General features: G+C 43.4%; 6 protein-coding genes across 9 annotated transcripts; 2 read left to right on the forward strand and 4 right to left on the reverse strand.

Annotated features, from left to right (window-relative positions):
- Positions 1 to 1,573: 1,573 nt before the first annotated feature.
- XPA (XPA, DNA damage recognition and repair factor) lies at positions 1,574 to 8,776 on the forward strand. The gene is made up of 6 exons (XM_051643197.1): positions 1,574 to 1,845; positions 2,191 to 2,307; positions 4,494 to 4,599; positions 6,121 to 6,286; positions 6,928 to 7,045; positions 8,512 to 8,776. Exons 1-6 carry the CDS (start codon positions 1,641 to 1,643, stop codon positions 8,658 to 8,660), a joined length of 861 nt encoding a protein of 286 aa, XP_051499157.1. The 5' UTR covers positions 1,574 to 1,640; the 3' UTR covers positions 8,661 to 8,776.
- A 1,463-nt stretch (positions 8,777 to 10,239) lies between these two features.
- NCBP1 (nuclear cap binding protein subunit 1) lies at positions 10,240 to 44,742 on the reverse strand. The gene is made up of 23 exons (XM_051642787.1): positions 44,649 to 44,742; positions 44,386 to 44,471; positions 43,860 to 43,960; positions 42,534 to 42,690; positions 40,456 to 40,563; positions 39,826 to 39,947; positions 39,332 to 39,401; positions 36,978 to 37,193; positions 36,308 to 36,405; positions 34,909 to 34,972; positions 30,488 to 30,598; positions 29,134 to 29,198; positions 28,332 to 28,394; positions 26,970 to 27,044; positions 25,803 to 25,906; positions 24,880 to 24,999; positions 23,568 to 23,670; positions 22,202 to 22,295; positions 19,600 to 19,703; positions 16,580 to 16,694; positions 14,051 to 14,194; positions 13,519 to 13,632; positions 10,240 to 12,653 (listed from the first exon to the last, which is right to left on the reverse strand). The coding sequence occupies exons 1-23, from the start codon at positions 44,680 to 44,682 to the stop codon at positions 12,540 to 12,542; spliced, it is 2,382 nt and encodes a 793-aa protein (XP_051498747.1). The 5' UTR covers positions 44,683 to 44,742; the 3' UTR covers positions 10,240 to 12,539.
- Positions 44,743 to 45,005: 263 nt separating this feature from the next.
- TSTD2 (thiosulfate sulfurtransferase like domain containing 2) lies at positions 45,006 to 62,264 on the forward strand. Its single transcript, XM_051642584.1, has 9 exons — positions 45,006 to 45,134; positions 45,283 to 45,554; positions 48,309 to 48,417; positions 50,373 to 50,498; positions 52,632 to 52,737; positions 54,415 to 54,533; positions 55,180 to 55,338; positions 56,287 to 56,425; positions 57,750 to 62,264. The coding sequence occupies exons 1-9, from the start codon at positions 45,009 to 45,011 to the stop codon at positions 58,007 to 58,009; spliced, it is 1,416 nt and encodes a 471-aa protein (XP_051498544.1). The 5' UTR covers positions 45,006 to 45,008; the 3' UTR covers positions 58,010 to 62,264.
- TMOD1 (tropomodulin 1) lies at positions 62,021 to 88,935 on the reverse strand. 2 transcript variants are annotated; one of them, XM_051642585.1, is made up of 10 exons: positions 88,843 to 88,935; positions 78,827 to 78,990; positions 76,771 to 76,927; positions 73,341 to 73,460; positions 69,967 to 70,056; positions 69,344 to 69,474; positions 67,619 to 67,726; positions 65,890 to 66,033; positions 65,080 to 65,224; positions 62,021 to 62,697 (listed from the first exon to the last, which is right to left on the reverse strand). In XM_051642585.1, exons 2-10 carry the CDS (start codon positions 78,944 to 78,946, stop codon positions 62,630 to 62,632), a joined length of 1,083 nt encoding a protein of 360 aa, XP_051498545.1. In that variant the 5' UTR covers positions 78,947 to 78,990; positions 88,843 to 88,935; the 3' UTR covers positions 62,021 to 62,629. The 2 variants fall into 2 exon arrangements, with proteins under 2 accessions (XP_051498545.1, XP_051498547.1); XM_051642587.1 differs by lacking the exon at positions 88,843 to 88,935 and adding an exon at positions 88,775 to 88,793.
- A 5,358-nt stretch (positions 88,936 to 94,293) lies between these two features.
- TDRD7 (tudor domain containing 7) lies at positions 94,294 to 137,718 on the reverse strand. Of its 3 annotated transcripts, none has more exons than XM_051643004.1 (17): positions 137,500 to 137,718; positions 134,092 to 134,313; positions 128,751 to 128,892; positions 126,488 to 126,701; positions 123,332 to 123,417; positions 121,957 to 122,174; positions 107,861 to 108,441; positions 105,625 to 105,811; positions 103,271 to 103,382; positions 102,525 to 102,727; positions 102,245 to 102,379; positions 100,158 to 100,241; positions 99,850 to 99,984; positions 99,441 to 99,551; positions 97,475 to 97,965; positions 97,001 to 97,161; positions 94,294 to 94,784 (listed from the first exon to the last, which is right to left on the reverse strand). In XM_051643004.1, exons 2-17 carry the CDS (start codon positions 134,296 to 134,298, stop codon positions 94,564 to 94,566), a joined length of 3,288 nt encoding a protein of 1,095 aa, XP_051498964.1. In that variant the 5' UTR covers positions 134,299 to 134,313; positions 137,500 to 137,718; the 3' UTR covers positions 94,294 to 94,563. The 3 variants fall into 3 exon arrangements, with proteins under 3 accessions (XP_051498964.1, XP_051498965.1, XP_051498966.1); XM_051643005.1 differs by lacking the exon at positions 137,500 to 137,718 and adding an exon at positions 134,839 to 137,225; XM_051643006.1 differs by lacking the exon at positions 134,092 to 134,313.
- Positions 137,719 to 147,514: 9,796 nt separating this feature from the next.
- On the reverse strand, positions 147,515 to 237,345 carry DGKQ (diacylglycerol kinase theta). Its single transcript, XM_051643577.1, has 23 exons — positions 237,132 to 237,345; positions 216,687 to 216,766; positions 205,223 to 205,322; positions 200,444 to 200,529; positions 199,588 to 199,713; positions 198,016 to 198,169; positions 194,320 to 194,388; positions 186,246 to 186,346; positions 184,473 to 184,696; positions 183,175 to 183,265; positions 181,768 to 181,822; positions 180,524 to 180,585; positions 180,117 to 180,267; positions 179,532 to 179,570; positions 177,823 to 177,938; positions 170,030 to 170,181; positions 168,539 to 168,687; positions 166,809 to 166,990; positions 165,254 to 165,354; positions 159,467 to 159,613; positions 157,821 to 157,932; positions 155,943 to 156,095; positions 147,515 to 155,089 (listed from the first exon to the last, which is right to left on the reverse strand). The coding sequence occupies exons 1-23, from the start codon at positions 237,343 to 237,345 to the stop codon at positions 154,991 to 154,993; spliced, it is 2,763 nt and encodes a 920-aa protein (XP_051499537.1). The 3' UTR covers positions 147,515 to 154,990.
- Positions 237,346 to 240,709: the final 3,364 nt, after the last annotated feature.

A 240,709-nucleotide genomic window follows, 5' to 3' on the forward strand; every position in this document is an offset into this window, starting at 1 on the left:
GTTCACTGTGGCACTTTTCCAACTTTGTGCGAACACTGAAAAGCCATCTTGCCGAAAGTGGACAGTTTAGTATGACTCGGTTGATCGTTTTTAAGGAGGAGGTTCGGTGATCCGAGACAAGAGAAGCGTTTCACTTGATGGAACCGCCTACCACTACCATGCAAATATCTGAACCACTCAAAATGTCTCCGTCTGCGTTTAAGTAGATATATTCATACATTTAAAAATTTAAAAAAAAAAATTCCCAGAAGCGGGATGTGCCTTTCGCAGCGTTCACAGCACACTCTGCTGGCTGCTGTTTAAAGTCAACGCCGAGCACGGCAGGGACGGGCTCCTCGGCGCAGCAGCAACGCAGCCTGGGCAGGTAATTACCGTGGGGCGTTAGGACTGGGACGGGGAGGCGTTTCGGGTGCATTCTGAGGGTAGCAGGGAAGGCCTGCCAGGGAGTTCATCTAGTTTCACGAAAGAGAGGGACACCTGGGGGGGGAAGACTCGTGCCTGCGCGGTAAGGGCACACCGGAGCGGTGCGGCGCCGCCGTCTTCGCCTCCCCGGCTTCAAGGGCAGGGCGGGCGCGGCCGCGGGGCCAAGCGGGGCTCGCTCGGGGGCTGCTCGGCCTTCAGCCGGCTTCGGATGGAGCGGCCCAGAGCGGCATTTGCATGACAAAGCCGTTCACGTGTCCCCCATCAGCAAGGGAGGCTGCAGCCTCCATTTCTTCTCCCCGTGCTCCCGCTCGGGGATCGGGCGCAACCGTTAAGAGGCCGCGTCGGGAATTTTGCGGAGGAAGCTCTCGGGGCCCAGCACGGTTCGGCTCGCCCAGGGCAGCGAGCAGCCGCGGTGCCGGTACCGCCGGGCGCCTGGCGGAGCCAGGGCACCAGCACGGCCGTGACACGCGCAGCCGCGGCGCTACTGCCGTGCCTTTCGCAGGAGGGCGAGCGTGGCTGGCGCTGCGGGGCCGGCGGGACGGGAGGCAGGCCGGGCGGCGGGCGCTGCCGCCGCCATCTTGTGCCGCCCCCCCGGCGGGCTGCGGCGGGGCCGGCCCTGGGGAGCGACCTGGAGCCGGGCGGCGTTTCCCGGACAAAGGGGGGGCTCGCTGGGTGACGCGGGGAAGGAATTCCCGCCGCGCGGGCGCGGGGGGGGGAGGGGGGGGCGGGGGATGGCGTTTTTTTCCGCGGGGCCTGGCGCGCGGGCTGCCGCAGAAAGCGCTGGAAACGGCCCAGCGCGGAAATCGCAGGGTCATCGCTTCCCCTCCCCCACCCGCCCGCCCGCCGCACCGGCAGCCCCCGCCCCACCCCCCCGTGCCCTGCAGCCCCCCGGGGCCGGGCCCCCCGGGACGGGCGGACCCCCCCCCCCCCCCCAGCCACGCAGGCCGCAGCCCCCGCCCCGCCGGGCCCCGCGCGCCCCCTCCCCCCTCCCGCACCCCCCCAGCTCCCCCTGCCCCCCCCCTCCCGGCGCCCCCCGCGCGGCGGCGGGGCGGGGCGGGAGGCGAGGCGACGGCTGCGCGCATGCGCGGGGGCCTCGCCCCTTCGCCCCCTCCCGCGCGCCCCGCCCGGCGCAGGCGCAGTGCGGCGGCGGCTCGCGAGGGGAAGGGCGAGTCGGCGCCGGCGGAGCGGGGGGGATCCGCGGGGCTCCGGCTGCCGCCATGGCGGGCGCGGCCCCTGCTGCGGGCCCGGCCCCCGCGGAGGAGCAGCAGCAGCAGCAGGAGGAGGAGGAGGCGGCGGCCGCGCCCGCGGCGAGCGAGCGGCCGCCCCTCTCGGCGGCGGCGCTGGCGAAGATGGAGCGGAACCGGCGGCGGGCGCTGGCACTGCGGCAGGCGCGGCTGGCGGCCCGGCCCTACCCTGCCGCAGGTCGGATGGCGGCGGCGGCCGCTCCCGGCCTGGCCGGGCGGCTCCCCCAGCCTTTTCCTTCCTAGGGGCGGGGGGGGGGGGGCGCTGTGCCGCCATCAGGCGCGCGGGGGCGGGAGAAGGGGGGACGGGAGAGGGAGCGGGGGGTGGGTTTGGGGGGGGGGGGGGGGGGGGGGGGGTTGAGGAGAAGCCGCGGCGAGCGAGGCCCCCCCACCCCCCCCGCACGTGGGGGAGGGGGGGCCCCTCGCGCTGGCGGCGCGGGGGGTGGGGGGGGGGAGCGCGAGGCGGCGCGCCCCCTGGCGGCGGCGGGCCCCGCTGAGCGCGCGGCGTCTCGTGTCTCTGCTGCAGGCGGCGCGCGGGGCCCCCCCAAGGTCGTGGACACGGGCGGGGGCTTCTTCCTGGAGGAGGCGGCGGAGGCGGCCGAGGCCGGGCCCGGGGCCGCCGAGAGGATCGTGCATCCCCCCGGTAAAGAGGGAAAAAAGAAAAAAAAAACCCACAAAACGACCGAAAGGAGAAAAATCGCAGCGGGGAGGGAGGGGGCGGCGGGTGGGGGAGGGGCGGCGGGGCCGCGTGCGCGGGCCCGGGGGGAGGGGCGGGCGGGAAGGGCCGGGCGAGGGCGGGATGGGCGCCTTTTTTTTTTTTTTTTCTTTTTTCTTTCGCCCTTTTTTTTTTTTCCCGGGCTTTTTTTTTTTTTCCCCTCCCTTTCTTCCTGCCCCCACCTCCTCCCCTTCCCCCTCCCTCTCCCATTTTTTTTTCCCCTTCCTCCTTCCTCCTGGCGCGTGCTGCTCTGGACGTGCTCGGGCTCCGGCGCCTCCCGGCTCCTTTCGGCACTAAAGCGGCTCGCAAATACGCGGCGATTAAAAACGAAGAATTTTAAGCCGCGGAACTGGGGCAGGCTCGGTGCCCTTGGGTACCGCCTGCCTTTTTTCTTTTTTTTTTTCTTTTTTTTTTTTTCCTTCTTTAAACGCCATTTTCCACCATTTTCTTTTTTTTTTGTTGTGGTTGTTGGGGAATTCGAATTTTTCCGACCGAAGTAAGTGTAAATCGGCGCGGCTTCCGTCGGGTGTGGGGATTCTGAGGTGGGTGGCTGGTTTCTGCCAAGATGGGGGGTGCCGCTGCAGCGCCAGCTCCGGTCGTTACAAAACGTGCTGACGCCATGCAGCCCGGTCGCTCGGTGGAGGATTTCGACATAACTGTCTTGCGATATTCGCAAAAAAAAAAAAAAAAAAAAAAAAAGGCAAATGGAGAAGTCAGGATCCCAAAATAGATCCACTTTCTTCTCCGGGATTGCCTTTGTCTTGCTTTGTTCTGCTCTGAATCGGCGGCAGGGCTGTTGGTGCAGTGTCTCTCTTTGTTAGAAATCGGCACCGGATTTCGGTAAGAGTGTAAACAGCTAGCCGCCCTACTTTTGAGGGGCTAATGCTTAACAATAAATGAAGGCGATCTGGGATGCCTCTGCACTGGGGGAGGGGATTTTTTTTTTTTTTTTGCTGTGTAATTCGTAATGTTACTGCATTAATAAAAAGTCCTCACGTGCCAGGACTACTGCCTTAAATGATGAAATGTGATGCAAGAGCATGACTATGTGAAGTACTGAGCATCCCACTGTCGCTAGGAGGACTGAATTGGCATAAAATGTCGTCTTGGCTAGACCGAATCTGCTATAAATGCAATTAAAGATGTATGGCGCTGCATGTCAAACATTAATTTTCTGTTTCAGGTATTGTGAATATTCTGCAGCATTACCTCACTTTTCGGCTGGCGAAACTCCATAAATTGCTAATTTTGGGGCTAGAAGTACAATGTTACTGTTAGGGGGAACATGCCTTACAGCTGAGTTGAGCTGAATCAGTGTTTCTCGGTGTCCTGTGGAACACGAAGCGGGCGGCCATGACGCTGGAGGTGATCGACTCACCGAGGATTCGTCCAGAAGTGGTGGTTGGCACTGAAGACGAGTCTGGGCTTGGAGCAGTGCTGAGAGGGCTTGGGGAGAGGATTGTAGTGGAGCTCCATCCCCATTCCACTCCTAGCAGCTCTCTGGCCATCCACCTCCAGTTCTCCCCGTCGCAGTGGACAAAAGCGGTGCCAACCGCCCCGGGCCTCAGTTCAACTCGTTTAGGGAGAGGCAGGTGTGGCTGAGCTAGGAAGAAAACCGGAGCAGCACTGAGAATTAAGTGCCAGTGCAGCTCCCGTTCTGCTTCCAGCTCTAGCCATCCCTTGCTTTGCTTCCTCCTGTTCGTGCCTGCATGTCCTGTAAATCAGGACATAATTTGGAGGGCTGGAACGGAGGAAGCTGTAGGAGGGTGGATATTTAGCACTTTTCTGGGGAAATGGGGAGGATTTTTTTTTTTTTTTTAAACAATGGCTAAGTTAAAACAAATGTGTGTTTGACTGTTGAAACCAGATACTTAACACAGAATCTTCCAGCAAGAATAGAAATGCACCAGCAGAGATGAGATTGCATGATAATTATTTTAAATTTGTACTGGTATCTTTCTGGAAAATTTTTCTTAGCAAAATGAAACTAGTCTGTAATTTACACTGTAAGAACTATAATATAAATGTTAAGTAAAATTGCCTGTGATACCAATTTCAGATGCTTGTTTTTACCATGGTAGTTCTTTAAAAAAAATTAAATTTCTTTCCATTAGCACCTGTAATAGAATTTGACTATCTCATCTGTGGAGACTGTGGCAAAGAATTCATGGACTCCTACCTTATGCAGCACTTTGATTGGGCAACATGTGATAATTGCAGGTATTGCAAATAATCAGGAGAGGGAAGTTATACATAAAGACTGCTGGCTTTTAATTTAATTACAATTTGTTTAATTAAAATGCTGTCAGTAAAGAAGCATTTTTCAGCAACTTCTGCACTTCCTGAAAAAGTAAATGGAAGTTGACTGATGAACCTGTTTTCCATTATGGAAGAATACAGGAGCAATGTCATGAGAGACATGAATAGACCTTTGCATAACGTTATTGAAAAACCATAAGGTCTTAAGAGCAGTTAGTGTCTGTCCACATGGAGATGAGAGTCTGTCTGCAGACAAGAGCTATAGAAGACAAAAATCTGTTTTCTGAAGTGTAGAAAGGGCTAGGGGAGTGTTTGCTGACCTAGTGAATCAACCTAAGTAAAGTTAGGACTTTGGTCATCGGGAGCGAGCTGGGAGCCTGGCTGCTGAAGGGAAGGGCACTATGAGAAGTGACCTGCTGTCCTGCAGGGTAAGCAGAAGGTTGCCCTTGAGCAGAAGGTTGCATCTTAACAGAAAAGACTCCAAAAGACATAACCAGGGCCATTAAACCGGCTGAAGCAGCCAGCCACCCATGAGTAGGGAATGAATGGGTTGGGGTGGGGGGAGGCGCTCACATCTTGGCCTGAGCTCCCCTGCTGCTACAGGGAGTGGTCACGGGTGTGCTCATGGTGTGGGCAGTGCACCGTCATCGGAGACAAAAGTGCTGCCTCTTGAAGGGAAGAGGACATTGAGGAGTGGTTTTCCTTGGGACTAAGTAGCCCTTGTAGCTGTACATTTGGAGATTCCTTGGTGCATTAGCTTTTACTGTGAACTTTGAGTTCTAGTAAAGCTGCATTTACAGCAGTACTTCCTTGATGACCGTTGCTGGCACTAAGTGTTTGGCACATTGTTCTGGCTCAAGCAATTCAAGTTGTACTTCAGTCAGGATTGCGCAAATGTAATTTATTTCATTAACTCACAAATGCTGCTGTGGTTACACAGTTGTTCATTATCTGTCTGGTACAAGTAAAAGACTTTTAAGGTCTTTATTTTACGGTTCCTCTGCCTACTTAGAAAGAGCTGCTCTGTCTGTTGCTAATCAGCTTCCGGCATCTAGAAGCATATGGAGTGTGTATATTCTCAGGTGATCTGACCTGTCTCACATTACACATTCTTTCTCTCTTGACCATGTGTCAGGCTTGTTTTTTTGTCCTCTAGAATTGCATCTGTTTTAGGCGAATACCTAAAATTACTTGTACTCCTAAATTTCAGTTGCTTTCTCTTGGGGAAAAAAAAAAAAAAAAGCGCCCTTGTAGAAGAACAACCTTCCCAGCCTGTTCAAATGGGAGAATTTTAAAACAATTTCAGTAAACCTATCCTGGAGTCTAGCTAGCTGCTGGAATCCAAAGTTACTTGCATGCATAAAACCCTGAGAGGGTGGGGGCCGCCTGTATTTCAGGAATGTTAGAAGTGATAGGGTTTTTGATGTTAATAATGTGTGGTTTTTTGGCGGAGCTTTCTCACAATTATTTTACATATTTCAGAGATGCTGAAGATAAACATAAGCTTATAACAAGGACAGAAGCAAAAGAAGAGTATCTTCTTAAAGACTGTGACTTAGACAAGAGGGAACCAGTTCTGAGATTCATTGTGAAGAAAAACCCTCATAATTCACGGTGGGGTGACATGAAGCTTTATTTAAAACTACAGGTACAGAAACTTAGCATATTTAAGACCTTTGTACCTTTCAACAACTTTGGTAGTCAAAATATGCCACTTCTGATTTCTGAAAGATTTTTATCAAAGCTAAGTGTTATGCATAGCTTGTGTGAATTTTCAGTGCAGTAAAACTAGAGTGCCATGGTCCAAACTGATGAAAATACCAGGTTCGAGAGCACTTTGAAGATGTTTACGGACCACAACCTCAGTAGTTTGCGAGGGTCCAGATCATGGAGTGCATGGCCCTTCCGTGCTAATCTGAAATGCATGGGGCAGCTGCTGCTGTGTGTGGCCCTTTGCAGCTCTACCCTCAGGGCAGCAGGAAAAGGCAAGTAGATTTTCCAGGGCTCCTGTCATTGTCTGGTACTTCTATAGGAATGCTGCTGTTATAGTTGAATATGCAGTAAATTAGAACTGAGTTTGACTTTCCCGAGTAAGCTACATCTATCTGATACTAAAAATCAATCTTGCCTCTTACTGTGAAAGGAATGCCATGTTTGTGGGTCAACACATGAGGTACAGGCAAGATTTGGTTTATTGGTGTATTTTGGGAAAAAAAATAATCTGAGTTAGAATAGTTTATTTTTATCGTTTCAGGCAAAAAAAGAAATACATTTATGTCCATCCTGCAGGTAATTCAGCGTTCTCTTGAAGTCTGGGGTAGTGAAGAATCATTGCAAGAAGCAAAGGAACTCCGCCGTGACAGCAGAGAGAAGATGAAACAGAAGAAATTTGATAAGAAAGTTAAAGGTAAAAGGTTAAACTGGCATGCTGATAAGTTAAGAGGTAAAAGGTTAAACATACATAGTTCAGTACCTGAAGTAGAGTTCTTTTTGTTTTTGCATCTGATTTAAGTATTTAGAACATCTTCAGTGTGGCAAAATGGAGATTTTCAAGAGCTGTGTGGTTAGTAAGCCTGACCTCATAGCTGATTATTTTGAGCAGAGGGTTGGACTGGAGCTAGGATGTTCCTTCCAACCTGAATTACCCTGTTGTCCTATGGACATGATGTAAGTGACAGAAATCGCTCAAGACAGGACATTATGGTGTTCTAAAAATTTTCTTGTATGACCCAGAATGTGCCACAGATTGTTCAATGACTTGTGGAGAATGTGGACTTTTGTGGCAGTGGATTACGATTTTTGTATATACCTTCAGGTGGAGTAACTGAAATGAAGGTAAAAAATGCCTTTTCCCACTGCTCAGGGTATTCTCAGCTGCTGTTTTCACTGCCCACTATAATTGTTTTTTCGTGATAAATTAGTATTTTGAGATTATTCAATATGAGAACTTTTGAAAAATACTTCCAGCTCAGACATGCTAGTTATTTTAAAAGACTGAGTTATTTTTAAAAAGACTGCATGTTTCTTTGCAAGAGCTATGGCTTACCAGCAGCCTGTTGCTGCCCATAGCACCCATGCTCCACTGTGGGTCTGCATTCCCAGAGGCAGAAAGCTCACACTGGCTGTGCTGGCATTGTCTGGAGGAGGCAGATGCAAGACTGAGCAAGTAACCCCTGCCTTGACCACGGGTGTTGAGCACACAGAAGGCCTGGCAGCAGGCTGCAGCCAAGGTGCCAGAGTTCAGTGCAAGTACAGGCCTTAACGTGACAGAGTTTGCAGCCTGAAAGGCTTGGCTCAAAACTACACTCTTGCTCTTCGGAATGCTTGCCACCCACTTGCAGCATCCGGATAATATCTTGGGCTCAGCTGCCAGCCTGTGCTCTCCTGCAAACCCACTGACTTCACTGTGGCTGCTGCAGAGGCAACTCACGTTACTGGGCATCAGGCACAGAGAATGCCAAGTCATTTGGGAGCCTTACTGTGACCTGAATGAAAAGTACTCCTGCTTGGTGGCATAAAACAATGAGGCATTTTATAAAAACTTCCTCTGCATTCCACTTACCCCTTTTGGAAACCCTTGAATGGCTTCATGTAAGAAACCACAGTGGGCAACATGAACTTAATCCAGATTGAGAATCTTCTATGAAACTTCATGTCAGTGTAGTTCTTACCTTTAAAATATGCAAAAAAGGTGAAGATAGCAAGGCAAGTCAGAGCTTGTTCTTGCAATAGCAGAGTCCCATCCAAAATGTATGGAAGACAGGCGATTTGCAGATTGTAATCTGTATTCCTCACAAAGGTGGCTAGCCTGAGTTATACTAACCATTATTTAAAATTTTAATAAATCTTAACTTTTCCTGTGTTTCTCATCAGAACTCCGCCGTGCTGTGAGGAGCAGTTTGTGGAAGAAAGACACTAGTATCCACGAACATGAATATGGACCAGAAGAAAACATTGATGAAGATACATATAAAAAGACATGTACTGTATGTGGCCATGAACTAACTTATGAGAAGATGTAATGTTAATCTGTGGGGTTGGTCGGTTTTGGTGGTGGTTTTGTTTTGTTTTTTTTAATTCATTACCTTTTTAATGGTATTTTGTATTAAAGTCAAATAAATGCTGATTTGTGAACAAACCAGTGCCAGACTCTATGAATGCTGATCCTTAGTTCTAAGAACATCAATACACAATAGTAAGATCTTGGGCTAGAGTGTAATGCATTTTTAACAGTTCAATAAATTGGTACTTTGTGAGCCAGCCCTCCAGAGGCTTTATGAGCTAGCTGCTCTTAGTCCGACTATGACCAGTAATGAACCCAGACATCAGTTTGGACAAAACATGGACCCTTCTTCCTCTAAGAGAAGTAGACGGAATAGCACCATAGTTTCGTCAGTGTATGAAGTATAATAGATACCGGTTTATCTTTTGGCTCACAAAGTACCAATTTATTCAACTGTTAAGGGGAGGCACATTCTCCCTCTCCTTGGATACTCCATTAATGGAGAATTCTCTCTCAAAAGGGAGAATGTGGCCCTGGGGAGGTTCCAGTTTCATAGGGGAGTGTCCTTAAATGTATCCTCTACTGCTTTTTATTATTTTTTTTCCCTTAAGTTTTGGAACAGAGGCCAAGCTAACTCTTTCAAAGCAATTCACCTCTTTCATTTACAAATTTCTGTCAAATACCTGTACTTGGGGGGAGGGAGGAAGTAGCATTCCAAGGCAGATCTCCCTAAGTGCATCCCAATGCTGTATGGAATTCACCTCTTTCATTTGCAAATTTCTGACAAATGCCTGTCCATGGGGGAGGGGGGAGGGAGTAGCATTCAAAGATCTCTCTTAACTGCATCCCAATGATGTATGTGTAGGTTCTTACAGCTATTGAGGAATGCTTGTGGAAATGGCTGAAGCCTTCTGAAGAAACAGGAGCGCTGCATTTGTTTGCCGCTCTGAACAGGGCAGGAGCCTGGGCCACTGTGGCTGTGCAGAAGCAAGATGTCACAGGAGAGGTGTCCAGGCAAGCAGGCCTTCCCACCAAGGACAGAGTACTGTGGCCCTGCAAGACCTAGGAAAGTGGCACATGGGGTTGGCTGGAGGGCAGGAGGTAGGTCCTGGCAGAGCTTTGGGAAGATCTCCACATCACGGCTCCCTGAGCTGATGGTGTCTTGGGTCCCAAAACCTGCTCTCCAGGACAGCTGGGTGTGGTGTGCACCAGCTTCTGAATCACTTACTGTAGGCAGGCTGCAGCAGCCACCCCTCAGCAAGCACCACCAGCCCACTCCTGCCTCACCTCTTGCAGCGGCCCCGCCCAGGAGACAGGTAGCAAGAGGGAGAATTTCCACATCAGCACCCTCCCAGCACCAAGCAGCACCCATGCTTGCCTCACATGGCTGTGCACGTGGGGGAAAACCATGTTGGATCAACCCACACCACAGGGAGGGGAAGGCTTGTATGCCGGTCAGGGTAGCAGCAGCAGGGCAGGGGGAAGTGAACTGCTCCAATCCTGACTGCAGTTAACACCAGCATAAACCCACCGCGACTGCTCTGCTCCAGTGCCCCGCCCCCCCCCCCCCCCCAAACAGGTGGGACAAACACTCCCAGTAGCAACCTGCTTCACCTTCATTTATTTTTGTCTTTAATTGTGCATTTTTTCCAACCACACCACATTTCTACAGCATCTTTACACTGTCCACCACCTCACGCTTCAGCAGTTCCAAATTTCTCCAGTTAGCTGCTGGTATCACTACATAATCATCTCATTCTCTTTCCTATAGGAAGTGTAGTCAGGTGTATGCTGCTGGACCTACAAAGAGGCAAAGATGTCCAACAGACTCAAGAACTGTAATCAAAGCTCATGCTCACCATGGAAGTCACATCAATTTTGAAAGACATTGCTATTTGGTTTTAAATCACAGGAGTACACTCAGGCATTTGCAACTGGATCCCCAGCACACCCGTATTTGTCCAGGCTCAGATGAAGTTACAGGTTTGCAAGTTTTAACTGCATTTTCAGTTTTACATAAGTCACATTTATAGTCAGACCCCCACCATTAGTTAATATCAGAACTCTTGATATTGATCTGAGCCAGTGAAAAAAACTATTAAACCCCAATTAAAACCTCTACAGTATTAAATGTTTCTTTAAAAAAAAACACAACTATTTGATTACGCAAGAACATTAACAGATAAAGAGTTGAAGCAGAAGTCTGTGCATGACTGACAAAACCCGTGCGTAAAGCAAATTTACAATTAACAGTATACCCTGAAAGAATGGAGGATCAGACAAATCAGAAAGGGTAAGCAGAGAAAGCAGAAGTAACAGATCTAAGTCTATGAGAATATATGGGATTGCTACAGGCCACACACAAAACTCAGGTCAACGCTCAAGGGAGAAAGTTCCATTTTTAACTCTCTTCACTTGATCAGGAGGTCTACTGGTCAACAAATGGGTGAAAAGCATTACTAGGCATAATACTTGAAAAAATAATTTGTACAGAAACAAAATTGCTCCAAGCTCACCACTTTTTAAGCTTAAACTGAAAACCACTGGGCAGGAAATTCTTTAAACAAACATTCATTTGAAAAACGAAAAGGCCAGAAACAGCTTAGAAATAACACTGCTCACTGTCAGACCTGAGCACCTAAAGGCAATGTCTTTGCCATTCATCACTGCTTACTGTAGTACAGACTACTCTGCTTTGGCCTTAATGTACATAAGGTCATTTGCATAACATTGCAAAACTAAGGCTAGTCTATTTCCAGGATGTGTTTTCCCAGTCTAAGTCTCCTGTGAGAAATCACTTAATTTACATTAAAATGCTTTCTGAAGACATGGGAGCCACCTGCTGTTGTCACATTTTAAAGCAAGGGAAGAGTAGCAGATGCAGCCACCGCAAAGCAGTTTTTGCTAAGCCAGATGAGGGAGGGCACTTGGTTCACCCATCATCACTACCAGAAAGAATTCCTGCATTGCTGCAGGCCTGCAGGTCCAGCCCAGCACAAGCCTGGCAACCCAGCTAGTTACAGGCTGAAATAAAGGAACAAGCTGAACACTACCCTGCCCCCCTCCCCTGGCATCTGGGGCTGGAGTTTGGCTTGCAGTACACAAGTCCAAAGTTTACTCCACTCCAGCTCTCACTTTCTATCTTGATTTATCAGTGAAGACTGCTGCCAGGAGCAGATAATGGCTCTTCAACCAAACTGAAAAAAATATTACATTTCTCTGAAGTTGTCCATGAAGTCCCTCCACCGATTGTTTTTAGCTACTGTAATAAAACACTAGACAATACATTAAAAAAAAGCATATTACAATTGTATTGCAACCATGTTATTTCAAACTGTGAAAATCTAGCTGGCTTGTAATAAACAAATCCATATGCTCTACACTACTTTGAAAACTTAACTCACATTTCTCATGCCCAAAGTCAGGATACTTTTCCTATGCCATACTAGAGAGCTTACCACACTGCTCACTGAGAAGGTGCATTCCCTTTCATACTCACGAAACACAATGAGCTGTTTCTCATTTCTGCAATTCCTACAATTTAAAGGCCAGGCAGAGGTAACAAATCCTACTGTTTGTGGATTTTGTTTGGTTTTGCCTGATTTTTATTTTTATATAAAAAACAGGAGAAACAAAAATATTATAATGAAGTCAAGAGTCAAACCAAATTAAAAGACAACAAAAAATTAATACTTTACTTCACGTCTATCCCCTATCAGTCATATCTTGTAAGGCTTACGATGCTTACAGTTTGCTGTTGGTTAGAGTACTGTATTGTTTTATATAGGAGCACATGAAAGCCAGTTTTAGTCAAAAAATTCTTGCATCCCCATTAAGTAAAGAAAAAAATGAAATTCTTTCAAGTCCTGCACACAAAGACTCTGCCCATGAGTAATCCTCAGGCCTGCAGAGCACAGAACTGCTGAAACACAGCCAGGATGTGGTGGTCCAGTTCAGCTGTAAACAGGAGGTTCTCTAGGGTCACCATGTACTGCTGGATTATCTGGTGATGCTGGCAGATAAAAAAATAGAACACAAATATTTATTGTTTTCATTTATCTGCATAGAAGACATGTAAGAATCACAATGTTGATTGTCAAATGTTTTCATGAAATCTGTTAATTACATCTAATTTCCACACAAGAAAAGCATAATGCAGAGCCACTGCTGACTACAAGAAGGAAGAATGTGCTGAAATCCTGCCTTCAGAAGCACTGTGACCCCTCTAGCTCTTCACTCCTGGACCCTGAAGGATACCATACAACTGGAGATAGACCCTAGGAGAATCAGGATATTTGCCTTCCTCTGAAGCCACGTTTCTACCACCAAGAAGGGTTCAGGCCACAGGAGAATTACACCACAGCTCCCATTCTTCCGTCTATCCTCTGCTTACATGGGAGTCATTTTTTATTACTATCACTTTCATCCAGCCACCAGTGCTTGTTAACTGATTTAACAGAGCCAAGAATTAAAAAAAAAATTAATATATATTTATACATTTGATTTAAATGAATCCTGCAATATTTTAATCTGCTTATTTAAGAGACATCTATTCTAGTACCATTGCTCACTCTCAACTTTACCCTTGCTATAGACAAACAGTTAAAAGAAGCTCAGCGAAATTCATAATCACATCTTGCTATTTTTCTGCAGTATGCTCAGCGTGCAGGATTTAATCCGGGATCAGCCATTCCACCAGCCTGAGGCGGCCATGTGGCCGGAACCAGGGACTCCCGACCCAGCCCCTCGGCAGCCTCCAGAGAAGTGGTGCTGCCACCTGCTGCTTCTCCCATGGAGTGCTCAGGCCTCCAGCCACTCAGCCTGTCTATCCAGCACGTCCCCGCCCCCCGCCTTCTGAACTGAGAAGTGAAACGTACCTGCAGGAAGATCTGCTGCAACCTCTCTATACAGCTCTTGTACCAGGGTGTAAATACATCAATTCCACCAGTCTCACAGCGCACTAAGTGCTCAGTTAACAACATAATGAAACGCTGCAGGAGAGAGAAAAAAAAAAGTACTTATTCAGTCTCCTCAAATGAAAGCTGAATACTAACCTTAGGTAAGAGGATCCGAGGTACAGAAACTTTCAGTAGCAATATGAGAATAATTATTTTGCTTAGCAACCACTGAATTTAGTAAGCAAATGAAATCCAGTTTACTTTCTGGTTGTTCAGGAAACTATGCTAGTAGAACTTGTTTGCTCCCGAGGACTTGAAACTGAACAGATCCTGCTCAGCAGCAGACTTTGCAGAGCAATGGCCTTGATTTACATTAACTCAAGAATAAATTCATAAACCTCTTCCCATATCCTTACTCCAAGAAGATGCCTGAGATACAAGTGACACTGAAAGCTTACAATCGAGTCACTTTAAAACCTGAAAACAAGAACAAGACTTTCCCCATCATTACCTGGAATATAACAAGGAAGAGATTCTTTTGTTCACTCTGGGCTGACTCCACTTTTTCCTGCAAACGCTCTATCTGCTCTTCTAGTGGTCCATCTTCTCGATCACTGCTTCGGTCATCATCATCATCGTCATCATCACTGTCTCTCTGCAAATGACAACACAAGACTAACTAGTAACCTAGCTACCTGTGGATACTGTCAATACCCTTCAGTTCCCCAGGTGAAAAGGTCTGCAGAGCAACTGAGGAGCAGCAACTGAAGCTGTGCTGTAGGTTGGTAGGACATTTGAAGGACATTTACTTTGAATATAATTCAGGCATTTGGAAGAAAAAATGCCAACATGGGAAAGCCCTGAGAAAGAAATAACCAAGATTTCAGAGAAACCAGAGCAAGCTTAAAGATTTATCAGTCCTTTATTTAGTGGAAGCACAGTAAAAGGTAATACTCCTCCTCACTTTATCATTACCAGATAATGAACAACTTAACAAAGAAATCCAGGGTAGATTTTAAGAATTGTGTCTACTGCAGCAGGGCAGATAATTCATTCAGTGAACAGCTCTAAAATCTCAGGGCTCCAAAATATATAGCACTTTGTGCAAGAATTGAGATGAATCCAGCTGGTTAGCACAAAAGGGAGATGAGACACCGTGGTGTTAACGGGAGGACTCCCTATATTTATGATCAAATGGAATGGTCTCAGACTAGAAAGGATCGGCATGGAAAACAAACTATTAACTAGGGACATGGCCTGTTCTCATTGCCTCAAAACCACAACTAAACAGCAATATATGCTTAAGTGCCAGACTTGGGAGCTGAGGGAACGTAGTCTAACACAAGACTACAAAAGATATTGGAGGAAAAGAATCTGATGGGTTATGGTATATTCAAATACAGGTATTGCTTCAGTCTTGTAGGATTGTTTCTGTGCAAAGAGACCCATACATTAAAAGTTTAAGACTTCCAACTATTTTCAAAAGCAGCAAGTGCAACTTGCGACAAAAAAGAGGGCTGTGTGGTAACTCACCTGGTACACAGCAGATAAACTCACAGTCAGAAGACAGTTACAGCTCGGAAGCAGCATAAAAAATAAAGAACTTAACACAGCAAGTGAAAATTTAATTTGATTCTCTCTATAGAAACTTGCTTTTTACACATCTGTAGAAGTTTCCTGAACTCAAAATGCTAAGGGACCAACAGGACCTAAGAGAAAGCCTTGCATTCATTCCATAATAATGCAATCCAATCCATGCTAGGGGCATCAAAATTTGATGGCTTACTTCCTCTAAAAGGAATGGCCATGCAGCAGAGCAACAGCCTGCAGAACTACTCACTGTTGCATACAAATGTTTCTTCCTGGCACAATACTAATTTAAAGTACTCAGCAATAAAGAGCTGGAGCAAGAGACAAGTACAGAAATGAAAACACCTGTCTATTTGTTTAGAGAAGCTCTTTGCCTTACAGTAAGATCAATTACTGCATCTAGGTCTCCAATAATCATGGGCATTTATTAACTGCTTATTAGTGTCGATTGAGGATGCAACTAGAACAGCTGTGGCTGGAAGCAAAGACAAGATGAAGGGGCTGGGATGAACTGACACTGGCAAACTGTGAGCTACTAGTTATCTCTCAACAGAAACTTCTGGAAAAAAACTAACTGATGTGTGCAGGTTCCTCCAAAAGCCATCAGCAGCCTCTGTGCCACGTGCAAAATTCTGACACTAACTTCATCCAAAGTCCTGGAGCTAGCTAAGGGTTTTATGCAAGTAATCATACTTGCAGAGTACATGCACACAAATTACCTCTTGCTCTCTGCAGCTCTCAACATGTCTATAAACCAACTTCATTCTATCACAACTAAGTCTTGCATTCAGCCAAGTTTCCTTGGGCCCTGTCTTCTGCAGCTGCCACAGGAAACACTCTCACCCCATTTTATGGTCCCACTTGGGACAAAAAACAGACAGCAGCAGTTTGCTCATCAGTTTGCTGTATATAGTAACCCAGACCATGTAAAGATATTCAGAAAAATAAGCTGGAAGGGAGTGACAGATGCCAGTGTCAGAATCCAGCAGCACCCATCAGAAGAACAGTAACAGCCAACTTTTCAAAAGCAAATAGCTGTTTCCGTGCACTTCTGCATGGAAGCCGCAAGAGTACTCTTTAACAGAACTTGCTATAAATAATTTTAACTGTTCTTCTTGTTATCTAATAAGGCAATTGGAATCCAGATTAGAAGACAAGTGTAAGACATGCTTATATTGCAAGAGAAACTTGTGAGAGAGCTTCAACAGAGCAAATGCATATGAATTCGCTTCAATATTGTACTGAATCCTTAGGTTATAGCTACCACTGGACGAAGTGGGTGAAGAACATGCATCCAGGTTTTGATGTCTACAGATGACCATGTCTGCAGACTTGCTTTCTGGTAAATATTTATTCAGTCTTTCCTCGGATCAACTGAATGCCAGTCTGACTCCATGCAGGTTTATATAATTTGCTTTAAATAATTAAAAATTACAAACAAACTACTCACTCTTTTGTGCTGCCTGGCCAATCTTGCCTTAGTCTCCTCCAGTTCTTTGTGGATCTTCAGAACATGCTTATTCATCTTGCGGATTGTGGAATGTAAGATCTCCCAGATATAAAACCTAATAAATACACAAAGTTCAAAATACTACATCGCACACCACTCCAAGATAAAAAAAATAAATGCACCTTCTTACAGAAAAATGTCTCTGGGCAAATTTAAAAAAATTAGTATCTTCTAATACATGTTCTAGAGTAAGCAAACACTCACCATCTTGGAAAGCATAGCTGTAATGTAAGCAAGCTTTAAAATCATAGAATCATGGAATTATTCAGGTTGGAAAAGACCCTTGGGATCACCAAGTCCAACCACTATCCCTACTCTACAAAGTTCTCTCCTAAACCAGATCCACCAACACCACATCCAAACGACCCTTAAAACACATCCAGAGATGGTGACTCAACCACCTTCCTGGGCAGCCTATTCCAGTGTCTGACCACTCTTTCTATGAAAAAATCTTTCCTAATGTCCAATCTAAACCTCCCTGGTTGCAGCTTGAAGCCATTCCCTCTTGTTCTATTGCTAATTACCTGTGAGAAGAGACCAGCACCAACCTCTCTACAGTGACCTTTCAGGTAGTTGTAGAGACTGATGAGGTCTCCCCTCCCTCAGCAAAATCTTTTATTTCCCTAGTTTTTTGCAGTACACTTCCAAACCAGCATTTTATTTCATACACATACTGCAAGACTACCAACAAAATTGACTTTTACGTGAGGATCTTCTGAAGAAAGTCTCATGGAAGAAAGAAATTTACAGTTTCTGGCAGAAGGGACTTGTCACTTGGCAGAACTATAGGGACGTTGTCAGAGTATGTAGGAAGGCAACAAGAAAGGCCAAAGCCCTCTTAGAACTCAAACTGGCAAAGTAAAGGAGAACAACAAGACCTTCTTCAAATATATCAGTAGTAAAAGGAAGAATAAGGAAAATATGGGCCCACAGCTGAATGAGGTGGGAGCCCTGGTAACAGAGGATGCAGAGAAGGCAGAGTTGCTGAGTGTCTTCTCTGCTTCAGTCTTTACTAAGACCAGCCCTTATGAGCTTCAGACCCTGCATATAGGAGAGGAAGCCTGGAGGAGGGAAAACTCTCCACTAGTCAATGAAGAATGGGCCAGAGATCAGTTATGTAAATTGAATGTGCACAAGTCCAGGGGCCCTGATGAGATGCACCCAAGAGTGGTGAGAGAGCTGGCTGATGTTATTGCCCAACCACTCTCCATCATTTTCAAAAGACCATGGCAAACAGGAGAGGTGCCTGAGGACTGGAGGAAAGCCAGTGTCACTCCAGTCTTCAAACAGGAGGGCAAGAAGGAAGATGCAGGAAATTACAGACCAGTCAGCCTCACCTCCATCCCTGGAAAAATGATGGAGCAGCTAATTTTGGAGGTCAACTCTAAGCACATGGAAGAGAAGAAGGTTACCAGGAGTAGTCAGCATGGATTTACCAAGGGGAAATCATGCTTGACTAACCTGGTAGCCTTCTATGATGTTGTGACTGAATGAGTAGATAGATGCAGGGAGACCAGTGGATGTGTCTACCTTGACCTTAGCAAGGCTTTTGACACAGTCTCCCATAACATCCTTGTGAGCAAGCTCAGGATATGTGGGATAAAAGAATGGATAGTGAGATGGATTAAGAACTGGCTACACAACAGAGCCCAAAGAGTGGTGGTCAATGGTGCAGAGTCCAGCTGGAGACCTGTAACTAGTGGAGTCCCCCAGGGATCAGTGCTGGGTCCAGTCCTGTTCAACATCTTTATCAATGACCTTGATGATGGGACAGAGTGTCTTCTCAGCAAGTTTGCTGATGACACAAAGCTGGGAGGATTGGCTGATTCACCTGAAGGCTGTGCAGCCATTCAGGGAGATTTCGACGGGCTGGAGAACTAGGCAAAGAGGAGCATAATGAGGTTCAACAAGAGCAAGTGCAGAGTCCTGCACCTGGGAAGGAACAACCAAATGCACCAGTACAGGCTGGGAGGTGATGTGCTAGAGAGCAGCTCCGTGGTGAAGGACCTTGGAGTCCTGGTAGACAACAAGTTATCCATGGGACAACAATGTGCCCTTGTGGCCAAGAAGGCCAGTGGTATCTTGGGGTGCATTAAGAGGAGTGTCCCCAGCAGATTGAGGTTCTCCTCCGCCTCTACTTGGCCCTGGTGAGACCTCACAGGGAGTGTTGTGTCCTGTTCTGGGCTCCCCAGTTCAGGAGGGACAGGGACCTACTTGAGAGAGTCCAGTGGAGGCTACGAGGATGACTAAGGGGCTGGAACACCTGCCTTTACAAGGAAAGGCTAAGAAACCTGTGATCTAATCAATGTCTGTAAATACATGAGGGCTGGGTGTCAAGAAGGCAGGGACAACCTCTTTTCATTTGTGTCCTGTGATAGGACAAGGGGCAATGGATTCAAACTTGAGCACAGGAAGTTCCACCTCAAAATGAGGAAGACCTTCCTTACTGTGAGGGTTACAGAGCACTGGAACAGGTTCCCCAGAGAGGCTGTAGAGTCACTTTCTCTGGAGACTTCCAAAACCTGTCTGGATGCCTTTCTGAGTGATCTGCCCTAGTTTTTCTTGGTCCTGCTCTGGCAGGGTGTTGGACTCGATGATCTTTGGAGGTCTCTTCCAACCCCTAATATTCGGTGGTTCTCTAATTCTGTGACTTCCCTGACCAAACACTTCTCCCATTCTGAATAAGCACTGTATCAATGATGTTATAAGTTACATACATCAGCCAAAGCCGGGTTAGAGCCTACTTGCAAAATGACATGCTAGCAACATTCCTGCAATGTCATGTAAACATTCATACCCCAACTCAAAAGAAAAATGCTAAAGCATGTATTTTGTAGAAGGAAAAGCTGAATTGTACCTTTTTTTTCCCCACTACTCAGTTTTCATAGATTAAACTACACATTGGCCACTTAAAATAGTAATTCTGACACAAAAAAAAACATAAGACAAATTCTTGTTACCTAGTAAAATCATGTGCAAGCTCTGAAGAGAAGATCCAGTTTGCTACTGCAGCACAGTCAACAATTTGTGTCCGAATCATCTTGTCCACAAGCACAGCAATCATCTATATTTTGTGAAAGACATGAGAGTAATTCAAATGAGAAAAGGGTTTGCATGATATGTGTAAAGTATTTCAGCCTCAGATAAAACCAGAGGTGGACTGACACAACTCTGTGTTAGTGCTATTACTGGGTAATTTCAAATACTTAAGGAAGCTGAGTGGTCTAGTCTGAAACTGTTCAAATTAGGGGATCTATATCAATTACGTACGACATTCTGATTTTGTTTAACAACCTTTTATACTCCTTGTGAAAATGATGTATCACTCTTTGCTAACATATACAGAAAAATACAAGCATCACAGCTGGAAGTGAGGCATTACAGAAGCAAGTCCTAGTATTCAACATCCAAGTACTCCAACTAGAGCATATATAGCTGACCCCCATATATGTCAGACCGCTATAAAGAAGGAGCTACTGTTAGCCTACTCTCCTTGGATTGCAACAGGCTTCAAATGTGACAGTAAGCTCTTCTCTACAGGACTGATGCACTTCAGAACTAAGTCAGTGCTGTGTAGTCAATGGAAGTGCTTACTTGCTACTGGCACTGCCATGACTGTGGAAAGGCTGCAAGCAAACTAGCAGGCAACTGCAGAGAGGAGTTACTGACTAAAGCAGTTGCAAGCTGTTCAGAAAAAAGGCTTATCTTATTATTCAAGTGCTTGAATGCAAAGTATTTAAGAGCCACAAGCTGCACTGTACTTTTCCTTACAACCACCCATTGTCAAATTAGGAAGTGTAACAACGCTCCTTTTAAGGAAAGAAAATTAAAATAACTGAATGAATCATACAGAAGACTCAGCTCTCAACTTTCAAGTCCCAGGATAGCATCCTATGTTCTATTTGTCTTTCTGTATTGCCAGGAAGATTTTCTGATTACCTAGCCTGATCTTACTAGAAGCACACACCTAGGATTTTGGGAAAATGTTTCATCTCAATGTTAAAAGTTTATCTTTATGAAGTCACCACTGCAACCTTACTTACAGGTGCAGGAACCACTGACTCCTATTGCTAAATCCCTGCCTGCAGCACAGATCAGTCATCAGCGCTATGTGACAACTGCTGACAGTCTGAAGCCAATCATACAAAGGAATAGGGCAAGTGGCATGAAAACAGATTCTGGACAAGAGTCCTGCTGTCCAGGCACCATTTCTTCTGTGTGCCAGGAAGGCTGTGGACTCAGAGAAGAAAGTCCTTGACCAGAAGCAGAAGACTGAACTGCTATAAATGCAAGAGAAGAGGATTTAAGTTCCACGATCAAGTAGAACAGCAGACTTATGTAACTTCCGCACTTCATATTTTTTAAAGCAAACTTTATTTGTTGATAAAATTCTAACAGGACTGCTTAGTCTGGGTTTGAAACCTCCATCTCAGTTTGGTCATGCTGTAATTCAAGGGAATGAAGAGGAACAAGATACAGAAATCAGTAATGTAATTTCTTCTTATCTAGTTAAATGGCAGTAAAAAGTAGGTCAGAGGGTAATAGTCACATTTTCAAGGTCAGTAATTTGGGTAGGAAGTTTACTATTAAAAAATCTTGGGTTTTATGTTTTTATTATACTAAGAAGGGAGGCGACATCTTGCATAGGTATCCTTCTAGGTGCTCAGCTTTTTCCCTAGGGAATGGACAACAGGTCCAGCAGCAGATGCAAGGATTACCCCTTATTGTCAGTGGCATTACTTCTGAAAGTCTGGCTTATGTAGCTGTGAGGTACAGTCCACTTCCAAGCACAGTGAAGTGTCACACAAACACACCAGTATGCAATACGTGAAGTAATGCAGCCAAATTCAGCTTAAGTTCCTTATTGACTTCTATTTATAGAAGAATGACAGCTGAGGGAGAAAACAACTGGTGTGAAGAAACTCAACAGCTTAAACAACTGAGGCATTTTCCATAGATCTTTTAGGCTATTTCCTCTGGCTCAAGAAGGAATATAATCATGGTACTATCAGACTGATCCGTTCTGAAAAGCCACTGACTGCAGCCTTACTGTCTCCCCACGCTCAACAATGTCTTCAACATGCACTTCCTGGAGTAATTATAGGGCTTTCACAAGCAATTGGAAAAAAAAAAAAAAATCCCAACCCCCCCCCCAAGTTTCCGTATATCCAAGAACATGGCCTGCTTTTGATAGGAGATCTACACCTAATTTAAATTTACATTATCTACACAGTTTTCCAATTTTGAACAGAAACATCATTTTAGTAAAAGTTACCCTCTTGTATGACAAACAGCATAATATGAATCCATGCAGAATGACAGCTTTTGCCCTCCCACAGGAAACCCTGAGGAAGAAGTGGCTTCATTGATCATACACATTTTATGTTTCAGGCACTAGTAACAACATTAAGTTCAATTTGAACTTCCCCTCAAAAAGATGACAACAAACAAGTTATTTTTAAAGGATATAAAGCAAGCTGCCATGTTTGTTTTTTTTTTTTACTTAAATATGACCACTCTGAGTTCAAACTCACAATGAGACTTGACATTGCAACTTCTTACCTGTGGATGATTCTTCCAAACCTCATATACAACCCTCAGAACATGGAGTTTCCCCTCATCACTTTCAGCAAGTGTTTTGAAGACTTCATGAAACCTTTCAACAATGGTAAGTAGTCAGTGGAGGAAATCAGATCAAAAGAGCAGCAGATACAAGACTTAGATTGGCCAAAAGAAGATTTTGTGACAATATGCAGCAATTATTCAGCAACTATTCCCTGGAAAATACAACCATCCTGAGCTAAAGTAGGACAGAAAGACATGACAGCTCCCAAAAGGTACTTCAATATTAGTGGTGAACCTACTCCCTCATGCTGGGTTGCATTTCTCATACTCTTAAAAGCAGGAGGCACTTTCATCCTTCGTGTGCTTATCTATACACAGCTGGAGCAAAACTTGCTGCCTTTTGAGCCTTAAGACCTTCTTCTTGATGTGCGTTTCTTTAACTGTAGACACTTAACAAATATGCCTCTTTTGAATAAAATGCTGCTAAAAGTAGCACTAACTATTAAGTGTTAAGAGGCTCTTTTTGATCTCCTGGCTGCCACTGTTGGTGCACTGCAATGAAAACTACCATGGCTTCTAAGTATTCTTATCACCCTACCTCTTGTACTACTGATTGCAGGTTACTACCTACAGCTTTGTATCAACACTGTCTCTAAAGCTCTAAGGTGCACGTTTTTCTAACACTTCTATATATCTTTTAGGACAGACAGAAACATAACTCACCAAGATGCATGTGACTACCTTTCATTTATCAAGACCCCTTAAGAACAACCCCAAACCACAAAGGATTAAACATGAATTATTTTAGCTCATTTTGCTAATGAAGGTGCAGTAAACTCTTTAAGAGTCAGAGTATATATTTAAGGGATGCAGTCAGAAGTATTTGAGAATGGATTTTACTGTGCCTTCCTAGGTAAAAGAAGACTACAGCCAGCTGCTTTGAAATATCATGTTTTGTTTTTCTTTCTTCATTTTTTATAGATGTAACTGTTCCAGAGTCATATTCATAGTACAAGATACTGCAGTGGGAGCTACTCAGTCATTCAAAAGTGAGGAGAAACTCTTGTTCCTCAGCACAATCAGTAAATTAGGAATTCTAAACTGGAGTAATGTCCAAATATGTTTCATTTGTTTGATTTGCATCAGATGGCTGTAATGCACAAATTTATGTTAATTTCATTCATATACATAACCTAGCATTTACACTATCATTGCTTCAGTAAGTAGCTAGTTCTCTTCATCCCATTGCACTGTGAAGCACCTAAGACATTGCTGAAGGTTGCAGTCCAGTTTTTATTATTCATTTCACTATCAGAATTAAATGGTTCTGCAAGACCTGAAATAATGCACATATTACACTTACTTTGCCAGGGCACTGAAGGAGTGGCTGAAAGACTTGGCAGCTAGATGGAGCAGAGTTTGAACAAAGACTTCTATTTTCAGAGGGTTGAAGGTAAATCCTTCATCTGCAATTTATTTAAAGTTAAACTGTAAGTTGTTACAGTAGAGCACATAAGCTACTCATAAAACCACAGAGATAACTTACAATTTTAACTCATTGGAGTTTCATAATCAGTGTTTTGCAAGGCTGAGCAGGGAACTACAGTAAAGACCTTCCAAAATGTGCAGATCTTTGGCCTTCCATTTTGCCATGGACAAAATGTGCATAAAGAATTCCAGATCAGTGATGAAGCCATCAAAGACACAGCAATCCTACCAACATGTCACAGCACTGGTGGACAGCAGCAGAGAAAGACAGCAAAGGAAACTGCAGAGCTATGCACCAAGCTTAAGGTCTGGCAGACCATAAAGGGAGAGTGGATGAGGAGAGAGGAAGGTAAGGCTGATTAGGGTTCAGAGGTTGGCTATTTACATCATGGAAGAAGGGTCCAGCAAGAGCACACAGCAAATATGGTACTAGGGGGCAGCGGCACAAAGTCCCCTCCTGTAGCTGCAGCTCTCTGCAGCTGAGGACAGGCAGAAGGAAGAGCACTCATTAGTTTGCGACCCCTAAAACAAATCAGGAAACGTGACAGTACATCCCAGGGCAAAAAAAAACATTGCTGCACACTGCTTGCATCAGAACACTTGCAAATATTACATAAACACTGAAGCTGTGCCCGTTGTGAAGAGCAATTCTTACTTCTGTCTCACACTCCTTCTCACCCCTCCAAACACACAGGCTTTAGGAATCAATGCTGTCTGTGGCTGCAAAGCTAGAGAGAACATGAGTGGAGTCCCATTCTGAGTCTCTATATATGGAAGACTACAGCCAGCATGCTGGCTAACTTAGCTGCCATGGGACTGCATCAAGGGGAGGGCAGCTCTCACAGAGGGCACAAGCACTGAGTCTCAGGTTTGAGGGTAACAGCAAGAACTGCATCTTGCTGAAGGCAAAGGAAATGTGAAATTCTTTCATGCTACCTCAATAATCACAAGACACATCTCAGTCATTCATTAGGAAAAACAAGCCTGCCTCTTCATGTAAGATGTTTACAACAAACCCTAGCAATGGTGTATTATTCCTATTTACTGATAAATTGAAACAGACTATTAGAAAAAAAAAAAAGCATACAGCTCTGTTTACCACCACACCCAGAGCTCCAAAGGATGGCAGATCAGTCTACTCACAAAACAAATTACAACCTGCCAAAGCTTAACAGCATACATCTCACCATCATCATCCTGGTTTGGATTAGGGACGTCTTTTAAAATGCTGAAGATTTCATCATTACTGGCCTTATTTTTAATTGCAATTGTTAAACAGAGTGCGACAGAATATCCAGGAAGAGACCCTAAAGAAAAACAAAGAGGTCAAAATATGTAGAAGGTGAGTATTTTTAACATCAGCTTGCCTTTCACAGAAACAAGTACACTTCCCAGCTGCACCTCAGTCTAGCTGTTTCCAACATCGTTTTCCATCTGACTATTCTCTAAAACGGCTCAACATGTTTCCTGACCTTCATATTAAATTCAAAACTCACAGTAGAGTCTTAAAAGCCAAGGTCAAGTCAGCTTCTACCAGTTTCCTAAAAATACAGTATTTCCTTGTTTTTCCACTCTGTCTTTGATGATGACACTTCTATACTTAGGGTTGTCTTGAGTAATAAAAGGAATAACAATGTATCTCTGCATCAATCTGCACATCATCTGCTGCCTCTGTATGCTTCATTAAACCAGGCTTCCTGGTAAAATCTTCTACTGTTTTGTGAAGTTCAAAAAATAAATCCACATTATGACTTCATATGCTGACTTTTGCATAGTATTGTGCCCAACAGGGGAAACAGAGGCATTTTCCAGTTTTAGACTTCTGGCAAAAAATCCTGCACACCACCACAACCACCTCAGCAACAGTAACTTCATGTATCTGGATTTCCTTTTCTACATAAAGTAAAAGATTATTAGATTACAGAGATCCAGGCTTAACATGTATTAATTGCTCACATGAAGCGTATTTACCCATATGAAAATAATGCATATTTATTTCAGCTGTATTCTTCTTTATGAAGACAACTGATACTACAGTTAACCTAGTGTGTTCTCTTGCTCTGAAACACCTTTGTCTTCAACTCGACCCATCAGGGACTTTAATACTTACTATTACTTTCATCTCCATATTTGTAAATGCACACTGGATTAGCAGGACTGAGGACAGAAAAACTTGCAGGAACAATGTCTATTATCCGCTGATGGTAGGAGAGTCTGGAAATAAGTTTCACAGCAGTAGAATTACAATGGGAATAACACCAGGGCTAATCCAAAAGTGATTGCTTTACAGTGGTTTTCCTGTATTTAACTTTCATAGAACAAAAACCAGTATGTTTATACAACAGAATGGTAGTTTCGGCTGGCTAGGCAAGACCTATGTAAACCAAGCTCACTAGTAGATGTTTTCTATCTGAACTCTTTGATGCTAGAGTTTCATCCTCATACAATTAATTTAGCTTGTGAAAAGGTTTAGAGGTTGCCTACTAGGATGTTTTATGCAAAAGCCTAAGATGTGCTGCAGAAAGCTAGCAAGACATTGGTATTCAAAGCAGAAAAAAATATTAAACTGGATGTCTTTATTCTACTTTTCTGCTTATTTCACTCCCACAAAGGCTTAGTTTTGCTACAAGAGTTTTCAGGGAAATGGAAGAGTGTCACAGAAAAAGAGCATTCATTTTGCAGCACAATACTTTCTGACTTCCTCTACTGAATTCACCCAGAAACACATGTTTTCATGTAGGATGAGTAACATAGGCTTTCTGAATATTTTGCTTACTCTGTCTATATCCCTCTGTCTCAACAGTTCTAAGTTCAGCCCTGATTGTATACTCTTCTTTTTGGGTTTTGGAGTTTTGTTTGTTTGTTCGGAGGGATGTTTGTTTGTTTTAAGGTCAATGAACAACATCCAGAAGAATCAAGATTAGCTTCTCAGTTTTTAGTATACCTATCATCAGTTCCCTCAATTTCTGTGAATGCTGAACACTTTCCAAGAATGTTGTCTAAAATCTGTTTCTTGCCATGCCTATGGTGAAACATGTCTTTTTTAACTACAGTTGTGTGTACCTGGGATAGATAGCTCACTGCCATCTGCTCCACCTGCTTCTGCCTCTCTCTAAAGTAGTGTCCTACAACAGGTAAACCTGATTAAAATTATACAAACAACATACTCACCTCTGAATTGTAGTAACAGATAAGAGTCAAGTTAAAAGGAAGCTGACAGTACCCAGAAGCAAAGATAAAACTGCCTTGAATGCAACTATCAAGATACCGTACTTACCGCATGCACTTTTCCAAAACCTCCCTCACAAATTTGGGCTTGGGCTTTTCAAGGTCCTGAGTAAGACAGTCTGACCTATCAAAGGACAAAATGCATTACGTTTTAGTACAATAAATTTGTGCTTTAGTCTCTTTTCGGCTTGGCTTGGTCTAATAGGTACACAAGGACAACACTGGAATACCTGACACTCAGTTTTACAGTGTGGCCAATCTTAAGACAATGAGTTAAGTTTATCACCATTTCCTTACTGGCCATTAGCATTCTTGGAATCTGTGTGATATATTTCCAAGTAGCTTCCCTCCCCCCACCAAATTAAAAATAATTTGTGCTTATGGCTAGCTGACTTTCCTTTTCCCTAAGACAGGAACGCCTCATGTGACTTCATAGTCTATTCCTCCCTCACAGGAATTTAACTTCTGGTGGCTTTCGAATGCATTTCAGATACAGAAAAGTCTCAAATACAGTCACTTGCAAAATCTGTTAAGAATGGCAGCTTGCAAGAGAAACCCAGAGAAGTGATGCCCTCAAGGAACATCCAGGCAAAGAAAGAAGACTGCTGCCTGATGAGTCACCACAGATGCACAGTAGGATAGCCAGCAAGCACTTAACATTTTTGTGGCTTTACTGAAGTTTCTTGTGTTGTCCTCATGTGGAGTTACCACAAGAAGGGCTGCACCCCTCTCCACAGGGACACTTGGGCAGATCAGCTATGGAAAACAGGTACAGTAGCAGGGTGTGGAAGCTACTGTAGGGAGAATTTAACCACAAGATGACCTCTCTTGCTTCATGGGTGCCTGGAATGGAAATCTCAGGGGAACCTATGGTTCGACATTGACAGAATCCAGGAAGCTCCTGCTGTAAATGCCAATTCATGAATGAGCACAGTAAGAAATGGACAGCAGGGCCAGCTCTGATGGAACTTCAGGCACCAGGATTTGGCAGGTGGGGAATGGATCACAAGGGATCTCAAGGACAAACGTCATAAATAAAAGGTTTAGGGTAGGACAGAGAACAAAAATGGGATACAAAGAGTCAGGGCAAATTGGGGAGCCATTTTGGAAAATTTACTAGCAACTGATTGAGGGTGCAGGGCAAATTAAAGAAATCACAAAAATCACATTTCAACTTCCCCTGCTAAAGGAATGCTTACACTGGCTTGAGTCTTGTCACACAAAATTCACATGGGACAACACAATAAAGAGATTATCAAGATAATCTACTGATGAGTGCTGGTGAAAAGATTAAGATCTCTAAAGAGCTGGGGAAAAGCACGTAAGTCCACTATGCTGTGTCACCTCCTGGGTAAGTGAAATTTTAACATTTTTGCAATATTAGGTTCAAATCAGAAGGAGAGAAACTTACCAGTCTTCCCAGCTCCAACGGAACTGGAAGTTGCTCAAGTGGTGAGAAAACCAGTTAATAAATCTTTAATAAAAGAAAAAGAAAGCTCCATTAAATGCCACGAGTACAGGAAAACTTTAAATTGAAATTTTCTTCTGAATACATTCTACTTTTCAAAGGCAAGCTTTAAAATCTTAAGACACTACAGCATTAAACAGGTGTTTATGTTGAGAGATACAGGAGACTGGGTTCAGAGAGTCAGAAAGAAGCTTTTATGGACAAGTAGCCCATGATGTTATGTTGTTTCATACAAAGAGAGGACCTATTAAACTAACAATTAAAATGCAAATTTGCAGTGAATATGAAACCTTTGCATTTTTTAAGAATAATTAACAGCTCTCCTACACAATGCACTCCACTCAAACGGCAAAATGACCATCACTCTCCTCCTCCCTGTAGCACATACGCTGTCAACTTCCCTTTCAGCTTGCCTCCCAGCACACTCGGGAGCCAGCATACTACTAGATAATGGGGTACTATGCAACTCTGAACACCTCTGAACACCAGAAAGTTGTCACCAATCTTAACTGTCCTGTAGAGACAACTAGAGATGTAACCTCTGGAGGAGTGTTACTGGGAAGGAGAGGCAAGCACTTGGTACTCCTCCTCTTGAGATTGCTCAAAGCTAGAGCTCAGAAAACATTTTTGCATAGCACCAAGAATTCTTAACAAGGATTTCTGACTATACTTTCCATAGCCTTTTCCTTTTTCCTGTACATTGGATATTGAGGAATATTTTCCATCATCTTCAAAACACATTTACCTGTCCACACATGTTGTATTCATTGTATCCAAACGCATGTAGAGCATTTCTGTGGCTTGTGCAAGCTGAAAGTTTCTCATTAAGGGTAACAGAAAAGCACTAGGTAAATCAGATGTTATTCCTTTCAGTTTCTGAATAGAATGTTAACAACTTTTTGTACTGCTTGCTCCTGAGGTTTACTCCAAAATCAGGCAAATCACAGTAAATCCACAGTGGAAAAAATGAAGCATATAGTGAGTTCTACCTTCTACACCCAGCCTGTTTTTCCTCCTTATTGCAATGGTACTGTTAGCTTCTTGCCTAGAATTTGCAGAATTCTTGTCAGAATTTGCATCATGCAACCAGCAGAACTGCACTGGTATGAACAGACACCAACTTCCTCAAGGAGCTCTTCTGCCACCTCTCCAATACAGCTTCACGGGCTGTTGCAGATGCATATTCACAATCATAATCACTTCATCATCACTGAAGGCTTAAGAAAGTATGTTTACACTGACTTTACACAACAAGGCCTTTTATTCTTCTCCTGGTGGCCCTATTAACATTAAAAGCTTCCTGCATGGACATCCACCCAATTCTAGAAATACACTTGGCTCTAACTGAGATTATGTGAGCTGCAAGCAGTGAGTGGTACTATGAAGCAGAATAAAAACTTGGGCATGAAATTACCAGTGGACAGACATCTGTTAGGGGTCCTCCATTAAGACCAGTGTTTTAGATCTGCAGCTTGACCTAAAACAATGATCTAACATGATCTAAAATGGCAGCAAAGTAGGGGCAATCTAACAGTCAGAATTAGGTGGGTGTCCTGCCTCCTTCCTTAGCATTTAGCCACCCTGAGCTGACATGACTGTAGAATTTCTGAACTCTCCTAGTGGGAGCACTGAGTGGGAACTGAGTGAAGGTAAGTTCCTTTAAATTACCTACTATACCTTCTACTAAAAAAGGCTAGAACACTAACACAGTTGTTAGAACAGAAGATCAAGTCTGTCACTTTTCCTTCTCAGCCTTTAATGTGTCTGTGACAGTGGCAAACATTGCCCAGACCTGAACAGGCTGCAGTGACACAAAACACTACTGGATTTTATCCCCTCGCCAAGAGAGCCCTTCTCAGGAAGGTCAGAGGAAGTAGCAGAACACTGTCCAGAAAGGTGAAGAGTCTTACCCAGTTGGCAAGTCTAGGCCTGTGCTAAGTGTGCTGTGCTATTCTTCCACATGAGTGTCACCAGCAAAGTTTCATGCAGCTGCTGTAAGGTACTAATACTGCCAGCATTACTGCTATCCCATCACCCACAGAACAACTAAAATAAAGACAGCATTTTATAAATGCTCTCCAGCAGAGCAAAAAGGATACAACTTGCGGTAAAGAGCCAGGCTGAAGTTTGCACAGTTCAATCAGGAGTGTTGTATACATTACTTCGATGTGTGGTGGAGATGGAAGTTGAAACAGTTCTGCAAATATCACCTGTAGGAGAGAAGGCACAGAATCAAGCACAGTGCGATGTGGCCTGCACAACCCTCAGCATCACAATGGCCATCAATCTGGAAAAATTACATACTATTGTTCCAGGAAAAAGAGAGAAACTAAGGCAGAGGTAACCCTGCCCTGTATTAATACAGTCCACTCTAGCTGCCCTTATAATTTCATACTAACACAACGCAACAAGTATATGTGTAATGTGCCTAAGAAATACATCATGGAACTGTAGAAATGTTATAATATCAAATACTGTTGTGCTACCAAATGATCTGAGGAAAGCAGAAATAATCTGATTCTGTTAAACAATAAAGATAAATAATAAATATATTACATTAAGCCTAAGCATTTAGCGTGAAAGACTATTTGCATTACAATCACATCTGTATCTTTTCCATCACATCCTACAGAAAAACAAACAAAGCCATAATTTGCAACTGAAAATTACAATCAGCCTTTTGTACAACAAAAATACATGATCAGAACCCCTTGGCAGAGGATCCTTCCAAGAACACTGAAAACAAGCCTGCAGTCAGCATTAATGATTTTATTTTTAAATTTCTCTATAATAACATGCCAGTCTTTGAGGGCTATGAAAAGATCATCATCCTACAATGCTCACCTTTAAATTTATGCTTATTTTGCATGCCATTCTCAACTAGATTTAGATTACATCTTTGAATTGGGAAACCTTGATTCATTATGGTTGGTCAACTTCCTCTTTAAACTTCTCGATAAACACAGAAGAATTGAAGCTTATCTAAAGCTTACACGTGTAAGCTTCTTACTACTGTAAGAAATCAACATCTATTTATAGACTCCACAAACAGCACCTGAAAACACATTGACTAGAACTTCTTATTCTAAGGCAGGACTTGAAAGCATAAAGAGACTGGAAGAAGCTGGAGAACCTTTCCATGACAGTGTAATTTGGACATACTCTTAGGACAGATAAGGCAAAAAGTTAGGGGAAACCTATGAAGTAGGAAACTGCTCCTTTTCTCAAGACAGGAAATGAATACAACCAGCTGATGAGGACACTGATAATCCAAATGTCCAAACCATCTCAAGTGTAAGTTGTACCAAAAACTGTAGTAGTACAATTAAGCACAGCAGGCCAACAAGGCAATGGTGCTGCCCAGATCTCACAGACCCACCGAACATTAGGGGTTGGAAGGGACCTCCAAAGATCATCGAGTCCAACACCCTGCCAGAGCAGGACCAAGAAAAACTAGGGCAGATCACTCAGAAAGGCATCCAGACAGGTTTTGGAAGTCTCCAGAGAAAGTGACTCTACAGCCTCTCTGGGGAACCTGTTCCAGTGCTCTGTAACCCTCACAGTAAGGAAAGTCTTCCTCATTTTGAGGTGGAACTTCCTGTGCTCAAGTTTGAATCCATTGCCCCTTGTCCTATCACAGGACACAAATGAAAAGAGGTTGTCCCTGCCTTCTTGACACCCAGCCCTCATGTATTTACAGACATTGATTAGATCACAGGTTTCTTAGCCTTTCCTTGTAAAGGCAGGTGTTCCAGCCCCTTAGTCATCCTCGTAGCCTCCACTGGACTCTCTCAAGTAGGTCCCTGTCCCTCCTGAACTGGGGAGCCCAGAACAGGACACAACACTCCCTGTGAGGTCTCACCAGGGCCAAGTAGAGGCGGAGGAGAACCTCAGTCTGCTGGGGACACTCCTCTTAATGCACCCCAAGATACCACTGGCCTTCTTGGCCACAAGGGCACATTGTTGTCCCATGGATAACTTGTTGTCTACCAGGACTCCAAGGTCCTTCACCACGGAGCTGCTCTCTAGCACATCACCTCCCAGCCTGTACTGGTGCATTTGGTTGTTCCTTCCCAGGTGCAGGACTCTGCACTTGCTCTTGTTGAACCTCATTATGCTCCTCTTTGCCTAGTTCTCCAGCCCGTCCAAATCTCCCTGAATGGCTGCACAGCCTTCAGGTGAATCAGCCAATCCTCCCAGCTTTGTGTCATCAGCAAACTTGCTGAGAAGACACTCTGTCCCATCATCAAGGTCATTGATAAAGATGTTGAACAGGACTGGACCCAGCACTGATCCCTGGGGGACTCCACTAGTTACAGGTCTCCAGCTGGACTCTGCACCATTGACCACCACTCTTTGGGCTCTGTTGTGTAGCCAGTTCTTAATCCATCTCACTATCCATTCTTTTATCCCACATATCCTGAGCTTGCTCACAAGGATGTTATGGGAGACTGTGTCAAAAGCCTTGCTAAGGTCAAGGTAGACACATCCACTGGTCTCCCTGCATCTATCTACTCATTCAGTCACAACATCATAGAAGGCTATCAGGTTAGTCAAGCATGATTTCCCCTTGGTAAATCCATGCTGACTACTCCTGGTAACCTTCTTCTCTTCCATGTGCTTAGGGATGACCTCCAAATGAACCTCCTCTCTTCATAACTTCCAGAAATATCCACATGTCCGTAAGAAGCTGCTGAGAAAAAGGCATCACACTTCAGTGTTTCCCACAGATTCCAGGTAGGAGGAAGCATACTGTGCTCGGCCTGGCAAACTATGATGTGGAGCCTTAGGGTCCTCACATGTGGGCATATTTGGGCAGCTAGTGACAACCACTTTCAGGCTACATTCACTTCTGCCTGTTATGTTCTGAACCCTAAGTAACACTTTCCTTTATCTGTTAGACCATATTATCTCTACAGTTCTGTGACTTTCTGGAAAAGTAAGTGACATTTCACACATTAAACCATTTAACTGTTGTTGAAAGCAACATATCATCAGCTTGACTTTTGAAGAGAGATGTTACAAGGGAGCAGCAGTAAACAGAATGAACACGAGTCTCAAAAAAACATGCTAAGCCTTAAAAACTCTGGAGCTTCATTAAAAGTAAGCAGTCATAGGTAAGCAATGAAATTAAGATTCTAAAATAACTCAACATTGCAACAAAAATGAAATTACAGTAACAGTAAAGAATCTGTATACCCATCTTGAACTTCTTTCCAGGAATTTATTCTACACAAATCTTTGCTATTTTTACATCCCACAAGTTCTAAATCAAAGAATTTCCAGGGCTTTTAGCTAAACTATTTAATCAGGAATTTCAGACATTATTTGTTGGCATTAATGTACAGCTAAGCATAAAGCACACAGCCATGTAGCCATATACAGCACCTGATGACAATACCATGGAGATACTTTGATTTCAGGGCAAAAAAATATTAAGATTCTTCTGTTCTGGGTTGAGAGTACAAAAAGAAGCTGACCAAAAGTAATGTAACTTTATAGTACTCAAGAGTAGTTGGCATTTTGAGATTGAGAAGAATCCTCAATCCCACTTTAAGATAAACGTTCTACATAAGATTATTTCTTATTATATTTATCTTGGAAATTCCTACTCACAGTTACTTCCTTATAAAGCCTTTATATGACAAGTTGTCATTGTTACTGAAATCTCTCAATCCCTTTCAACTTTTGATGGAAATTAATGAAGTTTTATACAGCACTGCAACTTGAAAACAGGCAGACTCTTGAAAGGAGGCAGCAAAAGAAAACCTATGCTGCTGTTCTGATACACAGTACAGCTATTTAAAACTCTCTAATATGGAAGATGTCCCAGAGGAAACACAAGGCTATTTCACTGGGTTTTCAGGGTCTGTATTAAAAAATAATTTAGAAGAGCCAAACATAAAATTATTCAGAACAGCTGAGTCTGGCTGAAGATCACCTAGTCAAAAGCACTCTGCACAAGGAATGGTCACCTACAGCAAGCTGCTCAGGGCTGTGTCATCTTAGGGTTTGAGCTTCTCCAAGGAAAGAGGCTTCACAACTTTTCTGGGCAAGCTCTTCCCATGTTAAACCAACTTTGCAGCAAAAAAAGTTTTCTTCTGTTTAAATGGAGTTCTTGTATTTAAATTTGTGTCCATTTCCTCTGGTACTTTATTTCAAATCTTTTTAAACTAAAAGTGACTGAAATGTAGCCATTTCTTAAACTGTGCGATACATTAGAAGCATCATATGTAAAACTTTAAAAGTTTGAGAAACTCCATAACCTGAATTACTAGCGCACTAAAATATTGTGGTAGTTGACCAAAGCTTTCATGCACCAAGTTAAAATGACAACAAAAAGCATAAAACTAACACTCAACCCTATATAACCCACTTATTTAAAAGCCACTGGTTGAATTCAACACTTTAGTTGACTCCCAGCCCAAACCGTAATGTAATTGACCTATCATGGAAGTAAACGGGACATGTACTCATGAAGTAACAGAGCTACCAAAGAGGTCACCTATAAAATCCATACCTCTACTATGTGGTAGTTCAAGGGGATCTTGTTATTTCCTGGATAGCTCAACAACTGTGCAGCACTGCAAAACCATAGATAACATTAAATTCAGAATGCAACACAAGGAATCTGATGTACAGATAAAGTAACAAAGTAACAGAAAATGCTTAATTCTGAGCAAGAGTACATACAAAAGCAGCACAAACCAATCAATCTGTCCATCAATCCATAGAACACAACAGAAACAGCACAAGAACACACAAGCATTGCCTGAGCTATGATTTGTAATGATGTATTTTATCTCTGTGTAGTTACAGCACTTGAACACTGCACTGCTACACAAAACAGTTTTGCATAAATAGTCATGGTGATCTGTAATTCTGGCATGAACACATGAAAATCAAAAAACCCAAACAACAGATGTTCAGAGTGACCTGAAAGCACAATTAAGCTAATGGATTATAGAAGAAACTCTGAGGCTTCGAATCCTTCATCTTTTAATCAGTTAATTATCACATATCATTACTAGAAGCAAACAACTGCTACTTCCTTGATTTTACCTCTACCTCTGTCAAAGCTTTATCTCTCTCTAGTCTTTACTTTCCTCTGATAACTAAAAAAGACTATGACAGTAACCCTGAATTTCCAGTCTTTGCTGAATCAAATAGTTATAATCAAAAACCTGTATCACCTGTCATCACCAAAACATTGTTTCTGCCCATTTTTTGCATATTATATGAAGTTGGGTGGTTTTCATTTGGATGCATGACACAGCTCATTTACATGTGGCACACCAGCTGTCAATTACATCATATACTGCTCAGACAGAAATGAAGAAAAGTGCCCCGTTTCCTGGTGTGGCTGAATTCAAACTAATGCAATCTGCTGGCTCTGCAATCACTCCCCAGAGTAAGCTCAATCAGCTCTGCCATGTAATCCCAAACAGAAAAATGCAACAAGGAGGAGTAGTAAGCAGAAGCATGTTCATTAGCACCAGTGCACAGTCAGCTGCAGAGAAACCAGCTCAAGCTCACTGTGCACCAACAGATCAGTTGCTTCAAAATCCCAGGATGCATAACAGAACCACACTCTACACAGTGCTGCCATGAACTAGAAGGCATGCCTGCTTATTTTTGCAGCACATTCTGTGTTATCATGGAATTCCCTTCCCAAGGACTGAGCCCCTGTCCCACTGAATCACACAGGCTCTCCAAAAGCTGCATGTTGCAGACCCACAGTATTCCAGGTGATATTTTTAATACAGTTAAATGTAGTAAATGGAGTTTCATCAAATGCTCTAGGAAATGTTTAATTGTGAGCTGTTGTCCAATGCAGGACTCTCCATACCCCTGATGGCAGTAAAGCCATGGTAGCCTATAAAAAGTGACAGGGCCTAGCAGTGCTAAGCGTTTCCTACCAAGTCTTTCTCTCTTTCCAGTGGGATTTGATGATGCAGTGAAGGTTCTCTTCTATAACAAACCGTTCAACAGAGTGGCTGCCAGGCATGACAGGGCCCTGGTGAGAAAGAATGAAGACTCATAAAAGATCACTGCTAATGCAGTGGCACTACAGGTAGCAAGCTACCCTATATACACTTACAGGAGGAAGAAATTGTACAACTTGCACTTAAAAAACAGTAAGGTCTCAGCTGCCCTGTATCCTTCCAGACTGAGAAGCTGGTGTGATACAGTTCCAATACAAACCTCAAACTAATGTTTAAAACAAAATGAATACTAGGACTCATTACAAAAATAAATAGGAACAAAATTAGAGAATATGATTATAAAAGACTCAGGTCACCAACTTTATGGACGGAAAGTTTAGTTGTGAACAGTTTTACAAGAGACATTAGAGGATTCAATCAACACTGTCATTCTAAATGAAAACTCTGCAACATTTCATGCCCTGAATTCTACTCCTCACAGGAACTGGTCACCCAGTTCACTCCTGCAGAAGTACAAAACCAGAAGTACTGCTGTCTTCAAACCACTCACTATCCTGGGAGAGAGGACAGCACACTTTGACCAGTATTGCCCCAAAAATCCAACCGTGAAATCTGCTCACCATGCCCCACAGTGCTCACATACCTCAGGGTCATCTGTGTAGTCAAACATCCGAAAAATAACCCTTGGCATTGGGTACACCGAATCTTCGGTGTGAGGTGGAGGAGTGAAGGGAGGCAGGTTGTGCTGCAGTGCTTCACAAAGAATGCTGTCAAAAGCCAAGTAGGGCCTCAGAATGTGTCTCTCTTGCCAACGGTCTTTTTTCAACTTCTGAATCTGGGACCAAAGGCAGTCTAAATACTGAAGGAAAAGGATGAGAAGTATTGGATGCATTCAATCATGTTACCAAGCTGGTAGCTCCCCTGCATTATCAGATATGTATTTCTGAAATTCTGTATTCCATTCAGAAAAAAAAAGTTTATTAAACTGCTGATTTTAATAAATAATTTAAGAATCTAAACACTAGAGTTGTTTCAAATTCCACACAACATTGTGTCTGCTTGCAGGTCTTTAAAGGCCAACAGCCCAGAAGTCCAAGCATTATGGCCATTCTTCAAATTTGCCAGTGAAACCACAGCAGTGAACATTGTTACTTCAGCCACAGATGACTGATAGTATTAAAACACATACCAGCATTCACATTGGAAAGACATTCCAATTCCAGTAGGATGGCCATACCTCTCCCAAGGCAATCAAAACTACCAGCTACTGCATACTCAAGACAAACACAATCCTATTGAATATTAAATACCTTTGCCATGGTTTTCAATGCAACTGTAAGTCCCAGAATTCCCCCTGAGATGGCACAGACACCTGTGCAACTGTCAATAATCTTACTTCATTTAATTACTCTCCTGGTAAAAGCAGTCCAAGGACTCTGGAGCCCTGTGGCCTCAACGAACACAAGTTTCAAGTTATAACTAATGCAAGAAATGTCTTTACATGGAAGTGCTATGCATTTACTGAAATTATCACACCACAAAACGGGAACAAACCCAGTAACAATTAGCACCTGAAGTGAAAAGCTATGTTTGCAGCACTCTCGGTAACACATGGTCCCAAATGCACTCTGCTAATCATTCCTTTATTGAATTAAATAAGGAAATTCAGACATTGGTCAGGCAAAATACTCACACTGACAAATCAATCATAATCAGACAGCCTAACTCTCCAAATTCTGATTAACAAGACAAGTGTTAAGACTGTAATTTAATCAGAACAATAAAAAAAACGTAAGAGGGTGTTAAGGTTTGACCCTGCAAGCAGCTACTCACTCACTCTCCTCCCATCCCCTGGGGAACTGGGGAGAGAATTGGAAAGGTAAAAAGACTGGCAGGATGAGATAAAAACAACAGAACAGTAAATAATAACAATGATGATAAAAATAACAAAATAATAAAATACAAACAAGTGATGTAGAGTGCAACTGCTGACCACCTGCTGACCAGTGCCCAGCCTGTCCCTGGCTACTGATCCTGGAGGACAGAAATCCTGAAATGACAATCCTGGAAGAGAGAGAGCCTGACTTCCCAGCCCACCCTCATCTATATACTGAGTATGATGTTGCATGATATGGAATATCCCAGTGGCTGGTTGGGCTTTGCTGCTCTGGCTGTGCTTCCTCCCAGCTTGTACACTTGCACACTAGCAAAGCATAGGAAGTTGAAAAATTCTGTACTTCTTAGCAAGAACTAAAAGCATCAGTGTTATCGAAATCCTTTTCATACCAAATCCCATAGTGAATCCAACACACAGCACTATTCCAGCTAGTAAGAAAATTAGCTCTATCCTAGCCAAAACCAGGACAGAGGGCCAGAATATCGATTTAGATCTCACTTTCCAGCTGAGTTTGTCCTCAAACTTGGGGAAAAGAAAAAAAAACAAACAAGAAAATGCGAAAACATGGATTCCACTCCAAACTAGCCAGGTGCCATCTCTCCCCTCAAGTATTTTTGGCTTAATTGTGACAGATGGCATGGTAACTGTTGAATACATTTTCTACATACTTGTTTAGCACTGCCCAGAGTTGAGAGAGCAAAGCCACTATAAAGGTTTCTTTCTCGCAGAAGGAAAACATTACGAGATAAGTAAGGAATCAAATTCTGCTTTTCCAAAGGTCTTTTTAACATTAAACCCTGTACCTGCAATTCCCAAAAAACCACTATAATTTACAGCTATTCCTCACTTCATAACATTTCTTCAGGGGCCTGTCAGCAAACAACAAAACTCTTCTGCTCATCCCATACAACTTTATATTTAGGCTTAAAAGATAATCAGACTTAAAAGATAATTTATCAATTAGAAATTGTTAATGACAAACAGGAGACAATTCAAAGCATTAATACTTTTAGAGGTGCCTTTTAATTTCATGCTAAAAGCACACCTTAGTATAAAAATTTTCCAACTTTCTGAAAGAATACAACACAAAATGCACTCACCTCTTCTTGTGGATGTGGTTTATCAGCAGTCCAAACCTGCAGCATGGGTACATGGATCTTTTGGCGGCGTCTATGTACACAGGAAAGAAAATTACCTTTAAAACACTAAACCAGAGCAACAACTCTAACCTCAATGTGAGTGTACTACTATTGTATACTGAAGTGCATTATCTTGGTAACATTAACTTGAAGCACACCTAGACAGAAAGCAGTCACACTGCAGAACACTCACAAAACCACCTATCAGTATTCACAGCACACTCAGAATAGCAGCTGCTCCAGGATAAGCAGAACAAGACCGTAAAGATAACCTAGAACTTGACAAAACAAGAAAAACCCCTCAAAATCTCTCCACTTATTCTATTTTCAGGGTGTTTTTCCCCCTCAGGTTCAGACCTAAAACTTCAGAGTACTCCTAACAGAGCAAAAATCAAAGCTGTTAAATCATACCTTAATAGGTACCAATAAGCGTATTTTAATGGGTTACAACTTACTTCAAATAGCTTTCTGTCTGAGACAGGAGACGATCCATTTCAGCATCCTTTTTCTCATATAACTCCTTCCCAACCCAAGGCAAAGATGACAGAAATGCAAACACATACCAGTCACATCGTACCTACAGGAAAGAAATATACTGAGATCTAAGAACACAAGTACGCACCAAAAGATCTTGTACACACACCCTGTTTTAATTTAACATAGCAGTAAAACTGTTGTTTTGGGAGTATGTACAGGCCAGCAGTTAAGGATGGGATTTGCAAGCCAAGAAAAAACATACTATTCCTTGAAATGTGTCACTTCTAACTTGATCCTTGACAAGCAGATATAATTATATCACTTTCAGTTCTTCGCAGATTATTGATAAAGCAGAACAAGCCTGGCACTAAAACTTGCCAAACTAAATTTAATTCATTTCAGCTACTTCACTATACGGACCATTCTTTCTTACTGAATGCATGTGTTTTCTAATTGCCACAGGCTTATTTTACATGTGCTAATGACACTGTACATTGTGGTCCATTTAGTTCTCCATCTTCCATCTCTAAAACTTCCCTGTTCTAAGCACAAGTAGAGAAGCAATGGTACTGAAAAAAATGTGAAAACAGCACCAATCTTTTGCTTACCTGGGGTACATCTTCCTCCTGTGTCACACTCACAAAGTTCTCAAACATAGCTACCATTGAAGGTGCAGCTATTACATGACAATTCACAAGATCAGACAGAAAACGAACCTAGAAGTCACCAAGAAAATAATTTTAAATGAGCATTTTTCAAACTGACCTCACAAGAACAAACATTACTAAATGACTAAAACAAACCAGTAATAGAAGTACAATATTCATTCAGTACAATGAAGGCAGGAATACTGCAGACTGTATAGACCTACCTTTCAACTCTGGAAAACAAGTACCTTAAGTGCTGCCTAGCAGATCATTCACTATCACGTCTGCAGTCTGTTCCACTGCAGTAACATTGCAAGGATAGTTCTTCTAACCAAGGAAGGATGGGAAACATCAGTATGCATTCAAATAAATGCAAACGAGCACTACAGACAAAAAAAACTCCTTGTGTTCCTACTCCAAGTGGCATCAGATCACTAAAATAACAGAAGTAGAAAGAAAAAGCTACTAAAGAGCTGAAGACGGATTCATTAATTCCTTCATGAGTCCAGATGTGTGTCAGGAAACACGACTGATGAATCTGTATGCTATTATACACAAGTAATTTCTGTAATTATTTATTCATAAATAAATACTTTTTCTCTGTATAATGATACACAGAGACAGACTGTGTAAAAGCTGCCAACATTTTTTGATTTGAGAAATGTGACAGACTGATGGCGTGCTAGGAATTAGATGGCCTTATTTGCCTGAGGAGAAAGAAATCTCTGGCAGGAATATATCCTCGATTTGGCTGCACTCTAGTAAGAAATCCAGACTGACAGAAATGGGAAGTCCAGCAGAAAACATCTGGGGCAGAGCAGTGCCCTTTTTTTTGCTCCCTCTACTCTCTCTTTTGATTTGTATCCTACCTTCAAACTTAATCAAGGCCCTAGCAGGACACAGGCTCCCCCAGTATCACAATCTCAACAGACAATATAGGCTGAAATTTTATCAATTAAAATTTTGCATATTTTTTCCTTAAAGGTTCCTTTTTTCTTAAGGGCACACTCTCAAAAGGCAGTCCAAAAAAAACCAACACAGGTATTTTATATTGAAGGCAGATCTTCAGGAAGAAGTCTTGGGAAAGTAATTTTGGCTAAGGAAACAGTTCAGCACTGAAAGAGCAACTGCAATAGTGAAAAGTAACAAACTCTTACTTTCCAGATACTCACTGCTCCGATCAGACTTTGAAAAGTCTTTGACAGAGCTGAGGGAAGATTTTCACTGCCACTGCATCAGTTGTTACTCTCACAAGTCATTGGTAAGTGTGACCAGGGAAGGCGACACTGAAGCCAACGGACAGAGCATTTGGAGCTCTAGTGAGGACTTTCTTAGCAGAAGTGTCCCACAGCTGGACAGCAGCCTTTTGACAAAACACACTGAAACACTAGAATCTTGGTTTACACCAGTGAGCTTCAAAAAAAGCTGGGGAACATGGAACTGGACTTCTAAATCAGACACTGAAGTCCCAATACCTTTTTGCAGACAAAATCTGTAAGCAACAAGAGCTGAGGTTTCAAATGGTTTCAAAGTCAGACAGCACTTCAAACCGCCTTTTGTCCCGTATTAGCAGAATGAAAACACAGGCCTGGTAACAGCCATCAAAACAGCTTTTAAGAACTAGACTGTTCATTTTTCCTTTCAGTTTTTGTTTGTTTTTGCATTGGAGTCACAAGAAGATCATACACCTCTGAACACAATAAAAGATAATGACTTTCATTTAACTTTTACGTTTGACTGCGGAACAGCTAGGGGGACAGTACCACAGATTGCTGCAAATCAACATGTCACTGGGAAAATATACAGCTGCAAGTCAACATTGAAACTGTAATGATTTCTCTACCCTGAATAGTGAAATACTTCTCCCATAACCCACATTTCTCTTGGTATAGCTAAAGTGCACTGCACATGGGTCCAAGCAGAGACTGTAATACATGCAGTAAGGTCCAGCTCTTCTGGAACAAGAAGGTGAAAGAAGGAGGAGAGAAAAGGGATGAGGAAAAATATAAAAAGGAACAAACAAACAAAAATTCACTTACTAAATGCACAGCTTCGTTATGCATATTGACTTTCAGACATTCTTTAAGCTGACGAATCATGGCTTCTACAAATTCCCCACCAAAATTGTAGTTCCTGGCATTGAGCAACCCAACTAGTGTCGTGTAAACAGTAAGTTTTTCTGGTAACAGACGTGCACTGACACAGAAAAAGAAATATGATGTTAGTTGTTCATTTGGCACGTGCCAACAGGCAACTGCAGAGCATTTTAGAATCTGCTTACTGTAAGTTAAGCTTGTCTCACGAGGAAGTAAGAGAAGACCCAGCGGGATATTGCAGTTGCATCCCACAGTTAATAGTTTACAACCTTTTTTTCAACTACGGTCATTGAGAAAGGCAGATGGCACTTTCAAGCACATTCAAGGCATTTGCTTTTTATTTATCCCTAAGTGCTGAATATTCCAGAGGGCTCTTTTAGGTTCGTAATTTAGAAATAATGGTATTACACAGCATCAGCATCACTACACCAGAAGTGCACACATAACATTTTGCGCTATTGTTTTTGATTCCAAGTGTCACAAGTCAAAGTAACTAATTTTAAGTGCAGCATAAGGAACGCCAGGTCCTGCTGTAAATAGTTTTCCTCAAGAATTTTTGTACACCTGTAAGCTAACCCTCTGCTTTCAGAAGCGTCTTTAGTGCTACAGGGAAAAATATACATTCTTTGCCTTATATTAACAAATATTGCTACAAATCAGGGTCAAAGCATCTGCAAAACCATAGCATAGGGCTGGAAAAATCTCCTTCCTCAGGCTTACCTCCTCCTGCAGCCCCTCCCCCTCAGACACCCTGACATAGGGCACCTCAGCTGCCGAGGGGCAGGAGAGCTGCCTGCCACCTGAGAGAGCCTGCTTCCAGCTCCTCATGCTTCCAGCTCCCCTCCTCTATCAACTGGGCTTATGGAGACACAAGCCTCTCAGTGCCAAAGAGCAGGATCAGGCAACAAGAAAACAGCACAGGAAAGACTCAGGAAGTGTTGGCATCCAATGCCTTTGGTGCTCTGCAGTCTTTCATTGGGAAACCAGACATTGCCCAGCATGAGTGTGTTCTCATGGCTACTGAAGAGCAGCTCTGAGGGTTCTCTTACCTGTTTTGAGCCATGGTACATATTTCAAGTTAAAGCAATGTACAGGGGTATTTTCCCTGAGTTGCACCCAGAGCACAATAACCTTATTTGTCCATTACTTCTGTGTGCAGTAAAACAAACTCTGCACTCTAACAGTGCTCTAATTCTTGGCATTTCCACTACCTCAAACACTTATTATGCACAGAGAAGAAAGCACCTCCCAGATCTCCCACATACATACACAGTACATAGTATCCTTAGTATTTTGCTTTTGTAGTTTGGCAGATCAGCTTCCAAAACACCAGCTAGGCCCTCCAAGTTGCTCTCCAAAGATGAATTACTCTAAAAAAAGAAAAGCTGCATCACCAACCAGCCAGTATGAACCAGTCTCTGACCCTCATGTGGAAGGCAGAGAAGCTGAGTAAGAGAATCCTTTGATGGTACCACCTTCTTCAAAGCAAGGATTCCGTTCCTTTGGCAGGACAGAACTGCCCTGTCTGTCCTGAGAGAAGGAGCAGGTACTGATCGGAAGGACTGCCCCATATCACTCACCTCCCCTGCTCCCCTGAGATGCAAGATGTCACATGGCCCCAGGGGCAGCTTGCTAAGGCCAGTCGCACCGGCCTTGATTAACGACACAGCACGAAACGCGACACCCTCGCGGCCTGTTGTGCAGTGCAGCCTCGTTTTTGTCCTTATTTCCCCCCCCGTTTTCTCTTATCCCTGAGCCCCCCGGACCCGCAGCCGGCAGGGCCCGGCCCGCCTACCTTTTCTCCCACCCTGCAGATGAGCGACTCGAGCCTCTCCTCGATCTCCGACGGCTCGGAAGTCCTTCGCCTCTTGTGGGGCTGCCCTGCTCCAACACACCGAGCACACACACCGTTACCGCCGAAGAGCCGCGGCCGCCCTCCCTCACCCCCCGGCCCCCCGGCCCGCGGCCCGGCCCGCAGCTCCCCAGCCCCTCAGGGAGCGCGGGGGCGGCGGGGGGAAGGGGCGGCGAGGCCCGGCGCGGGGCTGCCGCGGCGCTCACCGTCGCTGTCGTCGCTGTGTCGCCGCCGCGACATGGCGGAGCCGGGCAGCGCGCGGGACGCAGCGGCGCGCTCCTGCCCCGCCGCTTCCGGCCCGCCGCGCCTCTGCTTCCGGCAAGGAGGCCGCGCGGCGCGGCGCCGCTCTGCCCGCCGCTCGGTGGTGCGCGCCGGCCCGGAGGACTTCCGGGTACGGGGAGGCGGGCGGGCGGGAAGAGGAAAGTAGGCGTGGCCAAGGGGGGGTGAAGCCCCGCCCCCCCGCCGGGCTCCCTGAGGCGGCGATGGCGCCGGGCGAGGCCCCGCCCCCTACCCGTGGCCCCGCCCCACAGGCCCCGCCCCAGGCCCCGCCCCGCTGCCGGGCCGCGATGGCGCCGGGCGAGGCCCCGCAGGCCGGGCCGGGCTCCCCGCAGACGGGCCCGGGGTCCCCGCCGGGCGGTGCCGCGGCCGGGGCGGTGGCCGCCAGGAAGCAGCGCGCGTTGGCCCAGAGGAAGGTGGGTGGGTGGGTGCCGGGCTTGGCGGCGGGAGCAGCCGCCGCGGGCGGCGGGGAGGGCCCGGCCTCTCCCCGGGCCGGCTCGCTGGGAGCGGCCCCGGCCTGCGGCGGCGGTGCCGGTAACGGGCGGCGGTTGTGGTGCCTTTCAGGCCTTCTCCCTCTTCGTCAGAGGCAAGGAGGTGCCGGCCGCAGCCCGCGGCCCCGGCGGCGCGCGGTGGCGGTGCTGCCGCCAGGCCTTCGCGGAGCTCGCCGGCATCCACCGGCATGTGGCCCTGCAGCACGGCCGGGACGTCGGGCGGGAGGAGCAGGCGGCTGCTGAGGAGAGCAGCCCCCCGGGCGGGGCGGGCGGAGCTGCTGACAGCCCGGACATCTCCGTCGCGCTGCCGGACACGAGCCGCGTCAGCGACGGTGACCTGAGAAGGTAAGAAAGCCCTTCAGCAGACTGGGCTGGCCGGGAGCAGGGTGTTGGGCTGCTTATGCTTTGCATGATCTTCTGCCAGGTGTTTCTTTTCAGGAAGTTCCTTCAGTCAAGTGTCATGTTAAGATACAGAAAGAGTGTTTCCTGATATTCCTATAGATCTTCAGATGCTTTGGAGACTTTCCTGAGATACTTCTTTAGATCCACAGGTTTAGGTACCCTCCAGGAATCACTTTGTTTCTTTTAATTCCTTTTAATTCCTTTCACACGTGTACAAACCATGCACATTACTGCTGTGCTGATAAGGAAGCAGGAACGCAGCGTGTTCTCTTTATGGTAAAGGTGAGAACTTGTGAGGATTGAGCTGTCAGAGATTTATCATCCCTCATGGCTGAGCAGGCCTCTACTGGTGTAACTCAACAGCTTAGACTGTAAGGAAGGAAGGACTGAAACAGAAAAGAGCACGGTAGGGTGTGCTCTGTGCAGGTCTCTTTTTCTCTGCTTGTTCAAGTACCTTCACAGAGTCATGGAACTGCCAGAGTTGGAAGGCACCTCTAGAGATCATCCAGTCCAACTCCCCTGACAAAGCAGGATCCCCTGGAGCACATTGCTCAGGGCTGCATCCAGGTGGGTCTTGAATATCTCCAGAGAAGGAGACTCCACAGCCTCCCTGGGCAGCCTGTTCCAGGGCTCTGTCACCCTCACCGTAAAGAAGTTTTTCCTCATATTTAAATGGAACTTCCTGTGTTCCAGCTTGTGCCCATTGCCCCTCATCCCATCACTGGGAGCTACTGAGAAGAGTCTGGCTCCATCCTTCGTGCTCTTTTTGAAGACTGGAGTGATATTGGCCTTCCTCCAGTCCTCAGGCACCTCTCCTGTTCTAAATGACCTTTCAAAGATGATGGAGAGTGGCCCAGCAAGAACATCTGCCAGCTCTCTCAGCACTTGTGGGTGTATCCCATCAGGGCCCATGGGCTTATGGATGTCCAGTTTGGCCAAGTGGTCTCTAACCTGGTCCTCCTCTACTGAGGGAAAGTCTTACTCTCTCCAGACCTTTCCTCCTGCCTCCAGAATCTGGGATTCATGAGGGACACCTTTAGCAGTGAAGACTGAAGCAAAGAAGGCATTCAGTAACTCCACCTCCTCTGTGTCTTCCACCACCAGGGCACCCACCTCATTCATCAGCAGGCCCACATTTTCCCTGGTCTTCCTTTTTCTGTTGATATACTGAAAAAAACTCTTCTTGTTTTCTTGAACTGCAGTGGCCAAGCTGAGTTCTGCTTGAGCCCTGGCCTTTCTAACTTGCCCCCTGCACATCTCCACTACATCTTGGTATTCCTCATAGGTTGCCAACGCCCTTTTCCAAAGGCTGTAAACCTTCGGTTCCTGAGATCCAGCCAATGCTTTCTGTTTAGCCAGGCTGGTCTTCTTCCCTGTCTGCTTGTTGGCCTGGAGATGCCCTTCTCCTGTGCCTTTAAGAGTTCCTCTTTGAAGTGTGACCGGCCTTCCTGGGCTCCTTTGCCCTTCAGGACTGTCTCCCAAGGGACACGCTCAACCACGCTCTGAAACAGGCCAAAGTCTGCCCTTTGGAAGTCCAAGGTGGCAGTTCTGCTGGCTCCCCCCCTTGCTTCTCCAAGAATTGAGAACTCTGTCATTTCATGATCACTCTGCCCAAGGTGACCTCCAACCTTTGCATCTCCCACAAGACCTTCTCTGTTAACAAGCAGCAGGTCTAGCAGGGCACTTTCCCTAGCTGGCTCCCTCACCAGCAGTGTCAGGAAATTGTCTTCCACACACTCCAGGAACCTTCAGGACTGTTCCCTCTCTGGTGGGTTGTATTTCCAGCAGACATCTGGGGAGTTGAAGTCCTCCATGAGAACAAGGGCTGGTGATCACGAGGCCTCTGCCAGCTGCTTATAGAATATTTCACCAGCCTCTACACCCTGGCTGGGGGGTCTATAACAAACTCCCACCATGATGTCTGCCTTATTGGCCTTCCCCTTGATTCTAAGCCATGAACACTCAACAGTGTCATTCACAACATTAAGTTCTAGGCATTCAAATCTGTCCCTAACATAAAGGGCCACCCCACCACCTCTTCTTCCTTGCCTCTCCCTTCTGAAAAGGTAGCCATCAATTGCAGCACTCCAGTTGTGTGAGTCTTCCCACCACCTTTCTGTGATGGCAACTATGTGATAGTTTTCCTGCTGTACAGTGGCCTCCAGCTCCTCCTTAAGAGCTAGTTAGTTATTAATTAGTATGTTCATGAAAATGTTTCTGATTGTGAGAGAGTTTGGTTTGTGCTGCTCAGAATGCAGGCACCTGCAAACTGACTGAGAATTTTGTCTTGTTGAATTTAAGTGGCTCAGGCACTTGAATATTCAGTGTGCAAGCTGGTCAAAGTAGGAGTTTAACGGGACACTTGTGTGCACAGAAAACAGCAGTTCTTGTGTCCTATGTGTTGAGAGAAACTTGAGCAGAGCACACGTAAGCCACTATGTGTAGCACAGATGATTTCGTTTTGTAATCAGTCCTGAGAACCAGCAATGCAGAAGCTTTTTTTCATTCATACTACTTTTCTTCTAAATAAATGAAACCCAGCAGTGCTAATCCCTCCAAACTTGGTTGCTCTTTTCTCCCTACATCTGCCAGAAAAAAATTACCTGCTTTGTGAGTTGTTACTGCTGAGAGTATATTTTGTGCTTTAAACCCTAACATCCTTTTCCTGTCTGTTCATCTTTGCCATGCTATGGTCAGCGAGGTGGGAGAAGTACTTCTGTATTACTGTTACTGTGAGGTGAAGGATCCAGAGAAACTCTGTGCTTGGCAAAAGGCTCTGTGCCAGCATCTGCATCTCACTGGCAAGGTAAGGTGTTAAGTGATGGTTGTATTCTTAACAAAAAAACTTGATTTGCTTAGCGCAGGATGATGGGACACGTGGAGAACCAGGTGTTTTGCATCAGAAGGTGCTAGTCTATTATCACAGAATATTAGGGGTTGGAAGGTACCTCCAAAGATCATCGAGTCCAACCCCACTGCTGGAGCAGGACCAAAAAAAATCCAAAAAACAACGAGGGCAGATCACTCAGAAAGGCATCCAGACAGGACTTGAAAGTCACCAGAGAAGGAGACTCTACAACCTCTCTGGGGAGCCTGTTATGATCCCTTTAAGGCAGATGCTCAGATTCTGTAAAGAGTCATTTATAATGCTATTTAAGGGCTAACACTACAAAGAAAAAGAAAGTAATACAGATAATCTTATATCCCTTTCAATTCTGGGAGCCCCAAGTTGTGCAGCATTGATCACACCTCTGATCCACGCACAGCAAGCTGTGCAGATCTTGCCCTTGCAAGGGCTACTCCATCTCCTTCATTCAAACTGGTGCAGATTGGTGGGTTTTTTTGTAGGAAAATAGGTCTTTTTGTTGCTCCTACTGTCAAACAGAAAGGGTATTCACATGCATGGGTCTGGACTTTCTCCAGTTAACTGTAATGTGTGCAGTGGTCTTCTGTCAGAATGATTACATCAAGCTGTAATCCATTCCAGTGCGGAAGGAGGTGAGAGCAACTGACACCTTAGATCACCCCACAGGACAGCAGTGCTTATTCCTGCATAGAGCCTTTGTTCCTTTCATTCCTGGCAGACTAGACCAAGGAGCTGACTGAGCTCATCCAGCTGGCCTCTCTGTGGGAAACACTGAATTTCAGCCTCATGAAGCTGATGTTCCTAGGCTGTCTGTGGAGAGAAGAATATTTCAAGAGGGCAGCTCAGAGCAGGAAGCTACTTTTCTCTTTGACAGAAGCACAGAATCATCATGGTTGGAAAAGACCTCTAAGATCACTGAGTGCAACCGTTTGCCAAGAAAAAACCCCACCATTCCCACTAGAGCATGTCCTGTAGTGCCACGTTTGCATGTTTTTTGAATATCTTCAGGGATGGTGACACAGCCACCTCCCTGGGCAGCCCATTCCAGTGCCTGACCACTTTTCAGTAAAGAAATTCTTCCTGATACCTCATCTAAACTTCCCCTGGTGCAGCATCAGGCCATTTCCTCTAGTCCTATTGTTACTTACTTGAGAGAAGAGGCCAATACCCACTTTACTACAGCCTCCTCTTCCTAGGTGGCTTCTTTTTCTCTGCCAGTGGTAGGTACCTTCCCTGTTCTACACAAGCACAGGTCTGGAGTGAAATGTCCTGACACATTCACTTCTTTTGTTGCTCAGCTTTCTTGTCCTGTGGTTGGTATTTTTCTCATTTATTTTTTCATCTCCAAAACAGGTACAGCATATCACTTTCTCAAGCAGTTGGTTTTTTTCTTGCCTGTTATATTTAGTCTTAGGTTTTTTTGCCTGCCACTGTAGAGTTTTTGTTCATTCAACAGTGCTGGAGATAAAATTACTCACACTGAAATGTAGTATTGCAATTTTGTTTATATTCACATCTTCCTTTTAGCTGTGTGAGTTGTTGGGCACAACACCATTCTTCCTGAGGCAGAATTCCAGTGGAAATTTTAATAGTGACTGCAGGATTCATTGCTCTGTTTATTGCACAAACCTTTCTGACTGTCTTGATGTCATTCTTTTGAAATGGCTTAAAAGTGATTGCTGGCATTTTATTCCTGTTTTATTTACTGTCTTCTTTATGTTCAACTTCAGTATAGCCATCTTTTTCCTTCCTTAGTAGTCTCTTTTGTGAGCATAATTCTCTGACCATAAAAAATATACCTGCCTTTCGTCACCCTGTCATACTTTGCTGATTTCACCATGATCTGTATTTGCCTTTAGTGAGCCTTACTCCCAGTTTCCCCTCTTGCCTTCTAGGTACGAGTTGCTTCAGAAGGGATTAATGGGACAGTTGGTGGAAGCAAAGTAGCTACCAATCTCTACGTGGAAGCTATGCTTTCTCAGCCTCTGTTCAAAGACATTTTGTGTCGAGAGGATTTCAAGGTATGAAAAAATGTCTGTGTAGACTTTGTTGATGCAGGACATTTAATTTTTGAGAAACACACAGCTTCTTGCTAGTATTACTTCTGCTGTAGCAGTTCTGCTCTCACAGCACTGATCTAAGCCAAGGGTTCCTAACCTTACCTTGATATGAGATCACTGCCTAGAAGCCTACTGGTTTAGACTCATGCAGACTTTGGCATCCATATGGGTGCATTGTCCTCAAGATACACAGGCAGAAACAAGGAGTTTCTCCCTCCTGACTGGAGGGAGAGTGAAATGCTCAATTCTGCTTGAGCATGTGTGCCGATTGCTCTCTTCAGATGGTAATGGCAGCTGAAGCTGGCACTGCATGGCATTCTGGTGGGCTTTTGCTGCCTCAGCACTGTAGGTACTGGTTTCTTTGTGAGGAAGAAAAACTGCTTTTATAGCATTTGTCTTTTCTATGCAGCTTTATTTGCAGGAGGTACTATTTTTTTCCCCATAAATAACTAGATCAAAGGAGTTAGTGAAACTTAGGAAACTCAGATCCCATGTAGAGATGCAGTGCTGATTCAGTCTTAGCTTTTTAACTGTCTGTTATGCTGGACTGAATTTCAAGAGTAAATGTGACCTGTTAGTTATACCCAGGTGTAGATGCAAAACCAGAAAAAGGATGGAATTTTACCTTGGTCTTGGCAAAACCTCCAATCCTGCATGATCTCTAAGGACATCAAGATTCATGCATTAGTACGTGATGGTATTTTGTGTGTCACAGTTCTCTGCATGCTGCGTACCCAAGTGGGAGTTTCAGGTCCCTGTGCCAAGACATGGACATAGAGGAGTGAAGATAGTGCTTGGAGCTGTGTGAATGCTGCATGGCCACTGTAGTTGCTGCAGACTGGTTTCTGTGATGGCTGGGACAGTGTTGCACAGCACTGCACTTCTGATTGATATGCTTGATACTACGTAAATCATATTTGCAGCTCTGAGCACCACATCTACCTGGCTTTTAAATCCTACCAGGAATGGTGACTCCACCACTGTCCTGAGCAGCCTGTGCCAGGGTCTAACAACCCTTCTAGGAAGAAATTGTTCCCAATATCCAAAATAAACCTCCCCTGGCACAACTTGAGGTCATTTCCTATTGTCCTATCTGTTATTCCTTGGGAGAAGTGACCGAATCCCCCCTTGCTCCAGCATCCTCTCAGGAAGTTGTAGAGAGCGAGAAGGTCTCCCCTCAGCCCCCTTTTCTCCAGGGGGAACACCCGCAGTTCCCTCAGCCAGTCCTCATAAGACTTGTGCTTCAGACCCTTCCCCAGCTCCATTGCTCTTATCTGGACATGCTCCAGCCCCTTGAATGTCCTCCTTTTAGAGAGCGGCCCAAAACCAAATAGATTATCTCTCAGAGCATCTCTCAGTTTGAGGGCTGAGTTAGGGTCCTGCCCTGTGGGCACCATCCCTGCTCAACCCTGCAGGAATTCTCTCTTCCCATCAGCTGCTGTGGAGCTGCCTACCAGAAAGAGGTTGCCAAGGCTTCCAAAGGGAAAATTCTGTGCATGAGTTAGGGGAATGGGTGGTGTCAGACTCCTCTACTAACAAATCTTAATCCTGGCTGACCTCCCATATTTCTCTTTCATCCCCATGAACCACTGTAGTTCCCATCACACACATCACAAGGGGAGGCCTTGCTGTGCTTGTGTCAGGTTTCAGAGGGGCTGGAGACAATTGCGTGGCCCAAGTGTGTCACCATGATCTGTTACCATAGGAGTAACAGTAACATTCCTCTGTCAGGGTCAGCATCCTTAGTCAGTTGGGGCCTTGACTTTCTCATGACAGGTGCTGGCCATTGTTTCTGACCAAGATCTATTCTCCTTCCCACTCCTTGACAACTCTGCACCTCATTCCAAATGGTGCCTGTCTCACCTGCAGAGTAGTCACTGGGTCTAAGAGCCCTGTCTGACAGCTCACAGAAGGGCTCCACTGCCTAAACTTCAGGATTTAGATTGTGGATCTCTGGCAGGAGAGACATTTCTTTCCCTCAGCTACTGAGACATTTCCATAATCTAGCAAGTTGTAGAAATGAAAGAGAGTGGGTGATTTTAATCTTGACACCTGGCAAATATTGGTTGATTGTTTTTGTGTTTAATTTCCTAGAACAGCACAGGAGGAGCTCACTGTTTCCCAGACCTTCGAGTTGGAGTATTCAAAGAAATTGTACCTATGGGCATTGATCCAAAGATAGTATCTTATAAAGAAACTGGTAAGTTGATTTGAGGACAAATAAAGCCTCTCACCCAAGTGAGAGGTGAGTGAAGAATAAAGTTCCTGCATCAAGAACATTTCCCACTGCAGAGTGGCCAGGACACAGAAGAAGTAGATACATAAATTCATTTCTTACTGGTACCAAAAATCACTGGTGCAGGGAATTTCCTGGTGCAACGAGTTTCCTGGCTCAGGTTTTGGTTTGCAGAGTGTTTAGCTGCCTCAAAACCACTTTAGTATTAACTTTCTTTTGTGGAAGCTCAAATGACATCAAGCAGTTACCTTGTTTTGGGGTAGGAACATACCTTGAGCTTTAGTCAGGGACTAAGTCATTGGACACCTGCTAAAGGCAGATGTATGGTGGTTAGGAAAGACATATCAATACATTAATGTCTTCGTATTTGTTCTAAGTGTTCTGTAGGTGCTTAAGACTGCTCAGAAATTATACCATATAAAGAACTCCAGTGTTCTGTGGTTATCTTGCAGTTAAGAACCAAGCTGTATGGGAAGAGCTTTCCATGGAGTCCTCTTGTGCGTCCAGTGGATTCTGGTGCTGTGGATGCCAAGAGGTTGTTGTTTGTTGGGTTTTTTTTGTTTTGTTTTAAGAAAATGCCAGAATCCTGCTGCAGCTTACAGTTGAGTATATATATATTCCTATGTTAGGGACTGCTGACTTGGCTTTTCTTGTGTTGAAGTTAACAGCTACACTCCTGCCTTTTACACTAAAGCAGAGCCAAGTTCTGTATCAGTTTCATGCCACTCCCCTAACACAGGCTGTGCTTGTTTTCTGCTACCTGTAGCTGGTTAGTATGGATTATGCCTGGTAAGATGTTCATGTCTTTGCATCTGCTATGAGGACACTTAAGTAGCTGGTAAGCAGGAGCACAGAAAATAGCAATTAATAGCAGTTTTGGGCTTTTTTTTCCACCAAGAGGTTTTGTTGGTGGTAAATTTCTACAGCATCTTTCTGTTGTTTTGGCAGAAGTTTATTTTTTTGGCAGTTTGTGTGATGTATGTTTGGATTTATTTCCTTTTTTTTCCCTTTTTCCTCCAATTTTACAGCATTTTCTGGAGGTGATTTCCATTACTCTGGCAGGTTGCTTGTAGGGTTACTTTTTAATAAGGGATTTGCGGGGGGAGGTTTTTTGTTTCTCAGTAGGTTGGGAGTCCTAAGTTCTGAGCAACCTGAAAACTGAGACACTTTATGTAATTGGAAGTTGTACTGAAAGTAATACATGCTTATAGAAATTTTCCATTTTTATCAACAGAGAGAGTGTTATTGAAAAAAAAGGCATTTTTGTAACCTTCTGCACCTGCAAATGTAATGAGAGATGAGCAGAGAGAAAGGAAACATTTTTCAGTCTCTGTTTTACAATTGTAAGAGATGCCAGGGGCACTTAGCAAACATCACTGAGGCAGGTGCCTGTCTGCTGCTCCTTCTGTCACATGGAACAGTGTTGTGTTTTCATTTGCCAGTAGGAATCCCTACACGGATAAACTTGCCTGGTTGAAATGGGTTGGAAAGTCTGTGAACCATCACATAAAATTTTCATTTGGAAATCTGAGGGTAATCTGGATCAGCAAGATCATATGTAACAGTGTTTTGTAGTGCTGCTTCTCACTTCTTTATCTTATTTTTTTTTTCTTTCTTTCTTGTTTTCTTTTTTGGTTAAAGGAATCCATTTATCCCCTCAGGAATTTCATAGAGAAGTAGAACAGTATTTGTCTCAGGCCAGTGAAGGACAAAGTGATACCATCTTGCTGGACTGTAGGAACTTCTATGAAAGTAAAATAGTAAGTATTGTTTGCCTGCTTCTTGCAGTGTGTTACAGGTGTTGGGGGGAAGCATTTCACATTGTGAGGATGTAACCTTACTGGAAGAAGATATTCCATATTCCAGACTGACTGTAATACACAAAGAGTTCAGTTAAATGAATATTAGATACAGGCAGCAGAGGAGTTGCTCAGTGACTCAGCATGGAACTGGTTCGGCTAAATGTTTGTACAATTTGGGGCAGGAAGAAGACAAAGTGGTTCACACAACATTAGCAGTGAATACCATATAGTTTTAAGTAGAAGTAGCTTAATTTGTGAGCATGTTTTCCAGCGTTTTGCCATGTCCCATGTGTCAAAAAGACTGGGCCATCCTGCTGTCATACCCATCAGCCTTTCTGCACTGTTGTGGCCTGTCCTTTCTCTGACAGTTCTGTACTGTTTAGCTCCGTCTGTTTGAATGAGGAGACACACTGTGTCCAGAATCCTCTTACAGATTTTAGCAGGTATTTTGATGCATAAATGCAGCTGAGGAACTGCCTAAAGCAGCTGCAGTGGGCTGGGTGTGCTGGCCCAAAAGCTCTGTTACTCCCTCTAGTTCTAGACACAGATGTTATAATGTATGACTGCTTTCAAACAGTTGCATGGCCATCTGTTGTTATTGCAGGGACATTTCCAAGGCTGTCTGGCTCCAGATATCAGGAAGTTCAGCTATTTTCCCAGCTATGTAGATGAAAACCTGGAGCTTTTTAAAGACAAGCGTGTCCTGATGTACTGCACAGGAGGGATTCGTTGTGAAAGAGGCTCTGCCTACCTACGGAGCAAGGTGAGATGCCATTCTGAGGGCAGAAGTGCATGGGAGGTGAAACTGCTTTAAGAGCAGCTGTCTTTTCTTATGCTGGTAAGTTCTTACTGAGCCCAAACTGCTCAGTGAGCAGGAAGGCAGATAAGTGTCTGACGCATGCTTGCTTCATCCTGTCTGTCAACAACGTGGGTAGTTTGATGCAGCTCAGGATGATCTGTGTGGACTAGTGTCACAGCAGTGATTACTCCTTGAAAATAATAACCCATCTGCTGAGAAGAGGTGTTTGTAAGTCACCCCTGCCCATTTTAGCAGTGTTTTAGGAGGACTTGAGAGCCTTCTGCAGTGCTCACACGAACTCTGTCTAGGTTAAGCTCTGTGGTCATTACTTCACACCTGGAGTATCCTAGAGTAGTGAAAATCAGATACGTAGTGCTTTTCCAGTGATGTGGAATTAAATCTAGCACACTGCATTGTTCTTATTCTGCTTTCCATCACTCTCTTCCCCTGGATCCTTCCCTCAAGGGGACAGCACACAAGTATGTTCTTCAGAGATGTAAACCTTGATTTTTTTTTTTTCTCTGCTGCACCAATGTGAACCCTGAGAAATTCTGCCCCTGCTAACAGCTCACTACATAAAAACAGTTATTCTGCAGCAGGTCTCAGAAGTTCAAAGGCATTTGATGTGTGATGCAGCAAACCCTTCTCAGCCAAGGAGGTTACCAGCCTTTTTTTGGCTGTGACATTAAATGCACACTTGGCCTCATGTCAACAAGCCAGCATTGTGGAGCTGCCCAGTAACCCCTGGTGGCACTGCCTAGAGTTGTGGGTGCACATGATGCCATCTCATGGCCCCTGAGAAGCTGCTGATTTTTGTTGATCCCTGGTGTTCACAGTATTTTCTTTGGGAATTCTGGTATACCACCACTGCTGCTGTCTCCTTCAGCTTTTCTGCTAATATGCTTTAAACAGGCAGTGTGCAGAGAGGTTTACCAGCTAAAAGGTGGAATTCACAAGTACCTGGAAGAGTTTCCAGATGGATTCTACAGGGGGAAGCTGTTTGTATTTGATGATCGTTACGCCATTTGTTCCAATGAAGATATCATCTCAGGTAGGATTAGAGAATGTAAGTGCAGACACTGGGAAGTTGTTGCAATAATTATCAGGGGTGTGCAGCATAGGGGCAGCCAAACTGGTCTTGGCAGTTCTTCCTCATACTCACTTAGAACTTTTGGTGCCCTCACTTTTCATGATGATTGTCCACTTTTTGACTTCTAACACTTAAGACAGAAATGAGAAATGGAGGTCACTAAACGGAGTTCCCTAAATCTGGAGTAGTAAAAGGAAGCATCCCCTGTAGAACAGCTGCTGTTTTGAGCCATCTGCAGCTATGGAGATGTATGTCAAGTACTACTGCTGTTGTTACCTGCTTCTAGCCTACAGTGCTGATCAGACTGTGTTTGGCCAAGGGACCAAAGCATTCAATAGTTCTCCTGCTGTCAGCTGTTCTCTGCTCCAGTAATCTCACAGAACATCAGCATAGACTGCCAGGCATTAGGAAAATGGTTGCACAAAGCTCTACAGCACTTGGTTATTTTCGTGCTTTAGAAGTTTCTGTAGCCTGTAGAATTTCAGTGACCTCTAGTTTGAAGTTACTAAGAACATCCTGGTCTTCTGGCTTGGGTCACTCATCACATAATGCAAATGAATTACCTGTTTTCTTCCTCTCATTTGAAAGGTACAAATAGATGGAATTTGCCTCTAGGCTTTTTTTAGGAAGCAGTGCTATTTTTTCTCTGAGTGGGTAACTTTTTGAGCATAACCTCCCATTCCTCCTCTGCAATTACAGTATACATTTTGAAGGTGCCTGGCTTGGTGTAGAAACAGAACACACTCTGGATACATCACAGCCGTCCCTACAGAAGTGTTGAAGGGAAGTGCTGGGGTAGGCACCTTCTTGATAGTACAGCTAAACTGCGCTGTAGCTATTGGTTAATACCTGCCTGATGTTGTGGAAGGACTCTACAAGGACTGCAAATGACACCCCATCTGCACAAGCTATTGCCTTTAGGTGGAGGGAAGTCCCATGGCACCTTTGTCCCCCGCAGGCAGCGTTCCTGCGTATTGGCTTAATTATCACGAGCAAATCTTTCTTCTTCTGTTGACAGCAAGAATCTTTAAATCTGTCTACATAACTAGAGGAAGCACTTGTGAGCATGTTTTCCTGAGAGACAGCTGTCCTAAGTTTTTTACATCAAAATCACAAGTTTGAGAATTAACGAGTTTCTAGAAGATCTAGCTAAAGCAGGAATTAAAAACCTGGAAGCAAATAGATAGCCATGAGAGATTGCAGCCCCCTGGTGCGGCAAAAAACCCTCTGCAAGAGGAACAGATGGGGCAATGTGGTTAACTTTTTCTTTTCCTCCTCCCTGCAGCATGCAGATACTGTGGGGCACTGTGGGACCAGTATAAACTTTGTTCCAGCCAGCACTGCCGGCAGCTTGTCCTGACATGTCCAAGTTGTCACAACAAAGGTCTTACAGCCTGCTGTCCTGTTTGTCAAGAGAAGGACCTCAAGGTGACTTCAGGGGCTTCAGGACAGACACTTAAGGAGGAATGTGAATGTACAAGGAGACGGCCAAGGGTACCTATTGAACATGTCTCACAAAGGAGGCTGGACACAGGGAAAAATTAAGCTGTTCCATTAATTTATCTGACACGTGCTAATGCAAAGGGCTTCTATAACCAGATCCCTATCTGTTGCTCAGTTAGGTTTGGAAATAATGAAAATGGGTTAGCTTGGAAAGTCTTGTTCAGTATGCTGCCTTTAAGCCTAGAGTATGCCCTGAAAACCATCCATTACTTGACTGCAAATTACCAGAGTGCCCAAACCATCACCAGCACTACAAGGTTCCTCTCCCTGGGTACAGTCTTGTAGCGTGGCCTTTGCCATGGGGATTTTGGAGCAGAAAATGTGCAAAGGGACACAGCTGCTCACAATTCAAAGCAAACTGAAGGGACATAACTATTGCATTATTCTCCTCCTGCATGGAGATCTCCGACCTCTCCACTGATCGTTTGCTTCAATAGGTAGTGCTAGGGTGTGAAAACAGCAGATGCATCAGTAGACTGGAGGATATTTTCAATGTATGTGCCATCTGCCTACATCTCTTGCTTTATACCAGTGAGAAGCAAGGGGTACTTACCTGAAGTCACTGACTTAACTCCTGTGTAAAACTGGCTGTAAAGCAGTGCTAGGATCCCTCTTGCACCTGGAGCAAAGGCCCACAGATAGATACTGTCTGCCCACACTGTTGTGTGTCACCTATGGGACGAACAGCAAAAGTAATCTTCATTCCAGTGCTATGTCTCCCCAGGAGCTGTTGTTTCCCTCAACTTGTCTGTATGTAAAAAATCCAGGGCTCAGCTCTGTTTGCACTCAAAAAACTTAACAGCTTGAAGCATGTCAGAACTGAGACACACAGAGAGGAGCACAGAGACGATCAAAAAAAGCAGCATTACAGCACTGGAAGTGATGCTCACCTGTGCATGAATGTCAGCAACAACTAAAAGGACACTGCAAGATCCACGTGAAATAATTCAACATTTGGGGAGCATTTGTGCTTTGTAAACAGGGGTTGAGTTTTTCAAAAGCTGTGAGATGTTTATGCAATTTCTGGCTCTTATTAGTGGAGAAATTGTCTTTTAAGGGATTTGCAGCATATGAGCTCAAAATAATTCTCCGCCAGCTGCTTTGTGTGCTTGATGCTGTAGAATGTACAGAAGGGTTTTACTGATAGTGTAGATGTGTCTTGACTCAAAAATGTCCTTGCAATTTACTATCATTCTTGGTACTAAATAGCAGTTAGTCATCAGGAAATCAAAATCACTTACTGGTCTGGTGGCATTTTTTGCTGGCAACTGTTTTTAAAAGCAAGGTAACAGTTTACTCAGGTTTCTGCAGTTGCTTAATTACAGTTAGGGCAATGTTATTTTGTAGAGATTGCAGCTTTCTTCCACAGTGCTATGAATTCATTGTTGGCTTGATTAGCAACTTAAGGACATGGGCATTGGTTCCATTGAAGCCATGGCAAGCATTTCTTCTTGCTTCCAGTAATGCTACCATGAAATCAGCCACTCAGGAATTGTCTTTATGACTGTTCCTTACATGAAGCAAAACCTTGAAACTTATTAATATCTCCTTTGGGAATCTTTCTAGGATAGCATTTAATAGTAAATTCTTCTCCATACTGGAGAAGAAATTGGAAAATTCCCATCAGTTGAAGTCTAAGCCATACTCATGGTCCCCTGGCATCTTGCCTCCCAAGCTTTGCTGGCCAGTTAACCTCTGTGCTTTTGAGGACTGGAGTATTTGTGGAAAATCATGCAAGCTCTACTTGCAGGCCTGGTCTAGAGCACTGATGGGAGTGTCCCAATTTGCATGTTAAACTCTTTATTTTCATAATCTGTTAAGCTAAACCCCACAATTTTATAACTCAGTCTGTCAGCAAGTCTGGAACACGCGCATCTACTTGATGGCTGTTTCTGTATCTCTTTAACAGTACAGAATGGCAACAACTATATATTATGTAGTACACTTCTGGAACTCCTATGCTGATGATAAATAAGCTCTAGTGCTTCCATTGAAATACTGCACAAATACACCTCAGCTCTTGTGTTGGAGGTGCTTAATGCTGCAGAGGTAAATGCTGAAACCTAGCTAGCTGTCTGCCATGTGGTAGATCTAGCTACAACGTACAGTTCTGAGCACTCCTGGCAGCTGGAGATTCTACCTCAAAGGCAGAGAGGAACCATGGGGCCTCTTCTGGTCCTTGCTGCACTAAGGCAAGGGAGGAGAATGATTTGAGATGTAAAGATGGAGGCCCATAAAGCCAGGTTTCCTCTGCTACAAGGAGGGGAGAGGTGACTAAGATCATCCTTATCCTCCCTCTTGCAAGTTAGTCCATGAGCAGCTTCTGCATCCTGGCTTCTGGATTAGTTTTGTCAGATGAATACAAATAAAGACTTAACATGTGAAATGCTTGATGGTGGGATCCAGGCACCTCAGTGGTAATAATGCCTGAGAGAAGGCACATTAGCTCCAGGGATGTTGACAGGTAAGCAGGACTGGCTGCATCTGCAAGATGCTACGGCCAGCAGCTTTGGGTTTCTTCCCCTTTTCCTGGAGAGCTACTGGGACAAACGGTGATCTGTTTTTCTCCTAAATATCACCATTTTGTAGCTCACATCACTGTGCAGCTTGATGCCATTCACTACAAAGCCTGAAGCCTCTAAGCACTGCCTGTCTCTGCTGCACAGATCTCAGCTCTCACACACATCTTTCAGCTAAGCAGTTCTGTAAGGATCAACTGAGGAACCTGGAGTGGTCCTGCTAGCTTCATCTATGTTTAGGCTGCATAGTAAATTTGCATGCTGCTCCAGTGAAATACAGGGCAACGTTCTTGCTGGTTTTGATTTTGTTCCGTTTGTTGTTTTTTTTCTTTATAAGGGCTATTTTTTTTTCATTCAGGCAAAAATGCTATTGCAGTATCCATGGTAGTGCTCCGTGCTCTGCAGATGCATCTCCTTGCATGTCTGGGTCTCTTAGCACAGTCAGGATTTCACAGGATAAGATGAATTTATATTCTTCTGAAGCCAGAGGAAGAGCTGAGCCCATACCATGAAAATCTGTGTGGATGGCTCAGCTGAAACACAATTTGATGATTCAGTTGATGGTTTTGAAGTATTTGTGGTGCATATATAAGGAAGAGGCTGTCTGCCAGGTGTTGGTTTGTTTTTTTAGTAAGTTTTCAAGTATTTTTCTTATATATTCTGACATGGAACTTGCAGGGTGGAGGGAAGAAGCTATAGTGAAGCACTTTATTTGACAACACTGGCACATTTATTAAGATTTTAAGAGCAACAGATGTCTCCCATATTGCTGAAAGTACTGGTTTTCTCTGCTCCAGTGGTCAGAGCTAAATCATGTGTGGTGTTTGCACACAAGCTCTGAAGCAATCTGAGGGACTTTTGTTGGAATACGTGTAAAAGGCTTGCAAAACTTCACTCTTAACAGGTGTGCAGAGACAGATTTCTAAGTGGGAACATTTTCCAGGATGCATTGTCATCAGACCAAGAATAAGGCTTCAGTACAGCAACACTTCTGCCAGGAGACTTCCTAGCAAGCAGGATCCCACTCATGTTAATAGTGGGAGTTTTGGATGGGCTAGTGCTGCGTCCAATGCACTGCACGCCTGGGAGCTACCCAGGCCTGTGGAGAATGCTTCCCAGACTAGATGATGGTGCCAGACTGACAGAAGCTGTCAGGCTGTTTGCAGTGTAAATTCGGAGTTGGGATATTTCACTTAGCAGCTTTTCTAGGGCACATCTATTGTTGCATTTATGCAGGCATTACGGAAGGCAGTAAAATAAATAATCCCCAGCAGAACAAAATTTAATTAATGGACATTGCCATCTAGAGAAAACAGCAAAGAAAGAACTTGATTTGTTTCCAGTGAATATCTGGACACAGACCTTTAACATTAGGTCACTGAAGGAAGTGGAGATTTTTGAAGAGAGGGTTCTGGTTTGCTGATTAGCTTGGCCATCTCTGTTGGGCTAGGATTTGTATTGCATCTATAAAGGTGGCAGTTTTCTTCAGACGTGTAGGATGGAAGGATATTAATACATCAATTTTGAGACTCTGTTGGTGGCCTTAAGTTCCATTTAATCAGGGGGTAGATAGAATTTTTTCTAAGAAACACAGAGATGCATTGGAAACAGCATCTCCAGCTGATTGACAGATGGCGGTAAAAAATTGTAAATCACACTTCTTGAAGTTAGCCATGTTTCCATGTAGTACAAGTGCTTGTTAAACTAGTTGCTCCTCTCTAGTTACTTGAGATCAATTTGGAAAAAAAAAATAAAATATTTTTTTAATACTTCTGTAATTTGTGTGGAACAGTTCTATCTTTCACTCATGCATACCGCATCCTAACTGTATGAAACATTGTGCAGGTACTTCATAGAAAAATTAGGTCCCAGGTTAATTAAGATTCACCTTTACACTGGGATGTACTCTAAACTGAGATTGCATAAAAATTGCAGGTTTTTACTGGCTTGAACAGTTTCCAGCTCTACAGAAAACATCAACAGTCCTACTGGCGAAAATCTTCAACTACAGCCACTAGTTAATTTAAACTGTTAGTGCATAAAACAGAACCAGGCACCACAAATACTCTGTCAAGGCACTTAGTTGCCTTTAGATTTCTACAGTGTAGCACAGACCACAGGGAATGACCTCCATAGCCAGGAACTACACTCCAGTTCTGCACTTGGGAAAAATAGGCCCGTTCAACTCTTCTAGTCTTCTCCTCTTCCTCACTGAAAAAGAAGAGGGAGAGGAGTCAGTCATGGCACTGGGAAGATGTGGATGGCAGGCTTGGCTTGCCTGCTCTGGAAAGGAGCCTAGAAGGATACTTTCTGCTTGGAAAGAAACAGGGTAGCATCAGGTTCTGAATTCCCACTTCAAGCAGTAGGCACAGCCTTACAGTTTAAGAAAGGTAAGATGAGGTTCCCGTCCCTATGAATATTTAGGGCCAGAAGCCACTTTCAGCCTCACTTCCCTTATTCTGTAGTTGTGTTTCACACGGTTTGTCTTTGCAATCTGACTTTGGCCAAAAGGTCATCTGATGCTGACAGATGTAAAGACAGCAGGAGACAGATGCCACAGTTGTTCATTTGCTAGTTCTTCTCAATTGCCCTTTCAAGTTTTAAAAAAATAATAAAATTTTAAAAATTCCATCTGATTTCTTATCCTAAGCTTTTAGCCTCCAGCCCCTCTGATCAAGGTTAACATGGTCAAACCAGTCTGACTACTCTTAAAGTTGATGTACAGCCTTGACAGCTACACTCATGCCTTTTCGAGAAATGTGTGTGAGAAAAATAAAGGGAAAAAAAAAAAAGTTATAAAGAGGATGCAGAAGTTAGGTCATAAGAAGCAATGTAAAAGCCTTCATACTTGGTTCATACAGAGCATTTTAGAGAACAGAAGCTATAGGACCAAAACCAAGGGCTGGTAGCATCAGGTGATGATAGCAAGAGCACTGGAGTGGGGAACAGGCAGAGAGCTGTTGCTGACAGGGAGAAAAACTAAGTTTTTTCTATACTTATACATTGTCCAGGTGTAGAGCTGAGGTGCTCTTGCCAGAGGCCATCACACTGATGAAAACGAGCTGCAAACAAGAACCAAATAAGACAAAAATGCAAATCTTAATGGGGAAAAAAAGGCAAAATGCACTTCCAGCTGATTACCTGGAATGTCAGGTGCTGCACTGTCATTAATAACCTTGCCATGACCCAAAGGACAGAAAATAGCAAGCCTTTCCTGGTGCAGCCCTCTAGTGACTGGGAATGCAGTCACAAGCAGAATAAATACGCAGTGAAACACAATACTGAGTATTCTGTGTGACCACTGAAGAGCTGGCACAGAACCTCTGTACTGGCTGAAGCAAGGTTGATTTTTAAAAAAATATTTTTAAAAAACACATATTTACCATCTGCCTAAATATGGCAGCCACTTAAAGCTGTTTTTCAGTGGCTTTTAAACATGAAGTTGATTCATGAAGGGTCAGAAGACCCTGTCTATGGTGAGCCATATGCAGATTGAAATCTGTGGCTCCAGTTCTCCACAAGTTCTTCACGGCTGGCATTTATACATTGAGGATTTTATCAGACTGCCTGTTAGCCCTTGCTTTCTAGATGTGTCTGGCAGAACCCAGCAGTGCTAATAATGGTGGTAGGTGTTCCTGGGAGCCTCCAGCCCAACCTCCTGCTCTGCCCAGCACTGAGGTAAGGCAGCTGCTGCCTCTTGTAAACCCCCACCCTCCTGGGGAAGGAGTACTTCACAAGGTACTAACAGGACAAGCTGCAAACTTCTGCTTATTCCTTCCAGCTATATCGCTTGCTGCTGCCAGGAAGGAGTTGGGCACTGTCATGTTGGTAACCACCCTGCTGAGGCAGGTGGGATCCATTGAGCACAGGGTGGCTGGTATGTTGGCTACATTCCATGCTGCTCTGCTGGTCTGATTTCCAGTGCTCTGCAGCAGCCTGTAGCAATGGGAAGCCTCTGCCACATGGATTGGCTGAAATGGCAGTTTGCAGACTTGCCTGCATTTAGCTTCACAAGCATTTCTGGTCACTTAACTGAAGGTATAAAGATGACTCAAAGCGTCTTGGCTTCCCACCCTTCCCTAGAAACACTTCCAGTTTGTTTTGCTGAAGGGGATGGGCCAAGTCTCACTGCCTTCAAAGTTCAACTCTGTACTTTTCATCTCCTTGTTAAACTGGAATGAAGATGGAGGAAGACAAACACTTGGCAGGAATCACAAGTGCTGGCAGCTCACAACCCATGTGCCATATGCTGTACCAAACTGAAGCCTGTTAGCAGCTCTTGCTCTTTCCCAAAAAGACCCACTGTGACTGCCAAAAACACTGCCTCTCCTGGGAGTTTTAGCTGCCCAATGTCTCCAGGTTTGGAGCACGACCAATTGCCTGGCCAGCAGCAGCTGTGTTAGAGAACTGGTCAGTGGAGGCTGCTTTCCTCCTTGACGGGCAAGTCATCAGGCCCTTCAAAGAGGTGGTTTCTAATTCAAGCATAACCACCAGAGCTTTCAAGTGAGCAGTTCTGCCCCTCTCCCACCAGGAACTGCCAAGAGACAAAGGGAAGGACCTTCTTGTGATCCCTGGCTTGCCAGTCTGACTCACCCAGGTCATTGTTATTCATCATGGCATTGGAGGCACGGAGCCGGGGACCTTGCTGAGTGAAGTGGTACCCAAACTTCAGCAAGGTGGTGTTTTTTTCCAACATGTTTGCAATTTCCATTTCCACTTTGTTGCCCAAGGGCTGGCTCTTTTGAAAACAGAAAACAGGAAAGCAAGCTGGTCAGGTTAGAGGGTGACTCAGAAAGAACACTGATCTGCCATCTCCATCCCTTCTCTCCTTCTTTGGACCTGTTCGTCCATTTGGCATTTCTGACTCAGAGATGGTGAAACAAACTGCTGGCCTATTCCTGGTACAAACAAGTGGCTCCTTCCTGATACAACCTAGTGGCTCTAACTCCTCCAGCAGATGTTCCCACAAGTCCTTGTGCCCAAAGACTCAGCTGCTTTCACTATTACACCTTTCTGGGGGAGCTAAGCTTGCCACAGCATCTGTACCGCTGCACACTCTGGACCTCTCCTTCTCTTTCCTTTACATGGTAGTAAATTTTCAACTTAACTACAGAGACATTAAGTTCCCACAAAAGCTTGGAGCAAGGTGTGATACGGGACAGGTGCATCACTGCTCTCCAGGGCAGCACCACAACACAGGGAGCTGTTTGCACTGCCACAGCCTCTGTTAAGTACTGTAGGTAGTAGCAGATACTGCTTAGGAACTGCAACAGAAACAAGGGGCTGAGACCTCTCCAAAACAACCTGGCAGTGGGCTACCACCCTCCAGCTTGACCAGCTACTCCGTTTCCCACAGCCAGGACACACTCACTTGATTAGGGCCCTGGCTCACACGTGCTTTACCTGGTTGTCGATGCGCAGCTCTACCAGTGAGGTGTTGCCCTGGAGCGCTTCAACAACTGCCAGGATCCCTGATCCAGAAATGAAGTTTGATTCCACATTCAGGATCTTCAGTGTATTATTGACTTTCAGCATTTCAGCCAGCGCCTGCGGGAAGAGGTGGGTGGGAAAGAGGTGGCAGTCAGCCAGGCAGGGGCAGAGCACCCCAGAGCAGCAGGGGTAGAGCACCCGAGAGCAGCAGGGGTTCAGCTCCCCTCACCTCTGGAGGACACTGGGAAGGCTCCCAGAGCCGAGCAGTTTCACTGACACCAGACAGGAGGGCTCTGTGCAGGGGGAGGGGGCTTCCCCCTGTTGCAGGGGGATTCTTGAATGTAAGCATGCTGGAGGCCACAGAAAAACCTTGTATGGAGAAACCCTTAGGGCCACCCCAAAAGATGACAATCCACACCTGTGGCTGCCCTGCGGCAGCTTCATCTCTCCCCTTGCTAAAGCCAGCATCCAGCATGGTGATGGCAGGGATGCTAGCACTGCCTCCTGCCAGATCAGCTCCCTGCCTGCACTGCTCCTCCTTGCACAGGACTGAGATGTTTCCCTTTACAGCAGGCAGACACAAGCCTACCTTGAAAAACAAGGGATTCTCCACATCCAATACATCCTCCCAAGTGGCATCACAACCATATTAATCACTTTGGCTTCCCTCAGCTGATAAGACCAGAAGTGGGCTGGCATGTCCCCAACCCCCTCGACCTGATCTGATAACCTCATTTCATAAGCTGCACTGGAGGAGCTGTCTATGTCATGAAACATAAGAACCAGAAGTTGATGCTCAAGTGGCAGAGCTGACCTGTGCACAACTCACACAGCACTTGGCTCCCCAGCTCCCTTAGCCCTGTGCAGTGCCCCATGGGCCCTCAAAAATCACCAGTGCTGCCTGCAGAGGCTGCTTTCCCAGTCCAGAGGACCTGAAATAACGTGAGAGCTGTACTCATCCTCCAAAAAGCAGTGCTTTTCTAACAGGAAACCAGTGTGCACGTGTGCATGGAGGTAGGTAGGGATGGCCTGGGTGAAGAAAAGCAAAAACTAGGCACAGTGGTGCTGAAGGAGTGTGCAAGGATGCAGCCTGGAAGGCAGCAAAAGGGCCAGGCAGAACAACTCAGCACCTCTCTGCATCCCCACTGACAGTTAAGACCAGTCACGGCAGCCAGAAAGACCCTCTTAACCTACAGAGGACACATATAGGAAATGCAGAGTCCTGCTTCTGTACAGGATTGCACAAAGGAGTGTTTGAAAGAGGATGTGTGCAAGGGCTGGGACAGGTGAGCATGCTGCAGCATAGGCCTTCCTACCCAGAGGAACAAATGGGGGGGCTCTGATGTAGGATAAATCCAGAGAGACAAACTGCTTTTACAAAATGCCACTGGGAAGTCAGTTCTTGTCTCCCACTCCTTTTCCAGGAGATCCCTGAGGACAAATATAAGGCCAATTGGGATTAAAAGGTTGTGTGCTGAAAACCCCACAGCTGAAAAAGGAAGTGAAGGAACTCAATCCTGTCTGTCACTGGCTTTCACCTGCACTCCTGAAACTGAAGCATCTGCACCAAACAAACGCCAGAGGTACAGAACGTGCCAAACGCAGTGTGCACTGCAACAGCAGTCAGCCAGAAACTTCAAAAATACCTTGCCCAAGAACAGCTCCTGTCACAGCTTTATGGCTACAAGCTGACAGTACTTACAAAAGCAACAGGATCATTGCTCCGTGTCCCAACTATGCTGAATTTCTTCACATAGGTGTTATTTTTCAGCGCTTCCGCAAAAGCTTTTAAAGTTGGTACGGGAATATTCTGTCAAAAGTAGGAAAACCTGTGTTAGGCCATTGTCCTTGTGAGGGAATATAAAATACATTTAAATTATACTTCTTATCAAATTTCTTATCAAGGTGAAATCACCAAATGCACTGATGTAATTCAGGAAGGGGTCAATACATGTTTTTATAAGTTATCTTGCTATAACCAGCATGGCCTAATGAGTATGGCCACGTCTCCATCCCCTTTCTCACTCTGAGATAGCTCACTGCCCGGATTTGAAGCTACAATGTCTCTGCTGTTTAATTTAACTGCCCAGAAACGCAGCTACTTTAAAAAAGTAGGCATTGTGGGGATATATGTAGCTACAATCCATGAGCCTGCAAAGCACTGCTCCTGAGGTTGTTAATCCCAGCATCGAGCAACATTCATGGCATGTTCAGGAAAATTTCTACCTACAGGGTCTTATCCAGAAAGACCTGAAATTACCTCCTTATAGAACAAAGCACAGACACTTTGATTGCTTTCTTTCAGGCTAATATTTGCCATGCTAGGTCTCAGCCCAGAAAAACAAATCCATGCTGCTTATTTTAATTCCAACAAAATGAGTATTTTTCACTTATTGAGCCTGTTAGATACCCTTTTCAGACACAAAAATTTTCACCTGTCTGAAATTTTAAGCAGTATCTTCAGCTTGGGCTTCTTGCCACACCATTTCGATCCCACCATGTGGGATCATCTACAGCCCCAGTCAAAGCCATCAGCAGAGCTGTAACAGAGAGCCCAGCAGCTTACCCTCTCCACTGCCACTCCCCAGTTCTCCAAACTATGTCCCAGAGTCTTCAGTCCAACACACAAAAAAAGTGCCTGCCTGCCAAAGCTTTAGCCTGCTGTCCTCAAAGGATACTTGAGGCCACTAGACAGAACCAAATACATGAAACTAAAAATCTTTTCATTATAGGAAGGTGCAGCTGGCATGCCACAAATGTTTTTAATGTGCATGTGTAGTAATCCATGCTTGCTGTTTGAATATGTCATCATTCAACAGACCCCCTGGAGGGAGGGCCCTGGAGTCAGGGAGACACATAGCAACTGTATTTTTTAGTATGTTTATGTGCATCAGAGGCAACATAAGAAGTGGCACTGTGTCCTGATTTGCTTTCTACAAGAAGTAAAGGAGTCCCACAGAAGAGATGGCTGGGAGATGGACAGGGCTACCTGCAAGAAGGGAGATTACTTCATATTTTCATGGCAAATGTCAGGCTTATGAAGCCTTCTTCCTCCCACTATTTTACCTTGCATGAACAGCCCCTCCACCAAATGTGCGTGACTAAACCACTAAAGCAATCTAGAACACCTTTAACCAGACAGGCTTTAACCAGACCAGACAGATCTCCCAAACTACCCTCAACACAGCTCTGCTCTTCCAGGCATCTGCAGGACTCCTCCTGCTACCACAGCAGGTACCACTGTTGTCCCACACAGGTAACAATCCCCGTTGGCCAGAACAGAAATGGGAAGCACTGGTGTTTCTTGCCTGGCTACACACAGTGTTATGGTACCACTCTGTGCAGCAAAACAGACTTGGTCTCTGCCTTCTGTGTGTCAAATGCATGGTCTTGTTAACAAGAGAGGAGAGTAGAAAGGAGCAAATACCATAATATTGTTAAGGTTGACTTCCTCAAGGTCAGGATCATTGGTTTGTATTCGTTTCAGAGTTTCCTCCACATCTGTTGAGTTTGGTTCCTCATCAGGAACTGGTTTGTACTGTGTAGGCTTAATCACACCTGCAAGTGAAAAACAAGATACATGAAAACAAAAGCACCCTGACCAGTATCATGTTCTCTTTGGGTGTGTTTCTCTTCCAGAAGCAGTGCTGGGAGAGGGCAGCGTGACCTGACAGACACAGGATGAGAGACCCAGCAGCACTCGGCAGCTCCACCTGCGCTCAGGTGCATGTGGAAAGGCTGCCCAGCCAGCACAGAACAGCTGGTGCCTGCTGCTCTGTGCTCTCAGGGTCATGCATTGGGTGGTGGAGGGCACGCTGCCTGCCTGGGGCTGCTCCCTGAGATGCCATTGCTCCCAGATGGTGCCAGGGCAGCAGCTGAGGCTGCACTGGATCTGACCAGGCAAGGATTCACCAGAGACCGCCCCTGCAATCACAGGCTTCTCCAACAGTCATGGCTTGAACCTTCAGCCTAAAAAGTAATTCCCACTTTGCCTCTGTTAGCAGCTTCAAAGCCAAATGGAGCAGCCTGCTAACACTTCAAATCACTTACTATTGAGCCCTTCTTTGTTCACAATGGTGCTGCTCCCCAGTGCCTCATAGTACTGCTGGTTACTCATCAAGGTGTGCATGCCAAGGATGGCTAGAAAAAAAGGAGAACATGACTTGAGGTATTGCAGTCTCCAAAGCTAGGAAAAGACACATATATGCCATCCTGTCTGGGATGGGGGTCTATAGTGCATTCATTACCTTTCCCTGAGCAAGCACAGAGCAACACACAAAGGTGGGACTAACCCCCTCGGCTGACACAAATATGCAACAGCACTCTGATGTGCTCCCCTCTTTGTGCCCATATTGTATGATCCACAGCAGAAGAGGAACTTCACCTAGCAGACAGGCAACAGCCAAACAGAAAAGGCTTCCCAGTAGCTGATCTGATTCTGCGTCACACAAAAATAGCGAGGCGAAGACAATAAAACACACAAAAAGCACCACTGATAAGTTTTCACCTAAAGGGTCCAGTCCAGCAGGAGCCTGCACACCCTCATCTCTCTTACTCACCTGGGCATATGCCACACAGTGCACCAGTCCAGTTTTTGAGATGAACTGTGCCTCACACAGAACCAAACTGAGCCCCTCAAGCAGCAACGTATGACGTCTCTGTGGTCTGAAATGTGGCAATGCACATCATGTGCTTACAGGGTGGTGATGGGCTTTTAACTGATCTTTGTATGCTTAGAAGTTGACATTGTGAGAAGCTAAAGCTCTGCTGGCTCAGCTGAAATGCAGAAAGTGATGGTATGAACACAATTCTAAGAGCGTAAGAGTCCGAAAGACAAACTTCTGCCAATTTGCAAGGCTCATGACTGCAAAACCAATATTCAAATGCACACTAAAACAAGCCCAGGGGAAACTGCTGACATTCTTGCCAGCTGCAAATAAGCAGTGGGAAGCCAATGGCTTACAAACATTGAGGCAAAAGTTCTGTTTATAAAAATAACCCTGCAAGTCACAGGAAGTTCATCTCAGACAATAACCTGGTTGTCTAATCAACACCTTTTTTTTTAAAAAAAACAACAACTATATGACTTTCTAAAGAAAAACATAGACATGTGAATACTTGTTACAAAGAGACAAATCTTGACTTCTGGATGGGCACAGTGGTTAAAATACACAAAGGACAAATCTCTCCCTGAAATGCAAGCATGCCACCACAAAGGCACTTTGCTTTCCCCATGAGCTGCTCTCTTTATGCTTGTTTGGCACCAGTTCACCACCATTTGCTCGGTGCTTTGGCCAAGAGGGGCTGGGAGCTGAAGAAAAGACTATCTCTGAGGCCCATCACAAGAATGGCATCTGTTATGGTGACAGCTCACCATGCCTGCAGGTCTTGGTTGCACAGGCAGGACAACTTGCAGCAAAGGGCATCAGTGAACACCACCATCCACGTGCCCACACCCTCCCAGCACATCCTAGCTGGATTGCACAGGGCATAGCATCCTCTGCCTGAAAGTCTGAGTGAAGTTGGGCACTTTGAGTTTGTTTGTTTGTATTTCAGCGAGCCCTTTTATCTCACTGCTGAGGTTTTCAGCAGTGAGACAGAGTTTGGAAAAGTAATTTGCAAGCTCAGCATTTTGGGGACACACGTACATCCCAAACACAGCTTACTCTGACAACTAAATCTCTCCACTAGTCAGGACTGTGAATATCCAGACTGCAGACAGAGGGAAGCATCTGCTGCTGTGACCATGTAGGGATTTTGGGGACTAGAGTTTGTGCTGGTAGACAAGAGGAACCCACTGTTTGTAAGTCCTGGTGCTTACTGTGTATTATCCAAAGGAGCTCAAGCAGAACAAAGGCCTCCCATTTCTGCCTCCCTCAGCTGATCAGAGGCATGGGAGCCTTTCCAGGACTCGATGGGAGAATCCACAAGAACTATCCTACCGGCCTTGCTAAGGAAGGGTTCCAATACACCAGGGCTGACAACAAGACCTGCTAAACAGGCAGCAACTGTTTCACAGCCTTAGCAAATTTGCAAAAGCAACACTGTCACTGTCAATACTGAGACTTCAACACAGCCTTTATCACATCAGTTCTCCTGCTGCCACTTCAAGTGCATTCTCCCAGCAATTGCTTATCAAGTTGCCTCAAACAGCATTTCTTTGCAAAAATAATTGATGCCCAGATTTGGAGCTTAGAAAAGCAGATTTTGTAGGGTAGGGCTTCATAGAAGTCTAGAAGTACCATTAAAAAGCAAAAGCCAGAGATGCAATGCTTGGCCAGGGTACATATGTTGGAAACCTTAATGCAGAAACACATTTCTAAGCCAGACTATAATGTTACTATGTAGATGATGTCTAGTGGTTATTCTACAGGCTACCTTGCAGACTCCTGTCAAGGAGTGCCCTGCTAGGGAGTACCTTAGTCTGAAGTAGACAGAACTGAAAGCAGCAGCCAGTAGCACTGAAATATTCATTGCCTACTAGACCAGCAGGGGACATGTGAGCTTGGTAAAGCACCAAGGGGGTGTTTGCCCAAGGCACATCCTATGCCATTCACACAGCTAGGCTGACACTACTCACTTCAGCAAGGTACCAATATTGTAACCTCTAAAGCAGCAGGGCAAGGAGGCTTGTATGGGGTCACCTCCACTCAGACAACACCGCCCGAAAAGCAGCAAGGGGACACTGCTTGACCTCACCGAGCAGGCAGCACAAACCCCTTGGGCAGGGGCCACACCTGCCCTCCCTGGTTTGCACGGGGCATGTTCAGCCTGGTGAAGAGCAAGCTGCCAGGACTCCAACTGCACCTGCAGCTGCTCTGTCCCTCTCTCCAGCTTGCTGTACATTCCAACCTGCTCTTCATCGTTGTGAAGTACCCCAATGCTTTAATGCTGGATTTCACCATGCTGAGCTAACACTCACAAAACTGACCAACTGCACAAATTGCTAAAAAATTGCTAAAAATTGTTTTAAAATGTGTTGGAAAAGCTCTTTAACAAACAGCTGCCCTCAGCATCTGTTGAAAGACTGCTCTAACCTCATGGCTCCTTTAGTAAGTTGCACAAGAAATCCACGTTCTCACTGGGTCTGTTTGATTGTTTCCTAGAGGTATGGCTTGAAGAGATCTGTGCTCCTGAAGGTGAAAGGCTGCAGTTTGCAAGACTCAGTGGCAGAGACAGGAGATGAGAACAAAGAGCATGTTGTTCCCTTGATAAATCCTTCTTTTCCCCCCTCAGCTTTGGTCCATGCTCCTCATTAAATAACATGGGCTGATAGTAACTTTAACTTTTTTTTTTAACAAAGAAAGAAATCCTGTCAAAACTGACAGCATTCAGATAAACAGCAAAAGGCTCAATAGCTCATTTCCCACAAAAGAGCAAACAAAATGAAACTAGTACCACCAATTCATGAGGAACTATTTTACCAGCAATGTCACAGAGCTCTGCATCAGAGGCATTAGCAAGGGCTTCCTCCAGTTCTGGCTCCAGAGTCACACTTTCCAAAACAGGATCCATCGGCTTCTGCTTGGGGATCCAAGCTTTTCCTATAAATGCAAAGTGAGGTCACTGTCAGTATAGCTATAGCACCTGTTTCACAACTAGCCATGCAGCTGCATTTCCATGGGATGAGATTTGCACAGTGAAAAGGACAAAGGGGACACGAGGACCAAGAGAAAAATCAGAGGAGACACTGAATCCCTTCCCATTAGCCAGGAGGCAGAGTCCAGGAGCTGGACTCTCACCAATGTAGAGGGCTGCATCTACAAAACCCCAACAGTATATTTGTACAGGATGATGACTGTCCAATGCACAGTGCTCAGAAAGCCACGCAGAGCCTGACCATGCAGGACGTGCTTCTTTGAAGGCTGCAGAAAAGGGATGGAGACTTGCCAGCACTCACATGGACCGAGAGGCCAGTGGCCTGGATCCAGCACTGCGCAGGATCACTTCTGCCTCCAAGACAGCTCCCACTGCTAACTCTGCTGGCACAGCAGATGGCATGTTAGTCAAACGAGAGTGGAAAGGAGGTGGTGGAGGGGGTCTGGCAGTGGGCAGGGAGAGCAATCAGTCATCCAGCACAAGGGAGGGAAGAAGAAGCAGGCTTGGGGCAGCTGGTCTGGCTCAGCACTGTTGCAGAGGGCAGTAGGGCAGGGGGAAAGACACAGAGGGCATGCCAGATGGAGACTGCCCTGCTCCATCTTCTGGGACAGCAACTGGCCAAGGAATAGGCCTTTTCCCTATGAGCCAGAGGTGCAAAGCAACAGCTCCAGCTGGCAACACAACACTGCTGCTCACTTGTGGCCTTCTCCTAACAGGAGCTACCCATGCAGACAAGGGGCTGTGCTGCAAGTGGTGCAGCTCCAGCCCAGCTCTGAATGCTGAGGGCTCCCCACATTCCCCCCTCTCCCTTATCCAGGGTGACCACTGGGCAAGACACAACCCTTTCCGTGCAGGAGCTGGCTGTATCCCAGGGAGCCACTGGGCAGCAGACAGGACTCAGGGCTGCTGCCAGTTCCTCATGGCTCCCACTGCCCATGGGAGCTCTGCTGCCAGGCAGAGCTCCTCGCAGAGGCTGCAGGGGTCAGGTCAACCACTTCACAACGAGGCATCTACATGTGACTGCCTGCCACCAAAGAAAAGAGAGAGGCTCATGGTGCTTTAACATACCATGACAGTGGGCGGCCTGCTGGGTCAACCCAGTGCTGCCAGGGATGGGAGAGAGGAGGGATCCCAGAGCATTTTGGAGCAATCCCCTCCCTTGAAATAGTCCAGAATCACTGCAGAGAGATAGTGAGGGCAAAGCTCTTGGCCTGGAATGCCAGCCAGGACTATTTTTGTCCCCCTCTGAAACCAGAGTCAGCAGCACCGAAGGGGAGAAACAAAGATCCTGCTGCTCAGGGATGTGCCGAGGCAGAAGCAGCTAAATTTAGCCACAAGGAAGAAGCAACTGTGCTGCAGGCTTCCCGGTATGAAATGGAGGCTGGTATAAACAGCCCTGTGCAAAACAGCCCATCTCCTGCCTGGTGAAGAGGGCAGGAATCTGCCCCTGGGACACAGCTGCTCCAGCAAAAATAGGCAAAGTGTCACGTGTGCCTGCATGGCCGGGCAACTCCTGGGTAGGCTGCAGTCTGGGCAGGGTTGGGCCTGGCATGGAGACCCAGAGCCACCGTCCCACCGGACACTCGGCTCGGCGCACTGTGCACACCACCCGGTCACTTCTGCAGGGAACAAAAGCAACAGGGCAAACCTAATTCTGCTGTCACACAGTAACTCCTTTTGACATCTCAGTGTCATCGAAACGTCTGGCATTAAATTTCAGGAAGTTTCATATCTCAGTCATGCTTTATTAAGAGTTTGAGCTTTAAATTAAATGGTGCATGCAAACACAGCATTATGTATATAATACAGCACATACACACACACCCGCTCCTACCCTGTCCAGTATTATGGCCAGGGAGAGCACTTCCCATGGCCAACTAGTAAATCACCCTCCAAACTGCAAACGAGATTATTTACTTCCAGCTCTGCCACAACTGTATGTAATTTACCATCCCCAGCTCACAGCCAATGTAAGTACTGTCCTCACTCAACAGCATGTTGTAAGTTAAAATATGTTTACTGTGTTTGAGATCACACCAGACTGAAAAGTGACATGAACAGGCAAGGAGCTGTGGATGCAAAATGTCTGCAATGCTTCCCTCTGCTGTGGGTCATGGATGGCTACTGCCTGTGGGACAGCCCAGAGGGAGCCAGTGCTGGGACAGCATAAGCTTGAGGCTGATAAATCGCTCTTCCCAATAGCACTCAATTTACTCTTTTCATCTAGTTCTTTCAAGGAGAACTCAATTTTTGCTAAAAATATCACATTAGGTTTAGTTAAACTGACAGATTTAACACAAGCTCTTTCTCAAAGAGGCATGTGGATCAGGAAGAAGGCAGCTTGAGAAACACCTCACTTGGGGAACATGCTCATGTGTCCATGTTTTCATGCACTATTTTTTTATGTGGAGCAACCAGTAGCATGAACAGCTTATAACCACATCTTCTGCTGCAGGGGGACCATGGTACAGAAGGAGACAAAACAGCAGAAATTGTTGAGAAGCTTCTGAAACTAAGAAGCAAGGACTGAACCATGTGAGACAATGTTCAGAGTGTTAATGGGAACAGGAAAGTCCTTTGGATAATGGGACATAGACCAGAACTGGAAAAGATATTGGAAGAAAAGAGAAGTGGCAGAGGAAACCCCTTGCTCAGAGGTCCCAGGGCCATGCAGAGCAGGGAAGCAGCAGCTGCCACAGGGTACAGTGCAGGAAGACAGGAACATGTAAGCTGCAGGAGACTAGGAAATGAGGCTGGGTTTGTCCAGAGATGCTGAAGGCTACATGGGAACTGTAGGGATCATCCCATCTGAGAGCAGCTGTGGAGTTTTTCTATACCAAGATGTTTGGTATGTAGGGATAGAACATGAAAGGCAATGGTGGAACAGACAGCGTGGGTTGCAGAGCTCACAGGAGGACTAGGCAGAGGAAAAACAAGACAGGATAGAAAATTATGTCTTCTCAAGAGCTGCAGTGAGAGGGGACAAAAAGAGGCTGCACAGTGGTACAGCCTTTGCCCATCACTTAAAACTCTCCAGATGGTGCCCAAACCAGCAAGTGCATGGACCTTCTGGGCACTTCCCAGTTTATTAGCTAGGCCAGGCAGGGTCTAAACAGCAGAGAGAGCAGATCCACCACCCCCGTGGTGTCAAAATGAAGTTGTGGTCAGCAACAAAGGTCAGACACAACCCTTCTGCTGTGCGCCCACTGTGCCTTCATTGTGATGCACTAAGTGTGGTACAAAGCATGACTATACCTCTTTTTTCACCCGTGAAAGGAACCAAGTCTTCTCTGTCTTTAATGTCCTTTGCCTGCTTTTCTAGGTGAGCCATGAGTTCCTCCCTTTTGAATGGGCCAGTTGGTGGCTTTTGCGTCTGATCCCGCTGCCTGAGCCCCGCTGGCAGCAAGGCATTCTAGGCATGGAGGGGAGAAACACAGGTTATCTCTCTGCAGGCCACAACCCCCATCCATCAGATGCTTTCCCCTCTCCACTTTCCTGATCGCACTGCCTTTCTTCCACATTGCTGGACAATCTGCTTCTCCTTTTGTCAAAGGTTAACTCCATCCAACCTCACTGATTTCCACATCATCTGTGATCCTCCTCCCCCCTCAAATTTTAAATGCTAGCTTCACTACAACATCTCCATGCTGCCAAGTAGATGTTTCTCTACAATAGCAGCTCCTGCTCTTCCTCTGAGGGCTTTCAGTCGTCACCCCCTGCTCCCCTCAGCCTTCTCCCCTACCCTCACCACAAACTCAACCAATTTTCTCCTCCCTATATGTGTCTGTCTGAGTGCTTACACATCCCACATGTCTCTGCAAGAACAAGTTCAGGGAAATGCCATGGTCTTTCACAGAGCAGACCAAAGAGCCATGGAGGTCTCTTCTGCCTCTCATGAGATATTGCAAAACTACAGGCAGGGTCTTGCAGAGAAGGTCACTCTATTGCAGAAGAAAACCCTTGCAAACTTCAACCCTTTTTCCAAGTGCCTCCTTGGCATTGAGTCACATTAGCCACCATGGGAAATTGCTTTGTGCGTGACAGACACGGCACATAAGCACCTGCTTATATATAAATATAGAACCGCCTTAATGCACTAAGACTATTCCCAGATTTGACACTAAGCATGTTCTTTAAAGCTTTGCTGGACAGAAGTCAACATTTGCGTTTTAAGACATGCAAGGTGATTTTGAACAACATGCTAATTTTTCCAAAAGTAATTGATTAGAATTTAAAGCTGTATCAGTGAAAAGCCTGGGAAGGAAAATTATTAATAGGAAGCAATTGGACTCTGGCAGCCTTGTAGGACAACAGAGGAGAACTGTGCTAATGCATAAGGAGGGAGGCATAAGAAATTGCTTGCTTCCTCAGGCCTCATGCTGTGAAGCAACCATCCAATTTTCATGCTTTGACTCCTGTTCACAGACTGCACCTGTACTGAGAGATGTTTGCAATTATTTTACCTTTCTGCCTCTTTCACAGAACTGTGTCTTCTGAGGCAGCTGTCACCAGCTCATCAACTCATGTGATTAATCCCAGGAGCTGGCCTGCCACCTCAATTATTTTCCTGTGTTGCAATTAAAAACACTGATGATGCAACCTACACTGCCCATCACTTCCCCCAGAAACACTAAGTGCATGTTGCAGGAACAATTTCTCACTTGGCAGTGCCCAGCCTCATGCTCCAACGTTGCTGTAACCCAGAGGCCTGCCAGTTGGCTCTGCACATCCCCTGCCAGGGCCACCAGACAGCCTTGCCTCCAATACACTTTCACTGCTTGGCACCAGCAGGGCCTGTGTTTGCACATGCACAGCTGCTCCTGATGCTGGGAGGTGGCTAAAAACTAATAGTCTCCTTTTGCAAAACTCTGGCATTTGGATTTTTGCCTAAATGGAGAAAAACACAGATCATTTTAAGTTTGCTATGAAAAAAAACCCCTATCAACCTACAAAACCCAAAACATCCTCTCCAAGGCAGCCTGATCAGAAGCAAAGATTCAGTTTCTGCAGGTTTACTGCCCTGCACCAGCACTGGCTCACACCGATCCTGCAAATTACAGTGCTCATCACCCTACAGCAAGCACTCTGTGGGGCAAGGGCAGGGGAATATCACAAAAGCAAAGACCCCACATGTAGCCTGTGCTTGTGATGGCAAAACTGGTGCTGTTCACCTGCAGCCAGTCTCTTCCATCTTTGCACCGAGTACAGGCTCTGCAAAGGATCCCACTAAACACAGATGATTAATGCAGCCCCATTCCCCCAACACTAATGAGATTTATCACCTAGCAAATCCCGTGTAGAAATTACTTACATCAGGATCCAGCTCTTCCAGTTCATTCTCTAACTTCCTGAGCTCCTCCTCCGTCAGAGCTCCAAGGATCTTGTCTTCATCCAGGTCTCGGTATTTTTCTAGCTCCTTTCTGTAAGACATCTTAGAGGAGTCTTGTGAATCTCACTTCTATGCTGAAACAGGACCTGAAATGAAAGCAAGAAGCATTACACTGAACACATGAAACATGACACTGTAGCCTGGCTGGTCGGGGAATGCTGAACACCACAGAGTTGCGGAAGATTTATGCTTGGAGCATGGCTGACTTCAAAGCCAGGTCAGATTGCACAGGGCCCCACATCCACATCCTACATGCGAGTAGTGGCCCACGGTCACAAGAGTCACACAACTTCAGGTAGCACATTGCTCCATCGTGGGCTTACAGGAACGGCAATACTAAGGAAGTATTTTGTTCTGGCTAGAGAAGCCTTTCCCCAAGCAATGCTAGGTGTTGACCAAGTGTCGTAAGCACTTATTTCCTTGAAGGCAAATAAACTACAAATTGTAAAGTCTGCAGCTCTCATGCCCTTACAAGCCCCCAGTGACACCTCCCTGCACATGCCACCCTGGATAATGTCGTCAACAGGCAGGAAAACAGATTTGTAGCATCACTGAGTACCTCTGAGCCCTGAAAACCTTCACCAGACTACAGTGCCTGGCACTCCTTCCCATGTTTTAAAGCCACAAGAAGATCAGGAAGTATTATCCACTCGTGTTCAGGAGGCTGGCAGTTAACTGTATTGTTTAGTGACCCACCTTCCCAGAGACAACATGTGTCTGCACTTTTGAAAGCTAAGCAGCTGACCTGAGTGTTAGTGCACATCTAAACCAACCCTCCAAGTACAGAAGTGGGAGTAACATACTAAATGACCTATTCGGATAATCCCTGCTGACCCAGGGGTTTGTCCTGTGTGTCCTAATATAAAATGCCACATGCAGTCACACACACGTAACTGGACCTCTGCCAGCTCTAAAAGACTGTAGTAGACTTCTACAAAGCTCAACTTGTCTAAAATATGCTTAAAAATTAAGCATACTTGAGTTATAAATACATATAATGAGTTAAAAATACACTCACTACAATAGCGTAACTAATTCTGCTTTTTTGCTGGAAGATTCCTTCTGTTCCACAGCGTGGTCTGTATACTTACATTTTTGGGCTCAGTTTTTGCAGAGAATATTGAACTCTAGATTACTTAAAATTACTTTTTCTGCAGTTTAAAAAAAGTTTTGCTATTATCACGAGTAACATTTACATTAAAATAACAGCAGGTCCTGTGCATTCTTCATGGAGCCAAACATCCTTTGAGTTTCTACAAATGGTGTCTTTTCAGCTTCTGCAGAGCGTCAGAGCCATGCCCCGAGTCACACCTCCCCAGCTTTGCCTGTCCTCTCAAGGCAGATCGTGCTCTTACAATTGCTCTTGATTATCAGAGAAGTTTCTTTATACAACTTACAACACAGCTGCTGCTCCAGATAGGAAAATTATCTTTAGCTTGGTCACAAAAGGGCACATTAAGGCACACATGGCTTGACAACAAGCCCTTAAATTTAGAGCCGTCATCTGGTCAGACCTTTGGTTTCCCACTGGTGTGATGGCAATTCCTGCATCACTCACATTCCTGCCACTCGCCACTCAGAAAGCGGAGGGCCAGGACATGGTGCCTCTTTGATGGGAGGAGGAGCAGCCCTCCAGGCTCCCACAGCAAGAAGCAGGGGGTGAAAAACAGGTTTTTGTCAGGCTGGTTTGCTCGGTGGGGTGATAGCCTAGGGGCAGCAGCGTGGAGGAGGAAGCACGGACTGTGGGGCTCAGTATGTTTGGACAAGAAAGGCAGTGGTGCTTCCCTGGTCCCCTGCAGCAGTCAGGGCTCCTTCAGCACCAGAGCAATCGTGCAGAGGTCAGGCTAGGAGACACCTCCAGCAGCTCAGCCCAGTCAAAGCTGCCCTTCTGCTCAGCACAGAGAAAAAGCAGAGTCTTTATCACCGATTAACATTATCCAATGTCAATTACCCATTAACAAATGCTTTTCATTACAGCAACTATTATTACTCTGATGCCAGAGATTCCAGAAAAGCAGCCTGGACCTGGACCTGGAGATGTGCTGAACCACTGTGACCTTAGAGCGAAGTGCATGAAACATGACTATTTCATATTAAATTTTTAGTTTTGACTATCCTGCTGTGGAAGGAGCTGGAGCTAAGAGCAGGCAGAAGGGCAAAGGATAACTCACCTCAGGTTGCTAAATTCCCTGCAATGGCTTAAAATACCACACCTGCCATGCACGTGGCAGTCTCCATCCTGGCTGCAGGGGGAAAGTTACTCCTGGAGGCAGCCACAGCCCTTCCTAACAACCAGGGCAGGCTGCAATGGGTGACTGGGCTGGGAACAGAGTGCAGCCTTTGCAGGGCTGACCTTGTCACCTGCTGTCAGAAGGACAGAGACTGTCAGCACCAGGAGGTGAAAGGCTGGACAGACATCAGATGTCAGGGCACACCGGCAACGCTTCTGGAAAATGCCCCAGGTTTCAAAGCATTGGGGTAGAGGTAAGAAGCTGGGGCTGCATATAGCAAAGATCCTGAGGGTTGAGGACAGGTGCACAGCCTGCTGAAACATGGCTGAAATCCCCAGGAGAAGATACTAGGTTGCTGAGCTGACGGGACAGTGGCCTCACAGCCCTGCTGGTGCCACCGGCCAGTGACACGGCTGGCGCGGCTCCCACGGGGAGCAGCGTGTCGGGAGCACCACCCGTGCCTGCAGCAGCAGGACATTTTGTCCTGCTCCTCTGCCTTGCGCTGCGCGGGTTCAGCATCACATCCTCCTGCACAGCCTCCAGGGCCTGGCCGTTCACTGGCTCTCACTTATCTCCACAGCCCAGGGCTCTTCTACCCTATCATACTAACGAGTGTTGGGAGAAACAGCACATAGCCCACCTGCTGTAAATGGCAAGAGGGCTTTGTGCTGCCAAAAATAAGAAAGAAGCTAATTCTGCCTGAGCATAATCGTTTTCATTTTTACAACATGCTGAAACACCTACCACCACAAACAGCCCTCCCTGATCCATGCTACAGTTCAAGCATGGTTTAAACCCAGGTCTGCCCCACACCTTAGCTCCAAAATAACAAAGCCGTCAAGAACAACTGCAATTTGACTTTCAAATTCTAAATCCACACACTTATGGACATTCAGGAAAGAATTAACCCTAATTCACTGCAAATCTGCTCCATTAAATCTATTCTCAATGCCTTCCTTAGCCAGGAAATTTAATTTCTTGCTATTTTTCATTAAACCTACCAGTACACTCATTCAATCACCAAAGGAAGCATCACCAAAACATATATATGTAATACACAGAAGCTGCACAGGACTGACACTATTACAACTTTAAGCCCTCCAAAAATTTCCATTCATATTGATTACCAAGATAGCAAGATACTAGGTCTCAGTGTCCAAAGTATTCACCAGACACAAGAAGACAGCCTGAACACGGGCACTCGGTAAGTGTGAAGAGCACATAAGTTGGCATGCATAAAGATCAATACATAGGTTCCAAGAGAAAAGTTAAATTGGATGGGAGATCAATATACACCATAGGTCATCTACAGGGAAGACTGTTCCTATCATAGAATCACCAACTGGAAAAGACCTTCAAGATCATCAAGTCCAACTGTCTGCCCTACAATCTCTAAACACTAAGCCATCTCCTGAAACACTATGTCTACCCATTTTTTTAACACCACCAGGGATTATGGTGCTTCTACCATCTCCCTGGGCAGCCTGTTCCAATGCCTCACCACTCCTTCTGGGAAGAGATTTTTCCTAATGTCTAATCTGAATCTCCCCTGGTGCAACTTGAACCCATTTCCTCTTGCCCTATTGCTGGTCACCAGGGAGAACAGGCCAACACCCACCTCACCACAACCTCATTTCAGATAGCTGTAGAGAGCAATGAGGTCTCCCATCAGCCTCCTCTTCTCCAGGCTGAACAGTCCCAGCTCCCTCAGCCTCTCCTCACAAGAGCTGTTCTCCAGACCCCTAATCAGCCTAGTTGCCCTTCTCTGCACCCTCCCCTGCACCTCCATGTCCTTCCTACACTGCAGTGCCCAGAACTGCACCCAGTGCTCAAGGTGCAAAACAAAAGCCAGCATTTGTGACCATAAGGGGGGTGGAATAGTATCTTTCTGAAGGGTCCAAAACTGCTGCACAAACAAACGTATGGTGTAGAACAAGTGAAAATGAAAAGCATCCCATACAAAGGAAGTCTTCTCCTTTTGCTGTTCTGCATCATACAGCCTCCCTGCAGCACTGTGCCCTTTCTGGGACACCAAAACCTGAAAGCAGCACTGACCTCAGTGCAGGGAACTGGCAGGAACCCTGGGAAGGAGGCCCAGATGGGACCACTGTGTCCACGGCAGAGAGCAGGCTTGGAGATACTGTCATGCTCCTCAGGTGGGCAAGCAGGGTGGCCAGGAGCAGGGCAGCAATGGGCTCAGGGGAGCAGCACAGGAACCACTGAGTCAGAGGATCTACAGGATCATCCCTCAATGCTCTGACAACCCCAGCAAGAAAGCAGAACTGGGTGAAGTGACGGAAGCAGCAGCAAGCAATACAAACTCAGAGAAAACACAAAAATGCTACAGAGCGAACACAGACCCTGATTGCCCCCAGATGCTGGCTGGCATGGTGTGACAGACATCTTGGGACACTGGAGCTGGGAAACTCAGCCTCTGGCTGCACAAACTCCCCTGTGCACTGCCACGCTGATGGCAGGAAATTACATAAAGCCCTTTTCTTTCCACACATGCATGGGGAGAAAGAGCAACTAACCTCAATGAAGATCAGAGCTTTTCAGTGATCAATTCTGTTACCTGTGCAAGGTGGCCCCAGTTCCAGTGCGCCCCAGCAGGCTGCAGCGGGCAGCTGCCACCTCCACAGCCGCAGCACACTAGGGAGTTGTTGCATCCTGAGCCACCAGCCACACCAAAGAGCCAGCAAAAGGCAGAGGCAGAGGGGTCTCTGTATCCTCTGCTCCCTGATGAGAGCCACAGCAGAAGAAATTAACATCTCCCCTTCTCCCCCCACCCCAGCTACCCTCAAAGCTACTGGGAAACGGTTTCAACCCATTGAAATAAGAAAGCAGACCAAGGGCTTGGTCTCTGTTTTTAAGCAGCACCAGAGGCAGGAGTTACCATTGTGAGGGACAGATTGGCTTGAGAACAGTTCCTATTTGGCTCATACAGGGTTTTAATTTGTGAATTTTTTCATAGCTTAAGTATAAACCTGTGTTCATAACTAACATTTTTACAGTATAAAAACACTAAACCAATGTCAGCCAACCCCTCTGTAGTTGCTACATTTCCTGTTTTATTTTCTTTGACATTTAGCATAACTTCAGATATAAATACCAGGGCTTTATAATGAGAAAATATACATACCTCAAGTGACCGTTTCCTATAAACTTTAGTACTTTCTGTGCTTACACTGAGATCTCAATGAATCACCCAAGTGTAAATCCAAGATGCATGCTGTGCAAATGAGAGGAGCAAGTCAGCGCTGCTAGTTTCCTAAATGAAGACTGTATTTTTATGTGACCTCTCAGTCCTCTGATAAACCTTTAGACAACTCCAACAAAACCTCATGTAGGACTCAAAACCCCATTTCTTGCCAAGCTGCAGATGGTCTGCACAGATGTAACACGGAGCAAGCCTAGGCATCTTCTTCGGCTGACAGTCTGCATGAAGGAGAGAGCAGGGACACTTGCAGGGATATCTAGAGGAAGAGGGTGTATACCAAAGGCACCCGGGGAAGGGGGAGCCATTACACATGACAGATCTAGAGCAGACACAATGGGTATACAGGGATGAAGGACATCTGTCCACCAAAAAGGGAGTATCTGCTGGTCCTGCAACTCCTGGAACAGCTTGCTAACCCTGGGCTTGCATCCCAGCACACCTCAGTGCAACAGCCTGACTCCACAGACAGTGCTAAGAAGGGACCAACAAATAAAGAGTCATATCCAGAAACAACAAAGGGAAAGATGAACACCAGCTCCTTCTGAGATTACATCTAAAAACCCGAGTCCATGCAGATTCTGCAAAACCTATTAGCAGAGAAAAGCACAGGGGGAGGTGGATCCATTCCCAGTGTCATCACTCAGGTTTACACACTCAAAGTCTTGATCGCTGGGTGCCTTCTGTCACTAGTTATCCTGGTTCCAAGAGAGGCAAATGCAGGTGTGCTGGTACAGGAATGCTCTCCTCCCAGCACACTGTACAAATGACACAACTAGAGCCACCACTCCCTTCTCCAGCAGACACAACCAGAGCCCAGCAGTGGCCTTGCAGGTGACAACATGCCCCACACCTGCGTTACAGGCAGTCAGATATTGCCTAATGTCAAGTCAGCATACTCTGTTCCCACTAAACATCACGTCTCCAGCTTAAGAGAATTAAAGGAAGATAAATATCTAAAGCCAGTCTTTTCAAGGGAATGGTCTCCTGCACATTTTTTGTATATTCTTCTTTGGGTTGATCTCATTTTCTCAGCCAGAGAGGAAAGCACCTTTTTAACAAGGCCTAAATACAGACCCAGGCTGCAACATCAAGCATTGCTTCAATGTATCCCACCTTAAATGCACAAGATGTTGAAATGCCTCGTGAAAGCTACAAGAGATTTCCTATAGACTCTGCACTGGACTTACAGTCTGAGCTGCACTGTAAGCACCTAGCCAGGAGGTCCTCAGGAGTGGGTATTCCCCTCTGCTTAGCACCACAGGGACTGCAGCTGGATGCTGTATCCAGTTTGATGCCCCCCCAGTACAAGACAGGTCTTCACGATCTAAAGATACTCCAGTGCAGGGTCACCAGGGTAGGCAGGAGGCTGGGACACAGGAGATCTGAGGAAAAGCAGAAGGAATTGGACTTCTTCAGCCTGAAGAGGGGAAGGCTGCAGCAGGATAAATTGCAGTCACCCACTGCAAAGGGAAAGGATTGTTAAGAGGTGACAGAACCAGGTTTTCATCAAAAGTGCACAGGGGAAGGACAACGGGCAATTGGAACAAGTTGTGGCAAGATAAATACTAACTAGACATAAGGGGAAAAATCCTTGCTGCAAGTGTGGTGCAGCCCTTGGACAACAGAGGTGGTGAGATCTCCATCCTTGTATATTCGATGCTCAATTGGACAAGGCCTCAGGCAATCTGAGCTAGCTCTGGTGCTATTCCTGTCAGAGGAGAACACTAGATGGGGAACTTCCAGAGGTCCCTTCCCATCTAAACTTTATGTGATTTGGTCTCAGACATATGCGCAGATTTGTCCAACCGTCCAGGCTTCTCCTCTGAATGCCAGGGTGTTACACAGGACGGGAACTGGGCTCCAAAGCTGATCCCTTACATTTCATTAAAATTTGCTTTCTGTATTCAAGTTATCCAGTTGAAGCCAAGTCCTCACAGCTGTAATTCAAGTTTGAATTCTGATTCTAGTTCAACACAAAGGAGTTTAGCTGCCTTCCCCTGAAACAAACTGTTGAACCACCATGAGCTCAGACACGGCTGAAGGTCACCTTGGCTAAGCCCCTTGCTTCTGCAGCATGACAGTGAGTCACTCAGCCTCCAAGAGAACATCACAATATTTTGCTTTGCAGTTTTCTCATGCTGAGAAGCCCTTGTGCAGCTTGCAGAATAGCCATGCATCTTCATGAATGAGTCTCAATAAAACAGAGCAAAAAAGTGAGTTGATGTCCCCAACCCCTGCGCAGTGAGCAGCACCCATCAGGCCTATCTTTAACCCTTTGCCTTTCCACAGCAGAGCTGGGCAGTGCCAGCTCATCCATGCCCTGGATGTGAACAAAGAAAAGACAAGGCATTCCAGACAGTAAGAAGCTCTGTCACACTGGATGCAGGAAGCAGAGTTCAGCATGCACCCTCACTGTTCCAAGGCAAGCCAGCAATCAGCTAGAAAGACTGAGCCCAGCTCAGCCTCCCTGCAAGAGGTTCATGCCCAGTGAAATCCAACAAGGAATCTGCTGTCTCTTCAGGGAACTTCTCCAAGGAAGATCTGGATTTCCTCTGGTTTGATTAAAAACCTCACAACCAGCAGCCACTCACCTAAGACACACTGAAATTCATGTTCACTTTAGTAAAATACTTGAAAAGAAACATCTGGAAGGAGGTATTTTGGATGTATCCAAGCACACGGTGACTTCTGTTTCTCTAAATGACATGTAGGCCATGAAAAACAACAAACACTATCTTAAGTTATCATCACCACCCAGAACCCTACAACAATGAAGTTCAATATGCCATAGACAACATGTGCTGATGATGCTGCTTCATTCCCCTAAGAATTCTCATACCAGAGCCAACATTCCCAGCCTTGCATTTGATAGCTACACAGCAGAACACCTTGTTGTCCGAGATCATGCACACTCTTATGAAAAGCTCCCTGTTCTCGACCAAAGCGACCTCTTCTTTCACTCACTGGTGCTGAGGGGAGCCTTATTTTGGTTGCAGCCTCCTGGACCTTTCTCCCTCCTTACGTGCCAGGAGGTGCAGCTCACCCAGATCCTAACCTGATACTCAGGAACTGCCTGTACCTCCCGGTCCTTCTCAACACTCCTGCAGCCTGCAAGCCACATAACTCACTACCAGCTCTTACGATTGGTTTTGTTTATCAGCACCACCCAGCAAATAGCCTGGATGTTTGGTGACCAGACAGTGCCTAAGAGGGTCAAACTCTGCCAAAGCCCAAAGACAATCTATCCCAGCTGTATCTCTCCCTTTGCATATTCTTAAGACACACATTTGTAAATAGAGTTAGGTGTTCTCCTATTTGGGGTGAAGTTCTCTCATACATCAGGCATGTACTTAATTGCTTAATGAAAAGCACTGGGACACACTTGAGACACTGGTGACACCGTGCACTCAGTTCCTGCGCTGTAACTTGAACCCTTCCATTTGGATACAGCTGGCACAATCTCCTCTGAAAAGGGATCCTAGGTTTCTTGCCTGAGCTTCTGTTAGTCCTCAGAGGGACTTCCGCCTCTCTGGCACACTCTAGCCACAGAGAGCAGCTGAACCTGATGGATGTGAACACTGGAGCAGAAAGGATCCTGGCTTGTGCTAAGCAGTTCCTCGGACCCTTTGACAGGCAACGCAACATTGTGTAAAACAGAGGCCCTGACAAAAAAACATCCCAGACCATTCAAAAGCAGAAGCAGAGAAATGAGCCTATCAGGGTAGCACGTGAGTGGGGGTAGCAGCTGTGTCAAGCTGGCTGAGTGAAGGAAAGTTATCCTTGAGATAGGCAGCACCTTTCAAGCAAGGCAAATTCAAGCCAGATAAAGTATGACCATACAAAATACACCACAGGGACTCATGGAATCTTCTACCCTCGCCCTCCCGCCGTCCCCCTCTCCCCACAATTAGTGCTTCTCCTGTGCAAAAGCAGCGCAGCTTGCTGCTGATCCACTCCCTGGAGGACCTAGCAGAGCTCACAGCATTACCAAAGCAACAGCTCTGAAGAGCCACCAGCGCCCTTCGCAACTCGCCCAGCGCGGCGCAGCCCGCACCCCAGCACCTCCCGGAGCCGCCACGGGCCCGGGGCCGGCACCGGCATCAGCCCCTCCGGCTGCGGGCGGAGGGCACGGCTCCCGCGGCCCGGCAACACCCGCCGCCCGGCAACACCCGCAGCTCGGCAACACCCGCCGCCCGGCAACACCCGCAGCCCGGCAACACCCGCCGCTCGGCAACACCCGCCGCCGGCTCCACGATCCCGGCGCCGCGCTCCGGCCCCGCAGGCACGACCCCCGGCAGGCGTGCGGGCACAGACGGGTGCGGGCAGGGCCCCCAGCACCCAGCCGGCTGCCCTGCGCGCACCCAGCCGGCTGCCCTGCGCGCACCCAGCCATCTCGCCGCGGGGGCGGCCGCTACGTACGCGGAGCGGGCGCTGCCCGGTGCCGGCCCGATGCCGTGCCCAGACAGCCGGGCCCACCACCCTCTTACCGCGCCCGTCAGCCGAGCTCGGGCGGCGCGTCCTGCCCCGCCGGCTCCGCCGCTGCGGGGGGCGGGGGTCTGGCCCCTGCCCGGCCCCGTCACTCAGCGGGACCGGCCCCGCCGCCCCTCCCGGCCGGAGCAGCTGTGCCCGGCTCGGCCCCCGCCCCGGCTCTGTCCTTGCCCTCGCCCGCTGCCGGTCCGGCGGGAGGGCGAGCAGCCCGCTGCCGAGCGCCGCAACCATCGGCTCGGGGGTCCCCGGCCGCCGTCGGGCTGCGGCTGGAAAACCTCCTTCCCGCGGCAGGGAGGAGCGGTGCAAACCCGGGACTGGGGGGCCTCGGGGGGTCTCAAGGCTCGGCCAGGCCAAGTCACAGCCGTCCTGGCCTCCGGCGGGGGTTGGCCCCGCTACCAGCGCTGCTGGAGCCCTGCGGCGGCAACATGGGCACTTGCCCACAAACACTGCTGGGGTCAATGCACCTCCTAATTCCTTGTCTTATTTTACTCCTTGTCAAGTTGCCCCATGCCTCCAGAGACAGTCACCACCCAGAGCAGCTTCAAGTCTGCCATCAGCCTGGAGAGCTGCTTTGTAGCCTCATGATGTCAACAGTTTTATTAATGTTGCTGCCAAATCTCCTTTCCCCTATCTCAGCCTCCAGTCACTGTAAAGCCCCATGGATTTGTCCTATAATCTTTTTTAACAAATCCTCCACGAAGTATCAGCCCCAAGCTGCTCCTTAGCTCTGCTGTTCAGTCTCCACCAGCAGCCACAAGTCAAGAGTAGAGAAGGTCCCCACATGCATCAGAGGAGGGAAGTCCATCTGGACACTTCTCCAGTCCCACACTTTGCAGGCCTAGCCATACCTTTCACCTGGGAATGCCACCAGTCTCCATGAGTCTCCTTTTTAATTCTCCTCACAGCTTGTCATAGAGCTGTCCTGGTTGGCACTGGGGTTCTGTGTCCTACAGCGTTTGGAGAAACATCTGTAGTTAGCCTTGGAAATACTGTTCATGGCAAGGCCAAATGAAGGATACAGATTGGGATCCTGCCAAGCACTGGACTCTGTGCATGCCTCAGAGAGGCAAGCAGGATTATGGCCCAGGTCACTGGCATCATCCCAGCTGCTGGCAGGAGTGAAAAGGACATCTAGAACCACCCGATTCACCCAGTGACTGATGCACATGCCTGAATTTCTTCAGGCTGAGGAAGCCTGATGGTACCAGATCTAACTAATCTAGAAGCCAGTATCTACACTACCTGCTCATGTGTCTTTCTCATGGGTGTGCAAGCGGCAGGCAGCTCAGGAGAGGATCCACAGGCACCATCACCAATCTCCCCTACAAGCCCATGCTCGCTTTGCATTCCGAGATACACACAAACCACTGAACTCTTATACCATCTAGTTGCTGTCAGACCTAGCTTTCTGGGCACCAGTTTGTCCAAGATCAGTGCCACTGTCCCCTTAGAATGCACTCAGCCTGTCTCCATCAGGCAAGACATAAACTCAGTGTCTCAGCACATGTTTTCAGTCTAAGTATCAGTGATGCTTCTTGTCGCGAGCTGGTACTGGGGGGCTTTACACTTATGTGGGGAAGAAAATAATAGTTTCCCACACTTCTTTTATTGCTATCTCCCATGACACACTGCAGTCATTAAAGCTGCAAGTAATGCCCCTTGATCCGCTGTTCACAAAGTATTGCTAACTCCAGCTACACCTTAGCCCCTTTTCAAAATGGCTCTTCTGCTCAGGTCACAAGCTCCTCTTGCCCTAGCCAAGTTCTAACCTTACAGAGCAGGACAATTTTCCTGTTCAAGACTTCCAGTGTGAAAGTAACAGCAATGAGCAGAGAACACAAAAGTTCAGACATTATGAAGGTTTAAAGTGAGGGTTTCATTAATTCTGTGATTATTTATTGCAGCACATGAGAACCTAGGCTCTCAAATGTTTGCCTGATGCACAGTAACTGTGAGAATGAAGGAGGAATGTGGCAAAAACATAGGTAAGAGTTTTGCAACAGAAGTCTTCCCAAATGAGGAAAAAGTAGTCTAGCAGTGGAAACCCTGGAGATAGCACCTCATTGTGGGATGGCAAAGAGGGTTCTCATGTTTCTCTGATGAATCAGAGTTCCTCAAAATGACCCAGGGTCAACACATTGGGAGATGGAAAGAGGTAAACTTAAACTTTGTTAAATTAACAAAATACGGCTGAGACGGAATAGACAGAGAAGATGTGGTTAGAAGGTGTTTATTGTTCAAAGCCTTGGAAAACTAAGAGATCTGCTTTGTTGTGGTTTTTGTTTTATTGGGGTTTTTTTTGTTGGTTGGTTGGTTTTATTTGTTGTGGGTTGTTTTTTTGTTTTTGTTTTTTTGTTTGTTTGTTTTTGTTTGTTTGTTTGTTTTTTATTACAATGTCATCTATTTTCTCCAGGTAATGAATGCTTGTTTTCTGGTTTGTAAAATGCAGGATCCCCAAAATCTGTCATCAGTGCTGCTTTCCCCTTCTGGCTGGCAAGTTACCTTTGGTGGGTTCCCAAGAATTACACACTCCATCTCTACATCCCAGTGAGGATCAGCTGGGCGTCTACAGATATATCCTACCTGTTTTTGGCATTTATAATGAAAATAGAGTTCCAGTGAATTCTGGGCTTTCTGTCTCTCTTTAGAAAGACTGGCTAACATCTCACAAACTCACCCTTCTGCAGTTCCAGCCCTTATGTGTCCTATTTTCCTTACATTAAAAAGATTATTTATCAGTGAAAACCTTTGAAAGTGTTCTGCTTCTTAGCCTTCTCCTCTCAGGCAAACTACAAATCCTTCAATTTAAGCCCAGTTTTCTAGACTTTAATTATTTCTGCTTTCACTTGAATTTTCCGTAATCCACGTCTTTCTTGAGGGACAGTGCCCAGAACTGCATGTAGAATTCTTGCAGAAGCCTTTCTAACAGCTGTCAAAAAGGAAGGATCCAGTAACTCCAACACCTGCTCCAATCAGACAGAGGCTGTGGAAGCTCCCCTAGTGAGGTGTCACAGCCATGAATGCAGAGGAGCTGTTTGCAACAAACCGCAAACCCAGACTGCTGAGAAACTGAACTTAAAAACCACGCAGCATTTTGGGTGAATTAACAACTTACACAGAGCAGGCAGGGCTAATGCCTCCTAGGGACAGCAGACTATCTACTAATTCCGCTAACTACTTAATGGATCAGTGACTGCAACAAACTCTTCAATATTGTGTACACCAGTCAGCTTCTGCATGGTTTTTCAAGCCAGAGCACAAGATCTGCTCGAGGAGCACAAGCAGATCAGTTAGCAAATGTACCAGAGAATATGACAGGCCAGTCAGTGGGGTAAAAAAGTAACATGAAAAGCAGGTGTAAAATCATAGCTTTGCAACTGGAATCACAGTCAGCATAAGGTGGATAAGAACATCTGTAACAGCAGAGTACCTGGTGCATAACGGAGCTGCATGAAGCAGGGCCTGGTTTTGTGTAGCTGGTGTGAAGATGAGGAGATACCCGGGCACAGGCTCTGGTTACAGCGTAGGAACTGAGGGCAGGGCAGCGTTAGTAACGCTGGGATCAGGCTCAACACACATGTGAAGTGATAGGCCACCCCAGAGTGGTGCTCTTGGATTTGCTGCTCAGTCAGACTGCACTCCGCTTTACCGACGTACACAGCAGCCTGTGTGAGCTCCGGTACTGAATTGTGCACATGCATAGGACTGTGGGAATATTGTCCTTGCTTCTGATCTGGGTTTCTAGGCTCTGCAGCAGCTACCGACAACCAAAGAGAGGATGAGGCCTACTCCAGGGGAGCAGACAACAAGCTCAAAAAGCATCCTGAGTCTCTCGAATATCTGCCAGGCTCCTTCCTCTAATACTACAAGTTCAGAGTCCCAAAGCCTACTCCATCAGTTCACAGGTGCAAATAAAGTACCAGCCGATAGCAGATCCACAAACCTCAGAGGATACAAACACAGTATGGGCATGTCTCACGCAGCCAGACAAGATTTAAAACAGTTCCCTACACTCTATGCCACTACAATTGCCAATTAACAAGCCATCAGACTTTGCAAGATGGCAGATGACGATGTTCTGCTCTTAGATGCATAGGAAAACTCTTACTCTCTTCAGGAGCTCAGGAAAGTGCTCATCTCACCCTAATGACCTGTACCATTTGGATTTGCAGGCTCAGAAGGAGTTCTACGTAGAAGGAAACTTCTGCATGGAAGTTTATCCTACAGCAGTTCATTCTTACACTGATTATATCACCTGCATTCTCCACCTTCTCTACAGTGGCAGCTGAGGAAGGAGAAATTGATTAATATGGAAAAATATTGCATCTTGGGCCTTAAAATAACTTTTGAGTCTCACCTCAGCATACTTACATATGGACAGGACCACGTTAACTAGCAATTTGCATTAGATAAGCAGTTTGTTAGTTTATCACTGCCCACTCTGATCTTAAGGGCTCTGCTATACCATGAACACTTCAGGCAGAGAGATGCTCACTAGACTTCCAAGAGGACTCCTTGCTGCTTAGCTCAGACCTTCTCCTGAACCACAGCAAAATTAGACTACGAGGGTGCAAATGTAAATCTTACATGCCTAAACAGCTTGTTTACTCGGAATATTTGCATGCATTTTTCTACCCCCATTGTAATATTACATATGCACCTTTCCAGGTCATGGTTCCCTTCTGTCTAGCCTCCTTTATCTGTGCAGATAGCACACTGGCAGAATTTCCTAGCTCAGCTTCTGTATTACTAGAAAGGTTGTATAGGTATGCACAGCAGAAAGATTCCTTCTGCTGGCATTCACTCTATAAAGCTTTAATACTGTACTTAACAATCTTTAAGGGACTATGACAAGCAAACTCAAATCTAAGCAGCAGGCTGTGAAATATGTCTACACCTTCTCTGCATATTTCTACGGACAAAAATACAGTAGGCTCTAAAGTAGGCCAAGAATACCATGTTCTGAGGAGCTCACTGATACACACACGTGCCAATAAAACATTGCTTGCTCCTGTATCCATGGAGCAGCAGTCCTATAGTTTCTCAGCAGCATACATGAAAATGAGCTACCAAAACAGAGGGAAAGGAAAGCCTTGAATTTAGCAAACAGTCAGGGGGCTGGGGTCATGAAGGGAGTGGAGAATTCAGTGAAGTGATATCATTGCTAAACAACAGCAAGCTGACTAGACAGCACAAAATGGGCATACCCTTCTGTGAAAGTTAAGCCCCACAAATGCAGTCTCTCAAACATACTCAACTCCTACGAAGTTAAGGCTGTGGGGGGGGGAAGCCACCAATAATGACACTAAATTCAGAAATACTGAGGACTGCTTCCATGCTTCCCAGGTAATAAAAATGTTAGTTAAAGAAAAAGGGAGAAGCCCGTAAGGGCTTTGAGTAGTAGCTATGAGATAAAAAGCCCCCCAAAATTAGGGAAAGATCACAAGAACAAAAGTCAACATTGTTTTATTGATAAATAACTTTTTTAATATTTTAACCCAAACATTCTAGCATTACAGTGGTAAACAAAGTGCAAATTTTCAAAAGTCAACTGAAGTCAAAAGACCCCAAACTAGTTAAACCATTTTCACAGAACACAGATTTTTCAGTTTTATCCCCTTTATTGTCTTCAAGGCCATGTAGTAGTTATATTTTTCTTCAAAGCTTGTTACTTGTATTATTGCTAAAGAATCTGAGCTGCTACATTTCAGAAGTGGTGATTAATCATCCTTTGAAAATTCCACAAGGCTTTGAGATACAAAATCATGGATCCATATATCAGTATCTGGAAGAGATGTGTCCACGAGAAAAGTCACTATTTTTCGATCCCAAGAGTTAGTGCTTTCAGTAACTGCCTGTATGTGTGCCACCAAGGCCTTCTTCTCTACAAGATTCCGAAACACTATCGATGCCTCTTCTGACCACTGCTGGCTTTCCACTCCTAGGGCAGATGTAAGCAAAACAGAAGGTCACTTATAGATTAGACCAATCTGAATTATTACATTTATAAAGAAGAGAAGAGAGTTGAAATACTTGATAAAACAGATGTTCAAGTGCTACTGAATGCAACGTAACTCTAAAAAAGAAACACAAGCTCACTCTGTTCCCACACAAGCATAATTATTACAGAGACTAGGAAATTTTTCTTTAAGTCTAAATATATGGACAAGTTTGCAGAAGTTAAAGGGAAATGCACTGACTCACTGAGTAATTCCAAGTATCAGGCTGCCATGCGTGATCAAGGCGTATTAGGAAACATGACAAAATGGAAACTGAAGATCCTTTCAAAACAAGCTATTTGTCTTCTGCCTGAAGTTGCAGAGATTATTTATGCTGTTGGCCTTGCTTTAGATAAAGTTTTCTTCATCTCTAAGTAGCATCAGCTACTAAAACATATGCCAAACCTTGACGACCCAAACTAGATCTGCAGAGAGCAGAAATTAAGAGAAATGCCACCTAAATGCCTCCCAACTTGCACTATTTTTTTGACAGCAGCATCCCACAAAATCAGGTCTGCTCAGGGATGTGATGCTAGAACCCAAACAGGTTTTTGAATATGGCTATAATTCACCACAGAGGAAGTGGCTCCTGCAGACTTGGAATTCAGTCTCCCCAGACCACTGCTGGTGTACAGCCTCTAGACACAACGGGCTCAAATACTGTGCATGAATACCCAGACAACAACTTAGGGATACAAGAAGCAAAACAGCAAAGTGACAACACTTTGCTTTTACTATAAGCAGCAGCTTGCTGCTGATAGGACATAACAACACAGGAACACAGCTTCTTGCAGGTCACAGAAGGAATGAGAAATCAGTTCATCCACAGCTAAGAAAGGGTAATTAATGCTAGGAAAGACTGGTGGGGAAGCAAGTGAGATTTTACAAGGAAATAGACCAGAGACTAAGAGACAGCAGCCATGAAGAAAAGAGAGGAAAAAGTGGAAGAATAGCAAGACAATAGTTACCGGTCTTCTGGGCCCAGCTGGCCTGCTCTGACAATATGAAGCAGCTCAAAGGCCAACTTAACTAGCTACTTGGGATTCTGTGAAGCAGGAAAATTAGATGACTTGCAGGCTTGCTCAGCTGGATTCTGTACTACCCCAGCAGACAGACACAGCTAGAAATCAGCTTCCTTTCAGCACTGTACTCCTAGGACCCCAGCCAGTTGGTAACACATCCATCACCACTAGTTTAAAGCAACACCCAAGGTCACACTTCAGGAAAGCAGATCCAAGGCAACCCAGGATCAGAGCACCAACTCTGTGGCCTGTCATTTCAAACATATTCTGTGTCTAGACTAGTACTGACCAAACAGCTGCAGAAAGCAGCAACTGAATACGGAGAGACATGCACATCTGAAAGCAAAGCAAAAATGAAAGAAAAATTTGGAAAAGGAAATAAAAGACTGAAAGGAGAGATGAAATTACATTTTTTGGTGTTGTTTTTTTTTTTTTTTAAATCAGATGTATGCATGCTCTCTATGCCCTATATTCTCAAGGAAATTAGTCTCAATTAAATCTGTTGAAAGCCCCCAACCCCCTTGTGGAGTTTTGTTTGTTTGTTTGAATACACCGATATATTTCAGGCAACTGTGGATTCCAAATGTGCACTGGAAAACAGTAAATTACAGTAAAGGCAAGATACATAAGAACAACTTCTCCAGAAACTCAGTACCTAGCTTCTAACTTTACATGGATTTGGATAATAAGAACGTAAGTTCTTAGCAACAGATATAACATTCACACTTCATAATGGGTTATGTTTAAGGATTTAAACACAATTTCATTTTGGTTTCACTGTGTCTTTTGCTTATTAGACATCACACACATTAAATGATAGATACTTAAGACAAAGAAAAGCAGCTGCTGGGAAAGCTTAAGCAATCTTCAGTTTTATCCAACACAACTAAAAGTGCTGCGTTAAAACAAAAAAGTAATTACACAGACCACCACTACCTAGTCAAGAAGAGAAGCAGAACTACTTTGATGATGTTAACATGCATACATTAAGAATGTTTTTGTGAGCAGGTACATGTGTACTTTAGCAAAATTTAATTACATCACTAACCTCTGGCTTTGTCCACTTCACATTTCTATTCATTTGATATCCCCCCTGACGTTAAGACTTAAAAAAATTATATGTAAATGCTACTTACCTGCAAGCTGAGCTGTTATAGCTTGGAAAGGTAGTTTTCTAAACATATCCACGAGTGGCTGTACTTTCTCTATGCTGACAAATTCATGTTTACCGTAGTCCAGCTCATACACTGACAAAAACCCATTTCTAAGAATTCCTTTCACAAGGACCCTGTACCACCTATAAAGGGGGAGAATAAGAACAGACATTTTGAATTTCTATTGCCATACTGTCAAGGAGTCAGAAAAATATAATACACAATCAAAAGACCTTAACCAACATGTCTCAGATCTGGGATTATCCAAATAGAAGTCAGCTTTTCCAACTGCAGTCTGGAAGCATGAAGAGACTGCAACCTCAGCTACTTCCTTAATCTCGCAGATATCATTGGACACCTTCCTAACAATGCAGAGAAAGCAGAGCTAGTCTTCCTAGCTTAGCAGAGCTAAGCTTGCCTTCAAGGATTTTACCTTCAGTTTAAGAATTTACTTACTGATTTTCAATTTTAGCTGCGTAAATCTTGTTTTTTTCGATGTTCACAGATTTCTCCTCTGCCCTGCTGTAGTACAAGATCATTTCTTCCATTAGAGCTTCCAGTTTAAGTAGGTCATTCCAAGGCTGGACAATAAAGTGACCTGGATGACAGGCCACTGAGACATAGACATCCATGAGCTCACCAGTCTTTGACAAGGGTAGAGGTGGAGGCATATCAATGGTAGACACTGTACTGCTGGATTCTTTGGCTGGATCAGATAAACTCTTCTCTAGCCTTCCACTAGTTGACTGAACAGCTGAAACAGCATCACTTGTCACTTTCATGGAGCTAGTCCCACTGGCTGCAGCACTCAAGAAAACATCTTTCTGATGCTTCCACAAGTCTGCATTTTTGATCTGTCGATTGACACTACGATCCACATCTGGGAAGTCCTCTGGAGTGAACAAGTAAATGTGCACAATTCCCTTTGAACCATCCTGTTTAACCACCTTGGAAATATAATAATAAATAAAATTTAACCTCATATATAATAAAATACAGTATAACTTCCAATTAATAACTATTAAATGCACATCTGATTTTGTACGTAAGACAGAACCTTTGCCTTTAACAGAAAAGCAGCAACAGTGCATCACATTCTATATGCCCAGAAATATTTGTAGAGGTTCTCTCAAGTATGTTAATTAAGTTGTTGGATAGTAAGCAACTCATAGAGGCTAAAAAGAGCATTTAAAGCTATTCCACTAATGTAATACAAAACTTGAATTGAGTTTTGTTCCACCCAATAGGTTCAACCTCAGTACTGTGTGTACAATTCTAGTTTTCAGGAGACAGCAGCCAGTGTCCATACAGATCTTAACAACTAAGTAATGCTATTAAATATTAACACTTAATCATTCCAAATCATCTTCCTGTCATTATGGGAAATGTAGCCTAGTAAATGAAAGATGGGAAAAAATAAAGATGAAAAAAGCTTTGAGGTTTGCATCATGCCTACTTTTCAAGCACCAACATAAAAAATATTTCCTAACTAACAACAGATATGCTAGCCTTACTGAGAGTAAAGAACAGAAATTTTAATTTGACAAAGTATGTAACATTTCTTTACAGATTCTTCTAATGATTTTCCCAGCCAGGAACAAAAACTTACCACAGTTAAAGCCTACATTATTGTTTATGATTTAATCAGTCAAATATTACTATCAAATTCAAACTATGTTAGGATATTTAGAAAAGCCAGATGTAATAATCGTAAGTTCCAGACTAGAGGTGCTATGTTTTAACTATAAAGTCCTCAGTGTTAAAGAAAGCAAAGGATAAAGGAAAGCTACAAAAAACTTTTTCAAAGTATTTGGAATCAGATTTTTAAGAAGAAATGGGCTTTATTTAGTCTGTAGTAGTCATAGCTTTCCTTTAGAAGGGTGTTTTCTGTTAATTAAGCTGGATAGGAAATAATTTTATTTTTAAAGATAACAGAAATTCTAAGCATAAAATAGTGTATACTAAGTCATGTTGGATTAGAAAAAACAAACAAAAAATAGAGCTGCTTTCCAAGATTAGGAGGAGAAAAAGCTATGCTCACAAGAGGCATAAAAATATTTTAACTCAACAGTTGTTATCTTTTTATGTGGTGAAACAAGAACAACTCTGTTTCTTTCTTACCAGTCGGTAAAATAACTCTAGCTGCAAATTGGGACTGGCACGGCAAAATGTTAAAGGCAACCAGCTGCTAAATTCTTGAGGGGGAAAGAAAGCTTCTAACACATTTAAGCAAGTAACTTTTATGCCAGAAGTAATAAGAGAAGGACTTCCTATAGAATTTATGTCCAAGAGCTGGCTATAAACTTTTAAACTTCTGTAACAAAGATTAATCTGATGAAAGGTTAAGCTTATAGCATTATCCTTTCAGCACTCTTTCCACATGCCTATGGATTCAAGTCACACATGTATTTTGCATATTTACCTTCATGCTAAATTCAGGACAATTCATTACAGTGTCTCTCAGCCACAGCACAGCATCTGGAGTCCACATGCCAGTGTTAGGGGGCAGATCTGCTAGGCAGCATTTTATAGCCTAAGAACAGAATTAATACACAAGGTTTAATTTAGTAATCTGGAAATTAGTCCACAATTTCCTATGACAGAAACTTCATTAATGCTGACAGATTCAATAAGGTATGACAAACAAAGAGACAGAGGAACATGCAAAACCAGTACCATTACACATACACAACATTCTGCCCATACTCAGGGCTATGTTATGATTTCCTTCAGGCAAAGATGCACAATAAAATATGCTCCAATTTTGGATGCTATTAAGCAAACAGGAGCACTACAAACACTGTCAGGTTAACTCTAACATGTGTTTATACCTGAGGAGGTATTGCAATTACTTCTCTCAGGAACTGTGGTGGGATTTCTCTAAGCTCTGATATTTTCACAGTTCCAACTGTTCCAGTATCCATGAACTGCACATCAAGTGCCCGTCTAGTGTGAATAATTCTTATCTGAAAGAAGAAAGCAAAAGCATCACTTTGAGGTTAAAAACACGACAGTGACATACCTTATAACAAGTTTCATGAAAGCTAAGGATTCAGATTTAACTTCAGATTTAACTGAACAAAAAGAGCAGCCATTTCTATGAAGGAAAACTGTAGCTGATTCTTTGAATACTTCTTACCACTACACGTGCCCATTTTCCTTTGGAAGACAACAAGCAGATTTTGCCACAGAAAGGCAGCGATACATTGAATTCAGATGTTTGCTGCAAATATAAAAACAGAAGTTAAAAAGCATGGAGTTACTACTACCTGGCACTCAACTAACCATTTCAAAAGCCACACATGGAATAAACAGTTCTGAGAAGCAAAACATCTGTTCCAGAGATGAAGTGTCTTTCCAGTATCAGAAGCATTTCTTATCATGTTGTTTTAAACTTTCCCAATTGGTAAAGCTTTAATTTCAAGCTCTGTATCTTATGTGGAAACTGAGAGAATATAAAGTGCCAGGAGAAAAAACATGCCACATTTGAAAACACAGAATACAAAATCATTAGCCATTACTTTAATGTTCTGAAAAGCAAGAGCAGTTTAGAGCTGTGACAGTCAACTGAAGAAACTTCTACCTTGTATTCTAGATATTAAACACACCAAATTTGCTACTCAAAGTCTCATGGGGGTGATATTCACTGTGATGATCCTAAATAATTTAACAAGACTATACTAAACTATAGAAGACATGGAGATGGGACTTCCATTTGAAGTCCCATCAACACTTTAGTTTGCTGAAATTCTCAGGCAAAATAAAAACCCTCAAGATAAGCTGCCAAGTCAAGATTGCTTCTTTTATCTCCATATACAGATTCACATTAGAGGATTCTGAATGTTAAGATCTCCTTTGATTGCAGTAAGAACCCAAAATATACTATGTTCAGAAAAGCTGAACTTTTGAAACACCTGTGTGGCTGCCTGCCTTTGTGTTGCTAAACCTTTCAGAGTTCTATACACTCTCCTTCACTGTTTAGCTTGCTTGAAACTGAACCTTGATAACTGAAACATGTTAAATATAAAGTATTCCCAGATGGCATGTGTTCCACAACAGGTCTAAAGCTTAGCTTCTACACCTAAAAATACTTTGACAGGGTAGTTTCACAAGCAGCAGTTCTAACAGCACCTGTAAAGGACCCATGCTTCATGGTTTGACTCTCTAAGGCTCAGACGGATTTTTAACAAATTAGATGCTCCTAAGATTTCTTCTCTTTTGTATAAATTCTTTTGTGTCTAATAACGTTGTTGCATACCTCTACAAATGGCTGGTGGAATGTCAGACTTCTCTGCCATGTGTCTATTTAAAAGCAACTTAGTCTGGAGAAAAGAATGCTGAAAGGAGACCTTATCACTCTCTAAAACTGCCTGAAAGGAGGTTGAAGTGAGGTGGGAGTTGGTCTCTCCTCCTTAGTAACAAACAGCAGGATAAGAGGAAATTAACTCAAGTTGCACCAGCGGAGGTCTAGAATGGATATTAGAAGAAACTTCTTCACGGAAAGGGTAATTAAACACTGAAATAGGCTGTGCAGGGAGGTGATTGAATCACCATCCCTGGAGGTGTTTAAAAGGCATGTAGATGTGGTGCTTAGGAATATGGTTTAAGCGTTGGACTTAGTAGAGTTAGGTTAATGGTTGGACTCAACGATCTTAAATGTATTTTCCAACCAGAATGATTCTGTGATTCTGTGATGACTTTCGAAAACATCCCATACATCAGCTGTAGTTGAAATTAGCCACAACATTCAAAAGCTAAGGGTACAAGGATAAGATAGGCAGCATATCAGGTCAAAGCCATCATATCTCCACGGAAGCCAGGCTAAAAAGAACAGACCTTGGTTACACTGCTTTTACTGTTACTTTGCATGATGTGCTGTAGGCCAGGCTATTTAGGCACCTCAACTACATCATGTAAGTAAAACTTAAAGAAAAAAATACTGAAGTTCCTCCACAGGCTTTCTACCCATCTGATGCAGTTTCAATTGGAAGCTTCGCATTATGACACATATTTTTACAGTTCTAACTATTCAAAACAACTCAAGAAAGCATCAAAAGACATTTTGCATGCTGAAAGATGCACCCCAAAATACTAGAAAGAGAATCTGTAGCATTTTGAATAGTCTATGGCTGTCTCAGAAACCTGAACTTATGTGGAATGGAAATTATTGGTATACACTGAAGAAAGGCTACATGACTTTTCTACTTCTCTCATCATAAAACCTACCTTGTAATGGAAGAAGTCTTCTAGTTTCTGCAAGATTTCAGAAACTCTGGACAAGCCTTTAGATGGCACTTGGCAATATAGGCTTCCATCAGAGAAAACACTGGTTACTCTGACATTTGTGTATAGTGCATCAACCTGTAACAGTAAATTTTTATATGAAAGGGGGAAAAAACCACATATACAATCTCAGCAAATTTCTAAGTACTGTTTTTTGTCCATATAAGACCTTAGTAGTCAATGATTTTTAAAAAAAATTAAGAAGGAAACAGGAAAATGGTACCTGTAGGTGCAGTTCAAGGGACTTGTCATACAACGCCTTCAGACAATTAGCATTGATGTTGATATCGTCTTCTCCGGAAGTGTCATAGAGAACAAGAAGAGGAATATCACCCTTTTCCAGTATTTCCACAGCAAGTATCTTGGAGCATGTCTGTGATTCCACAGTCTTTACTAGGACAGGGTTATCACAGAAGGCTTCCAGTCCTGTAAGACACACCACACTTTTTATGTGTCACCATATTCAAAGGGGAAAATAAAAATGAGGTCTGTGTTCACAACAGAAATCTTTCCAAGAATCAGGATGTAGCAGGAAAGTTGTACTGAACCCCTACTTGCATTCTGCTTAATTTCCACCTTTTTAACACAGCCACCTTTGGGGGAAAGGGAACAGAAGGAAAAAGGAGCTGTGCTAAGTACACTGCTTCACACGACAGAAAATGTTTCCTTATATTTCTTTAGGCTTGCGTGTATTAAAGCAACAAAGACATCAAAGCTGAGTGCAGAAACAACTAAACTCAATTACACAGACACTGGATGTTAAGGTCTTCTAACATCAAGGTTTCTTTATAAAGCTTTCCTTCCCATCCTTCTTTCCATGCCTACCTGTGTCTGTTTAATCTAGCTGTCTTGGACAAAATCTAACATACACAGAGCTATTACAAAAACGGATCAGAAGTCCCGCAGAGACGCTTCAATCCGTAAACAGTGCGCTGGCAAGCTGTATTGTCAACACTGGCTTTCTCTTACCTGCCAGTTTGCATTTTGCAGCTTGAAATGGAAGTGAATAGAACTGTTTCTGCAGTTTGTACACACTGTTGCTTTCAACAAACTCACTGAAGCCATGATCAACATAGCATACCTGATAATGGAAAATGGAATAAGAATGTAAGATCATGAATATAATTGCAAATATGTTTTCTGGAGTCTATGTAAAATGTGTTTGATTATCACATTCTCTGTGCAGCCACAGTCAAATCACTTTTAATTAATTTAGCACTATGTAACACCATTAATATCAGGTTTATTTCACTGCTTGAATGTTTTGAGTTTTCAGGCAAAGCAGCCTTCTCAATATCTCTGTAAAATCATCCTCTCCAGTTGTTCCACAGAATCTCAACTCTTAATAGGACCAGTGTTGGAAGGACTCAGCACGTATTACCTCAAACCACACAGAGAAAGGCAATAAAGCAGCAATTTTTATTTAAAAAGCTCTGAACACATTGAAAAGTCAAATAGCGTTCAACTACCTTTTGTTTTTACTGCATTAAGATAATAAATTTTATTTATGCTTATAGTAACTGACACAAATACCAGTCAGTGCAGGAAACCAGTAAGGAAACCTCTGAGCTGATTGGCAGCTAGAAGTGAAAGAAAGAAGGCTGTGACAGGGCTTCATACAACTTTTTTCTAACTCTTATCACACAATCGTCTGCATACCAAACACTGAAAAGGGAGTCTGAATGCTGTGTCAGAGGATAATCAGCAAATGCTGCAATAAAGCCATAGCCTTCTTTTGGCTGATAGCTCTAGCTAGAGAGAAATTAGGGGTAAACTTGCTTCCAATGTCAAGCAAATTTTCTTTTTACAGATTTTTTTTTCTTCAGTGAACTCTCTTTTATGTAGCATATCAAGTTTTGCAGCTAGTGGACTGGTAATGCTCAGTGTTTACAGATAGATACTGCTGAGAGATTAAGGACACTTTGTTTTGTTTCTTGAATTGCCTGCTTCAGACATTAAAGGAGTGGAAGAGTCTCTACAGCCCTCCCAGCGAACTACAGTATTCCATTCCTTATATAATTCAGGGATCAAGCCCTCCTTCTTTCTTCCTCTTTTACTTCTCTTCCATCCATGGCCGGTGTCCAGGGAGGACTCCATCTCTCCATTACCATTGATCCCCAGGCTCATGCATCCCTGACCCTCATAACTCTCCCCTCAGCTCCTGTCTGCTCTGCCGCTCTCTCCAGCACTCCAGAACATTTCAGAACTTCTCACAGCTCAGGAGATGCCGTGGGAGCTGCTGGGGGGGACACAATAGGGTTTTGCACATTCCTGGACATACTTGTATATATTTGCACATATTTTCTTTTATTACTAGCATTTAATTAAAGCTGTCTAGTTTAGTTTTCCATCCAGAAGTCTTAGTCTCTCTCTCCTTCCCTACCTGAGTGGGAGGGGGAGGGGATTGAGAGTGTTATTACTGCTGGTTCAGTTGCCCATCCTGAGTCAAACCGTGACAGTCCCTGCCACTTCTTAAATACAGCAATCTTGCACAAAACTGAGTTCTGAAACCCCCCCTCTAAGTTCCAGCTGAAGAACACCACACTAACTTTCATAAAAACCTCAGTTCTAAGACATGTGCTATATATTTATGAAATATATCATCTCTGGAAGTATGTTAAGCAGACGTGAGTAAAAAGTCACCTAGTTGAGGGAAGAAAAAAAGGTATAATTAATGTTTGACTAGATAAGAAATAACTGTGAAGTTTGTAACTTTTCTCATACTTCTGTTATATGTTTTTGTTTCATTGCATACGGCAAGAAGAGTCTGCTTGACACAAGACAAGGTTAACAGAGGAGTTAAATAATCTCAAAGAGATTTAACTAAAATTCACAGTACATATAAACACGCTGAATACCACATCTACCTGGAAAGGAACACAAGTATAACTATCTCATTGTCTCGCTATTTAGTGTATATTATAAATACATCAGTACAAGAGTTCAAACAAGATCTAACAGCAACTGGATTTTATTCTCCCCTTTCCCTTCCTCTGCCCCACTCTAAACAGTGCTACTACACCCATTCCTCCTAAGACTATCAAAGGTACATATTCAGTACAAAAGTGCTATAGGGTCCAGCCCCAAACAAAATCCAAAACAAACCACAAAACCTCAAATTACTTAAGAGAAAAAAAACCCTGAAAGACCATTTAATATTGGCAATCACATAACTTCAAAAACGGCTTAATTTCTCAACTGAAAATACTTCAGGGCAAGAAAGGAGAGAATGCTAGTGCACTATATTTAGGAATTAACTGTGTATCTAAAACCTAAGAGTGTTTCAAGTCTTTCATCAAGTGCCACCAAAAGTAATTGCTTGCCTTTATTCTATTGTCTTCAAGAGAAATTATTCGAGCACGCAACCAGGCATCTTCTTCAGCATGTACTGCAACAAGTTGCCCAACGCTCAGAGACTGAGCTACTGACACTCTGCTATTCTGACTGTAGTATGCTTTCATGTCATCTTCCATTTGTTCCTGGGCAGAAGAATATTCTTTACCCACATACCTACAGTATTTAAACAAACAAACAAACAGAAAACAACACAAAAGTTAAGATGCAATTTCAAAAAGCTGAATAAAAACATAAGGACATTTGCATGCATATATGAGTGAGCAAATTATAGATATATACATTTTCTAAGCACAACAGTATCCAAACTCTTTTCCCATTAACAGGGCTACAGAACAGTAACTGACATCAAATTTGGTACTTTTGTTGACAGCTATATGTCGTCCAGCAGTGTATAATCTAGTATGTTCAATTAGATATTTAATAAGAGCTCCTACTTGATTATTACAATCAGGTAGAGCAACATGACAACAAGAGCAGAGTAGTATCTGGGACCAACTATAAAAGACAACTAATATGTCAACTCTGAAGTTACTCTGTCATTAACAAACACTAGCTTAATCAGGTTTTCACTAAGGTTGATTAAAAACAAGGCACCTAAAAAGAACTTTATAAATTAGCTGTCAAACCACATGCTGTTTGCTCCTGGCCTTCAGAAAAATCCTGATATTGGGCTGCTGACCTAATGGTTCATAATGAAGCAGTTTGTGTTTTATAGAATTTCTAATAAAATACATAAACTTTCTGAAAAACTCCAAATGAGAAGTTCTGAATGCTTCTGAAACAAGTCAGATTAGAGCAGACAAAAGAAGACAATTTATTCCCACATTTGTATTACTAGCTACTGCTCCAATTTGTTCGTAGAGTGATTAGCAATGCTGAGTTGTACCAGACAGTTTAGATCATCATCCTATAAAAATCTAGACTTAATCTGAAGGTCTGCTATATGTCCACTATTAGTGCAGATACAGTATTGTGACATACTATTCTAACTTTGTTATAAAGATTAAGTTAAATCTGATCACATTCCAGGTAACACTAGTTTTCCTAAAGACAGCCTGCTCTTTATCATATTCTATGTCTTAGACTAAATTCAAACAGAGGTCTTACAGGAACAATGTAAAACAAAGCCTCTCTTTTCACTGATGTAATTCTTCCTGTTGAGATTTCTTTTTTAAGCTCAAGGACATTCACAAATTCCAGCTTGTCTTCTTCACTAAAGTGATTGACTTGTCCAGCCAAAGCTAGTACAAATGTTAATGATGATTAAGATTGTTGCCTTAAAACTATGCTTTGTGCTAAGACCAGTATACAAAATAAATGCATAAGCAATGTACAGAAAAAGCACAACATAGGAATGGTGCTAGCAGCTAAAACAAAGATGGCAACATTCTCAAATGAGAATTTCTTTCATAACCCCCAAGTATGGGAATTTTCACAACAGATGATCAGACACTGACTCCATTACTTCAGGGAACTAAAACAATGAACTGACATATAAAAGAGGTTCAAGGCTGATTAGTCTGATACATTAGTGATAGCTGGAGAGAAAAAGGACATCTAAACTTCAGTCTTAAAGCTAGTGTGTTGAATATTGTCAAACAATTAATCCTTTGAAGTGACATATAAAACTTTTTAAGATTACGCTCAATGTGAAATATTTTAAAGAATTAAATATCCTCTTTAAAAAGTGCTTGGATTTTCTGTTTTATTGGGGTTTTTTTTAAGTTTTAAAGAACTTATTTAAAGGGCTTGTATGTTTTATCCCAATAATGAGGTTCAGAAAGCTTACAATGGTACTTCCTGAAAGAGTATAGTAACATACATATAAGATAGCCATTACATTGTCCTCTCTGTGGCTGAGCTAATTAGCAACCAAACCAGGAAGAACTAGTATTTTACTGTTGAATAGAATCTCATCTGTCCCCAGAAGTCAAAGTTAAGTAAGTCAGTTAATGAAGTAAAAAATATTTTAGTAAGTATTGCAGCAGTATCTGAATACTACGATGTGTTACTTAAAAGGGTTACTTAAAAAAGTCTTCCAATGCCATCTGCTTTGATTCTCAGCACAGAAGTTTCAGAAAATTTCCATTTAGCAAACACACAAAAGGATTCTAAGGTTTCATTATCCAAATATCCTGGACAACATGAATATGTGGATTTATAAAACAAGCAAAAATGATAGATTCTGAAGCACAAACTTGCCTAATTAGGACGTCATTAGTGTTTTTTAGTTCTATCACGAGGACAGACACAGATCCTTCTGATGGAATGATTAGAGGCGGAACAGTTATGTTCTCTGGATATTGGCCCTTGGATCCTTCATACTGCTGCTCAGCCGTGGCCTTCGTACCATCATGCTTCTGGACTTTCTCAGTGACATTCAGATTTTCATCAATGCGTCTTTGGGGCTTAGCATACAGGATGGCCTTCCTGGGAACATCAGATACATAATCCACTACACATACATCTGAGAGCAAATCTAGGTTATTTAGAATGTCTTCTGGAAATTTTACTTGGTAAGTGTCTTGGTACAGTTTGGGAAGCGCATTAGCCCAAAGACCACTGGAATACTTCAGCAAGATGTTAACAACTTTTTGCTTGAAGTCACTACTAAGAGATGCAGGTGTAGTCTCCGTATTTTGTTTTAATAAGGGGTCAGCTTTTGAAGAAGTAACATTCTGATATGCCTTTTCTTGCTCTGTATCACTTTTTGCTGTAGGTGCTGTTTTCTTAGCAGGATAAAGAAGCCCATCAATCTGATCACCTCTGTGTACTTTCTCCACCTTGTAAAACAAGAAGTAGAGTCAATAATCAGTTGCATCTCTAAGTCTAAATAATTTTGCCATTACATTTTTGTAATATGCATTTTATACAGACTTTGAAATGGACATCTACAGGGAATTAAGCTTGAGGCAGTTACTACAGGGTAGTATTTCTTGCAATGCTTCCTCCTGCATTTTGAAGGATAGCAAAAACATACAACTACATCTGGACAGCGGAAATAATGAATCTATGCAGTACAACTGTGACTTGCTTCCAAAAAAGTATAGTCTCTCTTTTCTCCTAGAAGGATCAGAAGATGGGGACACACTTCACAAACTTAAGTCTTTTGCACATTAACACCCTCGATCTCCCACACAGGTAAGCATATCATAAACAAAAGTTTCTGTCTCAAGCTTACTGAGAGAAAGGGGATTTGACTGTATACTCAAGAAGAGGACACCTGTCAGGCAGTGTTGTAAAAGCTATCTTCTGTCACACTCAGGGAATTATTTTTTCTTTAAACAAGTTCTGAAATTAAGGAGTACATTTCTGGATCATAATAAATTTTCTAATAAATTTGAACAGGCCATTTTAAACCATGCCCATAGCCTCCCTCCATACCCCGAAGTTTTGCCATTCCAAACATCTCACATGGTCTGAAGTCATAACCTTGAAAGCACCATTTGAGAACTGCAGAAACAAACAATAGAATTCCACTTCCTAAAGCTAACCAGTTTCAACCTAAATCAACCTAACCATAGGTTAGCAGGAATATCTTTGTACAATTGACATAACAGGACATCTTGGAGTTTTCACTTTGGTTCCAAAGCAAGAACAACTCCTGCTGTAACAAAAGTTACTAAGGTTTATGCAGCTCCATGTTGATATTCCTTCCTCAGAAACAACTCTTCAGTTTCCTGAGTCAACAACACACCGAAGTCCTTTTCAGAGGCAGATCAATGAACAAAACATTGAGTTGAAATATTTGCTGCTGCTCAGGAGTAGCATTTACTTTAATGAGGTTGACGTCTACACCCATCAGAACTTGAGAAACCTTCCTAAAGCGACTCTTTGTTGTTCTTAGTAACATACAATATGAGCATAATGAAGAAGACTTTGCTGCCCATCTTTAAGGTCCCTTCCAACCCAAACCATTCAATGACTCTGTGATTCTGTGATAATGAGAACAATACATATCACTCATTATCACAATAATATTAATAATATAAAAATGTTTAGTTATAATACACTGAAAAAACTGATGGCCACTACCGTATCCAGAATAATGTATTTTCTCCTGTGTGCACCTCTTCACACTCAGTCACATCATGATCTGAGTTGAGAGAGCAAAACCACCAAAGAGTTACTGCACAAGATTTGTTGTGCATTATATTGTGTAGACTGGTGCCAAAGCAAGTTATCAAATGGTTCTTTGAAATAGGTCTTGGTCGAATTCTATGATCACCAGCACGTATGCCATCTAAAATTGACATAAAGAAAATAGTTTTCATAGATATAAAAAATATTAACCACAGTACAGAATTCTCATGCAGTCATGGTGGCATGTCTGAATCCTTCTTTATGAGAGAAAACCAAAGTAGTAATATTTTCTGCAAGAATAAGACATGAGAAGGCAGATAAAACTATCTAACAATGCTCAGCTCTCCAAATTAATGCTAATGAGTCACAAGTTTTAAGTCTTGAGTCTTTCCAAGTAGATTCACTAAAGCAACGAAACATTCACTGTTAATTGGGAGAAGTGGAGAGGTAGTGTCCCACAGACATTAATTTACTAAAGAATACATATCTACTGTAGGATAAATATAATCAAGTAATATAAAGGACTTCAGTGTACCACTGGAATGTTTCCCAAATTCTTAAGCATCTCTGTTAGCTTAATAGAAGAGATGACAAAACCTGTGTGGACATGCAAACTAGAAGGACCAAAGGTATCTTCAGTGATTCATGACAGGAAGAACCTACATATGTACATTCTGGAATCAGGAACCTTATCTTATCTTGAACTGCAGGTGAAGAAAGGAGCTTTTTTAAAAAAACAAACAACAAGCAAACTTTTCAAAGGCTTGCAAGGTAGTACTCAGGACACACCACCTTGGCAGTTAATGACATCCTAGATACAGAGGAATTGATAAAGATGTCCCAAGTGTCCACACACAAGATTGAGGAATCTGTTTAAATGACCAGCTAAGAAAATTGCCAACTCCAGAAAAAACTTGGCATTAAAAGGACAACAATCTGAAAGGCTGTGTTGGAATGTATGACAGCTCATCTTGAAAGAAGCTGGATGCAGAATTCTACCTTTAGGCACCCTGTCTTTTAGCTAGCTCTTTTTAACTAGTGTTGCAACAGAGATGAATAAATTTTAGCTGACAGGACTATTAAACCTACATACTAACGACTGGCAGCAGACTAAAGAGAAAAGATCCTTAGAGAACTTTAAGCCTCTTAAATCCAATAATAACTCTGAGGTTTTTGAGGCATTGAAGCTTTGTTTTGAAGAGACTGTAGCTGCTAACTGATCGAACCATTCAGAGACAGAAAAATGCTATTTCAGTAAATAGTTTCAGCTTAACTGCAGTACAAATAAGCTCAAGCAGGCATCATTGGGCAACTATTTCTTGCACAGAAGTTGATCCAGATGTGCTAGATTCCTCCAGACAGTGCTTTAGTCAAGACTCATTCAAAGACACACAACACTCCAGAAAATTTAAGTAAGCAGCTTCATTTGTGAGTAGCACTTCAAAACAGCCACCCTTTCTTTATAAAAAATATCTCAACTTGGGTTTCCAGTTGAGTTTATAGATTTGCCTACAAAGTACTTTGCATTAGTATGGCTGGCAGGCCTGCTTTGCAAGCACAACAATGCCTGCTGTCATCTCTCCATTACAGAGCACAAAGCAGAGTATCAGCTGTCAGAATGCATTATCAGGGCAACACAGACTTAATTAATTCTATACACAAGAAAAACATGTTTGTCCTGGGCCTGAGTAACAGAGTGAGCTCTTAAAAATTAACATCTGGAGCCCAAGATAATAAAGCTTCCAATAAAAAATATTCCTAAGATAAATACTGACATTGTAACTGTGTAAGTCAAGTGGAATGCAAAAGAAGTGCAAGCCTACTTCTCTTGGCATACACATATACAAGTGTCAACGTTTGACTCAGTTTGACAACAATGCTCTCGATCCCCTCCCCCTCCCACCCAGGTAGGGAAGGAGAGAGAGAAAAAAAAGAGAGAGAGACTTGGCTAGATTGAAAACCGAACCGTGCAACTTTATTTAGAATATTAATACGTGATATAAGAGTGTATATATATATATACATATACATATATATATATATAGTGATTATACAAAGGTGTGGTAGAAGCCTCTCGCCTCCCTCCACCCCCAGCAACTCCCACAGCACTTCCCTCAGACGAGACAATTCCGAGGAATCCCAAAGCTGCTCCTGGAGAAAGGCAGAGAGTTACGAGGGTCAGAAGGGCTTGAGGTCGATGGGTCGACAATGACGGGCAGATGGTGTTTTCCCAGACGCCAGCCACGAACAAAAGAAAGAGAAAGAGAGAGAAGAAGGAAGGCAGACAGAGAGGCGAAGCGAAGCGGCGAGAGAGCGAAGCAGGAAGGAAGGAAGTTTTCTTCTGTCATCTCCGACCTTCCTCCGAGCCTACGTAGATATATGGAATGGAATATCTCTGGCCAGTTTTGCTGTTCATCTAACCCAGCCTCCCACGGGAGGGCCACAAATCCCCCCGCAGTGTCTGAGCCGGCAGAGCAAAGGCACGACCTTGAGGGCCCAGCAATTATACAAACATTCCAGTGTCTTATCAACCTAGCAGAACACGCAGTTGCTAGTTGAAGAAAGCTCACTGAAATGAAAAAAGGAATCAGCAAAAGAAAAACTGGCTTCATCCTGGCTCAAACCAGGACAACAAGAGATTAAGAGAGACACTCTCCTGCATGTGTTGCTAGAGCAAAAGCTTTGTATAAGTGTGATTGACAATGCGCAAGTAAACCAGTAAACTAACATATACAATCTAAAGAAAGGATCCCCAGAATGACCAAGACAACACTGAGTCTTGCTTAGTTGTGTGCAGACTCCTAAAGCATCAATACAGTCCAGGAAGGAAGTGGGGAAAACACCTCCTTGAAATGAGTTTCTAATCAGAGAAAGCATCCTTCACTTTCGAAGTTACATTCACAACTAGCACATACAGCTATTTTCTGCCATTCTTCTGCAAGGTACGGAAAGGAAATGTGCAGGGGAAGCTAGCGTTTAATGTCAGTGGCAAGAGTTGCATCATATGTGGCGAAAAGGAAAAGTCTTCTGGCTCCATGAGTCTTGGTATCAAACAGGTCCTTAGAGAGTGCTCTAAAATACACTGGTCAGAACTATTACTCTGATTCAGTGGGAATGATTAATCAGAAATGCAATGCACAGATTCTTTCAGATCTGATTTAAATTTTAAATATGCCACACAGAAGCTAGCTGCAATGGCATACGTACCACAGACATTGTCCTGACAGGCACCTTAGAGAAATGTTTCAGTGTGAAGGCAGATCTCATCTATCTGATTTTCCTCAGCAGTATTTGAAGTTTAACTCCCAGGAAGCCAAAGCTCAAAGCAGTAAGGAATGTATTGCTGGTCTTGATCAGCAGTACCTTCCATCCATACATTTGGCTGACAGCATCTTTTCTCTGTCAGAAGCTGCCACCACAACTCCAGGTCCCACTGTTTTTGTCAGTGGTTCTACAGTACAGCTCTCCTCAGGCAATCGTGAGATGCTGCTTCAACACTAATGCTCCACTCCTCCCTGCTCTTTCAAGTAGTTGTCTCTGAAGCCAACAGAGTTTAAGCTACCAAGCTGTTGAATATGCACGCAAAGCAATCAATTGTGGTGAAAAATCCCAGACTTTTGCAATGTTCTTTAAAGGCTGAAGATAACCACTGCACAGGGTGGCATCAGACACAGTAAAGAGCTTTTCTTTACAAGGCTGTGGAAGCCTTTTATGTCATCTGGTTATAGTTTATCCTTGGGATCCACTCCAGCTTTTACAGCTTCTAGTCCAATATACACTCAGTGGTTTAGCATTGGAAACTACCATACCTAAATTTCTACCCTAAATGCCAAAAGAACACAATAAAAGGCAGATGAATCTCACATCAACTGGGAAGCTGGAACAGGACATGAACAGGACTGGAATATGCTGCCCAGAAAGGCTGCACAGTGTCTGCTGTTAAAACACGACTGGATACAGCCCTAGACAAACATGCTCATGGTGTCCTTGCTTGAGCAGAGAGGTTGCATTAGATGATCTCACAAGATCCCTCCCAACCTCAGTGATTCTGTGATATGTTAAAGCAATTTTACAAGAACTATCTCAGTTTTTCTGAATTTCAACTGAATTTCAGTTATCAGAATGTAAGAACTACCTTCAAAAATCATAGGCCTCTTACAATACTAGGGAACACAAAATAATTTTGAAAAGTTTTTTATTTAATAGACTTTTCAGCCACTAACCTTGAGAGGTATGTCAATTTCCTTAGGAGGGCTCAGAAAAGATCAGTTATGATATTCAGACGGGCAATGACAACTATAAATTTTGGTGGACACTTCATTGCAAATACAGAGGATACTCTCAGCCCCTCAAGTGAAGTGATGATTTTCAGATGCTACAGTAACTCTAAAGCCTTTCTATTCCTGGTAGTTATTACTTTTGTACTTAGCTGAAATATTAAAATACAAGTAAAACTGTGGAAGCTTTCATTCATGTGTACTACCAGCCACAATAGCCCACTCCATTGTCCTCCCTGTGCAAAGTACATTCCAGCTTATAAGAACACAGTATCTATTACATACAATTAGAATTTTTATTCTCTCTATTCCATTTCTCTGGAAGGATGAGTTTTGCTTCACACAGCTTAATTGTGGTATAGAAATCCCTTCCTTGAGAGTAAAAACCTGACAGAATAAAAGTTGCTCAAGGAAAACAAGTGGTTACTATGACAATCCTCCTCTTCTCTGAGCTGATCTGTTTAATTACTACAGTAAAAACTCAACTGCCAGATGTAGAAGTATGTAGCACCTGGTTTGTTGAGGGAGTGGATACAGATTCAGAAAACAACTTCTCTAATGTTTCTGTCAGTCTATTTACCAGGTGATCCTGCAAGCCTCTGAGCCTTTAATTTCTCTTTTTGCAGTCACGACTTTCATTAAAACATTAAAACTATTCTGAGAACTAGAGACTAAAAATAAAATCTATGAAACATCCTATCTGCCAACTAGGCAACATACACAAATCCCACTCTTGTCTATACATATCTTTTACCTTCCTGTTTGAAATGACAAACTTCAACTTGTAACCATCAAAACCACCACAAACACCCAAACCCCACAGAACAAAAAACATGTACATTTTCCCCTTCCTTTCTTTGATTTTTTTTTTCAAATTATGTCTTTTCATGAAGACAGACAGCCTTTGAGACTTGCCCAGCACCACCCCAGACATCTGAGAGATAAAGCAAAGAACACTAAACTTTAATGTGTAAAACCTCCTCCTCAGACTAAAGAGTCAGGCAAATGTTCTTCACTCTTAGGAGCACTTTCACAAAGTATCAGCCAATACAATACCAAAGCATGCTAAAGAATGTGCTCAGATATTACGTATTACTTGGCCATATGGTTATTAGAAAGCAGTAAGACAGCTGACTGGGGAATGGTAGCTTACTGGAAATCAAACTTGTCTCTGATAACAAGAGGTTAATGGTTAAACTGACCAGTAGACAGAGCCAGTAGGATGCTTCACAAAAAAGGCCCAGAAAGCCAACCATATCCTGGGCTGCAACAGAAGCAGCATGATCAGCAGGTCAAGGGAGGTTATTCTTCTCCTCTGCTCCACTCCTGTTGAGATCCCACTTCCAGTACTGTGTCCAGTTCTGGAGCACTCAACATAAGAAGGACATGGAGCTGTTTCAGTGAGTCCAGAGGAGGGCCACAAAGATGATCAGAGGGATGTAGCATATGTCCTCTGAAGACAGGCTGAGAAAGTTGGGGGTGTTCAGCTGGAGAAGAGAACAGCAGCCCTCCAGTACCTGAAGGTGACCTGAAATGTATCTGAAAGCTCAAAGGACGAAGGGGAACTGTTTTAAGCTGAAAGAGACAGTTTAGATTAGGTATTAGGAAGAAATTCTTTACTGTGAGGGTGGTGAGATACTGGAAGCAGGTTGCCCAGGGAAGCTGTAGATGCCCCATCCCTGTAAGTATTCAAGGCCGGGTTGGATGCAGCTTTGAGTAACCTGGTCTAGTGAGAGGTGTCCCTGCCCATGCAGGGGGTTGGAACTAGATGATCTTTAAGGTCATTTCCAACCCAAACCATTCTGTTTCTGTCTTTACTCTAGAACTGTTGAAAGGACAATACATCTTTTCCAAACAACTAGAATTTCTAAATTTAGAATGCTGTTATGTTTCTACCAGCTCCTTTAGTAAACAGTTAGAAATACTAAGGCAGCCCTTACTATGAAAAAACTCTAAAAGCAAGCCTGGAAGCACACATCCCCACTTTCTGCCAATGTGAAGGTGGCTAACTACTATTTTCTCTCTTTTTTGACTGTAATAATGAATTTGGGACGACAAGTGGAGAAAAATATTATAGATGACAGCTTCACTTGACAAACAATACAGGGGACAGACATACTTTGTCATCTTCTCAGATTGATGTATAAGCATGAAAAAAGGCCACTACTAGAAAAAAGCCAGTACCAAGACTGGCTGAAAAGAATCAGCTGTTGAAGAACTACATACAGGCAGTTTGAACCAGTGCATTAGAAGAGCTGTACTGGGTCAGAACAAAGATGTTCCTAGCCTGACATACTCTTTGACAACAGCAGGTACCTAGGAAAAAGCATAGGGGATAGGATGAATGTAGTGATACCTGTTCCTCTGATTTTGGATACTCCATAGTTCAGGCATTATTGGTTAGTGACAGTTTCTTTAGAATAAAGTAGTTAATGACAACTGAGGCCAGGGATCATCCATTCATTAGCGAATGTATGCAGTTGCTTTTGAATTCAAAATGATGATCATTCCCCGTTTACCTTCCACAGGTCTCTTTATTATTTCATAGCCTCTATCCCTACCTTTCCCCACCTACATAATCTAATATAATTGTTGGTCATACAGAATCCATTACTTATCTCTATGCATCACCCTTCTGAATCACCCTTTCACTCTGCTTGATCTCTCAGTGAATTTCTCTTTGTGTATTTTCTAGGTGGAGATGAGAGAAGCACACCTGACTTTGACATGCACTTATACAACATGTTTCCCCAGTGGTAAAGTGTTTTCTATTTTGTTCTCTATTCATGTGAATAGAGACTGCACCATCTTTTCAGGGAAGTCTGCTGCCTCCACAGGGTCCAAATTAGAGATGTCACCAGGAGATTGAATAGCTTAATACAGCTTTCAGACAATTATTCACTTCTGCTCTTTCATGTGGGTACCAATGAGATTGCAACAAAACATCTAAGGTCTAATCAAGAGAACTCAGGGCCCTGGGAAGAATGCTAAAAAATTTAGGAGAACAGGTAGTATTCTCCTTTATCCTCCCAGTAATAGGGAGAGACTTTGGAAGAATAGGGAGAGACTTTGGAAGAAAGAGACTAGCCCAAAATATAATAAACACCCGGCTTCAGGACTGGTGCTTCCACCAAAACATACCATATTATAACCATGGAAGAACAAGTTGTGCTGGGGCCTGACAGGATCCATCTATCCTGTTGAAGGAAACATATTTGGTCTTTCAAATTCCCAGACATCAGCTGAAAATACCATATTGCGCTGATGAGAAAGCCTGGGAAATGCTTGAAATTTGTGGAAGGTAACTTCTTGCTACAAGTACTCAGTGAACCAACTAGGTAAGATGCCCTCCCAGAGCTGTTATTTGTGAACAGAGAAGGACTGTGTCAGAGGAGGTTCAGACTTGACATTAGGAAGGGTTTATTTACCAAGAGGGTGATCAAGCATTGGAACAGGCTTCCTCGAGAGGCGCTTGACTGCTTGATGCCCCAAGCCTGTCAGTGCGCAAGAGGCATTTGGACAATAACCTTAATAACATGCTTTCATTTTTGGTCAGCCCTGAAGTGGTCATGCAGTTCGACTTGATCATTGTTGACAGGTCCCTTCCAAATGAAATACTGTTTTCTATTCTGTTAATTTTCAAGTACTTCTTATAATTTGTGTTTTTCCTACTAAGCCATCATTTTTCTGAAGTTGTTATAAATGCAAAGATCTCTTTTCTCAAGCTTGACATTTCACACAGAAAAAAACCCATCTTTTTGATGTAATGACAGAAATCTTCCTCTCCATTGCTGTAGTTGAGTCTCAGTTGCAATTTTATGGACCAGTAACCTGGTATTAGGAAGTTCCCTACTTTTTCAGCTATTCCTGGTCTTTACAACCCCGAATAACCTTGTATTATTAGGCAGATCAATTCGTATTTCCTCCTGTACCAACTCACCAGCAAGTGTTCGGGTGTCCCTGCAGTGGAAATCCATCATGACTTCCTGCCTTTCTGAAGGTCAACCATTTCAGGCTTGCTACACTTCCAGTCTCATAGCCATTTACACATTGTGAGGGACTGGCCCTCAAAGCGTATTGTGGGGAGTGGTGTTCACACAACATTGTAAGCCCTGGAACAAAAGTTCATTTGCACTTCAAAGGACTATCTGATGCCTATGGAAATAACAGTGGAGAGGAATGCCGGCATATAAAGAGAGCCATAAAGATAACTAGGAAGGAGAGGACAGGGCAGAGGTCCACTCCAGCTGCTCAATCGTGATATGACTCAACCACACTTACCGTGGTGAAACAATTTTAACAGGCCTATAAAAGGAGGAGCTGTGCTGGTGGTCTTTGTGAGCTTCACTGAAACCAACCCTTCCCTGTCGTTCAGACAAACGCTGCATCCAGAAGAGTGACTTTCTGTCATCTAGCTCTCGTTAACTTCTATTCTCTCTCTCTCTCTTTTTTCCTTGCTAAAATCCTTAAGTAACTACTGTACTTTTTCTGAGGTTGTGCAGCTTGAATATTTATGTATCCTGACTTTTATAATAAAAATATCAGCCTTTATGATCGTGCAGCCTGAGTATACCTAATGACTGAATTATCAGTATTCCTTCTATAGTAATAATTAAAGCTAATGTTCAAATACAGACCCTGAGTGTCGTTTCACCTTAATCCAATCAAGGGCCAGGTCTGAAACAAAGGTTGGATCCAGTCACACCTTGGATCCTTTCTGAGAAGTTTAGAAAGCAGAGGGTCAGATCTGCATCTCCCTGGGTTGCCCAATCCAGCTAGTGACACAAATCCACAAAAGGACAATTCCCCGATGTCCTAGGACTGCCTAATTATCTTAAAATCTTTTAGAAAAGCAGTCTGGAAATCCAAGTAAATGTTTAGAGAAAAGATATAAGAATTTAATCTTCTCTGGAATTGCCACACCTGAATTGCCATCTCCTGAACCACAGAGTTCAAGTAATTGAGGAGAGCTGAGCATGTGCAAGGAAAAAGTCTTTTAACTACACATACCACTTAGTAACTAGTTTTATTAGACTGCAAAGGGAACCAGCAGACATGTTGTCATTACTAAAAGTAAATTTATTATTACTTTTGGGTTATTTGGGACTGCAAAAAAAAAAGTAATTTGTTTACAAGTTTGCATCTCACTCACTCTCATACCTCTGTTGTAAATGTCGTCTCTTTCTCCCTCAGAGGTTCAGCTGCACCCCATAGATGAGGACAAACACAGCAAAACTACATAACTTTGGCTCAGAATTCTAAAAAAAAATTGCTGAGCTGTGAGAAAGACTTGTGAGAAAAATCTGTAGAAAGATAAGTAGTGAGACAGGGGGGTAGGATGACTAAAATGGGGATCCCTAACTGCTCAAAGATACATTACAAAGTAGTTAATTGAACAGAAAGGTATAAGATTCTGTTGGGAAAAAATGAAGGTGGGAGGGTGACCACCAGTCATCACTGTTTTCAAGGCAGTACCTCTTGCTGGATAGAGAAGCAGACAATTCAGTAACGCTGTGGATCTGATCAACAGAGCTGTTGAAGCAGATTCTTCTCCTGACTAAAGCCTGCCTGGACAGCAAAGAATTTTTGGATATTAAATAAAGGTGGTGAACATATTTATTTTCAGCTCAATTGCTCATTAAGGCTTCGCTATAATCTGTGAGTGCTAGCCACTACATAATTTTTTGTATTTTTGCATTTAGCTGAGCAAACTATCCCTACAAGCACAACGTTCAAGTAAGCCAACCTGAAGAAAGGAGGTAACAGATTAATGGAGAACAAAGTCAGCCTGCAAGCTTTGCAGTCCTCTTGCCTGAAAGGTGAAGAATGAGAACAAGATTGTCAAGCTGCAACTTACACTGATTTTTGGAGACTTCAGCTCACTAGATAGGAAATGTTTCCATTAATGGTGGTTGTAACCTAAACACAGAAATTATTTCCCAGAAGTCAACAATTAAATTAATTCCTTTTAGAGGAAAGTTTAGGGATGTAAGTTATTCAGAAGCAAGTCCTCAAATTATGTCCTTGGAAATGCTGAAAGCATATTCAAAGGTTTATTGCCAGCCGGTTTATAACTAAGCTACTACTGATCAATATGCATTCAATAAGAATATGTGCAGTCTCTTTAAGAAGATACCAAGAGAAAGACCAGGTACTTGTCCTGTTCTCAGGACAGCAGACACCTGCAACGTATCCAACAAGGCAGAAATAATTCAGAAATTAGTTGTGGAAGCATCTTTACTGATACTGAGGAGTACAGTCTGCCCTCTGGCATTTCAAAGGATGTACAGAGCTGCACACTGCAGACAACTTGTTTGAATCAGGAGTACACACTGATCATATTTAAGAGATTTATGGTAGCCTTCATATGGGAAGACCTAGGTTACAGTTCAAACTACTCCAAGCCAGAGCCAATGACTATGGTTTACCTAAGTCAGTAATCCAAGATGGGCTTTACAAGCTCATTAACAGCTCTCTACAACAAGACTGATGGTGCCAAGATAACCTGAGTTCTCTCTGCTGTTGTGCTCTATTGCATTACCACATTTCCACTGATTTAATGACTGCTTATTTATGCTAAAATGACTTCATTTGATTGCTTAAAAGGATAGACCCAACAGATAACAAGCAAATGGACAATGAACACAGATCAAAGATCCTGGATGAACACTAACATTTTGTCTGGAACACTAGCGAAGATGACTAAAATGTGCTGCGTGAATTAAGTAATTTATAACAGCTTGCTCTATGGATAACAGAGGAAGTGATCCCCAACCATTAAAACAAACTGCTGCTGCCTGCACATATTACTGATGTCTGTAGTAAGATGTCATAAATGCATTTTATATATGTGTTAGAATACCATACCCCTAGCAAACGGTGTTGCTCCTGAAGAGCAACTATTTAATCTCAGTGAAACTTTTTTCTTCACATTTGAAGTTATTACATGAGAAAATACTTAGCAGTATGTACATGAAAAGTCACTTCAGACGAGCAGACTCATTACTTGTTAGTTCAATATCCTTCTGGTGCCACAGTTTGACAGATGTTGATGAAGTTGGAAGTGTTAACTTATAGGACTGGCCTGATTAAAGTAAAGCTTTGATACAATGTTGCCTTACACCCTAAATGAACTGTGACTGCAGAAGAGATAAAAAGCACAGCAACTGAAGATCCTTAACCCAGTGGTGATGGCAACTCACATGGCATACCTGGAAGCAGAGGCTCAGCCTGATACCAATGCCTACTGCAAAGGACAAAGATGTTCGTGGTGATCAAGAGTAACACACCAGTGGGGAGTGGGACAGGAAGGGATTGAGCTGTAATTTGTCCCTGTAATATTATCACACTTCTCTTTCATCTATTATCGTATCATAAACATAACTTACACGTAAAATTCTGTAATGTTGATTTAAGTTGCAAGAAAGACCTTTGAAAAGTCTATAGAAATGTAACAACTACAGACAAACTTAAAACTGTTCACACGGGACTTTCTGGTATCTTATAGATTTAAGAGAAGATAATCCTATGAATAGGGAAATGTATAAAACGCAATGGAAAAAAAAAATCCAACATGGCATGGACAGCAAGTATCAACCAGCTGCTGTTTGGGTTGACAGTGCTGGAGTCAGTTAAAGGCAGCAACTCAGCAACACAAAGCACTCACTCCAGGAGGCCAGAAGCTGACCTTTCTTCTCCAAAACAATGCTAGTCCAGCCAACAGTGATATTTTTGGGTGTGGTTTCAAAAGTATTGTTATAGTTCAGGGCAGGGAGAGAGGGGTGTTGCTCATTCTTCTTTATTTTACTTTTTTTTTTTCTTCACTGCTACAGATCATGAAAGGAAATCTAGCACTGTATAAAACAACATCTGTCAAATGAACACTCAGATATCTGTAGGGGACTAGCATCTTCCACAGAAATTACTTTACATACTTACTGTGCACACATGGGGCCAGTTCTCAAGCTGATGGAGCACTGTTGTGCTAAGCTCCTCCCAGTACCTCTCCCGGTAGATCTGAGGCATCTTTGACAACCAGACACCACTGCTGCACTTGCTCAGGATCTCCTTAATGCGACTTTGAATTTCATTGATATGAGTAGCAGAAGGGCCAGAGGCAACAGAATGTGTCTCCGCAACAGATGTATTCAAGTTGTCTGTTAAAAATACAGCCTTGTATGTAAATGAAGTAATCATAGCCTTATCAGCAGAGAGAAAGACAGATTACTACGTTTTTAAAAATTAAACATGGGAGCTGCCAGCTTAACATCAACTCTAAAATGTGGCTCTCCTGCCCAGCATGGCTGTTTCAGTCACTTTTTATTGGAAAGAGCCACAGAAACCTTACATATTTAGTAATCAACCTGAAGCTGAATTTTCAATCACTTTAGTTATTTTCACAAGAAACTGCTAAATGTTTCTCCTGAAGGGATCTTGGAAGAGGTTACAGAACCCTCAGCCATGCTGTTGCTGAGAGGCTGCCCTGAGGCAGCATCCCAGGATGGATGCAATGTAACTTCTTTACAAACAAACATAACAACAAAAATACAGCAAACCATTCAAGGACATTCTTCTGAATTCAGACAGATGTACAAAACAGACTGATGATTTGCCTTTCACTTATCTGATTAAAAGTCTGAAGCCAGCACCCAGCCCTTCTGTGCTAGTGCATCAAAGGAAGCCCTCCAGCAGAGCAGGGGAAGAGGCAGCATGTGCCCAGCTACTTTGGACAGTTTCCTACATCATCTACAGGAGCAAGGCAGTCATTATCCCAGTTGGAGGTTCGTATCACTAGCTTGCCTGCCTCCTCATCCCTACTCCTCTCCTCCCTTTGGAGGGGTGTATTTGGTACCAGACCTGAAGCTTCACAAATCAGCCTATCAAAGAGAGCAACCATCATTTGATAAGCCAACTGCACAACTGCTGGGCACCAGGCACACAGAAGGGCATTTTCTGGTCAGCTAGGTTAGTGTGCTGCTTACTCCTGAGAGCCAGTATTTCACTCTTCCATATCAGATCCCTACCCTGGCAGTGAAGTGAATACTCCTGTTTCCAAGCTACTCACTCACACTAGCTTTATGATGGGTTTTGACTTTCTACACAAGGATTTTCCTAGAAAATGGAGAGGAAGACAAGTAAACACACACATTTTCCCAGCACCTTGAAATCAGAGTAAGAATGTTCACTCTCAGAACATGGTTTCTCAGCCAAAAGTATCTTCATTCAAAACAAGTGCTAAGATGGATTTTTTCTTAAGATCACACCAAATCTAATATAAGTAGTCAACAAAAATTTTGTTAATAGGCAAACATACCATTTGAATCTATAGAAGAACTTCTGGACAGGTGAACTTGCAACTCCTTTTGAAACCGTGATGGGACAGTTAGTCTCTTCTCAGACCTAACGTTGAAGAGAAAATTGCCGTAAGTAATTCTCTTGGCTCTGAATAGCAGTACATTTGCTTAAAAGACCTGTACACAAAATAAAATCTATTTCACATACTTCTTTCAGGCATCCTGCACAAGATTTCACAATGTCCTGGCTTGGAAGACAACACGATCAGCAGTAACAAGACAGGAGGTAGTCTCTTTTGAATGCATTTCTCTTAAGGGTATTTTTTTCCTTGGGTACCTTTCCAACTAGGAATTGCCCATACTAGTAAATGTATGTATAGAGAGGTGGGATCCTGGGTTTCTTGTAGGGCCCATCAGACCACACCTCCCAAGAAGAGACTGTGATGCTTCTTTATGTGGGGATCTGAGCTGTGCCCTGAAGGTAAAAGGTTTTCCTGTGATGCAGGTGGAGCATTGGATGAGTCTTTTTAGATACCCAACAAGTGCAAAGTGTGAACATGTGTTTTGTCCCACTAGAGTTTCACAAATGTGCTTGTAGTTCATCTGCTGCTCAGCACTTCTGGGCACTCCTTTCCTGCATTGGAAAATGCTGTACTGGGCAGTGACTATCCTCACTGCTAATGCTGTGGGACATGACTCAGAACAGAACAATTATTTTTGGTACAAGTGACACCCCATACCTGATGGAGGAGCAGAGTTTCATGGCATAGGGACAGCAAAAAAAGTGAGGGAGACAAGTTCATGTTAAGTCTTGATGCTTCCTTAGAAGAGATGTGAATGTGAGAGGCCTCTTTCTGATTTGTGGATGTGCTCTGATTGAAGGTCAGTGTGAATGCACAAAGGGCTACCTTAACACTGTGCTAGTCTTGACATCCTGTTGCTATTAGCCTCAGCATTATACTTGACCCCTATCCTATCTTCCAAGAGTGCAAGTGAAGCTGGGAATATCCCCCTTGGTGTTTCCATGGCTGGTGAAGTTTCTGGTTTCTTCCAGAGCTGTCCCTGAACATCAGAGGTGGCCAGTCTCCTTACTAGCCCTTTGGGCAAAGGCCATCTGCAGAGCCTGCTCAGGGTATGTGTTGTGGCTGCTGCAGTTTGGAGACACATGGTGTTCCCAGCAACCTGCCATGCTTCTGTGGAGAGCTGTTTTGGTGCATTACCACCCTGACTTCTTCAAGGTAGTTCTTCTTGAGTGTGTGTCTTCAGTAGGTGCTTGGTTCTGGTCTTGGAACTCTTTTCTCCAACTCTTGTTCCCTATTGCTTGCAGTGTAGGTAATTATTCCACACCTGATTTTTATTCAGACTTAATAAGCTACATACTGCTGTGACCTCTTCACTGGCAGGAGCTCACTGTGCTCCTAGTATAAGCTGCTGCTTTCTGACAGATGTCAGAAGAAAACCTGCAAACATGTAATTTCTGTCCTTACTGTGACAGAGGAATTCAAAAAGACATCTGTTAACACTGTAGGAACAGCATCCACAAAAAGACACTGAGTTCCTGCATACTTCTCCACTACAGCTCCACACAGCTCAAAGCAGGGGTTAGGTCAGTCAATGCTCATGATGACAGGAGCTGTGGCACAGACAGAGAAGCTCATGTCGAGTCTCCCTGCTCCTGCTGGGGCCCTGGCCTCGCTCTCCTCACTTGCCACATGCAGCACGTCTCTCTCCCCACTGGCTTCTGCCTCCAAACCCTCCACTCCTCACACAGCCACTGCCAGCTGCTCCAGCTGCCTTGCTGCTCCTGCCACTGCTCTCCTCTCATCCACCTCAGCTTCACAGCCTCTGGCTCCTGCTACAACCACCAACCTCTTAATTCCTTCATACTTCTGCTTGGGCACATCCAAACAACTGCTGCTAAGCCCACAGCCCAACTGCCCAAGGACACAAGGAGCATCTCCAGCCCTCCAGAGGAGCCTTGCCCCAGAGCAAAGCCCCAGCAAACCCACCAGGCAGCCCCAAACCTGCCTCCCCCTCCCCGGGGCACCTGCCCACTCCACCAGCACCAGCACGCTGGACAACTTCTCAAGGAGCACGACCAGCAGAGCGCTGCTGTAGCAAAGGGCCCTCTGCAGGGCAGCAGCGGGGGGTGACAAGGCAGTGCCCTCAGTAAAATGCTACGCTCCCGGGCACAAAAGCTGCGCTGGCTGCTGCTCTCACCAGTGATCAGAGTGCAGCCTCACCTGCCCCTCTGGCACCCAGACACCTGATGCACAGGGGACTCACGTAGGCACCTGGGGCAGGACTCGCCTGCTCGCCGTGGCTCTTCCAGAAAGAGCTGGCACCGCAGCAGGACTGAGCTGTCGCTCGGCTCGGTGCCGCCACGGAAGCTGCACACCACTGCCATTTCCATTCAGTGCAAGGCTGACTTCTAACCCGTCCGGTGACCTGCAGAGGATTACCACCACAATCACAGCTCCAGTGGTCTTAGCACAGCCACAATGAGGGAACAGCAAAGCCCTTCACGCCACCATCAGCTGATGGCCCAGGGCAGCCAAAACAACAGAGACAGAAATGATGGGACAGCAGTTGGGTAAGCCACCTGGATTAGAGAGGCTCAAAGAGGGATGACAACCAGCATGTGCTGCTAACCCAGCAAAACTGCAGCTCCAGCCCTGGTCCCGGTTCACCCAAACATGGCTGGGCAGCTGCTGGGTCCTACTTTGCCAAGAAGGGCCGCAAACACTAACGCTGCAACGCAGAAGTCAGCCAAGAGGTAAAGAGCAGCCGCCTGCAGACAACCACAACCCTGAACACGTAGCATCCCCTGTCACCTACGCACACAAACCTCCTTCTGCTTTCTGTTGTGCTGGCCACAACAGCTCCTTCCTGGCCCGGGAGACATCACCATCCCCACACACCCTTCCTGCAAACGCCTTTGGCCACACTTCTGCCCAGAAGACACAGGGCAGGTCAACAGCATGGGGTAGCTGCAGCAGCATCCTAGAAGGCAAAGGGTCACCAGTCTCCTTCCTGGGTGTTGACCCACATTCAAACTTCACCTTCTGCAAGGACAGGAGCCTTGATTCCCACATCCCAAAAAGCCCTGCTAGCATCCAAGAGTCCACCACACTTCATTCCACCTTGTTGTCACACATACACACGCACACACTGACCTGTTCACCACAGTGACATGCCTCTGCATGGGAATTTCTTTAGGTGGTCCAGTCCCAGCAGCTGGAGTCAAGGCAAACCGGGCACTCTCCAGAGCAGGTTTCACCACTCCACACGCCACTCCTCTGCCTCGTGGTGTGTGAGGAGCAGGCCTCTTGCTGCCTTGTTCTGGTACGCTCAAAGTCTTGGGCTGTCGCAAAGTTCCTTTGGGCTTTCCTAAAGAGTTCACAGAAATATCTGTGAGCAGTGCTCTCCTCCACCCAACCCAAAAAGACTTGAAGCTCAGCAGGTAACCCACTCCAGGGAGTCCATACTGTTCCAAAAGACAGTTAACAAGGATGCTCTCAGTACTACGGCATCGTGGCATGCACCTGAGGACTCACAAACCACGATCTTCCCTGTTGCACTGCAGCAGAGAAACAGACAGAAGGCTCATCTCTCCTTACACTCTTAGAAAATCCATACATCAGTATTGTGCTACAATAGGTCACATCTCAGCTGGAATCCATGGTCAGGCTGCCCTTTAACACCCAATAGCAGTAGCAGGTCCTGGAAGTGTTGTAGAACGTACAACCAACCAACTCCACCTCCTGCACAGCTGATTTTCAAGCACCCTCTTCCTAAACTCCCCCTGCACAGCAGAGGTTACTGAACACCACCTGCAGAGGAACACGCCACAGTGGCCTTCAGGCCATGCTTGGAAGAATGAGCTGGAGTGCACTGCTGGAGGCCAAGAGTGTTGTCTTGTTCATAGACTTTTCCTAGGAAGCAATCACTTCCTTTTCTGTCTTGGCACTCGGTTTTTCTGCTTTGTTCATCCTGCCTTGCTTGTGAGAGAAGACCCTTTTTGGAACTGCAGTTTGTTAAGTTTTCAAAGTGCTGGCCTAGTCCCTGAGTTTCTTCTGCCCCATCCCTGTGCTGAACTGTCAGCCCCATGCTTGCTGGGGGCCATGGTTATGAAGGCAGTGGTGCTGTGTGCACGGATCCCTCTTCCAGCCTGTGTTGAGCTGGGGCATGGAGAGTATAAAGTGTGGGATTTTGCAGCATGGTTTATAGACCACCATCAACTTCTAGTTTATATGCTGGCTGTATCATCCGCACTGATTCTGGTGGGCTCGAACAATTCCAAGGGGTATCACCATGCAAGACAGTGAACAAACATGCATTTATGATCATCGTGGTTTAACTGGGATGAGTCACCAGTTCAGCTGCCCAGCTGGAGGGTAGACTGCTGGCATTGTAACAAAAGAGCAAGGAGAAGCAAGCTCTGTTACAGACAAAAAAAAAAGGGAATAGAAACTGTGCAACCCACTGTTGCTCCAAACTGCCAACTTACAAGCAGATAGGCCTTGCCTGGGCCTGATCCAGGGATATCCCACTAACAGCAACACAACAACTGCACAGCCGTGTGGGAAGGCTGACCCACAGGCTCTGAGAAAACACTGCTGCAGCACCTAATGCAAAAGGAACAGAGGTACAAACAGCTGCCACTGGGCATAACAATGTTGTGGCCCCAAAGGCACTTATAGCAGAAACAGAAGTCACTGAAAAAGCCACAGCTGATGCTGCAGGGACTACTCATGGTGAGGGCATGGCTCATCTCTGTCATGCCACGATGGGCTGAGCTCAGCCTCAAAAAACAAGCAGGCTCATTCCCAGACTTCTTGCCTGCAGCTCAACCACATTTCTCGCAGAAGCACAGGTAGGTGGAATTAAAGTCAAGCATCCTCCAAGAACTTTTTTTTTTTTAAGATCAAAAAAGTTTGGATAAGAGAAAGCTCTGGGGAGACACTATTGCAGCCTTCCAGTACCTGAAGGGGGCCTACAAGAAAGCTGGGGAGGGACTTTTTACAAGGGCATGTAGCAATAGAACAAGGGGCAATGGTTTTAAACTGGAAGGAGATATGTTTTCTTCAGACATTAGGAAGAAATTCTTTAGTGTGAGGGTGGTGAGACACTGGAACAGGTTGCCCAGGGAAGCTGTAGATGCCCCATCCCTGGAAGTGCTCAAGGGCAGGTTGGATGGGACTTTGAGCAATCTAGTGGGAGGTGTCCCTGCCCATGCAGGGATCTTGAAACTACATGATGTCTAAGGTCTCTTCCAACCTAAACCATTCTATCATTCCATGATCATTCACACCTCATGTATGTGCTCAACAAGAGATTTCTCACTGAACATGACTTACAAGCACAAGCCAAGACTTTTTCAACAGCAGCTTCAGTTCTTTCACAAAGGCAGGCCCCTCACAGCTGCCTGGGGCTTACCTGCTAACGTGACTGGAGATGTGTTCTTCAGCCTCATCTGGCAGTTCACTTGCCGTCCCATTTTTCTCTTGGAACTCCTCTGCCGGGCCACCAGTTGAGCAATTGGTGCAGTTTCACTGCAAGCAACAGCATGGCAAATGACCTGTTTGGAGTAGGAAGTGAACAGGGGGGAAAACAGTCAGTGAGGCCCCTGAGCCCATCAGCAGCCCGCAGAAGGACTTGCAACCATTTCTGTGCATGTAACTGCTAGATCCTGCAGAGCTGCAGGCAGTTCAGCAAAGGCTTCAGCAGCAGAAACAGACCTCTCTCTTCCTTCACAGATATCAGCAAAGCAGACAGCCAGGTCCACCAGAGACCTTCCCACATTAGGTTGGGGCACACCAGGGAGCAGCTTGGCTTCTCACTCTCATCCCACAGGTCCACTGTGTCACTTTACAACACCGCCCTGCACCCTCCCAGCCCAAACCAACACAACAGACTCCCAAGAGACTCCTCATGGCTGCAGAGGTAAAACAGCCTATGAAGACAGCTGGCAGAGTCCCTCAGGAGCCAGCCAATGGCCACAGGCAAGAGACAAACAGACCCTATGCTGCAAAACCCCACATTTGACAGACTCCATGCCCCAGATCAGCATAGGCTGGAAAACGGATCTGTGCACACAGCACCACTGCCTTCATAACCATGACCCCCAGCAAGCATGGGGCTGACAGTTCAGCACAAGGATGGGGCAGAAGAAACTCAGGGACTAGGCCAGCACTTTGAAAACTTAACAAACTGCAGCTCCAAAAAGGGTCTTCTCTCACAAGCAAGGCAGGATGAACAAAGCAGAAAAACCGAGTGCCAAGACAGAAAAGGAAGTGATTGCTTCCTAGGAAAAATCTATGAACAAGACAACACTCTTGGCCTCCAGCAGGGCGCTCCAGCTCATCCTTCTCCTCCTCCTCTTCCACTGCACATCCAGCATTTGCATCAGGCTGGCCCAACATACAGCCATTGGAGGGAGGGCCTGTCCTTCTGAGGGACACCTCTTCAATCCAACGAGCTCCTGATTAGAAATCAGACAAGGTGCCCAATAAGCAGTCAGCACCTATGCAAAAAATGTACCACCAGCCCCACCACTACAGTGGTTAAAAGCCAGGAATCACAGAAAAACAGGCTGCAAGACATCTCCATAGACAATCTCATACAGGATCTCTGCTCAGAGCAACATCAACAATACCTAGCTGCTCAGTTGTGGGTGGATTATCTCCAAGGATGAAGACTTCTCAATGACTCTGGACAGCTTGCTCCAGTGTTTAGCCACCCTCACTGTAAAAAGTTGGGAGTTTTAATGCTTAAATGGTATAACCTGTATTTCATTTTGCTCCTGTTCTCTCTTTTGTTCTTCGAAAACTGAAGATGGAGCTTGGCTTAATGTTTTTTTTTACTCCCCCCAACAGGTATTAATACAAACAGATAAGATCCCGCTGAACAGATTGTTCTGCTCCAAAACAAGCAGTGCCAGCCCTTTGAGCCATTTTTCAAAGATGACTCATTTCCTTTATCATCCTCACAGACATTCACTGAACTTGCTTCAGTGTGTCCGTGTCTCTCTTGTTCTGGGAAGAGTGGTACTGGACACAGGTTCCCAGATATGGTCTTACTAGGGCCAAGTAGAGGAAATTCATCACCTCTGTCAGTAGACTGGCAACACCCTTCTTAAGGCAACCCAGTACACTGTTGGTCTCCTTTGCTGTAATGGCACAGTGCTTCTCACTGTGAACTTCATGTCCATAAAAAAACCCCAGGAATTTCTTTGCCAAGCTCATTTCCAGCTGGTCAGCCCCCAGACTGTATGGATGCATGGGGTTACTCTTCCAGGGGTGCAGTATTTGGCACTTTCTTGCACTGAACTTCATAGGGTTCCTGTTGCTCCATATTTCCAGCTTTTTGAGGTCTCCCTGAACGGCAGCATACCCATCTGCTCTACCAGTCCCTCCTATCAACTACAGGCTTGCTGAGGATCATCTCTGTCCCATGATTGAGGTCACTTGTGAACTTGTCAGCCAACATTGCCCCGGCATTGACCCCTGGTACATGCCATTGTTGACTACCCGGGGTTTTGTGCCACTGTTATGGGAGAGACTGTCTGCTTTATGTAAAACTTATTTCCAATTAGAGTGTTTATAACAGACAGCTGCCCATAGACTTGTGTGTCCACTATCCATAAGTCATAAGCTCTTGCTGGCTCATCTGTCCCAAGGCAGAGCTTGGAGCATCCCCGCTGCTCTCACACTAGAGAGGCTCACAGAAACTCCCTGCTCCTTGCTGTTCCAGTCCATCATTCCTCAGCAGCCCATGTCCATCTATAGCAGCATGCCAATTTAGTGCATGGTCGCAAGAGCCCTCCATGACCCTAACGAGTTCACAGCCCTCAATGGCATGCAGACCTCCAGTTTCTCCTGGTTGTGCACCATGCTGTGGGCAGTCATGTACGGGCACTTAAGAGAGGTGCCAAGCTGTACCCATTTCCAGAGAAGGGTACCAGAGCTTTCTTCACGCTCCAATAACAGACATTTCCATGTTTATAACATGGATGCATATGGGATGGACCACTTTCAGCCCTGCTCTGTTCTCAGGGTCTCAATACAAAAGGCTTTTTGCTCATACACAGCTTATCATAGTTATATAAATGCATGTTTTCACATCTTTCATATATTTCAGATTTTTCCTGTCACTGTTGCAAGTTATTTTCAGCATTTCCTTCCAGTATTTCCACATCATAGTGAATTTAAGTTTAGCAAAAATTATTATTTGAGTTAGAATTAATTCAGATGTAGAGTGATGGGGTGGATGAATTCACTTGCAGCAGAGCAAAGCAGCCTTCAAATTCATTTTTTTGGAAGGGTTATTTAAGCAAAAACCTAAGTTTCCATAGAGAAAGGTGCAACTATATGCTGCCTGTAACTGAACATAACATGAAGCAAAACTGGGTTCCTTGAAATTACACAACCACCTGTTGCAGGTGCACAGTATTTAAATTTTAGTCCCCTCGGTGTTTTCTGTATCCTGAATTTAATCCTCAGTCTGTGTGGAAACAGGAGAAGATATCTACCTGTGTGAAGGAATAATTCTCAGCTTTCATCTTTCCTATAATCAAGAAGCCTAAATTAGTGTTCAGTAGTAAGAAGAACCCAGGACAATTTGTATTATTCCCTTCCCAACACAACCAGTTTGTTCATCATTAGCTACCCAGACAATATTGATATCACACAAAACCTTTAAGAAGCATGTAACATGTAGCACTCTGATATAAATTTATATTATTTACTGCTCACTTTAAAGGATTGCTTGTTTAATGTATTCCTTGTGCTGTATCTTGGATAGGTGCCCTACCAGTAATGAAAATCCTTTTAGGGCTACCTAGACTGCAGCCAGGAACATCGGTTGCTAGCAGACCTCTCTACATGTGCAAGTGTGTCCTGCTTTCCACTCCCCTATCTCCAAAGGGATTAAAAGAAGACGCAAGGATCTTGGCAGTCTTTTTGGAGGTCAGGGTACTCCCACAGCCAGGAAAAGAGACTGGTTGAATGCATGGTCTTGCAGCAGGCTTGTGTGGACTCTGAGCTATGATCTCAGCTTATAATAGGGCTCAAACATTCTGGAGAGACATGAACAAAGAGCAAACTGCTATACTGAAGTACTGCCCAAGCCCTGTATCAGGAAAGCATGTGGGAGCAATTACAGGTATTTACCAGTCCACAACACTACAAAGCCACACTTATCACCCTCAGCTCCATGTCAACTCAAGGGACACTGGACAATGACAACAGGAGGGTCATCAAACAGCAACACTAGCTCAATCTTTGCATCTCTCTTGCTTCCTTGTTGTTTGCAGGGTGCTTCCTCTCAGTTGTTTCACTCATGCAGAGCATCACGGGCACTCATAAACCAAACCAAGTCCTCCTCAGCTATCTCAAGACTCCTGTTCAGAAGCTTTTTTCCTTTTCCATCTTCTAAAGCCACATTTAGCTGTCTCTTTACAGCTGCCACAGAGAAGGCACCACTTCTAGTGCTATCCAAGAGACCACAAGGCTCTGAGCACACATCGCATTAGAGGATAAGCAAGGCTCTCAAGGGAACAGGAGGATACCAGATTACATCCTGCAAGGCTCTAGTTAGAAACAGATGGCCATCTGCCAGAACCACCATAAGGAAGCATTAAAATGCAGAATCACAAGTGTTCCTAGAGGTACCTGCATTCACATTTCTTATGTAGCTGCAGACGATACAAATTTGGAGCAAGAAAAAACAGAATCCCACACTTGGATACCTGCTGGAAAAGGGTACATTCTGACAGCCGTAAAAATGCAGCAAGGGAACCTCTTGCTTAAAAACAGCCACATTTCCACACATTAGCAAAAAACCCAGTTCACCTCTCAACACAGTCTTCACAGCTAAGTAGGAAGACCTACTTCTGAGTTGCCAGACGAAATCCCAACGCACCTGAACCAACAAGGGAGCTCAGTCTTAAGTCCTGTCTCTTCAGACCTTCTGCAATGGCCACACATTGTGCCAAACATCTGCTAGCTTTCTCCTCTCCCACACTCTACATAGACTTCAGGAACCCAGACATGGCTTCAGCAAGGGAAAGGCTTCAGCTCCACATCTGAGTGGAGCCTTCTCCACTCAGATAATGTACAAGTCACACATCTATGCCAACCACCAACAGAATGCCTTCTGACTCTCCGTCACCTTTGCACTGACTTCTTTTCCCTTGCCCACTTGATAAGCTGAGGCATTGCAACTCTTGCATCAAGGCACCTTACTTGCATGGGCTCTTTCTCACCTTTGCAAGTTTTCACAGTCCTGTGACACTGCAGCTCATGACAAACAAGAGTGTTAGGCTCCAAGCAAGCACTGTCAGGCTTATAAGCAACAGCACCCACAGTAGTTTTCACTGTATGAAAAAGATACTTAACCTCACCCTGATCAAGACACACACACAGTTAATCTCTAAGATCCCAGGACAACCTGTGAATATCCTCTCAAGAGTTAGAAATGCTGAGACAGGAACCAGAGCTCTACAGTCACACAAACTATCTTACCAGCAAGAACTCCTGTTTCTGGAATAATTCCCTGCAACTTTCCATATTTTGCAAACACAACTTTCCAGTCAGCATGCAGAGGGCAGGAAAATATAGGACACTATGCCACAGTGTCCACTTCTCCCAGCATTAGTAGACCACTTGCATGCTACAATACCTTCCTCAGAAATACATGGCGCAAGCAGTGGCAAAGTTATGAACTATGCACGCTTTACAAACACAAAAGTGATTTCTGAAGCATAACTGATTCTTACCTCTCCCATTTTGTTCCCTTCCATTCTGACCACTCCTGGGATGCTCTCCAAATAGCTTTCCAGTGTGTCATGTCCCAGATGCCTGAAAGGAATCCACTCGCCAGTCAGGGATTTGTATTCGCCCTGAAGCTCAGACAAAGGTATGCCATTTTTAAAGGCGTGAAGAACGGCTCTCAGTGCTTTTGCAGTAAGTTCAGGCTCCTGCATCTTCACCTATACCACCTCCATGCCAAAAGAAAAAAAATACAGTAATTTAGATACTCAGGCTATTATTATTCAGCCTTCCTCCCCAAACAAGGAAGGATTCAGTGGCTTCAGAGACTTTAAACTTCCAGGTTGACTTGGAGGGGCCTGGTCCTGCCAGCCAAGCAGAGGGTGGAACAAAACACATGGGGCATGCATGGCATAGTCCAAAAAAGCAGCTGGAGGAGCAGGGCAGCCCCGCTGCATGGGCTGGCCCTGCCAGCCAATCTCTGCAGACCACGTGGCCAGAAGGAAGGGCTGTCAGGCAGCTGGCCCACCTTACTGCCTGCAGGGCCAGGACCTCCACCATAAGCCAGGCTGGGACCCAATGCCCCCTCCCTTGCTACCCAGTGCTCCCTCCCCTCGTGCCCTATGGTGATGGTGACACCGGGCTGCTCACGACTACTCCCCCTCATGCAAATGCACATCCTGCACCAACACCCATGGAGCATGTCTCAGCTCCACCATGGAAACTGCATGCATCCAGGTCATGCCACATCTTACCCACAGCTGCACGGTGCCTCAACTCCACAGACGTGTCTCTGGAGGGAAAGCCCAACAGAAGTGAAACCTGCTCCCTGCAAGCTGGGGGCTGCACACAGGCCAGCACCAACACCACCTCATTTCATTGCTCAGTGACTGCCCCATCCGGACAAACGTGCCCAACACTGCAGCGCTGATAAAGGTGCAGCAGTCTTCCAACACCACCAAGGTGCTTCATCTCCAACACCACCTTCCGCAGGGCCATGCAAGAAGGCTGGGCAGTGCAGGAGGCAGTTTCAAGGCAGATGCTGGAGATATCTAAAGCCTTGCCACCACCCTCAGCTCACAGGTGAGCACACACCCAGGGCAGTTCCAGGGCCAGCTAGCTATACTTGTGAAACACCTGGTAGCTCCAGGCACAAGTGCTGCCAGGTTGGCTCTGTGGTCCCAGGCAAGCTCTCTTTTCACAGATGCTTACTTGATGCAGGGGCATTCTAGCCAGAGAAAGCTCCCTGTTCTGATGGCAGGACCAAAGACAGACAGAGCTCTCATACTATGCAGGACCAACCCTGCTCTCAATGTGTGCACTGCACACAGGGCCAAAACCTAACACTAAGCACGCTTGTGCTTGAAACACTTCATCTTCTCCCCAGTCAGCCTGACTCTGCTGAAGCCACTCCAGTGCATGACACAATAGGAGAGTCCCTCACCTCCAAGCACATGAAGTTGAGCAACCGCTGGTCCTGTACCTGCACAGGGCTCTCTCTACATCAGTGCAGCAGCAGGCAGCTGCCTGCAACCACAACACTGCTATGTGGGAAGCCGTGTTAAGGATGTCTCTGCTGTTGTCTGCAGAATCAGCCCCTCACCATTACCCTTTTTTAGGGGAAATCACCCTGTGAAGTCTAAAATGAAGAACAATCCCAACCCTCAGCATGTTTCAGATGCTGTGCCACATCTTCCAGTCTATGCATGGATACTAACACTGTCTCTGCCTTCCTGAGTCCAAGTTCACCACAGCCTAACTCATAGCAGGCAGGGAGGCACAGCATTAAGTCCTGTTCTTCACCATTCCTCGAACCGCTTTACTTCATGCACAGATAGCACTTCACTAATCTGACTGTGTCACTGTGTGTGTACAAGTATATTTACACACAGGCACACTCACACCTTTTACTGACAGCACTACATACACACGTGTTTACGCACGCACTGCTCCTCACATCTGTAGTTCCTGCCCCCGCCACTCCAATGTGTTTTTCCTTGCCTCATCCTGGAACATCCTCTACCACGGCGACCTTTTCCACAGCCCTCGCTCACCCAGGGATCACAGCGTTACTGCGCCCAGGAGGAGCACGCTGAACAGGAGCACACCTCCTGAAAGCAATGGGCAGCTGCCACGCTAGGCATCTGGATCCTCCCCTCAACCTTTTAGAGACTCAGCAGCCAGCAAACAGTGCTTCACAAGATGCCCCACCCAAAGAGCCGGAGGTGGTGGCCACTTGTCAGAAGGAAAAAACTCAGGAACCTCGTATGTCCTTTGGACCTATGCAGTGTAATGGGGACATCATGTGCCAGACAAATGCATACCTTGTTTAAAGTTTTCATTGTATAAAAAAAGACCCAAACACCACTAAGAAGTACAGCAAAAAATGCAGTTTCATTTTCAATTGTGTTCCAAGTCACATACATACAAAGGACACAGAAAAGTCAATCAAATGCATTTCGGAGGCCTTTTTCTTTACTTTCTCTTTCCTTTCTCTTCTACACAATATACCTACACTCTTATTTCATTAATATGGCTCTTGAAAGTCCTCTTACCTGAACTACCTGATTTTAACTTACTGGTCAGGAAAAATTAAGAGAATATCCATTGCAGTTGGGCAGAGTGACAAGGAAGAAAACCCACAATAACCTGGGAAGGCAGTTTCAGCATGATTCAAAAGAGGAAACTTCAATTAAAAAAAAAAAAGGAACAGAGCAGTGTAGGAGATGACATCAAGCCACCATCAGATAGCAGTACACCAAAACTAAACAACTCTGCTAGTTCAGAACTACCAAACGGGACAGCATCAATTATATCCCCCTAAATTGTATGAGGAGCAGTCATAAGGACTATTCACTTAGCTAAAGGAGATGACAGGTACTCAGGTACAACGGTTAAACCTAACGCGGTCCTGATGTCCCAGGGACCTCCCGTTCTGCAGCCAGGCACGCCGCACAAGACTGGCAACGCAGCGACGGCGACAACCAAGCAACGCCGGCAGACTAGCAGAAAGCTACACAGCTCAGGGTGGCTTCTGAAGGTTTTCTACCCTTCCTTTGGTGTTCAGCTGCTGCCAGGCCGGGCCAGCCAGCAGCGGCGGCCGCCACCCCGCGCTCCCGGCCTCCAGGCGGGAGGACACCTCCCCGGAGCCGCCCGCGAGGCCCGGCACAGCCGCCCCGCCAGTGCCCCCCGCAGCTCGACGGCAGCTTCTCTGGGAGCCCGCAGAGCAGCTGCCCCGCCCGCAGCTGCACAACGGCCCCCGCGCCGCCGTTACCCAAGCTAACGAACAAGCGAAGCGAGAGCAGCTTCCTTGCCCAGAAGGACCGGCTCTCCCAGAGCTGCACTTCCCGACAGGCTGCAAACCAGGCACGGCGGAACACGCGACTCCTCGGGACACGCAGGAAGCAGCCGCTCACCCGCTGGAGTCAGGACACCTGCCTCTGCCCCCGGCCCGGGACAGCCCGTGCCTGGACGGGCTCCGCCGTGTCCTCACCACCGCCGCCCCAGCCCAGGGGCTCGCACGCACCGGCCGCGGCCACTTCCCCTGTCGCTGCTGTCGCCGCCCCGGGCCGGGCCGGGCCGTGCGGGCCGGGACAGGCCGGGCCTCGCGCCGCCGCCCCGTGAGGCGCCCGCGCCTCCGCAGCCCCGCGCGCCGCCCGCCCGCCCGCGCGCCCCGCCCCGCGCCCCGCCCCGCGCCAGCCCGCCCGCCCGCTCCGCATGCGCGGCCCCGCCCCCTCCCGCCGCGCGGCCCCGGGGAGGTGGGGGCGCCATCTGGAGGCGGCGGTGCGGGTGTGCTGCGGGGTGTGCTGCGGGGTGTGCGGGCTGTGCTGCGGGGTGTGCGGGGTGTGCTGCGGGCTGTGCTGCGGGCTGTGCTGCAGGCTGTGCGGGCTGTGCGGGCTGTGCTGCGGAGTGTGCGGAGTGTGCTGCGGGGTGCGCTGCGGGCTGTGCGGGCTGTGCTGCGGGGTGCGCTGCGGGCTGTGCTGCGGGGTGTGCTGCGGAGTGTGCTGCGGAGTGTGCTGCGGAGTGTGCTGCGGGCTGTGCAGGGTGTGCTGCGGGGTGTGCTGCGGGGTGTGCAGGGTGTGCTGCGGGGTGTGTGCGCTGTGCGCGCTGTGCGGGCCGTGCCCCCCGCTCCCGCTCGTCGCGCCTTCCTGCCGCGGTGCCGGTGGAACGCCGCTCCTGGCACAAGCAGCGGCTCGAACCGCCTTCTTGAGGAGACCGCGGAATGTCGGTTCTACAGAAGGCGTTGGGTTTTAAATTAATTCACTTAGCAGCTTCCAAGTGCGGAAAGCTGCACTGACTGAGTTGTGCAGGGGGGTCACCCTGTTGGAACCGGCACGAAGGATGGCTCCCGCGCGCTCTGCCTGGCGGCGGCGGGGGCTGTGCGGGGATGTGCGGGGCTGTGCGGGGCTGTGCGGGGCTGTGCGGGCTGTGCTCACCTGCAGCAGCACTCTCTGCACTGCAGAGCCAGACTGGACGCAACGTCGGGTCAAGATGCGTGGTGGCTGATGGATGCAGGGCTACCAAAGCCAAACCAGAGTCTGGCCCCGCAGTGGGAGAAGACTGCATGAGCACGTGCCATGGCAGAGGTGGAGACTCTGAACCTCGTCTGGGGTGTGCCTGCAAAGGGCTCCCAGTTACGAGTAGCACCAAGTCTTCATGAGAGCTACCTTCTGCCACAGCCATGACAGCCTCCCAAGACTACTTCCTGTCAAAGTCCAGTATTCTCTGACCTAGTTCTTAAAGATGCTCCACATGTGGAGGGTCCAATGTTTAATAAATTAAAGTGTACTCGTCTGAGGCTTATGCATCTTACAAGGGTTTTCCATTTAGTAGGGTGGTACAGCCATCACAGTATAAATACACATTACATTTTACACACTATTGCATTTCCAGGTTACTGTGGAATCACAATGTAGTTGTGAATCTCATTACTGGGTCTCCAGAATGTGCATATTTCCACAACACTGGCTGTCCCTAATTGCCAGGAAGGGATATGTGGGTGGCAAGCCAGCTTAACCCTGGGAGCTTTCTTTAAAAGTCCTTTGTCATGAGGGAACCCGGTGAATATCAGACACTCGGGGCATGGGGTCAGGAACAGAAGACATGGAGAGGCCCATGTGCAGGAAGGAGTGAAGGAGCATCTATTGCCTTGTTTCCCCAGATAGCAAATGGTCTGTGTCTTGCACCCCAAAAATGTCTTTCTCATGCGCTCCTCAAAATGTATATGGATAGGAGTTGTCCTGAACTGTGTGTCTGCAAGATGCAGCTCAACTCTACCCTTGTTTGTCCAGTCAGGTATTCCTCTCTAGATAAATATTTAATGCAACTTGGTCCTAAAGTCCAAACAAAATCTTAGGGAAAGATGGGAAAAGGATGTGTTTCTTAAATGTGAAATAGATCTTTTTCTTCTGGGCATATCTACATGGTTATGGTAGTGAAGTAGTGAAGCCCTGGGCACGGAGCAGAAGCTAAACAGTTTCATCACTTGTTCCCAATGCTTTGCTGTAAGATGACCACGAGATGGAGAGCAACCTGGGCAGACTGCTGAGGATGCCTGCAGTATGCAAACCCAAACAGCTGAGATGCAGTTTAGGAAGCTGCTCCTGGACATTTCTTGGCTGTTGGTGAGTGAGCCACAGGGCTAGGAAGGCTTGCCTTCAACCTGGCCTGAAGCATGGTCTGATGGCTGGTGTAGTGCCTACTGAGGAGGGGTAGCTTTGTGAGATGTCTTGCTCTACTGATTTCTGGGAACGTGTCTGCAAGGCTTGGGTTTAGCAGCATGGTCTTGCTGCAGATGGAGCTTAACACAAGGAGCATATACAGACAGTGACTTGCCCAATATAATTTGGTTATGCTCAATGTATTCCTTAGCCTTGTGCAGGCAGCTGAAGAGCAATGGAAACTTGGGGGCAATCTCACCATGTTAGGTAATATTGAGTACTTATACACAGGTCACTCTGTATTTGGCCACAACTTTTAAAGGCTTGCACATTCTGAATAAACCCACCAAAAAAAAATCAACAAGTGCATGAAGGTTAAGGTAGGGTTTGGTTTGCAAAGGCTGCTGCTGTCCCTCTGCCAGTCTGAGCAGGTGAATGGACAGGGTGCAATCTCTTGCAGGCTTGCATTTCCAGAAATGTGAGATAAAAGCCCAAACCAAACATGTTGCACAAGAGTAACCTTATGTACCTTTGTAATCAGGTGCACCACCAGCACTAAGTCTGATAGGAAGTTTCTGCTGTGGGAAAAGCACTCGACACAGCTGTGGGAACAGCTTCTCCCTGCTTCCTAAGCCTATTGCAGCTATGGTTCATTGGAGTGCACAGGACTAAAACCTGGACTTGCAGCAGGGCAGATATCCAAAATGACTGTCAATGACAGTGCAGTGCAGTGCTGGTTGCCTCATTTTGCCTAATGCTGCAGTGTTCATGAGATCCCCTGACTATCTCAGCATGGGACAATGGGCAGGTAGATGCAGAAGATAACTTTGAATGCTTTTTACCATCAGAGCTTTAATATGAAGTTGAGACTTACGCATTTGTTTAACATATGATGTACCCACAATGAGTCTGTGTAAGTGATACAGACTTCTGGGTCTTTCTTCTAGCAGGTGACCACCACCTCCTCTCACTCTTTGAAGCACTGTTTGCTGGCTGCTGAGTCTCTAAAAGGTTGAGGGAAGGATCCAGATGCCTAGCATGGCAGCTGCCCATTGCTTTCAGGAGGTGTGCTTGTGTCCAGCGTGCTCCTCCTTCTGGGCACAGTAAGGCTGTGGTCCCTGGGTGAGCAAGGGGTGTGGAGAAGGTCGCCGTGGTACAGGATGTTCCAGGATGAGGAAACACATTGGAGTGGCAGGACAGGAACAACAGGTGTGAGGAGCAGTGCATGTGTAAACCTGTAATCCAGGCTCCGGTCCTTGCAGAAGGTGAAGTTTGAATGTGAGTCAACACCCAGGAAGGAGACTGGTGACCCTTTGCCTTCTAGGATGCTGCTGCAGCTACCCCATGCTCTTGACCTGCCCTGTGTCTTCTGGGCAGAAGTGTGGCCAAAGGCATTTGCAGGAAGGGTGTGTGGGGATGGTGATGTCTCCCGGGCCAGGAAGGAGCTGTTGTGGCCAGCACAACAGAAAGCAGAAGGAGGTTTGTGTGCGTAGGTGACAGGGGATGCTACGTGTTCAGGGTCGTGGTTGTCTGCAGGCGGCTGCTCTTTACCTCTTGGCTGACTTCTGCGTTGCAGCGTTAGTGTTTGCGGCCCTTCTTGGCAAAGTAGGACCCAGCAGCTGCCCAGCCATGTTTGGGTGAACCGGGACCAGGGCTGGAGCTGCAGTTTTGCTGGGTTAGCAGTACATGCTGGTTGTCATCCCTCTTTGAGCCTCTCTAATCCAGGTGGCTTACCCAACTGCTGTCCCATCATTTCTGTCTCTGTTGTTTTGGCTGCCCTGGGCCATCAGCTGATGGTGGCGAGAAGGGCTTTGCTGTTCCCTCATTGTGGCTGTGCTAAGACCACTGGAGCTGTGATTGTGGTGGTAATCCTCTGCAGGTCACCGGACGGGTTAGAAGTCAGCCTTGCACTGAATGGAAATGGCAGTGGTGTGCAGCTTCCGTGGCGGCACCGAGCCGAGCGACAGCTCAGTCCTGCTGCGGTGCCAGCTCTTTCTGGAAGAGCCACGGCGAGCAGGCGAGTCCTGCCCCAGGTGCCTACGTGAGTCCCCTGTGCATCAGGTGTCTGGGTGCCAGAGGGGCAGGTGAGGCTGCACTCTGATCACTGGTGAGAGCAGCAGCCAGCGCAGCTTTTGTGCCCGGGAGCGTAGCATTTTACTGAGGGCACTGCCTTGTCACCCCCCGCTGCTGCCCTGCAGAGGGCCCTTTGCTACAGCAGCGCTCTGCTGGTCGTGCTCCTTGAGAAGTTGTCCAGCTTGCTGGTGCTGGTGGAGTGGGCAGGTGCCCCGGGGAGGGGGAGGCAGGTTTGGGGCTGCCTGGTGGGTCTGCTGGGGCTTTGCTCTGGGGCAAGGCTCCTCTGGAGGGCTGGAGATGCTCCTTGTGTCCTTGGGCAGTTGGGCTGTGGGCTTAGCAGCAGTTGTTTGGATGTGCCCAAGCAGAAGTATGAAGGAATTAAGAGGTAGGTGGTGGTTGTAGCAGGAGCCAGAGGCTGTGAAGCTGAGGTGGATGAGAGGAGAGCAGCGGCAGGAGCAGCAAGGCAGCTGGAGCAGCTGGCAGTGGCTGTGTGAGGAGTGGAGGGTTTGGAGGCAGAAGCCAGTGGGGAGAGAGACGTGCTGCATGTGGCAAGTGAGGAGAGCGAGGCCAGGGCCCCAGCAGGAGCAGGGAGACTCGACATGAGCTTCTCTGTCTGTGCCACAGCTCCTGTCGTCATGAGCATGGACTGACCTAACCCCTGCTTTGAGCTGTGTGGAGCTGCAATGGAGGAAGCTGTCACCAGCTCTGTGCTCTGTTTTATCAAGGAGGCTGCCGCAGCAGAGGAGAGAAGGACCAAGCCATCCAGCTCTGCAGGATAGGTTTGTTCTGCTGGTCCTTCTACCTCATGTCCTCCTTGAGCCAAGCACTGTGGGACCAAGTCCTGCTGCTCCTCTTTGCAGTGCTGTGGGCTGGGAGGGTTAGACCACCTTTCTGTCCAACAAAACCCAGTAAGACCTGCTGGTGGTCATTCCTCAGTATCAAGAGTCCTTGTAAGGGACAGGACAAAGCAGAAGCCCCTGGGGACGCTGCTGCAGGAAAAGGTTCAGCTTTATGTTTCCACCAAAATGCAACCTTATCACGCACTTTCTTCTTAGGGTGGTATCAGAAGAAACTGGGTAGCCCATGCTCTTCATGTGGCAGCATGGCATGGCACAACCCTGCCCTCAGCATAGGTGGTGAGCGTCTGGGTTCAACAATGTGTCCTGGTGTAGAGCATCACCTCATGGCGAAGATAGAGACAGGCACTATGGAGAAGAGTGAGGATCAAAAAGAGCTCTGTAGTCACTGGGAGTGCAGCCTCAGAAACCTGTGTCCTGAACACCCCACCTTGCTGCCTTTTATTTCCTCCACAAACCGATTATAATTTCTGAGGAGAATGACTGAAGAAAAAATGGAACAATCCTTTTTTGTCCATGAACAAACAGTTGTAGCAGAACCATCTTTGCATAATTACAGGACACCATTTCTCTTATAATAATTTTTAACCTGCAGCAGTATCTCATCTAGTGGCTAGGCAACGCTTCCCAAAAACCCTTTCCTAATTCAGTGGAGGGTTTTGCTATCCTCAGTCAGAAAGCAAGAGGGCAGCAGCCTCCAATTTAACAGTGAGTACAGCTAATTAGACTGCAAAATCATGAAGTTGTGCCTAGCAGCAAATGGCCTTGTTTGTATATAAAAAAGAATTGCCAGAACTAAGGTCCCTGTTTTTTAGTAGTATGGTACTTTAATGACATGCTTCATTTTGTGCCAACACTCAGTGTAAAACTTGGCAGACACCTGGGAGGTTATTTATTATTAACAGAAAATAAAGCAGCTTCCTCTAACAGGCAAATAAAACTGAGACTTTGGACAGGTTTTATCAGACTGTGGTTTAAAGTTTATGACCAGAGCCACTGAAACATCACAGTGACAGATCTAAAGAGACTGAAACAGAAACCGACACAACAGTCGCTTAAAACTCAAAACCTGAAAAAAAATCTGTTAAATTATTCTAGAGGAGAGAAAACATGGCAAGCCATTGTACAGAGCAGTAAAATACACGTGATGACAAATCATGGTAAGAGGATGGTTGATGAGGAGTTAGGATGAGGATGCAGGTAACAGAAGGAGCCAAAGGCTGGGAAGCTGAGCTGAAACAGTGCAGAATAAACAAGTTTCTCTTGGTCAACTGAAACTGTTTTGTTTCCTGTAATGGGGCTGATGTTGCTCTGAAGCAACATCAGTAATGAAGCTCTTCAGTTCTGACATCTCCTAGGTGAGATTTGTTCCCACACCTTTGTTGCAGATGTGCTCAGGCTGTCAGACAGTCCCTTCCGCATCCAGTTTTGCTCTGACAGGAGATGTCGGGATGCAGCTGTGGGGACTCTGGCTTATGAGATCGAGTCGTAGGAGACTGTTGCTACCAGCTCTGCTCTGTTTTTTGTTGAGGAGGCTGCTGCAGCAGAGGAGAGGATGCCAAGCCATCCTGCTGTGACAGAAAGATGTGGGAGCAGGACCTTTGATGTAAGTTGTGTAGTGACCTGTGTGACTGGATGGGTTTCTTTCAACTTGGCCAGTTTGAGGCAGGACTGGCAAGTTGCGTGGCTGATGTCCTTGCTGCTGGAGATGTTTTATGCCCCTAGAGCTGCTGTAGTTGCTTGTGTTTTGTGAATCACAGGAGGGAAAGCTCTTTTTAGCCAGGAGGTCCTGATCTCAAAACAATGTGCAGGTGAGCAGCATCCCCAGAAGCCCTGGGCTCACACCAGCCCCATAGATAGCCAGCACAGACTCAGGGACACTGTTCCAGCAGTGGTGCCAGCATTTGTCTGTGAGAGTGGCTGAGCACCTACAGCACAGTTTGACTGCGAGAAGCAGTGAGGGTGAGAGAGCATGTTTCTGCCCTGGTTCCCAGTCTGGGGTGAGGTGTCATCTTTGTGCAGTTTCTCTGGCTCTGTATTCTGACATCTGCCCTGCCACCTATTGTTACAAGGACTCCATGTTAAGTCAGCAGGCTCCTGATCAGAGCACTTGTCTGAGCAGACTGTACCTGACCCTTGCAGGCTGTTCTACCTCCTCATTAAACTCTATTTATTACTGTTTTGTTCTTGTTATTGATTTTCCTCTCTCTCTGTGATCCCCTAGCAGAATTTTAAGCTGGATTTCTTGGTTAAGAGGTGTGAGAGCCAGGTTATGGGTAGGCCAGAAGTATGGTGCCAGCTACCAGAGAGGCCTGGGAGAGTTGAAAGAGTCAGAGAGACAGATACTCATTCAGTAGTGAACTTTGAGCCCAGTTAGCTGGTGAGCAAGCAGAGGGCTGAACCATCTGTATCGTTCACGTCAAAGCTGCTTGCCTGTGTGTGGGTGCTTGCAGAGGCATTACTTAATGTCTGTATTTATCTGTTTGCAACAGGCTAGTCCTGGGAAAGAAAATGCAGCCGCACCTCCATGCACGCTATCATTTGGTCTTTGAGCCCTGTTGAGAGGAATTCCCCATGTGCTACAATCCACCAGTTGTCTGCAACAAGCATCTGTTCTAGGGGGCCAAAACTGTCATCTGATGATCAATTTGATGTCCAAAATTGCTCCAGCTACCCTTTAGTTTAATTCTTTGTAATTTAATAATTTGTCTGTGTTTTGCTTAGCTATACTTCAAAGTGTATGTGTCTAACTGGCAGCTAAATCTATGTGGAAGTCAAATTGGGATTTACCACGGCCAAACCACCTTTCCTGTTCTTGGATGCCAGCTCCTCTTGATGGGTATGGGGCATGGCCAGACTGCAAGGCACAACCCTCCATGAGCAGGAAGGGAGGGACTGCTGGAAATCAGCCACCCTGCCTGCAAACCAGATCCTTTCTGTTTCCCAGCTCAGAAGTGGGCAGGGGTAAAATTCACTGGCAGATCATCATTGGTACAGGCAGAACTTCATGGCATCTTGGAAGCACCTGGATGTGTGTCAAACTGTGTAAATAGGCTATGGTGCCTCACCCTGAAATGGCAGATGACTTGGTACCTTTTCTGCCCACAGGCCACTTCAGCTGTAGTCCATGCATTTGAACATGGGGTGCAACCCTCTAGATACCCAAACACCCCCTTGTCCCCCAGATGCCACAGTCTTCTGGAGCCCCAGCTAGGAAGCTCCTCCACTTGCATTGGTTTCATTCTTTTCCTTTTTCCCATTGCAAGTCAGTTTCTAATTTAGGCTTGGGATTAAGGTTTTGAGGCCTCCTTGCACAAAGGAGGACAAAGTGCTCTGCTAAGAAGAAGGATCATACTTAAGCTGCTGCTGGGAAGACCCAGTTACTGGAGATTTAGATCATACTCCCTTTCTTTTTCAGGTCTATGTACAAAGATTCATTTTTTAGTCCTGTCTCCCGAAATATGAAGTTCACCTAACTCACTGCATGCTTTTGTCTCACAAAGGTGTACCACCAGCCCACCTGCAGCATTTGGGAGGTCTTCACCACATGGAGCACCCACAGAGATTTCCCCAAGTCCTCCTGGCACCTGTTTTACCCATTAGGCAGCCTGGCTGGCTTCTGTAATTGTGTATTTCAAGTAGGTGATGGGTTGCAAAGTGTAAAAGTTGAAAAGAAGTGCATAAGATGTGAAGAACTATATGTTTTAATGTGCCACAATACCACTAGGACCTCAAGAAAGAGTAAGTGGAAAAAGTTATTCTGCTTTCCTCAGTTAACAGAAAGAGGCAATTTTTTCTTCCCTTTTAAAGGCAAAATAGTAGGAATGAAGCTTGGTTAAATCATTAACACTTGAGGTTTCAGTGATTTGTCTTTTGTTTTTGTTTCCCCTTCCCTCCCTCCTGAAGGTTTATATTTGGTTTGCTTCTCCTCTTTTCAGTTTTTCTGTGTATGTTTTTTATATGTGGTTGTAGCTGCTTCAGAGTGTGTTGATTTGCAGCCCAGCAAGGAATAATAAGGTTTACGCTGAGATGCTAGGGCAAAATCGAGCCCTCCCCTGTTCTGCAATCAATTGTTGAACAGAGTGGGAGAAACAATTGCTCCACGCCAGAGGAAGGGTTACTGAAGCAGGGACATCTCAAGTGAAAGTGTCAAGCTGATGGACTTCATCAGCTATGAGGGGGAGGCCAGCAGCTGAGGGGTCCTGACCTCTAGAGAGGGGTGGGCTGTCCACCCACTGTAGGGCAGAGTTCCCAGCTGGGCTCTGCTACCTGGACAGTTCTTCCTCTTGCCCCAGCTGACTCCCTCCAAGCCAAGGTTCATGAGGTCTGGCCCTTGGGCTATGCAAGGCCAGCTCCACCACTGCTCACCCAACCCAATCACAACAGGGCTACATACGGGCCTGTTCCCCACAGCCTCAAAGCACCAGGTCATATTTCTAGAGGAGTGCAAACAGGGCAAGCAGTTATACAGAACTCTCTGGGAAAATCTGAGTCATCATTACAGTAACTTGCAAAACAAAAATACTGAACACACTATGGTGCTATGACTAAAAGATTTTACCAGTTACAGCAAGTGCTACCCACAGAAATAAGGGTTTTAGAAGTGCTTAAATGTTGCAGGGGTCAAACTTAGTGTGTAGAAGTAATCTTAGCAATGGAAACCTACAAAATAATGGTGCTACAACCCAGTCATCCTCTTGGGGAGCATGACCCAATTGTCTCCAACAGCAAGGCTACAGAATATCTAGAAAAGTAATGCCCACCTGAAACAAAGTATGTTTCTCTCTGCAGAAGTGTATTTCTCTATTTTAAAAGCATGGCTACTCCACAAACATCCAGGGTAGAAGAGATGTTGTATTTTTCACAGATAAATTCTAGTTACAGATCTCTGGATCTTGTAAATAATACTTAGAATACAGAATTTCAAATCAGTGCAAAATGTACAATCAAACTGAACACAAAACACATGTTGCAAAATATATACAGAATTGTTCTACGAACACAACTCAAGGACAAACAGGTGTTTAAATAAAAGAGAAAAGTCCATATTTTATAAATTACTTTTTAAAAACCAATTAGTACACTAGGTATGTTATTTATAGACAAGTTACCACAGCATAGTGATTTGCAAGGCAGACACTGAGCAACAAGTTACATCATTAAAAGCCTATTTCTGAGACCAATCCAGAAGTAAACGTGTGATAATGCATTACTGGTTTGAGACACACAATGTGGAAACAGTTTTCAACCACTTCAATGTGTATACTTAGGCGCTTTTTTTGCCTTTTTTTTTTTAATTACTGGGTAGATGCACAAAAAATAAGCACTAGACAATAACTAGACTGTTCAGTGGTGAGCTTAGCTTAGCTTGTTGGACCAAGATGATTTATTACCAATGTATTAGAACTTTCGCAAGAAATGCTATAAGACATCTTAGAGTATCTTGATATTAAAGTAGCATAAAACTGTTTGAAGTGGATGATTTAAATAACTAGAGGTGAAAAACACTGTTATTCAAGCAATAGTTAAGCCATAGTTTGAGAAGAGTTAAGACGTCATGGGTGGCTTGTAAGTAGGAGGGGCACTGAAATCCATAGTGAATTATAAACTCTGCAGTGCTTTGCATTGAAGCAGATACTCCCGATAATTAGAACTTGAAGCTTCAAGGTGTCAGTTGCTACTATCTATACCATTACTAATTAAACTATCCCAAGGATAACTTGCTTTTGGCATGTTCAGAAAGCTGGAGTTAAACAGCTATTGCTATTCTGCAGATCCCCAGAATTTTGCTTTAAAATAGCAGTAGAGGCTTTATAAGCACCTAAAATTACACAATAAATACTCAGTTATTCTTCAAGCACCTCTTGCTACCCAGTTTGGCAAGATCAGCAGCACAAAGAAAAGGATGCCACGGCGAGGCAAGCTGTTAACTGGTTGACACCACGTCGGTTTGTGCCTTCCTCCAGAAAGCAAAAGAAGTAATAATGTGTGGCACACCCTGTGGACAGTGATGGAGGACTGCACCAGCCAAAGAGCTGCCAGACTTGTAACACTCTTGCTGTCAAGCACTCAGGCAGGCTCTCTGCTCTTGAACCTGCAGTGATTTGTATAGGGGGAAAGTTCTGCCTTCTACAGCTGATGTGTATGTATCTCAGGAGTTGCTACCAGAGGTGTAAAACAGGATATGCACAATATAAATGAAGCCACATATTCTGAAATCAAATAATCTCCTAAATAACATACTTAAGCTGTGCAGTGATGTGTTAAATGGGTGTGTTGCTAGGAGACCTCTGAGGGATAACTACACCAGTAACAGTGCCCTATTAAAAAATACTTTGGGATACGTCTCTAATATCTACACATTTATTTCAAGACTTCAGACCAACATTTTCAACAACACTGATCTGCTTATAAAGCATTCTCATAAATTATCTTCACAAAAAAATAAAGTAAATCTTTCAAAAAACATGTTCAATACAATGCCTGTATCAGTAAAAATTCTGTCCTGATTAGTTCATGGCAGAAAAGTTATAATCCCCATTTAAATCTCTCTAACCAGAAATCTAAACCAGAAGGCAACTATTTCATTAATTGTCATGGGAAGCAGAAATAGTGCTTCCAAAACATGGAAAGAGTGCACTGTTTCAACTGACACGTATGGGTTTACAATCAATAGTCACTGTCCTGTAAACATTGAAACTGCCGGTCTAACTGCAGATACAGATCAGTCATTTGCATTAATTTCACTGCATTCCACACATACAATGGCTACACTGTTAAAAAAAAAAACAAAAAACAAAAAATAATAAACCAAACAAAACAACAACAAAAAACCAAACCAAAACATTAAATAGCAGGAAGAATTAAGGCTCTGAGCTGGATCTCTCCTACAAGCCAAGTGTAAAATCAGTAAATGTTGACATTATAAATAAAACTTTAACATTACTTTTATACAACGTAAAATCAATCTAATAAACCTAAGTCTTAGCCATAGCAGCCAATTTGTAATTGTTTAAAAATATATATGAAATTTCAGTCAGTCAGCTATAAACACATACTGTGATGGGGGGAAATACCATCTCTCATTCCAAAGCACAATTTCACAGAGAACACAGTATTGGAGATGGGTGGGGATATGGAACACTGCAGTCAGAGAAACTCGAAAAACAGTTGCAATCTACAAACTTGTTTTCGTAATTACCTGAAAAGTGCATCTTTGTATCTGTAGAATCATCCCCATGTTTTCAACAAAGTACAAACATTGCAATTTTGCCACACCCCAAACCTATCTAACCTGCATTTTCTGTTAAGTGCAAAAAGTGTATGACATGATTTGTGCCCTGGCACATATGAGATCAAAGCCTGAACATGAGGCAATGCTGTCACCATGAATCCAAGGTAGTTCAGTAGTTGCTGAGTCTTTGCTGCACAGCTGAGTAATGGCTGAAGAAGCTGAAGTAGGAATGAACAGCCCAAGCCCAGTAGCCAGAGCCATATTTTAAAGCAGGATTTCCACTCTCCCACTCTGCACACACATTCACCACTGCATACTCATGCCTTTGTCACTGGTTTCAGTATAAAGGTTGGGCCCAAAAGGCAGGAAGGCAGCCTACCTGAAGTGGAAAATGCAGTTACTCTGAAGGTTGTAAGGAAGAGGTATGAGGCACAGACTGAAAGGATGTATCTGACTGCCAACTCTCTCAAGCACACAACTTGAACACACCCCCAGTTTCAGTGCTGGGGTATGGACTGGAGGCTACACAATGCTGACTGCTCACACAGCACACTATAAAATACCTTCACAGCTAAGTCAATTTTGTCTTCCAACATAAACTTTTAAAGTGTCACAATAGCTCCTCTTAACCTTCTCCCACAAAATGAGGTTTCATTTGGTAATGACACATTTATAAGCCAATGTCTGCTGCAGAGTAAAGTGCATGCATAAATGCTTAACAATTCCAAACAGCTGCTATTCAAAACCCGTACATTATTTGCTCTTTAAAGAAATGCAATCTGTACAATACTTGTAAGAGTGAAGATTAATGAACAATTGGGTATAATGGTTCATTTACTTTTGTCACTTATTTAAGTCCTGCAATGAACTATGTTACAGCTTCTTCTAGTTTTTAAAATGCTGTAATAGCCACTGCCATGAATTTTAGACACATGGACTTGAATAAAATCTATAAAGAGCGAGAGGAGTTAAAACTGTACACATGCAGAGACTGTACTCTAAACACAGTTGTGCTTTCATTGTATTGCCATCATGTCTTGTTGGAAAGCACATATCGATTAGAAGTATGTGCTGGGAACCTCAGCAGGGCCAGTAAGAAAGCAAACTCTGCCTCCTGTCCAGAAGTGGTGAGAGAAGTGAGTGCTACCAGAATGCTGTAAGACAGTAAAAGCTTTACAAGTAGGCACTGGGAAAGGAAATACAGTAAGGCCTGTTTTTAAAGCATGTGTACACAGGTGTACACACACATACACGTTTATACACACACATAGACAAGTAATTTTGGCAACATAACTGTTTCATTTGAAAATTAATGCAAGGAAAACATCAGCAATTTGAACCATACAGCTGAAGTGTAAAAGCTGAGGGAAAAAAGCAGCAAATGTCCTGACCTAGCACCTGTATCTCAGGATGAACTTTTGAATTTCTGTTGTCCTAGTACAAGACAGAGGTAATGTGTTTACACATCAAACCAGATTTTAACCAGCTGACCACCTTCTCTCATCTGCAATAGTGGGGTATTTGAAATGCCCCACGAATCTCAGGACCCTTCTCTCCCCCATGCTGGAAAAGCCTCGTAGTATGTTAGTAAAACGTGAGGACTGCGTATCTCAGCAGGACTGATGCTAGCTGTGCTATCTGTGCCTGCTATGCTTTATAGGCAAGGCAAAAAGGGCAGTGGAGAGAGGATGGAGTGTGCTCAGGACAGCAATCAGCCTGTATCTCTTTCCTGTCTACAGATTATGGTTCCTGGTCCTGTGTCTGACATTGAGATAACACCTGTCTTGACAGAACCAAGCCTCTTCCACAGCACTTCTGTTATTGCATTATTTAAAGCACTTGGCTGTGTGAGGTTCTCACAGTGTTACTCCAAGACTCTGTCAAGAATCATTTATCTACCCACCATCATGTAAATCATACTGCATTTTTTTGTTCAATGTAAAGGCTAAGTCAAAACGGATCATATTAACTTCAAAGACTTATCTCCTTTCTTCAGGGAAGTCTTACATACTATGGAAGAAAATACTAGGCCTTCTCAGATAATACATGTGATGAAAATGTAAAATAAATATAAATAAAAAAATCAATATACTGGCCTTTGGCCTTTATAGGAGCTGAAAGTGGAACATCTGAATAGAGGGGTTAAATAGTAAGTTTCTCCTTTTGAAAACTTTACAGAAGCTTTCCTGTTACAACTGCCCAGGAATCTGTTTTGTCTTTAAAACACAGTAAGAATAATTTTATGACGCACAGAGACCTTAAATGCCAAATGTGTTTTTCTTAAGATACATTTTCATTCCAGCTGCTCAAACAGTATGTGGGAAACAGTTTTTTGAAAAATAGAAAAGGGAAAAAAAGGAAACTCAAAGCCTTCCTGTCCTCCACCAGGATCCCCTCTGACAGTTGCAAGGAGAACACATGCATACTTCTGTGTCACCTCACTACCACAGCGCTAGCCCAAGACAGGCTTGTACAGTATTCCTGGGATGGAAAATCCCCGGGGAAGAATATGCCACAGTAAGGGGCCCTCTGATTAAAATACCGTGGCCCGAGAGCTGTGTGTTATTTCAGATAACAGATGTGGAGCAACAGGGAGAGACAGCCAGGCCTCTTCTGAGCCAAGAACACAAAACACTGTCAGTTGTGTGCTGCAGGATGATACATGTCTGGAAAAACTGTAAGGCAGGTTTATTTGCTTGGGCTGCAGAAATTGGTCAGTACCAGCAGCCTTGAAGTGTAGGCATATGTTCTGTAACAAGAAGTCAAGTTTTCCTCTCCATTTCTGTGTCAGCAACTGGAAAGATGCTAAAAGAGCTCCAGCTGATTCCTCATGCCCAGGTTCTGAAGCATACACAACCCTGTGAGGATTTCAGCTCTGTACTATCCCCACTACCTACTTCATAGCATGAGTCTAGTTTGCATACTGAATAGAAAGGTAAGTTGTAGTCCATATGGTGGTACCTGAAGAACATCCCTAAAAATAAACTGACAATTTAAAATATTAGTAAGAGGCTTCACTGAAAACAGGAATCAGTCCTTCAAATGCAGCTCTACCAGAACACTAAGAAGAAAAAGAATCACCAGACAGGAAGGAGAAGCTGCAGGCAGCTGACATTTCTGCATGACTGTTTTGTCTCTATAGCTTTAGTTACATCCCTCTGTTGCCACAGATGACTTTGTCTTGCAGCACCCACATTGACACCCTTGTCTGTATGTGACTGGAAAGTAGGAAGAACAGGTAATGATCAGATGTTGATGAAGCTAGCACAGTGCTTAGAGTACAGACTGATCAACAAGAACTGCCTCAGCACATAATTACAAAAAAACCAGCTTTTGCATATTTCAAAATTACAGTCCCCTAAAGCAGCTGGAGATGTTTTTCTAGACAGACCAGCAAGAGGAATGCTCCCAAAGCTGCCACTTGAGTGATGAATACCTGCCATCCATGCTGTGTTTGTTATTACTGTGCAACAGGGGACAAGTAAGCCTACTGGCTAGTTAAGTGGGCTCCGTTCAACACAGTTTAAGCAGCATCAGGCAGCAGATGCATGGAAATGACAAAACCATCCAGGCCACCTGCTCTACAGCTGGTTCAGAGGGCCCCTTGTGTATGATGTCAATCTGGAATGAAAGGCTCAGTCACTGGAGAACCACAGTGAGGTGAAACCAGCAGACGTGTGAGTGAAGACCAACACAGCAATGACCACAGACAGCAGATACATGTAGTTTATGACAGGACCAGCATGTTTGCTCTAGCACCAGTCTCTAGCAGGAAGATGTGTAAGAAGTACTGGATCCCCACACTTTCAGCAGATAGGTAAGCACAGAGAGGTGATCTCGGTCTCAGAGGAGCTGATGGAGGAGGAACAGCCTCTGTAGAGCACACACTCATCAAAGTGAAAAGAGACAGCCACTGTATCCCTGGGCCCACACCTGGTAACAACATGCACCAAGGACTTGAGAAGGCTGACCAGGTAAGCAAGATTTCATGATGGCTACTGCATTCCCAGTTATCTGAAGCCTACAGCATGTTACATGCACACTGCATGCTCCTCAGCAAAGCTACACTGTACTTCAGTTCAGCTCTGAGATATGACCGTGCTATTTTAATTAAGTGAACACTAAATAGTACTTTTACCTTAATTAGTGATGATTCCTTTAGTCTTTGAGCTTCCTGTTAAATAACAATCCAACTGTGACAAGTTAATGAAAATGAAATGGCATAAGTAAAGACCAGAAGTCTGGTGTGAAAGATAAGGGCTTCAATGATAGAAAACATCAGTATACTGTAATACTGGCTCAGATATTCTTGTTCCTTTTTTACATTAGAGTGGTAGCTACTGAATTTCAAATGCCTTTTAAAACAGATTTGGCTGAATAATACAGAAGAAACTAAGCTGCAGCTGAAAGCTCGCTCTACAAGCCATTTCCCCTTCATTCCTGCTGTCCAAATACTGTTGAATAAACTCTCTGAAATATTCTGACTCAACTGTTGTAGTACTTTCTCTCTTCCCAGTGCATAGGGCTCCTTTTATAGAAATCATCTTGCTGTGTTTTCTGTTTTTCTCTTTACGGTAGTACTGCTAGAGCTGTGATATTTGGACTGATCCAAGGAGTTCTCAGCCACTTGTCTTTGCCTTTTTTAGGTTGGGAGGCTAGTGTGAGCATTCATTTAAAGGAACACATTTTCATTTATGGAAAAATGCACCAAGCTTTATATACGGAATGATTTTTTGAAGAAAAAGCTGAGAGGAAGAGAAGAATCCTTGTGAAGGTAGATGTAGAAATCTCAGCATCTTGGAATCTCTGTTTGGCCTCAGTTCCTACATACATGAAAAACTGGGAAATGGCTTATGGAAAAGCAACCCAAAGTAAACATTTCAGATGAGACAAGTGGTACGTAAGTTATTTGTAACAATGAGCACTATCTTTGAAAGACAAAGCAGAACCCAGTACTATCAGAATGTAATGAAAGGCACGCTCATAAGACACCCTCTTCACCAGCTGTCTGCACTTGGTTTTACTGAACCATCTCGGTATCTACAGCAGCTGTGCCATGTCACTTCTGAGCACAGGTCTCCACTTAGCGTCCTCCTTCAGCAACCGACATGCTATCCACTCTCATCTCTCTCAGGCTTCCAGTTTTTTTCTGTTTCTGCTTGGACTTTTTCAACATATGGACCTAAAATAGAAAGTTTTAAAAGAACATGAGTTGGTATTGAAATGTCTGTAGCCATCTACAAGCAGATCTAAAGCAACTAACTATTAAGCAAGTAAAATGTTGGAACTGCAACAGAAAAACATTTAAATACACAGCTTTCTGAAGCACCTATCTGTATAAAGCTATAGGATTAACTTTTTCTTTTTTTTTTTTACATAAACATATACATACATGTATGTATACAGATGCATAAGAATATGTATGTGTGTGCATATATATTAATATACATATATTAATACATATTAATATATATGTATATTAATATACATATTAATATACATATATATGCACACATATATAAAAATAACAGTATTACTCATCAACCTGACAGAAAGACAGAAATATTTCTCACTGGAAGGACAATTTAAGTTTGTTCTCTCTCTTTTTTCTGCCCTGTCTCTCAGGAAAAGTACAATGTTTAAGATACTCCAAAACAGCTGAGGTAAGACCCTCTTTTTCATCCATTTTTCCTCTGCAAGGGCTATTGTTGTGGTAGCCCTTCTGGCAGGGCTACATCTTCTCTGAGATTGCCTATAACAACAACTTGCAACACTGCCTGCAGGTTTCAATACAGGGGAAAAAATAAGTCACTAAGCTGAAGATTAGGGACTGTTTTCAAACACAAGCCTCATCTGAGCCAATGGAGAGAGTCCTCAAACTATCCTTGGTAGAAACTGCTATGTATTAATCTAACAGTTACCACACTACGACAACCAGATCCTCTAAGGTTAAGCATCAGAACACAGCAGACAAGCAAGATAATGTGGTAATATCCACTGGAGTCAACTTGCTAAGACAAACCTACAGCCAATACCTTTGGTCCTGCAGCAGAAATAATAATCTGGCCAGGGGGCTGAATCCAGGGCTCTCCATCAACTTGAACTGGAATTGGCTTTAGGAGTGTTACACGAAAATATGAGCCTTGAGCTATGCGGATTCCTGATCGAAAACCACCTTGGACTTGACCCTGTTAGGAAGTAAGAGTCAGGAGGATATCAATCACCCCAATAAATAAGAAGCAGAAATATTAGCTGCACTTAAACTGGGTCAATAGAATTTTATTCTCACCTGGCACTTTGAGTTTCAAGTAAAGGAACTGCTTAGGCAAAATCCACACAGGGTGCCTTTACTGATGCAGCATTAATTACTTAATTTAGTGCATGAAGAAGAGCTCAGATATCTCTGCAGGCTGCCAGAGGCAAAATAACTTACACAGGGAAGTCATTTGTACACTCAGGCTAGCCAAGGAGCATGGACTCACAAAGACCTTGTTTGCTTTTACTTCCCTCCTCCATAATGTATTGAACACATTTTCAGAACACCCAAGTATACACACAGACTGTGGCACATGTGAAACTCAACAGTTTAAAAGCACTTAATCAAACAGGGAGAGAGTCTGACCAAACTCAACTACATATATTCAACTATAACTAGTCATTGGAATGTTAATGTTGAACAGTGAAGCAAAGTGAACTTTGCTACTACAAACTGTCTTGGTAAATGTGTACAGATAGAAACATGGGGGTAAAAACCTTAGAATAACACAAAACCAGAGAACAGATTTGTTAAGAATTATATCCCAAACAAATGGATACACTCCTTGTTGTTTCTAATTATACAAAAGTTCTAAGGTTCTCTACCAAACCATGTTTTCTAATAGCATGTTTTATATCTGTCTTCCTTGAAATATCTGAATTACAAAACTGTAAAGTTAGCCAGCATCAAAGGTCGAGCTGCACATTAAGCACCCAGCTTTCCAATTCTGGTGGCTGTAGGGATTAGCTGCCTCTAGTTACCTGACCACACAGACTTTTTCAGCAGCAGATTTCTTAGGACAGGGAAAGGAGTATCGAGAAAAGACAAAAATAAACCACCATCCCACAGGACTGCCTCGCTCATAGCAGGCAATTGCAAACATACGTAATACATGAAAGAATTAAAGTTGCACAAATTGAGTCATAATACTCTCTGCAGAACTGGCACACCATCTGCTTCATGTATCACTGGGATCCAGAGCAGCTAGCGTCAGATTCTCAGAGATGCATGCTGGCAAGCCTGTGGCAGGTAACTGTAAAGCCACCTCCCTAAGATGGAATCTGCCCTGATTGCAACAACATATGACAAGATTTTTTGCAAATGCAGTATTTATGTGCGTGGTTTTTTTACTACTCAAATACAATCTTGCTTTCATCCCACAAACAGAATTCCATAATACATATATACACATACATGTATGTTTCTGGCCTTGGTTCCAAGCCGGCTGACATCATGAAGCACTTCCCCATGCACAAGCTCTTTACACCCATATTACTACTTATCCAACCACAGGTTTCTTCAGTTTCCATTCTGTCCGTTCTAGTCTGGCACCTAAATATGGGTCGTCAGGGCAAGCCAATGCACAGGCAAGAAGAGGGTACTGCAGTCCACGAGCAGGCATACCAGCTACAGCTTATCTCCTGACAGCAGAACACTTTGTTCACTGGCAGTTGATGCTGCCCATGAATTCTCTTTATGGCCTATAATAACTTCTGTGGGACACAACAATTACCTCAATGAATGCTGCTATAATCCTAACACAGATACACACTTTTTAGGATGTCACACTTGCAGTGCACTGTTTGTAAAAAAAACAACCACCAAACAATCTGAGAAGATGTATGTTTCCTTTGTTCTTACTGCAGTGCCAATTTACCATGTGCACGACGCCGGTCACACCAACAACTTCCAGCAGGCCATCATCGATGCGCGGTTTCTCGAAGCGGTTGTCGCTCTCAGAGCCCCAGAGATCGGCTCCGGACCCCCAGCTGCACAGAGAGCACAGCACAGTGACCACCCCTGGAGCTGCTGCCTGCTCAAAGCACCCTGCTCAGCCCGACTGCAAAAGCCAGACACTCTGCTCTCCCCCTGCTGAGGTGACCGCACAGCTGCCCCGCACTGTAAAAGCAGGAAGTGCTTTCCTAAAATTTAGAAGACTTCTCACCAGATCTTTCAGGAATGAAAGACAAAGTAGTTCCCATCGGAAAGAAAAAGAATAGATAAGAAGAACGTAGCTCCTAGGAGTTGCAGGTTTACAGCTGCACTAACCCCTTAACTTCCCAGACATAAGAACATAAATCTTACTGGTCTTGACAATATTCACAGAAGCTTCTGAAGAGAAACTAAAGCTCAAACAAGTGTCAAGTTTTTATTCTTACACCTGGCCAAACCCACTTGTAGTTAAGCAAGTACTACTGCACTTTGGTCCTCTGAAATGCTTCTGACAATTTAACACCTTGCTGCTCCGTGCACAGTACTGACCTTCCCTACTCGATGCACTTGTTTAGTGCGTTGGCTGCTCAGTGCCAACTGTGATCTTTTCTCCTTCACAGTTCCCATGTGCAATGTACACTGTGTGTATCTGCGTGTGTGTGTACATGTAAATATATATGTATGAATAGAAAGCTGAAACATTTTCAGACTAAAATGGAAGGAGACAAGGTAAGAGTGTACTTGAAAAAAAATAGTATGGCAGCAGTAATTACTTGCCAGTTTTCTGCAAATAAAAAACCTGCCTCTACCAACAGCACACCTAAGGAAGCCAAATTTCCTGCAGATTTGCCTTCCTTTCTTCCACAGCAGTAACCCTTGCTCCCTGCAGGTGCCTGGGCAGCCCCAACAACCCTGTGAAAGGTATGTGGACTGTGGGTTTTCCACAGGTACCCAAGTCATTCCGCTGACTTCACAGTTACTGAGCAGTTGGGCTGTAAGACCAGGACAGTGTTTGCCAGTTGAATCCTGGCTGGCCTTCACTGCAGGAACTGCTTAGGCACCTGGTCTCCAGCATGCCAGAAAGTGTGTGCAAGGTGATCACTGATCCTTCTACAAGTCACACTGGAATCCAATGGACTGCTCAAACAATCTGGGGGGAGGTGGAACAGTAGTGGACAAGTGTCACAGGTCTACAACCATGCCTAAACAGTAATGTTTTACTAGAAAACCACTCCAAAAGAAGTCCGAAGACCTTTGGTGAGAAAGTAATTCCAAATTACTGTTGGGACACAGAAGAAATAGCAAACTAGCAAAATACAAGATACTACCACCTTTATGTGGTGTGAGATTGTGAGTTTCAAAGAATAAGAAAAACAATGCCAAAGGGGTATTGAGAGCTAGCTCCTTAGGCACAGCTGCAAAGCCAGTAAGTCAGGCAGTAATAAAAAATACCCACGAACAGCCACCTATTAATCTAGACCACCTAACATTTTAACTAAGCACTTGACATGTGATGCTCAAATACCCAGCAGGTTTTCCACATGTACAGCCAGACACACATCCACACAGGATCCTTCCACTCCTTCTTACCTGGGTATATTGATAAAAATGAGTCCTTCTATACTTGGTAGCTCCACCTCTTGCTGGTCCACTTGAAGCTTTATGTCTTTATGAAGATTTCTGGTATGACTTATCTTCTGCAGCCCAACTTTCACATAAACTCCTTTGTTATGAAACCTAGAAGCAGAGAAGGACCATGTAACTGAAAGGTAAGGCCCAGCACTCTTCCTCATACTATACGACTATTGTCCTCCAGCAGGTATGTTTAAAGAGTTTTTCAATTAAAACCCACTCCAGATTCTTTTAGCTTTGCTAGAGAGAAAAAAAAAAAGCCTAAGTAACAAACTGCTACTTTATATATCTTTTACATAAGGGATGGTTTGTGCTGTCTGGCCATGTGGAGATCTGTTAGATTTTATTACAGAAAAATCATCCCTTCTTAAAGTGTTGCCTGAATGAAGTGTCTCTTAGAGATGTAAACTTCTGAGCTGGAAAATCATATTTTTAGTTAAGACCTAGAGGTTTCCATTAAACATTTTAAAATGTTTTCTCATGCAATGCCAGACTAACTAGGGCACAAAAATCTTTGTGAGTCTTTGCTTTGTCAATAATGCATTTGAAATAAAATCAGCTGTAGAATTAAGAACTTAACATTAACCTGTGACAGATCTCTAACATCTCAAATTTTAGAGTGAAAAAGAAGATGAGGAAGACTTTATGCCATCTCTAGAAATGTAAAAATAATACAAACAAACATTAAACACACACAGTATTTTCTTCTCTAATGGAAGCCTTTGGATACATGGCTTTGGATTCAAGGTAATCTTACAATACAAAGGCATATGATTTCATTATTTGACCCTACAAGCACATGGGCATCACTGGAATCCAACTCTAAAATCTCTGTATTATTATGTCTAAATGCTGTAGACATTCCAGTGGGGAAGGCAGCCACTTAGCATGTGGGTTATATAGTTAACTCTTCAGATAGAGACTGTTCAGTTCTTTAAATTATTACATGGGGAATTATAAGCCCCTACACGCTAACAGTTTTAAAATGCATGGAATTTAAGGTGCCTGATGTAACACCATTTAACATATGCTTCCACTCCAGAAAAGACAAGAGAGTAAGATGTGTCTGTGCTAAGACAGGTTTTCTCTAACTTGGGTACAACTGAAAGACAGCAGAATGTCAGTAGGACACACAATACTTTAAATATCCCCAAAAAGGATTAATTTTTGTTGCATGAAAAGGCAAGTGTGCAGAAACTGAAAGAATACGACACAGTGCCATAAACTGCAGACACAGTCCTATTATTTGACTTCTAAGAAACACTTATGGAACCTGAGGTTCACAGGATCCAGATGTGTTAGATACAGCACCTCATGATGCACAAAGGGTAGATCTTTCAGAGATTAAATCCCGTAACTCCATTCTTGCACACATATTCCATTTATGTATCTTACTGGGATATTGAGACCAAATAAGACCGAACAAACTCATTTCTGTAACGTCACCACACCACTGCCTACCCAACGGTTTTGAAGGTGACTGGAAGATTTCCCTATTAAAACGGCCAGCCAGGCTTAAAAGGGTGATCTTTGCACATCCACCGCTAGAGAGCATCACCACTCTGCTTTTCACATTACGTGCAAGACAGGATTTGGGGAGACAGCGACAGTGGAATTTGTCACTCTGCTGTTAGCAGTAGCCAGTAACATACTAGCTGACCCACTTGGGTAGAAAGAACAAGCATCTCCTAAAGCAAACCCTTTGTTAGATACATTCTGGAGAGAGTAGTTTCACCACAGCTAATTAGCAAGTAAGGAAGGAGGAAGATGTCCTTGGAGCAGTCACTTAACACCTTATTTTTCCTGAAGGAAAGGTCTGTATTAGGAAAGACCGACATTTCAGTCACTGCTGTAACTGAGAGGAGGGCAGAGTGTTACATGCAGGTCCATCCATCTCCGTGGAGCCAGTGAGGCCTCACATCAGCTTGGCTGCAACACTTGCGCGGTTATGTAATCTCAGAACTATGTAGAAGGCTCACCAGAGTACAGATAGGAAGCAACATCCAACTGCGCAGATGAACAGGCTGCCCAGAGAAGCTGTGGATGCCTGATCCTTGAAAGTGTACAAGACCAGGTTGGATTGGGCTTGGAGCAACCTGGTCTAGTGAGAGGTGTCTCTGCCCATGACAGGGGGGTTGGAACTAAATGATCTTTAAGGTCCTTTCCAACCCAAATCATTCTACGATCCTGTGAGCTTGGGGATTTGACCTACATAGCTCAGCAATCACCCCTTGGTTTGTTTTTCTATAAAAGATGCACTAGAATTGTAACAAACATTCATATACTACCTAATGCCCCACTGGCTACAACCATAAAGCTACATACACCCTTCCTGAGGGGCATTTGGAAGGTTGGACTGATTCTTCAGTTTAGCCAATTGTCATAGAATGGTTGGGGTTAGAAGAGACCTCTCGAGATCTCTGAAGAACAGATAAAGTTAAAATGTGATTGTATATGGGACCAGTTTGATGTATTATGAAAGTAAGCAAGTTTTCTTTAGGTATTGCAATCCTGTATTTATCCTTGACAGAGCAAACTCAAAAATACCTTTTGCGTTTGAAAAGTCTCATCAACAAGTCTCCATAGACTCAGGGAGACACCATAGCATCAATGTACACTGTTAGTGTACACCTCTGGTTGTTGCCCAAGCATCTCTGGAGGCCAGAGGAAAGTGACCATCAGTAACTGCTTTCCAAGCTTTCATGGAAAAAAAACAAAGGGGCCAGTCCCCAAGAGTCACGAAGAAATAAAGTAAGAGGATACAGAAAGCCCGAGTTTTCAGAGCTCTTGCCAGCTGCTGCACACACAAATGGGTAAGTTTGGGGAACTCTTTTCTTCAAGGTGATGGGTAAGAAATCTATATGCCAAGCCTTTTAAAATGACCTGCCACTTCCCATGAGCACTAGTAAACCACTAAACAACATCTCTCAAAAGCAAACCTCCCAGGCTGCAGCACAGAGCACAGAAAGCCACTAAGCAAAACAAAAGAATCACCTTTCATCTAAACTTGCAATTCAAAAACCCCACCAGTGGGTGGGAAACCACCCCTGCAAAAGCTAAGAGCTCTGAACTAGTATCTGCCTGGGTGCTTTTATTGGGGTGAACATACTGGCTGGGAAAGAACTTTACCAGGTTCACATACAGAGGACTGAAGATGGAAAAAAGTCAGGCAGTAGCTTTTGTAGCATCTTAAAACCCACAACCAAGAAATCAACCAACCAACCCTTTCAAACATACCCCCCACCAAGAGGGAGTTCTGTGTCTTTGTAAAACAATTATAAACCTGCATTAAACTATGCGCAATATTCTCCCTGCTTAATCCTACAACCAGGAGACTGCCTGCCACAGCAGTCTCCTGCCAGTTTTGGATGGCACAAACAAGATGTGGTCTCATCTGTGACAGGCAACACTGAAGACTGCTGGGAATGGGGAAATAAAGGCAGATGCCTTGATCCTTAAGTTTTACACTGTGAAAAAAACTCACTCAACAATGTAAAAACTATTGCTGCCACAACATACCTCCCTTCTACCTGCCCTGCAAGCTCAGCACAGAATTCCCCACAGGGAAGTAATTCCTGCACTGTGAGCTGCCGGAAGAAGGCAAGGAGCATGGAGAGGCTCTGCAGTGTGAGGCCAGGGAACACACAGCTCTCAGGACATTACCAGCTCAAGGCCTTGATTCAGAGCAGCACTCCAGCCCATTTGCCATCCAAGGGCTACCTGCAGGTTTCTCTTGCTACAATCTGAAACTCAAAAGGAGTTCACATGCCAGGAGCTGTTGCATCTGGCTTTAAGTAGCCAATCTTCTTAATTAATTTACTGGAAAGGATAATAATATTTTCTTTTAAAAAAAGCTCATCTTGCTGGCAAGTGTGCACTTGCATATCATAAGAAAGCTAAAGCCAGTCATTTTAACAACCATTGTGACAGGCAGTGAAAGGCAACTATCACGTGCCTGCACTGTCAGCATGCACAAGCTGTTTGTCTCCTGCCACACTGTATGTACCTCATTATCAATTAATTATTTCATGTTTCTTTTCCAGATTTTGAAGCACAGAAATATACAGCCGTTTAGAGTTAGAAAAATTAAAAATCATCTCTTCTTTTCCCACATGTCCTCCAGGACACCCCACCTCCATGGTGCCCAAACACACATGTAAAAGCTCTTCGAGAACAGCACCAAGTGATGACAGCTGCTGCACAGGTAATAAAAAGACACAGCTTTTAAAGTGTTGCAGCTTTGCAAAGTCAGAATAGTACATTTTAAAGGAAGAATGAACATAACTTTTACATTATATTAATTGCACAAGTAAATCAAGAGCAATTTTATACACTGTAACAGACACTGGTGAATGCAAACTTACTGCTTGATTTTAATACTTATGATGTTTTTAACCCAGTGGATTGAAAATGCAAACCTCTGCCTGGTAGCAGCTGATGTACCACAAACAATATCCTGCATTATTTCATTTTTAAGAAAAAAAAACAACAAACCATGAGCAATGTCTGTAATGAGAAACAGAACACAGCAAGATAGGTGGGATGACACATTATTACAATCCCAACCTGTCTCAGCATATTTTAAATGGTTAGGATTTTAATACGGCGTAGTTGTAACTGGCTGTAACTCCCTCTGGCAACCAAGGGACAATTTACAGGACTTTTACTCACAAGCATATGGGAAAGCAAACAAACCTTCCCTTATGAGGAAAGGTTGAGGGAGCTGGGTCTCTTTAGCTTGGAGAAGAGGAGGCTGAGGGGTGACCTCATCAATGTTTACAAATATGTAAAGGGTGAGTGTCAGGGAGATGGAGTTAGGCTCTTCTCAGTGATGACCAGTGATAGGACAAGGGGTAATGGGTGTAAATTGGAGCATAGGAGGTTCAAGGTGAATATCAGAAAAAATTTTTTTACTGTAAGAGTGACAGAGCACTGGAACAGGCTGCCCAGGGAGGTTGTGGAGTCTCCTTTGCTGGAGACATTCAAAACCCACCTGGATGCATTCCTATGTGATGTACTCTAGGTGACCCTGCTCTGGCAGTGGGGGTTGGACTAGATGATCTTTCGAGGTCCCTTCCAACCCCTAGGATTCTATGATTCTATGATTCTATGAAAATTTCTACAAGGAATTACTGATTAATTACATGGAAGTGATTTCTTTTTCTCATAAATTTCAGTGATTACGGGATGTGCTAATATTGACTGATCTGCATACCAGGAAGCACTGAGGTATCTCCAAACCCTTTTAATCACCCAGTCTCACAGAGGTCTTTTTTTATGCTCATTATGAGCATGCAGATGCTACCACAGCAGTAGACAAGGCTGGCAAAGGTACAAAGAAGTTCTGAAGTGTGTTTATTGCTCATGCGGCAGCACTGCCCTCCCTCCTGCTCAAGGCTTTGAATAAGAGGTAATTCCACCACCTCAAAATTTCACTGAACTCAACACTGCAGCTATAGGCAACTAAATATACTGAATAATAATGACAGGTCTTCCAAAAATAGCTTTGATACTCCCTCTTGGTAAAACGGGGGAAAAAAACCCAACAAAACACAGAAACAAACCTCAATTCTGTGTCTATGTGTCCCTGGCTAACTTAACTCCTCCCTGTGCCAGCTCTGTCTGCCTCAAGCAATACTGTTTGTGGACACCTCTAGCATTTCAAGACATTCAAATCATAACGTAAGTCAGAAGTTATGCCATACCACTAAGTTTGCCCTGCACCCCTGGTTTCCCCAGGATTACCTGCTATTAAATTTCCCTGGTTCTTCTTCTCTAGCATGATGAAAGTCCAAGCTCAATTCTGCGTCAATGCCAAGACCACAGTAATTGTTCATCTGTACAATCTGGCAACAAAAAAATTGTATTATTTCCTCCTTATGTTTATAAAAGAAGAGGTTCCAAAGTTTTTCAACAAAACCAAGCTTTGCAGATGATCTTTCCAAGTCACTTGCAACTTGACAAATTCTGGAAAACACTTTTCAGAAACACTGCGCTAAAAATAAAACTGTACAGACGATTGTTGACATGTGTAGCAATTGTTTCCAAATAATCAGAAACTTAAAAATGTCATCTTAATTGCAAGTAACAAGCACAATAAGGCAGAAATAAAAACAAATGCAGAAATAAAACCAAACCAACTTCCTGAAGTCATTCTACGCAACAAACCATACAAGTTGCTGAACACTATGCCACTATTATTTTTGGCATGAGACATAGATTTACCGTGACACCACTGGAAGACGCTCTTCCTTTCTTTAGAAGGTGACCAGCTTACGCCAGATGAGTGAAGAACTTGACTGAACCTACTCAGCTGCATTCTAAATAGCTCCCTACATGCCAGTCTCAGTTTTCTACAGATTTAAATCATTTGTGCAACTCATTCTTCCTCTGCATGCCAGTTCGTTCCACAGCTTTTCTATCCTAGTCCTTGAATCTCCCACCCCTCACCTTTAAAAAGCAGCTTAGGCACTCAGGGCAAAACAACACATCTCCACCAACTGAAGAACAGCTGGAGCCTGAGCAACTTAAATCCTCCAACTGACACATAAAGCCTGGGGTTTTCTAGCCACTAGACTAAAATCTTAGACAATTGCTACCATTATTTCAATTTCATACTTTTATTTTGCCACCCCTTGTCCAACTTCTCAGTTTTGTCTGAAGATAAAGAGAGCCAGGTTTCACACAGAGGTGGAGTCACCACCTACAACCAACATTTTTATTTTCCCAAGCAGAAATAAGTAATATGAATCTAGGTACCGGGACTTCCACTCCAAAAAAGTAAAGCAGATGCCACATATAAAGAAATGCAATGGCAGTAAGATGATAGAAAGATTTAATTAGTATATCTACTAGCAACTCATAGTAATTTTTTAACTGTTAAAGGAAAGATGGAAGTACTTTTTTGGGGGAGAGCCTTTGTTTTTTGGTCAACACTCCAGTTCACTAGTGTTCTGCAAAGTGTTGGGCATTCCTTCATAAAGCTTTTCTTATTTGACAAATAAATTTCTTTCCAGCTGAAGCAAGTAGGTGTGCCATTGCCACTTGAATCCTTTCACTAATCCTCTACAAGATTTGTTTTGCCAAGCAGCTACGAATTGTGCTCTGCAGCCAGCCAGCCCTACGAAAACTGAAGCACAAGGTCCAGACATAGGCTGTGTCCTCTAAGGAATAGCTCAGTAAGGCCCAAGCTCAAAGATAGGTGAGCAATAAAACAGTAAATGATATTAATATCTATCTCTGTGATTTTTGCTGGAACAAGAGCTCCTAAGAATCAAACCCAAAACAGTGCTCAGCTCACCTTTGGAGGCTCAGGTTCTGCAACTCCATTCTCTGCACCTTCAGCTGGCTCTTCTGCATCCAAGAGGATAGTCCAGCGATCCATGAGAACATCATCTGCTTCATCCACGGAAACCAAAATCGAGTAGGGGTCCTCCCCGCTGTAGCCAGCTCCCCAGCGCAAGACCCTCCCCAAGTCATTTCCTGGGCAACAGTGAAGAACCCCAAAATATGACTGCATTTCATAAGTTGGCTAAAAGGATCACAAAGCGCATCAGCCCTGTTTTACAAATCAAATCACACTACAGTGCTTCAAACAACTCATGGATGGGGCTGAAAAGTTGACAAGCAGAAAAAACATCTAAGCCTTGTTGTGGTTGCAGGTGTGCTTAGTGTCATGTATAGACACACTGAAACTTCTTCACAAAACGTGACAGGAAAACCTGTTACAGAGTTGAGAAATTGAGGAGCAGATGAGTTACCTGGTTTACAGCAAGGCCTGATGCACCTGTGGTTATCAAGGGGAGAGCATTTTGCCCTCTCCAACTCCTACTCAACCAAGACACACCATAACAACACCCTAGCTGCTTGGTTTTCCTTCAGAAAGTATCATAGAATCATAGAATCCTAGGGGTTGGAAGGGACCTCGAAAGATCATCTAGTCCAACCCCCCTGCCAGAGCAGGGTCACCTAGAGTACATCACATAGGAAGGCGTCCAGGCGGGTTTTGAATGTCTCCAGCGAAGGAGACTCCACAACCTCTCTGGGCAGCCTGTTCCAGTGCTCTGTCACTCTTACAGTAAAAAAATTTTTCCTGATATTCATCTTAAACCTCCTGTGCTCCAATTTGTATCCATTACCCCTTGTCCTATCACTGGTCATCACCGAAAAAAGCTTAACTCCATCGTCTTGACACTCACCCTTTACATATTTGTAAACATTGATGAGGTCCCCCCTCAGTCTCCTTTTCTCCAAACTAAAGAGACCCAGCTCCCTCAGCCTTTCCTCATAAGGGAGATGTTCCACTCCCTTAATCATCCTTGTGGCTCTGCGCTGGACTCTTTCAAGCACTTCCCTGTCCTTCTTGAACTGAGGGGCCCAGAACTGGACACAATATTCCAGATGTGGCCTCACCAATGCAGAATAGAGGGGGAGGAGAACCTCTCTTGACCTACTAACCACACCCTTTCTAATGCACCCCAGGATGCCATTGGCCTTCTTAGCCACAAGGGCACACTGCTGACTCATGGTCATCCTCCTGTCTACCATGACCCTCAGGTCCCTTTCACCTACACTGCTCTCCAGCAGGTCAGCCCCCAACCTGTACTGGTGCATGGCGTTTTTCTTCCCCAAATGCAAAACTCTACACTTGCTCTTGTTAAACTTCATCAGGTTTTTCCCCGCCCAAGTCTCCAGCCTGTCTAAGTCTCTCTGAATGGCAGCACAGCCTTCTGGTGTGTCAGCCACTCCTCCCAGCTTGGTGTCATCAGCAAACTTGCTGAGGGTACATTCTGTGCCCTCATCCAGGTCGTTGATGAAGATATTGAACAACACCGGTCCCAGTACCGACCCCTGAGGGACTCCACTAGTCACAGGCCTATGACTGACATTTGCTTGAAAAGCTCATGTTGCATTTGCTCTCCAACACTGGCCAGAACCGAGTCATTCCTACTGCAAAACTGAATTGTTTGTCAGATGGATAACTAAAGATAAACCTTCTGGAGGAGGAACAGTGCTCACTGTGATTCCCACCTGTTCCTAGAGGTAAGATGGCAACCGAGGGCTCGGAGCACACCAGCTTGTGCCTGATCTCCTCCAGCGCGCCAAGGACCCAGCCGACCGTGCCGTCCCCTCCACACACCAGCACCCGGAAAGAGGGCACTTTGGAGAACGTGTGAAACCTCCGGTGGGAAACAAACCGAAGGGGAGAAGAAGTGTTACAACACAGTGCAGGAAAAGTAAGGCCTCTTAATATGCTACTCAAGGTAATACATTATTACTGGATTTCCCTTCTCTTTACCAGTTTGAGGATCAACTTCAACAACGTGAATGGAAAAATAGGAACTTTTAGATAAAGTTATTTAAAAAGAGTGAAAACCAAATTCTTCTCAGATTATTCACAGCTAGAGTTAAATTCTTAATCACTTCCTTTTTCACCAAAGACACAGAGATCTAACTATTTGTAATTTCAACATGAACATTTATAACTCTAAATCCCAGTGAAGATGTTGATTAGTGGTGGGGTCTTTTTTTACTTAGTTATAGGGCTCATAGTACATTTTCTTCTCCATAGTACTATCTCCCTGGTCACTCTGACCCTCTGTGGCTTTTTACCCTTCTTACCAAGAAAGCATGCAAAGGAATTTTTATTTTCCATTGCACAAGGAGCAATGAACAAGTGGAAGCATTTTTAAAAAAAGCTACAGAAGGATTTCATGGGCAAAACAAAATTAACAAATTACTGAAGCTGGAGCTTGAACTGCCTTGGAAAGACAAGAGAATGATACAATTTTGACAAAAAAACTTTAGTTTGTGCAGCTTTTTCTTCTGTTTCTCCCACAAAAGCTTTTGTTTTGAATAGCTTGTCATGGTAGTTCTTTGTTAAAGCAGTCCTGAAGGAAGCTACTCAGTGCTACTCTGAGCAGGCCACAACCATCACTTTCTGTATTATGAAGCTGGTAACAAAGTGGTGTTGATTAAATCAAGTAATCGGTTCCTGCCTCCCTACAAGCACATTATGTTCTGTTCCTTGTATTTAGAAATGCTGCAGCTGTGATCAGGCAGGCCCTGCTAAATCTGCAATTGAGGCCAAGATAGAAAATTTTATTATACTTTCCTGTTAGTTCTCATGAAACATCCAAGGAAATAAAAGCAAAAACGAGCCCTCATCAGGCAGCATGACGTTTCTCTTTCCATCCCCATTAGATTTATAAAACGTTTTTATTTTTAGTAATTATTAAATCAGTCTTGCTGTAAAGTGCATATGGATTTCCCAGAGCTAGACTCTATTAGACTTCAAACAAGCATATATATCAAAACTACTCAAGTCTCTTTTCTTTAGAGAACCTCAAAAGTTTTAAGTCTGTTTTTACAGTGAGAGCCAGTCAGGAGGAGTGATCCATTACCTCGGTCTTCAGACACAAAACAGAATCAATTTAGGTCTTCATAACAAGTGAAGCTGGTCCATTCTTTGAAATAACAAAACAACATGAATATAAAAAAATTAAAAATATTATGACCTACCCAGGCAGTGGGCCACCATTGGTAAGTTCAAAGACCTGATGTGGGTTTAGCAGCTTTCTAAAACTGTACAGCAGATCCCGACCTTTTAAACCACCACTTTTTGGATTCACAAATACAAGAAGTGGGCAGCAGTTCTGTGTTATTTTGGAGGCCTGAAAAAAGACCAGAAAAAGGATTAGCCAAAACCATGACTGGGCAGGAAAATTACTGCTGCCTCCCAGAAGTATTTTCTGATGCTTCCTTGATGCTTATTAAAAAAATACAGATTTGATAAATAAAAATATTTTACATCCAGACAATGGATAGGTTAGCTGCTGATCTTTTTTCTTCTGTTAAGTGAAGATTCCTTAACCCACCCCAACTGCACAGTTGAGCCTAAGTTAAAAAAAAAACAAAGGCACTGTAATTAGTCCTTCCTACACATTTTCCATAAACAGTTTATGTCAAAGAATAGTGTGATGGATAAGGTATCTTCCAGTGTCATATATAATTCAAACACCTTCCTTGCAAAGAAAGAGCTTCTCCAAAAAATGACTGAAACATTTCTCTTAGGTTTTAGAATACTCGTTAATTTACAGGGACAAAACCTTTCAAAAAGAGGGTGTTCAAGGCAGACATTGCCATGCACCTCTCTACATATTAAGAAACTTAAAGTTTCTTTTAAAAGTATGTATTCAAAATTTTTTATCTGGTGGATTTGGTGCCAGTATCTTATGATCCTCATCACTTCACTGAAGCTGCTGCTGAAAGGGGTCTCAAAGAATAACACTCCAAAGGAAGCCCCTGCAAATGGAAGAGGAGGGAGTTCCTTGGGTACTTCACAGATTTCGTGGGTATGGTGCCTTCAGCCTGACTGGAGGCCACCAGAAGCACCCTCTTGAGGCTGGTCTTCAGCTCACCAGCCCATAAATCATTCTGTAAATCTACTTGTAAATGGTTCTAGAAAGATCAGCAAACACCAACTCTCACTAGTCCTGACTCAGGGCTGTGGGGCAGGTATGTGCCAGGAAAGTCCCTCAGGCATTTCAATGAGCACACTTCAGAACAAAAACGTATGCCACAGTCCTTAAGTTGTGGTAGTTTGTATTTACAAATTGGACAGCATTCAGGGAACAGCAATTTGTCAGGCAGCTGGCAGGATGGATTCAGGGAACGGAACAACAGTGCTAAATATAAGTCAATTTAGACAAGAATGATTGAGGGGGTGGCAAGGCAGCAGCATGACTGCAGCATGCAAACATGCCAGGAGATATCAACAGCGAGAGGGGAGGAGAGAGCACACAAGAGCCTGCTGGCTGCTGTCCATGAGCCACCACCACAGATCATTGCCTACAGTAAAGAACAGAGTAATTGGGGCAAACTGATGAGTGACTTTGTGGGGAAGCAAAGTGGAGTCTGGTGTTGAGATACCCCAGACCATTGTTCACCTGTGAGCTGATTTTGACACCAAAAAACATACAATTGTTTGGGGCTTCCCAGTATTTGAGAGATTTACTCTAATTTTGCTTTCCTGAAAGAGCTGGGTGCTAATGTTCAGCAAGTCACATTCTGACAGATGAGTCATGATACCCACAAACAGATAAAAATCTTTATCCTGTGTGTCACTGCCTGCATCCAAAATGCTTCTGCCACCCCACATGACTTGCAGGCACAAACAGAAAACTCACCGGGGAAGAGGAACTCTAAAAGCAGGCAACAAGGCTGGTGGAGCAGACACATACTTCTCCTCTTGCCCCTTCCTTCCTCATCCTTCACATTCTACCAGACACATTCAGTTTGAAAATACATTTTTTCTCCAAAATAATTAGCCAAACAAGGGCTATTTTGGCTAACAAAGAGCCTAAAGGGTCTCAAAATTTTGTTTTACTGGAAAGGCTTCACTGCTGGCAAAACACACAGGTTGGTGAGGCAGAGGCTGCAAAGCTGTGCACACAGCCTTCTCCACTGGAGCCTCCTTCACGCTGGACTATGAGACTGCCAGGTCAAAACACCTCTCAACTCCATATTAAGCAGACTTTTTTGGAAAAGGGGATGCAATTATTCAAAGCATGCCATCACACAAGGGTCATATACTTATTTCTGTTAAGCACACAGAAAGGATGTTTGTAGCCAGCAAAGGAAGTCTAAGGAAAACAATGCATGCCACTGTCACAGAAAGGAAGGACTTCTTGAGTTATAAGGTCAACAGCTCAAGGATCCACACATCCCAATGAAAGAAGTGGATTTCTTCCCCTTAAGCCATCAAAGGCATTAATAAAAAGTAGTAAGTAAAGCCCGTCTTGTTATTCCATCAGTTCCTGCACCATCACCTGCCACATCCCACTATGAATGATCCTTTAAAAATCCCACAAGCAATGACAGGCAGAGCACCTCTGTAAGAAAATGCCATTTCCTTCCTGCACTCCTTACAGCTTCTACCTTGCCCTGCCTTCCCAACTGATCACCACCCGTTCCCTTTCTCAAAGCTTTTTTATTACCTGAACTTCATCTCCAGTCATTTAAACTTTCTGAACAATACAGGCTGTTTGAGACCTTGGGCTTGGTCCAATATGTGAAAACTTGTGGGATTTAAAAAAAAAAAGGGGGAGGGAGGCAGGGGCAAGGGGATAAAAGAGAGAAAAAAATATTCAGTTCTGCATCTCAAAGTAACAAAAACTTTTTCAAAAAAGAATGAGAAAATAAACCAGCCCGATATTCAAGTCAAACAATTGAATGTGGGCAAGAACTTTTTATTACCTTCTCCAGGAAATCAGTATCCAAAAATATCAGTTTAAGACATTTAGAAGAAACATGTTGAACACGTTTCATATTTCTTTGCTTTTACAAGCAAGTTCTAATGTAGTGGGTTTAGAACCAAGTAACTAAAATAATTCACAAGGGACTTCAGGGAATCACTCTGATTTTTGAGACATGGTAAGCTCCAAGGTACTCAAAAGCACAGCTGTGTTTTGGAAAGTTGTCCGAGATCCTACCCGAGTAAATATATATATACTGGTGTATTTATTTATTGTTTCTACAAAACTGCCATCTAAATTTCCTAATTGTCTAATGTCAATATTGTAAAAAAAAAAAAAAGAAAAAAAAGAAAAAAAAGAAAAAAGAAGTGAAACTCACAAGCAGCTGTGGAAATGCCTGAAGCTAACAAAATATCTGCATGTAGTGTAAACTAAGAAGTCCTACCACTCAAACCCATCTTTGTTCAAGTATCTTCTAATCTAAAACCCTAACTAGACCTACTTAGCAGTGCAGAATAAAACAAATATTCTGGAAAGTTCTTAGCCTCACAGTTAACTTGCTTCCTGTCATCTCTCTTAATCAAACTTAAGGGAACAAGAAACAACTCTAAATCCCTAGAGAAAATCAAGAAAAACACTTATTTTTTCAGTCGGGATTAAACGCCCTATGACAGTTTGTACAGCAGAGCAGGGCTGCTGCCTGGCTTTCTGAAAAGCACGTGCCCCATTACAATTACAGACCAACACAAGGGCAGCACTCATACACTGCAGATTTTTTTTTTTAATCCCTTAATAAAGGCCCAGTGGGGATGTATGACTGAGTTTGTCACTAGGCAGAAGGGGACGTGTGACCCACAGCCTGAGGACTCCCTTCCCCCTTTAGTCCTGGCTCAGTCTCTGCTTGAGGAGTGAAAGCTACAGAGGGGTTTTGTGTTGGCTAGCATTCCAGAAGGAATTTATTGCTTGTTTCTTAGAGACAGCTGAAGCTGGCCATGTGATTCAGACACTCTGACAGTCACTGTGAATGTCTTGATTCATCAGGATTAGCACAACCTGGCTTCAGGCTGGGGCCAGATACTATCCAAGCTAATCTCCTTTCTGTTTAGTTTACAATGGAATAACAGCTCAGGACAAAGCAGAACGAGAAGTTCTGGGCCAGCACAACAACCACAGCACCTATTCCAAAGTGGTGGGCTGTCCCCAGGAACTGCAGAAATCTCCAAGTGACAAAATTCAACATTTGCAAGTAGGCTCCCATGTGCATGAAATCACAATGCCTCAAGCACAAGCTTCCTCCACCCGCCCGGAAAAGAGCCACTGCATCTGATAGGGAACGATATGCAATGTGTCTCAAATCAAGCAGAGAAGCAGCTGTGTCAACACAGCAGGAGCCTGAGTTTTTTCTTCACTTTTTGAGGAACAGTAGCAGACGAAGAAGGTGAAAAGTAACCTTTCATGGTGTTTTCACTAAGAGGGTCATGAAACTATCATGCTTTTAAGTTGGACTCATTTTTGTGAAGAAGAGTGGAATGAATGAAATACTAAGTTTCACCCACTTGCGAATCTCCCACATCTTTTTCTACCATTCTTAAGGAACCCAAATACAGTATATCAGAGGGCACTTCACTGGTAAGTGGTATTAGTGATAAAGCCACAAAATCTTGTCACCTTCGTACTGATATTGGCCTCATACAACACTCCAACATTTTCCTGTTTTGACAGTACTGCAAAAGGTGTTCTGGTAAACGAGCTTTCGGTTCAAAGCTTCAGCCCTGCAATGTCCTTCACCTTGACACGTTACTAAAGAGTGGCACTATACTGCCCCTGCAGTCCCTACACACAGCAGCAGAACAGCTTTGTAAGGGGCTGTATTTTTTTTACATTCCAACAAAGAGAATATTTCCATTTATTTGAATAACGTGAAATGGAAAAGCATTCAGCTAAATTGTTAAAGGCCCAAGATAAGGAACCACCAGAACAGATCAACATACCTGATCACACTAATTGTTTGACTTTTTAATAAGCAGCTAGTGCAAACTGATTCTGGAAAAATACTCAGTAATGGTAAGAGCATTAATTGCTTTTGGCAGACCTGGCCATGCCAGACTAGAATCACAGAATCACAGAATCTTAGGGACCTCGAAAGATCATCTACTCCAACCCCCCTGCCAAAGCAGGATCACCCAGAGCACCTCACTCAGGAACGTGTCCAGGTGGGTTTTGAATGTCTCCAGAGAAGGAGACTCCACAGCCTCTCTGGGCAGCCTGTTCCAGTGCTCTGTTACTCTCACAGGAAATAAGTTTTTTCTGATGTTTACGTGGAACCTCCTATGTTCCAGTTTGTACCCACTGCCCCTTGTCCTATCACTGGACATCACGGAAAAAAGCCTGGCTCTGTCCTTCTGACACTTGCCCTTAAAATATTTGTAAACATTAATGAGGTTGCCTCTCAGTCTCCTCCAAGCTCAAGAGGCCCAGCTCCCTCAGCCTTTCCTCATAAGGGAGATGTTCCACTCCCTTAATCATCCTTGTGGCTCTGCACTGGACTCTTTCAAGCACTTCCCTGTCCTTCTTGAACTGAGGGGCCCAGAACTGGACACAATATTCCAGATGTGGCCTCACCAAGGCAGAATAGAGGGGGAGGAGAACCTCTCTTGACCTACTAACCACACCCTTTCTAATACACCCCAGGATGCCATTGGCCTTCTTAGCCACAAGGGCACACTGCTGGCTCATGGTCATCCTCCTGTCCACCAGGACCCCCAGGTCCCTTTCTCCTACACTGCTCTCCAGCAGGTCAGCCCCCAACCTGGGGGTTGTTCTTCCCCAGATGCAAGACTCTACACTTACCCTTGCTGAATTTCATCAAGTTTCTCCCTGTCTGACTCTCCAGCCTGTCTAGGTCTTGCTGAATGGCAGCACAGCCTTCTGGTGTGTCAGCCACAACTCCCAGTTTAGTGTCATCAGCATAGAACTGGGCCTCCACCCTTACCAGATACAGGGAAGTGAAACTCACCTTGGGAAAATGAAGAACTAGCTATCTGCTAGCCACCAATTAATTTCTTTGTTTTTACTGATTTTTAAGAAGTGTTGATTGGTTTTGTCTGTTTGTTTGTTTCTAATTTGAGTTGCAATTTGGAAAAACCATTAACCAAAGCACTGTGGCCATTGTTTTATCACCTGTTTTTCTCCTAATAGTACACATTAGCCCTTAATTCCCAATTTCTTTTTATTTCATCCACAACAGAAATTACAAACACAGCATAAATTTAATACTGTGCTCAGTTGCCATACAAGTATTTCCTGGTGTTGTACTTAAATGGTCACATACATAAAATAAAAATGAAGGCTAACAGTATCATAAGACAAAAAGATAATCTAGGTTGTAAAATACATCAGGAGGCCATCTAGTCCAACAGCTACCTAAAGAAGGCTCAACAATCACACACTAGTTTACCCTGGGCAATTAGTGAATGGCATAAGCTGAGTCACCAAAGCACCTATGAACAATTTATTTAGCTTAACTCTCTGCTCATTAAAGTAAGATGAGAAAATATAAACAATACATGCTGAAACTGAAACAAAATGTATGTGCACATATACAGACCCTCTCTCCTTCTTACATATTAGAAATTCAACCCTAGCAGTCCCCAGGACTGGAGTTCCTAAAAAATACCTCGCATCAGATAGCATTATCTGTGTTTTCCTGGCATCAAGAAGTTCACTTCAAACTTAATCCAGCGTCAGAAAACCAGACACATGTAATCAACAAAGTGGGCTATGTTCAACTTCACACATTGTTCATCATATCTGGGCTCATAATAAATCTGCTTTAAAACCGCTGAAAACAAGCATCCAAAAGCAGTCCCATGTTCATGCTACCTTCTGTTTTTGATAACAGAAATGCTGAAACCTAGTTTGGACAAGGGGCACCTTGGTTTCTAAGAATCTCACAAAACATAATGCCTATATTTGCATCAGAACAAGACTCTTTTTTGGAGGGGTGATAGTTTTTAATCTCGCCTGTTTCATGTAAGCACTGACACTAGTATCTGCTCAAGTAGAAAAAATTATTTTGCTATCAGAAAACTCTGACAAACACAGGACTCTTTAAATTAGAAAAGCAGGCATGTAGGTATGTAGCTATGGCTATTAAACTTGAGATCCTCCCACCTAAAGCTGTTTCACAGTTCCCTCTAATCTTTTTAAGTTTTCAGACTTCGGTGAAGTTCTGTGAAAACAAACCAAAAACGTCACTTCACTTGCCATAATGCAACTCCAGAGTGGCAGTAACTGCAAGATATTCAACTGCTCAGCAGCTACACTCTTTTGGACAGAACCTACATCATTTTGGTTAGAAATCACTTTGCTTGGGAAACCATTTCCCTCTTTTCACCCTGAATCTGCTTTGCTAACATGAAAACTAGTATTAAACCAAGTGATTCATAGTAAAGTGATCTGTAACCATAAAAAGTAAAAAAATCAGAATTAAGCCTGCATTTGTGAAAGGACTCTTGCACTAAGTATTTTGAAAGACTATTTTCCTCTGAAATCCACAATGCAGCATTTATACAAGGTCCAACTCCTGCTGCTACAGAACGGGGAAATGAAGATGTCAATGTGAAGATTAGCAGTACTTTACCTCCTGGTTAGCAAGCAAACATGTTTAGTTCCCAAAACGAAGTTGTTGTAAGCATTTTAAGACCTGCCAGCTAAAACTAAAACATCACCTAACTTTTTGCTCACTGAAAGAAATAAAGAGAAAAGAAAAAAGGTTTTCTCCCTTTTACAGCTCTAAAGTTTCACAGCTGTATAGTAGCATAATTATTTCTGACAACTTGACAGTAACAGGACAAGTGACTTAACCCAAAGAAGTACATAATATACTTGAAGTCATGCTCTCAAATACTTTTTTTTTCAGCACAGTACTTAGAGAAACTCACTGTATGGCTCCTTTGAATAAAATGCATTTCCACTTACTTCCAGCAGAAAAAAAAAAGTCTAAGATTAGTTGTTTTTCTTTTATAGACATATTTTAAATTTAAACCCATCTCTTACCATAACTTCAGGAAGCACCACAGCATTCAGAGGCTTGTCATTGACAGTTGTATCTTTAACAAGCATATATATTCTTTCAGCTTCAGAAAAGCATGAAATTTCGAGTACAACAGCACCTGTAAAGAGGCATCAGAATTACTTCTTATATTTTCTTTTATTATTAGGAAATCAGTATCATTACATCACAACAGTTACTGTGAGACACTTGTGGTTGCTAGTTATCAGTGAATTAGACTGCTTTGTTTTTTAAGCCTTCCTTCATACCCTTAAACACACTCCAGACTGCTGTTAAAACAAAGCAGTCTGAGGACAAGAACAGCAGCACAAAACTGATATACTTTGTTTTGAGGTTCCGAAGTATGGCCTATCTCCATCCTCTTTATCATAACTAACAGGTTGTTCTCATAATGTAAAAGTTGACAATATCAGGAAGAATTTTTACAAGCAAGAGTTTGTTTTGAGAATCAATTTAAGAACTTTATGTTGTCTTAGGTCCTCTATGGAGAAGTAGAGGAAGAAGGGAATACAAAAGGGACAAATAAAAGAAAATAAAATTCTGACAGATTAAAGTAAGATACTCAGGAGGATAACAGGGCAGGACATGATCAAAGAATGTCACAGACAGCACATGAGACGTAAGCTGGCAACACAATTTGGCTGCAACCAAAAGTGCAAGTCAGGAAGTTTATCAGAAACATAAAAATATTCAGAAAGTGAAAAAAACATGCAGAAAAATAAACCCCACATACAAACAGAAACATCTTAAAAACATGAGCAGGTAAAAACTTGGTTAAATGAAGTTGCCATACGAGAAGACTACCACAGAATCATTCTGGTTGGAAAAAACCTTTAAGATCATCAAATCCAACCAATCACAAAGTCAGCTATTCTCAAGTAACAAACACAAAAAGGACAAGGCATATCTGAAAACCTTATGGGTCTCCTTATGAAAAGTCATTATGAACTAGCCATGTGCAGACAGTAAACTTGTAAAGGAAGCTCACATCAGTCTTCAAAATCATACTACAGAAAGAGTAAGTTAGTGGTCATGTGAAAATTCATTCTGTCAAAGTACATAAAACATCTGAGATATGGACTCCTAAATGTACAATTTAAGTTATACCAAACACAGATCTCCACCTGACCACTGCATTAAAGCTGTATGGAGCCACTGCTGCTCTCGCTCATAGAAGCCTCTCGGCTTCTCCAGCCTCACTGAAATAGAACTCGTACAGTGAAAGCAACAGCTCAAAGGATGCATGCAGAGATGAGTGCACTGATTTTCTTCAGAATTCCAGCCTCTGGACCTCCACTTCACACTGTGCTAGGAAACAGTGACTGTGAAACAATCCCAAAAAGATCAAAAGAAGTACCAATTTTTCCTACTTTAATATCAAAACAAGGAGTGCTTGAATGGTTTTTAACAGTTCGGTGGTGTCGGACTATTCATCTGAAGTGCAACTTCAAAAGTAATTATTACGAAATATTACCACTTTCTGATACACAAGGCACGAAGCCAATCTTCCTATTTTTTTTTAATAAGGTGACACTAATCCACTGCTCCTCATAAAAACAAGTTGCTACATTTTATCTGAAGGGTTTTCTGCTTATGCAGGAAGGCTAACATGCTCCAAGCTGAAAGCCTCTAGTATTAGGCTGCATTTTTGAAAATAGACATTGTTTGCAAGACTAAAAATTGTAATGCTTACCTTGTGCTTGATAAACATGACTCACAGATACTACATTTGCTGCAAAGGGTAAAAATATAAACACATAAAACCTTGGGTACATTTAGAGTAAATATTTAAAATATTTTTTAAAGTTACATAAATATAATATAAATAAACACTAGAAGTTATACAAATATAGGGAGAATCTCCAGCTAACATTTTCCCCCTCTCCTTAGTTTACTTTGCAAGTTAGAAAAGCTAAACTGATTTTCATAAAAGGTGACTATGAATTCTTTCTGGCATTTAAAGTTTAATTCCTCTTCAAGTTACAAAAAACTTTGGGGAAAATGTCTCATTTCCTGAAACAGAAAGGTATGTATGGTTCACTTCTATAAAGTTATGCTTTTTCAGAAAAAAAAAAATTGTTTGGTCACATGTAACTCAAGTAATGTAATAATAATTCTGTGAACAATGATCTGTCACATCTCTCATGGAACCATGACCTTGATTTTTCAATAAAGGTCACAAAACATTAACAAAAAGAATCATAAAGAGGAGCAATAGATGCTAATACATTTTATTCTGTACAAGCGAATGTATGTCAAAAAGCAACTGCTTACTTACGTTTGATAGCTAATTCATCTTTGAGAATATTTGTGTATTCTTCAGGGGAAAGCTGAGGTGGAAGGCCACCAACAAATAAATTTACTCGTACAATGGATTTACTGTTTTCCACAATGTAAAATCTTGTTTGATTCATCTGACGTATTGAAGTCTGCCAAAATAAAGAAAAATAAATGACGAGACATTTGGCAGATACTGTGAAACAAAATCCCAAATAGTTCTGAACTTAGCAATCAAGTGACTATGCCTAGAGAAAAACACGAACAGAAACAAACACCAGTCCAAGCACTTAGCTTCTCTATGGGTGAGCCAACCTGGGGGAATGTAACAGATTACTTGCTTTTCCTGTAAGGAAGGGGACTCCCTACTTGCTATTAAAAAGGATCATGTTTCTTTTTCAGATTTACCTTTCTTATGTCCTTGAGTCTGTTAAGAATCAGTTCCTGATTGTCCAAGACCATGCGTTGAACTAGAGACAGCAAGAACAGTAATCATGTTTGAAAGGACTGTAAATTATTATCAGGCTCAATTAAACAAAAACAAAAAAAACCCCAAAAATTAGGGAAATTCACAACTCTGTGTACAATGAACATTAATATAAAGGACCACACAGACCTGAACTACACAATATACAGCAGAAAAAAACATAGGTTCTTTGCACAGTCTGATTCTGTTCACAGTTCTTAAAACCTCACTATCCTTTTAAAAAAGGCAGAAAGAGCTTGAAGCCACTCAAAAGGCAAGCAGTCCTTTGGTAACAAGCTAACTGTTTGACAGAAAACAAACTACATTCTCTGACAAGTGTAACAATAGCCAACTTCTGCATTTTATTAAAATATGGAAACAATAGTAATCACTTCCAGCAGAAGCGTGGCTGTAAATTATGCTTTAAAACAGAGTACCTGAAACCAACAGAGGTAAGATATTCACTAGGCTACAATAACCTCATAAAACATCTTACTGATAATGCTCACAAAGAAAGCAAAGTATGAGGCCAGTATTTGAACTACAAAGTTACTTACTTGAGTGCAGCCTGGGCACCATCAGACTACTTCAGTGGCTTTATTTATCTCTCCATGCAGCCTTACAAACAATGAAGCACTAAGGGATGTGAACTTAGAGACCACCAGCTCAGCTACTGCAGCATCACAGACTGCTCGAGCAATGCTAGTACTGCAAATTTCTGAATTTCATGCAGAATATACATATACACATACTTCTTGGACTATCTCAGGACTAAAATTTGTTAGTTTGGGGCAGTGTCAGGGCAAAAGAGGAGAGAATTAAGCCATTTTGAAGTTTACAATTATTCTTTACTAAATAACTGCAGTTAAGAAAATTACATCAGTTAAAGGCAGTTCCTCAAAACAGGGCTCTTTGCCAAAATCTCAGTACCCACCAGAAAAGACTAATAAACCTTCACACGATGATGAAGAGAGATAAAGGAACCATATTGCCACAGGACACACAAGACTGAAATGAACCGACATCACTTCTAAGTGTTTCAACATGATGGTGAAGTTTAATTTGTGAAGGAATTTATTGTAAAAAAAACCAAAATCAATCAGCTGTAAGTGGGTTAAAGGGGCGGGGGAGGAAAGCTGAGAAGACCAGTTACAGATGTGTGTTTGGCCAATGCTCCTTCACTTACCTTGCTTACTGCCCATAAGCACTTCCACCAATCTGAAACTCTGGACGTTCTCCATCTGCCAAAAGATGTAACATGTAAATGTAGGTCCTGAATGAAATACAAATTTGACGGATGTTTACATTAAAGTTATGTTACACTCTGCACACACAGTGTGGAAAATTAAGCATTTTAAAATCAATCACAAAGTTCTTCCCCTAATCCACTCCTCTTGAGCCAGAAAAAACAATCATTTTACACACACAGCCTCCCACATGTGGTGTCAGGCTCCTGTGCCCTTAACTACATTGGCATCTTCACAGTCACATGGCAAAGGGGCACCTGTAAAGCACTACTCTATCCCCTTGGGTGACCAACAGCTCAACTAGAATATTTCCAGACAGTCCTTCCAGAGATAGACTGCAGGGCTGGGAATGATGGCCTAGGACTCAGGCGTGGCCAAGCAGGCTGACCAGTCGCCATCGCTTGCGACACTCCAGGGACACTGGTGGAATGAAACCTCCTTCACACATGCCACAGTCCCTTTTTCAAACTATGCTGCCAGGGACTTTCTAAGCCTATTGCAGCCATAGGAGAAAAGTTGGCACAGCTAAGCATTGAACTATTTACTAGGATTATTGCAACCCTCAGGACTGAGAAAGCTTCTTGATTTTTGGCCTTGATACTCAGAGGACAAATGATCTCACTCCACAAGTCACAAACAGGGGTATTAAAAACCTCAACTGTTTACATTTGCTTTGCCTCAAATTTGATGAGAGCAGCTTGAAGAAGATCTTCAGCACTGGCAAATAACTTCTTCACTGACAGGGCGGTTGGTCACTGGAACAGACTTCCCAGGAAAGAGGTCCAGGGTTCAAGAAGCATGTGGATGATGCTCTTAGTCCTATAGCTTAGTTCTAGGTAGTCCTCCAAGGAGCAGGGAGTTGGATCATGATCATTTGATGATCATTTTGTGTCCCTTCCAACTTGAGATATTCTATGACTCTACGATTTCCTTGGCAGCACAGTGCAAAGAAGCATGACTGTCCTAACACTGACTGTCAGTTTCCCAACAAGGTAAGATTAGCAGTGTGGTTACATACAAATGTATTTTAAATATCTCAAGACATAAACAACCAGAAAAAAAGATTCTGCTTGCCAAGAATCATTGTGTTCATACAAGTAAATCTGCTTGACCTAGAAAGGTACTGATGGTAACCTGCAGTACAGAGCGACCAGATCTACTACCATCAAGAGTACAGAAAAGTTTTAAGCATCACAACAACCACAAGAGGTAATTTACCAAACATTAACAACATTCACATTAACCACAAATTACCTGATAACAATTTTTCTAAAGAGAAAAACATACACAGTCCACTTCAGGGTCACTAAGGTGGTATACAGACATACTTAAGATTTTTCCTTTACCTGCCTTCCAAGTAATGGAAGCACTTCCTTAATCACAGTCTGCGTAGTGCTATCCTTATTTACTCGTAGAGAAACATATGCCATTCCCACCCTAAAGAGAAAAGAAATATTTATCTTCGGGACAAAAATTTGACTTATCCTGTGTGTTCCTTTTTTAGCTAAGTAACAAAATTTCTATGGCAGAAATTTGTATTAGTTGAAGAACATAATTCACTGAGGCTCACAGCAGATGCAGTAGTAGCCCCACAGACAGGCAAGACTTTAATCTCAAGGAACTGGTCATTACAGTTGTAGTACTTCAAATTAATTTATTCCTATACATAGAATTACCAGCAAGTCTTTAACAGAATTTGGCAATGTAGTTGTATTAGTAAAATGAAGAAATGTTTAAATTTTATCCACCGCTCTACAGAAATACATAAGTCACCAGCCAGTCTTGTTTCCAGTGCTAAATATGCTTAAAATGTATATTGATTCAGTGGTAAATGGAACACATTTTTTTATTTTTTGCTCCTTACATAAGTTAAAACTGAACACTTCCTACTTAGTATTTCTTCCAAAAAAATCAAGCTTTCAAGGGACATCTGCACGTCATCATTTGCTTACAGAGGGAGTTAATGAAAAATTGCATCTTCTTGGCCAAACACATGACAATAGAACTGAATAAGTTGCACAGTGTGTTCTGTGCATGTAAAGAAACCCACAAGCACGTTTCCAGGCACAGAAATGCATAATATGTATATTACTCATTCAGAAAGAGAAACAGAAGAATCCTGAAATACAGAAGAAACTACATTCTCTGTTACACTTGTGTAACTTCAATCTTATGAAGAAAGGCTGAGAGAGCTGGAACTCTTTAGCCTGGAGAAGGCTGAAGAGAGACCTTATTAATGCCTATAAGTATCTACAGGGTGGGTGCAAGGAGGATGGAGCCAGACTTTTCTCAGTAGCTCCCAGTGACAGGAGGAGGGGCAATGGGCACAAGTTGGAACATGGGAAGTTCCATTTAAATACGAGGAAAAACTTCTTACTGGTGAGTGTGGCAGAGCACTGGAACGGGCTTGCCCAGGGAGGTTGTGGAGTCTCCTTCTCTGGAGATATTAAAGACCTGCCTCGATGCAGTCCTGTGTAATGTGCTCTAGGGGACCCTGCTTTAGCAGGGGAGTTGGACTGGATGATCTCTAGAGGTCCCTTCCAACTCTTGACAGTTCCATGATTCTGAAACAAAACAGGCTGGACTACAGAGGACACACATATACAAGCAGTATATTCTTGTGATAAACGAGGAAAACACTCACTTCAGCCATGCAGGATAAATTCTGATCACCTCCTCGTCCTTTGGTTTGGCCCTGATGATCCAAGCCTCAGGGACAGATTCTCGGAATACTGAGCCCAAGTTGCTGTTCTCTGCGGCGTCGTTCCTGTTGATAACATCGTCAGACAGCAGTGCCTGCTGTGTAAAGGTCTGAAGCTCATATTCCTGCTGGTCATCATTTATGTAGTATGCCCTCAAAGCAGCCTCCTACAATACAGCAAGATAAATTAACATTTTCTTGAAAAGACAGTTAACACCTGCATAGCCACAGACTTTTATAAATACCTCACTTATGGAACCAGCCTTTAACACATGTATTGAGTGCAGAACAGTGGATAAACAGCAATGGCAAAAACCAAAACAAGAGCTAAGTTCTGAAAACAAATTTTAGTGGAAAATACAAAAATATCAATGGATTTGAACAGAGTCCACAGTATGTTTGTCACAGAATGGTTTGGGTGGGAAGGGACCTTAAAGATCATCTAGATCCAACTCCCTGCAAGGGCAGGGACACCACCCAGTAGATGAGGTTGCTCAGAGCCCCATCCAACCTGGCCTGGAACACTTCCAGGGAGGGGGCAGCCACAATTTCCCTGGGCAACCTATTCCAGGGTCTCACCATCTACTCATTGAACTCCACAGATGAATTGTAAAAAAAAAATCTGCTCCCATAAAGGTACACTCACTGAGTGCAAAATATACTCCACAAGGAAAATGGTAAATTACAGTTGATTTTGGCCAACTTTGCATATTCAACCTTCTTGCCTTGAGGCCACACTGACAATCAGTGAGCTTCTCAGCCCCAAGATGCCCTGAACCCATATACCAGTGAAGAGGAAAGGTGAGGGCTGTACTTAGAAGACACAGTCACAGGAATTTTACATCCATTACTGGCCCAATGCCTGCAGCACCTCTGCTAACATAGACACTGCACTGAATACAGCCTAGTAAGCCACTTACATGAACTGGTAATGCAATCTACAGTGGTATTATAAGCAGCATCTTGATAAAATGTGCTATTATTATCAAGATAATAATAATAACAACAATAATTTATTATAATAATGATAATGGAAAACTGTAGGTTTAAATTATCAAAATTCTGAAATAATAAAGTCTCCAGACTCCTGTGCCAAGTCCTTTAGGACTCTGAGTCCTCACCATGCTCAGTGCTACTGTACACCACTCCATACTCCCTCTGGGGTTCATTTCTGCACAGCATGGGGTCTCTACCCAGCCCAGTAAATTAAGATCTGTACAGAACATTTGATTTAGTACTGAGTCACATCTCCAGTCCAGATGAAGCACTGAAAAAGACAGGGAGTGGTCACTATGTGATCAGTATTTCACAGCCAAAGACTGGAGATAAATATGGCAATAGTGATGGCTGTCCTGAATAAATGTCAAACCACTACATACTATATAAGAGGAGCAGATTAAAGGAGGTGATTATCCAGTATTGCTCACATCAGTAAAATCAGACGTCAGTGTCACATAGGGAAGGAGAAAGACTGCTTAACATGTAATATGCTGTGGTCCCCATTATGCTATAGATATGTAGGCCACCACTTCTTCAGATGCTCTAAAGCAAGTGCACTACATACAAAAGTCAAATTACATTGTAATATTACAGCCTGTTTACAGACATTGTTGTTGGAGAGTTACATTTGTCAAACTGTTAGCCTTTGACTATTGTAATATACAATCATATGCCCCTTTATCACACTGGAAAAATAACCTTCACCAGGTATCTTACCACAACTTCTTCATTTTTTGCAATCCTTGGAACTGAAATCAGTCGAAATTGATTGCGTTTCACTGCATCATTCCCATCAAATATCTTTAATGTTTGTTTACCTGAATGAAAACAATTATCGTATTTCAATAACACACCCCTCAAATCATAACGCTATCGGAGTTGGAAGAATATAATGGAACTATTAAAAACCTGCTTTTAACTCACAGAAGTTTTTTTGTAATTAACTTTGAGGCGAAACCCTTTCATTTTTGTTTCGTTACTGTTCATTTAAAACAGGGGTACAGTCATGGAGGAAAGCTATGAGAGTATTTCAATAAATCATGGTTTTATCCTGGCTTACGATTTAAGCAGTATACTTATATATTAAAAGTTATGTTATCACTTCCTTAACCTCACCACTCAAGAATGCATTTATTATTGACCAGTTCAAGAACATGAAAACCAAGAGAGAGTGCCACCACCTTCAGACCTACTCCCAAAGGATTGTCAGTTCTGAGAGCATGTTTGTGAATAAAGTCCTTCAAGTACCTGGTTAGCCGTTCAGGCAATAGGAGAAAATACAGGAACAACAGGAAAATCAGAGGAAAGCAGGTACATCAAATGAAGAACTATAACCCTTTGCTGTGCTTCATTTCACCAAAGCTTTATGAAATCCATGTGCAAATCATGGAGCACAGGTTATTGCACAGACATCTCTGAAAGGTGGATTTCAGGTTCACATTTCACAAAGATGAGTTAAGACTCAGTCTGTGTTGTCCACTGTATGACAAAGTTTCTCTCTTGTTTTAGCGACTAATTTAAGAGCAATAGCAAATTGTAACCAAATTTTGACAGGATAGGCAGTTTTTGAGAGGTTTTAAAGAACAATACCAGACCAATATCTGTGTTCTTACTGCCTATGGAAAGGAGTCATGTTAATCAACCCAGACCAAAAACGAGATTCCTGATCACATTCTTATGAAAAGACTTGATGAGATGTTTAGTTTTGCAGGTTCTTTCATGTCCTCTCCAGAGAGCCCACACTTCAGAGCACACATGACTACTCTTTGTGGACAGAATCAAATCAGAGACAGAAAAAAACCCATTCAATCCCACTCTCCTTTATTGATGAAGATAATAAACAGCACTGGTGCCAGTAATGACCCTCAAGAGGCTGGTTAACCTTTGGACATTGATGTGAAAGCACAAAGGGTTTAAGCAAGCAGCAAAAGAACTAAAATCCTAAATGAAAGTCAAATTGAAGAATCAAAAATTACTGCCTTTCTAAATCGTATCTAGAACAAGACAGATCTTTGGGCTTCTGGTTTTGCAGGTCTACTTCAGGCTCCTCTCAAGAAGAACGACCTTTGGAAGCGCAGCTCTAATTTGTTTCCTTCCTATATGACTATTCCTCAAGTATCATTTGAGAGTAGTTGGCTGAAACCTTTTACAACATCTGAAAATTATGATACAGTTTCCACATGCAATGGACACTTTACAGCAATGGGGAATGAATTATTCTACTGGAGAAGTGAGCTTGGGAAAGTAGTATTGCCAAGTGGATTTGGCTTTTCTGTTTTCCAGTTATCAACTTAGTGGTTATGTCCATTGTAAAATATTTTTTTGTTGTTGTTGTCACAATATAAGTAACATTTAAATACCATCAACTGTAATTTCTAAAGTATCCTTAAAATGCTGTTTCCATCATATTGAGACTACAACATATGTCAGAAAGAGATCCACTCCTTTAATCCCTGCTGGATTAACATCAGAAAATATGAAATTCTTTCAGAAACAGATTTCTGTCAGTGATCTTTATGGTTACTTTAGCATAGTCAAATTTTAATCAAACAACATGCCTAGATGTCCTGGGTGACCTTTTTTAGGGTTAACACAATTTGATAAAACACAGCAAATGCTGGCTGCTGACAGAACTGACAATGTTCTGAGTACGAACCATCAAAACATTAACAAAATCTCTACTGTTTTCTCTAGCAACCCAAAGGGCAGACAACCATCTGAGAAGAAAAACATTCATACAAGTTTTAGTTCTTGTTTTTATTCAAACTGTCTTTATAGTCTGCTCTTGTTAGAACTAGCTGGCCTGAGAATCCCTAGCAATTGTAACTGGAGATTTTTTTACGAGCACTCCAATTGTTAATACTAGCCAAATGTTGCCAAGAATGGGCTTGGCTCTTAAAAGAAACTGAGGACAAGGATGAGTTCAGATCCACAGATGATTAGTAATGTCCTCAGCTCTAGTACGTTGCTCAGCTAAATACACAGTATGCTCAGTCCTGCTTTCCTTAAGGTAATTTGATTATTTGTCGTACAAAACAAGCTCAACTTATCAGTGAAAAACAATGTTTAACTTTGTCACTGTCCTCCCCACAGGGGTTATTTTTACTGCAACTTGAGAAAAGATTACTTTCTTGCACATGAGCTTCTAGGGACACATTAACAAAAGAAAAAACAGCCACCTGTTTGACCACAAGTAGTCACCTAGAAAAACAGTTCCCAACTAATTCAAGTGTCCATCCACATGACAGTTAAGGCATGTCTTATGCCAGTCTGATTTGTCTTTCTTTGGAAAGAAGTTCAACTATAATCACTTTTGAAATGAAAGCTCTGTCTTGCTCTTGTTCCAATTTTTAAATACTAGAAAATAATCCAATTACAGAAATTAATTCTACATACCACTACTTAGTATTAAAAAAAAATCTTGCTAGTATGCAGCAGATTCACACAACAAATTTTGCCATTTTAAGGAGTTACTGCCTGTTTTATAATATTGACGCCTCATTGCCAAAAACCTTCTGTCTTTTTCTGTTGAAGCAGTCAACACAGTATCAGGGCTTCCTCCTGAAAAACACATTACTTTTTTTATTATCATGGGTTGCTGAGTTAAAAAATACCCTGTTCTTGATGCTTATGCTTTTCAAGCAGAAAACAACTAAAGAAAGGACAATTCCAGGCATAATTCAACAAACTAGAGAATTTTGTTTTGGAGTCTAAGATTCCAAGTTTTCCTGGGAAAAGGATAAAGAACATTTGATAAGTCCAAAGTTCATGTCCTTTGACTTCCAAATCCCCAGAGGCAGAACATAGCTTCAGAAAAGATTTATGTGCAGCTTGGGGCAGAGACAGGAAAATGATGTAGTCCAGAATGCTTCTGCCACTGAAGAAATCTAGAGGCCTACCTCAAACACATTGGTGGAAAGTACTCTTAACAGACTAAATTCTAGCAACAGCACTTACCAAGAACCATTCTTCCCAACAAAATTTGTACCATCTATACTTCTCTTGTCACTGCTGGAGTCTGACACAACAGTGTGGACTAGCAAATTTTGGTTTATTCCAATATTACCACTCATAATCTAAAAGGCAGCACTAAAGCAGGTAAGCATTGTTTGTTTTTTTTAATTGGTCTGGAAGAGAGCCTTCAGAATCCCAGATTTCTTCGTCTGCTGTTATTCTCTCAGGAGAGCTATGTGCCAGTGTGTCACTTCTCTGAATTTTTTTTCAGGAGCAGCTCAAATCTCCCTAGCTCCAAGACAGTTTTGAAGCACAAAGCTGTGTTAATACCATTCTCCCATGCTGGCAGCCAACTCTTCACCCTTCTTCTCTAGGATGGTTTTTAGAACTCCTCCAAGCATCCGCCATACATATCACGATTTGATCTGACTTCACCTGCTTCTCCCTCTAGCTTTAGGGCTACAAATCAATTTAAACTATGTTTCAGGGGAACATGTGACATGGTGTGGGGAATGATCCATCTTCTCTGCCTCCGCGTAAGACTAAACAAAATGCCTTTCAAGCCAGCAAAACAAGGGTGGCCCCGGGACTGGAGCCACGTCTGCCTGCCCACTGCTGCTGCTGCTGGGGGGTCACCCCTGTTACTGGGAATCCGGCCTCCTACAGACCTGCTGCCGAGCCCTGGCAGCTGGAAAAGAAGTGACATCCCAGGAGCCACATGGTATGGGAGCGTAAACGCGCGCGCGCGCACACACACACACACACACACACACTCACTCTCTAACTTTCCTGCCAGGCTCAACTCCCACCCTTTTACTCCATTGCTTCCACACCTTTCCCTCAGAGTGTACATTTAATAAGACCACAGTATTTTAAAATTATTTTCCTGATACATACCTAGGCTACCTCTCCTGAACCTTGGTTCCTTGGTCCCTCAGTTTGTGTTAACCCTTAATAAACCAGTTAATTCGTAAACTGAACATTGGTCTCAGTAGGAATTTGTGGGTGTGCATTCTAAGATACAGTCCCGCAGCGGCTGTTCCTCTGTGAGAGGCAGTGCCACGTGTGACCCTCGGTCTGATCCAACAACCCCTCCGAGCTGGGGGGGGCAAGTCCTGGAAGCACCTGACAGCCGGTAGCCCCCCTGGCATCGGCCCGTGACACATGGCTTCTTGTCTGTCAGCTGTTTTAGCAGTGTACAATGACCCTTTTCAAGAAGGCTGAACATTTAATTAAGTATCTTCAAAGGAAAAATCCCTCAAATCCACACATGCAGTGTCTGTTTCTTCCTGAAAAAAGTTTGTTCCAGCTTGCAGAATTACAGTGAAGTTCTCCGCCACACCATCAGCAAGTTTGGGACAAGACATAAGCAAGCACTAAGCTATTAACTTGGGCCTACCTAACAATGGAACACGTTACCTCCCTTATTCGGCAGGTGAACTGCTATCTGGGCAGAGACTCCCAGCTCAGGGCCATGACCTTCACACTCTGCATGTCCCTGTCTGACAAATGGGTTGCCCACACACAGACAGAAAACCTGCTGAGCCCTCAAAACACCTCCTGAAATGTGCATGAACACGTTTTCAGTGGGCTGCTATGGAGAAACTGTATCCAGGTGCCCAGACTAGCAGGATGTTGAAGCAAAGAGAAATCATAATCTCTGAAACTACTCAAAAAGCATGGATCTCTATGTCATTCTGAAGTATCTATAGATAATTTTTTAATCTGATACACATTGTCATAAGGATGCCTATAGTAGGGAATAAAGTAACACTAGATAATAACATTTGCAAATATCTCTCCATAGCCTTCCGGCAAGGATGCTACAGAACTACAGACAATTTTTTTTCAATCTTCTTGAAGAGATTAAAAAAATCCCCTCTTCATATTCTCAGGAAGTAGATAAGAAGCAGTGCTTGCCTTCCCCAAAACAGACATACAGAGCAGCCAATGTTTTGACTACTAAGCCACTAAGGATGAGAGGGGAAGGGATTCAGGGAAGAGAAGAGGAACCAGCAGACTGAAAGGGAATGAAGCTGAAGGGGCAGCAACACTGGGGAGTGAATGTCATACATAGGGTAGGAGGGAAAATGGGAGAGAGAGAAACTGGGGAAGAGGAAAACAGACAGCTTGGGGAGAAGTGAGAACAGTAAGCAATATCAAGTGTCAGAAAAGACAGATGAAGAGGGTTGAGGGGAGGAAAGGAAGATATGCGATATTCTGTTATTTTCCGGAACACTAATTTTTCTTTTCTCAGTAGTTACAGGTACTTCAGCCAAGAAAAGGAAATAGACAATCTCTTCCAGCACTTAAGCCACTAGTACATGCAACACAGTTGAGCATCATCTTTTTCAAAATACCTTCAAATGCAGGTGAAGCAGACTGTCTTGGGGGAAGAAACATTGTCAGCATGACACCAGGTACAGCAATTCGACTTGTAAACAAGTATCTCTTAAAGTACCACTGAACAAAAGCCTTTGTGAGGAAATAAGTTGAGCACATGGAGGAGCAAAAACCATCAACTTCTATTCATGATGGATAAGCTTTTAAATAAAAAAGTTGCCTAGGCCTTATTATATAGTAGTCAAGTACCTTCAACTTTTATTGATTTCTGGCAACCAGGCAGGGCAGAATCTAATGTCTTTTCATGTTCCCAGAACCCTACAGATTGACACACAGGAAGAGCTCTTAAATTCTTAATAACTCTTCTTATTTATTTATTTATTTATTTCAGGAATTACTGAGATAGCTCTTCTGGGATTAATTTTTTGCATATATACAACAAACCAATTTCCCCCTTACTAAGTCTTCATATTACCACAAAATAATAGGAATAATTTTCAGAAGTTTGCCTTTGACTTTTCAAGCTTGACAGATTGCACCTTAGCTGAGACCAATGAATTCTGTCTCCAGGAAAGCAAGAATAATCTGTGCTCATTGCAACCTAGTGCAACATTGCATCTCAGAAAGTACAGGCAACACACACCCCGTGGAGGTGCCCCTAAGGAACACTTTTAACCTCTGCCTTCACCTCCAGCTATCTGAGGTCTGTCAGTACAGAGCATTTTTATCAGTTATATAATCCCAGAATGACCAATAATTATTTTAGTATGAAAAAGAACTTCAGGGCTCAACTCCTCCTCCAGGCAATACTACTAACTATGCTAATGACAGCATCCACATGATGTTTATCCTACTATTTCTGTAACATTCAGTTCTCTTCAAGTTAATTGTTCACTGTGCAGACTAGTCCGTGGAAGCTGGCTTATGCTCTCAGGCACAAGGATTTATAGTACTTTTCCAAACCTGCTCTGTAAATCTGTTAAATCTATCATCTCAGAAAGTGTAGGGTTGTTTTTACAGTAATTTAATGCTTTTGGCTTCAGTGTTTTCGTAGGCTTAGGCTAAGTTTCATAGTTGACTTTACATACTTAAGCTCCCCAAATTAGGATTTAAATCTTGTAACTTCACACCTCCCCCACAAAGCCTGCTACAACAGCAAAGAAACAAAAGGGAATGCAGATCACTAATTCAAATTTTCTTCCAGTATTAATCTACAGACCTTCCTATGGGCTTCTTTTCTATGGAAAAGCATGTCTTTACAAGTCAACATTAATCCATTTGCTCTGACTTGTTATCACTGGTTTTAAAAATATGCATCTGCAAAATGTGGAGAACTGGAATTAAGAAAAAACTAAAATATTCTGGGATATAATTCAGTTGAAAGACTCCTGAGGGACAGCCTGGTAACACCCCAAAAGATATGGCAGATGTACTGAGTCAACACACAGAAGCTAATGAGCAGCTCATTCCTGACACATTATACAATGCATATTATCTAGAGACAGTGGAAGAGGTCCAGCACACTACAACTGTGCTTCTGTCATGTTTAGTTTGACAGGTTATGACTCCACACACAGAGAGAGGCAGGTAGGTGGCTTTGTCAGAGAAGTCACCAGAGAAGCCATGTAGTGTCCTGACACAAAGGTAACAGCCTCATGGGCTGGGGGTGGCACCACCAGGTGAGCCCACAGGAGAAGCTCTGTGGGTCACCTCATCAACCAAGAAGGCTGGTGTGTGGTGCTCTGAGTGTGGTGCTTTGAGTGATGCATGGGAAGAACCTTCTGGAATTGTATACGAGTTCCTATGGGATGTTTATGGGAGGAACCACAAGCAGAGGAAGAGAGGGATCAAGCTGGCTCGGGGAAGAACAAGTACGGGATAGTACAGGATAATAGAAAGGAAAGGAGATAAAAAGAACTTGGTGACATCTAAAGAGGTTGCTGGTTGGTGTGCCTGCCCAGCCATGCCCTGCACTTGATCAGCAGTGTTTCCTCATCAAATGCTATTTATAACTCTCTTAGTGAGTGTGGTTTCCACTCTTCAGCATGCATGCGTGCATATGGGTTCCTGAGTGCAGCAACTGAAGCACAACCACAGGGTGCTATCACCCATGCATCCATGAAGTCACAGATGCTGTGAGAGCACCAGCAAACGTCAGGCTGGACTCACTCGCACGCCTGGGAGCCATGTGTGTGTGCACCATTGTAAGGCCCCAGTTAAAACTGTGTAATCTCTTCTCAATTACCAAGTTGATAGAAATTCATCAGAGTAATTAACAGATTGTCACTTATGCCAGTTTATCAGTGGAAAATGGTGATGAGACATTTGTAAGACCTTGGATAAAAGTGTTGGACTAAAATTTTGGACCTCGAATTGATACCTAGAATCAGAAAAATAGCTATTTAATATTTTTTCATAAGGCAAAGGAAGCTAAGATTATATTAATAAAGACTGGAATGGGTGACTAATCACCACTTACTAAAATTCTGCTTACTTGAATCTGTTGAAATTTGGACATCTTTTGCTAATCCTTGTGTTGACCCATCAACATCATCATCTTCATCTGTGAAAACAGAAGCATTTTAAGAAAGGATAATTGTTAATTTGAACTTGGGGAAAAAAAAAAAAAAGTGTGTCATTTAAGGATAGTTTCCATCACAAAAGCTAATACAACATCAGAAAAGCACACTTTCTTCTTCTGCCTATTTTAAAAATAATCCATACTATAAAAACAGCATTAAAAAACCCAAACGTGTATTGTCATGTAACTACAGCCAAGGCATAACTGAAGTCCTTCTACTATTAACTTCAGTATTGCAACTACTGCATTTCATCCCTTTCTCAAGCTGCTGTCTTTGCCTATGACTGAAGTATATATGGTGTCCGTTAAGTTTTTAATCATCAAATCTGTTCAGAAACTGCAGTAACAATCAGAAGCATGGGTATTATATCAATAATTTCCATAACTTAAAAATAGATTTGCTGACATGCAAAGAGAAAGAAATTACTGCACTCTGGAAGGACTTCAAAAGAAGCTTGTTGCTTTCACTAAAAGCTACTAGCTAATATGTCAGATAATAACACAGCCTGTAAAATCACACATAAAAGACTTAGAAAATATTAAAATAAAAGCTATTATCAATTACTGTTGCTTCTGTGAAGACAGCATCCTGACTACATTCTCATTCCTGACACTCAGTTCCATACAGGAAGACTGGTGCAAATCCAAACTGATAAATCTTTCTTCTCTAAGAGTGGCTGGAGTATATAGCACAAGCCAACTCAGTGTGCTGATCATGTAACATATTCATACTCTCATCCATTGAAACTCCCAGACAGTCTCCACTGGGATGCAGACAAAGCTCCCAAAAGACATAAGTCAGATAACATTTTTACAAAAAATATGCCTTGCAGTTGAGGGAGAAAGCAGGAAACCAAAGCACAAAATGAGAGAGAAAAAATCAGTGAAGACAGTCTTCAGAGCAAAAGAGGTACTAGGGAAGTCAGGATCCTAATGCAGGAAAACTTTGCAAGAAGCAGAATCACAGCATGTCAAGAAGGGTACTCCTTCTTAGCAGGAGTTGAAAACTGAAGACCAGGCAACTTCCTGAATATTTGGGTAGCACTTTAGCAGACTACAACAATAAAAAAACCGATAATGTTTGGGTTGGGCATTTTAAAACATAAAGGAAGGGCTGAAATACTTTTCCTCTTATAACTCACTGACACTGCAAGTTTCAAATTGGAAAGAAATTCAGACAATATGGTCTTGAAACATCCTGAAATAAATCAAAGCTGAATGCCTACTTGAATTTCACTCCAGACTAAATCAAATTAAGAAAATAAAAAGTAAATACAACAATAAGTGAAAGAATTCCTAACTGCTCTGAACCCTCCCCTTTTTTAAGTTTAGATAGAAATAAGCTGTTATCTTTCTTTTATTACTGTTTCTCCTTCAGTCTGGACAGTAGGGAAATCTACACAAACCACACATTGAAATTATTTCAATTAACTTCTTTTGAAATGTGCTAGGACAGGTGTCAGTAGGAAGAAGGGGAAGTAATTGCTCTACCATTGCTTCCCCTGGTTGGCCAAGAGTTTTGAAAAGCCACTTCCAGCACAGAGATGTTCATCGAATGTTGGCCATGAAACTTTGCATTTAGTCAGTGAAAAAAGCAGATGAAGACAAATGCTCCCCAGCAGGCCAACAATGATGTGCCCATTCTGTCTCAAAGTCACCTGGCACTTCCCAACCATCTGCTTGGGCAGCACTGCGCCTGCAGCAGTTCACTCACCCGGGCAAGAGCCAACGTGCCTCTGGTGCCACAGACAGGTCTTTTCACAGCTTCTGAGTGATGCCCTCCACCAGCTGTGCCAACAGAGGAGCACCCTCTGTGCAATGGCACGGCATGAGAACTTCTGAACGAGCGTGCTGCATGACACGTCCCACAGAAGTGAGGACAGAAGTGCTGATTATCCTCCACCAAAGCTGAAATGCTTCCTGCTCCCCAGAAACATCCCTAATATGCTCACAATCTTTAAGGAGATTTGCTATCCAGAGCTTACACAACCCCCTGGACAGGTGGCAGCAACTCCCAGGGCAGCTGTCCCAAGCTGCTCCATGGTCAGAGGAGATTCCACCACATCCCATGCACTATAAAAATGCATTTCAGCTCTCCAAATGTTGTGAACTTTTCTTTTCTTTTGTTTGGTTTGGTTTTCCCTTTGTTTTTCATAGAATATTAAGCCACTGGAAACAGGTCAAATTAAGTTACTATTTCACTTCCCCATATGTACGTTCCTGATCACCAGCTAATGACTGATCTGCGCTGCATTCTCTCAATCCGAAGTACATGACATACATTTTAATTAAAGGAATGCAAAAACATTACTACTTCAAAAAAACTTGAGTATGTGCAAAAGAACTCATACACTTAGCATGTAGCCCAAGTCCTGAAATGGAAAACTACCTCTTCCATCATGTAAAATGTATTAAAAGAACACACCACTACTTAAAAGACAAACTTACCATCAGAAACGTCAAACCCGAAAAGGCTATATGAATGGTTTGAGATTAACTTCTGTTAATAATAATACAACTTGATCTTCATTTAAGCCTTTAGGACACTTCCAGAATACCTAACCTGATAGATCTGAACCAAGGTTCATAACTAGTTCTCCTACAAAACCAAGCTCATCCAGATTGCTTATTTCTGGTATTTCTTATGCTTGGAAGCATTAAATACTCCATGACTTTCAAGTATGTGCTGTACTTTGCTTTCCATCACCAGCAAGCAAATTAATTGAGAGGAAAAATAACTCACTGAAAAAACCAAGCCAACCAACCAAAGGAACAGAACACCTCTTCTCCTCCCCCACACTTTTATAGGTCACTTCAATGCACCCGGGTTACGTAGACTCGGGGCTGTTTGTGCAGCAGCAGGATTCCTTCTATAGCTTCTGCATACGAGAACACACAGCTTCTGCTTGTGACCACCTGCCTTTGCCCAAACCAAACCTGCCTGTTCCACGAGAAAGTTGAAGAACAACAGGTTGGATTGAGAAAAATGTAGCTGCAAATATTTAAGTTCCCCAAACTATATCCTGTCTACCTTTTACTTCATTTCCTGCTGCATTGAAGCACCAAAAGAAAGGTTTTACAATTATAGTAAGACTATAAATTAGAAAATAATTCAGCGGCTTAAAAACATCTTGTTCCTAAAGAGCTGTTAAACAAACATGCACTCTAGATGGCAGCAGAACATTACCCTGCTAAATACACAGCTTCCCCTCAGCACAGAAATCTTAAAAGTGCAGATGCTTAATCAAAGAGGCAAATAAAAATATCTGTATACATTATACGCTAAACGGAAACCAACATGTATATCAGCGTTTGTATCAATGATAACAGTAATCCACTACGCTATTTTTTTTTACTTTAGGTTTTCGCTTTCTGCATGCTTACTATTTAAAGAACAGTTTTCAAATTGCCCTGCATGGGTAAACAGACATTTCAGCATTTCACAGACAGTCTGCATTTTAAAATCTCTGTCCTGCCCCAGAAATGGCAAGAAGTTCTAGTTCTGCCACAAAAGCCAGTGAAAATTACAAAACGTCTGCTTCAGTGCATTACAACACTAGCGTGAACACGTTCATCAACTATGTGCATTCAGCTTTGCAATTTTCTTACCTGTTTCTGTTTGCAAATTTTCGGATATTCGGAAACAGTGCAGTTTGCTGAAGTTCCGAGAAAATAACTGCACACAGCTTGGAGGAAGGATCATATTCCTTAATCTTCCAAAAGTACATTCTGGTGTGACAATTATGTAGCAAGCAGCATGAGCCTATAAATAGAAGCATCAATTAAGAACTTATCAAGACATAAAGAAAGCAAATTTGTTTATTATAAAATATGCACTGGAATTGCAAAACTTGGGCTAGGACATATCTAGACCTTTTGTAAAGCACTTTCATTAAATGAGTGACTCATTCTTCACCCTAGATTTTACTTTGTTCCGTTCAGTCTTCATATAACCAATAATGGGAAGTCTTGCAGTGAAGAAGCTTCAAGTACTACAAAGCCTGCTCTGTTAAAAATGAAAGGACTTTATCTAGCTAGGTGGAGAAGTTCAAAGTTTTGGTCTCAAACTTTTGGATCTTCCATTCTGTACAGATATTTACAGGTATTTAGGGGATAGGTGGGAAAAGCAGGCATATACCGAATAGCTTGAAAACGACAATAACCTCTTACACATCTGTACTGACTTGCAGATCCAGAGGTAACACTGTTTAGTTTTATTCCAAAACATGACTGACTAGTTTCTCACTCTATCCTTGAGCAAAGTCCCCTGCCATTACTGAACACACATGCCTTTGTATGTGTCTCCATACAGCATGTCACACTCGTTAGATTCTTTTCAAAGACAGTCCCTTCCATCTCACAAATTATGAGTCAGATTAAAAATACAAATCCCACAATATATTAAAAAAATATATTAAAATCATAACTGAAATACCAAATAACCTCAGAGTTTCATTTAAAGTTATTACTACACAGAGCACCTCATCTTGCATTAAATGGCAAATTAATGATTTATTACATGTATTTTTCAGTTTCCACTGCACCTGGTGCTACTTCGCAATTTCATCATATTTCAATGAGGTAGCTTTAAGTGGATGCACCAATCGTTATCCTACACAGCAGGCTGTGTATCAGTACGTGAAAAGCTGTGGCACAGGAATTAAACATGCATCACATGAATGGAAAAACACAGAGACCAGTACTGACAACTTAAAAAAAAACAAACCACACAGGCTAAGAACTGTTCTACACTGAAAGAGGAATAAGCATATTAGAATTCTAAGTCTTTGACCTTGCAGAATTTGTGTGATTTGAAATACATTCCAGTTTCACACAGGAAAAGTAACTGCAGGCTTCTAAGCAGAAATCAATAAAGATTAGTCCCTGTTAAATTTTAATTCCATTGAATTTGCATAAAGCTTAATTGTGATGTTGAGAATTTCTCATTTTAATGACTAATCAGAGGGGATTAAAAAAATCAGATTTTCTAACTCATTAATATACATACTTTTATATAATTAAGTGTATAACTGAAGTCTATTTATAAATGCATATGAAGTACAATTAAAAAGTGTACAAATAAGGTATATTCATATAAGGTGTTTAAATAAGCATCTGCACATATATACACACACACACATATACGTGTTTCCCACAGATATATACAACATCACAACCTACCAGAATGCCACACCATTCACATCTCATGCCAGAGAGCACCTCCGAAGAGCCACAGGTTTTTTTGCAAATTTCACAACGAGCACTTGAAGAGAGGTTTCCCTCTCTCCAGTGGTGGTGGTAAGTATCCTGGGGGAACACATCACAACTTAAAGGGTTACACAAGCAGATACAGAAGCTCCTTCAACCTAACTGTAAAATCAGGAATTCAAACAGCTCTGAGGAAACAGCAACACAGACTAGGACATTAAGTATTTTCTCCCTAAAAATATGAACATCAACACTTGTACATTTCACTGAATAAGTTTATCAAACTATCAAAAAATTTAGCACATAGTGCTCTGTCTTTACAGTCCACCAAAACCAACCTTCTTTAAAAAAAAAGAAGTCCTGAAAGGTCAGTATTATGCATGTATTTTACAGTGAAAAGCTTGGAAGTCTTGCCTCAGGCAGACCTCAGGAAGCCTGAGGAACATGGTAATGTTTGCCAGGGATGCATTGCAGCCAACAGCTCAATGTAGAGAAAAAAAAAAGAGTTCCATGCCACCTTCTGCAATGAAAATGTTTTTGCAAGGAGCTTTTTTAATATTTTGTTTTTCTTTTTAACTTGGATGCTGTCTACAACACACAGCCTTTCCAGTGCGGCTTCAGCAAGTGTCAAAATCAATGTTCATCTTGCTATCTACGATACACTCTGAAGCCACACATTTCCTTTGCCTGCCAATAAACAACAAAAGCGCTTTGAGAATTGGCAGCATACAAAAGAAAAGGCCACAACTCCTCCTTTTCCTCTAGCCCACGCTTTCGCACAGGAGATGTGCTGCAACGTACGTTCTGCTGCAGGGGCACCTGCACGTACCTGGTCCTGGTGCCCGTCCTGGTGACACTGCCGGCAGTCGCTGCACGCGAACAGGAGGCAGTCTGCGTGCACGTGCAGCTCACAAACTGAAAACATGAAAACAAGAAAACCTCTTTCGGCTGCAAACCCTGAGGTTTTTGCATCTCCTCCCTTCCTCCCCTTCAATACTCCTCCACTATCCCTTCACCCCATACTTTTTTTTTTCCCCATAGAAAAACACTTTCCTTCATGCTCTTTTCCATTCAGCAAACATTGGCAATAAAAGAAGTTTATCAGCACCGTCCTGTGTGTTGCTCCACTTCCTTTGCACTAAACTGATGCAGCACGCACAAGGAAAGGCTGAGCTAATTTTGCTCATAAGCAGTTGCCATATTTCCTCCAATACTGCAAGTTGAATTTGTAACAACTGATTGGCTTATTACAGCTTTGTCCCAGAGTTTCATAGGCCTACTGCCACATAACCTGAAGTCTTTTGATTTAAGCACATCCAAAACAAACTCACCAGAATACACTGGTATGTTAATCTCAGAGAAGATCTGTCCAAGCTGTTTGCATACAGTAAATCACAACTTCATTGTCATAAAAAGGAAAATAATCCTTTTTTTAGCACACTCTCTTAAGTAAGCTTGACATTGTCTTCCAAAATACATGTCAGGCAGTGTAGGTGGAAGAAGTATTAGTGAAGTCTGTAATGTTTTAGGCAGGTTTGCTTTGGGATAAAGCACCTTCATTATTTAAAAGCTGACTTAAAGAATCAGATGTGAAAGAAAAAGAGGATCTACCAAAAAAACCCAGCTAAAATGCTATGCTGTAAAGAATCAGTCAGTAAAAAAATAAAGCTAAAAGACCTCCATATCTAGCTTTATTACTGCAAGAGTTAGGAGAGTACTATATGGACCTCACAGCCAGAGATAAGATGAAAAAGATCCTCCTTTGGCTGCTTTTTGAATGCCTGTGTGTGCAATGTGGAGCTCTTGGAGCAAGCCTAGACATGGGCCACAAAGATGATCAGAGGGAGCACCTCTCCTATGATGAGAGGCTGAGAGAGTTGGGGCTGTTCAGCCTGCAGGACAGAAGGCTCCAGGGAGACACTATTGCTGCCTTCCAGTACCTGAAGGGGGCCTACAAGAAAGCTGGGGAGGGACTTTTTACAAGGGCTTGTAGCAATAGAAAAGGGGTAATAGTTTTAAACTGGAGTGGGGTAGATTTAGGTTAGACATTAGGAACAAATTCTTCACTGTGAGGGTGGTGAGACACCGGCAGAGGCTGCCCAGGGAAGTTGTGGATGCCATGTCCCTGGAAGTGTTCAAGACCAGGTTGGATGGGGCTTGGAGCAACATGGTCTAGTGGGAGGAGATGTCCCTGGCCATGCAGGGGCTTGGAACTAGGTGATCTTGAAGGTCCCTTCCAACTCAAACTATTCTATGATTCTATGAATCTATGAAGTATTCTGGGAAGGTATCCAACTTTTGTCGTTGAGTAAGTGAAAAAGTCAAGTGTAAAATTCTTCAAATATATATATTTTTTTCTGTTCTGCTCAAGCAGGTTATTGCTTCAAACAAATCACAAAAATCTGAAGACTGCAACCCGAAGATTTGAAAGTGGCAACTGGACGTTAGCCACAGTATCTGAAAATACCCTGAAAACAGTATTAAATTACAGAGAAAACAATACCTTATTTCAAAATCACTCTCCAGGCTCTAGACAAGGCCATCAGCAACAACACTGTCTTACTCTAACCCCAGAGAAGACCATGACCAGCCACCATCCCAAAGCCAAGCCTCTTTTAATAGCACTCACTGAGTCAACCGCAGCCATGCATGTAGAGCTCCTCATAACGTGTGCCTTCACTGAGCTCAAGAACTGTTACTGTCCTCCCTCCACTCACTGTTCTCCATATTCATAGATACAACAGGAATATTTTACAGTTTTGCCAAGTCAGGTAAGCTAGATGCTCTGAGTCATACTCTCACTAACAGCAAAAGTTTCTGTAGGCCAAGTTGTGGTTTCAAGGAATTAAAACAAGCACTGGGTTTTTTAATGGTTAATTCATAGGCACACACTGCCTTTTACTATACTCGATAAGAACACTGGGGTGAGTTAAATAAAGGGAGAAAGCTTATCTGCTGCTTCTAACACCAACCACAACCCAGAATTAAGGAGAAAATGTGTTCATGTGAAGGGCGGAAGTGTCGCAGGAGCTAAACCCTTAAGATTGCTATCATGCTGACAGGAAAGATGTAGTTTTAGTACGTAAAGATCAAGTAAAATCAGTGAGTCTACAAAAAGAATTTCAATCTTCATCAGCCCTTCCATCATCTATACAGTTCTTTAACTCAGAACAATGATTTTCTGTTCAAGCTGGTCATGAAAGTGGTATGAATTCCTTCATAATTGCAAAAAAAAAATAATTTCAGATACATAAATATGGCAGAATCACCTCTGAAGTGTGAACTTCCCTCCTTTTCAGTAAATTAGCTGCTCCTGATTGATGCTTAAACTTTTGTAAATGATCTAACACTAAAAAAAAAATGTTTGGGTTACTCCCTTGCCTCTTTTCTTTCCAGCTCTTCTTGGAAAAAAAAGGGAGAGCAACTCTCACCACAAGTGCAGGTTCAAGAGTTATCAGTGAACTCTACAACAAAAATAGCTTCCCAAAGCAATTAGTAATTGTCAGCATTCTTTGCTGATGAAGCTTATGTACTTACCTCACCTTACCTTACCCCTAACCAAGTCTTAATATACATGCATTGTCATTTCTGAGAACGGATGCCCGACCATGCACACACAGCACTTAGTACTTGTCTGAAAATTTTTTATTTCCTTTCAAGAAAATTTATTTTATTGTAAGGTAAGACGAGTCCAAAACAAGTTACATAAGTTGTTTTAAAAGTACATCTAGTGATGTCAATAATCTGCTTACAAAACTTAATTTCATCGTTACCCTTTTTTTCTATCTTAATTATGGCAAAGATTCCGGGAAAAGTTCTTTAGATTTCAGTATCAGAAGAGAACATAATGATCAAGAGTGGATGTATGCTACTAAGTAGAGTCATTAGAAGAAAGCAAAAAAAAAGAAGCAAGTTCAACATTTCAATCTGGATTTAAAAGCTCTATAGCTTAAAAGAGCTCATTTCTGAAACAAATCCTAAAATCCTTTTTAACAATCTTGTCCATTTTCTGAGCCTCAACTGTCCTTTTTAAGCTACACTTTGGAAAAAAATAATGAAGAATAAAGTTGTAGGTTTAGTGGTATTCAGAAGATGGGATAACAAACAACTCACACCACACAAAACAAGAAAAATCTTTAATCCATGCAAGGAACACAACCTTCAGAACCTTCACTGAACCATAAAAGTGACCAGGCACTTCTAATACCTAAATACAACGTGTGATTTCACACTTCTTATTCAACACACAAATGGAAGGGCCTGGAAAAGAAAATATTCCCTTGTAATAGATACAATGCTGATATAGTAGAATTAGGAAAGTAAGATTTTGAAAACAGAATTTAGAAAGCCTTAACTATAGTAGATCACTAAACTAAAGCTGTTTTCAAGACTTAAAGATGACATCGCTAGTGAAAGTGTTCTTTTCAAATTTTCTGTTTTTATCTCATGCCACACAAATTCTGTGGCTCAGACAGATCATCAGAAAAGACTCTGTGGTATCTGTGGCTCTTTGACAATCCCACCAAATCATCCATCTCACATGGTAACTATATTAAGTGAGAGATTCCCACTAGTCAGAAAGACATTGTTTAGATTTGTTACGCAACTCACCGGACAAAAGCAGAAATGAAAACACTGCAAACTTCTAAGTCTAAATATACCAATCAAAGAGAAATGTTTCCCCTACATGTAGGCAACCATATTAAATAAGACATTACCTTCAGTGTAACAGAAAGTTTGAAAGCATCTCAAATCCATACAGAATTGGTTCTTATCTCAGTATATTGTATCTTTTGTTTAACAAGTTCATAAGTAATATTAATTTAAAATACTATATTCTAGTCAACCTCACAACATCAACTGAACAGCAACCACCAGATATTCAAGACAGGGGAGACAAAGGAGAATTAAGTAGTTCTTCCAATCAAAATCAGTCAAGTTGTCATGCCAACATGTATTTCACATAAAAATTCCGGTGTTTGGGTGATTTTGTTTAATTACTGTTTTTTCAGAGAATCCATGTCAGAACACTCAGACCAGCACTATTTTGACAAATAATATTTTCAATATTTTTCCATTGAAGGCACCTCATCCCCATTACAAGCAACAGATACCTGAGACCAGTGACACAGAAAAGTCATACTACATTCTTTTGTATAAAGGGGGAAGTTTTAGAAACATGAATACCTGATGATTCCCTATACTAAAATCTTCCACTGGAAACAGAAATACATTACTTCAACAAAAGTCTATCTTTTGCAACAATAGCTTCTCATTCCTTGCATATCTCAAGCATGAATTCACTGCACACTATCAACACCACAGGCTTTCCCAAAGTAAATTGCAGGAAAGATGAGATGGCACACACATGCTTTAGAGTTTGTTATTTATTGAAGGTTACTGATTTATTATTCCTTAACCTGAAGTACACATTTCCACAATCAATGAGGGGATGATAAATAATCCAAAAATCTCTCAAACACAGTAAGCACACGTGTGTGCGAGTGTCCGTGTGTACACACACACACCCTTAATGTATGCAATGCAAGCAAAGTGTATGTTACTGGATACCACACAAAAGGCTATATGAGTAGGGTTTTTAAGTTACCTTCACATCGAAAGGCAGGTGACTCTAGTGACTTTCTGCACACAGTGCAAAACTTCCTTTTGTAATGTCCTGAAGGCCCAAAACAGTGTGCAACTGGAACCTGACAATTAAAAACATGAGATATCATTAGCCACAACTTTCAAAGTGCCAGTTACAATTCACAGAAACTGCTTTACCCTGCAGGACAGAACAGTATATACAACAAACTTCACTAAGCCTGAGGACAATACACAAGCAAAGAATACTTTAAAAAGAAATAATAATATTCCAAATATTTTCAATAATTATTTTTAATAAAATATTTTTTGCATTCTTGGCTTTTAATATGTAATGTGTATAATTTTAAGTGTTGGTCAGAGTGCCATGAACCCAAAGGTTTCCTCTGAGTTCAGTGTTGTGTGACCTAAGTGGAATCACAGTTCCTCTCCTAAGTGTTCTTCATCGAATCAAGGGCAATTGAAGAGTAATAAGGAAACACAGAATGGTTTAAGTTGGAAGGAACCTTAAAGATCACCTAGTTCCAACCTCTCTGCCATTGACAGGGACATAGTTGCACATGTACCCAAAATACCCTCAAGACACACTCAAGACAACTTTTAAAAGCTCAGTGCTGCCATGGTCCAGTGCTCTCCACATGCCTTTAGCTCCACTCCAAACACAGCCCAGTCAACTGGCTGATCAGGACAAAAGCACTGGTGTCCCCCCACACCCTCAAAGCTTCAAGACCTGGATTGTACAGAGATCCATGTCTAGAGGCTCCTGCTGATGGGAGGTGTAAGATGACACATTTCAATATCCCCCTGCCAAGAGTTGTACCAAAAGTTTAAACAAAAGTATTTCTAGTATACTACTCACTTATCCTAAAAAGATAGAGGTTTTTTCATGTTTAGTGATTAGTAATGAAGACTGGAAGCGACAGGATGAAAAAGAGCAACAGAAGATAAAAAATGAAGAATAAGAAACATACTTGAGCTTTTTGTTCCAGAGACCACTCTTCCTTCAAGAAGCACACATTTAATAAACTGACATTCACATTAGAAGGAAGAAGCATAATTGCATCTTTAAAATTCTATAATTCAAATTAATTGCATAGATGTTTGCCACAACTTAGGTATTCGGTATTATGCATCTTGCATGCCCTTCCTAATATGACAACCGCATCACATTTATCTTCTGGTTCTTACATCAAAAAAGAAATATATTTCTAGTAAATATGCAACGAAATAAGTGAGACAAAGTTCTGCCAGACATCAACCAACATAAACGTCACATTGCTGAAAGTTTGACAAAGAAAAATCACTAACTCTCAAGCCTGAGGGTTCCCCCAGTCCTCCTCAGAAATAATCTTTGGGAGATAAAGGAGGATTAAGAGAGGTATGAAACATGTCAGTGCTACCAGATGTGAACAAGTTCAGGCCCAGCAGTTGACTGGCCAAGAAGAGTCACCAGCTTATTGCTCCAGCAGAATGTTGTCCGGAGGAATCCAGATCCCAGGCTCCCTACCATGCTGGACTGCCAGCCAGCCTACCAAAAGGACTTTCATATTAATAACTCTAACATTATAAATTACAAAACATCCTTCCCTCCAAAAGCTTCACATTTTTACTTTATGTACAAGTTTGTACATAACAAACATATGTACAGACAAACCATAATTTGGGGTCTGCCTCCTAATTTGCATCAACCCAAACAGAAATTGCATTCTCTACAGCCCTCCATCTCCACAAAAGTTCATGGTTGGCTTGCATTACTTTAAAAAAAAATAATTAAAAAAAAAAATCAGAAGACTCCAGTCATATAAAGCCTCTTCATAAAAAATGTATTTTTGTCTTTGGAGAAAAAAAAATACTGGGGAGCCTAGGGAATTTGAATCAAACTATCTCAGATTAAGTTCAAGGCTTGTAATCCCTGACAACTTTTCTTGCACTTTCATGCTACTTCTTCAGAGGAAAGTTAAAAAACCAAACCTTCCTTTACAGTAACATACCAGTTACCTGACTCAGCTATTCTGAAGGTAAAGTGCCAGAGCTGTTTTTTTACTTTAGCTGCTCCAAAAATAAAAGAAAATTCCAATCCCAGCTGGGAGGAAGAAGGACATTTGCCCAAAATTTATCCTACACGATGAGTTCAGGAGTAGAAAGAGATGATAATACCGGCTTTGTGAGCATAACCCCAGACAGACACAGCAATCACAAGGAATACTGAAAAGCCCTGGTGGGCTTTTTTCAAGAAACCTTTTCTGCACAACCCAACCTGTCTTCAGGTTTTAAGCATCACCTTTAAGTCCCCTGCCTGCCCTGCTCCTGCCACAGCTGCAGGTACAGTCCCCAAGGCAGCAGTTTTCCCCTTGAGACCAGATGCAGAGGAGACTTTTTGGAGCAGTGAATGGCCTGATTTGGATCCCCAGCAAGAGCATCCCATCTCCTCAGCAACCCATGTTGGAAACACAGAGACCTTCTCTTTCCCTGGCCACGAGACTGGCTATTTTATCTCACACCTGGCATAGAAATATGCAGGCTTCTCATTAGTGTCACAGAAAGATTCTGCTGAAGATGAAAGACACTCTGTAGATCAAAAGACTGAAGCAGAGTTTTGTGAAAAAAGTGTTTATTTTGGTTAGGACTGTGAGAAAGGACTTTGACAGGAGCCACACTTATTCAGGGTCTGACTAATCTGACTAATCTAGGAGACTCAAGGGAAGGAGACCAAGTCTAAATTCTGCAGTTTTTCAGACCCTGATGAAAACTCTCTTAAGTCTTAAGTCACTGCCAAAAAGAAAGAAACAAAAGGAAACAACTTGCTGATTGAAATTCTGGCTGGAGAAAAAAAAATTTAAAAAAATCTGTTCCTTCAACTTGTTATTTTCTGAAACAAGCCTAAGAAATTTAGTCTACTTTGAGTATTTTTTTACTAAATTAATTTAGAAGTGACAGGTAAAAAACTACTGCACAGCCTGGTGGGAAATGGGGTGGGAATAAGATGAAAAAAGAGAAAAGGTAAATGAACAGGTACAAAATACTGAACTCATCACTCACAGCAGGTCCTCAGATTTATTTTGTTGCTGAATAAGTTCCAAGCACCCAATACATTAAAAAAAAAAAAAAAAAAATCAGAACTCTGACTGGGAAAGCCAGTGAGGCAGCATATCAGCACATGAAAAGTTGCCTATTACTCTTTACTTTATGTTCCCTGTGATAAACATAGCAAAGTACAGACACATGAGGTGGCCTAGAGAAAGTAAATAATTGATGAGCATTTAAAACAGCTTTTCCAATACAACTACTTATATTACTTTATGCAAACCACTAAAATCAATTTCCTCAGAAGAATACAGAAAATTTCTGCTAGTAATACCATTAATGACATCTAAGTGCCCTAACACTATTGATCAGAAAATACTGTGGTAACACTCCAGCATAACCTTCAGAATGACTCTGCACTCATGGACAAGATATTCCTAGTTCTTATTTTGTTTCCTGCCATCTGTTAAGAAATGCCAAGCTTTAAATAATGTAACAAATTTCTGTATAAGTTCGTATGAGCCTGTAATAAAACCTGATCCTATAGAAACCAAAAACTTTGGTTCTAAGCCCTTCAGTCCAATCTGTGCACAGCAGTTTTGCAGCAAGATTCACACTTTGGAAGAAAAAGAAAGGACAGAATTGGTTTTGTTGGGTGGTGCCTTTTAAAACTGTTCTTCATCCTGAAATGTCACAGGTTATCAAGCATGCTGCCAACAGCAGATCATGAATTCAAGTTCTCTCCCACTGAGGTGGCATCACTATGTACCAAGAAACCCAGCTACCACCCAAACCCTCTAGTTTGCTGATAGCCAGTTTAGGTCAAGACTTACTGGTCTTCAACCTTCTGGATACCTCATTGGGGAAAAACACTGGTTTTGGAAGGCCTATTCTTCATCCAGCTGCAGATGCTTTTCTACCACGTCAGGCAGAAGAAAGTTTATACGCTGAACCCTGAGCCAAAGACTTCCAGGCTCAAAGAGGAATGGTGGAAATACAAATACACCCAATGCCAAAGTGACAGGTGCTGTGTTGGGCAGTCTTTTTTTTAAAAGAAGAACCTACTGAAAGCTTTCCCTAGGCCTGTGTCTAAATCTTATTTTGCCCATGCATTTCTTTCCCCATCACATCAGACAGGACGGCACTTGGTGTTTTATAAAACATGCTGGAGAGACTTCAAAAGCAGGGCTGCAGGGCCTAGAGTAGCGTGGGGATGATCAGTTTCCAAGTAGGAAACGGTACATGGAAACAAGGATACAAACACTTTCACAAGAGCCTGCACACAGGATGAACAAAAGGAACTTGAAGTCACTAGTTTTAATTTCAAAAACACTGGCATTTCAAGGATAATCACAACTTGGTTGGAAGCAAGACTTTTATGAAATGCACGCCAGAGTAGTCACACAAGGTCTTTCACACAGACTTCTCTCAACATAAGGAAAAAAATATTGCTGAAAATAGTTTAAAATGGTGTTTCTGCAACAAGAACATCTTCTGAGGGTTCTGATGTTTCCTGCGTCAAAAACTTCCTTATCTAATGCTCTGAAGGTTCACTCTGACACCAAAAACCTTTGCTCTGGAGAAGCAGATGTGGTGATCACATCTGAGTAGACAACATCAGTATTCTGTCCAGGTTAATTGTCTAGACCACACCCTTTCTAAGCAAAGTTAACAGCTTTGTGATTCAACTTTTTGCAGTACTGACACCTTTTCAATCACTGTCTTATTACTCAGTAATCACAAAGAGCCCTTTCATTGGCTTGAAACCTTTAGCAGCAACAGATTTTTGCAACTGAAATTCACTGCATGCACTTGAATTCACTCTATTTCTACTTTCTACTTCCTAGGGACAATGTCTGTAAATTACTTGTCAGTTTTGTCCAAAATGACATTCTTCCTCTGAGAACTTAATTTATCAGTTGGTGTTAAAAAACAACTTTAAGTACAGGTTCCATACGGAAGTTCTGAAATCAGATAAAAATACAAAGTTATATAGTGTCTCAACATACCATAGGACAGGAGAGACAAGAAAATAAAATAGTTATCAAAATTTGAATTAGGGGCAATGCAAGGGAATAATGTGCACATCCACATGCAACCTCACCATACCCAGGCATTTTTTCCTCCATCTTACAGAACTCTGTGACAGGACATTAGGCCTTATCAACAAGCCCTCAAGGACCCTTTGTGATGGGAAGTATACAGTGAATTCCTTAACATTTCAAATCCAGAATATAATATACTTCTACTAGAAAATTAGACTATATAAGAGCTTTCCACTGCAATTAAGGGTTGCTTGGACTAGCATTTTTTGTACTAGAGAGAGAAAACAATATGCAAAAGTCCCTGTTTGCTTTTATTGCTAGAGGAAATCAGTGTCCATCTCCTTTTCCCAAGATAAGCATTACGAATAAAAAGGAATAAACACAGTGACATCCCACACCACTTCTGAACTTGAAGAGTCATTAATACAGCTACGAGGTTTGTCTTGCAGCTCACAGGCTACCAGGCAGCTTGCATCAAGTTTCAACAGAGTGTAACACCTTTTTTGCGTTTATGAACTAGTGGGTGCCAGTCAAGGGATTAACTCTTTGGGGAGGAAAAGAAGGAAGCCTTGGTGCAGGGTCAAGATCACCAGCAAGCAGTTTTACACCTCATTTGGCTTCTAAATTATGCCATGTAGCTGCTACACTCCCAGGAACTACCTTGCTGAAACAACACAGGTATCAGTCAAGTGTTGAACTAGAGACAGACCTGCTCAGTGAAGGTGGTAAGGGCTATCCAGCAGGTGCCCAGGTAAAAATCATAGAATGGCTTGGATTGGAAAGGACACATAAAGGTCATCTAGTCCACCCTTCCTGCAGTGAGCAGGGACATCTTCAACTAGACCAGGTTGCTCAGTGTCCCATCCAGTCTGACCTTGAATGTTTCCAGGGATGGGGCATCTACCACCTCTGGGCAACCTGTTCCGGTGTTTCACCACCCTCACTGTGAAAAATTTCTTCCTAATATCTAGTCTAAATCTACCCCCTTTTAGTTTAAAACCGTTATCTCCTGTCCTACCACAACAGTCCCTACTGAAAAGACCAGCTCGGAGTCCAACAGTTGTTAGGACACCCTGTGAAAAATCCCTTACAACAGCAAAGCTTCTTTATCACAGACAAAAGGAAAAGAAGAGAGAAGAAAGAAGTTTCCTAAACTTGTTCTTATATAATATCAAAGAGGAAAAATATTAAGCATATATTTTGTGAAATTGAGTTCATGTTACAGATCTAACTCTACCACCACATCCCACCAAAAAGATACAAGGTAGGCAGAATAAAAGTTCCTTGATTGATGCATGCCAAACATACAGTAATTTCAAGATGAGATGTAAGGAGGAAAAAAAAAAAAAAAAGCGCCAATAAGCTTATTCAGAAACACTGCCTTTCAGCCTGTCTTCTATGACAGTCTTTTGGGAGAAGCAGTGATAGCTCAACAAGCATTTACTGAAGTCCTTTTTAACCCATGTTGACATAAAACCTGCAACATCGCCAGTGCCACCAGTGACAGGAATGATTTTCCAAAATGGGACTTTGGCTTTTCCCCATATACTCTCTAGAACTCCCAGCCCATCTAACCACATCAAATTCTCCTTCCCAGTTTGCCAAGCTCTCTCCCATTTGTTAAAATGTCTACTAGCCATATGCAGCAACTTCCCTTAAAAGCTCATTCTTGGAGTCCGTCACACAAATGAGACGCTTCTGATATCTGAACAAGACAGGGGTATATTTCACTTATTCCAAGATAAGTGAAACAATAATCAAACCCTCATGGTCTTTGCCTCATACTTTGTTGGAGCTTCCCGTTCCTTCTCAGGCAAGGAACAGAGGTAGGCATGGAAAGCAAACAAAAAGGAGGTTGTGTCCCAGTACAGAGTCATACAGCTGCAGAAAAATGAAATGCTGCTGTTGAATGTACCAAGCATGAGATGCCCGAAACAGAGCGGACCATCAGAAGGAAGGTTAGGGGGACTTACCCTAAACCTTTTTTCTTCTCTTCCACTGTCAGTTTATGAGGAACTGAACTACCTGACCACAGTTGAACCCAGCAGCCAACGGACAGACACAGGGCAGCACCCCCTTGCCTGATCAGAAACCCCTGGAAGCACTACAAACCTTCCCACCCACTACCACAACTTGTCCACCCACTGTCTGAAATACAAAGCCAAGTTTTATTTTTAGCATTGAAAACTACAGGAGAAGCTGATGACTTAAATCAGTGTTTTTCCATTCTAGACAACCTGGCTATAAGAATAGAAGCACAGAAGGAACTTCAATGAGCTTTCTACCTTCTTGAAGTGGAAATGTTTAGAAACCATTATAGCAATGCACCAACACAACAAGAAGGAAAAACAAGCACAGCAAATGCCTAGCCCCACTAAAACCACTTTTAATATACTCTCAATTCCATTCAGTTTTCAAAAAACAGGTACAAAGAAAACATACACACACTTCTATGGCAAATCTAGGGGTAAAAAAACCCTGTAATACAGATTTAATTGCAACCTAAGAGGGGAAAATATAATTTCAAATTTCACATGCAAAGAGGGGATTTTTCAGTGTTATTTTGTTTTTAGTCGGGTGTTTTGGGGGTGCTTTTTCTTGCTTTGGTTCTTTGTTGTTTTTTGGGGATTTTTTAACATATATCTCAGAGTAAAGAAATCTTTATGGGAATGCAGGGGAGAAGGTTTGAATAAGGAAAAGTTGCCAAGACCTTATCAGTAAAACAAATCATAACCCCTGCAAGCCACAAAAAACCCAAGCTTGTTCAGAAGACTGATCCATGCAGTCTTGTTTTGAAACATCATAATCCGGACCCAGGCTGGAACATTAACTGCAGGTGCTAACAATGAACAATAGTGCAAAAAAATTCTTAGGGAAGCCTTAAGAAGGAACCGATGAAGAACGACTTGAGGCTGGATGGTGGCATGCTTATTACTCCATGGGCCTTTACTGGGGTCCCAGAAGGAAACCTACCGTTAGGAATAAAAGTTTCCATGAAATATTAGCTGAAAAACTATTCTCTGACAATGTGACTTAGTATCAAATGACATGCACTCCAAAGTGCTTTAACAGGCACCATCTTCTCTAGATGAAATCCATGGGATTAAAAAATAAATCATCTCAGTTATGTAGAATACTGAATATTGACATACTAGAAGGAATTATCAGAAAAAATGCCACCAGTAGGCCTTTTCATAAATAAATAATAAATAATTTGAAAGAAGAGCACGAAGATTAAGAAAATAAACTTCCCACATATTCTATAAATGATTATAACTTGGTTTTTGCTTAGTTTCATCTCTTAAGCAAATGCCAAGTTCAATATTTACTTCAACAGAGCCTGCACACAAAACACCAACTCCCATATGGCAGATTTCCCTTGCACAGCAGATCAGGATTAATGCAACTTGGATGACCACATCAAGAATGACAAGACTGTCCAGAGAGAAAAGAACAAGCAAGCATTTTCATAATGTAATTGTTCTAGCTCAACATGGATAACACACAAGACTCTTTGCAGCTAAATACAGCAACACTGAACTGTTAAAAACTTAAGAGGGCTGACAACACCACTCTGACAAAATGAATTCTACTGCAAAGGAGGACAGTTAAATTTTATGGGTAAGCAATAAATAATCAGATAAAATTCACATGTTGGGGCACACGGAGAATGGGGACTGGCAAAAGAACAGAAAAATCTACCCTGACATCTGTGGCTGAAGCAAGTGAAAGCATTAATCATTTTAAACGCGGGATTTTTACCATGCAAAAGAAAAAGGAACAAATACTGTTTTGAACAATGAATTAAATTTAGAGGAAATTCACAAAAGCAAGCCATAAATGCTTGTGGTTCTGACACTGAATTAAATTAATGTTTCCCAGCTGGATTTCTTACTATTTCACTAGCAACTTTCAATGCACGAGACACCTTTTTGCCACCTAAGTTATACCTCTGAAGATAAAAAGTATGTGGGGAAGAGAGAGTGTGTAGCAAACAGCATCATCATCTAGACAAAGCAAATTCAAGAGAAATGAATGGCTTATTTCTTTTTAATTGATTCCTGTAACCTGAGTTGCATATTGTTTTAAACTTTTCTTTCTCACCCCTGTACAGATTTCCAAAACATAAATGAACTTGTAAAGTTTTATAGGATACAAAGAATGAAACCAGCTCCCCTTTGCCAAGCTGGAAGTGGTTGGTGGCAAACCACATGGCTTCACCAAGGGCAAATCATGCCTGACAAATCTGCTGGCCTTTTACACTGCAGTAAGAGCACCAGTGGATAAGGGAAGAGCAAGTGACATAATCTACCTGGAATTGTGCAAACCGTTTGGCACTGTCCTGCATGACATTCTGGTCTCTAAATTGGAAAAACATGGATTCAATGTATTTACCACTTGGTGGATAAGGAATTGGCTGCATGGTTGCACTCTGAGTAGTGATCAACATCTTGATATTCAAATGGGGAGCAGTGCTGAGTGGTGTTCCTCAGGGGTCTGTACTGAGATGGATTCCATTTAACATCTTTGTCAGTGACACGGACAGTGACATTGAGTGCACCCCTCAGCAAGTTTGATGATGACACCAAACTGTGTAGTGAGGTCAACACACTGGAGGGAGGGGAGGCCATCCAGAGGGACCTTAACATGTTAGAAAGGTGGGCCCATGTCAACCTCATGAAACTCAGTAAGTCCAAACACAAGGTCCTGCAACTGGGTCAGGGCAATCCCAAGCACAAATACAAGCTGGGCAGAGAATGGATTGAGAACAGACCTGGGGAGAAGGACTTGGAGGTGTTGGTTGATGAGAAGCTCAACATGAGCCAGCAATGTGTGCCTGCAGCCCAGAAAAGTAATTGTGGCCTGGGCTGCATCAAAACAAACAAAACCAGCAGATCAAGGGAGGTGATTCTTCTCTTCTACTCCTCTCTGGTGAGACCCACCTGGATTACTGTGTCCAGCTCTGGAACCAACACCACCAGAAGGACATGGAGCTGTTGGAGAGAGCCCAGAGGAGGACCACAAAGATTATGAGAGGCCTGGAATACCTCTCCTATAAAGACAGGCTGAGAGAGTTGTGGTTGCTTGGATTGGAGAAAAGAAGACTCCAGGGATGCCTTGTTTTGGCCTTCCAGTATCTGAAGGGGGCCTACAAGAAAGCTAAGGAAGAACTTTTTACCAGGGCATGTAGCAACAGGACAAGGTGTAATGGCTTTAAACTGGAAGGAGGTACATTTAGGTTAGACATTAGCAATAAATTATTCACTGTGAGGGTGGTGAGACACAGGAACAGGTTGCCGAAGGAAGCTGTGGCTGCCCTATCCCTGGAATTGTTCAAGGCCAGGTTGGATAGGACTTGGAGCAACGTGGTCTACTGGGAATTGACCCTGCCCAGACAGGAGGGTTGGAACTAGATGATCTTGAAAGTCCCTTCCAACTCAAACCATTCTATGATTTTATGACTCACAGGTTCCAAGGTCTACACAACATGTTCCCATAAATGTGCTTGTAGTCAGTGAGGTCTGTAATGCCCGTGACTATGATTTTACAGCAATGTCTCATATGGCTCCTTAAGGTATTTGTAGTACTTTATTGCTCCCCTATTAAGTTTCTCATCTCCTTCCCCTTTTTTCCTTTTCTGTCATTCTTTCCCAAGTGGATAATACCCTTTGTTTTTTCCTCAGTTTAGCTTCTTATAACTCAGTTGCATCCGATAATCTTCTTTGAAGTTGATACAGCTTTAACACCCTTTAAAAGCAAACTGAAGTCTTGTGGGAGAAGTCACAGGACATCTGAAAGCAAGTACTTTAATAATTACCTAAATAATTATTACCATAAACTGAAGTCCTACTCCATAATTTTTCTGGCTTTGAAATCCTGTGGTTTAATGCAATGACCTTATTCTCTGGACACAATAAACAAGTAGATCCTCAAGATGAAGAAATCAACAAAATGCAAACACAGCCTCTTAACCAGGCAGAGAAGCTTTAGCATTTTATCATTAAGATACAATTCCTGTAAAAAATTTGGTGATGTACAGTCACACATTAGGAAAACCATACCTTGTGTCATTTAAGAGCACTGATACCAATCAGTCACCCCATTCCATTATCTCTATGCTTCCAGGTAACAACACACAAGTAGGAATATCTAGCAATATTTAAAGAATGCAAATAACTGCTCCTTAGAAACAGACTACCCACAGTTGCCCACAGCAGGGACTTTTCAAAGGAAATGTAATATTGCTTTGAGCAGCTCTAAAAGCTTCAGTGGTGACTAGCACGATTGATCTAAGCTATTACAATATTAACATGCCACCACTGTACTACACCATGTTCATTAGTCATCCATTTGAGCTATTACCCAAAGAACGAGGAAAGGCAGTGTGTGCTTACTCACCCTTACAAGGCTGGGAGCAATACACGAGCATGGTATCTTGACATTCTTGAGGCACTTCTCATGAGACATGAAGTTACAAACTGCAGGAATAAAATAAGAACCATGAGCAAAGCTTTCAAAATCAAGGAACTTCTGTAAAACAAACAAAATATCATACAGAGTCAAATACAACTAGATACACATCTTTTTTATCACATTTGCTTTCCCCTAGGTTTGAGAACATACATAACTGTCACTTCTTGCAGCACATAAACTCCAGCTTGTTTCGGAGGCCAGCAATGGAAAAGGAAGGACAGTTTATCCCAATGTACTACAGGCTGACAGCATGTCTTGCCCTCCCACTCTCCCTCCACAAGCACCAAAATGAGCTCTTATATTTCCAACAGTTTATATTTTCAACAGTGTAAAGTCCAAAACAGCTCTTTGGTGTAGTACAACCAAATGGGCATGTTTGAAAGTGAAATATTCTACAAGCTAGAGCATGTGACAGGAACAAATGGGAGAAGACACAGTATTGTTACACACTGAGTATGTGGAAAGATGAAGGAGATGAAATTAAAGGTCATGAGTTGCATGCAGCTTTGAAAGTCAAGAGCAACTAATTATTTCTTTTGCTGTGGAAGCAACAGGTTTAGAATTCCACAAGGGCTTCACAAAGCATCCTTTCAAGCAAGACAGTATTTGAAAAAATTATTTATCAGGGAGTGATATTTTCCACAGCTTTTTACCATGGATTTACATGATGGTAAGCCATGCAAAGAAAACAGGAGATTCTTTATTTAATTTCCCAACACCTCATATTAATTAGGAACTAATAAGTGATGCAGCTATGGTTTAGAGGCCTCCTTCTTTCAGAATTATTCTCTACCAGCTAAAGCATGAAGCCTCATGCAGATGCTCAGGCCCTGATCTCTCATGTGGAATCACGAACCTCTCTCTCTCTGTGCCCCAGCAGATGATGACGTGCCAGTGGCAACTGCTGAGGGTTTTGCACATCCCTCCTTCTCAGAAGCATGCTGTGCCACTTCCCAAGTTTCACCAGCAACTGAAAAAAACCCCACGTGCTTTAAGCTTCCCATCTGCAGCCCACTGCTGCCTGCTACTGATTGTACGTGCTAGTGCCATCAAAAGCAGACAGCTCGTCTCTCCTCCCCCTTCTCCAGCTCACTGACTTCTGATTTCACAACACTGTTTCTCTCATGCCAGCTCAAGAGTTAAGATCCAGGTTCACCTCGCTATGCAGCTTACTGCCAGTCCATGCAAAGCAACCTTTGCCACTGGTGGCACAAAAAGAAGGATGACCTTCCTTAACTTGAGCAGTAGGCAGGCATTTGTTTTTCACTAGCCTGCAAGTCAGAAAAAGTACTGCCAGTCACTACTGCCGTACAAACATGTTATTCATCACTCGTGGTTGACCACAGAGCAAATACTGCACTGATGAAAGAAAGTGGGAACAGACCCAAACCTTCTTCTGGGTGCTATGAAGTGTTCCAGGCATCTTTAAGGCTGATTGCATTCCTGACTAAATGAGGCAGTTTAAGGGTGGGAACAGTCAACAAAGGGATGATGAAGCAGATTCTCAGAGCTGAAAGTGCAGCTGCTCAGGACATTTGGAGCTGGTCACTCTGGGGGAAGGAGCACACAGTCCATCAGCACAGAGGAGACCAAAGAGAAAAAAGAGACTGTCCAGGCATTAGGAGGGTCAGCTGGTTGCTGTGAGAGCAGGTCTGCAGGAGAAAAGCTACCTGCCCATAGCCAGCTAGTCTGAAATGTACCACATAGGCCCTGCCACCATCAGAAGACATCTGCCATCCATTTGTGTAGGTGACCTCTCCACTGCCTCCCAGGTGGCAGCCAAAGCTCAGCTGAACCTGGCTTAGTGCGGGGGATGGACATCTGCAGACTAAAGCATGTGGGCAAAAGTTCCCACACGACAATGTGAGCTTCAAATATAAACAGGAGCTGTCAAGAACTTCATAAAGAGTTAGAGCTAGTGAAGAAGAAAGTGATTAAAGTCAGTGGAATGGCACTGTTTTCCACGTTTTTCTGGTTCAGAAGTGGGTAGACTAGAAAGGAAAAACAGAGCAAGGAACTGCAGATTGCTCTCAAAAATGTTATGATCTGCAAGAAGCAGCAGGCAACTGAAATCTGCAAAAACAGTGTCTCCAAGTGGCCACAGGCTTTACTTTAAATGCACACAACTAAATACACAAGTTAACCAAGCCCTATACAAACACCTCAGTGAATTTAGAGAAGGAGGCTCCAAATCAGCTGGAAGGAGTGAATCTCCTTCCATGGGCATGGACCTTGAGATATGTTGATCACAACACCAGTTTCTCTTTGTGGTGACAGCAGCAGCAAAACATGGTTCTGAAAAGACAGCATCTCATGGTTCAGCTAAGGAAACATGGCACAGAAAAATATGCTAAAGAAGAATTCAAACGGACAAATTGAGACAAGCAGTAAAACAAAAAGGTGAAGGAAAGCTTCAGACAAGGATTAAAACAGGAAAGTGCATAAAAACTTAAATTGTTTGACTGAGAGCATACAGAAAAAGGCAACATGCAAAATAAGTAATTTCCTAAAATTTCAAGGGAAAGATTGAGGCATTTGCAAAGAAACAAATTAAAGAGTTACCAGGAGATAAACAGCAGAAGATCAGCAGTGCCCAAACAGAGATTGTGACATTCTCCATGAAAGATTTTCACCCATTTTTCCAGAGGCACTTACACACCCCTCCTTTGCTTGCCACACACCTCAAACTCAGCAGGGAGGATGGGCTCAGGCTAGGTGTACATTTCCTCTTCCACAAAATTCTGCAGGGAATGAGCTAACCCTTACAAGTCACCTTTTTGGTTTTGTTTACCATGTTGCCCAAAGAAAGAAATTAAAACAAAACAAAACCCAACAAAAAAAACACGGCAGCATGCCAAACTGAAGCACAAACAGGTTTTTTTGGGAAGGGAATCCTACATGTCCTATTGGTAGTTCTGGAGAGGCAACACAATTAAGCCTAAAGTTCTGACAGCCAGGAGAGGTTTGGTGTTTTTTAAGTGGTTATCTTTCACCAGAGAAAGACAAGACAGAATATACTATGTGAAGTTTCAGGAGATGTTATGCAAAATTTTGATTAAAAAGCATTTTAAGGGCAAAATAAGAGGACAGGCTGCTCTAACTGTAGGCAGAGGATCTCTTCATACATACAAACTCAGTGACAAGCTACCAGCAGACACATGTATGGACTGTCCAAGTCAAAAGAAAGCAGTATCAGCTGCAGCTTTCAGAGACTGTATACAAAATGTCCAAGCACTGCCACAAGTCCCTTACAGTATAGATTTAGGGAGACACACATATTTGAGGGACATTTAAGGAAAACAGTGCCTGCCACTTTCAGATTGGATTTTGAAAACGAGGCATCTAAATCCAGGTTTCAGCTGCATGAAGCAATATAACCTTAAGGGAAGATGAATAGACTGGTTTCAAAAGACATTGACAGAATCCACAAAATTGTTTACTTGCAGGTTTGGGGGACTTCATGTGGTCTGTCTGAGCAGCTAACTATACAGCCAGGCATATAGCAGTAATCTCATCTGAACAACTTTTCCCCTCCTCTACTTAATAATTAATTACTTCATTCATAAGAAAAAAAAAATTATTCCTAATGCAGAGCATGAAGCCAGGTAGCCATCAGGCACCACAGGATCACTCCCTGTCCATGTGGAGCATGAGAAGTGGCTTTACAGTAGTCCCTGCCCATAAGCTCTCACTTCCCAGGACCACTTTCCCTATCACATTTTGTCTGACTTGGTGATTTAATAAAGTAAAAGGCAATGTACATATACAGCAATGCCCAGTGAACAGCCAGCCAGTAGCTCTCCAACATGCACCTACCAGTAAACTGAAAACCTCTCTCCAGCCCTCCCTAGGTAGGCAAGAGATAAAGGCTGGGCACCACTGTAACTGAGAGCTGTGTAATGCTTGCTAGCAAAGCAAGGGCTATTTACACCATCCAATATGCCACACTGTCCCCCTACAACCCAGATTTCAAAGTAGATGCCAAAAGTGGAATGAAGGAAAAGGTGCATTATGTCCTGTACAGACTCTAGAACATCGCTTATCAAATACCAAGTTTAACACAATCTCCTCCCACTTTTGAAAAAAAACACCCAGTCCTGAGCAAAATCCTAGATGTTGAACATTACTTTTGTTTCCTCTTTGAGGGGATACTCACCATAAATCAGTTTTGCTGTTTTGCAAACGTGTTTGTAAAATTATATTTTAACATGTTATTCTTTAATTATTTTTTAAATTTTAGCTTTATGAATTGTATTTATAATTCTACTTTTGCTAAACACTTTTAAAAGTAGACCAACCAAATGGCTCTCCAAGGGGGAATCAAGGTATGTAAACACAAAGACCAAAACAAATTTTAACCTCTCCTTAAAGTGCAATCAGTTTAACAAAAGAGTCACTGTGGACCTATTCACCTAGCACTTCTCTCACGTCAGGAAGCACCTCTTTTCAGCTTCTGCAAAGCAAAGTCACCCTCTGGCATCTGCCTCTGGTTCTTGAATCTCAATTAATTTGCACCAGCACCACAAGCAGAGATTTAGCAGGACATGGTCTGGCACTGACCCAAGAGCCATCACCCTTCTCGTTGCCACAGGCCACACTGAGGACTCTTAATTAAAAAGAGAGAGCTCCTTCACCCCAGATAGTGGGAAGTTTATGCAGCTGTGTGCTCCCTCCATGGAAACCTCGCAGGCACTGGCTCATGGCAGATACAAAACAAACCTCAGCAACTCTCAAAAATTAACAGTGTTTTGGCCAACTGCCTGTCAAAGAGCCAGCACTGGGAAAACTTCATAGCCTGACATGAAGTGACAGCCCCACCACTCCTTAATGTTGTCTGGATGACTTAGAAAACAGTAACTTAATTTTGTTTGGTACTGAGTGCTATAAGTTATTTGTTTGCATTTTGCTCATCTGCACAAATTGTAACTCCCAGCAAGTGCCCACCAAAGTTTCTGATAATCTTTTAATAAAGGCTATATATTGCTGAATGACTTAGCTGACCAGAGGACTTAATCTTGTATTTAAAACAAACCATTAGCTCAGCCCAGAATTGCCTAGTAACTCAGAATTGTTTTACCAGCTATCAGCACACAACGTAATTTTCATTTCTGGAATAATTTAAGTGGAGTGCATTGAAGAACATACTCAGCTCATCACTGAGAGTATAAATAAAACTAAACAAAAAGCAGTAATTCTCTGGGACATCTTTTTAAACGTAAGACTCAGAAGTCATCCCTGTCTTGGAGAGTGTACTGTTCTAGATTTAAATCCCAAACTTTAAGTCTCTCTTCCTTATTCCCCTTTTGTCTTCCACTGGAAGGGTGAAGGGAAGTAACACAGAGGTTTAGTTCTCCAGGTTTTGCTTTGCTTCAACCACTAAATAGAGACAGTAACCTATTCTGCTATTATGGTAATTTTATCTCCCCAAAGTCAGAGCTACTCTTCAGAATGTAAGTGTTCCTCAGAATTACAAAGTGTTCTCCTACTCCAGACACCGACTGAGAAAGCTACAAACTCAGCAATTAACAGAAAAGTCTTAGCATTTATCAAAACAAATGACTGCCAGAATTCAGAGGTCTCGCCTGAGAAGACACTTGCTGGGAAGAAGAGATGACAACACTCCTGAGCCCAAATTATAAGGATGGGGATTTCCATCCTTTTCTTCTCAGATTTGCAAACTAAAACTCATTCCAAGCAGAAAGATAGAAGAGTATTAACAGTTCTGCCCAGCTGATGTCAAACACTCATATATTATAGTTTAGACAGTGTATTATTTCTGTGCCACATACCTACACTATCAAAATCCTTTCTACAGAAATATTTACTACTTTGGGCATAAATCTCAGTACATTCCAGATGTAACTGTATATAAAGAATGTAGGTAATATGTTAATTTTTACAGAAAACTGGACAGCAAGTGACCTCAACAGCTTAGCTAGTCTGTCCTTCTGTGCTCCTGACAAGATTCAGCCAAACCTGCTCCAGAAACCCACCCAGGAGAGACAATCTCAGCCCCTCTGCACAGCCAGCTCCATATGCTCCAAAGTCCTTGCAGTTAGGAACCTGGTGCCTGACATCCAAACCAACCCTCCCTTACTAGAACTGATGTCCAAGCACTTCTTGCCCTGTGTACTACAGACATGAAGAACTATTTATTTTCCTTTCTCTTTGCAACTGTTTCTGCAGCTACTTGTCTTAGCCAGGCACGGTGCTGGCTATTTTAACAAGCTGAAGAGGCTTATTTTGGGCTCTTATTGACATAGAGCAGAAAGTACAGCAAAACAAACAAACAAAAAACCAAGCAAAAAAAAAAAAAAAGGAAAGGAAAAAGTGCTCAGAAAGTGAAAAAAGCAGCTCTTTTTTAAAGAGCACTGGCAATCACTGCTAGAAAAAAACCACAATGTTCTCCTATTACCCATCTTATTAAGGGAGGGGTTGCAAATATTTGTTCAGTCCAGCCACTGTCCCCAGGGTTACCCTGAAACACAGTAGCGCCCTCTGCCTCCGGGTGGATCACCAAACCAAACTGCCTTAGTCCAGGATGTGGAAAGGCTTGTAAAATTCCCATTTTGTTTGGCAGCATTCAAAGGTATGCCTCAGCTTCCACATCAGTTCTGCCAGGGCTTGCAGACACGAAGCAGCAGCACTGATTAATAAAGAGGCTGGTTACAAGCACTCAGGGAAGAAAGATGGGTACGGAGAAGCTGAAAGTGGAACAATCAGCTTGCTCTTAATAAAAAGTACACTCACACGCACCATAGCAAGGATGCCCAGGGCAGGTGGTGTAGCTACTGCAGTGTACGTTGAGATGGGAGGAGGAAAGACAACTGCCTATAGATGGACAGAGAAACACAAACAAGAAATGCAGCAAAGCCACAGAGTGAACCAAAGCTTCAAAGCTGTTACACAAGACAACAGCAACAGTCTCTACTTTCCAAACAATGAATCAGTGAGACTTAAAGGGCATATCAGCACCAAGACAATTCAGGCCAAGTCAGTCTAACTCTATAAAAACAAAGTTTTATTTTGGTCAAAATGAAGTAGGTTATTTACTCATCTTTTCCTGCCCTTCCAGAGCATGTGCCTGACATGACAGAAGCCAAAACACAAGCTTCATTTCAGAATGTCTCTGCCCGTTAGTGGCTTTTTCACTCCCTTCTTAAGTTTTCCTTGGTCCTGCAAGCAGGCTGTTTTGTTCAGCAGAACTGCCTTTGAGTTCACTGAAGAGATCCAATGATAATTAGAAGACAATAGCTTTGAAGAAACGCCCACAGGCTTAAGCAGTCATACATTGGAGAAAAATACCTTTTTTTTTTTTAATCTCAATGTTCTAAAATTATTATATAAACCACACTGTTATCAGACTGCTTATGCAGACTGGACCATACAAGCTCAGGAAAGAGATGCTACTTTCATGAGTCGCTTAACAGCAATGCCTGCTTTTCACCAAGAAGTTTGTGGGACTTGACTTGTACATTTGTTACACAGCTTTGAGCTCCTTTTCAATTGTAGCAGCTTGCTAACACAGACACTTTTAGCTTTTTTGTTTAGGGCCATGACCACAGCCCAGCCTGAATGCTGTGACTATTCACTGAAAGGAATGTTGAATGCAATACACGGACGTTGCCAGCTTATTTCCCAATTCAGCTGAAACATGCAAAGACCTGTATGCAGTATTGGTGTGCTTTCACAGATAAAAACACCATCTAGTTTAAGTTTATATGTCTATCTTGCAATGCTTGCTAAATATCACCAGGAAAGCTGTCACTAGAAGCTCTGGTCTTCCCAGAACATTTCAAACAAAGGGACAAGACAGGAGCGGAAAAATCTCTGTAAGCCTTAAGAAGTCGGGTATTAAAAGCACCCTCCCCTCTCTCACTGTAGTGAGAAGCCCTGAGCCTTTGCTTGTCTTACTGCCAGTGAGACCACATCGTGGATCCTCTTCCTCTTACAATCCAAAAAAAGTGAGAAAACTGTCTGTCAGAGGGTAAAAAATTAAGCATTCTGGCCATGGCTTTTTGCCAGGTCTTCCAGACTGCAGCCCTCACACAACTAGAAAGGGTGAAGACAGCTTCAAGTCTGACAGAACAATCTGTAATCACCCTCACTACACCTGCAGTGAAAAGAGAGGTCTTCCAATTACACCCAACTCAAAATTTCAGCAAGATGCCACGGGGAAAATACAATCAAGTACCATATACGACTACAGACAAGCCTCTTCAAGACTGCTGAAACATTGGTCTTTTCTCACGGCTCTGCCTTAAGCTCAAGCCTCTTTTGCCTTGTGCTGCAGATTGCCAATGTGAACCATAGATACAGAACAGTGGCTAGAGCAGGGAGGTGCCATCTGTGCAGCATTTCTAAGTGAAATGGGGCAGCAGGGGAAAACCATGGAAACATGATGGTTAAAACTAGGAGAGTGAGAAAGAAGGCTCAGCCAGAGGGACTGCAGAACCACTTACTATGGGACAGCACACCAGTATCATCAATGCTAAAAACGCAGTACACAGCTCCCTGCAGCTGTTGTCTCCAACAGCTTCTCCATCACTTTCATGGTGATGCTTTACAAGGAGAAGCTTTGTCAATTGTTTATCAGTGCTCTCCAGCTGACTCACAGCTACTGGTTAAAACAAAGAGCTACAGCTTAGAGTATTAAGAACAGAGTAACACAACAAAAACTGAAAGACAGCCTGACCTAGCCCTCAGTTTTAAGGAAAATCCACTAAAACAATTTGACATTTAATACAAGCATCCTTATAACTAAAATCTTCATCCCATCACAAACCCTGCAGGTTTCTAGCCCTCACACATATGAATTCATGCACGACCACCACTGGTTGCTCAGTATAGTGCACGTAACATCACACACCACAACAACAGCGTCATACATCAATAACTGGCTTCAGAAAACCCAGGTGGACAACAAGGATGCCTCCTACTAAAAGCAGTCCTGTCAACACTTCTGCTATTTTAGACATATTCAAGAGAAAATGCCTCCCTGCATGTGAAAGGGAAATAACAGTAGCACATACTCAGCTTTGAAAATGAAGACTTTGAGTAACACTTAAATAAACAGGGTGGATCACAGAAGAACTTTGTAAGCCAGGATGGCATTTGGGCAGAAAACCATGATGTTGACACAGTTGTCTGGAATCCCTCAAAATACTAAAATGTTTGGAGACATTCTCAACACCACAGGGTTCAGAGTTGCCATAATGCAGCCCTGCACCTATGAGGTGTATCCCCAGGGGGACACAATGTACATACATAGCGCGTACATCTCGCATACACAAAGCTTCCATGAGTTTGTTCAGTGCTCTAGTGGGGGGAAACACCCAGGAATTCCCCCCAAAACACACATAAGACTTTGAGTGGACCAAGAAAGAAGAGGCAGGATGCATTATAGGTAAAACCAGCCTCCTCTGCTCAGCGATGTAACCAGCACACAGGACTGCCACCCTCGGGAGGTGCACTCCTCTCCACCTTCCCTCTTAGAAACTAAACACAGAACTCAAAACCATAAAAAATCCTGAAAAGACTAGCATAGAAACCACTGCTAATCTCAGCTACAATAGCACCTACCTACCTCCACTGTAGTTATAACTTACAAAGACGTTCTGGTTTGGTTTGGTGGGGTTTTTGGTAGCAGGAGAAGGGCCCCAGGGTGGCTCCGGTGAGAAGCTGAGAAGCTCCCCCTGCTCCAAAACCAGCCAAGGAGCCATTAGAGGGACAATAGATGCACCTCTGCGATTGACATAGGAAAGAACTGAGGCAAGACTTGAGCAGAGAAGGCTTGAGAGAGAAGAGCTGGGCTGGAGGGAGAGAGAGAGCAGTGCTGGTGGTTGGTGACGAAGAAGAGGAAGAAGGTGCCCAAGCAGAAGTTTCCGGGCAACCCACGGTGAGATGGCAGCTGTGCCCCTGCATTCATAGAGGAAGGTGGTGGAATGTTCCCTGAAGGCACCAGGAGGGGTGAACTTGGCCACTGGACTTGGATTTTGTGGCCAGTGATTTGCTGCCTGTGGACTCTGATTACGCAGCTTTGGAAGACCCCAGAGCCAGGGAGTTTGTTCCCGAAGCACCCGTGACTCTGCGGGAAGCCCATGCTGGAGCAGCTTGCCCTGGACCTGGTGGGAAGGACTCAGGAAGGAGAGGTTCGTGGAGGACTCTCTCCCATTGGAGGGACCTCATGGGGTAGAAGGGAAGGACTGCAAGGAATCCTTCTTCCTGAGGAGGAAGGAGCAGCAGGAACCACCAGCCTGTGAACTGACTCTAAACCCCATCCCCTGTCCCCCTGTGCCGCTGGGTGGGAGGAGGGAGAGAAACCAGGAACAAAGGGATTTGGGCCCGGGAACAAGGGAGGGGTGGGGTAACATATGCAAGCCCTGCTCTTTGTGTTGTCTGTGTCCTGTGTGTGTTTGATTAGTGTGAAAATTAAATTATTATTTTTCGCCAAGTTGAGTCTGTTTTGCCCTGGACCTTAATTGGTGAAGAACCCTCTTTGTCCTTTGTCTCCACCCATGAGTTTTTTTCTCCTCATCCCAGTGTCCTGGGGGGGGGGGGAGTTGAGTGAGCAGCCACGGGGCTGTTCCTTTGTTGTAGTCTTGGGCCTAAACCACGACAAAGGAAATGCTGAATACAATTAAAATGTAGGGCAAATTATTAATACATGTAACCCCAAGATAAGTGTTCTTCCTCTCTCAGCTTGGGTAATCTCAGCATTATCTAGAGCTTCTCCACAATTCCTATAACCACAACACAAGTGACGAAAAAAAACACAATGAAAACAGCCCAGTTGCCATGGCAACCTCTACCTCTCATTCCTTCAGGGCTTCATTTTCAATCTGCATCACAGACAGAAGTGAACAAAACTACAGGAAAACAGAGGTGGAAAGAGCAAGGAAAAGAAACAAAAACAAAATGCACAGAAAAAGTATTCTGTGCCAGCAGGGCAAGTACATTCAGTATTTTCTTCAGCGTGGTTGCTATGAAGGTATTGACATGGTCAGGAAACTGAAGGCAAATGATTCATACAGTGGTGAAACCAAGGAAAATAAAACACTCACAAGGTGCTATTTCCAGAAAGGCTAGCAAACTGAAGGTGCTAATCTCTGAGCCATTTTTTTTTTTTCTTTACATACCACTATTCTGAATTTTAGGATGAATTTCAAGCATTGAAAAAAGAGTCCTGTTAAGAAAGAGCGAAGATTTTAATTCCACCACATAGGCTTCCATCACTCATGAGACTCAGGACTATACTTGAGTTTAAAGAACAGTCTCACATGAGTAAGAACATATATAATTCATAGAAACTGAACATTTACAACTCTCTGGAGAGCAGAAGTTTGCAGTGTCAAGTTATACATGCCACTTGTGAGTGAACCAGAACTTTGGAGGTGCAGTAGTTTTGCTCACAAAACAGTGGAACTGAAAATCAACCCCCAACAAACTACACATCATTTCTGAACAGGGACCAAATTATCTCAGGATTTTGGTTTTTTGGGGTTGTTGTTGTATGGTGTGTTTCTTTCTAATCAATCACACTGGCAGGGCAAGTTCTTGAAGCACTTGCTCTTAATTTATTACATAACATAATCCACTACCCCCTTAGATTGCACTACAAAAAAAAGTTACACTGAGTAAAAGCACTGAATATGTATAATATAACTTCACTATATTTCCAAACTTGGGGCAAGGAAGGGGAGAAGGATTTGTTTTTAAAATAATCTATTTGGTCCTGAAGAAAGAGTGCTTGAATTAAAAATACAATAGGTTCAAGAAATCTCTAGGTATTTGCCAGAAAGAAGCTATTCTGGAGCACAGAGAAGATGAGAGAAATGAGTAAGAGAGATAAAAACCAATTACACTGAGCTGAAGGGTATTTTTAACATTACAGTATTTTTATCTCTTCAGCTTATTTCTGAAAAAGCATTCAGTGGGGGAGGTCTAACAGTTCCAGGTGCTGCTGGGAATATGCAGCACTGATTAACTTCTCTTCTGCACAAAAGAAACTTCAGGTATGTAAGTCAAGGACACAGAAACCAAAACAGAAATCTTTCCACTTGGTATTGTTTTTAAGGTTATGTCTCTGCGTCCAGACCATGTCATTTTGGGTCACATGCTTGGTTTCTCACACAGCATCTTCTACTTGCAGTTAAGCCTCCACGGCACCCAAACAGAGGGTTGGAGTGTCACACGTAATTGCAAATGCTGTTTTCCTCAAGTGTCAGCTCCTCCTAGGATAAAAGGGTGTGAGTACATTTGGAAGAGCTGTCACTACCACCACTGACAACTCTCCAGGAGTGAGAGCAGACACATTGCTCACAGGCACAACTGCCCTAGGGTGGTGCAATGCCACCAGTACATCTGATGACATCTACAGCCACCCTAAACTTGTTCATTAACTAGTGTAATTGTCTTAAGACTTTTAAAGTCTCTGAATATGTGTGAATATCCAACAAGTTTGAGGTCAGCTTTTCCAGTCCTCCATATCAATCCTGTTTTGAGAAGAGGTTTAACATGAAAAAGCCATTTTTCCTAGCTCATGCTGCTCAACTCACATCTTTATTTCAAGTCTAAGGGCATCTTTCTACAGCAGATACATTCCAGGATGGCCAGTCCTAGTCAGTTTCCCACGCAAATCTGTACATGCCATGATCTAGACTTACTAATTAGATTCTGATGAAAATCTTTCACCTCACAAAAGGCATTTTTCATTCTGAAAGACAGCATCCACAGGCTCAAACAAGACTAGCATTTCCACTTTATGTTCAGATCCTTCCCTTGTGCCCTCTTCACACTTAGAGGAATCTTAGCAATTTCCTTTTATTCTTCTGCCTCCTTTTGAAGCTCCCAACTACACAATGATTTCAGCACTGAGGAAGTGTTTGAAACACCTCAGGAACTGGTTAGCAGAGCAGTTCTATGCCCACAGGTTACCAAGGTGTACCCATTCTTATCTCCACATGCCACAGAGGAAGTACTGCAGAAAAAGGACAGACTCATTTCCCAAATCACATCATAACAAACACATACATTAAAATGTGACACATTCTGCTGAGGAGAAAGAAATGCAATGAAGAATAGAGGGGGTTTTTTTTGCTACATATTCTTGCACTTCAGCTCAAAGTCCATTTCCTAGCTACTGTAGTCTATATACTGCCCTACTGAACAACACACTACTCCTATTTTAACCCATTAAGTTGAAATTATTCTGTCTCTCCCAAATACACCTGTTTTGCAAAGTATTCACAATATCTCTATCAGTCTTCTGTATATAAAGCCTCCAGGGACAGATTAAGTTGTGGTCAAATACATAACATTTTATTCAACTTTTAGCTGCTTTAGATCTTTAAAAATGTTATTTTACATAGCAAATGGCATGGCATTTATGTCAGACAAGTGATATGTAAAAAGAAGCCAAACAGGTGGGCAATATCAGCATATTACATTAATAATCCTAAACACACTTTCAAGCAAATAATTTATATTGCTTTTTAAACAGAGAAAAAGCGACAAGTATATATAAAATACAAATGTGTTCTTCACAGGTATGTATTAATATATATACACACACTTGCACACACTCACATTCTTCTAGAGCAAAACAAATAAAAATATTTAAATAAAAATAGGAAGTGAAATTAGGGGTGGACTGTTCTCTAGTTGGACTGTTCTTCCATAAACGAGACAACAATAGGCAACAACATGGTTTAAAAATAAGAATACTGTTGTGACTCACGCAAAAAAAAATAAGTACACTTCCACATTGTGATATACAAACGTTAGTTTTTGCTCTCTGCTTGGGAATGCGACCTAACAGACTTCTCTCAAAACAGAAAGGCACTATTGAACAAAAAGGCTGGGAAGAAAAAAAGGGAACTGGAGGTGATCAGCATATATTATTTTAACATTAAGAAAGCTCCACATGCTGTACATATATACTGTAATTCCCCACTGAAACTGAGTCAAACTAAATACACAAATATAACTTAGTCACCTGTTTCCAGAGGTGTTGCAAAACCAGTTCCCCCAAAGGGATTTTCCTGAGCCAGCTCAGGATGATCCTGATGAGCAACAAGTAGCCCAGAAGGAAGACAGTTTGAGCTGATGAAATGCAGTGTTAGAAACAACTCTGGAAGAAACTAGCAAAATACCCAAAATGCAAAGGTCATCCATGGACAGTCCGATTCAACAATAATTCAAAGCTGCCACCTGAGAAAAGAGCTCTAAAATTAGTAGAAAACTGGTTTCCCTGGGATAGTAAGCAGAAAATCAACATCACTGAACAGTTATAAAAAGCACATAAAGTAACATGACTACTAAAAAAATAGCCAACAACTAAAACAGAAGGAGGACAGAGTAATCACACAGAGAGATGCCTGTTGCTGTGTATGACGAGCTGTGTCTGATTTTAATACAAACTGCTACAGCTGTAAGGAAGGAGTGAATGCTCACCACCTCTAGAGAAAGGGGAGGTGTTACCAAATGTTATGGTTCCCAAAGAGAAGACAAGCCTGAAGCAGGCTAATACAGGCAAATGTCACAGAAAAGAGGAACAGTTCTCCTGCACCCATGAAATACTAAGGTCATTCTGACTGAAACTACCCAGGTTTTAAAGGAAACACTGTTAAATAGCTCAGTACAGTGCTTAGACAACACTGTATGGTGAAAGCCTTAGACTTCTGTGCCCTTTGTTTATCAGAAAGAAATAACTAGTCAGCCATTCATCTCCCACTCCACTGAAATAAAGAATAAAAGGCTTTTCAGACCATTAGTACAGCATTGCAAGAATTATGGTTCACAGGAAACTTAACAGAGGAAGACTGAAAAAATTTTGTTGCAAGATGGAAAGCACCACAGGGTGTTAGCCCAGGCAGTGGCTGACGAATACCTGAACACAGTAAGTCTAAGCACTATCATATGTAAGATCATCTAGAAAAGGAACCTGCAGAGCACAAGCTGCAGCCACTCTGGATCATGAGCACATTCCTTATGACTTTTGCTATTTATCACCAAGTCAGACTGAGGCAATAACATAGATGAGATATGAGAGTGCTGTGCAAGCCTGGCATTGGATTACTGGATTTAGCACTTTCTGTAGTAAGTTATTTCCTATATAACTGAGTTTCTGAACTGAAATTTGGGATAACGCTATCAACACTAAATGCAGCTTCCAGCTACAAAATCTGTGTGTCCTCTTGCAAAGCTCCCTGTCCTTCTCTTTGCATTGCTGATGGTGACAATGACAGCACTATCAGAGGGAGGAGGGGAAGAGAATTGCATAAATTCTCCAGTCCAAAATGGACTATCCTTCAAATCCAGCTCAGTAAGTTGCACCTTTCAGTGTGTCAGCCAATCCTCCAAACATTTCTTCCAAAGTATGTTTCTGCTTGACCAGAACTAAGCTAAGTGTCTGTGTTAAGTGTTTCTTTTGGTGTTTGTTTCTAGTGGGCTTTTTTCTTTTCTGACAGTCTTTGCATTCATTCCCAAGATGGATTCAGAGTCAGATGCTTGTTTAAGTCTTAAGTGCAGCAAGTCACATCCACTCAATAGCATCTCAACCACAAACTCACAATGCACCTCAACATCAAACACCTTATTGCTGCACAGAAAGGTCCTGCCACTGACAAGGAACCCACTAGAGAGCAAAGTCTTGAAAATTCAAGCCAATTGTGGGATAGAAGCAAGATTTCACTGTGGTTTTACCTTCTTGCAGCTTTCATTTTTAGTTCAAAATGCACCAAAAGCAAGCCAAGCTTGTCAGAAGAAGGAAGAATTTGTTTTCCTTTTGAACTGCAAGCATTAAGATTGTCTCAGGAATCTTGTACCCCATTCACTTCCTTCAAAACAGAGCTGAAATGAACCAGCAGGGTTAAGGATGTTCCAGCTGCCTGTCTCAACATCAAACCTAACCAGAAAGGATGAGTTCAAGGGGATTGCTCCTCATCCCTCTATTCCCTGCTACTATTTCTGTATCCCTACAGGGACAAACTCCCTGTCGGTCTAATTCCCAGCTTTAAACACACCTTCCCTATATGACTCCCAGTTTCTTAGAACAGTCCGTAAGTGGAGTGAACTTCATTCAAAACATATCCAGAATGTGTATCCTCATACTCCAGGCTCCCCTCCACCAAGGCACCCATGTGGCTTGCCCAGCCTGAGGTATTCCTGTAAGAACCAAAGCAGCTTCATAGCGGCCTAAGTCAGATATTTATGGTATAAACACAACTCCAATTCACTATTTACATTTTATTCTGGAAAAGCTGCAGTGTTCTCAGCCAACATCTACACCAGATTAGGAGAAACAGTTATTTCTCCATCTTGGAGTAAATTTGGAGCTTCTCCTTAGGATACAAAGCCTAAAAATCAAACAAAACAAAACCAAACCCCAAAAGACAAACCCAGAAAACAAGGTCGCTATTTCCTGAAGTGTTATTTGAGTTAGTGCCTTTATACCAAGACAAGTACCCTACCTGCTCAAGCAACACTTCCCTAGTAGAAACAGGCAAAAAACATACCAAGAAGTCCCTCACAGTAGCTTCCAATAAACGCTCTAATGACAGCTACAGATAACTAAAAATGACTAAACCAGTCTCTTAAATTTGCTAACCAACTTGCTTATTACTTAAATCCCTTACATTTTATTCTTGGCCAAATCAAAACCAAAATTAAATCGATATCAGGAGCATTTATAGCACTGGAAATGTGTAGCCCCCAAAATGTAGAGATTCACAATTCTTCCTTTACCTTTTTTAAATAAGGTCTTCTATGGAAAAAGAAGAATTACTGTAAAAAGAGATTTATTTATTGGTAGCTTAAATAAATCCCAAACTCCAAATTAAAATATGTGCTATTTTTTAACATATGAAATTTGTTTCTCTGTGTACTACCAATGAGAACTCAACAGACTTCTTATACACACTTCATATATTATAATATTTTTCAATTTTTACATGCACATGCACAGAAACCCAGTCACTTACACTGTCTCTTCCTTGTCAAGCCTAAGGAAGTTTAAACCCACTCAAAACTGAAATAACCAGGCTTTGGAAAGCAAAAGTAATGTAAGAGAGTAATTGTTCATGTTACAAACCAAACATCACTTATTCTTTTACAAATACACTTATCAAAGGAAGTGACATCTACAGGGAGTAAAGTGGCAAGAAAAATAAAGAGTCATTTACAAAAGGGTTCATGGAAAATAAATTTGCAGGGAAAAAAAAATGAAAGAAAAAATAAATCACAGCTGCAAGCCTGGCTGATTGGGATTACAATAAATACGTGCACAAAAGTTTAATACAGAGACAGCTTTAGACAAAACTGCACACTTAATCCACATGGGAAGACTGCTGCCTTCCCTGTACAATTCCAGTTAAAAAAACACCTTGCCAACCTTGCAGGAGCTGCAGTTTTCCCCAGGAGTACCCCTCACCCTGTACAAAGCGGTGGGACCAGCAGTACTGGCCCTGAACTGGAGAGGGAAGCAGCATCTTACTTCCAAACAGAGGGAGTGTATCCCAGATACTTCGTGCCTTGCACAAACTGCATCATAGCATCTCTTCTACGCATTCTTAAGAGTCCACAGGAAGAAAAGGGAAGGACCACTTAACTTGGCCTGCACTGCCAGGAATGCGTCAAGAATACTTCCTTCGTTTTTTACTACAAAGCTACGTAAGCCGTGTGGGCATGTACCAGCCTGCTGAGTAGTTGGTAAGTTTACTGAAAAACTCACAGAGTTTATCATTCATGTAAAGAAGATGTCATTTTCCAAAGGTCGAAAGTGTGATCACAGCTGAAATTCAAATTCAAGCCATTTAGGCCACACAGCTACTCAAAATGATGACAGGCAGGAGGTTTTTTTTCCTTTTTCCTTTACCCCTCTTGCCCCCCTCCTTTCTTTAACTGGTTTATCAGCAGCACACTCAGTTTCCTTCAAAGTTTGGTAACTTTCAGTTTTGATCAAGACCAGCTTCAAGGAACATAAACACAAATAGCATCAGGAGACTGAGCACCTTGAACCCACAGATTTGGAACAGAAACCATTGTAGATTCACCTAGAAAAAGATCACGCAGTGGCTTAATTTCAAACCCTGTAGGTCGTTTATTGAAAGCAGTCCAAAGACAGACATCAGCTGCAAGCAAACACACAGCCCTAGTCTCTCTGGGGAGAAGAAAAAGGAGGTAGCCATCAGCTACCAAGGTTTCCCTGTCTTCTGCAAACATTTCCTTCACTAAAAGCTGGGTGAGTAATTTTTTTAAAAAGTTTTAATCAGCTTGGCACTCCTAGAGATCACACTTTTATTACTTTCTAAAGAACAATGATCAAATTCCATTAGTTAAAGCAAATGTGACAAGTAGGTAATTATTAAACAGAATTTACTTAAAATGCCATTCAATACATTGTATTAGCATTTATTAAATAACCTGGAAAGAGGGAGCTGCCAAGCTATTAATCAACATACAAGGGTGTGTGCATGGCTGTCAGCAAATGACCCACCAGGTATTTTTTAAATTTGGTGTTTAGCAGCAAGTTCTGGGAACAGACAAACAAGACACTGAGCGTAGCTGGTTGAAATTAGAGAACCAAGAAAAAAATACCAGTTCTCCACCCAAAGGAGACACTGACATGCCTGGTGACACTGCAGGATTTTTCCTCACGCTCTTAGCATGTGAATTCATAACACCAAAAGTGTTTTTCTGTCTCTCATTGCCCTTCACACACACGACTTGTTTGCATTGGAGGTTTCAGGTGTAGGTTTAGAAGAGATACTTTAACAGAACAGCTTGAAGTGCCTCATGACCACACAGGTATCAGACAGGGGTGCTAACAATCCTTACCCAAAATTCAGCCTAAAAAGCCAAGGGGGAAAAGAAATTCCAGGCCACAAACTGCCAGCACAGTTTTCCATAACAGGAAAAGACCCTGAATTCCTGCAGTACCTTTACATACTGAGTCTGTGAATGGAAGTAAAAACAGGAGACACGCTGGATAAAAGCCTTTCACATTTTCTTACCTGTAACATACAAGAGCTGCTTAGCTCTTAAGGTAAAAAAACTGGCACTGAATGTCAAACTTTTGTGACTCTGAAGCCTTTCTTTTAAAGCAGTGATATAATAGAAGACTAGCTTTGTGCATTTTCACAACTTCAGAAATTGTCACTGGAGTTGGAGGTTTTTGTGCTGTTAGGGTAGGCAGTGACCACGCTGCACAGAACAACTCATCTCTCAGCAAAGCTTCCAGCAACTAGAACACCACTCTTGCATGACTGTTTTTGCACCACACCAGAACATGACCTCCACCAAACGTGATCCTGTCCCAGCTCCACGCAGGACAATGACAAAAGGTGGCAGCTGCTTCAAGCACCACAGGGTGCCCACTCTACTCTCAGGGCCCTGTTTGCTGTCACCCCAACAATGAGGCCCTTGTGCAGCCCATGTACTCCAGACTTGGGTCTTGGAGACCTGACCCAAGTTGGTTGAGCTGCATACACCTGAGAAATCACCAAGGTGCTGTTTCTGGGTTTGTTGTTTTCAAAGCAGGGCTCGCAGAACCCCTCTCTTCCAGCAAGGCTGTTTGCTCTTGCTGCACCAGAACAAGCCCATTTTGTCGCCTGCAGGAACAGCCAGTGAGGGGACCCAGGGACACCTTCTGCCCTCCCTGGTTTAGAAGGACCCAACCCCGGGTGGGCTGCAGCTCCTCCACCCATCGGGCACGCAGGCAGAGAAGGGCCCCCCAGCACTGCTCTGCTGCCAGACAGAGCCATCCCGGGATGGGCACCGGGAGCTCTGGATCATGGCAAGCAGCTCCTGCAGCACGCAGAGCAGGCAGGGCCGCGCCAGGGACTGTGCTGGCACTGCTGAAAACGCCTATTATTACCAGAATTTTTATTCGTATTGTCACCATTTATGATTATAATTTACTGTTGGAGTTATTTTTTGAATTGTTCTTATTGCTGGCATTGTTATGATAATCCATCTGTATGAGCATTAGCATCTTCAGTATTACTGTGGATAGAATTTATTATCACCAGAATTTGTAATGAGCATTAGATGTTTTAGTATTGTTGTTCTTCTAATTCATTATTTTTGGAATAATAATTATTATTAGAATTTTTAGCATTGTTTTGTGATTTTATTATGAAAATTTACTATTACTGCTATCATATTCTATGGTCTCTTAAATGGTTGTTAGATTTTCGACCGTTATTTGTTAACCAGCAGCATCTCTGGACGTTTCCCCCTCTCCTCCCGCCCCGGGCACAGCAGCCGCTCCCCGCAGATGCCTCGCACCCGCACGGGCCCCCGCCCCGGACCCCCCTTCCTTCCTTCCTCCCTTCCCTCCCGGCCCGGCCCCGCTCCCGGGCCGCTCACCCTCGCACTGGTAGCCGGCCAGCCCCCAGATGAAGTCGGTGCAGTAGTGGCAGAAGGTGGGCTTGGTCAGGGTCACCCTGCGGAAGCCGTGGCCCGGCGGGAAGCTGCCCCCCGGCGGGAAGCTGCCCCCCGCCGCCGCGGCGCGGCCCCGCCCGCCCAGCAGCGGGCTGGAGGCCGGGCTGCCGCCGCGCAGCGACCGCGTCCCCTCCGCCATGCCCGCCGCGCCCGGCCCCGCGCCCGGCCCCGCGCCTCCCGGCCTCCCTTCCGCCCGGGCGGCAGCGGCGGGGGCGGGCGGGGCGGGGCTGGCGGGCGCGGCGCCGCGCTGCCCCCTGCCGGCCGGGCGTGGCGCCGCTGCGGAGCGCGGGGCGCCCAGCGGGGCTGCTGCCGCGCGCGGGTGCTGCGCCCGCCGTTCCGGCGGTGAGCGGGCCTCAGTGCGCAGACAGATTCCCCATGTCTAGAAACCGGGCCGTGTTCGCTGTTGGCACGCGCTGACAGAGCCACAGAATGGCAGAACGGATTGGGTTGGAAGGCACCCTGAAGATCATGTAGATGCACCCCCCTGCCATGGGCAGGGGCACCTCCCACTAGATCGGGTTGCTCCAAGCCCCATCCAACCTGGCCTTCAACACTTCCAGGGATGAGGCATCCACAGCTTCCTTATGCAACCTGTGCCACTGTTGTCTCATCACCCCTGCAGTGAAGAATTTATTCCCCATATCTAATCTAAGTCTACCTTCTTTCAGCTTAAAATCACCCCCCCCTTGTCCTCTCACTACACATTCTTGTAAAAAGTCCTTCCCCAACTTTCCTGTTAGCCCCTTCAGATACTGAAAGTTCCTCTGAGGTCTCCCTGGAGCCTTCTCTTCTCCAAGCTGAACAACGCCAACTCTCTCAGCCTGTCTTCACGGAAGAGGCACCCCAGCCCTCTGCCCAACTTCATGGCCTTCCAACAGCTCCATGTCCTTCTTGGTTTGGGGATCCCATCTGCGTGTGCACCAGCTGAGAGTGCAGAAGTTTACAAAGGGCATCTCAGTTTAGAGAGACCACAGGGACATTTACATTCCTGTTCAATGCAGAGAAAGATAAACTGAGACTAATACAGGCAATCTGCTGCCTGCTTCCCTCAGCTCCCATGTAGATCATGGCAACAGTTGCAGTCAGATTGGATGTGCCAGTGTTTTAGATGGAGTTCAATGATGTTTGTTTGCCAGGTTTGTTTGGAACATTCCTCCTTGCTCAGAAGAGGACGCCCCTTCCCATGGCATATATTCTCACTTGGCCATAGAGACCTCTGCTCTTGCTTAACGTCAAGAAATCATCTGCAAAGCATTCTGCTTCCCCTGTTCCATTAGCCTGTCCTGCCTTTCTTTTTGACACAAACTGTTCTCTTGAGCTGTCTTTCTACTGTATGTATCTAAACAGTTCATCCCCTCCCATGAGACAGAGGCCTGAGAACAGAAAAGATGAAGCTCATGTGAAAATATCTTTCCTATGACCAGAGAAATGGACTGAACTGCCTTACAAGGGCATCAGAATTTGGCCTTTGAAAAGCCTAGAACCTACAACCTTTCATGGAAATTTGAAAATTCATCCAATTAACAAGTAATTCAGATACATTACTGCATCATCTACCAGTGCAGCATAGTCACAGGTAGAAGTTACTGTGGAATTATAGTTTTTATTGTTAAGATGTAAACAAAGACATGAGATTTGGCTATTTTTCAGTATCTATTTCTCAGATACACATTTATATGCTGTAACACATAGGCATGTGTGACCTATACTTGTGCTTTACTCCCTTTAAATCTCTGAGCAACAAGTCTAACTGTCAAAGCAACCTTAATCATCCAAGGATGGTCTTCAGCCAAGTCTGCTGCCACCTTGGCCCCAGCAGCCGAGGAACATGGCAGCAGCTGAAGAACAGTCACCCTTTCTGTTTCACATGGAGCAGAAATGTGGTCCTAGACACTGGAAAAGGGTGAGGTAAAGAACTGTTACCCGAGTTGTGACCTTCATAAATGTGATAGCTCAGTAGAGGGTTTTGGTATCAGTTCCTGACTCAGAGCTAGTTATCTTAACTGCAAGGTTTCTACTGCCTTTATGTCTGCACTCAGTATACTCATCCAAAACCAGAAGAATGATAAGAAAGCTTTAAGTAATTCCAGCTTTTGGGAACAATTCTGGGTATTTCGGTGTTTGTTTTTCTTTTTTTTTCTTTTTTTTCTCTTTTTCTTTTTCTTTCTCTTTCCCTTTCCCTTTTTTATCTTTCCCTTTCCATTTTCGTTTTTTTCTTTTTTTCTTTTTCATTTTTTTCTGTTTTTTTGTCTTTTTTGGGGTTTTCTTGTATTGTTTTGTTCTTTTTTTGTTGTTGGTAGTTTTTTGTTGTTGTTGTTTGTTTTGTTTTTCAGCTATCAAGGTGCACTTTATAAAGAGGCCATATACTGATCTTTACAATAAAGTGGTAGTTACAGTAATTTTGAAGAAGAAACAGTGGTTTTCCTGAGCCAAAGAGGGTGGAGTTACATGGAACGAGCATAACTTGTCTGCACTCTTAGAATGACAGGAAACTATGCAGCTAAAAAGAATAAAAGCAGCTACCTGTTTGAAAAGTGTCAAACGGGAAAACCAGCCCAACTAAAGAACAGCATGAGGTGGCTGGATCATAGCAAAGCATGCAAAAAGGCTGCTTCTGGCCAGAGTCACAGTCCCAGTGATGTGAAGCTGGAACACATCTATGTCGAGGCCGGCAAGCACTGTTTGTCTCTGACAGCTCTGCTGGGACAGAATTATCCCCTCCTTCCAGCAGCACTGTGTTCTCAGCTGGCAGCTTACTGTGATAAAGCTGTGCCAGGTTGTCTGGGCCAGGCTGTTTGAGGGGGTCAGCCTCCAAAAACCGCAGCAAATAGTCGATCTGATATTGAGATCTGCTTTGAAACTCATTTCAGGTAATCAAATGACATCATCAGTTAAAGCATATTACAAGGAAAAAACACAGAATCACAGAATCATGGAATGGTTTGGGTTGGAATGGATCTTTAAAGGCCCAATTCCCCTGCAGTGAACAGGGACATTCTTCAACTAGATCACATGGCCATGTCCAACCTGACCTTAAATATTTCAGTTAACAATAAAAAATCCTAGACTCTGAATGGATAAATATCCTGGAACATTTCCAGTTTAGCAGATTTTGTGGAATTTCAGCAAGCCTTTGATTCAGAACAAACATTCCCACATACTCTAGCACAGACTACAGTTCCCCATGAATTGGTGAAGTAATTGCTGCCTTTATGCTTTAAACATAAAATCTACAGCTGATGGAGATCAAAAGGTTACTTTGGTTAGATATTGCTTGATGGCTCTTCCAGTCTTTCTCTCTCTCTCTCTCCCTCTCTCTGTATACATATATAAAAGTATACATAAAATTATGAGATATCCACCATGTCTCAATGGACTGTTTCAGAAGATCTGTGTAAACCTTCAAGCTCCAGTAAATATGAGGGGTTTTTAATTTATGCAGGAATTACTGTTCTACAGACTGATAACTGAAAGATGGAACAACAAGGAACAAACTGCCAATT

Source organism: Apus apus, chromosome Z (genome assembly GCF_020740795.1).
Source record: "Apus apus isolate bApuApu2 chromosome Z, bApuApu2.pri.cur, whole genome shotgun sequence".
Lineage (NCBI taxonomy): Eukaryota > Metazoa > Chordata > Aves > Apodiformes > Apodidae > Apus > Apus apus.

Coding starts and splice junctions, on each gene's coding strand:
- NCBP1 (XM_051642787.1), bottom strand. CDS start 44,682: ATGTCGCGGCGGCGACACAGCGACGACAGCGACG. Junction 43,961..44,385: donor TCTGCAGGGTGGGAGAAAAG/GTAGGCGGGCCG, acceptor TTCTTTTTTTAG/AGTAATTCATCTTTGGAGAG. Junction 36,406..36,977: donor ACTACACAGATGACCCTGAG/GTATGTGAGCAC, acceptor CTTTCTCACCAG/GGCCCTGTCATGCCTGGCAG.
- XPA (XM_051643197.1), top strand. CDS start 1,641: ATGGCGGGCGCGGCCCCTGCTGCGGGCCCGGCCCCCGCGGAGGAGCAG. Junction 2,308..4,493: donor GAGGATCGTGCATCCCCCCG/GTAAAGAGGGAA, acceptor TCTTTCCATTAG/CACCTGTAATAGAATTTGAC. Junction 6,287..6,927: donor AGCTTTATTTAAAACTACAG/GTACAGAAACTT, acceptor TCCATCCTGCAG/GTAATTCAGCGTTCTCTTGA.
- DGKQ (XM_051643577.1), bottom strand. CDS start 237,345: ATGGCGGAGGGGACGCGGTCGCTGCGCGGCGGCAGCCCGGCCTCCAGC. Junction 198,170..199,587: donor GTGAATGGTGTGGCATTCTG/GTAGGTTGTGAT, acceptor TTCTATTTATAG/GCTCATGCTGCTTGCTACAT. Junction 186,347..194,319: donor CCAAATTTCAACAGATTCAA/GTAAGCAGAATT, acceptor GTTTTCATTCAG/GTAAACAAACATTAAAGATA.
- TMOD1 (XM_051642585.1), bottom strand. CDS start 78,946: ATGTCTTACAGAAAGGAGCTAGAAAAATACCGAGACCTGGATGAAGAC. Junction 65,225..65,889: donor AGCTGCGCATCGACAACCAG/GTAAAGCACGTG, acceptor TGTTTTCAAAAG/AGCCAGCCCTTGGGCAACAA. Junction 62,698..65,079: donor GATGAATAACAATGACCTGG/GTGAGTCAGACT, acceptor CTTCTTTTTCAG/TGAGGAAGAGGAGAAGACTA.
- TDRD7 (XM_051643004.1), bottom strand. CDS start 134,298: ATGCAGGAGCCTGAACTTACTGCAAAAGCACTGAGAGCCGTTCTTCAC. Junction 108,442..121,956: donor ACTGGCCCCATGTGTGCACA/GTAAGTATGTAA, acceptor TTGTTTTACAAG/GTGGAGAAAGTACACAGAGG. Junction 105,812..107,860: donor ACTAATGACGTCCTAATTAG/GCAAGTTTGTGC, acceptor TAAATACTGTAG/GTATGTGGGTAAAGAATATT.
- TSTD2 (XM_051642584.1), top strand. CDS start 45,009: ATGGCGCCGGGCGAGGCCCCGCAGGCCGGGCCGGGCTCCCCGCAGACG. Junction 50,499..52,631: donor TGTGTCGAGAGGATTTCAAG/GTATGAAAAAAT, acceptor TTAATTTCCTAG/AACAGCACAGGAGGAGCTCA. Junction 54,534..55,179: donor ACTTCTATGAAAGTAAAATA/GTAAGTATTGTT, acceptor TTGTTATTGCAG/GGACATTTCCAAGGCTGTCT.